General features: G+C 42.3%; 17 protein-coding genes, 2 long non-coding RNA genes and 1 other non-coding gene across 34 annotated transcripts; 12 read left to right on the top strand and 8 right to left on the bottom strand.

Annotated features, from left to right (window-relative positions):
* Positions 1 to 21,597: 21,597 nt before the first annotated feature.
* LOC148323795 (uncharacterized) lies at positions 21,598 to 31,962 on the top strand. The gene is made up of 4 exons (XR_015846440.1): positions 21,598 to 21,711; positions 26,620 to 26,770; positions 26,935 to 27,087; positions 31,842 to 31,962. It is a non-coding gene; the product is annotated as an uncharacterized LOC148323795 (long non-coding RNA).
* A 13,607-nt stretch (positions 31,963 to 45,569) lies between these two features.
* Positions 45,570 to 47,412, top strand: LOC148323794 (ATP synthase F(0) complex subunit C3, mitochondrial-like). Its single transcript, XM_088315604.1, has 5 exons — positions 45,570 to 45,653; positions 45,851 to 45,948; positions 46,526 to 46,600; positions 46,814 to 47,004; positions 47,117 to 47,412. Exons 2-5 carry the CDS (start codon positions 45,910 to 45,912, stop codon positions 47,229 to 47,231), a joined length of 420 nt encoding a protein of 139 aa, XP_088171730.1. The 5' UTR covers positions 45,570 to 45,653; positions 45,851 to 45,909; the 3' UTR covers positions 47,232 to 47,412.
* A 785-nt stretch (positions 47,413 to 48,197) lies between these two features.
* Positions 48,198 to 60,923, top strand: atf2 (activating transcription factor 2). 2 transcript variants are annotated; one of them, XM_088315897.1, is made up of 12 exons: positions 48,198 to 48,224; positions 48,736 to 48,808; positions 49,113 to 49,209; positions 49,289 to 49,407; positions 49,489 to 49,614; positions 50,061 to 50,239; positions 50,838 to 50,952; positions 52,405 to 52,497; positions 54,192 to 54,419; positions 54,525 to 54,731; positions 56,450 to 56,555; positions 59,391 to 60,923. In XM_088315897.1, the coding sequence occupies exons 2-12, from the start codon at positions 48,761 to 48,763 to the stop codon at positions 59,597 to 59,599; spliced, it is 1,527 nt and encodes a 508-aa protein (XP_088172023.1). In that variant the 5' UTR covers positions 48,198 to 48,224; positions 48,736 to 48,760; the 3' UTR covers positions 59,600 to 60,923. The 2 variants fall into 2 exon arrangements, with proteins under 2 accessions (XP_088172023.1, XP_088172024.1); XM_088315898.1 differs by lacking the exon at positions 48,198 to 48,224 and adding an exon at positions 48,228 to 48,299.
* Positions 60,924 to 73,556: 12,633 nt separating this feature from the next.
* Positions 73,557 to 82,098, top strand: LOC148323792 (N-chimaerin-like). The gene is made up of 7 exons (XM_088314473.1): positions 73,557 to 74,210; positions 75,205 to 75,289; positions 78,381 to 78,554; positions 79,113 to 79,190; positions 80,752 to 80,889; positions 81,089 to 81,194; positions 81,703 to 82,098. The coding sequence occupies exons 1-7, from the start codon at positions 73,959 to 73,961 to the stop codon at positions 81,872 to 81,874; spliced, it is 1,005 nt and encodes a 334-aa protein (XP_088170599.1). The 5' UTR covers positions 73,557 to 73,958; the 3' UTR covers positions 81,875 to 82,098.
* Positions 82,099 to 82,863: 765 nt separating this feature from the next.
* On the top strand, positions 82,864 to 92,068 carry LOC148323791 (acetylcholine receptor subunit alpha). The gene is made up of 9 exons (XM_088314472.1): positions 82,864 to 85,634; positions 87,033 to 87,175; positions 87,271 to 87,315; positions 88,089 to 88,198; positions 88,577 to 88,772; positions 89,484 to 89,721; positions 90,702 to 90,925; positions 91,104 to 91,340; positions 91,433 to 92,068. Exons 1-9 carry the CDS (start codon positions 85,592 to 85,594, stop codon positions 91,559 to 91,561), a joined length of 1,365 nt encoding a protein of 454 aa, XP_088170598.1. The 5' UTR covers positions 82,864 to 85,591; the 3' UTR covers positions 91,562 to 92,068.
* A 271-nt stretch (positions 92,069 to 92,339) lies between these two features.
* gpr155a (G protein-coupled receptor 155a) lies at positions 92,340 to 99,784 on the top strand. Its single transcript, XM_088314853.1, has 15 exons — positions 92,340 to 92,607; positions 93,073 to 93,566; positions 93,791 to 94,190; positions 94,291 to 94,453; positions 95,071 to 95,226; positions 95,589 to 95,672; positions 95,776 to 95,896; positions 95,970 to 96,054; positions 96,373 to 96,463; positions 96,529 to 96,727; positions 97,764 to 97,894; positions 98,037 to 98,132; positions 98,211 to 98,275; positions 98,402 to 98,539; positions 98,690 to 99,784. Exons 2-15 carry the CDS (start codon positions 93,137 to 93,139, stop codon positions 98,883 to 98,885), a joined length of 2,355 nt encoding a protein of 784 aa, XP_088170979.1. The 5' UTR covers positions 92,340 to 92,607; positions 93,073 to 93,136; the 3' UTR covers positions 98,886 to 99,784.
* scrn3 (secernin 3) lies at positions 99,629 to 101,607 on the bottom strand. The gene is given in 7 exon segments (XM_088314500.1): positions 99,629 to 100,055; positions 100,088 to 100,148; positions 100,150 to 100,260; positions 100,431 to 100,593; positions 100,774 to 101,035; positions 101,087 to 101,276; positions 101,353 to 101,607. Coding segments are annotated over 6 exon segments (1,095 nt in total). The 5' UTR covers positions 101,243 to 101,276; positions 101,353 to 101,607; the 3' UTR covers positions 99,629 to 99,713.
* Positions 101,608 to 102,322: 715 nt separating this feature from the next.
* cirsr (corepressor of RBPJ and splicing regulator) lies at positions 102,323 to 108,155 on the top strand. Its single transcript, XM_088314854.1, has 10 exons — positions 102,323 to 102,512; positions 102,888 to 102,982; positions 103,289 to 103,362; positions 103,751 to 103,764; positions 103,866 to 103,918; positions 103,995 to 104,043; positions 104,255 to 104,375; positions 105,301 to 105,407; positions 106,891 to 106,976; positions 107,305 to 108,155. Exons 1-10 carry the CDS (start codon positions 102,441 to 102,443, stop codon positions 107,807 to 107,809), a joined length of 1,176 nt encoding a protein of 391 aa, XP_088170980.1. The 5' UTR covers positions 102,323 to 102,440; the 3' UTR covers positions 107,810 to 108,155.
* Positions 108,156 to 109,034: 879 nt separating this feature from the next.
* Positions 109,035 to 111,179, bottom strand: sp9 (sp9 transcription factor). Its single transcript, XM_088315191.1, has 2 exons — positions 111,038 to 111,179; positions 109,035 to 110,897 (listed from the first exon to the last, which is right to left on the bottom strand). The coding sequence occupies exons 1-2, from the start codon at positions 111,056 to 111,058 to the stop codon at positions 109,587 to 109,589; spliced, it is 1,332 nt and encodes a 443-aa protein (XP_088171317.1). The 5' UTR covers positions 111,059 to 111,179; the 3' UTR covers positions 109,035 to 109,586.
* Positions 111,180 to 111,353: 174 nt separating this feature from the next.
* LOC148323786 (obg-like ATPase 1) lies at positions 111,354 to 155,747 on the top strand. 3 transcript variants are annotated; one of them, XR_015846483.1, is made up of 11 exons: positions 111,354 to 111,486; positions 113,726 to 113,808; positions 114,547 to 114,690; positions 126,966 to 127,142; positions 128,005 to 128,061; positions 133,712 to 133,765; positions 133,843 to 133,975; positions 139,206 to 139,244; positions 145,844 to 145,970; positions 150,141 to 150,248; positions 152,326 to 155,747. XR_015846483.1 is itself a non-coding variant. In XM_088315087.1 (5 exons), exons 1-4 carry the CDS (start codon positions 140,052 to 140,054, stop codon positions 150,550 to 150,552), a joined length of 405 nt encoding a protein of 134 aa, XP_088171213.1. In that variant the 5' UTR covers positions 139,982 to 140,051; the 3' UTR covers positions 150,553 to 150,586; positions 152,326 to 155,747. The 3 variants fall into 3 exon arrangements, 1 of the variants encoding a protein (XP_088171213.1); XR_015846484.1 differs by lacking the exon at positions 128,005 to 128,061; XM_088315087.1 differs by lacking the exons at positions 111,354 to 111,486; positions 113,726 to 113,808; positions 114,547 to 114,690; ... (3 more) ...; positions 133,843 to 133,975; positions 139,206 to 139,244 and adding exons at positions 139,982 to 140,086; positions 150,418 to 150,586.
* Positions 155,748 to 157,640: 1,893 nt separating this feature from the next.
* On the top strand, positions 157,641 to 164,321 carry sp3a (sp3a transcription factor). Of its 2 annotated transcripts, XM_088315655.1 has the most exons (7): positions 157,641 to 157,821; positions 158,127 to 158,224; positions 158,557 to 158,652; positions 159,532 to 160,771; positions 161,361 to 161,547; positions 161,633 to 161,829; positions 162,836 to 164,321. In XM_088315655.1, exons 1-7 carry the CDS (start codon positions 157,815 to 157,817, stop codon positions 163,126 to 163,128), a joined length of 2,118 nt encoding a protein of 705 aa, XP_088171781.1. In that variant the 5' UTR covers positions 157,641 to 157,814; the 3' UTR covers positions 163,129 to 164,321. The 2 variants fall into 2 exon arrangements, with proteins under 2 accessions (XP_088171781.1, XP_088171782.1); XM_088315656.1 differs by lacking the exon at positions 158,557 to 158,652 and having other exon boundaries at positions 157,642 to 157,821.
* Positions 164,322 to 164,505: 184 nt separating this feature from the next.
* Positions 164,506 to 194,922, top strand: LOC148323784 (uncharacterized). 3 transcript variants are annotated; one of them, XR_015846521.1, is made up of 7 exons: positions 164,506 to 164,635; positions 165,698 to 165,784; positions 165,964 to 166,064; positions 166,988 to 167,167; positions 167,772 to 168,020; positions 168,106 to 168,229; positions 194,277 to 194,922. It is a non-coding gene; the product is annotated as an uncharacterized LOC148323784 (long non-coding RNA). The 3 variants fall into 3 exon arrangements; XR_015846522.1 differs by having other exon boundaries at positions 165,964 to 167,167; positions 167,869 to 168,020; XR_015846520.1 differs by having other exon boundaries at positions 165,964 to 167,167.
* A 2,486-nt stretch (positions 194,923 to 197,408) lies between these two features.
* Positions 197,409 to 202,354, bottom strand: cdca7a (cell division cycle associated 7a). The gene is made up of 10 exons (XM_088315306.1): positions 202,255 to 202,354; positions 201,327 to 201,467; positions 201,120 to 201,242; positions 200,827 to 201,036; positions 200,675 to 200,749; positions 199,911 to 200,099; positions 199,688 to 199,816; positions 198,952 to 199,101; positions 198,738 to 198,874; positions 197,409 to 198,668 (listed from the first exon to the last, which is right to left on the bottom strand). The coding sequence occupies exons 1-10, from the start codon at positions 202,273 to 202,275 to the stop codon at positions 198,632 to 198,634; spliced, it is 1,212 nt and encodes a 403-aa protein (XP_088171432.1). The 5' UTR covers positions 202,276 to 202,354; the 3' UTR covers positions 197,409 to 198,631.
* Positions 202,355 to 203,168: 814 nt separating this feature from the next.
* On the bottom strand, positions 203,169 to 221,132 carry map3k20a (mitogen-activated protein kinase kinase kinase 20a). The gene is made up of 20 exons (XM_088315687.1): positions 220,967 to 221,132; positions 217,925 to 218,114; positions 216,447 to 216,534; positions 215,475 to 215,576; positions 214,883 to 214,948; positions 214,599 to 214,627; positions 214,200 to 214,337; positions 213,830 to 213,916; positions 213,370 to 213,444; positions 213,185 to 213,291; positions 211,735 to 211,870; positions 209,211 to 209,255; positions 208,569 to 208,599; positions 208,355 to 208,494; positions 208,207 to 208,269; positions 207,773 to 207,862; positions 205,063 to 205,179; positions 204,907 to 204,981; positions 204,134 to 204,284; positions 203,169 to 204,062 (listed from the first exon to the last, which is right to left on the bottom strand). Exons 2-20 carry the CDS (start codon positions 218,081 to 218,083, stop codon positions 203,368 to 203,370), a joined length of 2,394 nt encoding a protein of 797 aa, XP_088171813.1. The 5' UTR covers positions 218,084 to 218,114; positions 220,967 to 221,132; the 3' UTR covers positions 203,169 to 203,367.
* Positions 221,133 to 221,451: 319 nt separating this feature from the next.
* On the bottom strand, positions 221,452 to 239,659 carry rapgef4a (Rap guanine nucleotide exchange factor 4a). 4 transcript variants are annotated; one of them, XM_088315213.1, is made up of 31 exons: positions 239,491 to 239,659; positions 238,931 to 239,073; positions 238,714 to 238,802; positions 237,823 to 237,969; positions 231,608 to 231,674; positions 230,275 to 230,339; positions 229,699 to 229,749; positions 229,436 to 229,542; positions 228,799 to 228,920; positions 228,524 to 228,707; positions 228,363 to 228,447; positions 227,624 to 227,684; positions 227,438 to 227,514; positions 227,211 to 227,357; positions 226,965 to 227,080; positions 226,059 to 226,144; positions 225,750 to 225,828; positions 225,507 to 225,657; positions 225,218 to 225,306; positions 225,076 to 225,106; positions 224,915 to 224,993; positions 224,339 to 224,485; positions 224,139 to 224,236; positions 223,941 to 224,066; positions 223,169 to 223,347; positions 223,005 to 223,095; positions 222,855 to 222,905; positions 222,383 to 222,470; positions 222,242 to 222,306; positions 222,100 to 222,154; positions 221,452 to 222,033 (listed from the first exon to the last, which is right to left on the bottom strand). In XM_088315213.1, exons 1-31 carry the CDS (start codon positions 239,613 to 239,615, stop codon positions 221,906 to 221,908), a joined length of 3,129 nt encoding a protein of 1,042 aa, XP_088171339.1. In that variant the 5' UTR covers positions 239,616 to 239,659; the 3' UTR covers positions 221,452 to 221,905. The 4 variants fall into 4 exon arrangements, with proteins under 4 accessions (XP_088171339.1, XP_088171342.1, XP_088171340.1 ...); XM_088315216.1 differs by lacking the exons at positions 237,823 to 237,969; positions 238,714 to 238,802; positions 238,931 to 239,073; positions 239,491 to 239,659 and adding an exon at positions 236,835 to 236,917; XM_088315214.1 differs by lacking the exons at positions 237,823 to 237,969; positions 238,714 to 238,802; positions 238,931 to 239,073; positions 239,491 to 239,659 and adding an exon at positions 234,696 to 234,863.
* A 2,362-nt stretch (positions 239,660 to 242,021) lies between these two features.
* On the bottom strand, positions 242,022 to 242,103 carry trnas-cga (transfer RNA serine (anticodon CGA)). Its single transcript has one exon. It is a non-coding gene; the product is annotated as a tRNA-Ser (tRNA).
* A 1,476-nt stretch (positions 242,104 to 243,579) lies between these two features.
* ppp1r9ala (protein phosphatase 1 regulatory subunit 9A-like A) lies at positions 243,580 to 259,454 on the top strand. 4 transcript variants are annotated; one of them, XM_088315016.1, is made up of 20 exons: positions 243,580 to 243,742; positions 244,716 to 246,679; positions 250,459 to 250,591; positions 250,867 to 250,987; positions 251,238 to 251,342; positions 251,539 to 251,686; positions 252,195 to 252,353; positions 252,476 to 252,529; positions 252,634 to 252,863; positions 253,158 to 253,254; positions 253,334 to 253,448; positions 253,516 to 253,667; positions 253,775 to 254,096; positions 254,172 to 254,229; positions 254,317 to 254,388; positions 254,583 to 254,769; positions 255,267 to 255,311; positions 256,073 to 256,189; positions 256,829 to 257,017; positions 257,912 to 259,454. In XM_088315016.1, the coding sequence occupies exons 2-20, from the start codon at positions 244,865 to 244,867 to the stop codon at positions 258,068 to 258,070; spliced, it is 4,278 nt and encodes a 1,425-aa protein (XP_088171142.1). In that variant the 5' UTR covers positions 243,580 to 243,742; positions 244,716 to 244,864; the 3' UTR covers positions 258,071 to 259,454. The 4 variants fall into 4 exon arrangements, 3 of the variants coding, with proteins under 3 accessions (XP_088171142.1, XP_088171143.1, XP_088171144.1); XR_015846475.1 differs by lacking the exon at positions 257,912 to 259,454 and having other exon boundaries at positions 256,073 to 256,551; positions 256,829 to 256,967; XM_088315017.1 differs by lacking the exon at positions 255,267 to 255,311.
* A 64-nt stretch (positions 259,455 to 259,518) lies between these two features.
* pdk1 (pyruvate dehydrogenase kinase, isozyme 1) lies at positions 259,519 to 264,278 on the bottom strand. 2 transcript variants are annotated; one of them, XM_088315024.1, is made up of 11 exons: positions 262,954 to 264,246; positions 262,400 to 262,541; positions 262,118 to 262,189; positions 261,870 to 262,054; positions 261,447 to 261,542; positions 261,296 to 261,373; positions 261,151 to 261,227; positions 260,976 to 261,074; positions 260,733 to 260,843; positions 260,546 to 260,659; positions 259,519 to 260,480 (listed from the first exon to the last, which is right to left on the bottom strand). In XM_088315024.1, exons 1-11 carry the CDS (start codon positions 263,060 to 263,062, stop codon positions 260,340 to 260,342), a joined length of 1,224 nt encoding a protein of 407 aa, XP_088171150.1. In that variant the 5' UTR covers positions 263,063 to 264,246; the 3' UTR covers positions 259,519 to 260,339. The 2 variants fall into 2 exon arrangements, with proteins under 2 accessions (XP_088171150.1, XP_088171149.1); XM_088315023.1 differs by having other exon boundaries at positions 261,870 to 262,189; positions 262,954 to 264,278.
* On the top strand, positions 263,937 to 266,303 carry LOC148323777 (nuclear pore glycoprotein p62-like). The gene is made up of 2 exons (XM_088315022.1): positions 263,937 to 265,701; positions 265,973 to 266,303. Exons 1-2 carry the CDS (start codon positions 264,247 to 264,249, stop codon positions 266,129 to 266,131), a joined length of 1,614 nt encoding a protein of 537 aa, XP_088171148.1. The 5' UTR covers positions 263,937 to 264,246; the 3' UTR covers positions 266,132 to 266,303.
* Positions 266,304 to 266,521: 218 nt separating this feature from the next.
* itga6a (integrin, alpha 6a) lies at positions 266,522 to 281,990 on the bottom strand. 2 transcript variants are annotated; one of them, XM_088315021.1, is made up of 26 exons: positions 281,727 to 281,990; positions 276,219 to 276,343; positions 275,889 to 275,968; positions 275,136 to 275,397; positions 274,934 to 275,065; positions 274,485 to 274,698; positions 273,887 to 274,080; positions 273,706 to 273,800; positions 273,495 to 273,622; positions 273,106 to 273,195; positions 272,953 to 273,014; positions 272,701 to 272,870; positions 272,045 to 272,188; positions 271,842 to 271,957; positions 271,121 to 271,283; positions 270,250 to 270,336; positions 270,079 to 270,158; positions 269,910 to 269,984; positions 269,712 to 269,814; positions 269,385 to 269,555; positions 269,214 to 269,303; positions 268,901 to 269,008; positions 268,513 to 268,611; positions 268,304 to 268,429; positions 267,925 to 268,049; positions 267,147 to 267,294 (listed from the first exon to the last, which is right to left on the bottom strand). In XM_088315021.1, the coding sequence occupies exons 1-25, from the start codon at positions 281,894 to 281,896 to the stop codon at positions 267,942 to 267,944; spliced, it is 3,192 nt and encodes a 1,063-aa protein (XP_088171147.1). In that variant the 5' UTR covers positions 281,897 to 281,990; the 3' UTR covers positions 267,147 to 267,294; positions 267,925 to 267,941. The 2 variants fall into 2 exon arrangements, with proteins under 2 accessions (XP_088171145.1, XP_088171147.1); XM_088315019.1 differs by lacking the exon at positions 267,925 to 268,049 and having other exon boundaries at positions 266,522 to 267,294.
* Between the last annotated feature and the right edge of the window lie 361 nt (positions 281,991 to 282,351).

Below are 282,351 nucleotides of genomic sequence, written 5' to 3'. Positions count from 1 at the left end.
TTTTTTAGAGGTTTTAGTTTTTCTTTTTTTTTTTTTTTTTGCGTTACTATTCAGTGAAAGAAAAAAATAATAAATTGTTGTGCATTTGTTCTTTTCAACTGCACCTCCCTCTTGTGCGGGTCAATATCAGTCCAATTTTTGACTTTTTAGCTGCTTTGATTCGTTGAATTCCCAGATGCTCCGCATTCTTCTTTACAGGAGGTAAACAACAGTGTTGAAAGTGAACCAGGTTTTGATGATAATTGTTTTTTTTCTGACAGATCAGAAAAAAAGGTGTGCTGCATTTCCCAACTATCAATACAAGACACTCCATTTTGCTGAATATTAACCGCAGCAGATTGCTGATATAAGAACTTTTAAAGTCAGCAAAAATCTCCATTTTTTTGGGGGGGGGACGATTTTGCTAATTGTGTGTGTTTTTTTTTTTTATTAGTTTTTTTTTTTTTACTCCTTTAACAACACACCATAACCTATCTGCTTGTTTCTTGCATTTTAGACGTACTTCGCATGCACGTTGTTTTGCCTGATGAGTGCATGTCAACACAGCCATGCTGAATCATAATTAAATTAACCGTCATAAAAAAAATGAATAAAAAAATCTAAATTAGCATTTTAAACCTCCAGCCTAAAAAAAAAAAAAATCAAACCTAAATTGTTGAAAGCATCCAAAAGATTCCTGCGATCTTTTTGGAATAGACTAACAAGGTCCAAATTCGGTGAGCAGAAAACCCATCCGATTATATGAAGACGTCTGTTGCTTTTGAATATAATTAAAGTACACTTTGTGCTCATTAAGCACTTTGACGCGTTGATGTACTGTCGTGATGAAATTTCTTGATAGACAAATTAATTTGAATAATTTATGCACACGTGCAGCACTCCGCTCCATTGTACCTTTGAACAACAGGGCAGGCAATAAAACATCGATATCGTCAGCTTTATGTAGGCTGGAAACAGTGGGACATCGTGTTATTATCCGTCCCCCCATTACATTGAGTGTGAGTGCGTTGTTATTATTTGTCATCATATGCTAATTACACATCATTAATGTTAGACCTTAATGGCCCCAGGAGTGGGTAATAGGCTGTAAGGCTGAGTCGGATGCTTGCAGGGAATCTGAGTCGAGGGGAGAAAACGCATGCTAATGAAGCTTAGATCTTTTATCTTGGCAGATTAAATGGGGGGAAAAAAAAGATCACAACCCTTAAAATAAGCGTTTTGACATGTGTAATTGGAAGAGACAACAAACTTTTTGTTCTATTATCAAGAGGAAAAGTAGGGGCGGGGGGGGGGCATCAGACGCAGTGTTTAAAAATCTCTCCAGCAAGCTTGGCTCCCCCGTCTGCCTTCAGTCAGTTTGGCCAAATGAAATCTCAGGGCTGCTTTCAAGCTTTAAGTCAGAGTTGGACATAAGATGGAGTGCGGCTTTGGAAGCGATACTCGATTGAAGCCGGTGATCTGTGTGCACGCGTGTGAGCATGCGTGCTAGCCTTGGCGTGCTAACGGACGAACGCAACCTTGATGATGTCAAGTGTGTTGAAAGGCTCCAACTTGGATTTAGAGCGGCGCTTCGGAGGGCAAACGGAAAATGGAAATGGGGAAAATGCAGCTCGAAAGTCACAGAGAACTTTGAATAGCACCGTGGCGCGTTCCTAAAATATTCGGAAAAAGCACGGAATTAACTATTTGAATTCCTCTAAAATCTTCTCTAGGGAATAAAATCAGGAAAAAAAGAGTTTTTAGTTTTAGTTTTAAGTGCCGGCGATTGAAACATTACGGTAACTTTGACACGTTGACATTCCAGAATTCTGCCTGTTATGGACAATTGGTGGATATTTTTCAGTGAAATTTGCCAGCCAATCAGAGAAGGCGAAATGAAAGGGTTGAGGAGATCATTGCGAAATAATGAAAGTATCACCTGCAAAAAATAAATGAGGGAACCCTGTATACCGTTTTGCTTTCATTTGAAGGTGATTTGTGATCATATGTTTTTTTTTTTAATCTCTTAACTTTGAACTGCGCAGTTTCTAAACGACAGTTCTGCTGACATTGCGGCAATCATCTTTGCAAGATTGTGCCAAAGCACTCAGGTCAGACATTGGCACCGACCGTAAGCAGTGCAGGGAGCTATTAGGAATGACTAAGTATGCGCATCTGGCCCGTTCCTCCAAGCCCGGCCGGCTCGCTCCTCGGCTGAAACGACAAAGCGACAGCTGGTCCGGCGTGGCTCCATGTTTGACCCCCAGCTCCACGCGTCGTCATGGGCGGGCCCTCGGCGCCTCTATACTCTAAAGACATGCGTGGCGGTCCGAACACCTGGTGAGAGGCAGCCCACCTCGGAGCCTTGGGTCTAGTTGCGCTTACACCGGGTGAGGGACGGCGTTGAGGTGCGTTCTCAAGGTCTTGACACCTTGAACAACTCCAAAGGCTCGTAAAGCGGGAGGGGGCGTCAGCGGCCCATTTGCTGTCCCGAAGCGCCAGGCTAAGAGGTCCTGTCATCGCAAAGCAGCTGAAATGTAAGCCTACATATAGAAAATTGTGGACGGCTTCGCCAACAGTTTCATATATGAAGTTGATTTGCTCGTCACTGGAATACAAAAACCAGCGCTTCACCTTTGAGCTCAGAAACTTGAACAGTACAGTTTTTTCTTGTTTTTTTGTTTTTTTCCATTCAATCCATAAGACATACATATACATTTTCAAAAATGTAGTACCCGCCTCCCCAAGACGTATTTATACGTCTTAGCCTTTTTTGCGTCATAGCTCCATTTTTTTTTCTTTATAGCATTAGAATACAATATTTTGTTGACCCTGCAAAATCAGTCAAAATCCCCCAAAACACGGGAATTGAGGGGTTTCCTCTGGAGAAAATTTGTAAATGAGTTAAGTTGGTATACTTACTGTAATAACCTTGCATTTGGGAAAGGAGAGCCACAGTTGCCGATGCACTTTATTGAACTCCGGGAGAAGAGTAAAAATCACACATACTCGCCAACGTCTCACGCCATCCTAATAGGCCACATCGTGCCGTATTTTATAGACATTTTATGCCTGCAAATATTTTCGTTTTTTGGTTCGAATATGTTTACAATTTTTTTTAAAAGTGTATTTTAATTTGAGTTTTTGTTGAAGTTCACGTGTTTTGTTTAGGAATGTGCAGATACTGATACCAAGGGTATCGTTAATGAAAACTAACGAAATAACTACATCCATCAAAAAGAAACACAAAAAAACCTGAAACTAATAACTGAACTAAAATGAAGCATTTTCAATCAACTAAAAACTAACAAAGCTTTTTTATGCATTCATAAAAACCGTCTGGGTGTAATGTTTAAGAAAAGTTTGTGTTGTTGACGTGAAACTTATATTCAACACGATTGCAAAACGTGACGGCATTATCAAGTATCGGTGCTCAGTATCTGCGCGTGCTCAAATGTTAGCACTCGATCTAGCTCTGAAAAAGTCATATTGGTGCATTGCTCGTTTTGAAATATTTTGACATGCATCAAGCTTATCGTCAGGGTAAGATTTTCTACATTGGACCCGCACATTAGCATACTCGTGGTTCGGCACCCACAGTTCAATATTTTTGAATTATTTTTTGGAATGTTCCATTTTTGTTTTTGCAACTGAGGATCTATTTTCATATAGATGATCCTATTCAGTTCCGAATAGGATCGGATCTGAGTTCAATCGAGCTTGCGACGGCGTAAGAGAAGTAATAGGTAGAATGTTGGTGCTAAAATGTCAGTTTGTTGAATTATCACAATTACCTTCTCTTTGACTTTAGCATGTACGCCATGAGAATCTTCCCCGAGCGCCTGGGAGAAATGTGAAAGGTCAGACGTCACTTTTCAGATGACTGGCGCACCTCTAATGAAACTCTGTTGCAAATAGCTGTTGAATACGAATGCATTAATTTCTTAAATGTCTTTCATATTTGCAGGCGTCTCCGTTTTTTTTTTTTTTTTCTTTTTCTTTTTTTTCCCCTAACTGGGATAATTTGACAGCAGGCCTCTTGCCTCTCTCTGACAGCTCTGAGGAGCTCGGGCTCAGCACCTGCGTCCACCCAAGCATTAAACCTCAGATCCTGAACCCTCCTCACAAATGAACTGACAGATCATTACTGTGCGTGATGCAATATAATCTGTCTCCGAATTAGCATTTGGCCAAGTCCTCGCAGGTTTGTTTTTTTTTTTTTTTTTTTTTCTTCTTTTCCCCTCCCTTTTCCTTCTCTTTCCCCGTCCATGCAGCTCCCTCAGAAGGCTGTAATTTGAATATGCATCTCTTCACATTTCCATGAAAGACCCATGGGGAGCGTCGGCAGAGTGCAGCTTTCAGCATTAGCATGTCAGGAGGGAAGGGTCCTTTTCCGTGCAGGGTCCCACTGCAGATGCTCTGCCTCACTTGTTCATTACAATTGCATTTCATCAGCTTGATGATGTCCACATGTCAATTGAGTGTGAGGATTCTGCACACAAAGGAGCCTCTGGGAAAAGGACCTCGCCGGCTAATCAGCTGATTATCATACCTCAAATGGGGCGGTAGCGCCTCGCCGCAGACGCCGGCCAGCAGCAACGACGACGGCGGCTGATGAATTCAGATGGGCGGGCTGCGGCAAAGTTGATTAAACAAGCTCGCTTTTGAAAGCGCGTGGAGGAATGGAAAGTTAGCGAGCGAAGCTGGACCGACACGATATAATTAGGATAGATAGATGCTTGTTTTTTTTTTTGTATGTTTTAGCTTACAAGCCGCAATTCTAGACTCGAGTGTTGTAATACGCGCGCCAGGCCTTTTTTTTTGTCTCGTGTGCCCCCAAGCCGCTTCGTCGTGCCACGTTTGGTGACTCTTCCAAAAGTAGAATGTCACATTTATGGAAATCCGTTTAATTCATCTCCTTAGTTTTAAGCGTTTCATTCTCAGGCATTCATTTCTTTTGAACTCAAACCAAATATAAAAATAATTCGACTTCACAAAAATCGGATCGGATCATTTTTATGCCATGTCGGTGATCTGTTGTCATGTCATTTGCCGATTGATCAATGACGTCAGTGATCGGTTTTGCAACATCTCTCTCATTATAACAAACCCAATATAGTTAACCATCCTCTGTGCCGATTTTTTTTTTTTCTTTAATTCTACTCCCGCTCATGTTTCGTGTATTGAATGTTTAGCAGCGTTTTTGGGGAGAATTTCCTCAAGGCGTATTTGTTATTATTTTTTCCGTTGCATTTCAATGGGCATCAATTACATAATATGCAAATTTTGGCTATTTGTGGGCAGAGTTGGTCGCAATCGCCCGCGAATAGCGTGGATGGGATAAAATAACAAGCTGTTCAAATAAATTGGGTAATTGTTGTAATTCTTTTTTTTTCTTTTTTTTTTTTTTGGGCTGATAGGCTCCAAAATACCAATTGTGTAAAGCCCTAAAAATATGTTGACTAGAAAATAAATGAAAAAATATGATATCAAAATAAATGGTAAAAATGCCTTTGTTATTCATAACTCTTTAAATATTTACCACAAAAAGATGAAGTTAATTTGAATTAGTCTCCGCAGGGATTCTTTTTTTGGGGGGGGTTGGCTGGTTTTATTAAATGGCGATGATTATTCACTTATCTTTTTTTTTTTTGTCCCAGCTCAGTTTGGTCTGTTCAATCCAAAAGAATGAATGGTTTCATGTTTGGAAAATACATCTCAGACTAAAACTCATGAAATTAGACTGAAGTCATCATGTGACTAACAATAATCTCTCCGTCACGAACTTTCCACGTGTGGTTGTATTTGCTCCTCTGGCAATGTTTTGGACAACTCGGACTGTGTATCTTCCGTCTTCTGAAGAATTGTGATTGCGGGGTGATTCTTTTGAGTTGATTTATAATTTTGGCTAACTCAGCATCTGTCATGAAAGGCAATTTGTCAAACAATTTGAAGTTATTGTGGTCAACGTAAGCTCAACGGGAATGCGTCGTCGTCTTTGTTTGTTATGTTCTAGTTATTATCTTTGGTTTGAATGAAATTGGCCGCCGCGCCTAACGGTAGCGAGGTCACCAGTGACCTGCAAGTCCAATTATAAAGTCTTGCATTGTTCTTGGAGCTGAAAAAAAAAAGGAATCAATGTGCTGAAGGCATATCCCCATCAGAAGACCTAATGATGTCTTTCTGGACCACAGCCTTGCACACTGCATAGTAATCTTCTGCTAATTAGCTTTATAATGCCGAGGCAGGCCTCCGCATCAGCGCAATTCCACGGAGGACCGTCAACTTATTTATTTATCTCGCTGTGGCTCATTGTTATGGCTCTTATAATTGAAGTCAAATTATTCAGATAGGATTGGCTTTTATTGGAATTAGTGTTGCACAATGCGTCAACTTTATTTTCATGATGTTTCATTAATTTCAACGAAATGGGCTGGTTGGTGGAAAAGAACATGAAAAGCAATACATGCGAACTTTTGGAATCACACAATTGGCAGTTCTGTGTTTTGGGAAAAAAATTGATTGACGGGTCATAGTGTATTGATGGATTGATTGGCATTAGATTGTGAATGTGAACGCCAATGCCGTAGCAAAAAAAAAAAAAAAAAAATATGTTTTTAGTGCAGACTTAATTTAGAATGAGCAATGCCCTACCTAGAATACATTGACGTCACAACTTTTTCACTTTTTCGAGGTCATCATAACCTATTTTTGGTTGACTTAAAAAGTTCCGTTGTGATTCGAATCACTGGATTTATTTAATTACACATGAAAAAAAAAAAGAAAATGAGATATGTTTATGTGAAATCACAAGATTAAAATAACAATAAATCTTTTATTATTTTAAATTCAAATTTCTTCTTTTAGCCTCTTTATTCAAATAAAACACCAAAGTCTTCGAATTGATTTTTGCCCTATTTTTAAAACCAATATTAATGATCAATTCATAATTATTTAATAACCTTGATTTAATGAGATTTTTTGAATATATTAATTGAGTTTGACCCGATCATTTAAGGACTTTTCAAACTGTAGTTGCTTTTTTATTTTATTTATTTATTTATTTTTGGATAGCTCAGAGCAATTTCTATTTTCAAAGTTGTTTTCTGTCAAATAAATATTTAGTAGATTGAGGATCAACATGAAAAATTTCGTTTATCTTTTGTTAACAATGCATATTTAATTTGTGTAATTTTTACTGAACTTAATGCCTTGATGACTTTTTCTTTTCCATCATGTCGATATAATCATCAATCCAGATTCCTAAAAATGTACTTTTTGACTCCCTAAATTTCCATCCCATCCTTTTTTTTTTTTATATTTAATATCATTCTTCATTCTATTTAAAGTCCAGTGTTGACCTCTTCCGTGGCTTTGCTGCTTTCTCTGAGGCATTAATCATCAGTTATTGATCTTTTGACTGCTGATTAAGGGTCCCCCCCCCCCAAAAAAAAACAAAAAACATGGCATAGAAAGAATTGCAGGCCTGTCGTGCATCCCAAAATGTTGTAGTCCCCCGCATCCGGATAAAAACGCAACACCTCTTTGCAAACTTGATACTTTTGACCCCAAACTTTTCCCAAGTATTTGTTCATTCTCAGAGAGCTTAGTAGGTGTCCACCTTTTTTTGCTGTCAGGCTGCTAACTGACAAGTCTGGAGAATTTGGTGAGATGTTATCCTGCAGCAGAACTCATCTCCAGCTCTGACAGCACACGGCACCTGCCAAACGATCTTCTTACCTTGGCTATCAGCTACGAGTGAGCAATGCTAAGGGAACCATTTCACACTCCCTCAAGGTGGAATTTTTCCCCACATCGTTCTTGTACTTTCATTCTTCTTATATCGGCCGCAGGAAGCAGAGGAGATCGTTTGATGGATAATGAGTCACTGGACACAGAAGTTTGATTTTGATTCCCGGGCTTAGGTCTTCATTCGTCTGCGAGCATATAAGTCGGTTCAAAGTGTCAATCACGCTCTCGTTAAATATTTTCTTAATACGTTCCACGTTGCTGCATTCTTGAGAACTGTGAAAATAAATATCGTACCTTGAGATGAGAGTGACCCAACTTACAAGCTGTGGGTTCGGTCGATGCGTGGCTCACTTCAGACTTCTGTTTGGCATAGTGAACAAATCTTAAAACAAAAAAATAAAAACATAGACTCGACACTGTTTCGTGAGCCTCCCAGTTAAAGTTGAACACAAATTGTGCCGCAAAACATGTAGACAGACAATTTTAGCACGACTCATTCATAGGCACCTCTGCAAGAACAACTAATATTATTGTATGTTTTTTATAAAATACAGTATTATAGAGCACTATAAAAAGAATTTAATATAATTTAAAAAAAACTTTCTCTGAACTGCCCTGAAATAGTCTCAAATGAAATTTGTTTAACTGTGTCCAAAAACGTTGAAGTTGTTGACAGTGGAATTATCTATTGACAAATAATAGCAGCTTGTATTTTTTTGGGAAGTTTCAGAAAAAGAACAAAAAGCCTAAAATTGTCCGTCTTTGTTTGGCGTAACACCCTTGAGTCCAACGTTTTTTTTCCTCCTTCTTCTTTGATCCTGATGCAACGTGGAGGTCGATGACAAGTCTTTAATTTGCTCCCCTTTCAACTCCTGCGCCAACAAACTCGAGGTCTTATTCGCAACATAGTTGCGACCAAGATGAATACGGCCGTCTAAGTCGACAAAGCCGGCTTCAATGCTTGGGAGATTAGCGCTTCTCCTTTTATCTGGAGCTTCTTCGCCGGTGCCGGTGACCCCCCCGCACTTGGCGACAGGACATAATAGTCTTTGGGAACCTGCGCGTTTCCTCACAAGCGCATGTGCCATAATTAGAGCCATAATGGTGTCTGAATGGAGTGCAGGTTAATGAAAGTCTGCGAGGGAACCGGGGGGGGGCTTTTGGGTAAAGAAAACAGCAGGCTTCTGCCAGCCGCCCGATGATAGCAATTTGCAGAGTGAGTTATGTCCTATAACGTCCACGCGGCGACTACTTTGAGCGCGTTTCGCTCTTAAATGGGGTCTTGTGATACACTGCCATTTATTAATATGCATAGAAGAGCTAATGAGGCGCAACCATCTTCGATAATAGGATTCCGAGGCTGCAGGAACGCTGACTGCATTAATGGTGTATGACTTTGTTGCAAGGCATTTGTCTCGGGGATGCCTCCGCACGCGAGCACAAAATGGAGCTTTGACGCGTCTTGTGTTCAAACGGTACATGGAAACCGGATTGTTGCTTCGTACTCATTTTTTGGGTTATTGTGCTTTGGAATTGCTTCCGAATAAAAAAAAAAAGGATAAATGGGAATTAAAGGGCTCATTTACATATAATTCGCCACTTCTCACTCGGGGATAGCTCTTACTGTAATTATCAATTCAGAGTAATTGCACTTTTATCTTAAAATTGCTGGGTTAAAAGTAACCCAAATTGAGTGAATCAGCTAACCCAGCGTTGGGCCCAAACGGGGCTGAGCCAATGCTGAGTTATTTAGAATACAGCATTTTTGACTTGAGGTGTAGTGCTGTCCACAAAAAAATTCTTTTAAAAACACAAAATAGATGGACCAAGCATAAAAGGAAGTGTATAAAAATTTTACTTTTTTGGGGGGGGCTGACAAGGGTGAGACATTTTATTTTATTTAAAAAAAATGTAGTGTTGTTGTCATTGAATTTCTTTGTGAAATGTGTTTTGTTATGTTAAAAAAAAGAGTTTAATCTTGATAAAATTTAGCTTCACTCGAGGCCTTTTTGATTGGTTTGTTTCCCTGGAAAAAAAAAATGTTTTTTTCTGATTGAAACTCATCGAATAAATTAACTAATCAATCAAAAGAAAAAGTTAACCCAGTGAATTCAAGATTGGGTCAAGATTGTGATTCAGCAAGGTGTTAAAAAAAACAAACAAAAAAAACAAACAAAAAAAACATGATTTTTTTTTTTTTTCCATAGTTAGAAGACAAAGTTTTGAATCCAACTGAAACGCATTTCTGCCTTGGGAACATTTATTATTTTTGGTGTAAATCCAAGCTCTGTTGTTCTTGGTCTCATTTCTTTATAAAATAATTTTTTTTTTGACTGGTGCAATTAATACTCGGCAGCAATTTATAACCCAATTTTCTTAAAATCCACAACTACCCAATGAGTGAGTTCGATTTTTTTTTTTTGTGTGTGTTTCATTGAAAACATTCAACTTCAACATCTCTTATGCTGTCTCTCATTTTGATGAGAAAAGCCTCAGCATCACTCCGCCCTTGATGAGAAAGTGTTGTGTCGGTAGACCGCGTGATGTTATTCAGTGTAACTATAAATATGAGCAAGCGTACCGTCCTCCAGGACGCGAAAAAAAAAAAACCCCTCCGATTTTTGCCCTCTTCCTGTCAGCACTTTTCCGCCGCGCCATATTAGCATTGTCTCGTCTCGGTAAATAATGTGTCCTTATTCAGTCGGAGTGAAGAGGAAGAGCATTTGACTACAATGGGCTATTATTGGCTATAATAGGGATGAAAGAGACTCTCAAGAGAGACCGGGAGACTTGTGAACTGGAAATGTCTGCTGTTCATCACACCACTTTGGAGGCGCGCTTTTCTGTGCGAGAGGAGCATCAGTGCCCCAGGATAACTTGCACTGATGCCGCTCTTCATTTGCGCACTGCAGTTTTTGCTCCGGCTTGAGATGACGCTGCTGTGAAGTGTTGCGGAAAGTAGAGCAGCCGTTCGACGGCGACCTACGCAAAAGTCAAGAGTATTATTTTTTACGAGAAACGGACATTTATCGTAGCTCGGAATGAACCCCGTGTGAGGGATTTACTGTGTATCGAATTGTGGCTGTACCGGTGGTTAACCAAAGCTCGTTTGGGTTTCCCGTAATGCATAGAAACGGAATTTAAAAAAAAATATGACTCACTTTTACGCTGAATGTTGGTTGTAATTGGTAGGAGGCCTTTTTTTTTTTGTTTCTGTTCAACCAGCCGAATCCATCTTTGGGTAATGGGTAGACCTGGGTATCGTTTCAAGTTTTCAAAATCGATTTGATTTGATACGCAAGGCGCCGATTCGATTTTCGATTCACGATTCACTCTGATTGATTTTCTATTCAATCAAAGATTTCACCAATTTCACTTTCGTATGGAAGGCATTCTCAGATGAATCAATGCTGCAATTCGTACAAACTGCTTGCTCTAACTCGGTGCAGTCGTAAAAATATGATTTAAGAATTGAAGCCATTGCAGTTCCATTAATCATGTATGCAGAAATACAATTGAGTCAAGATCGCGTCACTCACTTTCGTTTCTTCATTAAGCCTCACTTTGACTTAACGCAACTCGCCACAAACATCCCCCGATGTCCTCTTTAGACATTAAACCCCCCCCCCCCATCCCTCTCAAACTATGCTGACCCTCCACTTTCCACCCCCCTGACTGGACCCCTCTCCCTGGTACAGGGCCTGGCTGTCAGGCCCTCTCCTGTGAGTGCGGCTGCTGTGATTTCCTCTGGGCCATCAGGTGGGCTGCTGCTAACTAGCCAAGCCTGAGACAGGGTGACCTCAAACCTCAACATGATGGGTCTGAATCAACAATGTGTTCGCCTAAACAGGGAGGGAGAGAGCAAACAACAACACCCGTCTGCAAGTGAACCAACGGTGCTGCATCTCAAAGTTGGTGTGCGTGTGTGTGTGTGTGTGTGGGGGGGGGGGGGGGGTGCGTGCGTGTGGCTATATTTAAAAACAAGTTCATTTGAAGCTTTTTAACTTTGCTCTCACTTGGGTCCGTTTGCTGCCACGTTTGTCACGGAGCTTCCTCGCAGCAGGCGCGTTGTAAATCAACTGTGTGTGGTGTGAACTGTCATTATCGTGATCATTAACGCTCGGGATATCATCAGCGCATGGCACATAATTATCGCGTTTGCGGTTTCAGAGGGGACTCGTGTATTTTTTTAAATTTTTATTTAGTTTTTTTTTTTTTTGCTTTCACAATTATTAATTGACTCGGGTCAATTTAAAGAGTTCAAAGCAAACATGGTGCAGCAGCATGTCGCTGTTATGCTGCAAACAAATGCTGCAAATGCCTACAGAGCGAAATGTAAATGCTTTTAAATCCAAGTTATTTTTGTTTTTTTAAACCATGCTTATGATTAAGTTCTTTTAGATTAGAGCATTTCTATAATATATTTTCCCCCCAAAAAAAATCATGTTCCTGCGCTGTACATTTTCTTCTAGTAATCTTAGTAAACTACTTTTTATTCTCTACATAGTTTTTAAATTCTCCTGTTTTTAATTTCTTGAATTCTTTTTTTAGTCAAATGTTGTATTTTGCCTTTAAAGATTATTTTGCATCTGTTTAGCACATTCCGTTTCCTTCTATGTCATGCGCCACAAAAATAAAGATGGCTTGCCTTGAATTTTAAGTATTCACTGCGACAACTTCACAAAATATTAACAAACTCATTCACTACCTGCCGAGTAAAAAAAAAGTTAAATCATAAATATAATTTTTTTATAATTCCCCCCCCCCAAAATTTCAACCTTGGTGACTTTAAAATTATATTCCACGACATTGCGATGTCGATTTGAATCCGACTAATCGTTGAGGCCTATTATGAGGGCTAATTATCTTCACATATGAGTTTTACATTGATTACACCTCTCAGTATCGGCGGGAACAGGTGAGATTCTGTCGGTGACGGCAACGTTGTCACCAAATATTGATCCGTTAAACATTGCTCCGCTGCGCCGCGGCTGGATTTGTTAGCGTTGAGCTGCCGATGAAACGTATCGATGCCACCGGGGGCTGTCTCTTTCGTCTCCCTCCCGGATCTTCTTGAGCTTTTCCAAAAATGTTTCAAACTTTTCCTCTCGCGCTATTCCCCTGTGCTCGCCTCCCATCATATCTGAAATGTGCTTACAGCAGTGGCCGTCTTTTGCTTGAGAGCTCTTTGCCTTATGCTTCCATCAGAGGAGAGTGAGTCTCACAGATGCACTGCTTAACAATGCCATCCCCTGCTCCCATCAGAGGGGGGAAGGTTGCCGAGCTGCGCCCCGCAGAATAAGGGGGGCAGGTCCCCTGCGATTGGCCAGAGCTGAACATCGATGCCAGCTTCCATCTGCCATGATAGCCTATCTCGGAACCTTCAATCTGTCAAAAGCTTGGTGCCGAGTTGAAGGCTCCAGGAGATTTGGCGCGCTAAACAGATTTGACAACAGGCATTATCACTGCGAGGGGGCCCCGGCGAAAAACACCATCAATGTGTTAATTGTGGCTGGAGATGTAAACTGTCACTTCTCATCTCATTTAACACTTGCGTGGCCAAATTGTTTGCCGGCTTTAGGAAACATATGGAAATGTCCGGGCCTGCAGGCTAATCCGCCATTAACAGCATGTGCGTGCTTTGCGACTGCTGCACTCGTCACCGAGAGGAGAAGCTCTCGGAAATAGATCAAAAATGGGCTTTGACTGACTGATTTTTTGGGGGATTTTTTTTTTTTTTTTTGCTGCAAATGACACAAAAAAGTGAAAATAAAAAGATATTTAAAAATAGCACATTTCCGGATTTTTATACTTAAAATATTTCTGATGAATGAATGATGACGGAAAAATACTGTAAATTGTGAATGTTGTTGGTAAAAAAAACTTCTTAATCTGTCATTTACAGCCAGAAGATGCACATCACAAATTACAATTCAAGTGAATTCAAAATTATTTTGTATTTGATAAAAATATGTATTTTTTTATGTGTTGTTTTGCATGAATATGAAAAAAAATATTTTATTGAATATGTTTATTTTAAGGGAATTCTGTGATGAATAAAATAATTTTATTAAATCAAATCAAATCATGCTTAAAAGGGATAAGTCACAAAAAGTACTCTAATCATTTTTAGACAATTACTCACGGCGTTAAAAAAATTATTTTTAGCTTTAATGTTAAATTCAAAGTTATCATACAATAAAAAAAAAAAAACAACATACTTAGAAAAGTAGAATCAGAATCATCTTAATTGGCCAAGTATGTCAAAACGCAAAATAAATTTGTCTCAGTTTGCGCTTCGCAATAAAATAGTAACTTGTGAAAAAAAAGCGACATTTGTTTTCATCTTCAAAATGGAGTAGGAAGAATTAAATTTGATTCGTTCCTACACCCTATTCTCTATTTCATTGTCAAAATACAAAATAATATTTAAGAATATTCATCTAATATTCTCTAACCACATTTATGTTCAAATAAAAGTTGTTTATAATATCTTACTGTTTTCACTTTACTCCATTACTTCAACACACTTCAAACATTTTAAAAATCCTCCTTATGAAGTGGATTTAACACTTGCATTCATTTTCTTTTCCATCTTTTGTTAACTCCAACCCCCCCCACTCCCACTCCTCATCCCCTCAGAATGTCAAGGCTCTTATTTCAACTAATTGATTATCCTCTATCAAAGCACCTTATTATTTGTGAGTTGTAGCAATCAGCCCTATTATTTGCAGCCTTTCCCTTGACAGGCCTTTAATGGTGATGGTTGGTTTAACCCCCGGGCCTTGCTAATAGGATTTAGCAGCAGGTGACTGCTAACACACACACACACACACCCCTATAACCCCTTCACCCCGGGGAATATCCGGCCCTCCCACTGCCTGCTTGGAGTAAAAGCCACACAAACGCTGCTCCTCTGAGCTACGCGCAAATAACTGTAGCCTCACTCCCGCTTCTCGTCTTTTGTTTGGATTTGGTGGCGTCATATTGCACGCAGCGGCAGAAGAAGCGCGGCCGTATGCAAATAAAGCCCACACAGACACGGCGCCATCTTGGGCATGACAGACGACGGCCGTGGCCCCTTTACTCGGGTTGTGTCGTGACAGAAAGCGCGCTACTCGCCATACGCTTTGTAATGTCTCGCGGCGTATGTTTTTGGAGATTCGCCGCATAGAAATACACGTCGATGTGGCGCTTTGGCACACGTGTTTGACTCGTTCTGTGACCGTGAATTGAAACTGAAAACACTCAAATCATCTTTTCCCTTTGAAATGGATGGAAAGGCCATTAATCCGTTCCTGTCCCCTCACCTTAAAAAAAATAAATAAACATTTTAATTTTCTTTTCAAATAAAATAGTACTCTATAATACTCGACCTAAAATCATGGAATAATAATAAGAGTAATAATGTACCTAAAATGTTTTTATGCTGCAATTCAATTCATTGTGCTGCACCTCCGGTGGCCACTGGGAGGCAGTATTACACAAGGAAGAAGAGTCCTTTTATTCAGTCGGCTTATCCAGTAGTCATTTTTTGCTGAGGATAAAGAATCTATGCCTGTGTGTATGATCTGTCCACAGTCAATTAATTATTAGATCACACTTGGCATCATACTGCCCGTAACAATTTTTTATACAGGCATTCCATTATTTATTTTCTGTCTTTTACCAGGCACAAAAGAAGGTGGTTTTATATATTTTTTCCCTGACTGTACGTGTTGCACCAAAATCAGGATTAAAATTTTCAAAAACTTAGTCCAATTTGTTTTTTTCTCCCTTAACTCATTTACTACCATTGACGGATAAAGTCGTAAAAAAGATCCATTTTTTTTTTAACTTGGCTGGTAGTAAGTGATAATATTGCAATTGTGATTATTATTTTAAGATACTTGTATTTTTCTAAACAAACACAGCAACGCATTATTCGATTGAAATAAACTATCGGAATGAAGCAGATGCAGTTTTTTCGAAATTTCATTCTGCGATCTCAATTCGATTAATTGTTCAGCCCTAATACTTGACCAATGAAGATTATTTTCTCCCCTGTCGGATATATAGAAGATGTGTTGCGATTGTTTTAAAGGACTAATCAGCAGATTTCCGCAGTAATGGCATCATTAGCTGCCCCATCGGTGGTAGGGGGCCAGTCTGGAGTACATGTGGCTCTCAGGTGAGGCCTCCGTGTCATTAAAGCGCCCCCCCCCCCCCCCCCCTCCCGTCCATCAAGATGAGAGCCGTTAACCGAGGCAGGGCCATTCTCTGGGCTTTTATCACTTTATTTGGTGTCCATCGTTCGACTGTCTGCAGACGGCGGTCGAGGCCATCCATTTCCCCCCGCCGACATTGATGGGGAGGAGGAGCGCGGGAAGCCCGGGCGGCGGCCGCCATTGGCCGGGAGGAAAGTGGGACCCGACACCAAAAGAGTAGGGAGGGGATGTGTTTGTTCGCCTGGTAATTAAGGATGGAGTGGCTTCCATGCGGCGTGCGCAGACAGGATGAGGCAAATTACTGGAGTCTTTGTGAGGAAATGCTCCTGCCTTTCGCTCTCTCTCTCTTTCTCTCGCTCGCTCGCTCGCTCGCTCGCTCTCTGTTCATTCTCAAGGGAGCTCATCATCTTCTCTAACAGTCAGGATGGGATTTTGTACCCTCTCTTCCCCGCACCTTCTCCTTGCTCCTCTCTGTCTTGCCTCTCATATCCTTTCACCTCTCTTTGACGCTGCGCCTCATAATTGACCACATCTTGGAATGCAGTAGTTTTGGATATTAGCAGTCTTTTTTCAAATTTTTTTTGCTAGGGTATATTCGCACTGATTTTATAGTACCTTTGGTCACCTTTGTTTTTTTTTTTTTATACAAGCTGTCGTAGATTGTTTTTCTTTCTTTGCGAGCAAAAGTTAAACATCCGATCGCAGTATGGTGTCAGTGAACTCAAAGTCACTTCACCTGAAGCAGCCGTTTGGCAGACCAATTGAACACTTGCCATGGATCCAACACAAACGGTAGACGGAAATTATTACAGTACGGAATCATAGAACCTTCATCCTCTGCGCAATGATTAACTCATTCATGACCAGCCGAGTAAAAAAAAAAAAAAAGAAAATCGGATATTTGACGTCTTATGCCGTCAATGGCAGTAAATGAGTTAATATTAGTGCCGTACTGATGAGTTTATTTATACCCAGCGTAATAGCCTGAGGATTTGACCCAGCACATTGGGTCAGTATTTTGAGCCGACATGGGGGTGAAAACCCCCCCCCCCATATCGACGAGTACAACTCTGGTTAAAAATAGTCCTAACATTTTTTTTAGTGCTTACGTTTGAAAAAAGAATTCCCTTCCTCTCTTGGAGGTGAAACTATCTTGAAATTCTGAGCATAATTTCTGCAGAAGGATGATGCATCTTGCGCCACAAGACCCTTAAAGCGTGGGACTCAGGTGCGGAGGCCCTGGGAACGTCGAGCGTTCGCAGCGGCGGCGGCGGCGGCGGCAGAAGCCTTATGGCAAAGGCAGCAAGAGAGCACTCTGGGGTTTAAAAGTACCCAAAGCATCCTGGGTAATTAGCCATTACGGCGCTGTCACCGAGGGTTCTGCAGTCAATACAGAGATAATTTGGGCAATGGTGAATGACAGTGGCGTCCAGGCTTTTGGGATGATCAAGGACAGATCCAGCTGCACCCGGCATCTGTCAGGCCCATGAATCACTCCTGCAGCCAGCAGCAGGAGTGAGTGGAGCAGAGAGAATGGCCCGAGAGGCATGTGCAGACGCACAAATAAACACGTTGGCCACTTCTCGCCCCCCTCGCCACACCGGGAAATGGCTATTAAAGGTCTGCCGTTACAGAGCAGCGAGTGGAAAAGCCTTGTTACCTTCGGTGGCAAATGAATGACATTGGGAATGAGGTGAGGAATAAAAGTCACACCAAGGGGACATTTCTCACTGTTGTTTTGGCCGCCCGGCTAAAATTGAGCGATGCCTGCGCCATTTGGATCATCTGGAATTTAATGTCTGGCAACAAATGAGCTTTTGACTAAAACGTCCTCGGAATTGAGATTCTTCCTCCGTTCTTGGGCTGACTTATTGGAATGTTAAAGGCGTAACTCTGTTATGATCCCAGCAGGTTTTTATGTTGGTAACATGGCATTTATGTCGAAGGACAAGCACTTTACTGTTGGCGGGGGGGGGGGGGGGAGCAATATACCAGAATTGTGTTTTTCTCGCATTTTGTCGAAATGGCGCTTTTTCATGTCTGTCACAATTGCGTTTTGTCATGCACCAGAAAGTTGACGTTCAGAAATGCTTCATCATGCGTCTTTCCCTCAATTCCGGAACATTTGATAGCAACTTCTTGGCTTGTAGAGTCAAACTACCTAATGGAAATTTACGACACGGACAATGGCTGACCAATTTATTGGATTCAAATTGACATTGCGATGTAGGAGAATGTCGTTTTCAAATAAAAAAAGCTGCAATTTGACGGCAAAAAAAAAAAAAGTTTCATTTTGGTCGTTCGGTAGGTTTTATTTTAATGAATGTAATGTGCGCACTTTTAAATATTCTTGTTTCTTGAAGACATTTGTTTGTTTGCGTTGTAATCTGGCTTGGGTCTTACGCTATTTTTCTTGAGTAGAATTTAGAAGTTGTTGTAGGGAACACTTAAAAGCCTTAAACACAATAAAATTATGATCACAAATTAACTGGCCAATTAATTTGAAGAATTAAATAAATAACAAAATTTTGCTTTTATCAATAAATTTCTAAATTACCGGCAGAACATTTGACTGTTTTATAATATTTTGTACTTGATCAACTTTGCAACCGAGAGGAAAAATCTTCAAAAATACGTTGATTTTTTTTAAATTTTTTTTTTTAGAGGAGTTCATGATTTTATGTTGTAATGATTTAAAAAAATAAAATAAAATGGACTAGAATCTGAAAAAAAATTGCAAAGTTTGCCAATTTTATAAATGTTATCAATCTTATTATTTAAAAAAAAATAAATAAATTCAAATGACAACACCAGTCGGTTATAAATTCATAAAAAACGCTTCCGTTCATTTCCAACATTGTCAGGCTGTGGCAGATTTTTTTCATTCAGGCGTAAATATATGTTGCCATACTTCCAGAAAGGCTTCTTTCCTTGCTGAGAAATACTGTAGGTCTTAACATCGGTGCAACAGATTTAATCACGCCAGCTCCGCCCTGGGACTTGAGCCTCCTCTTATCATTCTTAAATCAATATTTTCCCCTCCATGTTAACACAAAGCGCACTTTGAGAGCTGTGCTGGAGCGTCCATGTTCAGTGGATACGCACTCTTCGTGATGAATTCGCATCGAAATATTTCCACAATGCATATTTCTGTAAACCGAGAATGTTTTATGCTCCGTTTTCATATTTTAAGTAACTGCATTCAAACCTTAAGAAGCACCGTTGCAGTTTTGACCTGCTGAGGAAGCATAAGAGTCCAATAGTAGCGAATCAAATTCGTGTCATTGTCCTTTTGAAGACGCGACTCACGTTTCACGCAGTTTTAGTCCGCTGAATAACGAGCCGCGTTTGAGGGAGATATCACTCCACGTTGCTCTATTATGATTAGATTTATCCTTGACAATATGAAAAGATCAAATCGATATCTACTGAGATTTTAATGATCCGCGATCCATCCGCCGTGCCCCCTTCCCCCCGTTCCAATTGAAAGAGCGTGATCTGACACCGGCGTGCACCGCAACAATATCATAAATCGAATCCAGCTTCAATTGGCGAGCTCTCCGGCGAAATATTTTGGGATTTCCTCTGAAATGTGACCATCAGGTTACCGCTAACGGGATCCGTCGTGTTTGACTGTGAAGCAATTCAATTAGGAGTCATTAGTCCTCTTGAGTGATTACCGGTGGCCTATCGATAGCGAGGAAGGACACGCTAATTAAAGGGCATTTAGATGCTTCTCGGCGAAGCGTAAAGGGGAGAAACGGCGTATTTAAAGCGCCGTTTGTTGGAAAATATCCTTGCGCAGCAAATGACCGACATAACATGTTCACTTTGCTCTCTGCAAATTCCCTTTATAGACGCGTATAAGGGGAATGGACCCCGGAGGAATACTAAAATGTGTTCACAAGTAGCGGCAGGCTGCTCGCTGTCGGCGGAAAATTCAGGTAAATATTCAGATGTGATTTGATTTCATAAACACATTAAAAAGAAATTGAGTTATTATTTGAATCATTAATTGACGGCGCTTGTATAAACGTAGGCGGAGTCAGAGTTGCTATCATGAAATTTGGAAGGGGAATAAATCTCGGTCGTCATTCTTAACTCACTCAATCCATAAGACGTATATACACGTTTTCAAGGTTGTAGTCCTTGCCTCCCGAAGACGTATTTATACGTCTTAGTTGTTTGCGTTTTTCCATCTTCAGGAAAAAAAAAAACGTCTGAGATTAAATGAGTTAAATAGAGAGCAGATATAACAAAATCAAATGCTGTAATGTGTAAGATGACGAGGATGAGCAGTTTTCACATCGACTACCGGCACAAAAGTAGATTTGATTGAAGAACTTAATGATCCTATTCCCAACTCATGTGGAGTGCCATTGGCCTTGCTGAATTGTCCTGTCCTAATTATCCATTTCAGCCTGTCCATGTCACATCCCTGCCGTCCCTCATTATTTCCAGCAGCTGCTTTACTAGCTAGCTATGCAATGTTAACAGGAGTCACATAGAACCTTTGATATGTGCTTAAGAGCGTCATCTTCTGAGAACGGTGAGGGAAAAGAAAAAAAAGTATTAAGCTGGACGTAGCCTCATTTGTTGGACTGTATTGACTACGTCACCCTCCAATTTTGGGGGGGGTGATGAGATAGGCTGAATTCAAAACCCCATGAAGGATTTGATGCATCACAGATATAATTGGGTAGATTTTTGTTTTCTCTGAGAGAGAGAGAGAGAATGACTTGATGTTAAGTTGAATACTACGAAAAGATTTAAACAGGCTGTGTGAATCGCTACAAGCTTCATTCTAGTTTTAGTTGAATCTTCGGGCAGCTCGACGCACTAAAAAAAAAACAAAAAAAAATGACAGCATTAAGAACCTGATCATGTCGGGTCACCGTTTGAGAGCGACTCCTGCCTCTACTCCCCCGTAATTAAACACACCCAGAGTTCTTTCATCCTGCATGCCCGGGACATTGATACTCATTATTTCTTAAGTCTCAACACCAAGACTGTGTCAAGAATGCATCCATCATTGGCACACTCCTCCGAGTCAGCGGAATCATCCTTTTTTTTATTTATTTTTTTTCTCCACACTGTCAGCACATTTGCCAATTTGCAATCTCCATACAGACGTGTGTGTATGGGGAGCTTCTGACATATTTTTATCACCAGAGATGATGTTCAAATGCAGAGATTATGAGCACGGTGGCTTGTTAGTCTTCTAATGTCCGTAATTAACAGGTCGGCATTAGAGCGCCACTTCAGGAGGCGTTTGATTCTTCATTTGCATGACGTTAATGCGAGAGGATGGCGTGCCGTGAGGACTCGCTCGGTGTGCAGCAGTGCAGTGCCGGAGTCTTTTCTCCCATTCATTATGTGCCTAAAGCTTGAGTTATCCTCTCCTTGGTGCGGGGATGAATGTTATTAAAGGCATAGCTGTCTGACACAATCTAATGAAAAATAGGATGTATCTGAAGGTTATGTTGCCAGCCAGCTCACAAATGCCTGTTTCATTTTTCCCAGGCCAATGTAATTCCTACCTCTTGATAGATCTTTTTTTTTTTTCTTAAGCCCCCCCCCCCATGTGTGTGGCTTTGTGTGCAGGAGCCTCATCATAAAGAGACCTTTATTATCTGTGTTTCTAGATGCTCAACAAAGGGCGAGACTGGACTTTTTGGCAGATCATACACTTGTGAAAAACGGCCTCTCTGGGTTGGAAAGCGCCGGCTGTTGCCATGCTGATTTAATTGGCGTGCGATGTCGACATTTTAAGGTAGGCCTCGCTCAAGATTAAACCGAAGCATTGCGGTGGACGACATGAAGGCGACCGCGTGATGGTGACAGTGAGGGACGACTGCTCAGACTTCGGGTCATATTGCGCTTTTCAGATCTCTGTCAGAGGTGGCAGGTCACGCCAAACCCCCCCCCCCCCAACACTGACGCTTTCCAGCTTTGGTCAGTCCCGAGCATCCCCCCCCCCCGCCTCTTTCGTTCCCTGCCCGCTCGGCCCCTTCAGTCCCTAACAGCCCGATCAGAGCCACATGGGAGGCCTGTGACAGGCACGCCAGATAGGAGCGTAACTTTTACACTTGTATTCAAGCATGCGCTTCTCTGCAAAGTCACCATGTCAACATCTTTTTATAGGTTCATGACTGGTTCCATCAGCAGGGAGGGCAGGAGCACATTCTTGATGCTGCAAAATGTAAACTTGAGCCAAACACATGCATCATCCCGGTGGTGGGAATTTATCACGACTTGTCTAGTTCCTCTTTTGCCGAAGACCAACATAAATAACACATGATACAAAAGTGGCACTTTTTGGGGCGGGGTTCTTTATTAGATCAATTACGGTATTTTCCGGACTATAAGCTACCCCTTTTTTTTTTTTCTAGATTTTGAACCATGCGGCTAATACAACAGTGCGGCTTTTCTGTGTATTTTTCTTTCACCAGTAGGGGGCGCTCTATATTTCAGAAAATACGCTAACTAATTTTTTATGATTTTTTTTTTTTTTTTTCTATTTGGTCTGTTCCGTTCTAAATAGCCGAATTGTTGCTGTGTTTAAAAGGTTGATGTACTTTTATGTGCATTCACAGTACAAAATCGTTCTGTACATGCACTGAACACATTTTTTTTCAACATAGAAAACTGAGCCTTATTGCCTGGTGCGGCTTGTATATCATTGTTTAATTTAATTTAATTTCATTTAATTATTTAGTTTTTACTTAGGTATTTCTTTATTTTTTCCTTTATTTTTTTATTTATGTATGAATTTTTTCATTTATTTATTTTGCATTAACAAGTTACTACGGCTTATATAGAGGTGCGCCGGAAAATACGGTAGTAGTTATCCTTACTTCATTACTGTGTTATAATACTAGTCAATAGGGAGCTAACTATTTTTGTAGCTGCAACTTGGTGCACTAAATAACTAATGACACCACTTGTCATGTAGAATTTACTCTCTTGATTTCTAGCGGCAGTTTGGCCCTCTGTGTGTAATAAGCCGCCGAGCCTAAACACAGATGTTTCCGGGTCAGCCAGCAAGACCTCCGACAATTGGTCACCAGCGCTTAATGCATGTAAATCACAGCCAACATCAAGTGCCCCCGTATCCACGGCGATGCGGGTGTTCCCTTCGACCCCTCAAAAAAAATGAGTTACAATCTCGACGGTGGGGCCGCGACGCTCCAGCGCTTTGGAAGCTGAAATTTCGGGGTCATGACTCATGTCAGCGTCTGACCCCTGGCGTGTAACATTGAAGGGCTGCGTTGGTAAAATATACAGTTCTGCTCGGAACAAATCTTTGGAGAAACTTGTGTTGTCAAATACAAATACTCACTTTCTTTCGTTTGCTGACTTGTGAGTGCGTGATCGCTCGATCACTTGCGGAGGGTTGAAAAGAGGATGAGGGGGGCGGGGGGGTGGGGGGGGTTCATGTAACTATCGTCTCTGTTGTGCGGCACGGTGGTTTGTTAGGGATGTTTTTGAAGCGGCGAATCTCCGTGTCAGATTATGCCACACCATCCATTTGACTTTCATAAGGTGTTTACGCTTCAGAAATTGTGGCGGTGGCTTCTCTCTTGTGCAAAGGCGTTTACATATGTTGCCTGGTTCAGAATTGCTGCCCCAGTTATTGCTATCATTCTTAAAAAAAAAAAAAAAACTGCAAAGTGGAACATTGTGCTTGTCATTTGAAGTTTTGTTCTATTTCAATCTTCTTTCAGTGTATCATCATGGGATGCTTTTTTTTTTTGGGCAAAAATACAAATCAGAAAACAAATGGACAACACTGGCGTGTAATTTAAAGTTTTAGGTGACCACAAGATTTGCAGTTTTTTTTTTCCCAGGAGTCATTTTAAATAGTTTGAGAATCAGATTAAACAAACTTTGTCGAGTTGTGATGCGTGAGCCAAGAAAGAAGGCAATCATTTGGGGGTGATGATCTAAATAAAGCTGCGGGGACCGGAATTTATTTTCACCATTTGCCTCAACGGACCAGTTCATGTCCGAGATTCATAGTTCATAAACGCGGAAGTTGTCTGGTTAACAAAGAATAAAAATAAAGATTAATAATAAATAATATAATAATGGGTTGGGTAGAGAACTTTGCCTAGCTATTTATTTTGTGGTAGTTATTGATCCGGAATGGAAATTTTGGCATTAATAGCAAAACTGCATTATGAAATCTATTTATATATCTTAAAATAAAACAAGCAAAATATTTTTTATAATTGTGATATATACATAAAAATGTTCACTTAAGTACTTGACACTTTTCATTCCTTGCATTTTTTGTTGACATCACATTTAAATTGAGGCATGCAAGGTCCATTTTTGAAAATCTACTTTCTTAAAGAGCCATCTTGGCAAACCCGTTAAAGGCTGATGATTTCCACAAAGCCCGCTACTGATGTGTTTGATGTGGACAATATTACTTAACACCTGGGCTCTTGTTAGTGAGGAGAATTCTGCTGTCGGGATCACCGGGAATATCCGAAGGGGATGGCAAGGATGAAACAAGTGCATGTGGGGAAAAAAAAAAAACACAGTGTGAGTCCTGTTCAAAGGCACAGACGACCCCGGAGTGGATTAACATTTATTGACAATTGTTCAAGCTTTTCCTTTTTCTTTTTTTTTTTTTTTGCTCCAGGACAAAGATTCAAACGTAATTGCAGCAGTTGTTCCAGCAACTGATCACCGACATGGCAACAAAAGCCTCCCTAATAGCGGCTTCATTAAGGATTAGAAAGTCTCGATTACAAAACAAATTAAGGGCGCTCTGATCTTAACATATAGGTGGAACGGCGTGATAGCAAAGTTGAAGCCGTTAGATGGCTGAAAAACTTATTACAGCTTAGCGCTGAGGTAGCACTTTGCTATTGATTTTACGATAGCTAGGTATGATGATTTATGGAGTGCTTGTGTCAGTATAACAAGCTGAAGGACACACAATATCATCTCCAACATCATTAAAATTCAGAGGTCTCCAGAGCTAGCTCATCAAGTACTGTTCACCACCTTGGAATTTCACACACACACACACACACAGTTAGAAATGTCCAGTTCATCATGAGTGCCTCCGCTATATCGAGCATTTTTAAGCAGTCATTTTTGGGGGTTTTACAGCATCTTAACTTATCTTAAGTTGTAAGTGACCTCTGATTTTTTTTTTTTGCGATTATGATTCTGATTTAAAAAAATAAATAAATAAATAACAAGCAGCAGACAGTGAGTATTTCTTGCTCTTTTTCTTTCCCATTCTAGTTAAAGTTTAAAGAAAACAGAAAAGACAATTTACGAAAAACTGCAAGATTAATGCGAAAATACCGCAAAGAGAAGCTAACAAAACTAGCATCGATGTTAGGCTAGTTAGAACTTTTTAAAGGGGAAATCAAGTCAAACATTTTCTATTTTTTTTTTTTTAATTTCTATAATTATCTGCTTGCTGTTGATTGAAAATGACATCACAGTGCCCAAGGTTTCAGGTAACGATGAATCATGGATCACCTGTTTTCTGGGTTTGGTCGCAAACTGCGCCATTAGGCACTGTGATATTATTCATCATAAGACTTTAGTGTTTTTTGTGTGTCGCTCAGCTAAAATTATTATTTGAAATTTGAATGTTTTGACTTCTAAGCATGTCAAGAATGAAATACTGTGCAGGCAAATCTGAATTTAGCATTATGAGACTTGCCTGTGAATATGTGTTGCTGCGCCTTGTGTGTTCATATAGCAGTTGTTCGAAGATTTTTATAATTGCTGCAACATCAACAGCATGCTCTTCTATGCTAACCCCGTCAGCCTTTTCCATTATGGCAGCATTAAAATAGACTACATTTGTTCGACGAAATTACACATTTTGGATGATTTGGTGTTTAAATGCTCATTATTTCATTCTTTTTAGTTTGAAGTGTCACTTTTATGGAAAATAAACTGCTTGAAGATAACGCATGTTGCCTTTTTCTTGAAGAACAGGTGTTGAGGAATACTGGGAAAGTGTGTTTTAATACATTTAAATGTGAGGCAGGGTAAAACTATTTGATGAATTGTTTTTGGATATAAATATTTTCACCAATCGCTCTCCCGCCATAAACGGGGGTTTGACCATATAGTACGCTTGTGCCAACAAGTTTCTTTTTAAGATGTCTGATGCAGTGCTACATCATACCGTGACTCTCGTTCGCATCCGTTTGAACTACTTTCACCCTGTTTTGCATTTCGCGTGCTTTCCTACAGCATGCTTATGTTGTGATTTGCGTCTAAGCCTGGTAATTGTGCGTATCAAACGCACAGCAGTGCGGTTCAAAAGGTCTCCCTTTAACACGACCAGTGTCTCTCTCGTGGTGCAGCAACCGCCAGACTTGGTGGCAAAAATCTGTGGTACACTAGAGCCCCCTGTGGGCAGCCGGCGGTACTGCCTGCTGCTGCTTAACGAGCCCTGGTTGGATGATTTGGCCAAATGCTTGTCATTATCTGACTGCTCTTCCCATTGTTTCTTAGCAGTTTCAAAATGATGCTCTGCTAATCTTCATTTTCATGTGACATATTTAGCAAATAGAGACATGGCTCGGTTTCCCCAATATATTCCAAACGTGTTATGGTTTATATAACATTGCATTAATTTATAAATTAACAAGTCTATAAAAAGGTTGATCCATCTATTTCTTGTGCTCGCCAGGATCGCACTTGAGCTGGAGCACGATCCCAGATGACTTCAGGCGGGAGGCCGGGCAAACACCCGTTCACACCATTTAGAGTCCTCAATCAAAACCTAACCGGCATTTTTTTGGGGCGGGGGGGTGTGAGGAGGCCTGAGTACTCTAAAAAAGGTGATGATAATAAACTAAAATTGCATTGTGAACTTAAGCTAAAACATCCATGTGCATTTTCTACTTTTTTATTTTTTATTCTTAAAAAAAAAACCTCAATAAGGATGAGCTTACCCAATTTCGGCCTGTAGGATGCATGTAAACTTCAGGACCTTGTTTTGCAGATTCCTCTGGATCCAGCCCTCCTCTTCCTCCTCCTCCTTTTCTTCAAGGATGCCAGATTCTCTCCATCATCTCCTCCAGCAGTGAGGTCTAACTGGCAGGGCAGGGGCGTGTGCACGGACATGCTGGGTGCTGGCAACGTGCTCCGTCTGCTTGTGAGTAATGCAACTACAGACAACCCCCACCGACCCAACACACACACACACGCGCGCACACACGTATTGGTAGAGAAAGCTGGGCTGTAGATGGTGAGAAGGGGGCACTCCTGCTGTGACTTGGCGCACCCCGCTGGACAGCTGGAGACTTGGGGAGAGGAAGCGCTGCCAAAGCGGGCTGACAGAGTGGGGGGGTGCTGCAGGTGCAAGGCTGGGCGAGGCCCGAGGTGGCTCCCATACCTGCAGCTGATCACCGGCCCATCATTAGTAATTATCTCTAGCAGTGAGGTAGAGGGGAAGCGGCTGGACACACACGTTTAAGAGCACTTTAATATCCTTTGACTCAACGCCCTCTGTTTATGTTGGGTTGCAAAGTATGTCATAACTGAGTAGCGGTTTCAATTGCATTCTGAAAATGAGACAATTGAAAAAAGTTGCAATGGGGGTGGAAAATCGCTTTGAGAATTTTTCATGGGAATTATTAATTATTATCATTATTACTATTATTATTATTATTATTAATAATAATAATAATGATGATGATTTTTTTTATTGTTATTTATGTTGGGGGGGACCAAAAATGTAAATATTAAAAACAATCAGCACAACCCACTGAGCATGTGAAATCTAAGCCCCATGAATCAATCCTTTCAGGTCTCAATTGATTCCTCATTAAATTCATCAAGTCATTTTCATCAGCATCATCTTCTGGTTTAATTGAGTTCCCTGCAATTGTGCCCCCCCCAGCCAACACATGACATAATTTCACTTTACAAAAAACAAAATTGAACATTTTGTACCTCGAGTCCTGTTATTTGAGTAAAAAAATCTTATCCCAACACGTTCAACAAAAGAATGATCATTTTTTAATAAGTAAACCTTTAAGTGCAAATAATCACACGCTCTCAAAATATCAACAAAGCGCGTCAAAAACGTTCCCGCGAGCCAACGAACGCACAATCCGCCATCTCAGCTTGCCGCCCGTATATGCAGATGAGAGCAAAGTGTAGCAATTTATCAGCAGACTCTTCATCACAACGCAGCTTTGAGTGCTGCGTGCGTCCGTCCCGGTAAGAAATAACACCGCTTTAATGTTCGGAATACCAACCTAGCAACCCCCCTCTCTCGCTCACTCTCCATCTATTTGCTTAATCTTGATTCATCAGTTACCGAGGCTTATTATGGCGCCCTGACAGCGTTCTCGGGCTCTTGATAAATGACACTGCTCAAGCCCGATTCAAAACGTGAGGCTCAAGTGCCAATTATCTCGGCAGACCTGGTTAATAAGGGGGATCGCTTGTTAACTATCTGATCTCGGCACGGGCATCATTTGTCATTGGCGGCCCGTGTTTACCTCCGAGACGGCGGCTCGCGACACCCCCCCCCTTGCCTAACATATGTAAAACCTGGATCTTTGTTCCTTTAATAACCTTTTATTAACAGCCTGACATCATGATTAAGTCGGGTCCAAACACGCACACAATGAAGTACACAATTACCCTCACGCCCACGCGCGGCATCGCGGCAAGCCGATCACAGTCAGAGCGGAGAATAATGAATATTGAGCCGGCGTTTGATCCATTCTGCATGGAGAGTCCAATTTGCTCGAGCACCTGGAGCTGTGCCACCGCGTTGAGGTTTTTTTTTTTTTTTTTTTGGAGCCCATGATGGATACTCATGGGAGCTTATTTCCACCAGCGCATCTTCTACTGATTTGTAAAGATGATAAGTGCTTTGACCTTAACTCATCATTACAGCTCATTAGCGCTTTTGTTTGGAAGGAGATGAGCTCGTTGCAAACAAAGCTGTTTGCTGCCAAGTCAGAAACTATGTTTTTTTTTTTGTTTTTTTCTCGTCCGTAGGTCTCGAGGTCTCTGATTAATCAACGCTCGCCGCGGTCAGAAGAGCGCTCGGCTCGCTTGTCTTTGCGGATGTTAGCATGCTGTCAGCCACATCTTGAGGGCTGGCTAACAGGCCGGCGGCTTGGCCTTAATCTGTATTTTCGTTCCTGGGAAAGTAGCAAATAAAATATTTTGTAGGTCTGCGTAGCCAAGGGACTTTGTCTTCCATCATGAAACACCTCCTGCTCGTAAGCGCAGAAGTTGTAAAGTACTTCCAGACAGCGCTCGGAACATTCCTTTTAACCTTCGTTGGCCAGGGTGAAATACCAAAAAAGTGTCACAGGGGTGCCACGAGATTTCCGAGAAGGCGAGTCGTGGATTTTTTTTTTTTTTTGCTTTGACCTACAAGTGCAAAATTGAGATATGAGCAATGATTGGTGGCCAGGAACAGATAAGTCACTTTACCATAAGCAACAGTTTGGCAAATTGTGAACCATTCATCAAAAAAGAGCTTTAAAACATTTTCTCCCCACTCAGTTTTACCATCAAAGTAAACAAACCGTATTTTCTTGACTATAATCCGCAAGTTTTTTCCTTGATTTTGAACCATGCGGCTAATACAACAGTGTGACTTTTCTGTGGATTTTTCTTTCACCACTAGGGGCGCTCTAAAGTTTGAAAAATACACAAAATAAATCTAGATTTTTTTTTTTTTTTTTTTCTCTTGGGTCTGTTCTGTTTTAATTTTAAGTTGTTGCCATAGTTTTACTTTGGGACAGTCCACTTAGCTTAATGCTAACAAACAATGAAAGACGCCAATGACACACTCGCATCGGTACTCACAGTTTTAGAAGTAACTAACGTTTCAAAAATGGTGGACTTCATATGACAATACTCACAGGCATAAAATCTTTGTCCTCCGTGAAAAATGAAAACATCACAGAATCTTGTGATTTAGGATACAAATGTTCTGAGTTCCGTCTAACGGCACCACCGTACACACCCACACACAAAAAAAAAAAAAATCAACTGTTTGTTCGAAATGATTACCTGGATAAGGAGGCCTGGCGTCGTGAGTCGATCTTCACAGCATCCCCACTTCCGGTTGCCCCCCCCCAAAACCTCACCCTCCTCCTCTCATGGAATGCACGACTGTCTCGGCAGCATCTGCTGAGGAAAATAAAGCCCCTTTTCCCTCGCATGTAGTGAGGATGATTTGCATAATATCCCCCTCTGTAAGGTGAAAACAGAATAATAATTGGCTTGCCCTTTTCTCTCTGTGTGTTGTAAAACAGTTAGGAATTAATTTGAGGATAACTGTGCAATTAATTCTAAATGCTAAAGATGGCGTGAGGGCTTTGATACGAAGGTGGGGAAAAGGTACACAGACGGAGGTCACGAAACAAAAGACGAGTGAAGCCGCATTTAAATATAATGTTTTTTTTCTTTTTTCCTCCTTAGGAAGATAGGCAACTTGCAAGCTCGTTTAGTCACGAACCCGCAATTTTGGGGGGGGGGGGGATGGTATTGTCTGTGGGCTTTATAAATGTATATATTTTTTTTAATTTTTCATATTGAACACTTAAAAGACGGCAAGTGAAAATGTTTGGTAAGTTAACAACTCATTAAATTTGCTAAAAAAAATGCATATTATTTCATGGTTCATTTGCTTTTACTTTAGTGTAAGCCTAAAAAAAATATGAATTATTAACTCTTTCTCTACCAGCAAAGTAAAAAAAAAAAAAAATTATATTTGACGTCTCTAGCCGTCAATGGCAGTAAATGAGTTCATTTGTTCATCACTATCCACATGTTTAAATACTTTTTACTAATTTGTTTTTTTTTACTTCTCGGAATGAGAAAAATAATGCGATGGAACCTGCGCCGCCTCCTCCGACAGATGCCGATAAGAAAGCCAGCGTGCATGTCCGTGAAGGTCAGCACGAGAAAGGCTAGTTTGACATGATAATAGTCAAGCCTGACTTGAGACCAGGATTTGACACGATGGCGTACATGTTGGGCTCCGGCGGCGTGATAGTAGGACGTGTCAGTGGCGTGGCGGTGGCTTGTCGGCTGTCCTACCAGGAATAGCAACTTGGTTCCACAGAGGAAAAAGAGGAACATGCCTGGCCTTGATGATGGTGAGAGGATGGAGCACATGCAGATTGCGCCGCACTTCGGAAGTCGCGACAGGCGCGAGGTTTCATCATTTATCACTGCAGTCCTATCCCGTGCGGCGATGGCTCCCCCAGCGCATCACGCGTGCTCTTATTTGTGTTGAACTGCCAGGAAAAGGAAAATAAAAGGCCGACTTACACGCCGTTGAACGGACATGGATGCATCCTATGAGCGAACGTAACATTCCTCGCCTTCAGGGAGGAAACTCTCAGAAAAGATCCAGGCTGACAACGGCGATCGGCCGCCTTTGACCTCACACTTGGATCATCCCGGTTGTGATCAATTTCGGCTTTGAAATCCAAATTGTGAGGGATCTGCGTTACATGTGTCGACGCTGGGAGAGGGGGGGGGGGCTTAAGCACGAGATTTGGGCGGGTGCGCGCGCTCTGCGGCAGCCGAGAGGCGGCTCACGGCTCGTCAGTGGCTTTCTGATAATCCTGGTCTGATCTTTGCGTTTGATCCGCTGCGTGGTCCTGAGACGGCGTGAGCGGCAGCGATTGCTGTAATTTAAAGTCAATATTGTGCTCATGATCCCTCTCTGTGGGCCGGCCAAACCACCTCGCAGTACGATGGAGGGAACGGCGGAGTTATTCTCTGTCAAAGGCCCCGATTTTCATTTTTCGCCAAACTTTAAAAAAAATGAAGTGAATTAACCTTGTGAATGTTTTATTTTATATTTTGTATTTAAGACAATTATATTGTAATTCTTTTGTTCGATTTCATTTCTTTTCTCAGATGAGGTGAGGTGACCGAAAAACTCCATCTGCTCCTGGTCCGGCCCCTCTGTCAAATACTACTGCCTGAAAATAGCTGGGATACGCTCCAGCACCCCCATGACCCTCGTGAGGAGAAGCGGTACAGATAATGAATGGATGGATGTCAGAAATATAATATAAAGAACTCGAAAGAGCTTGAAAAATTAGCAAAAAAAAAACAAAAACAGATCATGTACAAAGTCCGCTCTTTGCAATATGCGGACACCATCATGGACATTCACACGATTCCAGTTTGCATTTTATAGCACTGCATTATGTGTTAGGTGTGGGGTGGATCGCCCGTAGGTAGCGCCGTTAATGCATGTTTTACAACTTGGAATGACTATTTTACAACTCACTGTTTTACGGAATAAACCAATAGTGATAAAAAGGTAAAAAAAAAAAAAAAAGTGGCGTTAGTCAACATTGTTAATGTGACTTTTACAACCTGGCCAGCGAGTCACTATTTTACAACGTAACCGTTTAACGGAATAAACTAACAGTGATGAGGTTTACGGCTGCCTGATCGTCACGAAAAAGTGCAATTCGTAAAAGCCGTTGATGCGCGTTTTACAAGTTGGTCAGAAAAGCGATTCCCCTTTATTTTCACAACTGCAACTTCCTGTCTGACAGTGCACCTCGTGTGACCGTGCACTTCCTCGGTTCTTTTTTTTTTTGCTTTCTAACACTGTAATTCGCCCGACTTCGCATATACTCCATACTTACTCCTCGACACCGGGCTAAATCTTGTCTCCAACTCTGAACAAAAAAAAAAAAAAAAAGTGTAGCGCGAATGCAGGTCTGTGAGCACGTCTGTACACCAGTGGCCCACTTATAACTTAAATGACGAGTTTAGTTAACCTTCCTGATTCAGCCTAACATACTGTTATGACAGCAACGGCGCACTGCATAATTTTCACAGAATTACCATCAGTCACGGCTCCAACTGCTAAAAATATGCTGTACCTGCCGGCTGTACTTTTTTTTTTTTTTTGTAGGATCATGCTTAGGAGTCCAGAGGTGAGGCACTTTGATAGAGCAGCCCGTGAAATATTTGCTGACTTCTATCACCTATGGGACTGCTGTTCTGATGGAGCCAATGATATGTGCCCCCATTAGTCTCTTAGGAGATTTCCTTAGCGCACTTGTCGGCCCGATCCGTGCCAATTAAGTAGCAGAATTATGTATATTAGTTGGAGTCACTTGCACTCGCACGCAACGGAAAGCATATAGGGAGCGATGACGCAGGGATCCCGTTGAATAATTAGAGCGGATTTTCGAAGCCCGGCGAGCTCAATCATATGCTGGCGTATGCTAACTATTTTTAACCTGTTAGTTCTCCCTTTTCCTCGGCTCTCCTTCTGCTCTTCTCTTAATGTAGTCTTCTGTTCCACTGCTGCGACATTGCCCGAGGTAATTGCTGAAAGTCGACACGACATCTAAGCCGGACTGGAGCGCTGCTTAAAAGAAATGCTTTCAAAGGAATTTTTTTTTCTTTCTCTTACGTGCTTTAAACTTATTAAAAGGCAGTCTTTAAACGCATCGAAAGAATCCAATATGTTTGTGTAATTGCACGTGCCTTTAAGAGGCGGGGCCTGGTCAGATGGCGCGTGAGATGCAACGTTGGCGAGTGTCCGGTTGAGAGCTTTGACCGGCAGCAGCTTGTGCATGATTTTGATTTTAACTTAAGACCAAGTGATGTGATTCAAAGCAAAATGTCCGGAGGGATTTTTTTACACTGAATTTGACTCTAACCATAACAATAATAGGATGTGTATAATATATATGATATATTTAGTAAGATTTATGAAGTAAGGATTGGATTCAACAAGAGGGGGAATTTTTATTTGAAGCTATGACAGCTATAAATTACAATGCATGGTAAAATCTGTACTGCACGAGCTTTTATAGGTCAACTTAAAAAAAAATAACATCAAAATCCATCTCTGATTTTAAATTTGTTCTTGACGAATGTAATTATTTGCATAAGAGTTAAAAAAATATATAAAAAATGACTGAGTTAACTGGTGAGTAACGACCAATTTATGATTTTCTTATCAGAACATGAATGTCAAATTATATAAAATATATAATTATATAAAATAGAAACAAGATCAGATCAAACACTATAATAAATTCAATCTTATTCTCCCTCTGTTGTTTCTCACATGAAGATAAAAGTATTGTCGCGGATTGTAGCTCAATGTAAAGGATTTTAAAGTACTGTAGTATTTCTTCTTCAAAAAACTCAACAACTGTGGCTCTCCTTTCCTACTTGCAAGGACATTACAATAAGTATACTGTAAGACCCCCCCCTCCCCCCCGAAAAAAAATAGCTAGTGTGCAAACGCTAAACAGCAACATAGCGGGGCAGCACTGTCCCCTTAATCGCTTACAAACAGCGCACATCTAAACGCAGCAAAACATGAATTGCCGCCCCGTCTGTAAACACGTCACGTGTTTGGTCTGCCATCCGTACAACGCTCACAGCCGTGACGCTTCTTCTTTACGAGCCCACTGCAGTGCGGAAATCTGAAGTGTAGCGAGCGGGCCTCTTCTTCCCGTCGTCATCAGTATTCTAATGACTCGCCACCGCCGTTGCTGTGTGTTTATTTTTAGAGATGGAGAGATTGATGAGATGCTCATATCGTCCTTAACCACCAACTAATTAACTAATTAGGACATTCAAATGAACACTTGCAGCGTGGCACAGGAATGGGCAAACGGCTCATGACTGCGCTCAGCGGCGTGCACGGTTTTTGTGTTTGCATGCGGTGATGAGGGGAGATGTTGATAACAAAAAATGCTCGCAGTGCGAAATACTAATGTTTGGTGACTCTGCTTAAGTGCTTAACACTAACACTAAAAATTAAGTAATTCACTACCAGCCGAGTAAAAAAAAAAAAAAAAAGGATCTTTGACGTGTTTAGCCGTCAATGGCAGTAAATGAGTTAAGCAGCAAGTGAAATGTAATGCGAGTTTTATTCTCCGTACGAACACAATGCAAAACAATTTTTTGTGCTGATAATTTTTTGTTCTTGTGACAAATTATCAAAGCAGATTTACATTCCTTTTTATTTTTGTAGTAAAAAAAATATTCTATGCGGCCTCAGTAATATAAAAATGGTATTTTAATTGATATTGCGTTCGTGTATTATGAATCAAGTAGCAAAATCTACCCGTTTTTTTTTTTTTTGGACCATTTGAGAAGCCGGCCATTTTGCCACTTGCCGTCGACTGAAAATGACATCACAGTTGCTCAGGACTCAGGTCACGACCAATCACGGCTCAGCTTATGAACATCACGTGACCAAGCTCAGAAAACCGCGATTGGTCGTCACCTGAGCTGCAATGATGTGATGTCAAATTCAGTCGACAGAAAGTGGCAGTACAAATCAAAATGGCCGCCCCTGAGATGGATAAAAACAGGTGGATTTTGCTTCTTAATTGACATTCCATGAAAGCAATATGAATCAAAATGTCATTTTTACATTACTGGGGCCACATATAATATCTCATAAAGAAAGTTTTTGGCATAATTTCTCCTGTATTGTATTTTTACCCAAGTATCAATCCTGCTGAGTATTTTTACCACTCCTTTAAAATTCCCCATTACGGTTACACTGACGGCTGAAATGATCTTCATTAATCAGATCATGTTCTCTCACTCACGCAAGTGTTCATGCAGATCAATGAGGCGTCGTCATGGCACGTCTATCTCCTCAGTGCCCCAAAACTCATTGTTGTGAGCTCCCCATTGCCAATCACGTCCCACTTAAGTTGACTTTGACCTCTGAACTCATCTGAGCTGAAGCTGAAAGCCCTTGAAAACAAATGCATCATTCTGTGTATTCTAATGACTTTCCGTCCCATTGGTACTTTGACCGATTCACCTTGTGCTCGCTCGGCTGTTTGCTTCAGTTTTTTTTTTTTTTTTTTGCGTGTTTAAACGCCTTTACAATGTGTTTTTAAAAAAAAAAAAAAAAAAGTGTTTTGAGGGATATTGCGGATTTTTAGCGATTGCGCCACTGAAGCCGATTTTCTCTCCAGGATCTTTACATGATGTGAGGATTGCCGTAATATGCGTTGCTGTATTAGTTCATTATTTTCTTTCCTTGGCATTTGAGCTTGCCAAACCACATTGCTTAATAGCCATAAACAAGTAAATTGCATTTCCTACTGCGCTTTTGGGAAAACGTGAACATCTGACCGGCTGAGTCTTGTTTTCTCGGCTTAAAATACCTCATTCGTATCTTTTTTTTTTTTTATGAAAGGGGAATGCAGTACATCACATGTATTCTCGCGTGGTTGTCTTTTAAAGGTTAATAATCCTTTTAATTAAAGGATAAGCCTGCTATTGAACACAAAATGTAATCACCCAAGGACGGAGAGCTAAAGAGGGAGAATATAGCCTTTGCAATTAGCCCAATGATTAAGGTTTTAGTGCTGGACAGAGATGAGGGAGCTTTGGTAATGTGTCATAAAATTCATAGAGATGTTGGGGGGGTGGAGGGGGGGGGGGGCGCTGCAATGATGTCGCTCGCAGCTTTACAGCATGCGCGCCTGCATGCGCACGCACGCATGGCATCGGCGAAACACAAGGCTCCCAAGCGCAAAGAGCCGCAACAGCTGTTCTCGCTTCAGCTCGGCAAAATATGATCTCTCCATCAACGAGACCTGCATCTGTATTCATCCGAAGCCATGATCAATAAACACGCCCATGCGACAATAAATGATCTCGGAGAGGGAACCCAAAAAAAAAATCAGACGTTCACTTTAATCACCAACGCTGTTAATCAATAAAACGGCTTCATATATTTTAATTAAAGTTTTAGTTGCTGCAAATGTTGGCCAAATATATACGGGTGTCGTTTTTTTTTTTTTCATTATTGGAGCCAGTTTGGACTGAGGAACTGAGACGGCAGCTGCTGATGACCAGTCACGCTCGGCCTCGCATGTTTGTAATTGCATTTTTTTTACCTACAGAGGGTGTTAAGAATCCTTGTTAAAAAAAAGCGCGACAAAATCTCACAATGCCAATTATGGCCGAGCAAATGACCAGGTAGGCAATATCTAAGCTGTCAGGAAAGGTTAGGAGAAATGAGAGGAAGAAGATGGACTATTCAGACATTCATCATGGCCGTAGTTGCCACTTCCAAATTGAAAATTGGAGGGAAAGCATCCTTCATTTTCTCTAAATTTGAATCAGTTCGACTGATTATTGCTGTGAGTGACAGAAAGGCCCGGATAAATAAATAGGATGGTAATTCCTTGCTGGGCTGGATTCATCCCGCATTATTTTATGTTTTTTTTTTTTTTTCTTCGAGGTGACAGCAAATGATGAATGAGATGCAGCACAATCGGACGTGAACTCGGAGCGCATGCCAATGGGAACATGATGCCTGCACATGAACTTGTATTAATAGAGCTAATCTGGCCCCGGCCGGCGTTTGGTGGGCTTCTTCATTGGCCGCACTCTGCTCCGTGTTGCCACGTGAGAGTTTCTCCCCACCATCTGTCTCCTTCCCGCTCTTGTATATTACATTTATACAGCATGCGTGCAAATGTAGCTTCTGCCTTTTAATGGGATTGCGAGCCAAGCGTAAAATGAATATTCTCTTCTTCTGGCCACCGCGGCCAGGCTGGAGCCAAAAAGCTTTTGTCAATGTTCATTTCCAACTGCGTTGTACTTTGAATTCCATTTACGGTGTGCTGTAAATTGAAGTATTGAAAAGCAATTGAAGTTTTTTTTTTTTTTTTTTTCACATGCCATCAGTGATGTTGTAAAAGGAGGTCAAGGCAAAGAGTTGTAAAAACAATAAGTAAGGGTGGAGGGGGAAAAAAAAATCCACTTTGGTTTAGTTTCAAAGCATGTGACGGAATTTAATATAGTTGATTCGGTTTAATGTGTATTCATGGATCGTTTGGGCTTTATTGATTGCGGGTTTTTCAAAGTTTCAGTCTGACTAAAGTACACAGTCCGATGGGGCTGACGTGGTTTTATTATTTCGGGACATGTTCTAGTTGGGCAGAAAAAGTAGGACTCCATCTGAGGGAAGAAAACCGGTGCGCTACCTGCGGTATGTGTGTCACAGTTTGAGGATACAGTGGCGCCTTGAGATGCGAGTTCAATTTGTTCTGCGATCTCGCTTGTAACTCAAAACACTTTGTTCAGCATTGAAATGAATGGAATTCCACCCTCTCGCTTAAAAATCACAAAATTGTTTGCAATCCGTTTTTTTTATAAGATAAACAGCATTCTATAATGTACTTTACAAAAAACATACAGTAATGATGTAATTAAATAAAGTTTTTGTCACTATTTTTTCTCAGGAAACTGCAATAATTTTAGTTGTTTTTGCAGAGGATCAAGAATATATGCCCGTCAATATTGTTAGATTATCTGTCTACATGTGTTGCTCTACAATTTGTGTTCAAATAACTAAACTTAGCTCGTTAGCCCGTCTATGGCACTCCGCATTGTTAGTTAGCATCAAGCTAAGCGGACTTTCCCGCATCTAAGCTATGTGGCGGTGAATATTTCAATTGAGTTCTCTGCCACCACATTGTGCTCGTATCTCAACTTTTTACAAATCAGAAAAATCGGCTGATGGATCGCTAATATCTTGAAAAAAAAACTCGCAAGTAAGGTCATTTGTATCTCGAGGCTCCATGACATACCTTTTATATTTGAAAGCAGCTCAATGTTTAATCGAACCAAATGTTCAGTTTATGGTCATATTCAGCGCCAATCCAATAACGTTTCATCTCTGTTAAACCTTGTTTTTTTTTTGCCGTCTTTAGCCATTGTTGACTCAAGGTGAGACCCGGTATTATCCGCGTACAGGCTGCTGTTTTTATTGTTATTTTCAAGAACGGGCCCATTTTGTCATTTAATTGAGGCTCATGGGCTCGGCTTCGTAACGGCACACGGGGGAATAAGACGTCAAGCGTCTGAATTTCCGCCGCCATTAACGGTTCCACGCTCAATTAGAATGCATAGGATCCTGACATTTCATAACTTACGAGTCTCCGGGCTGATATAACAGCATGCTATAAAAGAAGCGCCGATTCGAAAGACACAGCGCCAGATCCTTACATCCTCTCTTTTTTTTTTTTTTATCAGTGTGAGTGAAATCACGACTGGATAAAAGTTTGGCATGACGAGATAAAAAGCCAACTGTGGTTATTGCCGCTGTTTGTTGGGTGTAAAGACACCAGATTACCTTTTTGGATGTTTTCTATAGCCGTCAATCAAATGCGGTTTCATGGCCGTGTCCTCCCGCCTCCACGTTGAATAAATCATGCCGCACAGGAGGATTAACAAGCACGCATGAATGACACTGTCATCATACGAGAGGAATGCCAAACGGCGGCAAATTGAGCCACTTAATAAAAAGGCCGGAATTCTAATCTTGGAAAAGGTGACGCTGACTATTAGAATTATGATGATGGAAATGTATTTTGATGGCTACTTGCTTTTTCTTTGGCGATCCCTCGCCACCACTTTGAGAGCAGACAGGTCCCATTTAGCAGGTAATTAATAGCGAGCCACCGAGGCAAGAATGAGCTATTATTTCTAATGAGTTTTGTGATTCCATAAAGCATCCTCTCCAACACAACCGGCGCTTTCATTTCGACCTGGTTACTCTTTTCCAGGGATGTCATTTCGTGTAAGGTGAGGAGAGGTACATTTCGGCTCATTTACAAAAGGAATGTGACACTGTTGCTGTGAGCAATTATTCCACATTGATTGCTGGAATAATTTAGCGTATAAAGATGAATGAAAAAAAAAAATGACACGTGTGCGACGTATTTTTCATTCTAACTCTCCGGTCCTTCACGCCAGCAAAGTGGCGATGAGTTATACAAGAGAATCACTTACGATCATAAAGCACCTAACACGGATTAGAAGCACAGCAGATGAATTGAAGTCATTTTGCTTGTGAGATTGATGACATTTTCTTTGGCTTCGCCGTTGGTGGCAAAGCAATAAACTTAAAATAGGTGAGCCCGTCTGCCTTGAACAACAAAGCGCCATCGCCATCGGCGCCTTCAAGGTGGAGCCTCCTATGGGTGACCGCTGCTGCGCGTCGCCGCAATATGACAGATTAACGACAACAGGTTGAGCCCTGCACTTTGGGACGCCCGCAATCTCAATTATGTCCGTCTTAATGTACACTGAACAGCCACGCCGGGCCGGGCCATGGACGGGGTAAACACACTTGCAGGAAGCACACCGGTGACAGGATAATAAAGTGCCGTGATTGATTCAGGCTTGCCGGGGGTGCCGGGTGGCTTTATTGTGCGGGAGGAGCGCTACCAGATTGTGTGTGGGCTTCTGTTGCGTTGTTGCGGCGGCAAGATAAGAGCGGTCGAGGAATGCTCCGTTTTGATTGAGACTGTTGCTTCATTAATGTCGTCGTCGTAGTTCGCAGTGGCGGAGAAGAGTACTGCATCAGCTCATGTATGCGAGTGAGCCAACCGAAAAATTTGCTGCAGCTGTAATTAGCGTCATGTTTGAAGAGTGGTCATGTTGTTGCTGTGTCTGTTACCGTATATTGGAGAGCAGAAAAATGACAGTCATCGTAGGCATGTATTCTTTATCCTCTGCAAAGAACAACTAATATGACTGCAGCTTCCTGGAGAAGCTGTGACAAGCTCCACTTGTGTGTAGAATACCGCCTCAAGGTGGCCAAAGCGTGCACACCAAAAAGAGGAGTACGATCTGCTCTGAATTGAAGCAAAAAAAAATGTGGCTAAAACTGTTCATTTTTTATATTTCATTTAATCACAGTGTAATATTACTGAATGTTTATATAAAGCACAATATCATGGCGTGTCAGGTTGTTACAACAATCGGTTGGAATCGAAAAAAAGCGATTTTGATTTAAAAGATTTAACCAAATCAAAATGTTACACTTTAAATGATATTGACATACATGTCGAATCATCTTTTATTGGAGAGATGCACATAAGTGCTGTCAAGCCATTAATTAGAATTAGAATTAGAAATCCCTTTATTGTCATTGTACTCAAGTGTGCAACAGAGATTAGAGATTTTATAACATTTATAACTAATTTATAGCAACATTAGCTTTCTTTGATTCTTTAATATGTTTCTATTCCTGTAAAATGCAACTGTTAGACAATACGCCAAAGACATTAAATGGTATTTGAATTTGGCTTTGCAGAGTGCACGCATTATTTTTTTATTTCTCTCCTAAATTTGGCTGCAAAATGAGCAGAGATCAGCTGCCACTGAAAGTAAATAACACGGAGTTAACTTTTTGTATTTTTTAATGCTTCATAAAATTTAGACCAATCTCCAAAATCAACGCTTTAACTTTAACACCCCTAATATACAATATATCTTTTGAAGGAAATGCCATATTTCCAGTTCGTTCATATTGTAAAATGGCAACAGAAAACTCATTGCGTCATCAAAATGGAACCGTTCTTTCTTTCCTCCCGCGTATCTTTTACAACTGGCCCAAAAGGTTTGACGTGTTACCTGGCTGATAAGTCGCCAGCAGCACGCCGTTCTTCTGCGCCCGCCGTTGGGAAGCCAGCTAATGTATATTAATGGGGCCAATAAAAGCAACTAATTGAGCATTCCACATCTTGCTGAGTCGGGCGTCTGTGAGTGACATTGTGCAGCTCCAGGACCTCCAGCAGACTACCTTTATTAGTTCTCTGAACGGCGATGGAGGTCAGGCCGTTAAAAGCAGGAAGGGCTCGCCCACTAAGTGTGGCTGCGACCGCCTCTTGTTCGACACAACAAATCTGCGCGATGTTTGCAGTAAATACAGCCGATATAAAAGATGGGGAAAAAGTTCATCCTCCTTTAAAGTGATTTAATTGAGCACAATAAAATGCGGCCATATGCCTTCCATAAAAAATAAAAAATATGAGCACTAAGTCAATACTCCTCGCATATCAGATTATGCTTCACATGCTGTGTTGATACTGTTTTTTGGGGGTTTTTTTGCGTTTATATTAGTGCTGAATAGCCAATTGAATTCAAATCGACATCACACTTTAGTGGAATGCAATTTTTAGTTCGCAAAGGCTGCAAAAATTGCTTCATTTCGGTCAGTCGGGAGACTTAAGAAAAGAAAATCACAATGAGATCTTTTTTCAAAAGCAGCTCTTATTTTTATATTACATATATTTAAAGATCCTAAAAGTCAGGAGCATTCGTATCCATTGGGTATCAAACTGAATATAACAGAAGATCAAGACGTCGCCATCAATGGCATTCGTCCACAGCAATATTGCTCTTTCTTAATATTTATTTACAAAACAAAAAAAAAAAACTGGAGATGGAAGCGCAGCATTCCCCTCATCTTATCCAGCGTGCGTCATATGTTTGTCAATCAAAATACGTCCCCCATATGTCGCCTTAACAACCTTCTGTGTGCGAAAACCGCCGCGTATATCTTTGCTGGCTCCGCCATAAAAAAAAAAAAAAAAAAGACAAGAGTACATGCCGGTAATGGCGCTCGCTACGAGGTCAAGAAGATTCCTCTGAAGGGGCCGTGTTGTTTTCTTATTCTGTCATCAGCTTTTACTGAAGTGTCATAAGGCGTTTGATTGTAAATCGCAGTGACCTTGAAGACACCGGAGAAAGCGCCGCTCCGTAAAGCAATCATCGCACAGCTGCCCCTGTCAGCCACGCTTGTGTTCACACAGTCACTGTCTGCATTTCCTGATGTTGAACAGAGGAAGGAAGGAAGGAAGGAGGAGCTCCTTTCATGTTTGGGAGAAAAGCTGCAGTAGAAAAGCACGCTATTCTGTCATTCGAAAGACTTTTGTCATCCATCTTCGTATTCGGACTCCTTTAAATATATGCAAATGTATTTACTTGACTGGTTTAAAATGAATCGAATTATCAGGTTCTGTTGACAGTAAATACCCCTTTTTAATTGCCAGAAGATGGCAGCAAAGCACGCCTTTTGTCTAAATGGAACTCCTCAAATAACTTCAACGTTTTACTTTGATACAAAGATGTAACCAGATGGTGCCATAGATGTCAAAATGTACATTCACTTTCCTTGGGCTGTTAATAAAGTCGTGCTGTTTCGAAAGTAAAATCGCAATAGGAATTTTTATTTTTTTATTAATTCCAGTGCGGTCTGGATTAAGGTGCATGGTGATCACTGCTATGTTTAAATATTTATAAAACTTTCAACACTTAGCATGCAGAAAAAAAGCATTTAAAAAAAATATTTAATTTTTTTTGCTCGACAGAACTCCTGGCAAAAAAAAAAAAAATAAAAATGATCTTGTGGTGCATCTTTGTAACAAAACGTGATGCAGTAATCCATGTGAGTCTTTCAAGTAAAATATAAATATTTTTTTTACATTTTTTTCAGCTATCTTAAACAGATGTAGCTTGCTGTTTTCCATCATGCAGACAAGCTGGCGTGTAAAAAGCAGCCATATGCTGTCATCACAGTCTAGCTGCTTTGAACTCTTCTAGCTGCATGCGAGTTGAACTTGGAAAAGTGGAAGAGGGCTGCTTTGCTTGGTATGTGTGAGGCAAAGAGGCGAAGTGGAGCGCAGATCAAGTGTAACCTTACGGCCAGTGATACACAAAAGAAAAGCGCCTGTGTGTGTGTTTTCATGCGAATGGAGATTAGCATTGAGCCATCAGCGAGGCTGCAGTCCCTCCCCGACGCCGCTTCCGCTGTCAGGCCGCCCCCCCTGCTTGTCAGAAGCTCCGACGAGGAGCTGTAAAAACCTTTTCCCCCTCTCCTTAACAACTACAAAACAACACGCGCACACCCCGCCCGCCCGAGCGAGGTGCCTGCTTTTTTGAGGCCTCTTGACAGGACGCGCTGCAGGCACAAATTGTAATTCATAAAGGTTAAGGGGGTCAATGCCTTTTATTACCAGTCTGAGTGCATCCAGCTTGATGGGGCCGGCATGCAAATGGAATGTCTCCGAGTGTTCTATGCAAGAAGTCAGACAGCGGGTGCGTGCTCGCTTCTGAATGGGAGGAAGTGGAAGGTGTCGAATGGGTGGGGAGGTGGAGGGATTGGAGTGGGGGGGGGGGGGGTTCGCATGAGATGGCCGCCTCTCTCCACCTTCCTTCCACAGCCGTGTAAGGACCACACAGCCAGGGCCCGGTTAATTAGACAGTGTGACATTGACCCGCCGTAGTTAACGGCCGCTTTGATATGCGCCGGCCTGCAATTAATTCATTGTAAAGTTCATGTTTTATCATATGGTGAGCTCTGACCTGGAAGGGGCTGCCTCTGACTGGGACCTACTGGTGCAAGCAGTGGAGATTTCAATTCACATGCGAAAAGAATTAGCATCATAATCTTAAAAATAATCTGTTTTCTGGAATAGAATTAGAATGTGTGCACAACATTGGCTGCATGGATGGATGGAGAGAGTGAGAGATGGAAAGAAAGCTTAATTTTGTGATGTGGTATTCTTTGGATTTGAAGCATTTTATGTCTTTCTGCACTGCATTTAGTAATTATGAATTAAGTTTTGGGTTCAGCAACAGGTACTTTTTTGAGTAGTATTTAAAAAACCTGATCTGCTAGATAAAAATGTTAGAAATGAGCGTCAAAGGGACACATAAAATTATCAGATTAAAAAATGCTGTTGCCCAGTGTTATTATCTACAGGGCATGCCTGCTTTTCCTTGTGTTGTCTTTAAAAGTTTATTTTAAAAAGTATCTATCTAACGAGCTGTCTGTAAGTAGGTAGGTAGGTGGGTCTATTGGAGTTAGTATTTGTTTGGAATGATTATTGAATCGAAAATGAGAAGGATCATATAAGTAGCTGTCTTTTTTTGTCGGATTGCCATTACAGTAAAAGACAGTGCTCATTAGACTCTCTTGCGACATCTACTGGCCATTTACAAGAATGACCTTAATTTTGCAGGTCATGCTTTGAGGGAACGTCAGCGTGTGCATGGGAATGGGTACAAAAATAATGTAGAGCTTTGTGTGTTTTGGTCGAGAAGTGAAGTAAATTTTGAGTTGAAGAATTTCGAAGTGTTAGAATGTTAAAAATAAATATCGAACAAATCAGTGACTCTTTTGTACTCGGTCATGTGAACTGATTGTTACCACTTGATGATTATTCTGCATCAATCCATCTGTCCGCACATTAAGTTTGGTATTTTGTCATGTTTAAGTGAAGCGATCATACCTGCGGAGCTACTGTACATCCCATAAAAGCGCGACTCCCGGCGCTCATTACCTTTCCATCACAGAGCAGATGCTGCCAAGTCATTCGTCATGATTACAAATCCGCCTGGTAACGCCTGCAGCTCCACCATCAGCCTGCAAGTAAACTGCAACCATATTGCCCTGAGAAACCAATCCCTCAGGACTGAGTGCTAAATTAACGCCATAAAAAGTGATGGTAGTGGACAAGGGCTCGATGATTGTTTTGAAGGGGAAACGATGTAGGACAACAAGAAAGAGAACTGGACAGGTCCAGCCAATTGGAAATTGAGTCTAAAAATAATAAGATGACTAATTTTTCATTACATCTATTTGTCACAGTTATTTGTATTACCGAAATGTAATTATAGTTTTAAAGCCCGTAAATAATTATTTTTAAATAAATAAATTTTTCTTAGGTCTTTGCATTCGTGTATTACGGTAAACGAAACACATTTGGATGTTTGGTAACCGAATGTGTGTGAATTGTTCGTGGAAATAAAGTTGTGAGAAATGATCACCCCAGTCATCATCCGGGTCTTTGGTTACTTCCCGCTACGCATGCGCATTCTGTCACTGTGGTTCGACCTCTGCAGTCGGTAAGTGTGTAATGGCAGTCCGTGAGAGAAACATATCCGATATCCCTCTTCATCCTCTCATCAAACGTACAATTAATGCATGCAAATTGCGACAGGCTGTAGAATAGATTTCGATGTACATACCAATGACTTTATTTTTGTTGTGGGGCATTTTAACACCCTTTTGACCTTAGTTGTGTCCGCTCTTCCCTTTTCAGATTGACCCGGGCTTCAACCAGACTTGACCGAACCGGTTAAAAACTACTTGAAATAGAAAATGTACGCCTGTGCAAAGTTCGTTTCCTCGCCGGCTCTGGTGAGTTTACCGCTCTATTTGTATTTGTTTGTATTCAATTGAAGCCTAGTCCTTTGAATGGCACCGTCAAACCGCGGCGGGCCTATGAATGAACTTGACTGCAGCTTGAATGGCAAGGGTATTGCAGCTTTGCTAGGTGGCTAATGCTAACACGGACTTTGACAGTCGTTTTCATACAATTATTCCATACGTATATGTGAGGTTTTTTTTTTTTCCGTCAATGGAATTTCACCTCCATCACAGACTAAAAAATGTTTTTACTCCTAACCTGTAGCTATCATGAGCAATAAGAGATACTGGCTAAGGTCATTTAGCTTTTTCGATCATTGAACTCCCAGCTACTATCAAACAACTTTTGACACATGTTCTAATTCACTTGAATGAACATTACTGATGGACAATTTAAATAGGTGAAAATTGTTAGTTTCTCGTCATGGGTAAGTTATAGAATTGCTATAAGTTTGCCACTACTCAGACTTTTGCAACGCTGTTGGTCATACGGAGAAAGTATTCTGTACTGATTGTCATTCCGACTGCCTGTAGTAAAATGATAGCTTGTGTACTTGTGCTGTTGCAGGTCCGCGCTGGTTCCCGGGCACTTTATCGACCCCTGTCCGCCTCTGTGCTGTCCAGGCCTGAGGTCAAAACAGAGGTAAGCATGCATATGTGCTAGTGACTGTAAGGAATTTACACCCACCCAAGAAGGTTTCTAATTATCGATAGATTCCACAGGATGGTGACAAAGCGTTTTTATTCAAATAGATGTCGCTATGGCCTGACCGTAATATATATGCTGATATCAGTGGTTGAGCACTGCTATAGAGGGATTGTACAATTATTTTTCTTCCAATCATTTTTGTTGCAGAGCACTGTTGCTCTGATGCCACAGAGCCCCCTCACTCAGGTCACACTGAGGGGCTTCCAGACAAGCGCAGTGAGCCGGGACATCGATACTGCTGCCAAGTTTATCGGCGCCGGAGCTGCCACAGTCGGTGTAGCCGGATCTGGTGCTGGAATCGGGACCGTGTTCGGCAGTTTGATTATCGGCTATGCTAGGTGCGCCTCGGTTTTATGCATGTGTGTTATCGCTCAATACTGTATTATACTATAAATCTGATTTTTTTTTTTTTTCTTTTTGTTTATTTTGTCCCACCCACCCCTTTTGCAGGAACCCATCCCTGAAGCAGCAGCTGTTCTCCTATGCCATCCTGGGATTTGCCCTGTCTGAAGCCATGGGACTGTTCTGTTTGATGGTTGCTTTCCTGATCCTGTTTGCTATGTAAAACTCAACTTTCATTACAGATGTGACTACACATTGTGGCTTCCTAAATTTGTTCCGTGTTGGTGTCAAGGAAATGTACATTTTCAAAGTCGTTCAGGCACTGTCAAAATGAGCGAAAACATGTATTGTATAAATGTAAGAAATTACGAGATTAAAAATACATGTATTTGGCTATTTAATAATGTAATGTCTGGCATAGTTTGGAAACAACCAAAAGCGGCTGTTTTGAATGTCATCTCTTATGCGGTTCGCTGCCAAAGACTTGCCTTGCTTTCTGAGAGATCTCATGGAAGCTTTTTTTGGGTCCACCTCCATAAGTCATTGGTTGAGTTGTAGTTTAATATTCTGGTTTTAGGCAGCAGGTGAGTGGCTTTTGTAAATGGCATTGAATAAATTAGAACACTTAAAATGACCTCAGGATACAATGTTTGACTTTTTTTTTTTTTAATGGTGGCCTCAAGTGTTATTTCATCTCTTACGGATTTCACAACAGATACAGAATGCATTTTCTAAATGATCATGCATCTTTATAAAAAAATGAAGTTGGGAAGTTCCTGAGAAAAGGTTTAAGTGCACATAAGTCAATCACAGGAAAATTCTTTTAAAGTTTAAAAGCTTTTGGTGAAATGTAAAAAAATAAAAATAAATCAGCTCTAAATGAGATGCACAAAAGAGACTGTAGTAGACGCAATAAAATCAGGCGCAGGTCTACTTCTGAAACTTGGAGCCAAAATGGTTTTACGCACGACTGAGAAGCCCATAAGTTTATATATTTATATATCTAAAATTGGTTGTACATTTTAATGCGTAATACAGAATCACGGTTTAGAAAATCTACAGAAAATTTCTAACGCTTCTTTGGGAGCGGCGTGCTCGAAATGTGCATGATGTCATTGTTGTGACGAATGCGGAAGTTTCCGAACACCTCTCGCGATACTTGGCTCCAGCCGTGGGATTTTGGAAAAATCCAGGAGGGGAGCGGCTGGTTGAAGGGGTAAGTAGTGTCCACATCTATGGAGGAATGTTTACAAACGTAGCGTGTACGACGCGCCTGGTTCATTTGGCAAACGTAGGTCATCGGTGCTATTTTATTGAAATAAAACAGCCAGCCCCCTTTTGTTAAAGCGACAAATCTTAATTGATGACGGTTGTATGTTCACGCCGGGCTAAGGCTATTTCATGGAAGCGACAGATTCTACACCGTGTTTTGATGCTGTGGTTGTCCAATTTCGTTCGATTACCGTAAAACGTAGACCGGAGCGACAGGTGACAGTCGCTCGGTTTTCCGTAGAAGAATCAGACGGAGGATGTGGTGATGTTATGATGAGCCGTAGGTGTCAACCACTGGAGTAACCGCCCATTTTTGACTTGCATTGTCCGCATCTTTGCTCGTTTTCTTAGCCCCAGCGCCCTTAAAATTGCAATTTCAATTGTCTCTACAGATGAAACATTCCCCCACTACATTCCCGTTCAAACCTCTTTTCCCCCCTCTTATCCAATTACAGGGTGACATAACAGGAAACCCTTAATATGAGTGATGATAAACCTTTCCAATGTACTGCTCCTGGCTGTGGACAGGTAACTCCTGCTTTTAATGCGATTGATATTTATTTGTAGAAAAAAAATAAATGAAGAAGGTGGTGTGATTTTGCATTGTCTGACAAGGTGTCAGTCACACAGCTACCTTTGTAAAGATAAAGCTCAGGTTTGATTGACAGTTGTTTATTTACCAATGATTATAATCTATTTACCTTACTTCCAACATCCCAAGATTTGCAAGTGTCACAAAAAGCAAGCTACATAATTGTCTAAAATGCCTCATCTGATGCATAATCAAATCTTCATGCATCATATCGTTGTCCTGCTTGTCTTGTCCTCCCAGAGATTTACAAATGAAGACCACTTGGCTGTCCACAAGCACAAACATGAGATGACCCTCAAATTTGGTCCAGCCAGGACCGACAGCGTCATTATTGCTGGTAAAACCTTACAAAGTGCAGAAATGCGCTTGCTTTTTCACCCAGCGTGTGTGTTGTTAAACCGTTCCTTGCATTGTAGACCAAACACCCACGCCGACACGCTTTTTGAAGAACTGCGAGGAAGTGGGTCTCTTCAATGAACTCACCAGCCCCTTCGATCATGACTTCAAAAAGGGCACTGAAGATGACATTAAAAAGGTTGTTGACCCAGCGCTTCATCTGGCTTTTCTGTCACTGTCTCCTTACCCGAACAAACTAATTTTCGTGACTTTTCTGTAGTTACCACTGGATTTGTCTCCACTTGCCACGCCTGTCATACGCAACAAGAGTGAAGAGGCTGCCGCCCAGGAGGCCCATCGAGGCAGCCCTCTGCCTCACCCGGAATCGACGACCGACGACGACAAGGTGAAACATTTTTCTTTTCTTCTTTGCTAATCCAAGTCGCGGTACATGTTTCTGATCTGCCTTTTGAAATACCACCCCCAATATAAGCATTCATTAGGCTACAATGGAATGTCCAAAGTCAAACAGAAAAGAAGAAAATAAAATATGACTTAAAATTGGAAATCAGATTTTGGAAGGCGGGGAATCAAGGATTTTGTTTTAAGGCTCGCCTTAGGAAACCACATTTTCAAACCTGAACAATTAGGAAGTTAACCAGACTTTGGAGCTTCCACTGTTTTGTCAAAGGTAACGTCAACGTTTTTCTAATTCTAATAGGAAATGATCAGAATTAAAAACTAACCGCATTTTCTCTTTTCTTCATCTCTTTCCTTGTAAACATTGAGACCCCCCCAAAAAAAAAGAAAGAGCCGTGTTGTTGCAGCTGAGATGTTGTGTGGTGTTTCCAGGACTTATGTTTGCAGCCAGCCTCACTGCCAACATCCACTATAGTCCATCCAGCATCCCTCCAAGTTCCCAATGTACTCCTAGCAACCTCAGAGGCTAATGTTGTTATTCAGCAAGCGCTCCCATCGCCAACATCTAGCTCTGTTATTACCCAGGTCCCATCCACTAGTAGGCCGATAGTGTAAGTAACTCAGAATGTCCGTTTTAGAAAAGAACAAAATCATAGTTAATTTCTTCAACTCTTATTTCATTTCAACCTTTTCTTTTGTTATTTTCAATTCTTTTGGTGCCGTTTTGTCTTAGTGGGGCATGTGCTTGTTGTGTCTTTTGATTTAAGTGCAGTTTCCAGAATCTTCATTTTGGCTGTAGTAATTGTTTCTTTCAAATTGAAAAAAAAAAAAAAGAACAATTCCCAGTGTGTGTTGTAATTATTGACTTGAAGTTTAAACACTCACGTTTGGAGAAAGTGACTGTATCGACTAGAAATGCTCTTCCCGTGCAAGGTTGTATGTAGCGAAAGGCCGTTAGTGGCGTGCTGTGTGTCCATGTGATTTGTTGACGAAAAGGTTGACTTGCTTAACAGAATCAACATTTAATGTCACAGCAAAACTCAAATTGCTTGAGCTTGATGGGTGTTTCTTCATTTTCATCAGTTGTTGCTTGAATGTGACAATGTTTATTATCTTGCCGTCAGTGTCGCTCGTGTGTTTTCTTCAGATGGTTATTTTTTATTTATTTTTTTATGAGGTAACCATGATGTCTTTTGTTTCCCGCTGCAGGCCAGTGTCTGGCACCTTTCCAGTGCTCTTACAGCTGCCTAATGGCCAGACCATGCCAGTTGCCATTCCAGCAGCCATGACCACTTCCAGTGTACATATTCCCACTACAATCCCAGTGAGTACTATGCTGGTTAGATTTCACACGTAAATAATAATAATTTTAACTACCTTCGTATTTCTGATAAAAATCAAACATTACTTTTATTATTCTAATTAGGCAATTATGTTCTCCCGTTGTTGCCTGTTGCAATGTTTACTTTAAATATATTTTAAAACATCACCCTACTTGGGCCTGAATTAATTAGTTGGCAAAATAAAGTTTCAAAGATGCAGTGTCTACCGGACTTTATTGATACAGTGAAAATGTCACTGTGAATGCGCATCGCCAGCTGATGGTGACCAAATACTCTCACGTGACCTCCTGGCGTGCTCGTGAAAACATAACACCTGCTTCTGAATTGTGATTGGTCAGCAAGGTTGAGGGTCACGTTTCGATTGCGCATGCAAACGGAACGCAAGCGCTCCTCAAGCGATGTTCAGACAACACTTAGTGATTGATTAATGCCCCATTTTGTCCTTGCTCGTCTCCCGTTCTCTTGGACAGCGGGGACAATTTACGACATTGGCACGGCATATTTGGCAGTCAATTTGGATCTGGGGAGGGAGCGCGGAAAGTAATGGACTTTGTATGGCTGTGACGAATCCGTCGGAATTGGCTGAAGCACAACAGGAAGCCGTCCAGCACACTTTGTCATTTGTCCTTGTTCAAGTCGAATCAACGTTCTTGATTTCTGGCAGAGCGCTCGGATTAGCGCTAATGTGTTTTGCAATCCAATTCTAAGTGCGGCTCGTGCTCGGTTTATGAATCTTGTGTGACGAAGTGGATTAAAGAAAATGTTACCTTGACTTGCGAATTGAGTTTGTTCTGCGTCAAAGCTCAATTTAGTCATAAATTAAACCTATTTTCCCTCTTTTGAAATCAATTGAAATGTCATCAACAATCCCCTTAAAAAAATATTTTTTTAAATTTAATTTTTAGTAAAAAAAGAACAAAACACTGTATTGTTGACCAAAGACCAAAACATTTATGAATAATAAATCTGATATTATTTAATGTGAAACAGATGAATATATTTCTCGTTTGTTAAGAAAAATGCATGTGAGGAAGACCTTGAAAAAAAAAAAATAATCACATTAAATTGCAAGCGCAATATGGAGGGGAAAAAACCCCAAACTCATTGAGCTCTACCACCAACCTCCCAACATCTCATCAGCGACTCTGAGAGAATTCCTTCTTCTGGACCTCCAACTTGGCTCTCTCATCGCCTCTTCAGCTTCCCTGCCCATATGCTCTCACACAGCCAGGCAGAGGTTCATTAGCGAGCACACGCACACGGCATCTCCATGTGGCGCCGCCTCCACAAAATAACGGGCTAGCCGACATAATGAGGCTGAGATATGAGGGACCTCTGCTGCGCTCGTGTGTATTGCGGGGGCGCAGGAGGCCGCCTTCGACTGGGCAAGACTAATTTTGTGCTGGTGTGTCTCTCTGTGTGTCTGCTGTCAGCTTGTCAGACCTGTCACCGTCGTGCCTAACGTCCCCGGCATCCCCGGCCCCCCCTCGCCACAGCCACAGCCCACCCACTCAGAGGCAAAACTGGTATTTATCATCGTTACATTTTTACATCAAATATTTATGTTACTTCTAAAATCTAATATTAACATTCCATATACACAGCAATATCCGCTTAGTGAGATGAAGAATCTCATTACCTTCATAAAGGAGCAAATGTTATCAATGGTGTTGGTTTAGATTGTGCTTGTTAAATACTTTATGTTCTTCCAAAGATATTAAATGTTCCACACCATGTGGGATCTTTTTTTTTTTTTTTAAAGGAGTGTATTCATGGAATAGGGACAAAGCGAGATGCATGGCAATGTGATAAAGCACGTATCACCAAACCTGTAAGCGTTCTCAGCATGCCTCGCTGCTCGAAATTAACAGATAAACTGTGGACAGGAGGCGTTTTTGTTGGCGCGGAGAAATTGATCCTGACTGGGACGCAAAAGGAGGCGGAAGATGGCGAAGGGGGTGTTGTTTGAAATCACGATGGTGTGGAGTTGACAAACATGGAGATGCCGTACGCCACTTCTCCAGGGAGGGGGGGGGCGACTCGCGAAAGCCAGCTGGGGGCATCCTGGCACATGCTCAGCGAGACGCATTAAGTCGGCCTCACCCTGCATGGAACCTTTTTGTTCAGCAGAATCCTGCCTGACCTGCATCCCCCACCTCCTCGCTCTCCTGGCGCCTCCCACCGCACTCGGCTCATCAGCAAACACCTAATGAGCCCACGTCAAGGAAACAGACCCCTGCTCAACCTGGGGGGGGGGGGGGGGGGGGGGGGGGGGGGGGATGCTTGGGGGGCGGCGCAGCCACTGCACTTTACAAGGACTGATGATGCTGCAAAGACCACAATAATGATAATTAACTTGCTGAATTTAGAAGATTATACTGTTAATTAGTTGCAAAATAAAGATAAGTAATATAGTAGCAGATGGTTGAATAACACCCATGAGAGGGAGGGTTATTACACTGATGAGCTTTCCATGGCAGAGATGAAATATGAATCTGACTGGCTTCCCCCTCTTCCTCGGGGCCATTCCAAGAGAATAATATCTTGTTTCTGCCAGAAGAGCTTCTGGAAGGGTATTACACCATAAACTCATTTGGTAGATCGATTGGGCTGGCAAAGGTACTTGTTAGAATAATGCGCTCCTCTGTTTTCTCATGTAAATGTATTGCCTCTCACTTTGTTAGTCTTTCCAAGGGCTCATTCTCTTTCACCTCGTTGGCTGCTGCTTGATGCCTGCGCTTGTGGGCGCTTCTGTTGTTGAGTTATCGTTGCTTGGAATCGCTCGCGTGTGCTGATCAGTGTGTTCTGCCCGTGGAGAGCTTCAGAAAGTCCATTTAAGAATGAATCAAGTTGGGCGTGCAGCGATGAAATATTTTGGGAATTGAGTAGTCAACCGATCGTTCCCGTCGATAAATCGAGTAATTGGAGCAAATTTTAATTGCGTTTATTCAGCGCAATGTGGGAGTTTGGAGCCATTCATCCAGAAGAATAAAAAACTGAGAGAGGCCCTTGCTCACAATGTCTAACTCATTCACTCGCAGCCGAGTTAAAAAAAAAAAAATCGATCTTTGACGTCTTTAGCCGTCAATGGCAGTAAATGTGTTAATGGTGTTCGGGTCAAAGGCATGCCTTGAACGTATCACTCAAAGTTGTCAGCTTCGAACGGTTCACAATGTTTGTGCGATCACATAATTGACTTGTGGTGTGTCTTCCTTTGAAGAAACCAAAAAGCTCGCTCAGCCAGCAGCTTTCTCCACTAACCAACGGTGACAACAGTGAAGTCCAGAGCAGCGCCATATCGCACACTGCTGCTCCTCCTTCTCCGGTTCCGATCCCCGTTACTACTCCGTCCGCATCTCTCGGTCTGCCCTCTAACCTGCCAGCCGCCAGTGACGACTCCTGCTCGCATTCCCTTCAGCAGCCAGCCACCTCCACCACGGAGACGCCCGTAAGTACTCCCACACGCAAGGCCGAATATAAGCTTTATTTTTTTTCTAAAACCACAGTCAGGAATCACCGAGTGCTCTCGCTATTGACTTCCTATTTGTTGCAGGCTTCCCCGGTTCCCCCTCCTGCAAAGCACCCAAGCACCGGTGGCCGGCGTCGCAGAACCACGAGTGAAGACCCGGATGAGAAACGCCGCAAGTTCCTGGAGCGCAACAGGGCAGCAGCGTCGCGCTGCAGACAGAAGAGAAAAGTGTGGGTGCAGTCCTTGGAGAAGAAGGCCGACGACCTCAACTCAACGAATGGACAACTTCAGGTACTCGGCCACCGCTAATCGTCAACATGCGCAGACGTTCCCTTCTGTCGTGATGAAGTCATTAAAGCCCATTAATAAGTGGCGCGGCGTGACAGCAGCGCTGCGCGGATGCGCGGGGCCTTTACATCGATACGTGGCTGTCAATAAAGATGTTTCCTCCAGATGTCAGCCGCACACAAGCGTATCCTCGCTTCTGTCTCTGCCGTTTTCCGAATGGCCTCAAAACTCTCCGAGGGAAAGGTGTCTGCTTGAACCTTCATTTCGCTACAAGCAATTAAGAATGCAAAGCTGACAAGTTCAAAGCAGTTCATGTATCAGCTCTGTAGTTGTTTGCGTTGGGGGTGCGGAACATCAGTGTTCCAGGCAATTAAACGTTTGTCGCACGATTTTTTAATTATTTATTTATTTTTTTTTTGGAGGAGGGGAAGGACATCAAGAAGGTTGAGCTAGTTGAGATTCAGGTGAATAGCAGAAGGCGTGTTTAAGATGCGTGAACGGAGTTTATGCCTCAAGTCCAATGAAGGAAATGACACACGAAAAGAGAACAAAAGAACATTTTTGCACAAAGACGGCAGCGCGCTTTGAATCAGACACGGCCCAGCTGATCAGCAAAGCCGTCTCTAATGAGGCGCAATTATTCCAACATCATCCTTAACTGGCTTTTTAACGAGGGGTCAGTCACGGCAGCTCTCAGCACTCCCAGCGTCGTGCAAAACTCATTTGCTCAAATTCGTTGAACTCGGCGTCCGGAGCAGGTTTACGTGCAGTTTTAGTCTCTGTGCTGTGATTCGGTTTTCCACAACAGTTGCAGCAAATTAAGGTGATTAATTTGTAAGGGCTCTTTTCCCTCCGTTTTTGTTCAATTTCCAATCCTGTCCTCGTGTTGGATCTCATTTCCTCGTGCATTGAGCTGAATGTTGAGTGCAAACTATTAATCAGTCTCGCAAACGCGATGCATGCGGTCCCTCCAGCTGTGTTTAAATCTGTTTTACGATACTTTGATCCCGCCAACCCCAGCTTCGTTAAACGGATGGAATCAAATGCATTGGTGCCTTTTCAGACTAATAGATTGAGCCACTTGCCGCCTCTTAAAGGGGAAAAGAAGGAGCTTAAATCTGCCACTGGTTCCACGCGCCCCAGTTGCTATGAATCCAGTTAGTCACCTTCAGCCTTGTGTGTGTGTGTGTGTCCTTTTTCTTTTTTTTTTACGACATGCAGAAATCCTCTGCTCCGCTGGGAGCTTCAACGACGCACAAATGTAAATCTCGGCAGCATCTACAAAGTTGCCCCGACAATTACAGAGAGCACACAACTGAGCTTCTACTGGACCTAGAAATTGCACATTAGCTTGTTGTTCACTTTGAGGATAGATGATTTTTTTATTTTATTTTTATTTATTTTTTTTAGTTTTACAGTGAATTTCAACTGCGAGTGTCAATGTTCAGTTTGCAGTAAGTACGCTGTGCATCTTTTTTTGAAAACCTGATCATAGTCTGCCAAATTGCACACGGCACACTCAGGGCGAGGAAAAAAAAAGCACAAAGCAAAATAAGTAAATAAATAAATAAATCACGCAAGCGATAGCTTATCACTTGAAAATGTGTACAAGTCAGGCAGCTCGTATGTCAAGTTACCACCGTATTTGTTCTCCCTCAACATCTTGACGTGTCCGTCTATCGGCATCATTTAACAGTGTCGTCTCGTGTCTCCCGAAAAAGAGTGAAGTCACCCTGCTGAGAAGTGAAGTGGCTCAGCTGAAGCAGCTCCTCCTGGCTCATAAAGATTGTCCTGTGACGGCCATGCAGAAGAAGTCCGGCTATCTCTGTGAGTAATGCGCTATTATTCTCAGTTCCGGGCCTCTTGCCACCCCCGCCTCAAAAATGAGCTCCGTGGAATTGTAGCCAGCAACGGGAAACGGATAGTAGAGTCCCCTATTTTGTCTAAACTTGGGAAAAGTTGACATCCGAATAGACAAGCGTAGGATGAGATAAATCCTTGCGACAAAAGTTCAGTCCATCTAAGGGACCACAGATGGTTACTATGAGCAACCAATTGTTAAGCTTCTTACGTGACACCCAAATAAATATTTGGGCGTCCGATCACAATTTTCTTTTTCCATTGAAACATTTCTCTCAAACGCACTGATATGATTTATTTCTTTTTTTTTTTTTTTTACAAGCCGAAAACAATTCTAGTTCTTTGTGAGTAACCGGTGGCTTCATGGCATGATTTTATTTAGAATATTCTCAACCGGATTTCACCCTTTCCTGAGATCCAGACAATTAAGTTGCTCCTTTGGAGACAGTTAACGAGAACATTTTTCTGTTTTTGTGCATGGTAGACACTCAAAAACAGCATGATTATGCTGGCGAGTACATTCCAAAATTGTTTAGAGCTAAGCAATCCAACGCGTATTTTTTCCAGACTTCCAGACGAGGCTCTGAACAAAAATGGTTGCCTCATAGACTGAAATTATTCAAATAAAATTGAAATATTCAGTTACACTTGAGTTGTTATCTGAGGAAGAAAATTGTATTAAGAAATTATAGCTGTAATTTTGAACATTTATTGTATCGCGTTTTATGATAAGAGTCATAAAAAAGCGTAATTTCACAAGCTGAAGTTATAATTTCACAACAATATTTTGTGATATTATGAGCATAAATGCATTAAGATGTGTGCTATTGAAGTTACCCTTCAGCATAGATTAAAACAAAAAAACAACCAAAAACAATGAGGATGGGTGAGTAGCAATACCGGTCAGCTGACATTAAGTCCTCCTCGCCAGTAGTTGGCGCTATACTGCAGCGGATTGACAAATTGGCAAATCATCTGCATTTTGTGTTGGCAATTTTTTTTCTCATGGTGTTAAATGAAATTTTATTTATCAAAAGTACTGGAGGTATGGGTACTCAGTATAGTAGAGTACTCAGAGTGACTGCTTGTACTGGTATGGATTTGAAAAAAAAAAAAAACATTCCTACAAACAAATGTTGAGATCTTCTACAGCATCATTAGATTGTGACTAAAAGAAAAATGACTTCATTCTCAACTTTTCTGGTAATAATACATTTTATTCTTGAAACATTATGACTTTTCACGTTACAATTTTATGAATATAATCCTTTCCCGCCCTAACACGAGTGACTCGATTTATGTGACTTATTTTGCCTTGTTTAATTATCAGAATTCCTCAATAATAGCATTTGAATATAATTCCATGATGACACGCTTCTGAGCACCTACTTAAATGACAAATGTCTAATAAAGGGTTCAGAAGAGTGAGATTTGATGCATTTGTTCATAAGAACTCTTATTAGATGAGGCCCAATCCCTTTTTCATTATACTGCCGAGGACAGTGAAGCTAACGGGCTATCTCTCCAGACTCCAAATCTCAGTTGGAGTCCAGTCACACTCTGACATGACTGATTCGGTAAAAGTGCAACATTTCATTCTGGCTGATCTGCGGCTGCCTCAGTCTTACCAACGAGCCTCCTCCTTCACGGCCGTAGCTGTGGCGAGGTGGGAGGAAATTACTCAAGACTGTCCTTCCAGTGAGCCAACTTGAGTTTGGCAAACCGAGCCGGCCATCTGCCATCTGCTCGCTGCAAAGCAGAGAGTGCGAGAGAGCAGGTAGTAGCGCATTTGAGATCTGTGACATCATCAGATGGGTTTTTTTTATTTGGGGGGGGGGGGGGGCAGATTATGCTCACCTGAACTTGGGTCAAACATGACATATTGAGAGGCTGACCCTGGAGATGATGAAACCGCTAACCGTCAAAGTCAGGACATTTGCTCCTTGATTTGCAATCTGCACACTCTCAAGATGGCTGCAAAAACAAGCTGCTGCCTTTCATGAGCGACATTCGCTTCCGTTATGCTTTATAACAACCACTGCATTATCGCAACGATTTGGACAAATGAAAGCATTTTGCCTGAGTCGTGATTGGTCGTTTTAGCAAAAAAAAAAAATGGTGGATTTTGTTGCTTAATTTGTATTCCACAAAAGCAATATTAACTTGTTTACTACCATTGACGGCTGAAGACGTCAAAGATCCTTTTTTTTTTTTTTTTTTAAACTCAGCTGGTAGTTAATGAGTTAATCAGAAAGCCAGGTTTAGATTATTGAAGACGCAAAGTACATATTATTGCAAATAATTTTTGGGGTTGGACTTTCCCTTTAAACGCACCCGGTCATGTTTTTCCTCATCAAGTGTGGGCTCTTGCATTAAAAATCAAAAATCAAAATGCCCGCTTTATTTCGGCACAAATTGTGGAGCAGAGCCTTCGTTCTCTCTCCTCCCCATCAGCATCCAATTAATTCAAGGCAAGTGCCTAACAGCTGGTGGCATTTTGACTCCAAGTCTTGCGTACTCTCTAGTGTGAGCATCATTAAAATCAGGTGCTGTAATCATCTGTCGCTGCAGTCGTTGGCAAGGTAACCAAAAACAAATGGGACGGAGGTGGGGTGAGGCTGCCCTCATGATGTACATTTTAAATTGACATTGGGAGTTTTAATTAAAGGGAGGGGTGCGGAGACGTGCCGTAATTGGGATTAACGGAAAAGCTGAAGCGCGCGGCGCGGGCGAATGGCACGTTGGCATCCCCGGTCCGCGCTTTTCGCCGCTCCTCCAAGACGTTTGTCCTCCTCACTGCAGTCGCCGACAAAGACGAGAGCTGCGAGGAGATGTCGGTCCCCGGCAGCCCTCAGAGCGAGGCCATCCAGCACAGCTCCGTCAGCACCTCCAACGGGGTCAGCTCCTCGTCGTCGTCGTCGTCGTCCTCGGCGCCCGCCACGTCCAACCAGAGCACAGATGACAACCAGCCACCGAGCGGCGCCACTAAGTCTCTGCCTTCAGGGAGCTGATCGTCGCCATCCAAGACACAGGAAAGGTTTTGTCCTCCTGCCTCACTTTTGGACCGTCGTCTTATTTATTTATTACTCTCTTTGCGTTGGGTCCCTTTTAATCTCTGTAGGCGATCGTGACGGAAATGGCACTTTAGGTGTATTGTAATGCTGTACGACTTCATTTCTTCATCTTAAAGTGAAAGGCAAGTCAAAGCATATTATTGCAGAGAACATTTTTCACTTGACTTTCTCTTTTATGAGCTTTCTTCATTTAATAGTTAATGCAAGAAGTAAGGATGGGCAGAATACAATAATTATATGCAACAGAATCTGTGCCGCTGATCATTTATTAACAACCCCAGTGATCACACTAAATTTTTTTTTTTTTTCGCTCCAGTTTGTGTCCCAGTAAGTTGTGAAAAATTGACCACGTAAATGTATGCCATCTGACCTTTCCACCGCAAATGTTGAATGTGACGCTGCGCTTCAGGCTCATCCGTGGCAGCTAAACGAGGTTTGTAACTGACAAGAGCTGTCGCACGATGGCGGCAGAGCTCAACTTTTGTCGAAATGAAGCGCCTCAACTCACTTCCACATAGTTTCTCGGCACCGACATGGCACAAAGTCGGCGGCATGGGGAGTTTTTCAGAAAGCAGTGGTGGATATAATACTCGAGGATTCTTCACACATTGCCAACTCACAAGATGAGAGTCAGACACTTGTGTGGAAAAAGGAGTTCAGAACATTCCGAGTCATTTAATGTAACATAGAAAATTGAATCCGATGCCCATCCCTAGTCAGGAATACCAAAGTGTGTTGGCACATTTATTTATTCTATTTATTTTACTGAAAGAAAGCAGCACTATTTAAGCAGTCTCCATTTTATTTATTTATTTGTTTTGCTTTGAGGATTTGCTTTGTGTATTTTGCACATTTTGCGAAACAACAAGATTACCTTTTTTCAAGCAGTGGCATCTTTTGTCACACACACACACACACAAAATTGTAAATGGCTGAAACTGATGTTGCCCTTGTACTACTTTTTAATTGTGTGCTGGCAGGACCCGCTGTAGTCGCATCACACGTCGCCTCTGGCCGCTCACATGAACGGAAGATGCGTTTGTTGTTTCTGCAACATTCCGCCTGTAGTTGATTGTCCCCAGTGATTGTAGGTCTGCGTTGCCATGGCGATGGCCTCCTGGTTCAACGCCATTCATGTTTTTGTAGTCATGGTTGGCTGACACCAAAGGGCAATTGGCTTGTTTTTGCGATTGAAATGAGTGTAAATAGCTTCATGCAGCACACGTGGTAACACGATGCTCTTCAGATTGCTCCTTTTTTAATGAAACAACATCACTGATACATTTGTATGTTTTAGGTGTTGTGCATCGGAGTTCATAGCTGAGCTGTTTCGAACAGTTGAAATTAGCTTTTTAGGGCTTTTCAATATAAAATGAGCAAAGATAAAATAGGTCCCATCGTGATGTTAAAATTTATTCTCTACTGGCTTACTACTGTGTAGTCATCCAAGGTGATTATTTTTTTCTTTATGTTTTGTGCTCTCTGCATGACATAATGATTCTCTGCGAGAATCCAACAATGTTCCAGTCCGATAATTTATCAGTCATCAAGCTGTGTTGTTTTAGTTGAGCTGCTAAACCAGGGTGTGATCATATCTTCAATATGTACTCGTGACTTGTGAACGGTGTCTATGAAATTCAATTGATAACTTGTTGTAATAAACCTTTTAATAGCTATTTACATTCATCTCTTGTTGCTTTTTAATTGTTCAGAATTTGTATATTTACTGCTGTATTTTAATTCTTTGGATTATCACCAGATATGACCAGTTTTTTCCCCAAACATCACAAATCCATTTCAAATATTCATTCTGGCTTGTCCTTTCAAGTCATGAGCGCTTTTCTTGTGGTCTACACTGCCCTCTAGTGGTCAACTTGCTAGTACTGCATATAGCATTTTTAAAATTGGCGTTCCTCTTTGTGGCAAATATTTAACAAGAAAACGTGACTCCGACAAATTAAAATATCATAGAAAAGTTCATTTATTTAATTGTTATTCATTTAAAAAAAATGGAAAAATAACCCCAACGTGTGTGAACTGACCAATCGTATAGATTCCTGAAAAAAGTCTGAAATGAGACTGAAGATGTTTTGGCCTGACGCAACAGGTAATTAACAAAAAAAATATCTTAATCCTAAATCTTAAAACCTCTTCATTGAATATGAGTCTCATTTCAGAAAAAAAAAGAAAGAAAAACAACAGGATGCACTATCACCAAACTTCCCACAGGCGTCGCTGCATTCAAACATATCCGAGTGCTATGACTGAAGTGTACTTCCTGTTCCTGGCGACACGCTTGCAATGATGGGGGTAGGGACATTCAACATTTTTAAATAGCAGTCAGTGACCTTTCACAATACGAATCGCTTGAGTGGAATTTAGGGTCAATGGCAAAACTGGGAGCTTCTTCAGCTCCACATGCTGTTGAATGACAATTAGCCCCCATGCTAGCCAAATATTCTTGAAATGAAATATTTGGTTTAACATCTCACAGTGTGATTATAGTAAACCACAGCCACTATAATCGACATTAATGCACATCTAACATGAAATTAACAATGTGTTATACTTATTTACTTATTTTACTGAATTCTCGCTAACAACACGGCACTTCTTGACCGCATAAGTAGGCCATGCTTGATTAGCTTCTGATCACACAAGGGAGAGTTGTAAACATGACTATGTAGGTCACGGCATTCACAAATAACATGTTTGCTTTGGGTGCCCGGGAGGGGGGCTTTATATATACAAAGCCACAAGCAAATGCTGCCACTGTGCTGCAACATCATCTGGAAGCGGTAAATGAGTACAAAAGTGTCACAGTGGAACGCCAAGACAAATTCCTTTATTTCTCGTGTAGATGGCAAGCATTTGGGTGGAGATGCGTAGATTCACTTTTTCACCCCAGGTAAAATTCATGCTCTGTTGGGTTTAGGTCTAGGCGTTGATTAGCCAGTCAAAAACGGTCAAATTTCTTACCCTCATCGAACTCCTTCTTTGTTTTGGGTTATTACCTTATTCACCGATTCAGTTTGGTTGCATCCGTTATTTAAATAAGCAAGAAAAGTGTTCCAGTCGACATCATCTCCACTCTTTATATTTGTGATAAAGAAAATAATGTCGACGTAAAAACGGGCCGATGATGTGCTGACAGGCAAATTAATTCCATAATGTGGCAAACGTTTGACCCTTAGCGGTGTGCCTGTGTGGAGCAGCACTTTTAATTAAGCGAGGATTAAGGCCAAACAGCCTCATTGACAGGCAAACGCAGCGACACCCTTCTTGTTTTTCTTCAGGGGCCATTGAGGGTAAATTAAAAAAAAAAATGCACAGGCTGCTGGATAAAAGATGCCGCAGGCTGACAATGAAAAGCTGCTGAGTCCCGTTTTTCTTTTTGGAGAATGGGCTTTAACCCCTCAAATCCAGGGAGACGGAGATGAAACAGCTTGATTTACATTTAATTCCGATTATGTAAATAGACTGCTTGTGTCCCAAGCCAAACAGGAACAAGCTGCCCGCAGCAGCCACTCAAGATGGCGTCTTTTATGATGCAAATGTCGTGGAAGAGAAGATTTCGCTCACACGTGATGTGGCCGTTCATTTATTCAGCCGTGAAGCACAGATGAGAGATGATAAAAGCATATTACTAGGCGAGGCTGGCCATCTACTTGAACTCTTTTAGCTCTGGCTGGGACTGGGGTTGCAAAAAATGAGGGAAATTTCCAGTCAACTGGAGTGATTTCCAAATACTGAAGAATCTCGATTTAACTGATGTGGGAAGATGTCGTCCACTACGTTGAAGTACTTTACGCTCTTTCGTGACCTAAAAATATTCAATACAGAATCAAATTTCAGCTTATAACAATGCTAAGCTAATTTCACCACCATCTTCTTTGAGTATTGTTTTATGCATGTATGGAGGTTCTGCCCCCTGGTGGCCGAGAGGCGCACACTCAGAAGGAGCAGCACTATACCCATTGAATTATGAAGCACAGCTGAGTTAAAAAAAAAAAAGGATCTTTGACGTCTTTAGCCGTCAATGGTAGTAAATGATATTTTTGCAAAACGCAATACAATAAATTGTATTTTTTTTCTTGAAAATTCCCAAAATTTTGCAACTCCACGTCGTACCTCTAACATGGCTACCTCTTTAGAGCAGCAGTATTGCTGCGAAGGCAAAACCCCGGCGGGAACATGCACGCGCTCCACTCCGCCAATCCCTCCCATGAGCATTGGCCTTTGAAAGAGGCTCCAGGAGGTCTCCTCCATTAGCGCTTCGCATTAGTATTCATGCCGGGCTGGTCTAGTCTAGTCGCTCTCGTGCTGCATCTGCACATTGTCTTCCTGCATGCAATTTACCTACGCGCTTGTCAGTCGCATACTCCATCCTGCATACTGATGATGCCATGTTGCGCTTGACATGTTACGTCCCAAAAGTGAAGCCTGGTTCCATTTTTTGGGATGAGTTTGTCTTCATTAGCGTCATGGATGACTTTGGACGTGAAACACCAGACTGTCTTGTATGTATACATATATATTTAAACATTCATACATACTGTGCATCCTCCACATACCCAATTGTTCTTCCTTCCGCACTGTAATACGTCCTTCTCACCCAATTAACTGGCCGGCCGATTTAATTGGCTGATATTAGAAAAAGCACTTTTAAAACCAGCAAGAAATCAGCCACATTACAAATTAGACAAAAATAATGCAAAAATTAATTATTTCCCCCCCACCCCCCAAAAAATCTTGTTTTTAAATTTCTGTTATAAAGGTAAATAAATACTAGAGGACTAAGTATTGTAAAACAGTCCACTTTTGTGCCTATAATTCACATTTTTATTGTTGAGGGAAAAACGACGACGTTAGTTTAGTCATTCTGTATATATATTTTTATTTTTATTTATTTTTTACAACAATCATAAGATTAATCGGTTATCCAAATTTTATTCTGCCAAATTTTGGCCTAAAAATATATTCTGTATATGTTTTCATGTACATGTTGTTTATCAGCAGTGTGTGTGAAAAATGAATGCATGCGGAATATTCTGTCTGAAAAGTGCGCCGTCTGAACTTTGCCACACGTTCACTCACTCCAGCTGATTGTTAAACAAGAGCGTGAGGAGCTCAGGATAGTTTTTGTCCCTTGAGCTACGACTTGCAATGATGACCATATTCCTGTTAAGCTTTTTAATTAAAAACACCTCTCATCCAGTCGCTTCTTCCCCCGCTTTCATATTCCGCATATAAAATGTTACGATGCTCTTTGAGAAGCTGTAAAACATTCCCTGCGCGCTCACTGACATTGACCGCATTACAATGTCAACCGATGGCACACCTGCAACCATGCCGCCCCCCGCCCCCGCCCCCGCCCCCGCCCCCGCCCCCTTACATTGACCACTGATTGCGGCTGTATCTTTGTAAGCACAGCGGCGTTGATTGATTGGCTCGACGACCGTCTTGATCTCTCTCATTAGCTCCTTCATTACACCGTTCATCATCTTCGACGGTGGCTTTTATTGAGCCGCTCATCCTCGTAACATCCACGTTCAAACATAAAACATTTTCAGGCGGCTAGTTTGACACGTTTGTTTGGACTTCTGCTACCTCGGCGCGCATTGGCGGGAGCAGTGTCACATCAAGGAAATCCATCAAATGTGTTAGTGGCTTGTAATCTAGTTGTGTTAAACGGAAATGTATTGTTGACGTCAAGCAGAACTGAGTTTTCCTCATTTTTATATGTACAATTTTGTATTTATATGTGTAGCTTGAAAAGAAAAAAATCAGTAAGTTCAATTGAAACAATTGGGAAGATTCCTACAAATGTTCTGTAACCAAAATTTATTGTTTCTTTTTTTTTTTTAATCTTTATCAATTTTATGAAAGTCATTCTTATCATACGAAAAGATACAAGAAAGCAAAAAAAAACAACAAAAACATTGGAAACAAAAATCTTAGTCAGTAGTCTGTCCACTGCTTTCGTCCACATATCGTCCAATTTTCACACTTTGATCATTTTTGGTCTCAGTGATTCCGTTATTCGAATGACAAAAATCAAGATAAAGCAATTTCATCACACTTATTTTTTTCTTCATAATGCATATCAGCAGATACAACTAATGACTAAAAAAAAAAATCGTGATTTCTTATGTAATATTCTTTCTTTTGAGGTTGAATCGTATGGTTATGTAAGCAATAATCATAAAAATGATCTAAAAATAAACTCGTGAAATATTAAATCTATTTTGCCGTTTCATTTTTTAGAACTAAAAGAATTTTTTGTATGATATTTGAATTTGTTGACCTGCTCTTGTAGTTCTTGGCTTGTCCATGTGTACCTCGGCAAGGCAGCTTCGTCTTTATTGCCCGTTTCCTACGCCAGGCAACTCAATGTGCACCCAAAACAAAAGTTGCTTCCCAGAATTCCTCAAAGTAGGTTTCTCAAATTAAAAAGAAAAAAAAAAAAAGATTTAAAAGATCCGCTTCTGTGGCCAGTAAGTTTTCCGTTTCACATCCACGTCAGACGCCCTTCACTGGAAACATACTCGACATAAATAACTTTCTGACGTCTGATAAATGTTCATGTTGGTGCTTAACAACTTGTTCGAGGATCCACCCAGTTTGCCGCAATTAGTTCTGTCTGCTTGAGCCGCAGCACGAACCTCCGTGCTCGTTTTTTTTCCATGCAAGCCCAGTTAATTTAATGGGATTACAGGCACCGCTAAACTGGGAATTTCCTATAAAATGTCCCAGTGAAGCCACTGAGGGGCGGAGATTACGAGCTTGACCCACAGACAAAAACAGTCGGGGGCTGCCTGGTCACTGCTTTTAAGAGGCCGCGCTACACTAGCCGGGCCCGTAAAGTCTGTGACGGATGACAAGAGCACGGCGAATAGACGCTCTCCCCTTGTACACCAGCTGGTGCCAAACCTGAAAAGATCGCTCCGAGGTGGGAGCGCGAGTTTAGCCAAAAAAAAAAAAAAAAAACGCCAGCTTTTTGGGGACAAGAATGTCAAAAATGCAACAAAATACTTGTTGCTTCTTTTTTCTTTAAGATCACCTCAAGGGCTCGAAGCGCCGAGTCACAAAGTGAGGAAAAGACAAACACAAGGAGAGGAGAGATTCATTGCAGCTCTGCTTACCTTTTGGATTTGACATGATTGATGTGTCACACCTGCGCGCGATGTGCATTACATTTCCTATACTTGAATGTTTGTGACAGTCCAGAGGGCTAACTTTGTTGCTTGAAAGTGGCTCCGGATATTCACCCGGCCTAGCAGACAGATCATGTCATGACCGGAGAAATCCAATTTGGTGGCGTAAATTCACAACAGCTCAACGCATTTTAAGAAAGAGGTAGATAAAGAATGATTTATCTGGTTGTTTAATTTCACACTTGACAGGTATGTCAGAGACATAATTATTGGTATTCAAACAATAAAAAAAAAAATTGCCCTTGTTAAAATATAAATCTTACAATTTCTTTACAGCAAAGACCACAGAAAAAACCCCACAGTGAATAAAACGATACCACTACACGTGATTAACATACAATAATTACATATAACAGTGAGTGCTTTTTAATAATTGGTTTTAATCATTTTTCAGTCTTGGGCGTCACATTTACATTTGGGGGATTTGATCATTTCCATAAATGTCATTTCATGGAGATTTCCTTGATCCCCAGCATCAGCGTCGGGTGCAAAAGTACATTTAATGTCTTGATTCTTTTCTTAATTCATCTTAGATGTAATGATTTGTTTGAATAAAATAGTTTTCCGCACATGCCACTTTCTATGAGCCATGTCAGAAATCTCACGTATGACTTTTTGTTGTGCTGTACAATTTTACAAAAGGTATTGCCACGTCGACTTGATTTCTTGATCCATTTGAAGTGGTTTTGTCTTTGCTCTAATCTTTGAAAAGATGTTCGTAGATCCGAAATATTGATCTCTCCTGACATTTGGTAGTCTGTTCAGCCTTTTTTATTACGTCTCTGTAATCAAAAAATCATATTAGCTCCCCCGTGGTGGGTCACATGTAAGATGGCAACTCCAGCATTCCCTGGACAAGAAAGCAATATTATGGGATTAGGTGAGACGTTATCTCTCTTCGTTGAAAGCGAGTCATAAACCTGCCGGGACAGATGCTGCTTGCTTCTTGTTTATTGCGCAGCACTGCTCTCAAGTCACCTCATCCGCTCGCTCGGCAAATAATCTTCTCGTTGCGGTTTGAGTGACGCCGTGCAGCCGCAAGTCTGCTTTTCTTTGTTCAAGGTGATATACGATGTCTGATGCTCCAGATCACCGGGTGCACAGCTTAATCTCATTTTTTTTTTTAGCTGAGGATGTTAGATAACAGCCCATTGCTGATCCATTATAAGTTGCAGTTGCGTATTTATTCCCCGACAAGCCATTAGTGGACGTACAAGCCGCGTGAGAGTGGACAATGAGCCAGAGGCGAGCGAGGCGGCTCAACAATAAGCAAGCGCAGTTTCTCCGTGGCACGAGATGTCGGATTCTCTCTGACAAACGATTCTCCTCCGCAATTGTGCGGTTGTGATGAAGTCAAACAATGACGGCAGCTCAAAAAAAAAAAAGGCCGGATCAGAGCGGGATGGAGCAAAAGTTCAAACTCACTGGTTGAAAACGAGACAACTGACCGATGACACCGCTTGTGTAACGCCCTCTTGTGGATGTTATGTAAGATGTTCTTTTCATATACGCGAGACAGACAAATACGAGTATAAATTGTTTGCCCCCGTTTTTTGGGGGGGGGATAACGGTTTGATATAACAAGCGGAAAGTGACGGACCCCCGGGCGAGATGTTAAGTAATACATCACAGGATGATCATCACACTGTGATATAAAACTCAGAGCAGCGGAAACTAAAAGTGCTGCTGTTCTACTTTCTTCGCGGATTAGTCCACTGCGATGTTGGAGAAAGCTTCAGCGTATAAAAGAATTCCAATACTTTGAAACGTCCTCATGGTAACCCGGAAGTCGAAGCAGATGCTGTTTGTCTGCAGCGAGTGTAACATAAGAAGCAATATGGCCAACATGTCACCGGTTTGCGTCTTCCGCCGCCAAATCGCAGTGAGCGGATTACAGATCATATCTTGGAGCCCGCCAAATGGGAGTCGCGACCAGCTGTCCCGTAGCGACACGAGCTGTACATTGACGAGGCGACAAACTGTCACTGAACGTCATGTTTGTCACGCAGTCACCCGGGTTTTCGAATCGTTTGGAAAATAATCGTCAACATAATCTTTGAGAACAGTTTTCCGTATTGTTTTGAAAAAGACCCAATTTGTGGTAATGAAATAATCCGAAATGTCACATTCTTGCGCTGACCTTTTGCGAGTAATCAAATCAGCTGCGTTTGGAAAAGATCTGAACATTTCTAAAGATTTCCTGATGACGGTCGAGATAATGGATTCACTACCGGCCGAGTGGGGAAAAAAAGGATCTTGGACGTCTTTAGCCGTCCTGAGTAATTGATTTAATTCGGCTGCTACCAAAAGCAGTTTCAAACTTGTAATTTTTTTTTTGCTAAAAGTTTGGTCTCACTCTTCATTTGTTCCCAATCATTTTGAAGAGTAGCTTTCTGTGGAAATATATTCAATAACCCATGTCATAAAACGGCAGAATAATTGATTTTCATCCGCCATCTTAAATGTTGCGAAAATGAAATAGTCGGTAATGTTTGAGTGTCCGATGATGTAATCATGTAAAAAAAATGATGACTTGCTGTTTGGGCATGTGATTTTCAAGTTTCAAGGATATTTGAAGTTTGCAGATACTCTCGTTGGGGGAATGCAATATGAAAGAATACAAAAATCGATTTGTGTACTGTTCCAGCCTCGACCCTGTTTATCCTAAACAGTTGCACAAAATTTCTTGAGGGACGGGACGACCAACTTTGATAAATGATTTACTTCTTAAAATCTTACATTGTTAACCGCGTCGCACTTAATGGCTAAATTATTCAAGCAGTAGCCAAATGAAAGTGCGATTGTGATCCTGACTTGTTGCCAAACTAGCCAACACACAAAGAGCCATCCGTCACCGTCTGAGAGCTTTTGTTCAGACTCTCGCGGGGAGGAAACCGCTCTTTGTCTCGCCACACTGAGATAAAACATTTTAATTATCATTTGCCAGCCATATATTACTTCGTTTTTTTCCTGGGTGATCGCCACGTCGATATCTGTGAGCGGACCCAAAAAAAAAAAAAAAAATGTTCCTCCAGATAGAAGTGGACGGGACCATTCGCGGGCTTTTTTTTTCCATTGTAGCGTCTTTTGTTGAATTTGTGATGAAAAGACGTGAGTGGATCAGTATAACCGTTGAATGACGGCACATTTATAAAATAATTTTTCATACATCCTATCACGTACAACCCGTTGTCCTAAACAAACACGAGGTGCTAATTCAACCACCGTGTTTGTTCAGCTAATAGTCTCGTGTCATGGCGTTTGAAATAATCCGCCGTTCAACTGCCGCTCATGGTTATATCAACATCCAATATTTCAATCCTGAGTTGCAAGCAGCGTGTGTCGTCCCGTCTTCTGACCTTGCTTCGGAATATCAAATCATGATCGCAGCGCACCATACATCACTGTCGCCGCACAGGCTGTTCCCGACGCTTGCTGGTAATTTATCTTTCCTGGTGAAATTGAGTTTAATTTGTTGCCGCTTTTTTTTTTTTTTTTTTTTTTGCAAGACCAGCAAAAAAAAAAAAAACATTATCTGTGCGGCAGCTTTTGAGCCAATGTGGTACTCATTAAGTAGCTTCATTGTCTGGGATTTGCATTGTGCTCTTCGGCGTAATAAATCAGAAAGGATGTTGAGTTTGAACTTTATATTGTGATCATCTTGTTGAAAGTTATTTTGATGATGTCCGGCTTGCTTGATCGTGTCGGCGATATCAAACTTTGAGGATGCGAGCGTTCCAGTTCCTTTTTTTTTACTTTTATCACCGTGACCATCTCGCGCTCACTCATCTTTTTGTACTTACGTAAAATATGACATAACTTTGTGATCCTCGCAGCTCTGCTGGTGGATGAGGTGATGGTGGGATTTCCAGATTAGGATTCTTTCAGATGTAAATGATGAAGAACATCATACGTAATCTATTTCTGCTCCGGACATCCGCGTAAATAATGGATCACAGTTCAGAAAAAAACATTTCCTTATGTAACCGTTTTTATACACAGCAGGAAATAAAAGTCAGAAAAGAGGTCAACAAAGCAGAGCGGGGAGGGGCGGGGTGTTTTTACATCCAAGTGGGATCAGACTAGATTGACAAATAGTTAGCATCACATGTTCTTTCAGCTTCTTTTTTTCTGTAACTTCACCATGCTTGAACTTTTGTTACGTAAGCTAACTCATGTTCAAAGTTGTCACTTGTTATAAAAGTTTGAGTTTCTTGTTTTAATGTGATACCATGGGAACTTTTTAGGACCTTCTTCGCTTTTATGTTACACTTTCGTCATTTGTCCTTAAATTCTAAGGGTAGAGTACACTGTTAGAGCTGCTAGCAAGATTTGAATGTAGCCTCACTTCATTGTTGGAAATAGCGGCCGTTTCTCTCAAACTCGGTCTTCCGAAGAACGGACATGAAAACATTCTTTCCAAGAACACATCTTTTTGTATATTTGAACAGCTGTCTACTTGAAATTTCTCCCTAACGGTGATAGTAGCATGAAATGGTTTAAGCTAGCTAAGCGTCTGTTCTTAATGAATGTGTTGATGTGATTTAAAAAAAAACACAATTAAGTGCCATAAATGATATAAAACATGCTTATAGAATATTTAAAATGGTATTTCGATTTTATGTATTTCATATATTGCAGGCTTGTCAGGAGCGTCCCCCCCGCGATTGTGGGAGGGGGGGGGGTGTACTGTAAAGAATTGCTCCAAAGCCGGATATGGACGAGCATTTTAGCGATGTGAAAGATAATGTCCATCATAAGCCCCCGCCCCCCCAGACTCATTTCTGTGCAATTATTCGAGTCGAGTAAATCAATCGGTGTCAATTAGAGCTGCGTTCGGAGTCAACCACATCCTGCACGCTTTGTGCACTTAACAGCGGCCAACGCAATTGCGCCTGGAAAGTGGCGCATACGAAAGCTTTTTGGTTGTCTTTTATCTCTTTGGAACTGAGATGGCTTAATGAGCGAGGACGTGCACGGAGTGGGAGGCCTGCAACGGAACCACTCCATTTGGCTTCTTTCATGATCGGGTTACTGTTCGACGCCACACATTTGACATGAGTACACTTCTCTTTAAAGCGCCCCTATTGCTCTCTGCCTTTGTGATTTATTATTTAAAAAAATATATATTTTTTTTTTTATATCTTTCTACCCATCGTGACGAGAAACAATGAACTCCTGCACAGGGAGTCGGCGCACGATCTTTCTCTGTGGTGCTCTCGTCAATGTGTAAGTGTGAATATTGCACCTCCACCGTCTGAAATAGACTCTCGGCAACACGGGGGCGTCATCACATTTGACTTGCAATGCGAATTAGAGAAGCCGGCTGCGGATATTTTCATACCTCATTTGCATCTGCAGTGTTGCGTCAGTCTTGTAACTATAAAGCTCCAGGACGAGCGGAACCACGTCTAAACAGAATAGAACATGCATGGCGTACATTTTTTTAGCAGTAAACTGTGTCAGATTTTCAAGTGAGCTCATCATTTATACATGCTTGTCCTATATACGGTATACACTATGAACAAAAGTATTGAGGAAAACTGGCCATTACGCCTATTAAAAATGAATACTAACAAAAGTCTCGTCGTTCCCAGTTATCATCGGTGCAGCAGCTTCTGCTCTTCCCGAAGATGAAGTAGAGACATTTGTCCGTTCATCCAGAAGAACAAAATATCGCAATCTCTGTGGTCGTTGTAGATCTTTTAAGTCTGATCAACAACAAAGATAAAACAAGTACATTTAAAATGCAGTTTGTAAATCTTATCGAAAGGAAAAGTTTGATAGCCCAAGTATGAGTTGAGTCCGGAATAAAGGGATTTCTAATTCTAATTCTAAACGCTGCACTATGATTGAGTTAAAACAATTGTGCAAAGAAGGCGGAAAAATTCCAACACTGGATATGGCAAAAATGTGATTTGAGTTTTTGCTTCCAAAGATTTTCACCGCCAGTTATTAGGTTAGAGCTGAACAATTTTGAACAATACCCTAATTACGATTACGATTTAATATGCCGTTATTTTTTGGAATGTCGTTTGTTTTAAACACGAGCATTAAATTATTCTGTATTTAATCAGATTGATTGTACAGAAATGTTTGAGTCATGAAGGCAAATTATTTGTCCTGTAACATATAAAATCATCATTACTTTAAATCAGGGGGTGTGCAAACTTTTTGATTGGCGGGCCACAACGGGTTCTAAAATTTGACAGAGGGGGTCGGACCAGTAGCAGATGGATGGAGTGTTTTGGTCACCTCACCTCTTTGGAGAAAAAAAATTACATTTAATTTAAAATGAAAATGGAAAATGAATGGGCTGTATTAAAACGTTTAGTGGGCCCGCATGTGGCCCCCGGGCCGTAGTTTGCCCACACCTGCTTTGAATGTATGTGGGGCGTTAATAGCATTTAACTGTTGGTCTGAAACAATAAATCTTCCTTTTTAGGTCATTCTCTATTGGACACTTTTTGAAAATGTCTTCCTGGTCCGTTCGTGACCTTTTTGTGTGACAAAGCAATTTGGCAAATCAATTCTCCCCTTAACGCCCCACTGCTGTCGCAAGCACTCTCAGTGCTGATGCGTGACTCATTCGGCGCTCATTACCACTCCAGCTTCTCCGCTCCGTTATCTGATGGCGCTAGCTCGCGGGGGGGGGGGGGGGTGGCAACCACCGTGGCCGACGAATACGTGCCGCTATTGGCTGGTGGGATCCATTTAATCAGCCGTGACTACTACGGGATCCACCCCCACACTCCTCCCCCTCGCTCTGCCTGCCCTGACAGCATCCAAACAGTGCGCTGCCTCCGTTCCAGGGAGAATATCAGCTCAGCGCAGGGAGGAGAGGATTAACGCCACCACGCATCTCATCTGCATACGCGTTCCGGGGGAATCGCACGAGAAGTCGAGGCTGAAACCTTTGTCTGTTCCTTCAAAGTCCTCCCCGATTGCTGCACCGGGACTCTTCCTGTTCTGGAAGTCATTTCAAGGCGACCTCATCGACATTTGGCAAGACCCGTGTTCTTCATGTGTGGACCTCGCGGCTGTCTCTTCACCTGAGCTGGGAGACGGCCAAGCCCGGGATGCCGTCGAAAGAGCCCTACGAGGCTCACGAGGAGGACAAGTCCGCGGTGCAACGGGCCAAACGAGAGGCCAATCAGGAGGAGATTTTGGCAGCCGCTCTGGGGATGAGGATGGGGCCCGAGAAACCCTCAGCCACATTCTGGCAGCCACTTAAACTCTTTGCCTATTCGCAGCTCACCTCGCTAGTCCGGAGAGCCTCGCTGAAGGAAACCGAGCGGCCGCCCATATCGGACAAAGTCCACAACTTCAAGGTGAAAGAGTTGGATTTGCAATTTGTTTCATCATTGTGTGGCCAAAGGGCAGCTTCTCACGCTCACCCCCCCCCCCCCCCCGAGGGAAATGCGATGGGAGGGGCCAAGTCGGAGATGCGATTAAAAAAAACTGTTTTGGTGTGTCCGATGAAAAGGAAATCTGCGGGGTGCCCTTGTGTGCCGCCGCTGTTAATTTGTGCGCCAGATGGGGAGATTAGACCGATGGCGTAGGCAAAACAGCGCTCGTGTGCCCGTCTGAGCGCCGTCGATGCAACGCTCGTGTTTTGGTCTGCTTGGAATCGAGAGCAGGAAGAGAAATGTTAGCAGCAAAGGCTTTGAAGTGCTTCCGCCTTTTTGCCTCCCCCTTTCTTCGCATCTCTTCTTAATAAATGTTCCTTTTTAACATAATGAGCACAGTTTTTGTGTTGAAAAGGACATTCCTAAGAAAAGCACATCTAAGACCCAGATGGAGCCTTTCTAACCTCAAGTTGACTGTTTTTTTTTTATCGCTCTCTTCTGCTTTTTGATGTTTTTCTTTCAAAAGAAAAAAAAAGAGAATAATTTCACACAATTTTCTCAAATGAGATGATGCTCTAAAATGAATAACTTCACTTGAGGCAAGCGGCAGTACAAATATTTGTTTCCCGACGCCAGCCTCAAAGTGGAAATCCGTGCGTTTCAAAGTAGACGTTGTAAACATTGTGCTCGTTGTTGCCGACAGCATGATTACGATTTTATTCTCGAGTCGTCCGCTGAAGAGACTTGTCTGTCCTCAAATTGCCGCTTCTGGCTCCCTGGGGCCTTCCTGATTGGCTGGTTGTTGTTACGCTGTTTCCAGAGCAAATTTCCCATCACGCTTCTTGGGAGTGTCAAGAAAACCAGCCCCAACTGTGCCACCGTGGCAAAAAAACTTGACACTCAGCAGAAGCTTGTGTTTGAACCTTTTTCGCCGTTGCCCGATTGCCTGATCTGTCCTTGTCCTCTGTTGCTGCAGGTGCATTCGTTCCGAGGGCCTCACTGGTGCGAGCACTGCGCCAGCTTCATGTGGGGGCTGACGGCTCAAGGGGTCAAGTGTACAGGTACCATTTGTCCTCACTGATGACAAAGTGAGCATTTCGGTATATAGGTTACTTGGTTTTTCGTACATCTGGAGCTGGATTATTTCCCTTTTAATCTACAATCCCAACAGTGAAAACATTGGATTAGGGGGTTGTATAATAGAGTGGAACGAGGGCTTCGTTTCTGTGATGTAACTACATGTTTCTCTCAAATTTAAAAAAATAAATAAATACATTTCATTCGGGGTCATCTTTTCTTTTTTGTTGAAATTGTTGCCCATTCCAATCAGTTGCTGTTTAATAAATTAATCTGTACTCTAAAAATAGCTGGATCACAAACAAGGTTTTACTAGTTGTGGGTATTTAAGTCGTTTTTGTGTCATTTTTATTTTTCAGTTTCAAATTCAATGAGTTTAAATGAGTTTTTAGAGCAAGTTTTTGTTTTTATTAGTTTTTATATATTTTTTTCACTTTGTTTTGAGTTTCAATTAGTTTTAGTATTAGCTTTATGGTTTTCATTTAAATCTGACTTTCTTTTTTCTATTTGGGCGAACAGTAATACTGAAACAAATTTAGAAAAAAACACAACACTTTAATATGAAATAAATTGAGAGTCAAAAACAAAAAACCTTTTAATTTAGAATTAGTTTTGGTTTGTTTTTTTTAATTTTTTTAATTTTTTTTTCTCCAAAATGCTTTTTGTCCAATTTTCGTTCACTTGGTCAGAATTAACCCAACAAATGTGACCCAACAATTATTTATTCATTGATTTATTTGGCTCAAAACAACCCAAGAAATTGCATCAAATGGACCCAAATATGATTTGTCACATAATTGGGTTATTTCCGACCTGTTTTTAAGCAAACGAATGAATGCAAGCACTGAGCGATTATTCATTCCATGCTCAACAATTCAATTAAAATTCACCATCCATTTTTTTTTTTTTTTAAGCGAAAGAGGTTCCGTTGCCACTTTGCGATCCTGATGAGCCTTCTGTTTAGCTGTAGCAGTTAAAATTCACATCCTTCTCCGCTGCTTGTTTGATGTTTTATTGATGAAACAAAGTGTGTCACACAAACACTCGATGTCAGCGGGAGCGTTGGCGTGAATTGTTAATGCTTCCATTTTGAAAGCTGACAGCAAGCAAATTAAAGACGCGTATGTTTGCAGTCTGGCTTTTTGGAGAGTCTCGCGCTGCCATTCCTTCACTCTCCAGCACCAGCGCCAGAATCTGGGGCACCAAAGTCTCTCATGGTGCTCAGATTTGCATACCCAAAAAAAAAAACAAAAAAAAACATGCACCACCCCCCCTCGCCCCCCTTTTTGTATGAGCTCAACTGCTTTGGCCTAGCTCCAGGGAGCCAGTCTTTGCTTGGTGCTTGTTGAGCCACATTTGCTCATCGCCCACCCCCTCCAAGCATCATCTCATCATGCCCGTGAAGGAAAACAAAGCTGGCATGTCTCTTTAATGAGGTGCCGAGCTCAGAGCGCGAGGGGAAAGCGGCTCTGTTTCCACACAAATTAAAATGCAGCCGCTTCCACCAATCAGCTCGGTCACACAGCTTCGATGTTATTAAATATGAATTATTTATCAAATGCACAACCGCAAAAACGAGTGCAGGTTAGTTGGTGGGAGAAGTCACCATTCCAGACGGAGCTGAAATCTCCTCGCCATAGCAACCAGACAAAAAAAAAACGCTGACAGTGCAGTAAAATTGCATCCCCGGTCTGCTGGTGTTCCTTGGACGTCCACCACTCCTCCCCCACACCTCCTCACCCCACCTGGGACCCTTGGAGGCTTTCAATGGAGACAGGCAGCACAGGCCTCCTCTATTATACTGCCTGTCAGATACCCTTAAGAGAATCATCTCTTAAGGTAATTACATTTCTGCACCAATGCATATAAACGCTGCATTCTGCATCTCCTGGGAACCGGCTTCATCGAAATAATGTCTCCGGGTTGTATGGTAGTATGCGTTATGGTGCAGAAAAAAAATTGAGCATTTTCGGAGTGGGTGAAATTTAAAAAAAAAAAATGTAGATGAAAACCTCTCTGAAATTAGAGAGGACTCAAAAGATCTAAGAGCTGGAGGAGCTGCTCCATTTTAGTCTGAGAAAGTAGGTCTAGTGTAGCCCGCAGCGGCTGAATTGCTGCTTCCGCTGCCATTGTTGCTGCGTGAGCTCGGATTTAAAAAAAAAACAAAAAAAAACCAGAGCTCAACAGCGACAGACCGCCTCCACTTGTCGTCCTTTTTTTGCGTTAATCTAATTCGCCGCGTGCGTCTGCCTCGGTGACGAAGGCAGGGGTGGAGTGCGCTCGTGCTGCCTGTTCTCCGCTGGGTCCTCGTTCACCCAATAAAGTGAACTCTGTCCTGAAACAAGCGGTAACCTCGTCTACATCCGTTATTGTGCTGACACACATATCATCACCAATGCCCTCTGCCGTGATTTATTTTTTTGGTGTTAATCCTTTGAGGTTTGAAGTTTTGATTATAGAAAAAAACCTTAATCATCGTTTTTTGGGGGGGAAACAAAATCTATCACATGGACTTAAAAGCATTTCACACTTGGGGCAAACTGCAGTTCTGTTGTCAACTTATTCCAGTGGCTTGCAGCATAACGGCTGAATGCTGATGCACCATGTTTGTTTTGAACTCGGGGCTCCACTAATTGAGTCTGCTGAGCCCTGCTGGGTTCATATCCCATGAGCATTTATTTTTTTGTACTCAGCCAGGTCGGCAATTGCAAATGAGAATTTGTTCTCAGCTGCTGAATAGTTAAGATTCTTCTCGCCATCCAGGACCACCAACTGTCGACTGTTTCGTGTATCATCATGGTCGTAGGGAGGCGGGGCTACATGACATTCCGGGTGTACACATTGATGGAGAAGACTAAGTCCTTTGTTGTTGTTGTTTTTTTCGGCTGCCCTAAACACAATAAAGCCCGCAATTATTTCACTTTGGAATTTGAATCGACACAAAAGCTCAATTAGGTTGGCGAACCGAAAGAATCCGTCAACAAGATCCATTATTTCGCTGCACAAAGGACAATGTCGAGAGGCAAATGAGCGTTTTGGTGCTTCTCAAACCCCCGTTCTGGTCTGTGTTGTTAGACTGCGGCGTGAACGTCCACAAGCAATGTTCAACTCTGGTTCCCGACAACTGCAAGCCCAGTCTGAGACACATCCGTAAAGTGTACAGCTGCGACCTCACCACCTTGGTGAATGCGCACAACACGGCGAGACCCATGGTGGTGGACATGTGCATTCGAGAGATTGAGTCAAGAGGTGAGTACGCCTCCAATGGTTTGCGGGATTGAAGTGATCATTCAGGTTATGTCTGTTGGAATTATAACGCTTTATGTTGGGAAAATTAGCGCTATTTCAACAACCTATTGATTGTTTCCTTTGTCACGTCATTAAAGTTCAGGACTGATGAATGTCGGCTCTTTATGTCATGAGGAATGCGTCGCACCGTCTCCTGTTGCCGGAGTTGGTTGTATTTCACCCAAACGATATCAGAGGAGCTCATTGCTTCCTCATTCTCTGCCGCTGACTGTTTGATTTATGTCTTTATTAGGTTGCGAAGTGATGCAGAAAACAATTCGCATCTGCTCATTATTTTAACCTGACATACACATTATGTGTGTATATATATATATATATATATATATATATATATATATATATATATATATATATAAAATATACAAATAAATAAATAAATATATAATAAATATATATATATAAATATATAATAAAACATTTTTTAAAATATTTTTTTACATTATTCTATATTATTTTTATTTATTTATTTATTTCTCAAACGTCTTCCTTGTTCCTCAGGACTGAAGTCGGAAGGTCTCTACAGAATATCAGGGTTCAGCGACTCCGTGGAAGAAGTCAAGATGGCGTTCGACAAAGGTTCGCTTTCCTCTTTTTGTCCGCTCGTTGCAACCACGACTGACTCACTTTGCATGGTCGCGCATCGCCAAAGGATGACGGCCTTCACTTGAGATTAATTAGAAAGTGACACATTTGAAAGGGTTGCCGTCCTTCTTGGAGTGACAGCCAAGTGTCCCTCACGTGCAGTGTTGACACAAAGCCCCTGAAGGGAGAGCAGCTCAAAGCTGCACTTTTAATACACTTTGGAATATTCTCATGACTTATATTTCAACTCTAGAAAAATAAAACACTGCAAGCATTTTTGATCGTTAAATATTTGATGTTATGTGATATGATTGCTTCACTTTTATATTTCGCTGAATAGTGATGCTTACAGAATCCATTTTGATGACACAACTATATGTTCAGTATTTTCTATACATTTTATGCTTTCATTTTTTCATGTATTGCTTGTGTGAGATGGATGAAACTATAAATATTTTTGATTTATATGATCCTACTTAAACATTTGGTAATTTTTTTTTTACCTATATTGGTGGCATCTGGAACGTGTGGCTCCAAAATGAATAGAGGGACCTAAAGTGTTGTATTTTTTATTTTTAAACTATTATTATTATTGTTGATATTATTATCATTATTATTATTTTTTTTATTATTAATAGATTATATATATATATATATATATATATATATTTTTTTTTTAATATATATTTATATTTATTTATTTTTTCTCGAAATGCCGTGTCCAAGTTTAGCTTTTCTTAATTTTAGTATCAGTTTTAGTTTTTTTGTAAGAATGATTTGGTGAGTACAAGATTAAAAAAACGGCGTGATAAGTAAACAGTTCCCAAACAATTGTTCAACTTCTGTACAGTCGTACCGAGGGGGGAAAAAAAACCGCAACGCCAAAAACAAAGATGAAAACATAAAGTTAGTATATTTTCGATATGCGGTTATTATAGTTAGCGCTAGCTAGTTTTAGAATGTATTTTTTAATTTTGAAGTTTTTTTTTAAATTCTACTTTATTTTAATTGTTTTCATTAACTATAAGAACCATTAGTCCTGTATATTAAAGTGTTATTGAATAGCACATTCCAAATATTTAAAAACTCCGTACTATATATAATATATATATAACATACCGTACTGTCTGTCGTAAGAAAGTATTGACACATTTTTTTAGTTTTTCCAGCACAATTAAAACTATAATTAAAGTGTACAGCCGTGTGCAAAAAAAAAAATATATAGCAATGCACCAACATGATCTTTAAAAATGGAACGTGTTGGGCGAGTGCGCTGTGAATTTTAACTGGAGCAGTGGACTTTCCCAGATGGGCATGCGAGAGATCATCCATGACAGAGTTGTCATTCCAGCTCACGGCGATGTGATGTTCAGCCTGCCGGCACAAGTAGGCCACGGCCCGCTCGCCAAAGCTCACGCCACCGAGGGAGAATGCCCATCAAAAAGCAGCAAACGCTTCCAAAGACACCAGCGGCCTTTATTCTGCCCGCCTCTCATTTGGCTTTCCTTCTTTGCCTCGTTCCATCCACTCGTTGTCCCATCACTCGTCCTCACAGCTGGCGAGAAGACGGACATCTCGGTGAAAGCCTACGAAGACATCAACATCATCACCGGCGCTCTGAAGCTCTACCTGCGGGATTTGCCCGTCCCCGTCATCTCGTACAAAGCGTACCCTCGGTTCATCGAGGCCGCAAGTGAGTCTCACGCCGACCCGCGCCACTGAAATCAATCCAGTAAATATTTGACAGCTGCGTTTACTGTCACGTGCATTAGCGCTCTCGCTCGGAGACGCTAATGGCTTTCATCAGCCGGCAGGAAAGAGCTTCATTGATTTCCTCCAATGCGGTCCCGTGAGTTGCGCCCACTTTAACCATTATGTCGTTCATCCGCCAGAGCTCACCGACCCCGACAAGAAGCTGGAAGCTTTCCGAGAGGCGCTCGCCCTGCTGCCCGCCTCGCACAACGAAACGCTCAAGTATCTCATGGCGCACTTGAAAAGGTGAGCAACCCCAGCAATAAACAAAACGAAACGGCAGTTACACTTTGCCGATTGGTTAATATTTGTCGGACAAACACTTTCCGAACCTTTAATGCACCCATTTAATATGGTCGCAAAAAATATTGATGAGCTCGTCTCCATGTAGTTACATTAACATGTCAGACAAAGATATTAAGACTCCTCCCCCAAAATAATTGGCCCCGAAAAATCTGTCATGTTGGGGAACAACAATTTTTATGAATAAGGCCAGAGGGTCGAGGCCGGGACGGTAACAAAATAGCGGCCAAAGGGCGGAGGACTGACCGGCAAAAAAGGCTCAAGTGCCCAGCTACCAAATATAGTTTTTTAAATAAATCATCGTAAATCGTGACTTGAATGCATAGCCCAGATTTCCACCAATTGTCAAAATACTCCGATGTGTGTTTTGATTTTTTTCAACTGCTGTAGTTTGTTGCCGACTATGCACGAGTGGCTGCAGCAAAGCTCATTTGCAACGTTCATGTTTCAGGGTGACCCAAAACGAGAAATCCAACCTAATGAACGCTGAGAACCTGGCCATCGTTTTCGGGCCCACCTTAATGCGCAGCCCGGATCTTGACGCCATGACCGCCCTCAATGACATCCGTTACCAGAGGCAGGTGGTGGAGGTGCTCATTAAAAATGTCGACGCCCTCTTCTGAACTCAAAAGTGTTGAGCACAGGCCCTCCAATCTGCTTTTTGGTGAGGGGGAAGGAAAAAAAAAACATTTGAATGAACTGATTGTTTTTTTTGTTTTTTTTTGTATGGACTCTTCCTACCATGCACTCGGTATAGATGACGAACCTTCTTCCTCTCTGTACTTTTTGCCTCCCCATTTCTGTCGGGGGATTTATGCGTCAAGCTGACACACCAGCATGCATCAGTGCTTTGTCGTCGGATCTCAGCATGTGGAAAGATTGTTTTGCTCGTGTCTGTGCTGTGATAGATTTAGTCCACGTTCAGAAAGTCATCTCTTCAAGCTACTGATTTTGTTTTTTTTTGTACCTTTTACAATGTCTTTTTTTTTTATCAACTCTTTATTGACTGAGCCTTTCAGACTTTTCCCGTCGACGTGTGACTTTTGTTGAACTGCGAACAGCATTAATGTGTCAATTAATTTTTGTACGCAACTTTGTGCATGATCAGTTTAGTTTATTAAACTGATAAAAAACATGGCCTTGCGAATGTCGTTGATGATTTCAAGTGATTTGTGGCGAAAGGCGGAACTGCTTCATGCTTTTCATTGCACAGCGACGAAGCGTTTATTGATTTTGCTCGTACGTGATCAATTTCTCATACGATAGCGATTAAACCCGTCTTACACTGAAAATAGCTTTTATCTTCACGTTTTAGTATAAACGAACAGAATATTATCTTGCGTGTGGGTCAAGTGTGTTGCAGCTGGCTTGCAGGGTAACCTTGACAAAGGCGCCGTTTGTCCTTCGTTATGCATAATTATCGCCAATGACAGGTTGTCCCTAAAAGCGTCACACCATGTGACTGTGCCTAAACTCCTCCATCACTCACAGTAATTCGGTGTGAAACGCACGCATGTAGATTTACACAATGACACATACTGTATCTCACAAATATTGCTATTGAGAGAGAGAGATTTCAAGAACCAATTTGTGTCCCAATACACTTATTCTTTTTTTATATTCATTACTCCTTCCATTGTTGTCTCACCTTCATGTCTGACATCTCCCGTGTTTTTTTTTCTTTTTTTCATCCAACAAAGCAAGCAAGACGCAATCAGCATTTGACATCCAATCAGTCGGTTGTCGGGCCGCGGCGTCACCTTCAGTTAATGTGAGCCAAACCCTCACTTGTCTCTTGGTGATTGTACGGCGTAAAAATTGGATTTTCATCCAAGCGTTAAGCCTCCCCTTAAATTTATCATGGCGCCATCAAGCTTCGATGCTGTGCTAAGCTCGCTGTTGGATGGGCCCCCGTTGTCATTAATGAGAGTTCATTCCAAGAGCTGTCATCCGTTGAGATAAGTGATCTTTGTTGGCCGTGTTGTCTGTGCTGAATCATTTACAAATGCGGTTTATTCTGTTTCGATGTCGCTCTGGTTTGCCGAGCGTAGCCGCGTCCTCCTGTTATTGCTCACTGAGCCATACCTATTTAGTGGTGTTATTTTGTCCGCTTTTATTGCGCTTGCCCTTCAGACATCACACGTTATTTTCATTCAAATTCAATGACTCATCGCTGAAATTGAAAGAGAAAATGCTCATGTTTATTCATTCCTTTTTGTTGAGCCAAAGTCGTTTGAAGTTGTATTAGTGGCAAATGTAATGACACTGCCAAAGGGCAATCATTTATTGTTTGCATTTTAACTGCCGTGGTCACTTGTGGCCAGTTGAAACATTAAAATCAGGGGCGCCTTGATTTTAATGGGCTTTGTGTTGTCCACGCTGCTGTGTGCCTTGGCCACCAGGGGGCGGTATAACACACAGATACGACCTCTCGCTGATGATACCGAGCAGAAGAAGCTGCAATAATAGTCGTCGTCTTTACAGGTGATAAAGAATATATGCCTGTGTGTTTTGTATTTGTTGTTTGTAGCACAACGGTGTTAGTTTCATTAATCCATCTATGATGTTTTTCATTGTTTTAGCATTAAGCTAGCAGGCTTTATTGTTTAGTAAACATGCAACGTGTAATGCTCTTTGTTTTATGTTAGTTGTAAAATGAACTTCGGCAAAAACTAAAGCCGCAGCTTGTAAATTGGGTTGCTTGTTAGTTGAGGAACCACCGCCGCAGCCATATTCGAAAAAATATTGTGTACTGACTGAGAATATATAAAAATGTGGAAACTGGAATTTGAAGGATTAAAAAATAAAATTGAAATGCTGCTTAATGCGAAAGACAAGTGATGTTAGTTAATACAATGCCATAAAAAAGATCATCTTAAAAAAAAATAGTGACTGTATATGTGGCCAAAAATGGTTACAGAAAAATCTGTAAGAGGAGTAGATTTGAACAAGGCCTGAGGGTTAACATTTTTTGCAAAGTAAAAATAAGTGCGCAAATTCAGTAGTGACTTATCAGACTCAGAAATGATGTGTGTAAATTTGCAGAGTAGGGGAGGGGTTGGAAGAAATCTCTCTTAATTCAGATGTTGCCAAAACGGTGATTTAAACCCTAAGTAAGATGAATGAGGCCTGCGGTTGAGCGAGCAGTTGATTGAACACGCGGCGGCTGTGAGGATATTGAGTTGACTGACCCGTCACGGGGGCACCAAGGTGGCAAGCAAGCCCAGGAGACGTGACTCCAACAATAAAAAACACGGAAAAAAGAAATGTACGCTAAATGTCTGGTTAACATTTTTTTCTGTGATTTAAAACATAACAATGGGAAAAAAAACAAATGTGCTTTTATGACTTCTCTGAAAATATTACAAATACATACAATACAATGCAGTACAACTTTATTTATAGATCACGTTTCAGGATTTGAAGACAAATTTAAGTATCTAAAAATGAACTCTAAAATCCACTGGGAGCCAATGAAGAGAGGACAAAATCGAGGTTATGTGCTCCCTCTTTCGAGCTCCGATTAGAAGATGAGCAGCAGCATTTTGGGCTAATTGGAGACACTTGAGGGAGTGCTGGCTGACTCCAAAATAAAGTTCATCACAGTAATCTAGTCGAGATGTAAGAAAGACATGGATTACTGTAATAAATAAATCAAATCTAAATAAATAATACTAAACACATCTACCAAACCTAAAAAAAAAATCAAGATGGCTAGCTAGCAAGCCAGCTAACAAGTTAGCCAACTAGCTGGACAACTACTTAGCTAGCAAACCAGCTAGCCATCCATACTTTTAGTCCATGTCAGATCTGCCCAGGGCTATTGGAGTCAGTCGTGCTGGAAAATGTAACTTAATCTGTATTAGCAATACCATACATGGCACAATTATTTAGTCGTAAATTTTTGCTTATATTTTGACAGTTTCTATAATTGTGACATGATAGCGGTCGTACTGTTTGGTCTGACTCTAGCAAGAGTGTTTTTCATTGTGGTCGATTCATGTCTCGTCGAAGTTGTGTGCCTGCTGTCAAGTTGACCGCGGTGTATTTTAGTGACGGATTACTCTGGCATGTTGATCTCGTAAAGCGCGACGCAGAACGTGTCCCTCTCGAGTAACGAGCGTTGTCAGACGTTCACTCAGCCATCAGCTGCGGGACAATAACAACACGGCCGCTGCCAAGAGCCCGCTCGCCGAAGGCGTCGCATGTGCACCGAGTCATTTGCCGATTTGTCAAAGAATGTTTTAGGTCGGCCAAACTTTGGCCATTTCTCTCGTGCTCCAGAGGCGACGTGCGGAAGTTGGAGAGGACTTTTTGGATGACTGAATTGATTGACAACGATGAATGTGATCGCTCTCATTTTTCATCTGACGATCGTGATAGGTAAGCAAAGTGAATTTTTTGCTTTTCGCTTGTCATTTCCAAAAGACCTCGTGTCATTAATACATATTCAAGAGGCTGCCAGGAGTCTGCAAGCTGAGCCAAATCAAAACTAATGAGTGATGTTGATGTTTGAGTGACAAGGGCACGTGCAGGCTTCCTCATTTGGCTTTTCCATCTCCCCCCCTCATCTGTCAGCACGCCTCGGGCCCGCCATGATAACCAATCGCATACGATTCCGTAATAGTTTTTCCAATGGAACCATCCAAGCATTCCAGCATGTCTTTGTCAAACGACCTTGACGTCAAGGTGAACTGAGAACAGGAAATACCCGAAGCCCCTCTGACATTGATGTGGAGGAGAATGGATATCCTTTGTTAGGGCTGAACAATTAATCGACTTCAACAGCAAAAGGGAGTAGAATAACATTTTCAAAAAGCAAAGTCTGTAATTTTGAAAAAAAAAAAAAAAAAAGTCTATTTTAATGCCTGACAAATGAAAGTCCAAATTTACAAATTATTGTATTATGAAAAATTAAATAGAATAGAATTGATTCCATTATTTGGAATTTTGTGCTTAAAAAATCAAAAGTCAGTGTTTAGTAAGTTAGTAATAACTCAAATTCAAATAGATAAACTCTTTCTTTTTTAACTTATTTAATTAATGTGCCGTTATTTTAGCATAAGACCAAAACACATATTTATAATAAATCTGATGTTTATTTTAATATAGATTCATTCATTTCCTGTGTTTGTTAACCCATTGACTGCCATTGACGGCTAAATACGTCAAAGATCCTTTTTTTTTTTTTTTTTTACTTGCCTGGGAGTGAATGAGTTTAAGAACAACTTGGAAAGAAATAATAATATCAAATGTTAAATCACAATCTTTCTTCGTCTACTTAATCTTGTCATTCAGTTGATTTTCACTGTTCAAAACCTTCTATTAAAATAAATCATGATCACTTCAGTGGTGAGTTCAAATGTTTTTTTACAATCTCAATAAATGCATTTGTCCAAATTCCAGTGAAATGAATGGAGACGTTCAAAATATAACTCAATATTTTTTTGGTGTGTGTTGAGATAAAAGCAAAAATTGAAATAGCTTTCCAGGCCTCAGCTTTTTTTTTTTTTCGACAGAAATACCTTTTCTTCCGGTCCAAAAATGTGCTTCACCACATTAGTTTTACCACGGTGCATAAAAAGGCGACATGTGTAGTTCGAGTGTGTTTTTGACAGTGGTCCACGTCTATTTTTGTCACATTCATAAGGGAACCTAATCGCTTTCCAACACAATTACAAGCGACCCCCCCCCCACCTAGCTGTTAAACATGATACGATGCTAATCCCTTTGTAAACGAGCACGTGAGAGCGTCCCGTGTGCTTTCTTTTTCTTCCGGAGCTGCCACCTGGGCTTCCGATGATGAGACTCGCCTTGTCAAAACGCTCTTCACTGGTTACAACAAGGTGGTCCGGCCCGTCAGTCACTTCAAGGACCCCGTGGTGGTCACCGTAGGCCTGCAACTCATCCAGCTTATCAGCGTGGTGAGATTTCAGGACACACACACACACAAAAAAAAAAAAAAAAAAAAGCATCTGACATCTTATCAGCTGTCTGAACATATTTTTTGCATCCACAGGATGAAGTTAACCAGATTGTCAACAGCAACGTGCGACTCAAACAGGTTTGAGAACTTTATTTTTTTTATTTTAGAAATCATCAGGCTGTCTATGATTTGATTTTGAAAAAGTCCAATATTTTGTTTCAAATGAGGAAATATAAAATAATTACTAACATATAGCCGGAATTGAACCTGCGACCTCCGCACGGTGGTGCTAACCCAGGCGTGGGCAAACTACGGCCCGGGGGCCACATGCGGCCCGTTAAACGTTTTAATCCGGCCCGCCAACTTGAAAAATTTTAAATGAATCAACCTTGTTAATGTTTTATTTTCTAAATACTGTGGTGTGTCAACGACATATATTTTGTTGTAATGCTTTTGCTCACTTTCATTTAAAATTAAATGTATTTTTTTTCTCCGAAAAGGTGAGGTGACCAAAACACTCCATCCATCTGCTCCTGGTCCGGCCCCTCTGTCACATTTCAGAACTCATTGTGGCCCGCCAATCAAAAAGTTTGCCCACCCCTGTGCTGACCAGTCCTCCACCGTGCCGCCCACCTAAACATCAAACAAAGACAATTATACGTGTATTTTTAAACAACCCAACTACCAAAAGAAAGGCCTCGCTAGCTTAATGCCAGCAATGCAAGATGTCAATGACATGCTAACGATCACGATCAAAAAATAAATATATTTTCTTTCAACGGTTAAAGCAATGACAATTTGAACACAAACGGAACAATAGATGAAAACAGAATATTACAACACTCCCAGGCGCATTCGTCTCTATATTGAGCTGCTTGCGCCACTCTCCGTTGTCTGCTTTTCTTTTCCAGCAATGGAAAGATGTCAACTTGCAATGGAACCCCGAGGATTACGGTGGCATCAAAAAGATCCGAATTCCCTCCACTGACATTTGGCGGCCCGATCTGGTGCTCTACAACAAGTATGTCATGAGGCCTTTGATTTATTTTTTATTTTTTTTCCGCGGGTGCCAGTCATGATCTATATAAGGAGCCGATTGATCTCCTGAACACAAACAAAACACCTGTCAGTCGTGTTTTCACTCGTTCCAATATGCTCGTGGAAGCTTGGGTAAGGTTTCGTCTAATTATAGCCTGTATCGTAGACCTTTCACAGCTACACATACTCCATATGTTACGTGTGACACGTAGGACTGTTAGCCCCGAACCGGCAGCAGGCCGGGCTGCCAAAACAACGAGCAACAAGCTGAGCCGAGGGGCTCGTCCTCGGGCGCTGGTGTCGCCCGGCGTTATCATTAAAACTATGTTGACAGTGTTTGTGGTTTTTGTGACGCCCGCAGCGCCGATGGTGACTTTGCCATCGTGCATGAGACCAAAGTGCTGCTGGAGCACACCGGACTGATCACGTGGAACCCTCCCGCCATCTTCAAGAGCTACTGTGAGATCATTGTGCTGCACTTCCCCTTCGACCTGCAGAACTGCAGCATGAAACTCGGCACGTGGACCTACGACGGGAACTTGGTCGTCGTCAATCCTGTAATGAAACAAATTCAGAATTATGATTTTGTTTCCACTGGACTCTTATATGGGTGAAATTGCTATCCCAGCACTGGGTCCAAAACCCAGCGCATTGGGTTTGGGATTTGACCCAGCATTTTGGGTCAAGATTTGGATCCAACACTGGGTACAAACTACCCATACTGATGAGTTAAAGCTACCAAAATTGGGTCACTTGGTTATCAATATAGAAGTGATTAAAAAATTATAAAAATGTTATGACCAACATTTTTTAAGACCAAGCAGCTTTCACTGTTAGGAAGTCAATTTATCGGTTGCAGCCAATAAGGTAGATTTTACGAGGAAAATAACTCTTTATTATATTTTAGCTAATAAAACAAACATAAAGTAGTGACATAATTAAATATAATATAAATAATTAAATATTTGCCCATTTCTTTGCTTCAATTCAATGGAAATTGTGATGACCTTTCTCCTGTGCGCGCCATGGCCACCTGGGGGCAGTATAACACGGCCAAAAAACTATACGAGGAGATCGATGTCACAACTCTGCAGTAATATTAATATAAACCGTTGCGCTCATTTTTTAAAGATTCATAATTACAACGATGATGCTAGTCGTTAGCCCTTACATGACGTTTTGAATTGTTTGTTAGCATTCGTTAGCTTTCCTAAGGCAAAGGGAGGTGGCGTTGATCTTTTCTTTGTTGCTTTGTTTCTTTGCTGCAGGATAGCGATCGCCCCGACTTGAGCAACTTCATGGAGAGCGGCGAGTGGGTGATGAAAGACTTCCGCAGCTGGAAGCACTGGGTGTACTACGCCTGCTGCCCGGAAACTCCCTACCTGGACATCACCTACCACTTCCTCATGCTGCGGCTCCCCCTCTACTTCATCGTCAATGTCATCATCCCGTGCATGCTCTTCTCCTTCCTGACTGGACTTGTCTTCTATCTGCCGACAGACTCTGGTAAGCGGCTTCGTGCTCTTTTGTGCATGCTTTTACGATAAAACCATTATCCAATAGCGAAAATCAACAAGTAAAAGATTATTCTTGTATATGACATGTCACAAGATGATGCCAAAGCGCTACTTTTATATCAGTGTGTGATTTGGAAGGTCTAATAAAAGCTCTTCCCCCTCACTTCAACGTAGTTCATTTGGAGTGATATGCCACAAGATGGCGCCAAAACGCTACTTTTTTTTTTATTAGACTGCACTGTGACGACGTCTCATGGCACTTTCTGGTTTTTCAGAAAGAGCTTTTCGGTTACACAAGTGTACACCTTAACAGTAATTTGACATCCTAATCAAGCAATAACAATGTGTGATTTGGTATTTTCTCTGGTTATTTGAAAATTATTGGATACCAAAAAAAGGAATATTTCAGTGTCTGCAGACTGGTAAATTACTCATTATGTAATAATTGGAAAATTCTAATTGCATTTTTTTCCCTAAAAATTTGTGCAACTTCTGCATGATCTCCTTGGATGCCTTGTTGGTAATATCAGCATCCTGACTCCCTAGCGCTACTGCATGTGTCAGCCTGAGGTTTCCCCGACTACTACACAAACAGCTCTGCTGCTCCCGTGCACATCTGGCCCTGCTCCAGCTGTGTACGTCTGCTTCATTACCCAGCGTCCCTCCGTGCTGCCATGTCTGAAAGCAAGCCTTCGCTTTAATCTATAATACATCACTTGAGCCCTGTTTCGCACATTGCTGCTGCCAACATACACTCTGTCATAACTGCCATGGCAAACAGCATGATTTGCATTTTAACAGTAATATATTTTATCCAAAAAAATAAAATGAAAATCACAGGGTTAGAATTGATCAGAGGATCCGCCACATTTTTAGCAGGTTCAACATAAACTAACCAAAAACATCGGCGTCATTTCCAAAGGACTATTATAAACTTTGCCGCCTGTGTCGCGTTGTCGTGTCGTCCAGGTGAGAAGATGACCCTGAGCATCTCCGTCCTGCTCTCCCTCACCGTCTTCCTTCTGGTCATCGTGGAGCTGATCCCGTCCACCTCCAGCGCGGTCCCGCTCATTGGGAAGTACATGCTCTTCACCATGGTCTTCGTCATCGCCTCCATCATCATCACCGTCATCGTCATCAACACTCACCACCGCTCCCCGAGCACACACACCATGCCCGAATGGGTGCGCAAGGTCAGACTGGGAAGACTGGATGTTACTTAAACTATTTCTATCGACTGGATGGAGTCGATGTGCAGATTGGTACCTTCTGTCCTTTTGCTATACTGCCATCTAGTGGACAGACTGGATGAATAGAATTAAAGTAATGATCCCTAACAGAAATATTTGTATTTTGTTTGTCGGGGAACAGCTTTTCATCGAAACCATCCCAAACATTATGTTCTTCTCAACGATGAAGCGTCCCGGAAAGGAAAAGCCAGTGAAGAACATCTACGGGGGTGACTTTGACATCTCAGACATCTCTGGCAACCAGGCCTCTGCCGTGCCCTACCAGTCACCCATAACCAAAAACCCTGACGTCCGCAGTGCCATCGAAGGAGTCAAGTACATCGCGGAGACGATGAAATCGGACGAAGAATCCAACAATGTAATGTTATGTGCAGAGATTTTAGTAACATCATCGCTGTGATGTGGCCTCTATTGTGTTATGACAAGTGTCCCATTGTTGACTTTGTCCAGGCTGCTGAGGAGTGGAAGTTTGTGGCCATGGTGTTGGATCACATCCTTTTGTGCGTCTTCATGGCTGTGTGTCTCATCGGCACGTTAGGCGTGTTTGCCGGACGTCTCATTGAGCTCAGCATGCTCTAAAGTAGCACTACTCAAACAACCAAGTATCAATTCAATTCAAATGTATTGCACATTAAGTAAAAATGATACTTATATCTCAATAAGTGTTTAAAAACAAGTTATTAAAGATAAAATCAAATATATGACATTTAAAAGCTAAATACAACGAAACCGTACTTGGGCAGTGATTCTTTTGCATACCACTAGAGGGACCCTTCACTTTTGAGAATGTGCCTAAAAAGCCTCATAGTTGCCAAATGTCTCTTTCCACAGTTGACGTCATGCAAACCTCATTACATGTTTTTTGTGGCACTTATTGTTTGCTCTTTTGGTGGTTTAAATTACTGTATTTATGTTTTCCAATATCATTGTGGATACCTGTATCATATGTTTTGATAGAATAGTTTGCCCGTTTTGGTGCTTGTATGAAACTGGCGTGATGTAATCCAAGTTAATATATCTACATTAAATTGCCTGACGATTAAAATTTTCATTTTTTGCATGTTTTACAACGTGCTGTGACTACTATGAGGACTGCTGAGGTGTTACAAATGCCATCTCATTATGAATTAGATTAGAAGGGATCGTGTACAAATTTCGTCAGCACTTTTCACAACTATTCAACAAAAAAAATCATCTCACAATAATGTTTTAAATTATCTCTTGACTCTTGTATTTGATTCGCTTGTGTAAGTGTACCTAATGTTGTGGCCGATGAGTGTCGACTGCTGATGGCAGGCCAAGTTAAGCCCCGCCTTTTTCTCCTCCTCCTTTGCCTGTGATTGGTCGACTCAATGGCGGCGCCTCTTATATTGCGAAAGTCAACCGGGAGGGGAGTCAAGTAAAGCAAGCTGCTGTCCAAAAAAAAAAAACTTAAGTCATTTGCATCTTTGCGTAAGCGTGGCGCGACTGCTCGGCGTTTCTCACCATTCGGCTTTTTGTTGACGACCTAACGGCGTCGTTTATTTCTCCCGCTAACCTTAGTTAGCGTGCTAACAAAGATGGCTACTCCCACCGGGACTTTGACTGACACATGAGGACACAGCAGAGCAGTCAGTGAGGCAACGGTGAGTTAACTTTTTCCTGGCTGACCTTTTAAAACAACGTGATTAATTGTTTTAACCACACGCGCTCTAAAATAGTCTTTGCTGACCTTATTTAGCAAGGCACAGGTTTTACACGCTAAAAGAAAAGAAATGATCGCCGCACCACTAAACTGGTCGTGCCTGTCACGACAAGTCGCTCGCATAGATAGTTGAAAAAAGTTGAACAATATTTGCAGCAAACATATAGTTTGGATGAGTTTGCGTGGTGCGCAAATTTAAACATGGTGATTGTTTCGCGTGTTGCTTGAGGTTATTATGAGTCAGCTGGTTACCTTTGTCCTACAACCAAGATAAGTTTTTTCTTCCTTAAATTATCTCAAGAATTGGCGTGCAGTTGGTAGTCTACTCCAACTCTTTGTTTTGTCTTGAGAAATATTCTTTCCATGTTTATTGTTAAATCTCTTCTCCCCACGTGTTATCTGACAGTCATGACATCAATACGACTTCACATACGTGACTGCTGACATTGGTGGGAGATAACGTCAGCATTATGGAGATCAGCACCACCGCTGCCAGCATCTTTCCACATGAAGATGGACATCCAATAGATCAATCTGCATCATCTAGCATATCCATCGACAACCTCCTCCCGGCTCTGTTGAAATGCTTCGGCATCATCCTGTGTGGCTACATAGCCGGCAGGGCCCGCATCTTCACATCCGGCCAGGCTACAGGATTAGGCAATTTTGCCAGCAAGTTTGCTCTGCCAGCGCTCCTCTTTAAGAACATGGTGCTACTGGACTTCGGGAACGTCATATGGCCCTTTATCTGGAGCGTGCTCATAGCCAAAGCGTCTGTGTTTTTCCTCGTTTGTGTCCTGACGCTGGTTGTTTCCAGTCCCGAGAGTCGCTACAGCAAAGCTGGACTCTACTCGATTTTTGCCACCCAAAGCAATGATTTCGCTCTGGGTTATCCTATTGGTACGTACAAATCATATCACTGAAAACTTTGAACATGATGTATAACTTCACATGACTAACTTTGTTAATTAAGTCAAACATATAGAAAATCCATTTGTGCAAACAATTTTCAGTCAGTCTGCATTCGGAATATTCAATTCCATTTTTTTAGACTGATCCCTGTATGAGTATTTACTCTTTGAGTACTCGCAGTTTCTAATGTTTGCCACCATGTGTGTCCGCAGTTAAAGCTCTATACGAGAGCACGTATCCCGAATACCTCCAGTACATCTACTTGGTGGCACCTGTGTCGCTAATGCTGCTCAATCCCATTGGCTTTGCCTTTTGTGAGGTCCAGAAATGGAAAGATCAGAGAGAGCACCAGCAAAGCAAACTTCTGATCGCGGGGAAAGTTTTGCTCCACATCCTCCAGAACCCGATTGTTTTCATGGTCGTCATTGGCATCCTGGCCCATTTCATCCTGCATCAGAAGATTCCTTCCTTCGTGGAGGATTTTGTGGGTGGCTTGGCCAACTCCTTCGAAGGAGCTGCTTTGTTCTACTTGGGTCTGTCCATGGTGGGCCAACTGAAGAAATTAACCAGTTCCACTATTGTGACGCTGATATTACTCTTGACTGCGAAATTGTAAGTAAAAAAAAAAAAATTATGAGATGGCTTTGTGTTTTTTGAATGAGTCCGATTGTCTCTTTTGACCCGCCTAATGGCGCACTGACGCATTCTGCAGGTTGCTGATGCCTCTGATTTGCAAAGACATGGTGGATTTTCTAGAAAGCGCCGGCGCTTCCAACCACTCCAGCCTCTCCAACTATGCTTTTCTTTACGGAGTGTTCCCCACGGCGCCCAGCGTCGCCATCTATGCCGCATATTACAACGCACAGCTGGAAGTGGTGAGTGAGTCTTGTAACTTCACCTTGCTTCATATCCAAAAAAATCTTCTTAATTGAAGCTTATCCAATGTTAGAATTGTGTCAATTTGAATTTGATTACCAGATTTTCCGGACTATAAGCCGCTACTTTTTTCCTTGATTTTGAACCATGCGGCAAATACAACGGTGCGGCTTTTCTGTGGATTTTTATTTCACCACTAGGGGCGCTCTCTAGTTCAGAAAATACGCTTATTAATCTTGATTTTTTTCATTTTTTTTTTTTTCTTGGGTCTGTTCTGTTTTAATAAGCAAAGTTGTTGCCGTGTTAAAAGGCACTGTTTTAATAATCTTTTTATGTACCTTTATGTGCATTCACAGTGCAAAATCGTTCTGTACATGCAGTAAACAACTCATTTTGTTTGAACGTGCCGAGACCAACAATGAAGAAGTTTGCGCATGCACTGCTGTTGAGTCCGCGTGCGTGCATTTTTTGATCTCTTCAACGTTAATTTTCTGAAGTAATACTTGATGGAAAACTTTTGAGCATATTAAACCAGGTTGAATAGTGCAAAAGATCATTTCCTCAAACCTATCATGTTTGATTGTTTCGTGTTGTCCCACATGTTGCTTCCTGTCAGGTTATTTCCGGAATGGTGATCAGCACTTTGCTCTCGGCTCCAATAATGTTCACGTCCGCCTGGCTGCTCACCCTCCGCCGGATGGATCCTCGGCATCTGATGAGCACGTTGCAAGATGTCAGCTTTGATATCAGCAGTGTCTGTTTAGTGGCGCTGGTGAGTGGCAACAAGACGCGACGATGTCAGCATAATTCCTCTTTCACAACTTTCCCCTCAATGACGCTTCATGTAAGACAACTTCTGGTGTGAGCTCGCGTTGTCTGAAACGTTTAGGGCGGATTAAAACGAAAATGGCGAGTGAGCCGTTTGCAGGCTCATTTCCTCATTCAGTTTCACGTTTAGCCCAGTTCGAAGGAACTTCATGATGAGTGGGCCTCAAAGCATGGCGAGGTTGCGGTTTCATTTGCGTCGCACAATGATGGTTATATCAAAGGAAGTAGTATTTTTTTCTCTTCATTTAACAACTAAACTACCCATGAACTAATGTCAATTTGTCAAACGGTGTATTTCCCTGACAGCTGTGGACCATTGCAGTCATGTTTTTTAGTAAGAAGTTCAAGAGGCTGCCTCACATGTTCACAACCAACCTCTTCTTGGCACAGGTGAGCACAGCTTGAACAAAAAAAGCAGTTCAAGGTTCAAATCTTTTCTGGAAGTCTGCCCATTAGGTTATCGATCATTAACTGGCGTTATTTGTTGTTTTAGTTCCTCACTTGCTTCGGAATGATCCTGTGGAAATTTGTGGTGAGGCGGGACAGCTTTGTCAGCCAGGTCCTGCCGTTTACGCTGCTGTGCACCTCACTCTACTGCACTTACGTTTGGCCGGGTATGTTCATACACATGGCAATGACTTTTTAAAGAGGCGGCAATTCTCTGAACGGCTGCTTTTCTCATCTTAGGCTTCATTGCTCTCGCTCTTGTGCTGCTGAGAAGCTTTGACCAGCACAAGATTTCGTCTGCCTTGTTTCTTATTGCAGGCTGGGGGTGAGTCACTCGTGTGGTCAATAACCCACCTTTAAATAAAAAAATGAATGAATGAATAAATAAATTTTATTTTTTTTAAAAAATATATAAAAATAAATAAAATAAATTAAAAAATAAATGGGCTTGTGCAATGTGTTAAAAATATGTTAATTTAAGTTTTTATAGTTTGTAGTGGCGTCAAAATTTCTGATATGATAATGAGTGCTGTGTGCCTAATATTTTGAGAATCTTGTTTGGGAAGTGTGCATCATTTTTGCGACACTTCACACGACTTCAATTTCGCACTGTAATAGTCTACGCGTTTTTCATGGTGAACAGGATTCCTGCGTTCATCACGGCTGTGTTGCTCATCTGCGGGGAAAAACTGCCCGACACCTTGGACTCGTCGCTCTTTTACGGCAAACCGCAGGTATGTGGTGAATATCCATCGGTGCTGTTTTGTTGCCATAGTTACGAGCGTGTCTGCTTTGACAGATCGTCTGCAGCACAATCGTGCTGACCCTCAGTGTGCTACTATCGGGGACTTCCTTCGTGTTTCTCAGTCGAGGAAGCTGGGCCCAAAAAGAGCGAAGTCGGAGAGGAAATGCGTCCGTGGAAGACCTCGTCACTGAAACGGAACAAGACGATCATTCCTTGTTTGAACCAGAAGCCCATTCAGCTGATCCAAACACAGGTGCTGTTATTTAATTGTGTATAAGCTACACATAATACTATGGATGACTTTAGCTATTCACTATTGGATATAGAAGTCATCAATGTGTGCTTCAGTTCGTAATTATTATTATACAGAGAGCCACAACTGACTTGAGCTAATACCTCAACTTATCAAATAGTGAACAAGTCATCAAAAAAAAAGCCCTATTTATTGCCGCTCCCAGCAGAAGTTCACTGTTAAACTTCGTGCAAAACAAATATTTACACTTTATGTATTTAACACAACCACATGGATTATCAGCTCTTCAATCTGCTATCTCAATGCCAATGACAGTTGTCATATAAATTGCGATTCTTTAATCTACAGATTACATACAAATGGTGCAACAACAGAGAGTCGTAAATTTCTTATTCCCTGCGTCGAACAATTAACTCTAGCGCTGTACAGATGCTCTGAGAGAGGAGTTGAGATGTTTCAATGAAGTGTTGTCTTAAATTCCACTTGCGTTTTAGGCAGCATAGGCCTTGCTGCAATATGAGGGGTTGCGGTCTCTTCAGAACACGAGTTCATCAGTTTGTCTTATACTGCCCCCATGTGGCTAAAGCGGGCATTACAGGAGAAGCAGCATTCAATTGATGCGGTGACGAAAACTGATTAGTATTATGGAGTGTTCGTTATTTTTATTCGATTATACATTACATTTTTTTCGAGTTATGAGCTTGGTCACAAAACAATTTCAAGTATCTCAAGGTACGACTGCATTATCGTCCTTATGGTATGCTTTTTCTACGAACCCTGTATTGTCTACTAGAAAACTCTTCACGCGGTTACAGATAATGAATTGTTATCACTTTCCGTCGCGTTATCAGTGCGCCTCATGTGTGAATGTGCTCCACCCCAGCTCATGCCTGACATGCTCATTAGCACAAATATGAACCATACGGCAAACACACACACACACACACACACACACCCCGGTCTCGAGCAATAACCTGCAAATGTTTCTGCTCGGAGATTCTGAAGCTGAATGTAAATCTTTCTTCTGCGCCCTCAGGTCAAAGTGAGAATAGCAACGATGCAAGAGTGTGCCTTGTGTTCAGAGTAGAAGAGCACCATCAGGATCAAGATAGACAAGAGGCCCGCCATGTGCTCTTGTGTTTGCTTTTGGCTGTAGGTTCGCTAGCAGTGAGTATCCAAAAAAAAAAAAAAATCATGTCCTCTCATTTGATGTTCTAGCAAGTAACTGCACCAAACGCATATCAGCGTCCTTCACCTGCATTTTATATCATGTTTATTTTCTTACATGTATCCTTTCCTTGTGGTGTAGAACTTGTCCAGCTTTGTGTGGTTGCTCTTGTACCAAGACCCAGGCAGACTTTACGCGGAGCTGCAGTTCTTTTGTGCCGTGGTCAACTACGGGCAGGTCGGTGTTCTAGTCAGACTGAAAGTACACTACGTCACACGCTACATGATGGCATGACGTGATGTGATGTGATTGCAGGGCTTTCTCTCGCTTGCTCTGTTTGGCCTGGACAAACATTCGATTATCCTGCCGTTTTGGAAGAGGTGAGAAACAAACGACTTGAGTCACGCTGCATGAATAGAATAGGTTCATCTCATTTTCTTTCTCTCTCTCTCTCTGAGCTGTATTGAATAAGGATGGATGTGTGTTAATATGTTGCCGTGGATTAGGTTGCGCAGACTTTGGTATGGAAAAAGGCAAGAAGAGCAACCGCAAAGTATCGTGACCGAGGAGATCAGGGCGACCTGCGCCGACTTTGTCGAACAACATAAAGAACAATGTCTCCACGACATTGTCAGGAAGAGAAGGTGAGAGAATGGCTTGCTCAGCGCTTTTCTTGTGAAAGAAAATGAGTGAGGCAGGGCAGCTTTATTTATTTGGCGCTTTCCATGCACAAAAAAAGAGCGAGAAAATCCTTTTTAAGTGTTTGTTGTGATTTTTTTTTTTTTTTTTTTTAGGTGTGGGATGAGAACAATGGTCGACTGTTTCCAGGGCTGTGAACTCGTGGAGTGGCTCCAGCAGGTGGGCCTGGCCCACGATCAACAAGGGGCTGTACTCTACGGCACGCGCTTGCTGCAGTGTGGCGTTCTTCAGCACATCGAGCAGGAATGCGCCTTCCAAGACGCACCCATTTTCTACTCCTTTGTGACCTAACCCGTCACCCGATGAGCACTTGAACTTCAGCACGATGTGACCATGGCTGCTTGACGTGTGTGCGCTTCATAGAATGCATGACGCTGGTTAAGCGCAACCACAAGCTATTTTTCAGCGCTGCACTGGAGCGTTGTCGGGAGTTGTCGCTTTTCCCTCTGGGCGGGGCCAAATCTGACTCCATTTGTTTTGAAGCGCAAATGAGATGACGTCGTCACATTTTTGTCAAGGCGTACCAAATGTGGCCTGTGAACGTAGCCGTGCGATCGTCTGCTTTCGGCCTGGCAGACCCAACACGCTAACATTGTCGTGTATGTTACTTGGCGATGACGACCATTTCATTCTTTACTACTAATATTGAGTTATTGCTCGGTCGGTCGTGCATGGCTTTGTTGAGTCTGCATAATTTCAAATGAACCAATGGGGGTAAAAAAAAAAAAGATATTTTTTTATTTTATGAAAGTCAGTACAAGTACTTAATATGTAGCGTTTGGTGCCAGTATGCAGGTGAACATGCACAACCATTTTTTCTATTTTTGACTCACCACCAAAGAAGGGAAGGTGGACTTTATTTAGTTTTTTTTTGTTTTTTTTAGTACACAGATGCTGTTGCCACGGTAAGAGAGGACCATGGCCATGTTTTGTTTCAATATTTTCTATAACAATAAAAATCAACATGTTATGACATTTAAAAAGGGCGTTTAGCATTAATATTTATTTGTGATAATTCTAGAATAAAAAGAAAATTAACCCTTATGAACTTTATTGTTGCTCAGGGAAAATATACAAGCAAAGTAATGTTTTGTGTTCAAATGTTACGTTAATCGTTATTCACTCATGACATATTTTGTGTAGCGCTTGCTTATTTTTGGATTGTTTTGAATAAATGCGCACATATTGTATCCCACTGTTGGTGTTTGAAGTAAATGAATCATCATGCCGAACTTTGACCTTACGTGTAATTGTGATAGTCGTGTATTTTCTTCTGATGATTGAGTACTGGACTTTGAAACCTTGACTGTACAGCTCCATCTCATCCCTCACAGCGCTGGAGAACAGATCCAACAAAGCATCAGGCTGCTCGACGCCACGATAAAGAATCTCCTCCATCTGTTTGATTCTCTCACTTTCCAACTTCCTCATAAAACCGCCATCGGTAAAGTAGTCCACGTGCTGACATGTCACTTCACATGAACTCATTTCACCTTATGCGTCTCAACGATGGCAGCCACCACCTCGTGTTTGCGAATAAGCTGTGCTTTCTGTCCGGAAGCGCGGTTGCTTCTTTACTGGGTCCTCGGCGCCATAACTGGGTGAAGTGGTCTCCTTGAAATCCACGCTTCTGTTTTCCACAAAGACGAAGGGTTTGAAGATTGACCTGTTGTGTGACAGAAGGCGGCGTGGGCTTGACCCCATCGCTCTGTTTTTATTCATTCGAATCAAATCTCACCTTTCCTTTCATAATTGAGTTCAAATGTGCTTAACCCAGCGGGGAAAGGCTCCGACTCGCCTTATGAGAAAAAGTGCGACAGAAAATGGATGCTGCACCTTTCGGGATCGGGAGTGGCAGTGAAATAGTGAACCCCCGGCAGAGCTGGTTCAACATGTACCACCGACACCATACTGCCTGTTGTCATGAACATGCCGTCCATGTTGATGCCGCTGTCTTTGTCCCTCAGGATGTCCATCATCGTCTGAGCGCTGATGTGGCCTTTTTACCAATCGGAAACATTTGGGGATGAAGAGCTTTCAGGTGACATTTAAGGACAAATCTAAAATGTGTTTTAACTTTACCAGGTGGACTTAACTGGGCTTCTGAACTTTTGAATGTTTCCGTACTTTTGTACACAACTTTTTTGTTCTCGCACAAAAAGACGTACATGAAACTGACCGTTGTTCTTTCGCAGCAGCTTCTTCCCTTCACAGTATCGACTGCCGGATGCTTCAATTCTGGCCAAGTTGTTGTAGGAGTAGACGGCGGCAAAGTTGAACTCAGCCTTTCCGTTCCACCAGCCTTTCCTTTGTGCATATTTGCGCAGGGGGGGATGTTCTCTGTCAATCTTGGTTGTGATGCTATACTCGTTTGAGATGTTGCGATAGCCACCTAAAAGTACACTTTTTATTGGGGAAAGAGACAAAAAAAACATTTCTAACTACAGAGACGCAAACTAGGAATGCTAAGGCCCTGTAGCAAGTGCACCCACCTCGACCTTTGACCCCGGCTCATAGTCTGAGGCAGGGAAATAAAGCACTTCCTGGACTTCATCACAAGGCCTGTCGGAATTCTTTCCATAAATGATGCGGTTCCCCTCGGTGGAAGGAGGCAGAGCCACAAAGGTGTCACATGAACATGGATACATGCTGGATCACAAGCTGACGAAACTCACATATGACCTGATAACATTGCATAGAAAAATGTAAAGACACGGTTTAAGAGCAACCGAAACGCCATATACAATAATAATAGTACCGTTGTTGACTCTATTACACGACAGCGACGTTCTGTCAGTGTTCACAAAGCAGCTCATCTGTTTACGACAGTCACGTGACCATACTGCGATTGGATAGTATAGATTGACACCATTTTTATTACTGCTTCGTTATGTTTCCATGCCGAAACACATGCAATACGCCTGTTTGTATCGTATAGTTGTAAGACATATGATATATTATTTTCCCGAAGCAATGTAAAGCGTTCTAAGATTTACGACACATTTTCAGTTTAATGTAACCCGTAGTGGTGCGTTCCTTGTACCTCGGATTTTTATCTCAGAACTTCACTACTACTACTACGACTACTACTACTACTATTGCTACTATTACAATACGACTATTACTACTACTAAATCATAGTAATAATAAGAATCCACCCTTCCATTATCCACTACCCTTCGGTCAGCAGGTGGGGTACACAATAATCATAAAATAACAATGATATATTATATTTATTTAGTGCATCAATAGACCCAAGAACACATAACAATAACTTGAGGAGTAATCAAATTTAGCTTCATGTCACTAAATATATTGTTTGGTGAAAATATGGTGCATTGGGCTTTTTGTTGGTAAAAAGAAGCCTTGAAAACTGCCGTATATTTGTTAGTCATCGTAGTTCATTGCTTCCAAACGTCGCAACTACCCTCTACATGTCGAGTCAATTGTGCAGCTAGTCGTTGAGATAAGAAATGTGCAGAATGCCTCACTGTCTTTTCTCATCCAAAGCATAAACGAGTTGCAATCGTTACTGGAAAGTTCTGTAACGACATGTATATAAGCAAATATGATCATCGTCGTCACACCACACACACAAAACGTGGGCTATTCAATGACAGATCAAATGCGAAATATAAATATAAAACCATACCGTATTAAATGTACGTTTGGACATTGAAGTAAGTGTGTAGGTTTTCTTTCCCTTCCATAGGAGACCATTATTTCCGACAATCATGAACGCATCGACAACTTCCGCGACCCTTTGGTTTACTTCCGGAAAGAGCGAAGCTATCGAGCGTTAGCTGAAATTTCGTCTTAACACTTGGACCTTTTTGATGATCCGCCATGGGGAAGTCTTTTGCCAACTTCATGTGTAAAAAGGATTTTCACCCTGCGTCGAAGTCTAATATCAAAAAGGTAAGTCAGAGTTTCGGAATGACGCTTTACTGTAAATTGTTCAGTTTGCTAGGTAACGTTTTCGCTTGGTTTGAGTAACAGCTTGTTTATTTGCAGTTAAAAATTGAAATGGATTGATTGAAGGTCCAATTAAATATATAGAATATGTGGGATTTACAGTGAACTTAAATCTCGTTTTTCCAATCGCTCTTAATCAAGACATATTTCACGTAAGAAAAATCTCACCGCACTCTTACCACAAAAACGGCACTAAAAGAAGCATGCTCTCGTCCCAATTTACTCACAAATTGACATATTCGCTTACTATGTCTACTTTGCAGTCTCATACATTTTCAACGAAAGCTCCAAAGTGTGATCGTCCTTTTCCTTGTGCAGGTATGGATAGCAGAGCAGAAACTTACTTTCGAGAAGAGAAAGCAGGAAGACCTGATGCAGGCCTACCTGAAGGAGCAAGACACCTACAACAACAGGTAAGCCCTAATGCAGTCATGGCAATGTCCTCACAAAATGACTTACTAACTCACTGTGGCATCTGGGCCTCTCCATTTAAGCACAAAGCTAACATACTTGATAGAACTGAAGAGCGACACGTTGAGCTTTTAAATGGTGATTTTTCTGACTAATTAACTGAAATGGGTTAGTATATCCGACGACCTCTCACAGCACAGTAGTTGCAAATCACGGCCCTAATAAATCTGACCATGGTTTGAATGTTTCATTGAGAAATAACAATCCGGTGGCTGTTGGACTTTTCATTCTGTGTTCCTCGCCTTTAGGGTGTTGATGGGGGATGATCGTGTTAAAAATGGCCTCAATTTCATGTATGAGGCTCCACCGGGAGCATCAAAAGGTAATTTTTAATCTTTATCTTTTGACTCCTTAAATTCTATTTGTGTGCTGAAGTAAAATATCAACACAACACTTTGTTTTTACTCTCATTTCTGGGTGCCCCTAAAATGTTACTGTTCTTACGCCACACCTGTGAAGTGGATGAATTATTTCAGCCAAGGAGAAGTGCTCACTCACAGAATCAAAACAATTTGTAAAGAGTATTTGAGAGAAATTTGTCTACATATAATTTGTTGCAGCTTTGAAATGCGTTCAAAAATGACTAATAATTATTTTGGGCTTTTTTTTTTTTATGTATGTCAATTAGTATGTTTGTTCAATGTGGTTACATTTATATTCCGTCCTAATACTTTTTTTTTTCTGCCCCATCATTTCTGTCCTTGTTGCAGAGGAGAAGGCAGAGGTAAAACGTTTTTTTTGCCACTTAATGGGTTTTCTTAGAATTTCTTTTTATTTATCATTTACATATCGATTCCACTGATTCGTATCCCATTTTTCTTTAAGGAAGGAGAAGAAGACTACAAATTTGAATGGCAGAAAGGAGCCCCCAGAGAAAAGTAAACTTTTTCTCCTTTTTTTTGTGCAACGGTACCGCTTTTAACCTTTTAACCAGAATTGTCATTATTTTTGCAGATATGCTAAAGATGACATGAATATCAGAGATCAGCCTTTTGGAATCCAGGTGAATTGTTGTCATTTGCCTGCTTACCAACAAATGTTTGAATTTGAACAATGTTCACCATTTCAGTCTGCACTGAAGACGTGAACAAGAAGAGGCCATTGGATTGTGTGAAATGGATCTCAAATTTTCTAGTTCCTTCAATCTTGTGCCATATGATGTTTTGGAAGACAAAAATGAATCGAATACATGGCAACCTGTGTTGACTTTCCAGGTGCGCAACGTCCGCTGCATTAAATGCCACAAGTGGGGCCACGTGAATACGGACAGAGAATGCCCTCTGTTTGGACTGTCAGGCATCAACGCGAGCTCTGTCGCTTCCGAGGAGTCAGCAGGTAGAATTTTACTCTTGCATTTGTTGTAGCATCAGTGCAGCGATAAATTAAGTGGTGGTGAAGTACAAACATGGGTTTATGCAAATCAAATAATTTACCAACATTTACTACAGTGTTGTTTTTAGTAGTCTAAAGCTGCACCGCATCACACACTGGAAAAAGGAATCTGTTGAATTATTCGAAAGCTTCTTGGAATAGTCCAGAGATCAGCACGTTCACAAGCTTCCACATTGTTTTGCTACACGATCTCATCCAAAAGACACTCAATGGTGCCATCTGCTGGCCAAAGACTTTTTTTTTTCTTCTCAAGGGTAGTAAGCAATGTTTATATTTTGGGTGCTAACCAACAAGAAGTCCTCATATTAGAAACTCTGCTACACCACTGCAAATTACCACCATTATAAATGTGTCGTTTGTATTTTTAGATTGACTGTTGTGTCTTCTTTTCGATTGGATGTTCATGTGGGGTTTTACCTCCCTTCTTTTAATTCAAGCTACAGAATATTAGTGTCAGAAAATGATATCCGCAGGCAGTGTGCGGCGCTCAGGTCAAACATAAAAGATTTGCAAGCCTGATGCCGCCACGTTTTCGCCTTGAGCAGATTCGTAGTCGTGCAATCAGCGAGTAATAATGCTTCACCCCGAGAGAATCTGGTCAACAGCTCCATTTTGCATCACTCTAATGGCCGTCGTCCCGCGGAAGGAGAAGGGGGGAAAAAAAGTAATTATTGTGTATTGTGATTCCACTTAACCGCTGCTTTGCCTGAGCGTGATATCGTATGATTTGCTCTGCCGGAATTGGAGTGACTTGATTTTATGTGAGGTCCCGTTAACAAAGCCGCCCCCGAAATTCCCACCGCGGAGACGCCGGCGGGCGAGATTTCCGTCGTCAGTGGCGCTCTGATGCTGTGATTTGCGCTAACAGGTCCCTCCATGCACCCCTCGGAGCTAATGGCTGAGATGCGTAACAGCGGCTTTGCCCTCAAGAAATGTGTCCTTGATCGGAGCGCTACCATTTGTGATACGGCACAGGTAATTGTCTCACACACTCAGTTTTGCACACACACACACACAGAGTACACGTTTGCCCATTGTACCCTTGAGAGAGGACTGGCTAACCTTTGTTAGCTTTTGCTAACAGAACACGTGTAAGGTTTTTGCGTTCTATGACTCAAGATTCACTGCAATGTATAGTTTGTGCCTTTAGACTGTACTTAAAGATTTTATTAATGCATTGCACATGGAAGTTGAATTTTCACATGAGGTTAAATAAAAAAAAAAATATATTAAACTGTTTGAAAACAGTCCTTTAAGATTAAATGTCAAGTATTGCACTGGACTCAAGTTAAATACAACTGAACTGTACTTGAAGATGTTTGGTTCTTCCTGTCAAAAATGTAACTTAGTGGATTTTAAAAAAGGTTTCGCAAGCTGTTTGCATATTGTACAGTTTATTTGTATTTAATTCAGTGATTCTTTCACGTACCACTAGAGGGAGCCCACGGATCGCTGGCAGTGTTCATATCCCCCTTATGCTCATTACTGCAAGTTCCAATTATTTATTTATTTTTTGTCTCTCTCAACGTGTCTGATGTGTCAGATTTGTTTCATTTCAATGTCATCAGTACAATTCTGGACAACATTCTTTTCATGTTACAAGTCACATTTGTTTTTGAAATGTGAACGACTTCATAAAAAGTTGGAGTCAAACAAAAGCATTCAAATTTCATCATAGCCTGCGGTATGAATGCAACGTTTGAGATTTACTGCTGCAAATGACAAATGTTGTATTTGGAATTTCTAAGTTATGGTCTTTGGAATGAAACAAATATGTTAGTTTCAGTCAAATATGTACGAGGACTGAACAATTAATTGATTGATGTAGTAGAATGCAATTTTCCAAATCGAAAGTGTGGGGTTTACTTCATTTCAGTCCTGTGGTAGGCTTTATTTTGATGTGTATGGTTATAGATTTATATTTCTGAGTCTAGATAGGTTCAGAGAGGGCAAGCCCTATTTCATTGTTTCATAAATCATGATTTGTGGGCATTGTTGTTGTTGTAAACTGCATTATGACTTACTGACTTCTGTTTCAGGGCACATTCAAGTTCCTCGTTAGTTAACGTTAACTGATGTAGATAAACCGTCTTTCACATTTATTCAAGATTTTTTTTTTCTCTTTATTTAAGTGTGAGCCTAACCTGTTAGACATTTAGGTTTCATAAATGCATTATTGTTCATTGTCATACATTTTTTTATTGCTTGTTTTTGCAAAAACAAAAATATGGAATGAGGACCTTGAAAAAAATGGCATATGAAGGGAAAAAATGCATTTGGATTATTTTTCAAACTAGTTCATCCTATAACTAACTATAAAGAGCAATTTAAGACATATTGTATTAATTAATGAAACTGGTAATTTTGTGGTGGGGCTCCTACATTTTTCCAGAGCCCTGAGTGTGTTTATATCTGTTGCCCAATTTTTATTTGTTTTTTTTTTGTTTGTTTCTTCAAGGAGTATGTTGCGAGTGACCAAGAAGGCGATCCAGAAGTGGAATTTTTGAAATCTTTAACAACCAAGCAAAAACAGAAGCTCCTCAGGTAAAAAAAAAAAAAAAAAAAAGGCTATTTTATATAGCATGTTTTTTCTTTCTTTTTTCAAAACACTCTTGCGTAAATTGACGGTAAAGTCGCATATGCATAACATTTACGACCTTTGCCAGATTTCAAACAAAAATCTAAAACCCGATTGCTATGATGCGGTGCAGTTCTTCACCGCGGCAAACTACAACTGCAATTATGAGCATGTCATTTCAACAAACGCCCTTCTCACCGTCTTGATCAAAAACGGCAATTTCTGGCTCCGAATGTGAAGGTGGCCCTCATTTTGTGCTTGGGTGTGCCGTCAACACGTGTGACTCATCGACAGGAAACTCGACCGTCTGGAGAAACGGAAATCCAAGAAAAAGAGCAGCAAAAAAGAGAAGAAGAAAAGGAGCAAACGGAAGCACAAGAAAAAGCAGGAGAGCAGCGACAGCTCAAGCAGCAGCGACAGCGACAACTCGTCCAGCAGCTCCAGCGACTCCGACGGCAACTTCAAGAGCCCAAAGAAGAACAAGAAGAAAAAGAAGGCGTCCTGCCGCGGGCGCAGCGCCGACAGACCAGATCAGAGCCGCCGAAAAGCTTCGGCCAGCCCGCACGCCGGAGAACATCGACAAATACGGACGCAGAGAAGGAGAAGTCCCGAGGAGGAGAGGAGGAAGAAAAAGGAGATGGCGGAGGGAGGTCGAGAACGAAAACGAGAGCGGAGCCGAAGTGGCGAGCGCCATCACAGACAAGACGCTGAGAGGAAGAGAAAGCAAAGGGCAGCGGGTGAGAGGAGTAGAAGCAGAGACAGAAGCAGAAGTCGCGACAGGAGCAGCAGAAAACACTGAGGGCGCCTTTACATCGCTCCACTCCGATTTCGCTGAAGAGGCATGCAGTTTCCCTTCCCACCAGTAGAGGGAGGCAGTGGACAAAATATCTTCACCTCTGTATCTTGCGCAATTGAATGGACTCAGAATAATGTAGTAGACATGTATGGTCTTTTTTTTTTTTTAGCTAGTTAAACAATAATCCGTTATGTATAGAGGCATCTTTTGAGGCCTATATTAAAATAAATCCAACAAACGATTTGTTTTAGTTTACCTGTAATCGTGTTCCATGTATTCAATAAATTCCGTTCATTGTGAAGAAGCTGCTGCAATATTCTCCTTATTAAATAATTCATGTTTGAACTTATTTCAGAATTCACTCCTTGTTTTTTGTTGTGTTCATGTGCAACAATTTTATCCACAAATACAAATTCCCCCCCGAGGGGTTGAGAAATGTATAGAATTGAAATGAAATATTTAAGCCGTGAGAGAAGAAAGACTAGCGCAAGGCCGTCTTTAATCCATTAAACATTATGCATTTTAACGAAATCCAAATGCCGTGTTTGATTTTATTTGGCTTTCTTTTCAACCCTCGCAGAGGCGCAACAAATGTGTCGCAATCCAATTTAATTGACGCTACCGATTGCGATATATCTGTAAAACATTTGCTAATAATTGCTATGTATTTAGGTTAAATGGCTCCCAAGTATTTTTGTTCGAATCTGGTTTTTATTTTTACTTGTATTTGTCCCCTGAATTTTGATGACCCATGTCTTTCCGTTCGCGGTTTTGAATTAACACCGCCGACCCCCCCAAAAGAGGAAAATCATGTGAATGAGTCGTTTTGAGCAGCCGGACTCCTTTTGAAAGATCACACACAAAAAAAAAAACCGAGAGCATCCTTCAGGCTTTTCATCTTAACATTTGACTGAGCCGAGCAAAAAGCTCGACATTTGCATCTGACTTCTCGCCCATCACGTTTTAAAATGTATTTATTGTTTTTTAACATCCCAATCTTTTTCAAATTATCCAAAACCAAATGTTTGAATTTGGACAATTTCCTAGAGAGCTTTGTCATCAAAGCCCTTGATAATGTGAAATGAACAAAAGATCGTTTTGATATTAATTACATCTGTGATCAAGACTAAATCCCCAATCTGAAATACAAGACACATGGGGCTGTGCATGTGTTCCAAGTCATAATTAATCGCATTTGCATTTGGCCATGAAATGCCCTTTTTTACGCCACATTAAGCAATGATTTATTCTACAGGAGAAAAATAGTCTGTGAATTTGACAATTAAAATAGGCCTGAATAAATAAATACCTCAAATGTTCCACCACACAGTCAAAAGCCTTTTCAATGTGTTTTAATTACTTTTAAAAATGAAAGTCTTATACGTGTGAAATTTTACAGGTAAACATTTAGATAGAGATTTTTTTTTGCGCAACAAAAAAATAATAAAAAATAAAAACGGAAATTTTGAAGAAAGCTGTGCACGTACATATAGAATATCCACACAGTGCATCGAAAAGTAAACTCCCTGACGTTCAGGATAGAAGCAACACGAATGAAAACAATCTGAAGAAGAACAATAAGAACAGGAAATGAGCACGTGTCCGTTCGTCATGTACAAGATGCAACTCACATTGTCCCAAGTTCAACAGGTTTCTCCTCACAATTAAATACTGCTGAAGTGTCTGGGGGGTGAGATCTTATTTCTGTTTTAAATATTCCCTTATTAAATAAGACCCGTGTGATGCAGTTCGGACGCGGGGGTCCTTTTTTTTCCCCCCATCAGGGCTCGTCGTGAGGGGGCTGGTCCTTAACCGTGATTCTGGGGTTAACCCCTTCCAAAATAAGGTCCGGGGACTCGGACCTAGGGGTCTCCAGGTTGCTGGTGTCGGTGTCGCTGTCGCTGCCCTTCTTGCCTCCGCCACCGGCCGTGTGCGTCTTGATGTGCTTGCTCAGGTGGTCGCTGCGCATGAAGCGCTTGTTGCACACCGGGCAGGCGAAGCGCTTCTCGCCGGTGTGGGTCCGCAGGTGTCTCTGCAGCTCGTCGGAGCGTGTGAAGCGCTTGCCGCAGAAGAGCCAGTTGCACACGAACGGCCTCTCGCCCGTGTGCCACCTCAGATGCGCCTTGAGGTGCGACGTCTTGCCGTAGACCTTGCCGCAGCCCGGGATGTGGCAGCTGTGCAGTCCCTTACGCCGAAGGCTGGCTCCGGCCGGCCCGAGCCGTTCGGCCTCCTGGCAGTTCGGGCAGTCGCACGTCGCCCGCCCGGAGTACCTCCGCGACGAGCGCGACGAGCCGCTTATCCCCGAGCCGCCCCCGGAGATCATGGCGTTGGCCGCCGCCGCCGCGGCGGAGGTGTCCGTGTAGGCGGGCAGCACCGTTTTGAAGCCGTCCTGGGCCAACAGGTGCTGGCCGGTGGTCAGCAGGTGCGACGCGCTGGGGCTGATTCCCGTCGAGCTGAAGGCCGAGTGCGTGAGCGACGAAAAATCCGCGTTGTAGCCGCTCAGCTGCGAGTGGATTGCCTGCGTGGTGCCAGAATGCAGCGAGCCCTGGAGGGGCCCGGCGGGGTTCTGCACGTCGAGCCACGAGCCCGGATTGGTATGCACGTCCCACCAGGACGACGCGCCGTTGGCCACGTCGCTGGAGATGCTGGAGTGGAAACCGGACTTGTACCACGACTCGTACGGGTGCGCCATGCCCACCCGCGGGTACAGGCTCTCCGCTGAGGTGTGCACCTTTGAGATGAAGGCCGACTGGCCGGACTCCTGGTTCGACACGCCGCCGCCGTTGGTGAATAAGCCGCCGTACTCGCTGGAGAAGGCCGCCGACGTGGGCGAGGTGGAGGCCAGGCAGAAGGCGCTGCTGCCGCCACCGCTCGTCGGCGGGAGTCCGGTGGGGGCGCGGCTGGTCGCCACCGCGAAGCCGGGCAGAGCCGTGCCCAAGTTGCAGCTTGACGTGGATCTCTTCCACGGGTGAAATCCCCCCTTGGAGAAGGCGCTGGATTCGGGCAAAGTAGTTAGAGGGCTTGTGTTTCCAATTTTGTTGCAGGTCGCGGCCAGCATCGCTAACGGTGTCGTTCCAAAACGAGGCTCTTCCTGGGGGAAACACAACAAAGTTCCACTTACACACCCCGTGTGGACGTGTATCGTAACATTTGCTTTCCCTACTGTTGGATAACTTCTTTTAAGTTGGATTCGCAAAAGTTGCCTCAAGTGTCACTTTGAAAACAACTCACCCCAAGAATGGAGGTAGCCATATCCAAGTTGTGTACCGGAGGTGGAAAAACGGGCGGCGACGTGGAACCTGCTCGGAACCGGAGTGATCCAGAGCCTCCGTGTTGTGGCTTGGCTCAACACGGGTTCTGTTGTGGCTCCAGTCTTCCGGCACTACTTTTAGTTGGAGCGAGCGTCTTGTTTTGAAGTGGGGCTCGCCGAGCGCACGCAGCCAATCGGGAAGCGAGTTAAGGCAACGCGGAAGCTGTCGACCAATCGGAAGAGCGAGCGCGCGTTGCGACGCGGCGGGCCGCGCCCACAAAGCAGCTGCTTCTCAGCCTCGGCTCAGGCTCACAGAATACTGAACCGCACTGGATTTGGCGTTTTTTTAATGCCGTCCATTTATTCTTTTGAATTCCTGCTCGAATGTCCAACATCTTGTTTGCTTCGTTTAGGGCCACCCATCCATTAGGTAAGTATTTTTTTAATTGGTTGCTTGTCCTTTTTTGTTTCGCATCTCCATCACACGTCATCAGGAAAATGTTGACAGCGGATGACTTCATCACAGAAGTCAATTATGTAGAAGGAAAAAAAAGTCGGATTTTATTTTTATTGTAACGTGCTTGAACAGAAACGAGGAGAGAACAAGGACGCGCAAGTAAGACGCCACTTTTGAGTAATTGTGAGTAAATATGCAAGCGGGATGAATGGAAGTGATGATTGATTTGCAGACAGGCAGGTATGCGTCATTTACGAGCAACCGCTTTCGTGCGTGCATAACACTGCCACGTGCTAACACGTGCATTATTTCTTATATATATAAAAAGTTTTGAACATAAGTGACGCCGCAGAAGGCATTAAAGCTTATTTACATTGGAAACCTTTCATATGAGACTTTATAAATCACAATTTCTTACAAGAATGATGTCATAATATAACCCCCCTCCGTGTGAATTAACCCCCCCCCTTCTTGAATGCTTAAGCAATTTTACAAAGAGAAAGCCCAACCGAAGCATATGGATTACTGTCTTCAAAACGATGGCGATTATGGCGCATGAATGGTACCAGTCAACAAAACGTAATTGTTCAAATAATCCTTATCAAGAAAAAACACGCACATTGCACGCCTGAATTTGGAACAAAAAAAAAAAAATAAATATATATATATATATATTTATATATTTTTATAAAGTGTAAGGAAATGAAATCTTTTTGCCATTACGGCAATGGCAGTTTAACAGAACGCTGCTAACGTGAACAAATGTCACTTTATTAAAATGTATTACGTTGTGTAAAATGCATTTCGGATGAGATTAACATATTTCCTTAATATTTAAAATTGGCAAATACATTTTTTGTTTTAATTATTTATTCTATATTTATATTATGTGATAATACATTCTTGACCCCGCAAGTCTTAAAATACGAACCACGCAAGGGCCTTTGTAACGGAAATAATGACAAAAACCCAAGACGTATATTTATTTAAAAAAAAAATATTCTTCATAAGGTTTATGAATTCATTTTACATATGCCCCCAAAAACGCACATTGCTTCAAACATGGCCTGTCAGGTTGTGTTCTAGCGTAGTGTAGGACTTGGCTGTGTGCTGGTGTGCTCTCCATTTGTGAGCTCTGCCGTGCGCCAATTAGGAGCCCATTACACGCCATTAGATTGATCAATGTACCTTAAACAAAGACGTGATTTATTTGGGCGAACGAAACGCTCTGCCTCCTTTGTGGTGAGTCTAAGTGGGGGTGCGTGCCTTCACCCCCCCCCCCTCCTTTCCCCACCGCAAAAAAAAAAAAAACTCCCCCAGCAGCCCGCACTTGCCTCATTCACATCCGCATTCTGACTGCCTCACTTTCTGTGTGTTCGACTACAAGACAAGCTGCAGCATTATTGGTCTCCTTTTTTATGTTGTTTCTGTGCAATTGTGCCCCTTTGTGGTTTAATTTGCGTCTCTCCAAGAGGGCGAGTTGATGTGAGGACATGCAATCTCTCACAAACAGAACCTATGTGACGTGTGCTGGTGGACATTTCAGGCAAATTATTGCAGCAATTATATGAGTAATTTGTCAGGACGTCCTTTACATTCAGAATAATTATACAGTCTTAACATTAATTATGTCTGCTCCGCTGTGGTTGCAACAAGTAAGAAGAAAGTGCGTGTGTGAAATTCACCAAAGTGGAATATTTAGATGGCAGGAGACGTTGCATGAACCGGCCACAATTTTAGGCACACCTGCACAGAGCTGTTTAGAATATTTTTCTGGCATTATTTAGCTGAAAAAAGGCAAACTATTAAAGACCCCTCTTCACGTGAGGGACAATAATGATCTCAAACAGTGTCCGACAAAAACAGGCGTTATTCTCTTGGTACTGGTGATTACAATTTGGGTTGAAATGACATGGTGCAGGTGTACCTAATGATGTGGTCTGTGAGTGGCGATGCAGCCCAGTTGCTATTAAAAAAAAAAAAAACTCTTCGAGTCAGCAAAATAGTACCACTGTTAAATTTGTGGCTATCAATGTCAACTTTAATTTGTCTTCTAATTTGAGAAGATGAAGCAAGCCATTTAAAAATGCAGTCCACTCTGCCGCTTGTGCAGACTCGAAAAGTGTGACTAACGGCTCCAGAGCAGCTATGTGGTGAAGAAAATAAATATCACGTGAGTGACTTTTGCTGACATCGTTTAATGTCTTCTCAGGGGAAATATGCCAAAAGTCCACCTCTGATTGGATGTTCCGGCACATCGCTGAAAATAGGAATTGTGGGGCTGGCCAATGTGTGGTAAGTGGAAAATTCTTTCCATTGATGACGATGCAGCCATGCTGCAGCCTTTGTTGATGTCATGCATGTTCATGTGTCGTATCTGCAAGTGCCTCGTACAAGCGATGAGACTGGAAATCACCTGACTGAAAGTTAAAGACGAGCATCAAATAGGCAATATTGCTAAAAAAAAAAAATGAATAAATGTGACGTGCCAGTTGTAGTTTAAACAAAACTAAATCAATTACAGCTATGTTACAAATCAAACCACGTAACATTTAAAAGTCTGCTAGCTTAATGCTAGCACACAATGCAAACTGTCTTAGACAGCCAAACTACTGCAGCTTACTGAGTCACTTAGTTGTGAAAGTCTTCTTATATTATGTCCAGTATGTCAGAATTATACTGCCCCCTTTTGGCCATCTCTGTCTTGTTGCTCAGAAATAACGTGATTGTTCCCGAAAAGGACACTTTATGGTCGACATGATGCTGCAAAGACGAGTCGCACACACACACACACACGCACACACACACACCTACAAAACTTTTGCACATGAGCCGTGCTGACAAAAAAAAAAATTGTGAAACATTACAGACATATTTATAATCACAGGTCAGATCCCACTTCCTTGTTGAGGCTCACAATTTGCATCACAGCTGGTCAGCTGTCAAGTTGTAACGCTCCAAAATACTTTGAAAATCTCATTAAAAAAAAAAAAAAAAAATTGGCAATGTCCAAACCACTGTTTACATTTTCAGGACGTCAACATTCTCCAAGGTGCTGACAAAGAGTCAGGCTGCTGCTAAAAATTTCCCCTTCTGCACCACTGACCTAAATGAAAGCAGAGTGGCCATTCCGGACCAGCGCTATGATTTCCTCTGTCAGCTCCACAAACCGGCCCGGTAAGATGTCTCGCCGTTCACCCCTCTCTCGCATTTGACATCCGCTCACGGTCGTCTTGCTCTCTCCACACCAAACTGCTGTTTTTGCGATCTTCTTGCTTCCTCTTGTGATGCATGATTGCCGCTCCGCTCAATTTGTTTTTAACTTTACTTGAAGAAACAAAGCATTTGAGTGTTAGTCAATCACATTCCAAGAGAGTCCGCTGAAGGACTGTATATACAAGAATATAAATTGATTCTCATATTGTGGTGAATCTTTATTCATCGCCATGTTTTGAAGAGAAACTGTGTCAATATTTTACTCCTATTTTTTTTTAATCTGCGCATATTTAGAAAAGCTCTAGAATATATAAACCAATACATTATTATTAGCGGCAACTATTATTATTATTTTTTTTTGACACTGTACCCTCTCACGCTGCCCACTTGCAGCCCGGGCCATGTGAAAGGTGATTCTTAGTATATGCCGCGGGCCGCTGAAAAATGAATGGTGGGCCGCCAATGGCCCCCAGGCTGTAATTTGGACACCACTGTTTTAGGAAGTGTTTTTTTTTTTCTACTGAGGTATGATGCTATGAAACATAATCACGACCTCAATAAAGTTCAGTTGTATTTAACTTTAAAGTTCTATACGTTGCATTTGATAACTAAGATCTTTTTTTTACATATTAGTGCGATTTTTTTATTTGACTTTTATACATAATACATTGAATTGAATTATTATTCAAGTATTTTTTTCCCTTCATATGCCTCTACACCCAGGGTGAATTTTCATACTACGCTTAATATTCCGGAGGCGTATAATTGAATCAAATATATATTTGAGATGGTCCTTGAGACAGGATCAAGAACAAGTTTAGTATAGGGTGATGAATTTGAATGTATAATTTTGTAACGTTTTTCCCAATGTCAACGTTTCTTGCTAAAAATCAGTCCCGCGGGCCGAGGCCTGGGAAATGCCTTCCTGTCCTCAACGCCCGCGATCACCTCTTCCGCATGACACGTGAGTCAAAAAAAGGCTGAGCTTGGATTGGCTTTGTCGCATTCCTCGTGAGCAGCGCCACATGGTGTAACAGCGCTCGGCGAACATTACGACACAGCTCAAAGGCTTGTGAAAGACTTGCAGCCTTTTCAAGGCGCACGCCTCAGTTGTGCACAACTTCTGGCTCGCAGGCCATTTGCTGCGTTAGGTGCAGAGATCAACATAAAAGTCGCAATTCATTAAGTGGCAGCCAAAGCGCACATTTCCTCTGAAAAGGCGCCCTCAAAGAGAGTGACAGAAGTACAGAGGGTTCTTGTCTGTGTTAAGTTTCAGAAGCTATGCGGCATGGTTTGAATTACGCTAGCATCGCATGCCTGATTGATCTGGCGCTGTATACGCGCCATCAGCATTCATGTGTGCTTTTGGAAGCTTTCAAAGTTATCGAGAGACATTTTGCAAGAGCGAAAAAGCTCCTTTTTCTCTCGCCATATTTGTCGGAGTGTTCTTTTCCGATCCTTTTTTTTAACCGAGGAGGTTGAATTGTAGGACGTGTACGTCTGCCAAGGCCACACACGCTCGCACTTTAAATGTAACCAACAACTCGTGTTCCTCTTCAACTTAACAGCGAGGTCGTTTTTTTTTTTCTTTTTAAGGGTAATGGAGCAATTATGACCATGAACTGGGACATATTTGAGGAAGGGATGGCGGAGACTTTCAGAAACTCTTCCAGCTTCAGTTCTTTAGCCCATCCAAATCCATTTGTAAATGCTACTTATAAATTTGCCTATGCTGTTTACACAGGTATTAGAATCAGAATCAGAATCAGAATCAGAATCAGAATCAGAATCATAATGCGCTTTTTTGTCAGCTTACTCAGTAGACAAAGAGAATGGAGAGCTCCCCTCTTCAGTGCAATATAACAAGGAATTTAATTAAACACATCAATTAAATTCACTAAAGATTGACTAATTAAATACAAATAGATATGAAATTCAATAAATAAATCACAAATGTCACAGTTCAGCATGGAGATGGCTCTCGGGAAGAAACTGTTTCTCAGTTTTGTAGCGCCTGCCGGAGGGCAACAGGTCGAATAGGTGTGAGCTCGGGTGAGTATGTTCCTCGATGATCTTGCGCGCGCTGCCGAGGCACCGGTTGGTGGAGAGGGCGGCCCATAATCCTGACCGTCCTCTGGAGTCTCACTCGGTCTGCCTCGGTGCAGCTGCCGTACCAGGTGGAGAGTGGCAGTTTTGTTTTGCTTTTTGTACAAAAGGCCCCATGAATGCTGTTTGTGTCAATGGCATGAAAAAGATGCTCATCAAACCGGTGGGAGTGGCTTCAACTCTCTCAACAGAAACGAGACGGATCAACTAGGATTCCCTTTTTTTGTCTTCTTCAAACACCACGCATTGAAAAGAGTTGAATCATTCAAAGGTCGTTTACCGTGTTTTTCCCACGCAGTCGCATTGTCTTTGAGGCAAAATGTCCATTAACGATTGCGGTTTAAAAGAATTTGCGAACCTCAAAATCGGATCAAAATCACATATTTGTTGGAAAAAAAATTCAAGTCAAGTGAAATTATTTATATATCCCAAAATCACCAGAAAGTCTCAAAGGGCTTCACATGCCCACCGTTCACAAATATTAACGACATCTTCTAACGTTAACCCGACACGAGGGCAAGGAAAAACTAAAAAAAAAAAAATGTGCGTGATTGCGACTTCAGACAGTACTTGGCTTCCTCCTCAAATGGATTCTAAAATCTTGTGACAACTACTTGAATGGAATGTTTCATCAACGACCGCGATGATGTCATGTCAATCGAACACCACTGCTGACACTCCCCTCGGTGTTAACAGAACTGGCAACATGCCACGGCATTGTGTCGATTTGTACGCGACGCATGCAAGTTTCCCCGAGATACTGATGATGAACATGAGCAGGTGCACAGATGGAGGAAAATGTCCCAAAATGTCACTGCTGATCATGCCTGAGGTAGCGGCGTGTGACACTTTTAACAATAAATCATTGATTGCCCCTCCCTTGACATTTATTGGATTATTGCCCTCGACGTAATTGTTAGGCTGTCACTCGGCATTATTTGCACTTTTCTGGTCCGTCCCGCACGACTGAGAACTTTGTTGTGCAATCGCTCGCTGTACTTTTTACCAGGGATGTTTAATACTTTTTTATTTTTTTTTTTTAGACCTATGCCAGTACAATTATTGCCTCCTTTAGTATGCTCCGATACCAAGTACCGATACCTCTTGTACTTTTGAGACATAAAAGTGACAAAAGAGCTGGCAATTGTTCTGTCGTCTTTGAAATTGAATCGACCAAACCCTCGTTTGTGCTCGTCTGAGTACGTAAGCAAGCTGCTCATTTTCTTTCCTATGCGTCTTTTAGGACTTTAATTGTCACTCCAGGAAATGCACCTCTTTATCAGTTAACGAAGAACGGGAAAGGCTTTTTTTTTTTTTGTTCCGGCTTGTGTGTTTCCGCAGAACACAAAGCGAAGCATGCTTGGATGAGTTTGGTGAGTGAGCCCAACCAGACCAAAACCCCATCAAGCACCTTTGCAAGGAACCAGGACACAGATTTTCACACGACACTAAAATCGGGTTGAATGTCTTCCCCTATGAGTGGAAGTCAAGAAAAATCTCAAGATTTTTTTTTTTTTTTTTTTTAATAATTAATTGCACTATCAGCAAACGAGAGCTCCCACATGGAGTCGCGTGTTTTAGAGTGTCCCTGCCATTACCTCAGCAGTTAACGTTGCCCGAAACAAGACACACGTGTTCTACCTCGTGTGTTCCCAGCAATGGCGACACCGCCAACTCACCTGGCCATCTTCCCACTCGTTTGTTTTCCATCAATTAGTCGTTTGAATGCTAACATGGTGCGTCACCTTGACAGAAGAGCAATTGCTTTGAAGACTCATCCGTGATTTTGTGTCACGCATCGTGACGCCTCGGGGCTTTCAAACCTCATTCCAGGCTTCGGGCTTACTGGTAACTTTTTATTTCTGGTTCTGGTGCAGCATTTCCCGTGCTAGTCCGATCAGTTATATCATATTTGTTAGTGTATAATAAGGGAAAAATATAGAAGCTTTACAAAAAGATTGCAGTTTTCTGCTAAAAATGTAAAAAGTTAAAAAAAAAGAAAATTTCAACACAAGCGTCTCGGTGGGCCTGGCGAGGGGGGGGGGCAGGTCTGGGTTTGAGCTTGATCAATCGAAGGACACAATCCGGTCTGTTTGCTTTAATGTTCCTTACACGTCGTTAGCGTCTTGACGAGGTTAACAGCGAACTTGACGGTTGGAATTCCCTGCCAAGAGTTTTCTGTGACTGACGGCAGTAATGGCATCCCTCCAGGAATTAGACCTTGCTCACATCATCTTCATGTGCCCAAGCCAATGTAGTGCTTGTCGTTGTCGCCGCCCACATTTTTGTGTGTGTGAGCGTGTGTGTGTGTATGTTTCTATAGTTCTAGATCTCTATAAAGTTGTAAAAAAAAAACTCAAGACATCACCAAGATCGTTGTGTATGCCACAAGACTGCAGTTCAGCAAGCGCAAACTTTTTTTTGGGGCTTCTATATTCGTCAATGGCAGCGAATGAGTTTTAAGCGCAACATGAACGCTGTGCTTTACTGTTAAAATCAACCCCCCAAAAAAGGTCAGTTTGATCATGATTAAATGAAAATGCATTTCCTGAAAAGTGAAATTAAAACTCTGCATCAAAAAAGTTGAAAGGCAAGTACTTTTGAAAAAGTGAATGCACTTAAAAAGTTAAATACAACGGAACTGTACTTCGAGGTGTGCTATATGTGAAAATTAAAAAATGTACGATACTGAATTACAAAAGAAGTTAAACCAGGTCGTATAAAATAGCTGCAAGCGTCATTCTGGCTGTAGTTTTAAATAGTGGACGTTTAATTCGGTGATTCTTTTGCATCCTACTTGCGCTGCTACTCCTCACTAAAGGCAAACATGGTTTTTTTTAAACCCTTTATTTGGATTAAAAATCTGTCCGTAAAATAAACTGCGCTGCGGCATGCCCGTTTTGTTTTTAATTCATATGAGTCATTGTTTTAAGCACTCCTGGCGAATAATCGTTTTGCGGTGGTGGGATCATCCTCCTTTTGTGCGCTTTGTGTTGAAGGTTCTGTCACAGCATTTAAAGGAGCGTTTTGCTCCGGCGAGAATGAAGTGTTTTTTGTCAGCTTCCACTCGTGGGGCATGATTAGAGCAAAATGCCTTCCCATCTTGAGTGGAGATCGCCACGGCTACAAATAAAATCTTCGGTGATTGAAGGTCGCAATATTTTGAATTCTAATGGGCCTGCAAGATGAATTGCCTGAAATAGACTAGCGACTCTTCCTGCTTCCTCCTCCTACTCAACCCAACCTCACGTCTTGTCCCCTACCAACCCCACCCCCCCACCCTTCTGTCCAATATGAAAAGAACCACTGGGAATGGCAAGGCCCGATGATCATAGAATTATTGGATGGTGATTCTAAACCTCTCAAAGAGGAGTTGCTATGGAGATCTCGTTCCAAACTGTGAAATGATTCTGCTTTGAAAGGCCGGAGGGTCTGAAAGGCGAACACATTGTTCAGGTGGCGGTTGGTTAGGAAATTGCTGCTGCCTGTGCAATCAGCGGCACTATGGCACTGAAGGACCTGAAAAGGTTTGTTCTCTGATGCGGGACAACACTTGTGTGCATGCGAGGCTTGCTCCCCGGTCCAGGCACTTTCGTGCTCTGCGCTTGAGCAACACAAATGGACTGTCAATGGTCCAGCTAAAGATGAGGGGATGAATCTATTTTTTTTTCTTTAGTTTCGGTCAACATCAATAAATCTGACCTGGTCTCCTCTACATCAATTCAGAGTGCTCAATCAACCTACCACGCGCGTTTTGGGAATGTGGGAGGAAAGCCACGCAGGCATGAAGAGAACATGCAAAGTCCACACAGGAAGGCCGGAGGCAGAATCGTCTCTGAACGGTGAGGCCATCGTACTAACTAGTCGCCCATCGTGCCGCCATAAATGTTGTAAAATGTTTGTATGATAATGCAAATAGCCGTACCCTCTCAAAAAAATAAAATAAAATAAAATAAAAAACCTCCTGAGAAAAAACACCAGGAGAATGATATTGTATTTTCAAAAAAATGATCAACGCTAATTTTTAAAAATATTTGACAAAAATATCTAAACATCGGGCAAAAATTGTCAACATATATTTGAAGAGGAAAACACATTTGACAAAAAAAAAAATACACAAAACCAGACCACAATTTGGGGATCTCGAAATCAACACTTGAACACAAATCCCCTTTGAGGCCGCTCATTGTTTAAACGCTCAACTCTTCGTTGGCTTTGTTCTGCGCCTGTTTTGTTTCATGGCCCTTGTTTACAATGCCCTTCCTGCTATACGAGCCTTCCTGCTATACGAGCTTTGACCGCTTGGGGGAAGCATGGTGCACGAATGCTGGTTACACACCTGTAGTACTTCACTTAAATAAACAGAAGAAGAAAGTCATGACAAAAGCAGCCAAGAAGAAGATATCGGAAGCTGAAGAAATGTTTGGCTGGCCATTGAGAGGAAATAAAGGCTCTGTGGATGGATGAAAGAAAAAAAAAGAATGCTAAGTACTCCTTTTATGGAAGGCGTAGGTTTACTGTGGACACGGTGAAAAAATACAAGTAAAAAGACCAGGAGTTAGCAGGTAAGCAAAGCTGTCTGGTAAATGGTCCAAGTGAGGAGATTTATTTAAGAACATATGTGAAGAAAATGTATGCAAATTGGTACAACTAGCTGAATTCTGATTGGATAAAAACTCACCTAATACTATATATATATATATGTATATATATATATATTTCTTGATTATGTTAGGCCATCAGAAAAGGTCGTGACCGGCCAACCAAAAAAAAACAAAAAACAAATAGACTTAGAACTACTATGAAATGTGCTATTCATTTGCGAATAATCGTGAGTGAACTATGGAAATTAATCACACAAAAATTGTAATCAATGTAAGACCTAAAAAATACACTACCTAAATATTAGATGGAAAAAAAACTTGGAAAAATACAAAAAATATATTAAAAGTTTCTGGTGTGCAGTCTGGTCCATGGTCACCATGGCAATGACGACAACAACATTAAGAATAAACAAGTGTATCATGCACATTGATTTCGATGTTATTTAAAGGCGCAAAATTGTAAGGGTTTACTGTTTTTTTTTGTTTTTTTTTTTACTTTAAAGATTGAATCAGACTGATTTGCAGGCATCATTTTTGCCAAGCTGCCTTTAAGCTAGCAATGTTTTTACGGTAATTGCTACGTTAGTACGCAAAGGAAGGACTTGTGAAGATGTCATCATATAGCTGTCAAGATTCATGAATCCTGTAAAAACATATTTGTGAATAGCCCTCATGTTCATCTGTAGTGTTTCAATACCGGTAAGACACGCATCATGTGCTTCCCCCTCAACACACCCATAAAATAGCTTTTACTGCTCTGAATGCCAGCAGAATTGCGGCGCTGACTTGACTTTGCGTGAACATTTTTAAAGGCAGCGAGAGGAATGCGAGTTCTTCAGATGTGCTCTTGCCCGCCTTGCATGTGAAAACACGCGCAGGAAGTTGAAGGCGAATGAATACTGTAATTTAACAGAATTATGTTGACCACGTATCCTCCCAGGTAGCGACATCACAGGGCGCTCGCTCAATCAGTATCAGTATTGATCTCTGACTTGACACAGATTGCAGTCTTGTCTGACGACGTCATTTAGGAGTGATGATAGCTAAAGCTTCTCTTTGGGGGAAGGAGGGTGGCGCTCTTTGAAAAGCTCCAAACCGGTGGCGCTACCATGGTCTTTCCTAAAACCATTTAAGTGTCACATGATGTTGTAGTTCTTGTCGGGCACCCCCATCTTGGAGTGCTCCTGTAAATCCTAAAATTGGAGTTCTTTGTCATGCCCCAATCAGGCCATTCAAAGACACTCCTTCTATTTTTTTTTCTACCTGGAAACGAGCAAAAGTTAACAGTGTAAAGTCAATATCGCCATTAGATGCCTCCGAGGTTTTCCATTGAACTTCAGATTTGTTGTATTAAGTCAGGGGTGGGCAAACCTTTTGATTGACGGGCCACAATGGGTTCTAAAATTTGACCGACGGCCCTCGGACCAGGAGCAGATGGATGGAGTGTTTTGGTAGCGTCACCTCATCGGAGAAAAAAAACATTTTAAATTAAAGTGAACAAAAGCATTACAAGAATATATATAAAAAAAAACACAATAATTAGAAAATAAAACATTAGCAAGGATTATTCTTTTTTTTTTTTTTTTTTCAAGTTCGGCGGGCCGGATTAAAACGTTTACCGGGCCACATGTGGCCCCCGGGCCGTAGTTTGCCCACACCTGTATTAAGTCGATGTTAGGCTCATAGAAATGCATTTTGGGGCACGTATTATTGTAAAGAACATTTTTCACTTCTCCTTTAATCTCTCAAGTTGCATAAAAATTGCAAACAGCAACCTATTTAAGCCTGCTGACAAAGTGGAAGATGACGGGATGGACTTTTTTAGGCAAAAACCTTCACTCTTGCATCATAATTAAGTTGGCAAGCTGACTCTGAGCTGTTTAACACATCTACTTTGAATTACTGACAATTTTGAATTGCATTATGACAGAGTGGACATGTTAATCTCTCAACTACACACGTAATATGATGAAAATTCCAAAACAAAAGTGTACATTTTTCATTGTACTTGTGTGTGTACAAATGTTTGGCTACATATAACAAAACCTCGTTGTGACAACGTCCCCTGAAGCTGGTGGCTTTTTTATTTATTTATTTTTTATTTTTTTTTGGGCCAGGGGAGTTTAGCTTGTATCGTTGCCTGACGGCGACCTTACAAGAGTCGAGGACCAATTGTAACATGTGCCCCCTCCGACTTTCCCTTTTTTTTTCCCTCTCTCTTTCTTCTTCCCATGCATTTGTTTCCCCCGCCTTTAAGCCGTGAATTGGGCGGCTGTAACGTTGAAGTGAATGTTAAATTAGGCAGAATTAATTGAAGGGAATTATGGCGGAATATGTGGTGGCCAAAGGAGAATGTCAGCTGATGACACAACCGTGAGTGATCAGCTGCTCCAACACTTCAAAAGGCTTCTGCTTCTTGCTTTAAAAAAAAAAAATGTTTTTTATATTTCCAGGACTTGCAACAATTCATTCACCCTGATTAAAATCAACGATGAAGAATTTATTACTAATTCGAACACTCTTAAAACCTGATGTGGCAAAATTGCTTGGAAGAATTTGCGTGGTATGCAAACTGTACATTGCGATTGCTCCTCCTGCATGTGTATTCTTGCAGCAAACAGTCTTGATTACGTTGCAGTTTATTTCCCCAAGTTGGTACAAACACAATGGCAAATTTTCATTGCAATCACTGCTAAACAGGGAGCTGGTAAATTGGAGCAGCAAAACAATAATTCCACTGATTAGCCCCTTTCTGTGGAGCCTAAGTGAACTGTTTATACTCTGGAGTACCTCTGCAAGAGGAGACGAACCAAAACAGGCTGATTAGACAAAGTAATTGAGTAAGTTCATTTCAGCATGAGGACGTCACCACAGCTTTTTGTTGACAGAGCCGAGTGTTAAGTCATACGTTGATCAGCAACGCTGGTTTGCAACAACCTCGTTTTGTGCAAAGTGCGAAAAAAAAAGCAAATTAGTCGAGCAGAAGAACGAGCTGACGTGCATTCAAAAGATGGATAATTTTCTTGGGGGGGTTCCATGGATGTCATGCAAGAACTCCCTTTTTTGTGTGTTGACGCTAATTGCTCATGTTGGCTTGCAAACGTGCTTGTGGTTTGTGGCAAAGTATTGGCGCTTTGTAACTTGAGGAACAAGTACAGATTTGTGTTTAATCAAAGACTGGGAAAAGTAAAAATAACGAGTGAAAAAAATGTTGCAGACTAAAATGTACCTCAGGACAAAAGTGAAAATAATTTGATGGGCAGTTACTGTATACTGTTTGGCGCTCGGGATGAGAACAGGAAAAAAATAATCACAGGACAAGCTGTTCTGTATCTCTGCTAATGTTGTCAACAAAAAATGCAAAATTAGCTAATGAGCTGAAAAAAAAAAGATTTTTTGTGGTTTTTAGTCTGGCAGAAAAGTCAAAGCATCTTCCTTGTAGATGACATCAAACTATTTTCTTCAGGAAGGCCCTGGATGGGGAATATCTTCCTTCTCGGAATCTGTTACGTAATCATCGTTAATGGTTTCTGCTTGACGGTTCTCCATGTCTCCGCACTCCCTGTTCTTTCCGACTCATGTGACCGCAAGATCTTAATCGATGTAAATCTCAACAGCAGTTGACGTCGTTATGAGCCCTTTTTGAGCGGTACAAACTGCAGATTGCTTTTCAAATAAAACGTCTGGTAATTATATTCTTCAGCAAAGTTTCGATAACCTCAAAAGATTCCGTATAGTGTCTGAGAACTCTGTAATACTCGACTGTGGAAATTAAACAGTTTTTTTTTTTCGCCCCCTACCCCACAATGAAAAAAACTTGACCATCTATCTTACAGTAGCGAGCTAGCTAGCTACGCCATCTTCGTTTTGGATAATCTGCTGCCGTGACCACTTTAGAGCGCTTCGTTGTTGGCCATGAGTGTGCGCACATTACCCATCGAAGGGTGGAATAGCGAGGAGGGGGGCCTTTATTTCTTGTTTTAAGTCAGGCTGTCTAGCCAACGTGTGGACTGTGGGCTGCCAAGGCCACTTTAGAGTGCCTCGTCGTAGCGTGGAAAATCCCCCACGACGACTTGGTGAAATATATTCCAGCCACCGCTGGCGTTAAACGAAAATATTTTCGCGGCTTAAACATGTAGTTATGGCAAGGTATTAAAAGATGCTTGAAGTAGTAGCATCCATTGTTTCAGGTTGTAGTCGAGGTATTTGATTGACAGATGGCAGTTGAGTGTGGTGTGGTTTCCATGTCGTCAACAAAAGCAAGAACAACAGCTTGATTTTTTATTTTTATTTTTATATACTCATGTCTTCCTCCTCAATCGTTAAAATTCGGTAGCGTTTTTACCAACACCATTCTCTGTGATGTGACTTCTTCCTTTTCACTTTACAGTACCGAAGCATTTTACTTTGTTACTACCCCCCCGCCCCCTGCGCAAAAGTCACCATTCAGGAAGTACGCCATCATAAAATGAACATGAAAAGTTGTTTTTGTGGATAATGATGATGATGATGCTAATTTTATATGGCATGCATAACACCCGCCTCAGTCTTTGTTTGTGACACATCTGTGAGTCATCAATATTCCAAGCGTGCATCAATGCTCTGGCATGTTCGTCGATGGTGTGACAGCTTTTTAATGAGCCAATCATATGAGATGACGTCGCTTTCTGTCAGGACCTCACCTGTCTGTCAACAGTTTTTTTTTTATACAGAGCATTAACAGACGCCACCGAGCACGCGCCAATCATACCAGACACGCTTCATTGAATGCTTCACCTGACTTGTATTTCCTTGTTGAATGAATGAATGAATGGTGTTCCCTTCATGAGAGTGGCTGTTGTGGTGATTGATTTCGAAAAATGGTCAGAAAAGTGCCGCATGCTAAGGTAGTGGTTAGCGTGCCGGTCTCACAGTTGTGAGATCCGGGTTGTGGCAAATGAAATGCGACTTGGCGATGCCACCCCCAGCTCACATGACGTGAGTCATAGCTGAGCATTCAGAAAGTTGCAAATTGTGCCGTACTTTTAGTCCATACACTTGAAAATAGAATCAGTAAGTTTTTCGTACTCTGCGGAAGACTGTATATGTAATTGAAAAAAAAAATTGAGTTTTGATTTTTTTTTTTCTTTTCCCCTCATTGCGATTGCAATTTAAATGCATTTTTCCCAAGGTCCTATTCCCTTGTAGTCTTTAACTACCAACCAAGTAAAAAAATAAATAAATAGATCTTGCCGTCAATGGTACTCAAACGCGAGCAATAAATTAAATTGTATTACAATAAACAATATCAGATTCCAACTTCTGCTCCAAGTTTATGCTATCAATTGTTTTATTGTTTTCTTTTTCAAAGTCTGTAATAGCCACAAATCCTTGTCGGTATATTTGTCACACAAACACTTTTGTGGGAGAATGACACGACTCATTGATTCCATTTTTACCGATTTGACTCCTTCCTGCTGTTACCGGGAAGGAAGGGCGAGGGAAATAATCAATACTGATGTGTTGTTGTGTGTCCTTCCGCTGCAGGTGCATTTGACGATGAGGATATCATCCATGTTGAGGCGAGCGTGGACACCCGTGACGGATATGGAGATCATCCACGAGGAGCTGAGGCTGAAGGACGAAGACGTGATCGGCCCTCTTATTGACAAGCTGCAGAAGACGGCCATTAGAGACGGCGGCAAGAAACTCAAACCAGAATACGTGAGTCAGTCTCAGCAGGATCTTTGCTACCCCCAACCAGCATCCCGCCCCCCCATGCAGCACACTACAAATAATCACCCTCCCACACACATGGCAAAAAGAAGAAAAAAGTGTGTTTTTCTTAATCTCCACGCAATAGGTCTCACCCCTCCTTTTCCGCCCCTTCGCCATTTTCTCCCTTTCTGAGATTGAAAGCGATCAGGGGTCAGGAGTGTGCCGCTGTAGAAATCATTAATAGAGAGTTACTTATTCAGTGGCCGACCCGGGGTCAGCGCTGTGGCCTAATGAAAGTGTTTCCACACAGCTCTTTTTCATCCAAAGTAATACATCACTGAACATGCAAGCCGCTTAAGCCAGGATAGCAGGTGATGCTCACCAAAATTGTTGAGAATAAAGCCGAATCTTAAAAGTCCCTGTGAAGTGAAAATCAATAGCTTTTCAATTTGGCAACAGCCCAAATTTCTGTCCTTAAAAAAAATACTCAAGTAAATAAAATGAGACAAAAATGAAAAATCTAACTGTTCTCGCATCGCTCAATGCTGTGGGCGTGGCCATTGAATGTGCTGAGACCACGCCCCATTCAGTCGAAAAATGGATGCTACTTCATCTAACATCATTCTATATTTTTGAAAAAAAAGTATATATATATAATTCGCTTGAAGCCGTGACAATGAGGCGCTCAAAAGCCGCCATGCCAGAAAGAAGCGCCTGTCAACACGGTGGCCGTCATGTCTGATTTGCCTTTTTCTGTGTGACGTGTGGGACTCACTGCCAACAACAAGATGCTGTCTTTTGGACAAAAAAAAAAAAATCCCCCTTGTGCTCTTCTGACGTTCTCTTTGTGATGTGTGTGCACTTGCAGCCAACAACGAGGCGCTCTGGAAGCCACGCCTGCTGTGAAGTCAGACTTTAAGTCAAGGTTAACGATTTTTTTTTTTTTCATACAATTTCAATGAATTGCAATGAGGAATGCGGATTTCATGTGTGTAAGGTCAGTTAACGTCATGAATTAAATTCGTAAGTCAAGGTGCTGCTAAAAATGGCTTTGATGCAGCAAAGCGGTAGATGCCAAAAGGTAAAGTGGGTGGGGGGAATAAAAGGTGCAACGTCGGATAAAGATATGTGAAAATGTGGCCATATTTTTAAGACGGTCAGACTAAACGGGCAACTTGAGCTGCGATTTGACTGTAAATGTCCCATGATGCACTTAAGGAGGGGGATGTGGCATTTCACTCGGCGCGACGTGCCCCCGCCACTCCGGGCCTCGGACCACTCATTACACTAACGAGAGGGGCTATTTCACCTGCTGCACAGCCCACCCCCACCACGGCCGCCCCTTCCTCCCCCTCGCTGCACCCCCCCCCAAGCCATGCAGCCCCTCTAACAGGAGCCATTCAGTCAAGGCAGGTGGCCGCTTTGCGCACATAATTGCTGACAATTTTTGGCAATGAATAAAAATGATCTACATTACTCGTCAAAGGTTGCGCGAGGCAAGTCAAATCTATGGAAGACCTCTTTAGATGGCAAGAAAAAAAATGGCGCTTATCAAAGGCTGGGCCAGGCTTTTAAGACGGGTGGGACGCGCCGTGATTGTCTCGCCAGCCGGCTGTGTGGGCCTCGCTCAGCTGCCACCAGTCGCATATTTGCATGTTTATGTCACCATTAAATGCAAGTTTATGCATGGCTTTTAAATGCACAACGAGAAAGAAGAAACTTCTCGCAGTTCTGCCTGTATTTCAGTTGAATCGAATCGAGTTCTGTTTAACTGAAAAATAATAATATAAAAAGAATTTTCTCATTACTAAACAATGTCAAACCTTGCCATACTGTAGGAATGTATGTGTGTGTATGTATGTATTTATTTACATTTGTGCTGCATATCACAATTATTAGTCAATTAATCCGTCAATTATTTTGCCAAAAAATCTGATAAATAATTAATAATTCCACCCCTTTATTTTATTGAAATTGCAGCAGCAAACACTCAAAGCTATTATGATTCAGATATTGGTTTGATCCTTATGATGAGCAGAAATGTTCATAACTGTTTTCATAATTAAAATCAGATGTTTGCCATTGTTTTCTTTTGATTCAACACATGCAGTGCAATACGACTTTTATTTATATTGCGTATTTCACAACGACAGGAGCCGTAACAAAGCGCTTTCCATATGGTGTAATCTAAATTGGCAGTAAATTACAACACAAAGGAAAACACATAAACACAATCGAGACCTGAAGAACAGCGGCGGTCTCATGTAGAGTCGAAAGAATAAAAATGCGTACGCACACGTCTCTTTAGATGCATTTTCAGTGTATTTGAAGTGCTTCCTGTTGCTCTGTTGAGATGTTGAGTCAATGCTAATAATGATAATGCTGCTACGACTAATTTTTCTCAATGGCGTGGAAATTGCGACTCATAAAATCAAACTTGCCAAACTACTCGATATTTATTTTGATGCATTGTTACCAAGATTGTCTAACAATGCTGCAGTGATGTTTTCCGGAACATATTTTCCGCCGCTTTTGTCCATATGAATGGTCTCACAAACAACAATAATGACAAGGCAGCCCACCAGCGGCGCTTGGCGGTGGCGGTCGTATGCGTCTGACCCCTGTGGACCCGCATGCCTTTTATTAACACCTGCCTGTTAGGGGAGCGCCGCGCGGCGTCCGCAAGCTGATGAGGCAAACCTGGAGCGAGTTCAGGCCGTGTCAGTCGCCGTTTGCTGTTTCCATTTCACACATGATTAATCTCTCTGTGAAGACTTGGGCCGGGCGGGCGGGCCGAGTGTGTATGCGCACCTCTTCCCGTGCGCCTCTCCCGCTGGCTGCACTCTGGCTGCCTGACTAAAAGGCCTTTAGAATTCCTGCGGAGAGAGATGTGGCCAGAGAGAATGCAGCTGGCTGGGGGTCAGCGTGTGGAGCTTTTTGCTGCCATTGTGTAATTGAGGCTCTGGCAAGGTTTTTTTTTTTTTTTTTTTTTTTCCCCCTCAGTTCTTTCAAAAGGCAGTGTGATTGTGAAGTGCGCTCAGGGTTCGGGGAGGGAAAAAGGAGGCAAGGCGAGTGTGTCGGGGGGTGGGACAGTTTTCATTTGAAGAGGCAGGTCAAGTTGACAAGAACAATAAGAATGCGTTCCGCTAATTTCTGCCGGGCCGAATCAACAATCATAGGCTCCATTTCTTAAATACAACTTTTCTCCCATTCTTCACCCTTTTCCGCCACCGCATCCTGTCAGGGAGCAGTCTCGACTGGGCTCCCAACTGCCGCACAACTGGGAATGTAGAATTATTCTCTACAGCTTGGCGACATACTGGAAAGTTTAATGTCGTAAAAGGTTTTATTATTTATATTATAGAGTTTTTATTTTTCTTATTGAATTATTGATTTTTTTTTTTTTTTTTTTGTTTTTTTTTTTTTTGGGCGGGAGGTGCTTTAGCAGATTAATTAATTAACCAGTCATTTAAAATGTGAAAATATGATTTGAGATACAAGATACAAAGTAGCAAGACCAATATTTGGGAGTGGGGTTAGTTCATAGAATAAAACGAAAAAAAAAACTATCTTGACTTACAATTTTTTTTTGTAGTTAGTTTTGGTTCATTAGAATGACTAAAGGGTCAATTAAAAAAAAAACCTAATGTTTCATCACTTGTTTAATAGTTGTGACTTTACAGACTTTGGCGTTGGAGTACATTTGTGGCCTTCAAACTTGCCATTCCCGTCCTTGGACAAGTCGGCACAAGACAAAAAAAAAAAAAAAATGACATAATTTCGTGGAAGCGCAATGACACATGCTGCTATCATTCTGCCAGTCGCACGCCACCCACGTTTTGAACAAATACGAAGCGGATGAGCTGGAGGCAGCCATGGAGTTTTATCTCTATAGTCATAAGACGCATAAACATGACATATAACCATCATTTAAGTAGCGCCATTTCACACGTCCTTTTTGTTTAAACTGCTTTTACTGAACTTTTATGATGGATTGATGACTTTCTTTAGTGACATTTCCTCCAACGTGACGCTGCCACAATATTGTGTAAGCACGGATGATGTCATTCCTGTACGTCTTGATTCAATTGTCCTCGTTCAGAAGGCTGGAAGTCAAAACTGCGCCTCGTATAAGGGACCCGATGATTGCAAAAAAAAAAAAAAGGCAGTTGTCCGTGCACATTGGGCGATTTTGTATAAGTAATCCAAACAAGTACAGTACCCTTCTCAAATCTTGGCACCCCCCTGGATAAAATGTGTTAAAAGTCTTCCAATGAATTCAACTTATATTGCAGAAGCACACCATCATCCTGAAAATTGTTGAAATGGTTCATCAGACTCCCATGGTCATCGCAATCCCCAGACCTCAACCCCATTGAAAACCTGTGGTGAGGGCAGAGGAGAGGAAACAGGTCACTGGAGGATTTAGAGCGATGATGCAAAGAGGACTGGTCGCAGAGCTAATCTTTCTGTATTGTCCCATCTTGTGAACCATGTTTCACATCATTTCGTGTTTTTGGGAAAAGTATGATTAGCAACCCTTTCAAGTTGATTCGGGACTCGCTAATTAAATGTTTAACGAATAGCAAACATGGAATTTCCTGCGAGTCCGAGCTCTAGTATTCACCCTTGGTCCGTATCATAAACAGACTTTACATACCGGTAAATGCAAACACATCAAACGCACCTGGGAGAATGTTTGCCCATGTGCTGACTGTCCCTTAATATACACAACATCCTGCCCTGCAAACCCTAAACAGCCCGCCAAACTTCATTAAGCACTTCATCTAGCATATGGGCCCCATTTTCCGACAACATTTTCTCAATTCCATACAATATCAAAGAGAGTGACGGCCCTAAATATCAAAACAGCAAATAGAAGTATGTTCAAAGCAATAAGTCATTAATTCCATCTGGTGATGCTCCGTAAATCACAAGAGAGAGAAAAAAAATCTCTTCTAGGGACGATTATATTGAAGATGGTTTCACTGCACACATTTGACTTTGTTGCCACATGTTTCTCACAATTGTAGCATCAGTTGGCATGTTTTACAAGTGGCGCGTCGTAGCCTGGAAAGCCCCAGAAAGCGCAACGACTGGCCAAATATGATGAATAAAAGAAATATTTGCTTTTCAAAATGCACTCCTACCATATTTATAAACGAATTATACATCATGCTGCCCATCAATTGCCTTTTTTTTCTTCTTTTCTGGGCCGTGATACTGCGCATCACTCGGCTCATGCTAGGTTAGCATTGATTGAACTGCTGAGGTCACACAATTTTTAATTTGATCAAAATGATCATAAAAATGTTTCATAAAGGTTAACATTGACTTTAGTGTCTCTCTTATGTGGTCCCACACAAAACTGCGAGAGTTGGTGACATGCTGGACGTTTCGAAGCCTGTTAGCCCGCAAGCTAGCTAGCTAACCGTTGAATAGTGCATCCATTTAGAAAGGGACTATGAAAAATAAAGTTTATTATGAGCACATATTTTGTCCATTTTCCCCCCTCACAAATCAGGTTAAGATGTGGGTGACCCTACATAGACCTTCAGTAACACGAATGAAAAATTGTGCGCTCGCCATCGTATAAGTTGCCCATTCCCAGCCTATTGCATCAACGTCGTAACCTCACTAAAATTTCACTTTCATGTATCACATGGGCACTCATTCACCTGTGATTGTTAAAATGTTCCTGACACAAAAATCGTGTGTGACTGTCAGACACAAGGTGGTATTGAAGTCGTAAATCAAATGATTCACGGCTTGTGCAATAGCGAGCGTGAGTTGGCAGACTTTTGTGTGCTTGTGTATGTGCGTGCGCCCCCCCCCCCCCAAATGTGAGCGATGCCATAAATCAAGAAGTGTTTTAAACAGGCAAACGGTATACTGCTGCAGGGTCTCCAGGGCGCCACGATGAACAATGTTGACATCAAAGTGTTGAAGTTTGACAAGAGATGAGTCACTTCCCTTGTCCAGAGAGGAGCTCACACCTGTATGGAGATGATTACAGGTAGATCTGGCTGGCCCTAATTGTACAATAAACGCTTGCTCTCAGCCCTAATGGCAGCCGGTCTGCAGCCGAGACGCCAGACTGCCATTTGCCTGTCGCCAAGCTCCCGTGTGTGTGTGTGTGTGTGTGTGTTCTTTCTCCTCCCTCACAAGTGCAGTTGAGATGATGATACGGTTACAGACTATTCAAAGCAAACAGCTAGACAAATTGCAATCTCAGCTTTAATGTTTGAAGGAGGGGTCGGGGGGTGGGGAGTGATTCACAGAATGAGGCAAATAAGCCAATTTTATCTGTGGCGCTAAGGACCGTCATTCAGGACGGTTTCACCGATTTTTTTATTCATTGCACTTTTCAGGAAATGTTTGAGTTTGAAGGCGTTTGGTTTCATTCGTTCATTTGATTGTTCATGTAGTCATTTGAAATGGAGGCATCATTTGATGTGTTTGAGCTTTGTTCAGGCAAAAGTACAAGGTCAGGAGTGACTGGATTGGTTGAAAACTGGTCAAATTTGTCAACATATCACGTCTGTCTTGTGAGCGTCTTTTCCATTTTGTTTCAGGTCTCATTCGGACAGACGTGAGGCTGCCGACATCGGACAGCCTTTGTAGTTTTTGTAAGTAAAATTCTGTTTCGCATGGATGGTCGATGAAGTGTTGCAAAATTTCTGCCTATCAAGATGCCCCCCCCCAGGTGCGGTTCGGCGCCAGTTTGAGACGATGCTACCACCGCTGATGAAAATGCTGAACTTCTAGAGCTCGTGTTTGCACTGTGGCAGGGGTCGTCTGGTCCAGAGGGCTGCAAGGGAATTCAGCATCACATAAAGGTACACCGATTAATCCATGATCAAATTCATCGAATTATTTTGATCATTAATAATCGTTTGGAGAGCTTTTTTTTTTTAAATTAATTAATAAAATACAATCCTTGTCATTTCAGCCTCTCATCAGTAATTTGACAATTTCTGGTGTGCTCCTGAAAACGATTTGTGCTTTTTCAAAATTAGACATTTGCAAACATCTCCTCTTACTTAAGAAAAACATAACTTGTTTCTGCATTTTCTGTGTTGTCGATTTTACATAATCTTGGATAAATACGTTAAGGGGACAAATGAATTGTTTTTGTCTGATTAATTGATTAATCAACAAAATAGACGGATGCATCAATTATTATAAATAAATAATCTTTAGTTGACAACAAGCGTTCGATTCTGTGAAAAGTCATAAAATTGTACCCAATCTGACTGAAGCCTGTTGAGCATCCTAATCTTCATCTTGATGCTTTTCATTGACACTGTCAGAGATTCCCCTTTTCGATTCAGATTTATCAACATCAGACTTGCAGTGTACATTTGATCCAGAGAGGGGTTCAAATCTTCACACGTCCATCCATTTTTTTTTTTGTCTAAGTGCTATTTGGCTAAGTGCATTGGCCAATGTCCAAATCTATCTCTGTATTTTTTCGGGTGGTTATTTCTCATCAGTTCACACAGATCTCCAGAAGCTCTGAAAACGGCCCATTTTCAAACGACATCACCCCGCTTGGAGTTCAGAAGCCACATCGCATGCCGCCCTTGTTTAGAGAAGAATGCGCCGTATTAGCTTTAGAAAAGCATCATTAATGGAAGGATCAGACGAGGAGCGAGGCCGGCTTTTATCCCCAGGTTCTCTGCTGGAGACAGTACATCATTTAAGCGTAGAGAGGGGGCACATGGCTCCAATCCTATACGGCGCATGTGTATGAGAACGCATCCATGTGCATGTTTGAAGTCTGTCTTAGAGGCGACTCCATGCTCATTTGGGTGCAGGCGTAATTGCGGTGTGGAGATCAAAGGCGTGCTGGCGCAGTGATGTTCCAGAGGAGACTTTAGCACACAGCCCTCTCCTCTGTGCAACAGGGGCCCGCCCGCTGCTCGCCGACCCCCCCCCCTCTCCCCCTCCGGCCCTGCGCTGCCCCTGCACATCCCTGCTCGTAAAAAATGATTAAGGCACCATTTGTCATGTGTTTATGACTGAGAGGCATTGCGTGATAGGGAATGGCATCCACAAGAGTCTATCGAGAGGCTTTCTTGTCTTTTGTCGACAGACATTTCCTATAGCGGCGTTTGTTTGTGAGAGGGACTCGTTAAAGCGTCAGTGACGATGCGGAGGCCGCAGCCCTGCCAGTGTTGGCGTGTTTTCACTCATCGGTTAAGATATTGTTTATTTTACGAGGCATCGACGTCTTTATCAGTACAGCGGAGCCCCCGTTTATGGTGGACTTGTGTTCCAGATTTCTGTTGTTAAAGCACAATTGAACTTGAAACGGATTACCTGCGCGTCTCTTGTCTTTCTCTCACTTCCACAGTTCTCCCAAAAAAGCAGCAAAACTTTGTTTATTTGTGACTTCGAGTTTATTGTAAAACTCACATAAAACAGAGAATTAAGCATTGTGTATTTTAACCCTCAAAATTTTCAACCAAATGGTTTAATTTTTCTGGGATGCAAGACCTTTCTTAACTCATTGACTACCAGCCGAGTAAAAAAAAAAAAAAATGGATCTTTGACGTCTTAAGCCGTCATTGGCAGTAAATTAGTTAATGCCAATAGACGAGCTAATGGAAATTAGCAATGCTAGAATGGTAAATATAAACGTTTTTAGGGCGAAATCTACTCATAGATTATCTTGACAATAATAGCTTCTATATGCCCCCTCGAGTTGAAACACGACATTCTGATTAATATTGCGATTTCGAAATGCGAATGAAGCAGCAAAATGCACCTTTTTTATTCATTGCAGGGGCCGAGCATTTTGCTTTTTGCTCTTGACTAAAATTGACATCACAGGGGCTAAGTGGCAAAATGGCCGCCCCCCCTGAGATGGATAAAAATTGGGGAATATTTACTGCTTCATTCATATTCCTGATATTTAACATAATAGCGTATTTCAGCGAGTGGGGGCCCATGGAATATATTATCGGGATTCGGCAACTCGTTTGCGTGAGTGGCAGAGCAGGCTTTTGAAAACCTTGCAAAAAAAATAAAATAAAAAATGTTGAGGCGCCTCCAAGCCATACAAATACAATATATGCAATATTTACACAATATTTATGCGCTTGGGTAGATATGCTGTACCCCATCTGTTAGCGTGTTGCAGACTGTCATTTCTTTCCACCTCAGTTGCATTACGTGGCTTCGTGTATGGTGAGCGTCACACACGCGGATGGAGCAAGCAACAACACTCACAGAATTCTCTTTGCTCTCTTGGGAATAGTTGGGGACCTTCTCTGCCCCTTACTTGTTGTTCTTAATCACACTGCATGTCCTCCAGTAGACCTCAATGCTGCCTGGCATTTGTGGTAAACACACTAACGGCATGTGACTCAACATTCAGGCTTGGCGCTTTTCTGCAAAATAAATAAATAAATAAATACAAATCCGCACTATAGAGGAGATAATGATCGTGAATGTATTTTTTTCCGATTCTATATCTTTGTACTGGCATATTTTGTACTGGCAATGAAGGACCGCGGAGAAAAAGGCCGTGACAATAGTGCTCCTTGTACTTTCCCCCCTTTTTTTTCTTCTTCTTCTTTTAAAGCATGTGCATTAAAGTAAATTGGCGCCTTGTAAGTAAACGAGTTGACCTTTAACAAATCCCGAGAGCCTGACCTGTCTGTAAATGTGTCTACAGTCTTGCTTCTCCTGCAAGGGTACAGTGTGAAGGGGGAGGTTGGATATGTTTGTGTTCTGTATGTACGCATAGTCTTGCGTGGCCTATGATCTGTCTTTATAGCTTTATAGGCTGACGACAAGGTCCTATCATTGCACATCAAACATGCCGATGAGCATTAATGGCCTCAACATGTGTTGAAATTTTGCTACTTTCATCAGTTGTTTTGTTGCTCCTCTCCATCTGTTCCCGTCGAGGTTTAGAATAACAAATTGCCCAAAAGCACCTCAGCTGGCCATAAACACGCAAGGTCGACAACATCAGTCGAATAAGATTGAATGAATTAAATGTAACACTTTGATTGGCAACTTTTGTCAAGGGATTCATTTGAAAGCGTTTATTATGCACGCATTTGTTTAGAACGACCGACTGTGTTTATACTTAAACTACTTGACAGGTTTTCGTCATTTTATATATTAACGCTAATATAAAATTTACTTAAGAAAATGCTCATTTGAATAAGTCCCCTTTAAACAGGCATTTAAACTTTAAATATCAGGAACAAGCCACTTAACAAGAATAATATTCACACCCACTGTCGCGCTTTTACTCCTTTTTATTTATTTATTTTTTTTTAACATTTTTTTTATTTTGATCAGTCATCCGAGTTTTAATGAAACACTTGGCTGTGCCACAAGTTATTGTCTCCTTGAGGAAACAAATTGTGGCGCACAATGTATGCACCATTTTATTGGCAGGCTTATTAAATGACTACAAATATTAACTTATCTTGTAAGTAAATAAATGTTTCAATGTACCCCCTGCAGTGTTGCGATACACTGAACTGGACAACCACAAAAATTTTTAAATGATTACCTTTCCGACCGACACCCAAAACAATGCATTGTCGTCATTGTAACTGGCAGATTTTTGTGTATTTATTAATATGTTCACTAGGTCTGTTCGCGTTACATGTGCAGGATTTTGTCTCAGTCCAGCCAATCGTGGCTCTTCTCAAATCTGAATTAATTTTGATTTGAAAAAAAAAAAAAAAAAAAAAAAAATATATATATATATATATATATATATATACATATAAGACACCATTTATATATAAAAGTCGTTTGTTAGTAAGCGCGTAAAATCGAAAGCAGTAAGACAAAAGGATGCAAATGGTGGCAGTAAACGTGGCACAAGATCACAGCGCTTCACACAACATCCTGTAGCCACCGGCAAGCCAAATTTGTGAACACAACTGAGAAAACGCTGGTTATTCACATTTAAAGACTCTTTTATTTGTCCCAGAGTGTGGCAATTCGCATGCAAGCAGAGTTATAAGGTTATACAAGTGACACCATACCCAAGAAGTCAAGTTCTAAGTCAACGAGCACAACGCATACGACCATTGCTCCTGCTTGCTTCTAATGTTTAGCACTTAGCATGAAATGAATGTTTTCTTGGCTGTGATACATATATTATTGTGCTGAATCTTTGCATTTATGCTTGATTAAATATTGGGTCTAATGTGACTGCAATAAAAAAATACATGTGAGGCTTTCTTAAAGTGATCCAAAATAAAAAAAAAAGTGAAAATAATTTCAAATGTTTTTTTTTACCAGCGCTATAAAGACGGCGTGAATAGAAAATGAACAGTAAGTAAAGTTTAAGTGCAAAAGAGCATGTACTCCATTTGGCCTGTAGGGGGCGCGTTGACAATTAAAGTGAATGTGGCCCCAGCCAAGCAGGACTTGCCTCATGTCAGCTCCACACAGGATGGATACTTTAAAGTGCTAATCCAAGATTCAAGAGCTTAGCTTTGTTTCTTCTTTTTTTTCTAGCTATTAATGAAAGATTCCTTTGTGCAGTGTGAAATCCTGACAAAACACTTTTCCTGAGCGAATATGTACGCGCTACAATCCTGAGTCAGTCCTAATGGATCCCTTCAGCAAGTTGTTTCAAAAACAACACAAGAGGCCATGTACTAAAACGGAAACAGATGGCTTTCATAAAGTCCTCGCAGTCCAGTCGGCCCGCTTGTTGACTGTCCCTCGTTCACTCTAATGAAAGGACACAGTTGACATGTCTCATGTCGTTTGCTTTTGGTGTCAAGCCTCGGTGTCAACTCTGCAGCTAATGAGATGGCTGTCCTATGATGATCTTACGTGGAGTCTGTTTGCTCGCCACTGAAAGTGGGCACATCTCGCTGCTTCACGAGGCCTAAATCGGACTCGGGAGTGTCCGGCTGTTTGCAATGCGGGAAGAGAAGGTTGTTGCTTGTTAACATTAAAAATGCCTTAATATCCAATTTTTGTCTTGTTTAGCTACTGTGAAGCCGCACTGTATTGCGGTTTGTCGTTCGTACCTTGCAAATGTTCTTATTTGATTTTTTTTTTTTTTTTTTACAGTTAACAAGTCTGGATTCCGAGTTGCCATCCACTGTTCAAGTGAGTAGAAATATTGGATCATGTGACTGATGGGTGTGTGGTCGGCGATTGGCCAAGTCCGTCACTGACCTTAACCCAATAGAGTATGCATTTTAACTACTCGAAAGGGAGAAACCCCTCAGAACCAAAAAAGAAGAGTGAAGGCCTGGAAAAGCATTTCAAATGGTGTTCTTGAAAGGACGTCACACTTCCAAATTTGTCACTTGCCAGGATCTCACTTTGGGAAAATGCTTATTTTGTTGAATATATGAAATCGAAATTAGTTTTTTTCTTGCTTTATCTTTTTCATGACGTTCTGTTACTTTACTTTGATTTCATTTGTAATTCTCTGAAATTTCTGCACACTTTAGTCTTTAACGTCTGAGAAATAAGAAAAATATATTTACCACATAAAGATTCCCAACGCTCATTATCAGGATTATTGTTTGGCTCTTGTGAGGATAAGCGGTTTGGATAATGGATGGATGTTGTGAGCGGAGAAAAAAAACAAAAAACGCATGCTCAGAAGAGAGCATGATTGGCTGATGTTACGTATGTCCTTGATTACTTTCCCTCAGCTTTTATTCTAATAAGTGGCATCCTTTGTACTCCCTGGGACAGCTAGACAGTCTGACACACGATGGGAATAAATATTGCATGTGGTAGACATTAAGCTGTCATCTTGGGAGTGGGGGGGGCGAGATGGAGAAATCTGTGTGGTGTTCCTCGACGCGACACACTTTGCCTGCTCTTGTCACAATTGTCACAGGCTGACGACTCCCCCTGCTCGAGCAGAGGCCCTTTATTTTGCTCGCCCAGTCAACTGCTATGAAAGACAGCATGGACAAGAAGAAGGATTTTGGGTGAGGTAGAGCAGTCCTCTGGGATACACTTTGAATTTCAGATTCATTTAAAAAAAAATTGATGCAGCTAGCTTCATGAAGGAGCCTCTCAAAATATCTGCATTGTATATGCCACTCTTTGTGACCATCTGTTTCTTCTTGTGCAATCGCGCCGTTTTTATGGTTTGAGGGAGAGAGAGAGAAATGTAAAAACGAATTTTTAACGATTTGCTAAAATACAGTATTTTGCGTTTAGTTCTTCTTCTTTCAGATTTTCTCAGTCTCAATTTTAGAGTGATGCCCTCTGGTGGTCGAAAGCAGAATTACAGTACATTCAAGATACAGCAAAATCAGACGAAAATAGTTAGTGTACGCCAAAAAATAAAAATTCTGCAAAATGTTGTGACTGAGAACTTGCAACTCTTATTAGCGGGATATTTGCAAAATTATCTGACTTTGGATCTCAGACTGCATACTTCACGCATATTAAAAGTAACAAAATAACCTCATAAAATGTCCATGGCTTTGGATATGAAAGAGCTCAGAGTTATCTTTTCAAGGTTTCTCTTTTTGGTGTGATGAGAGACGACGCTCTTAATTAAAGTTGCTCCCATTGTGCGTGTGCGTTGCGATGTGTCTCCTCCATCGCTTTGTAGGCTGAAAGCGGTTGACAATATTGTCGCTAATGTGCCCGAGCGTGTAAGATCTCCTTGGGAGAAAGCGGCGTATGATGCATTTCCATCAAGTCTTGGCCGCGGGGAGCGCCGGGTGTCTGCACGCTCGACGCTCAGGAGCTCACCACTGGGAGGATGAAACGCTTCCCACAGGGCCCCCTTCCTCCATGACTTCCTGGCCTCAAAAGCCTGCCATGAGCTCACACCTCATCTTTTGCTCTCTCTTAGTAGAGGAAGCAAGGAGGAAAGGGGAGGCGGGTGGGCAGTTGGTGTTGAGGCAACATTATACTCCTGTAAAGATGCTCGCCCCCGCCAGCATCGTCTGCAGCAGGTTTTAGGCTCGGGTAACTGGCCTTTTTGTCTATAGCAGGCGTGGGCAAACTATGGCCCGGGGGCCACATGCGGCCCGTTTTAATCCGGCCCGCCAAACTTGAAAAAAATTCAATGAATAAACCTTGTTCATGTTTTATTTTCTAAATACTCTGGTGTGTCAAACACAGATATTTTGTCGTAATGCTTGTGTTCACTTTCATTTAAAATTAAATGTATGTGAGGTTACCAAAACACTCCATCCATCTGCTCCTGGTCCGGCCCCTCTGCCATTGTGGCCCGCCAATCAAAAGGTTTGCCCACCCCTGCTCTCTAGTATTTGGTCAGTAAACTTTAAACACATCTTCATTATTTTCTGAAAAACTCACCTCTTTGCTGTTTTGTGGTCATTCCAAATCACTGTCTAGTATAAAAGTAATGCTTTGGCACCATCTGGTGGCATCCAGAAGGAATTAACTTAGATTTGCTATTCGCAGCAGAGCTTGGTTCCGATCCCTTGCAAATATCGGTGGAACATTAACTAAAATAGCATTTGTCTTTATAACATTTTGATAAAGTTTATTCCGTACCACAGACAAAATTGGTTTGCTCCCATTTTTGTTCCGAGTTGGGTTGCGATCGCTGCGCATGTGGCATGAGTAGATTATCAAGTACTGATAACTGCTTAGGCTTGAAACTGATTTCTTTTGTTTTGGTTTTGAGTGTTTCGCTGGCGTTCTGTTCTACCCCAAAATTGCAAAAAATCCGAAACGTTTGAAAAATAATTACAAATTGGAAACAATTCATAATTACAATTGTTCCATGGATTGGCTTTAGCGTGTTTAATAATTTACCAACGTGACCCTTGCATCCTTGATTTCTCTGAATGAAAAGAAATACAGAAAAAATGTTTGCACACCCCTAATCTCGTAATGCTGAGGATGATGAAAAAAAAAAAAATCCCTTACGTCGGAGGTGATGGCCCACCTTCAGCAGGCTTATTAAAGCCAGCCCGTACGCGCGTCTCGTTAGGCTCGGGTCATTGTCTCAGCGAGCTGCCCTTGTATTCCCGAACCTCCTATTGTTTTCTCCTCCCGAACCATTTAAGCAGTTCAAAGCTTTGACAAAGCCACTGGGAAGCCCGAGGCATGTGGAAACACGGGAATTATGTTCCCCCCTTTCGGTTAAAGACAAATAGGGCAGCCCCGGGGGTGTCTCCCTGCGGGACATCTCTATTCGCACCCCCGTCGGTGTGCCACATTTATTTATATTGGCGCTTCCCAATTTGATGTAATTTCAAAGTTCCTCGATAGTAATTTGCCATACGTGCTGCTTTCGTATCGGGATGGCATGCGCGAAATGCAGATCAACGCCTCTGAATTTGTACCGGATTTAAAAATGAAGGAAAACTTTGTTGCAAAGAACACAAACAGCTTGTCCGCCGAGCATCGTTTGAGCCCACATGCTGGTGAATGATTAGCAGAAATAATGCCCCTGTCATCCTTAATCACATTAAAACGTGGTTAACATTTAATTTTTTCCCACTTGATATGCAAGAATTTCCACTTGATTTGCGGCAAAGGCCATTGGAATTCCATTATAAAAAGAATAAAAATTTCAGGCTTCATTTGTTCAGAGGGGGTGGGGTGTGTGTGGGGGGGGGGGGGTAGCAAGGCCAGGAAGTGCTGAATCCTTCGATTAACCCAGAGATGATACTCAATGCTGAGATATAACCACAGGACAGACACGCGTGTGCATTTTTTCCTTTGACTCAACACTTTCTCATATTTCGCCTCCCCGTGTAGCCAAAATACACAAAGCCACTTCAAACGACGACCACAGTAAATGCATTGTTTCATAAATATCGCTTCACCTTCGGGCCTAATTCCGTTTGGCTTTCTTGTCAACTTGTTCGGGGTCACTATTGCATCAGTTCTTGTCATTTAGTCAAACGTGAATTTATTTGAATTTGATTAAGTCTTAAAATTCCATATATATATATATATATATATATGAATATATAAATAATACATTCTCAGGACTGTGCCACATTTAAAACAAATATATTGCTTCCTTTTTAAAACGATATTTTTCATCATATTCCAAAAAGGGAATCTTCACTTTTTTTAAAATGAAAATAAATGTCTCTTTTGGAAACTATGAACTATATATGAAATTGCTTTGGATTGATTGATAGATAGATATATAAATAAAAACAATAAATGACATCAACTGTTTGAAGACTAAAATGTCCAAGTGTTGATACTAGAATAACAGAACAGCATTTTTACCCAAATTGTATGAATCACCAAGCAATTCAAAATTTTTGTTTTAATTGGCCAAAATAAATAAATGTAATGTACAAAGAAAATTTATGTGAAAAGTAGATTATTGTTGTATATTTAAAGACTTGAAATTAGAAGTTGCTAAGTCAAACAAATATTTGGCGAAATTTCACTCCGTGCATTTCACAGCTACTTTGGATACCGTCAGATCCACTTCATAATCATTTGTGCCTCAAAAGATGTGAATCGAGCAATTACAGCAAAAGAAATGCATGTTTTACATGCGCACGTCGCCCATTTATGCATTCCACAGGTACATTCGCACAAATAATTGGTAAGGACATCAACACAAATGGCCGAGCGGCCCAAGTCAGACGACAGAAGCGGTTTTGGGAGCGGTGTTGACGGAGCATGGCGGCGTCTAATTGACAGTGCTTTGTCGGCGCACTTGAGGGAAGGGGGTGTTTCATGTTTCTGCAAGGTGTTTGTCTGCGCTCGTGTCACTCAGTGCAAGGACCCAGAAGAACCCCCGCGCTCATTTGCAGCTCACGTTATCCGTCGGGGCTTCACATTATTAAAATCGTCTCTCAGCCCCGCTAGCAAGAGGCCCTTCGTTACATTGCCAACTTGGCTCGGCTCTGTCAGGTCTCCACCAATTACAGTTTCAGGTACAATGGTCTATTCAAAGGATCACAGCCCTTGACTAGTGTGGCGAGAGTGATTTGTGAATCGTTATTCAAGCCGCCCGTAGCGAACGGCGAAGCCGAGGAATGCAAATCGCATGCCAAGCCAATACAATCGTGCGCAGCCAAAAAGTCACAAACTGCATCCGCTATTATTCCCGATTGGATTTTCTATCTTCTCGGCCCGGTGGCCATCTTCCGTTTTACTCTTGACCCGCGTTTAATAGCGAGGCATTGCCGGCACCTGCATCGTCGACAAACATCGACTCGGCGTGTCAACAGAAAGAAGTGCGTTTGACAAACTGGGGCATCAAATTTGCATTCACGCTCGCAACGTGTTTGGGGAAAGCTTTCCGTCAAAGCAAACTTCTGTCACGTCATTCCCATGGCTAATCGCCTTTGGCGCCGCCATCGCGATGTCATTGGACTCGTCGTGCCGCTGCGGTGCTCGGTCTCACTCCCCGTCTTTGATTCTTCGGCACTTTAAACAGGAAACTTGGATTACATATAATTACGGGGGCACTCTTCCAATCAATCGTGCCTCGGACTCGTGTCAGGCTGCCGTGTGAAAATGGATTTGTGAGCCGTGTTCTTCCACAGCTGTCCAATCCCGGCCTCCGGTGCTCGTCGGGCTAATCTCATAATTGCCCTGACCCCCACCACTACCCTTTTATTGTTCGGACTGAGAATTACCATTAGCGCCATCTTTGTTGGGCGATGTCAGGTGTACTGCTGCCCTGAAAGACAAAGAAGAGAAGCACAAAGGCGCTTAGGACAGGTGACGAATGAATGCATGTGAATGAGTGCAGAGACAATGCAGATGATGGCATGAGGTGAAGTCGCCCCAACACAAATAATGGGACAAACATGTTAAGACAACACGCTGCCTGGGACGTGAAGAGTCGTCCGTGCAAAGCTCGTATAAGTGTCGCTTTTCTATCCCCTGAAAATAACTCAATACACAGCCATTAATGTGTAAACAGCTGGCAACAAAAGTGAGTTAACCCGTTTGTGAAAATGTCCGAATTGGGATGCCGTGTTTAATTTGCACTGACCAGCATGTAAGAGCGATCAGATCAATTTGAACTGACTTGCTTCCCATTCACACGTGAGGCCTTAAAGGGATACTTTACTCGGTTTGCAATTTTCATTTTGTCTTTAATGAATTTGATAACGTCATTATTTTTCACCATTTAAAAACGCATTTTGCCAATTGCTGTCCACTGAAAATGATCGTATCCCTTTTAATATTGAGTCACAAAACGCCAAGAGGAGAAAATGGCTAATTGGACCTAAATTTTGACATTTTAGACAGAAATGGTTGCGTGTCGATTTTATTTAATGTGACAGAAATTGTACAAATCATGCAAGCACACCGAACACAATAATTTGGAGCAAATTCTTCAGTTTTGTCCCATAAAATGGATCATATTCACCAATAAATGTACATGTTCTAATTTTGTTAAAATTCAGCGAACAGACAATTCTCATGCACAATTTGGTGGTTGTTTGAATACACAACAGCCCGACTGATTAATCAACCGTCCGATATACGGCCTTTTTAAGCGCCTAAATTTTGCAGATTAAATGCCAATATAATCTCACCTTCTCATGAAACCGTAAATGCCGTTAAGTGGATATGGAAAGGAAGTTAAAAGACATGAATGGCGAACAGAACAATATTCGGTATCAATTGCATCCTTGTCCGAGTCCAACTTGTCAGCCGTCGCTGTCATGAATCTGCTCGCAGCCGCCACAGACAAACAGTCTCAGGCTAATCACTTGGTCTAACCGGTTCTTTCTGTGTTTGTTTTTTTTTTGCTCCAGACTGGTGAAAAATTGGGAGTGGGCGTCCGCCGGCCGGCCGCTGCTCATCCCTTTCAGTGGCGACCTGGAGCACAAGACAAGAGTCAAGAGGAGGTGCGCAAGTTCTGCAAGGAGCACAAGACACAAGGTTGATTAGTATTCCGGCTCTGCACATTTTACTCTGCACTCCTTTAATTGCATGTGCTGATCGAATAATAAATGGCGGCGTAATTACCATTATAAAGCAAAGGATCCCTCTTCTTACGGATCAACTCAGTCAAAGGGTTTTCCTCTAAATTAAGTTTTTAACTGTCATCTGTCATCTGTAGGTATAATTATAACTTGGGCCTTTTCCGTTTATTGTTCATGTGTGAAAACCTCTATAGAGAGAAAAATGACGACAGTGGCGTTTTTTTTTTTTTTTTTTCCTCTCTCGGCGTGGAACGAGGCATGGGGCTCGAATTCTTAAAAACGCTAAATGAGCCTACGAGCTGCTAATTAATCAAAGAAACCACTGGAGAGTTGAATGTCTTATGTGAAACAAAGTGACCCATCATATTCGTTTAATGGCTTGATATTGAAATGAAGAATGGGGGGGGGGGGCCTTGCCGCCGCAGTGTGTTGCCTTCACAGGCGAGAACGAAATAGACAAACAGCTGATTGTGACCTAAGTGTGTCTCCTCCAGCACGGTGGGCAAGATCATCAAGGCGGGCTACGCCGCCCTGCACCTCAAGTGCTTCTTCACTGCTGGACCTGATGAGGTCCGTGTATAGGCTGTATGCCCAAGTACCCCCCCTCCCCCTCCCCCAAAACCCAGACACAGATTGCAAGGGAGCGCACAAACCAATGCAGCACGTTCCACCCTGCTGGCAGCCTCACTGATATCACACACTCTCAACTTTGTCATGGTTGTGCTTTAGGCGGTCATTACAGGCCCAGGATAACTTCAATTACTGGTGAGCTGCTGAACAGTGAAAGTGGGGGGCTCATTGATTGAGGAGGGCAACAATTGATTTTGCCCATTACGTCCATGAGAATGTTTCCATCCCGTGCAGATCTGCCTGCCCTCCTCCTGCCGCTGGAGATAAGGAGCCGGCGCATTGTGCCTGCCTAATCTGTGTGACGGAGGATGTCTGTGGCAAAATTGATGTCGCTTTTCATTCCTCTGTTTGGGGGCCTGGCTGGGGGCTCCTCCTCCCCCTGTGTCTCAGTGTACACAGCCCGGCCAGCGGAGAGCTTTGTGTTATGGGATCACAGCGCTCGCATCAATACAGATGTTGTTTTGGGGGGTTTAAAAAAAAAAAAAAATGAACAATGCTTTTTTGTGATTTGAAAACAAAAGCGGATATCTGAAGTATTAAAATTTTAGAAGCAGACAACAAAATGAGGATGAATAAAGTGCATCAGGTGAAATGCACGGATTTTAACATTTCCTGATGCGTCTTTCGAACAAGGTGCTGACGATTCACCATCAGGGCGTCACAGACAAACAATTTTTCTGTCTATTGCCATGGCATGTTGCCCATCAAATACCGTAATTCTTGAGAATACACCCCAAAAGATATCAAGGGAAAAAAAAAAGGAAATGAATTCTTGATACTTAATTATTAAATATAAATTCAGATACACAATGTTAATAAATGTATGCTTCATGAACGTGAGCAAAAGTCTCTCTTATTCGTATTCATGCTTGCTCTTCCAGTTGAGTGATGTCGAAAAGTTCCGACTCCAGCTTGGGTTGGCAGTTTTCCACGTTGTTAGTTCAATATTCGACTCCATGCTCCTTGAGAGTGCTTTCATTTTGCAGTGGAGTGTTTGACCGTTTGTCATGAAACGTCTGAAAGTGCATTCGTGATATTTTCTTCACTTTATTCGAGCACTTGTTCAGGATATCAACACAAAACTCTAAAAATCCACCAAGCGACGCCTCATATTTCGAAAACTCCTAAGTTGCGAGGGAGGGCCACTAACAAGTCAAGCTACCATTGTAATTGCTTTTATCCGTTATAAAAAATTCCACACCAGCTTGTATACTATTCCTCAGACTGTGCCGGGAACCGTGAGCTCACTTTTTTTACGCCAGACATTCCTCTGAGATGACATCAACATGTTTGCGCTTACCACAGCATGTCTGATGACACCGTTTTTTATTCTTTAAAAAAAAAAAAAAAAGTTGTTGTTGGCGACATAACAGATTACCACCAGCCAAAATCGCTTCTTGGGGCCTTTAGTCAGGTAGGCATCAGTGAGTAACAATATGAAGCCAATCTATCTTGCGCTGTAAAAACGGCACTCAGTAACGTTATGTTCGAAAGTCCTTTAACATGCTTTATTAGGCAGGCCGGAGGTGGCCATTATCTATCAGCGTTGCTTTTAACGAGGACAATCTGCATCTCTTGTAATGTACCATCTAAAAAAAAAAAAAAAAAAAAATGCTCCCCTTAATCTATTTCCCTCCACAAAGACAAACCTTGATTCTGATTAATAGTTGTTAAGCTCACAAGCACTCCGTCAGTGAGATTGCAAAGCGATGGTAATGTATTAGCGCCATTAAATCCGCATCATTCTTGTGGCATGAAATATGTTGACCCCAGCCTGATTAGATGCTTAATTAAAAGCGTTCAACAGTTCCTGAGCACAGACGCAAACACTGGCGGGAGAGCAGGAGGGCTTGACGAGTCCCAGTGATACACAGCGGCCACGTCACTTGTTTGGCTCGTTTGTCATTGCCGGCCAGCTTGATTTCCATGCATATAAATTGAACATCAGTCAGCCGTGCCGTCTTAAAGAGGACTCGGGGGCGCAAACCATTTTGAAAACTACCAGTGGTGTTTCTTTTATTTATATATTTTTTTTTATGGGAATCATTCGTGGGGCAACGACCACTTGGGTGGGCTTTTCGGTTCTCACTCTGATTTCTGGCAAAGTACTAAACAACAGAGACAGCAAATCGTCTTCATGTGATTTCACTGTCAAACTTTGCGACTGAAATGAAATTGTAGCTGGCTACAATTTGACACAATTGAGCACGCTTTTCATGGGTCATGATCATTTCAGGCCCAGTTATAAACAGTGGCATGCTAATTGTGTGCAATGAACAGGCAAAGTTGGCAGAATAAATTAAGACAAACACACACCAAATAAAATGATGGACAATGGGATAATTCTTTCCAATAGTGAAAAGCCCCCCCCCCCAAAAAAACAAACAATTATTGCCACTCCAAATTGAAGCTAACGGTCCAACTAAACATAAAAAAAAGAACATTACATGTTGTGCATTTAAAACAAGCACATAGCATTGCTTTAAGAACACACAATGCAAAGTACCATAGCATCAAGGTGAATATGCTTTATTAATTGAATGATATTTTCTTTATTTAAAAAAAAAAAAAAAACACACATGAGAATAATGAAACTATTTGACTATTTGATGTTGCCTCTAAAATGTTTTGGATTTGCCTGTAGATGCCACAACATAGCAACACTTTCCTGCTGGACAGATCTTGAGCCTGTATAATTGAAGCTCCTCCCCTCACTTCAACACAGTTTGTAATTCAAAAATATTACGATAAAGAATGTCTTATTATTATTATTATGAAAACCTGCTGTGCTTGAGAAAAAAACTTTTCGGAAACAGTGCAAATAATTAATCTAGAAATGTTTACTTGAATCTCTGATTACATTTTTTTCTTTTTTTTTTTTTATATTGTTCGACCACCACAAAGTGAGGCACGTGGTGTCCGTTTTAACTTAAGCTCCGTGCCAACAACTGGTTTTAGTGAAGACCTCCCCACCAATGCTAAACTGGCTCTGAACACTAAGCATTGTCCTTCTGAGTAAATGTGGATCCGAACTCTCAACAAGTCCAATGCTGCGTTCCCGCTCTACTTGAGACGCTCTCGAACGTAATCCCGTCTGTTTTGTTGCATCGACCGCAGTGAGATGTTATTGAATTTGATGTGAATTACGAAACACTATCGAGGCCTGCAGGTCAGTCCCGGCCTCTCACTGCAACGCTGACTCTTCTTGCCCTCATGACCAGCGAGCCAAGCAAAGAGCCACCACCAGACAAGATTACTGGGGCAGAAATCAATAACAACCAGAAGGCGCTGATAGCAAGGCTGACTTCTTATCGGCGTCCGTGCTGCCCTGGCAATGCGCAGCTGCGTAAAAGTCTGTCCAGGAATCAGGAGGCCTGAAAACAAACGCTCACAACACTATCTCATCAAACACTATCTTGTTCACGCGTCACGCGTTGCAATCCATCTTTCCTAAAACAATACATTTGTCTTTTTCTCCTTCTTTGCTCCGTGACAGAAAGGAACTAAGGCTCCACAGGCATCCGGGGAAGACCCGGGCTTCATTATGGCGGAAGTAATGAAATTCCAGGATTTTAAAGAGGATGGCAGCGAGAACGCTGTCAAGGTGAGCAGCCAGAAATGAGGCGAAGTCTCGTGTGATCCGTCGAGCTGACAGTCGGCCACTGCAAACTGCTCTTCACCTTTACTCGGGGGAAGAAATTAGCGCGCGCACTGCAGCACGGCTCCTGTCAAACCGAGCGCTTCTGGCTCTAAACACTGCCATTGTGTTCCAGCTGTGCATATCTTTTCTCACTATATGCGCCGTCACTGGCTTGACGGAAGCTCAGCTCAGCACTGCGCAGGCTTTTCCGTTGGATCTACAACTCGGAGCCGTTTGGCTCCAAATCCCAAAGTCACAGCGGCGGTAATGCGACAGTGATGGAAAGCGGCAAGTTAAATCAGGTGTGAAATTCCACAAATAAGCTCAGTTTCATGGATAAGTAGCAAATCATGTGGCTACGTCTTGTTTCCGGGAGGCCGTTGTATTGTATTTTTATTTTTTTTTTATTATTATTTTTATGAGTTAACCGAATTTTTGCGATTAAAAAATCAAGCCAATTCAGCCACCTGACATCATGTCACTTATATTTTTTATATTCTTTAAGTTGCGTAATAATAATTATGGCACATTAGAGCACCTTTCCCAATCTGTCGCGGGGTTACGAAAGACCACATAAATAAAAATAGCTCACCAGTGACTTCCTCGAAATTTTCTAGAAGTGATCATGTAAAAAATGACTACAACTGATTTCTAAACATAAAGTGTTACCTATTGACAACTCCTTTGCATTTTTTCACAGTTTGGTGACCTCCAATCTAGGCCCATGAAGTGCTTTAATGCTCTCTCTTTCAATTTCGGAAAGTACTTGACTTTTTCGCATTTTGGACAGGCGTGAAAAAATTCAAACTGAATTTTTATTTATTTTTTTTAAACACACACATTTATGTCGGCTTACTTGGCCAGAACTAAAGCAAGCACAACATTCAATATTTAACACATTTTTATTCTGTTGAGGAATACAAGTCAATAGCAAAACAACCACCAAACAAATCCTTGTAAGTGTAATATTTAATTATGCCGACACCCTGGAGGAAATACCATGAAATCGTTTAAATCTCCTTATCATTCACGACTTGGAAAAAAAAACAACAATTTGATATTTAATGCAGCGGCAGTGTATTGTCCACACCCTTCGTAAGCCGCAAACAAAGAGTGAAACGTGTCAGCCCCAGGGGGAGTGCCACCATTGTTGTCCAAGGTGGCGACGTGAGTGTCGGGTGCTCACGGCGTGCTCTCTCACTGATCCCTCTCTGGGCCTCATAAGAACATTTCTTACTGTGGCATTAAGGTCTCTTTAATGCCAGTTGTGGGAATAGGCCGCCTGAATGGGGCCAGTGTACGGGGGTATCACATTATTAGTAATCATATCTGCTTAAGCCAAGCTTGCCGCTCCAGATGGCTGCTTTCAAGTGCAAATGAACCAGTTAGACGTGTCTGCTTTAATACATACTCAGGAATCACAAATAGCCATTGATTTTTTTTTTTTTCTCTTTCCTCCCCTGTCTCCCTCTCCAACCAGTGTTTCTGGTGGTATTGAGCTTGGATTAAATGGTCCCCTGAGCCTTTAAAGGGACATTGATTCTTCTAATTAATTGCACGCTGTTCAGGAGCCGAATGCATAAACCTGTCCATATTAGCACTTCAAGTCAATTATTTTTGAGTTTGCCGGGAAGGGGAACAAACATTTACTGTACACAAAAGAAATGTTACAACTTGTTGTGTTTCCTTCAGAAGTTTGATGGCGCTGCAATCAAAGGTTTGTTAACATTTTGTGCTTGTGCACGCGAGGGTTGAATGAGGAAAAGAGAGGATTATTCTCTCAGTGGGAATTCAGGCGCCCCTCCAACAAAACGTGGAGGGAAGTGTGTGTGCGTGCGTGCGTGCGTGCATTTGAGGAGACTCCAGAAAAAGACATAAAAAGTGAATTATTGGTGGGAATAAAAGAGACCAGAAGCTAGTCTGGCACTATTACTTTCAATTATCGCTACAATAGGAGTATTTAATGTTACGATTAACGAATCGCTGTACATATCAGTCTGTACTTTATTGTTTTTTTTTTTTTTTTGTCATTGTATTCCAGGCAGCCGGGTTACTGCAGACAACTGCTGAAGATGGAGACATCATCTTTTTCCAAATTCACTTTGCCAAGTGCCGCCGAGAAAAAGTGAGTCAAACAGCCGACGTGAGCGACTGCGACAGCGCAGGTCTGACAAACGCCGACCGCCGCCGCCGCACACGGGCTTTCTATTTAACGTCCTGTAGGATCGAATCCCTCTCTGTGCCAAAGCGCAGGTTCACTAAACTCTGACAGCTTTGCTATTTAAGATCAGGATCAGCCCCCTACTCCAAATTGTAAGGAGCATATTACTCTCCAGATACTTCATTAATCTCCATCACGGCTGCTAGCACTGTCACAGCTGACAGCGGGGACAATGCCACCTGCTCCTCTCCCCACTCGTGCAGATAATGCATGTTTTACAGTAGGCCAGATGTCTACACTCAATAAAACATTTGACAAAACCAACCTGTGTGTGTTTTGGGATGTCTGTATCGAGTGGCCGCCGTGATAGCGCCTCTGCCCACCGCTGATTAGAGAATTAAAAAGACACAGCTGACATTGACTGCAGCACAGAGGGGACTATTGTGATTAAATTTGTTAATGGATGCTGATTTTGGGCAAGGGGGGAGCAAAAAGCAATGCGGTGTGTTTCAGCCAAGGAAGTGGTCATTTGAAACTGTCAGTTGTGAAGTGATGGAGGTGACCTTTTGGAATTTGCTGTTTATTCGCTGAGCTATGATTGATGAATTATACTGAGAGTGCAGCTTGATGGCGAGAAGAGCCGACGACATTCGTGTACCCACACCTTAATAAGACAGTGTTTTTTTTTAAATGTATTTTTGTTAAGATTCAATTGCACTCATTTTTAAACGGTACATTTTTTGACAAGGTGTACCGTTTTTAGAAAAAACACACGAGCCGTTTTAAGTTGCAATACAGCTTTTCTCCGCTAGATGGCAAATAAATAGAATAAATGTACCTTCCGAGTCCTCAATAAATAAAAAGTCTTCCCAACGCACTTTCATATTCCATATGATAATTTCATATTTGATAGAATTCTGTATAGATATATAATATATTCAGACCAGCCTGAATAGTACAAGCAGAAAATGATTCGCATTGAAATAATATTTTTTCCCCATCTCCAATACTTTGTGTGTAAGTGTTTGTGAAGCATTTATGTTGATGGAATCGGACGGCCACCGCCAAAGTAAGATTGCATTCTCCGTGGGAGTCCGCACAAAGAGCACTAGATCAGCAGTGCTTTGCCGAATCTCTTGGAACCATTAAAGCCGTGGAGAACAAAATGCCCTTTTGATGGCGGGAAAAAGATTGAATAAAATGGCTTTTTTCTCCCAGAAATACTATTGCATATCCAGATATCAGGCTAGGATGTTTTGGATGTTGCAGTGCATCTTTGAGCGCTGCCAAGCATCGTGTTTGTCATGGAAATAAGCAAGATTATAGTCATCGCGCTTCGAGATCAGTGCTAAAATATAGGTTGCTGTTTATTGTGGTGAGACGCTGCGAAAGTTGGCTTACGTGTCGTAAATAGCATTAGACCGTCTTTGTTTGGCAGCTTCAGCTTCAACCGCTCGTGTTATTCTTGCGGGCAATTCGTGCAGCAAACCTCAGGAAGCCTTGGTAGGAAAACTGTCGCCCAACGTACACGGGGTTCCATACATCAACATGTTGTTTTTACATGACTCCTTTCTGATTGAAACCATCCAAACCCCCCCCGAAAACCACAATGGAGACTTGAGACAAAACCGATGGTGATGATTGATGATGGCATCGACCACACAATCGTATTCATGCGCTGTTGTCTTGAGGATGCACAAGATGTTCATATGTGGTCTGGTTTGTTTTTTTTCTCATCAAATGACATAATTCTTTCAGGAGGCGTAATGATGGTATTTAGTTTGACGATGCAGATGTTACGATGGAAACTAATGTCTTGTTCTGGATTATGCTCTGCAAATGTTTTGACATTGAGATATTAAATTTGTTTTACATTGGCAGCAATAAAAGAAGAGAAAAATCATCCTTTTATTTTTTTTTTTTTAGATTGGCTGTTTTTTAATGATAGCCCGTTGCGTTGGGCTTTGGGAGTTTTGCTGAACCTATGGCGGAATAGCCACCTTTCGATTAGCAACCGACGTTTAATAAGTATTGAATGGATCACGAGATAAAACAAGGGTCAACACAGGAGTTGTCTTGGGTTGGGGATTCAGAACCGACGCGTGCATTAGCAATAGCGTTAGTGATGTGAGGCTACAATCAACCCTTCTTATCAGCTTTAAATGTGTAACCCCGTGCTTCTCAAATAGTGGAGCGCACCCCCCCAGGGTGCAATGCTGAGGGGTGCGCGTGTGACCCCGGGGGAACATGATTTTTTTCCCGCCGTACTACAATAAAGTGTAATTGCACCTCCACTCCACTAGTTGGCAGTGGCGCTCTCCTTGCACATTGTGCGCAGCGAGTATTAACTCTACGGTGTCGGTTTGTTTTTTAACGAAAATGCTATTATTTATAGTTGCGGCGGCGAGTGGGTGGTGGGGTACGGGCGTGAATTGTTTTCTTCTTGCTTGGGGGGGGGGGGCGTAACAGAAAAATAATTGAGAAGCACTGGTGTAACCTCAGGAAGCAAACTAACATTCCAAATCAGCAAGATTCCTGCATCATCTCTTCGTATGAAAGTCAAAGTCGAGTTTTTTATTGTGTTGTAGTAGTTCGATCCTCTTTTCAAACAATTACAAGAAATCAGAGTAATGAAAATGACCTAATGGTATAATTTCTATTCAAGAACGTTGAACATACATGTTGGCAAACATTTATACAACATCAAAGTCGAATTGTGACAAGTTCTCCCTCAGTAGATATGAACCGTCAGCACCATCAATCAAGCGGTGCCACTCCGGCCCGACAAACCGCAGTGCCATCAAACCAAAAAGACCACAAAGTGGAACGCTGCCTTTTAAAAGTCAACATAAAAGCGGGGCAAAACGACCGCAGAGTGTTTTGGTGAATAACACGCCAAAGATCTTTAAACAAAGAGCTATTATGACAAATAAATATTAATGTTGGTGTAATTCAATCTTTATTTTTTCCACATTATTCATTGTGGATGGCAGGAAAATGGATGCCATGCTGTCATTTTTTGCCATTGTTCTCGAGAAAAACGTTTGAACATTTTGTTGTACTACACGAAAGTTATTTGAATGCACAATATGTCGATAACGTAGATGTTTTTTTTCACGTTTGTTGAACACGTGAAAAGAAATTCAACAAAGTTGCTTACTGCTAAGATTGCATTGGCTCATGTTGCACTTTTTTCCAAATGTACAATTTAAATTTCAAGTATCACTCTATGACATCTGTATTTCTGTTCATTCTACTTAAAATATTACAGTTTATTCATTTTATTATCTGCTGTTGTATGTCATTTGTTAAAAATCTTGGTCCAAAAATAAAAGCTGTTTCTGTTTCAGGGGCTGTATTTTTTCAAACGACTCCTCTCGCTCATTGGATATTCTATCCACATGTCTCCACGCTGCACCAATTTCATCTGTCTCACTCAAGTTCCATTTACAGTGGCCCTCACGGTGCCTCCAGCGGGACACTTTCTCTCTGTGGGGTCACGCACAACCTGTGACTGGCGATGGTCGCAGCCATTGTTAATATGATGATGTGTCTTTAAAAAAAAAAAAGTGAAAAGCAAAATCTGTCAGTCTTATGTTTGGCGTCATGATTTTGCATTCTGCCAGCTTTTAGTATATCCGACTGCTCTCTTTAACTTTGAAGTACTTGCAAATTGTTTATACCTTTCCAGTCTCCTGAGTAAGACAGATATAGCTCAAAGTTTTTTTTTTCCTTTTAAAGCTGTTGCCAATGGTCTGTGTTTACCTGACACTTGGATTGACAGTGAAGTGATTGGAAATATCCACCATTCACTGCTGTGAGCTCCTGAGTGCACAGAAAGTGCTTTTGTACTCTGGCTGTAATGGGCCAAGTTTGAATTGAAGGTTGAGAGAAATAGCCTCACTGCGGCAGTGCACTCGGAGGAACTGACACACCACAGAAAAAAAAAAAAAAAAGGCTCAGAAGTGGGGTCCTGATAGCATCGCAGGCAGGCACAAAAACATGCACACGCTCATTCCATTGGATTCTCACAATGGTGTGTGGCTATGAGGGTGGACCTCATTCAAGATCACGTTCATCTTTTCTCGACTGTTTGTCGATGCCCGTGTCCTACATTTAAATGGTAAATGTTTTTTTCACTTGGAAATGGTCAAAAATATTGCACAAATGCTATCAGTGCTGCTTTCGCACCAAAAATGCTGGGTTGTTTTCTTAACCTAAATGCTGGGTGGCAATTTGCATGGTAGTTGTGTATTTCAACAGACATGTAGACAAAAAGTAACACACTGTGATATATTTCAAACATCTTTAATCATAATTGAGTGTGATTTACAGATTTAATGTTGCTGTTGAAAATACATTTGATTTTTAATACAATACAATACAATTGTATTTATTTAACACACTGTTGCTTTGATTCCATGTTTTCCATATCCCATCCAATTCTGTATTCCAGGGGTAACCAACCATTTATAAACGGCACTTTGTTGCTATAACTCTCTCCAATTGTTTTGAAACGATCATTTTGACACTATTCCTTAGGAAATCATCAATCAATGTTCCTTCACCGGTGAGCTATTTTTAGAACGGGCAGTGGTAACGCCAGCTTTACAGCCACGATTCCCAATATGATCATCAGGTGCGCTGCAGGAAATGTCACTTAAATGCTTGAATACAAATATTATTCAACGTATTCAACTATCTATGCTGGCGACATTTCGTGACAAACACAACAACTAAATGCTCTCCCACTAGATGGCAGAAGGTACATCATTAACTCGTGCGTATCCACTTTTTGTGTCATTTTTATTTTTATTTTTACCATATTGTAAAATGTGTACCTCTGCTCACCAAAGGTTAGGAAACAATACAATACACATTTTGTTAGACATTTGAACTGTTTGCGTTTGTTTCTCCATCTCTACTCGTGTTTCATGGTGATGCTTCTTTCCCCATTTATTTCCGTAGGTTTGAATATAACCTCTGAATGTCGTTTCTTTTCAAAATCAATCAAGTCATATACCAACAACCATAATCGGACTGTAAAAGTGACAAAATGCAGAACAGGAAAATTAGCTGCCACAGAATGATTGGTATGGTCGCTAGCGAATCAGAATAGAATTTTAAAACATGTCAACCAATCAAATGCAAATGCGCAGGAGAGGGCGGAACTTCCTGCTTGTGACGCCAGCGCTCCAGTCAACAGTGCAGGCCCCACCCTTTGTGTTGCTTACCGCCAGTCAATCAAAACAGAAACAAATCTTGACAGTTATCACCTATTTCGACGCGGGTGCCGTCAATAACTAACTGCCGGTCATGTCGGGTTTATTGTAGCGGTCAAAGCTCTCCGTTTTACGGAAAGTCACGCCATGACTGGTATGTAATTTCTCATTTTATTCCTCACCCACGTAATGCTAACAAGCATCCTCGGGGCTAAATTAGCTTGCTAGTAGGCTAGCTTGGAAACGGCTAATCAGCGACTAAGTTAGCCGCTAACGCTGCGCTTGTAGCTAACTGTGTTAGCGCGTTGTGGAGACAAACTAACTCACGCCGCATCGTTCTAACGATTTTTGTAATCGCACGCAAGCGGAATGTTGTAAACTGCTACGCCCTTCGTTTAAGGGATGAGCTTTGTTTAGCTCCGGTTAGCTGTGTTCGAACTGGTATGTTGTCCTTCACAGCGCCAGAACAGCCCATGAAAGCAGACGAAATGGCTGCTTTGGACGTCAACAGCAGCCAGGGCAACTTTTTGCAACATGAAGACGGCACGGGCAATCAGGTGAGAATTCCTCTGCGGCGTTTTTTTAGGGGGGCACGACATGCGTGTAGTTAGCGGCTCTCGGTTGCAAAGTTGGAGGGGGGGGTTGAACCCCTCAGACAACGCTTCCTCTCGGGCGCTGCAAAAATCCCGCCTTCTTTCTTGGCTCCGGGGGAAGAGACCGCCTAAAAATCTCCATCGGATGTAAACATGACGTGAATGGTGTCTGAGGGGCTCAAGAGAAGCAACCTAGCTCCTAAAAGAAAGAAAATTGTGTGACGTCACTTTTGTCTATTTGGCCCACACTAATGGCCACTCAATTTCTCCCCCTTAAACTTGCACATGATGGTTAGGACATTGAGTCGTCGTCCCTCGACCTGCTTGCGACCACCTGCACTAAGGTTGGCTCACCGGCATCAGAGGTGGACAGAGGTGCTGCCGCTGGTGTGGTAAGTCGGCACCTGTGGTAGAACTGTTAGAATGAGAAGCATCAGATCATGCCTCATCCATCATAAGGCAGTTCTCCACCACGTGATTCAATATCTTGCCAGAGGAAAAAAAATCCTCTTGTTTCGTGTAATTGTCTAAATTCTTGGGTACAGATGGACTTCTTTTGATCGGGTGCCAGAGTAGGAATGGAACGTGTAACTGTCACAAAGGAGCATTTTAGTTCTATTTATCCTTTTTTTTTTCTGTCAATAATGCCCGATGCATTTCTGTTGAAGTGGACAACACACCTAGTGATTAATGCAGGTGGTGTACACTAAACAGGCAACTATTTGAAGGCATACAGTATTTTCTCCATGTGAGTTGTCGGTGTTGATATGCCCTTATCGTCATGTGAAAGCTTATTAAGCTACGAAATTTACAATTAAGTCAGACTTGAGTAAAGACATGCTTCATCCAGGGCGGTACTTTCCCTTGGATCTAAGGGAACAAACTCTCGAATCCTACTTGATGACGACAAAATGAACTTGACTTAATGATCTCATTTGTCAGCTATAAGACTCTTAACATATTGATTTGATTTGCTGCCAAATGCTGGATCAGATCGGATTAAATCATGGTTTTGACATCACATTTCCTGACCCCCTGCATGTGAGCTTTTATTTCAAATGTTTGTCTTTTCACCCAATTTTTAAGGGAACTGGATGAATGTGATTCCAGTCACACATTTGAAGACAGGAGGTCAAGGCAACAATAATGTGCTTGTTTGAGAAATTTTGCATCAAAGGCCATAATTTGCTTGCGATCCACAAATCATTTCGCCGCCTGTGATATTTTGGAGCAATTTGCATGTGTATAATATGCTCCATTTTCTCTCTTAGGCTACCGATCAGACATCTGCACAGCTTACAGTGTCTGATAAATGGGAGGTGTTGGCCCCCACCACGGCTGCCAAGGATGACTCCGGAATGATCCACATCCAAGGCCAGGGAATATTAGCGTCAAATGGACAGTACGTTCTTCCTCTCCAGAGTTTGCAGAGTCAGCCGATTTTTGTGTCGTCGGGAAGCGACGCTGCCTCTGCCAATTCAGTGCCTAACATTCAGTACCAAGTAATTCCTCAGATTCAGACTGCAGACGGACAGCTGAGCTTCGCCACGGCAGGCATGGAAGGAGCAACTCTGACTCAGGATGCGGCGGGACAGATTCAGATCTTGCCTGACGGGAGTCAGGGTCTGTGTGTGACATCCGCTGCGAGCATCCTAACAAACAACCAGAGCCTCATATCACAGACTGCAAATATGCAGCAGATCCAGGGGATTTCCATCGGCAGCTCCGCATTCAGCAACCAAGCTCAGGTTGTTACAAATGTGCCTGTGGGTTTGCCAGGGAACATCACGTTTGTTCCCATTAACAGCATAGACTTGGACGCGCTAGGCCTATCCGGAGCTCAGACAATAGCGACGGGTGTCACCGCTGACGGCCAGCTAATCATGGCGGATCAACCGGGCAGTGGCGCAGAGAGTCATGAGAAGGCCGACGATAACCTCTCGCAAACGCTCCCGGTGACTGACGGCAACGCTGAGCTTTTTGTCCCGCCGTCTTCCTCGCAGCTCCACCATCCAACCAGTGAAGCGAGCCTCCTCAGCCACGAGGCCTCGTTGCCCTCCGTGGCTACGCAGCAGCCCGACTCCAACGCTGGCCTCCAGCAGGACTTCATCCAACAGACTCAAGAGCCGACATCAGCTCCGCCCATCGTCCAGCTGCAGCAGGTGCCGCTGCAGACCACCAACGGGCAGGTGGTCCAGTCGGTGGCTACAGGCGGCCAGGGTGTGCAAAACCTTCAGCTGATCAACCCTGGGACCTTCATCATCCAAGCCCAGACAGTGACGCCGTCGGGCCAGATACAGTGGCAGACGTTTCAGGTGCAGGGTGTGCAGAACCTGCAAAACCTTCAGCTTCCCACCACTGTCCCTCAGCAGATTACTCTGGCTCCGGTCCAGACTCTCTCATTGGGTTCCAGTCCGGTCGGCGTCAACACTGGGCAGATGCCCAACCTACAAACAGTGACGGTCAACTCAGTGGCGCAACAACAGCAAGGAAATGCTGACACGCCTCGAGGTACACCGTTTACTACATACAATGTCATAGACGAGTGAAATGAAGACTTCGGAACAATAATTTTGTCACTGGCAGTATTCTCACCAAAATCACAACTTTTCACAAAAGTAGGATTATAGGATTGTGAATACAGCCGACTCAATTACTTTTACATATTAGTGGGTATTTTTCTGTTTTATTTTGAATGTAATTAATATATTATAATAAAAATATTTTCACTCGTTTTTGTCCTAAAACACAAACTTTCAATCTTGAGGCGGCATAATGCAGCGAGGCTCCCGCGGAGTCAAGAAGAGGTAGAATTATAACATTTGACGTGTCCAAGAGTTAACATTTGTTCTAAAGCCATTTCCAACACTTTGAAATGGGTTAATTTTGTAAAAAAAAAAAAGAACAAATCAGGTTCCCAGTTTTGGGGGAAAAATACTACGTTTGGACATCCATCAATCATTTAGCTGTGTCAAATAACATACTTTTGAAATTAAGAAACACTGATTTTCATGATGTCTTGGATTTTACTTTCAAATACAAAACAACCATGTCCCACACAACAATCTGACTCCAACTGTGGCTTTTCTGCACTCTCCAGACATCCGGATCAAGGAGGAGCCGGACTCCGCAGAGTGGCAGCTAAGCTCTGATTCGACCCTAAACACCAGCGATCTGTCCCACCTTCAGGTCAGGCTGGTGGAGGATGAGGACTATATAGGCCTGGGAGGCAAGCGGCTACGTCGAGTGGCGTGCACTTGCCCCAACTGTAAAGAGTCGGGTGGGAGGTGAGTTCTGCAGTTCCAAAAGCCATGCGGCTGTTTTGTACGTGAACATTCCAGGATGCTCATTGTGCCGGGCCGTGTTTCTCAGAGGATCCGGCGTGGGGAAGAAGAAGCAGCACATCTGCCACATCACGGGCTGCGGCAAGGTGTACGGAAAGACGTCGCACCTGCGAGCGCACCTGCGGTGGCATTCCGGGGAGCGACCATTTGTCTGCACCTGGATGTACTGCGGGAAGAGGTTCACACGCAGCGACGAGCTGCAGCGACATCGGAGAACACACACAGGTGCCCCACTAAATCAGTGTCATGCTTTCATTTCAGCAACATGCGAGTTGTTGTACCGCAACATTTGAGGGATTGCCGCGTTAGATAAGGGAAAATGTTATTTGAAATCTCCACACCAAAAGTAGCCCTTCCTGTGTGTCATTTGCACGTTTTCCTCGTGATTGCATGCGTTTTCGTGACGTCTTCCTCCCACATTGCATGTTAAGTTTTCATTGACGGCTCTCAATTGTCCTTGGGTGTGAATGTAAGAGTGAATGCTTGTTTGTCTACTTGTTCCCTGAGAACAAGCACGATAGAAAATAGATGAATGGACTTGGAAAGCTGACGTGTGACGTCTCCTATGAGATTGTTTGCCCCTTTTTCAACAGTCCTCGTTGACAGTGTCAAACACAAAACATTCTACAGCTGATTTGAATATAAACATGGAATTGTAATGGTCCTGGTAAAGATTTATTTTTTTTGTCACTGTTGTTCCTAGACCTACAATCTTAAGACTTTAAAATTAGTGAGCATAAAAATAATAAAATTAATTCCCATTTATTTTGTAAATACTGTTGATACTAAGTCTACATATCCTTGTTCAAACGCCAGGTTTAATAAAAATGGACCCGGAAATATTTTTTGAAAAAAGTAAAAAAAAATGCCAGGTTAAAAAAAATGGACCTAGAATTTTTTTTTTTTTAAAAAGTCAAAAGATCCAGGATGTCTATGATATTATGAAATCTAACACGTTAATATAACTTGCACAACTCAGGGGAAAAAATAACACTTGAATAATGCGTGCATAACTGGCAACCAATCACATTCGAGCTCACTTGCCACTAATGTGTCTCTGATTAACCCGAAATAATTATCAGCTTTTCTAGTAGGCTCTTTTGCTTTTTAGCAGAAAAAAATTGCGTTAACACTGACAGTTATTCGGAACTGTTGATAATTCCGTCCACCTTGACAGCGGCCCTGCAGCTGAAGAAAAGTGCAATGCAAAACTTCCCTTATTGTTTGGCAGGCGAGAAGAAGTTTGTGTGCCCCGAATGTTCCAAGCGCTTCATGAGGAGTGACCACCTGGCCAAGCACATCAAAACCCACCAGAACAAAAAAGGCGTGAACTCTGGCAGCGCCATGGTGACGTCGGTGGAGTCGGCGGGGTCCTCGGACAGCCTCATCACCACGCCGGGCGGGACCACCCTCATCCTCACCAACATCCAGCAGGGCTCCAACAACGCCCAGGACATCCTGGCCAACGCCGAGATCCCCCTGCAGCTCGTCACCACTTTGGCGGCCAGCCAAGTCATGGAGTGATGGGACGCGCGCCGCTCACCATTCTCGTATACTCCGACCTGCATTTTTAATCCAGCTTTGAAGAAAAGAACAATCAAATGATGATATATATTTTACCATTCAAAGAGAAAGTCTTGTCTGCTCCGCTTTGACGTGGAGGTAAGAAATGAAAAAGACATTGCAGTAAGTACACAAGGAAATGCCTTATTTTGTACAATATGGTGTCGTTGTAGGCGTAGGGTGTCCTCAATCAACTTTGTTAATAATGGTTTTCCACCTTTTATCTTCACTTTATGTCCTTGTTGTCCGTTTTCTTGAAGCCAAGACTAAGCTTAGCCTCCAAGTAAAATCTCCCCATAATTCCAATTCTTTGATGCAAATGTATTTATGTTTTTGCTTTTGTTTGTTTTTATTTTCTCAAAGATGCATTTCCTCGCAGTCGGCGTGCTTCCAGTTTAGCAATTCTCACTGCGATTTTTGAGTGGAAACAACTGGTTTTTTTTCATTTCACTTCAAAAGGACCAACTTGTCAATAGATCACACAATTTTTATTTTAAACAGATATTTATGTTGGCAACATAATATCTTGTTGACAACTAAAGGCTTCATTGGGAGTAAAGGCGTTTTTTTTGGACTGAGGATTTTTTTTTTTTTGAAAGCCATCTTTGGTGGCAGTTGCCAAATTTGCCTAAAAACTCAGGGTGAGTTTTGACTGCATGACACAAGTGTAGAAAAATGTCTCATTTATGGGACAAATCTTTTCAGATGGACCAAAAGCTCAGAAGAACGTCACCACTATTATAAATGCTCTCATTGAGTAATTCTCCATGTCAAAATTTGTAATGAAACTTTTTTTTTTTACTGAGTCATCTCAGCTGTGCAATTCACAATCAACCCCATTTACGTGTCAATTTTGGAGGTGGTACATTGAATTTTGAACGGCACTGTCCTCTTCTAAGGAATTGTGTCAGCAAATCTATTTGTTTAGATTTTTATAAGAAATGTGTCGCAATCCCATCTTAACTGTTCTTATTTCTGCCCCCATCTTCTAAAGGAATTGGTGAAAGCTTGACTTATTGCTTTTTATATATACATTGTCCTCTTCGACTGACACACGGTTCCTTGTGTACTAAGAATTGCAGTTTTTACTTATTTAGAACTGTACAAAAAAACCTGTCTATAATGTCAGTATAAACATTTCTGTTACACTTGAATTTCCATGAGTTCTTTTTTTGTTTGTTTGTTTTGTGTCCTCATTTGAAGCAACTTAAAAGTTTGTTTGTTTTGTGTCCTCATTTGAAGCAACTTAAAAGTTTCCTTGCACTTTACTTCCCTTTGTTGCTGAGGTTTTCATTTTCAACTCTGCAGCCTCCTTTCAGACTTTGCGGTCCAGCAGATGTCACTACAGCCAAGGAACACGGCCAGGGCCTGCTGACCCCTTTGACCTTCCCCAGTGCGGCGTTGCATCGACAGTCGGAAGACGGGCTGAGGCCAACAGGAGGCGAGCTCAGAATATCAGAAGCATAAGGTGTCTGAGAAAGTCTTGCCACTTTAAACGCAACCTGCAGGGATGAGTGAGGGAGGGAGGGTGAAGTACACCTCTGGCTTGTCCCATTCATCACTCTTTGAAATGTCAGTTGAGTCGTGTTAAATCCTGAATTAACATGAATTAATTAACATAATTGGGTTTGTGGCTAGAACCGCACTGCGTCTTTTTTTTTTTTTTTTTAAATCCTAACAATTTGATTTTTTCCCCGGCTCAATAAAGTAACATTTCTCAGTTGGGTGCAATTCTAATAAGAATTTGAAAAAAAAAAAAAAAAAGTTATATAAACTAGTGACAGACGTAGACTATAAAACAATTGTTCAATTTAATTAAAGAATGATTCCCTGCCAAATGAACAATGACATTTAAAAAGAGATCCATTTTTTTTTTTTTTTTTTTTTACTGGGCTGGTAGTGAATGAGTTAAGCACCATGTTGAAAAAAGGATTTAGCTTCGGAAAGGTGCACACGCAGAAGCCGTATTGTTCTTCAGTGAAGAGAACTCATTTGGCTCGAGGTTGTACATGTAACTAATCAAGTCCCTTGACGTGGACAGAAATGGGACACTTTACCAATTGGACCTTCTTCCTATTTCGTTCTGTTCAGTATTGTGAATAATAAAAGGAGTCAAGTCTTTTAAAAATTTATGAATGACCAACTAGATTTTAATGTGTATGACCATCATTAAAATAGTCAATGAAAAGCTTTATGGGGTAAATCAATATGCTTTTTTTTTTTTCTTTTGGTCCAAAAATAAAAAGCAAATCAAATGATGTCGCCTGTTAAAGAGGCCTCGTCCACTCCCAACTAAGCGCACACGCACACACACACACACACACACACACACTCTCACACACTTTAATTTGCATACTTTAATGAATCCAAGTCATTGTAATGCAATAGCAAGTGCAGGAAGAACATAGAATGACAGTTTGAGTTAATGAAATGTGTTAACGGTATCATCATTTACTTGTATGTTAATTAGTCCAATTAATTTCCCTTGCTCTGTAATCTGAATATTGTAATAATCTTTGCTCCCCTGAAGGAATGAAATCCACCGTGCACACACCTCCGGGACAATCTGCGTGGAACGTCGTGCCTTATCCACTTGAACTGGACGCACATTTGACATGTGAGCTCCTTTGATCAATTATTATTACTTTTGATATTATTAGTCTTTTCATTATTTGTTTTTTTTTTTTTTTTTGCATGTCAGAAATCACAGCGCAGGATGGCGAACTGCTTGCCATCATTTGTATGCTGCAAGACTTCAAAATTTTCCCCCCTTACGTTTGAACGTTCGCTTTTCAGTGCTAGCAAGCCAATGATGAATGGACGCGGAAGAGCTTCTTGCAGCTACGATAGTGTTGAAGAATTTGACACCACTTGAAAAGCCGCTGCTGATACGATAAGTAAACCCTGCTTTGTCGTTTCTGTAAAGTAAATTCAGAGATTCTTTTCTAAATACATGTTGTGTATATGTTTCAAGATAATTGCTCTAATTTTGTTGATAAAATATCATTTCAAGTGTGCTGTATGTTAAAAAAAAAAATACACATGACGTACATGAGAAAAGAAAATCTAAAAAAAAATTTGGGGTGCTGAAGCGCCCTCTAAAATGGGCTATAAACGCCCATGCTCTGTGGTACAGTACTTCCTGATTTTTTATTATTTTTTTTTTGGGGTGCGGGGCGTGGCTAAAACGTTGCCCACCCTCGTTCACATTGGTGGTTATCTGAGGAATTGCGCGTTCCTAAGTTATTACTACTCGTCCCATTATTACTAGCTCGGGAGCTCGCTTGTGTCTCGCGCCTCTCGTCTCGGCCTGTGATGACAGTATCGTATTTGATATAATTGGTGATTTTTTTTTTTTTTCAATTGTTCCAAATTTGGCATCGTTTTTTGTTTATTTCCATTAATCCTGCCATTTAGCGCATTATTGACATTGAACACGAGCAGCAACAGTAAAGAATTCAGGACTGCGCTTTTGTCTACTTGTCCGCGCACTGTTCGCACAAATGACATGTTTCGTTCCACCGTCCCTCATAAACAAAACACTTGAGGGATGACGGCGGCTTCGTCTCCATTTGGGTCCAGTTTTTGCGCTTTTTGCTCAGTCGTGGCGAGATAGGCCTGCAATTTTGCCAAATGACTATTATTTTCCTTCCTTGAGGAACAAGTGCAGCGCAATGGATTGTTGGTGTCACACAGCTGCACATCTACTTAGAGTGTGACGCACCTCTTAAGATTTAGAATGTTTGCATGTCGACTCAATGTATCCGCTTCAGTGTCATACTGCTTAATATTTAGTCTAATTGTGTTTTTTTTTTTTTAGGACTGGGAATGAAGGGTGTCCTTTTTTGGCGCCACATTCCCCATCACACTCTTGCCCTTGATCAACCGCACGAGGCGGACAATAGCACTGATCATTTTCCCACCGGCGAGGAAACCCAGCATGGATCAACTCAATAACCTGATATTCTCCGTCTACTCAATGTGGACAATTTAGCGCCAGGTCAGCACCTTTCTCTCTCTTTTTAAATCTCACAGACAATTTGGTGACCTCCCCCCCCTGAGCACTGGCAGGTCCAAACAATTGCAGCACGGGCGAAAGCGCTGGTGATGCGAGCGTCTGTTCGGGACTGGTTTTCTCAAGGTGATACCTGGTGTGGGACGAGGAGCGGCTGGGGCCCGTGCTATTATGCAAACTCGATATCCAGCACGCTCGCAGATGACATTTTTCATGTCTTTTCAGTCGTGCCGTCATACGTGCGTGTTTTGAATTGCTGTGTTTACAAATCATCCCGTTAAGTTGCAAGGTGCCATTCAAATTCAAATTAAACACTCGTTGCCGCCGGAGGATTACGGGCCGCACTCGTCCCTTTTTCGGGGATGAAATTCAAATGGGATCAATCTTCATTGCGGAATTTCTGCCCCGCTGTTTTGCAGTTTGCCGCATCCGGCTGTGAAAATTGAATCGACAACAATATCCCACATGATGATGTCCATTGTGTCTGTCTATTTTTACTGACGAGACAATTGCATCAGATTATGTCGGGGCGCTGTCGTGCAGTTTCCTCCGCTATGCAGAATAACTCTCCTTCGTTGCTCACCTCAAGGTCAAACTCGACAGCCGCGCTTCAACTCCCTCCAATTGAAGCTCCCGGGCGTCGCCTTTCGGTGACAAGACGATGGCCGTTTGTGTTACAATTTCAGATATGACGGGAGACATTTTTGTCTCTGGAAATGTACATTAAATGGTGTCAACAACATCCTCCGAGGTCACAGCAGAGTCCCCCCGCCGAGAGTGCGAGCCGGCGAGAATCTACCCCGGCGCGTGTGACGGCTCCGAGGCAGCTTTGACACTGGTAATATGCACGGCGGATGACAGTGGCGCCGATGTGCCGCAGAGACAATAATGTACATATCATTTTCCTCCCTGACTGATTGAAGACTGCAATCTGTGCCGGACTTCGCCTCTGATTACACACATCTCAGGGTGAGAAAACAACGAGCGCCAGCACTGGCCTCATTCCAGGCTTTTCAGCCTTCAAGAGGACTCAAGTCCGCCGCAAAGGTGAGCTCAATTTTGGTCCCATTTATACTTTGATCAGATGGAACGTATCTGACAGACGGTCGTCAAACAGTGGCGCGCTCCGAGATGACACTGGAGCAGAGATGTGGACAAGCACACAAGGTCAACCCAATGACGTTTTTTTTTTTTTTGCACAGTTCTTGGTTGCGAGAAAATTGTGCTTCAGCTCTGAAGCAGGAAGCCCCAATTTAGTCCTAACCGCTAGTTCAAAGACAGCTCAGTAAAATCTGCATGCCCAAAAAAAAAAAACATTTTTTCTTCGTATTTTCTATCAATGAAATTCTTTCAAATTCCATTTCAGACCAACAGGCCTCTACCGAACTGTTAAAAGTCTTGGGCCCCCATTGGCTGTTGTTTTCACAGCGGTTATGATGAGAATAATAAATTTAATATCATAAATTTACTGGCAATTTTTATGAGTAAGGCCGGAGGGTGGAGGCCGCAACAGTACCAAGCTCGCGGCCGGAGTTCGGGGGACTGACCGGCAAAAAAGGGTCAAGTGCCCAGCTCTGCAAATAGCTTTTCTGAAATTGCATTTCAGAATATTAAATTTTGTATTTTTTTCTCCTTTGAGGTGAGGTTACCAAAACACTCCATCCATCTGCTCCTGGTCTGGCCCCTCTGTCAAATTTTAGAACCCATTGTGGCCCAGAAATCAAAAAGTTTGCCCACCCCTGTTTCAGATGTTTCCCCCCCTCCAACACACCCGATTCAAATGATCAGGATCATTATCAGATGCGCTGAACAAATCAGAGTTTGACATGTGTCCCGGAATAGATTGAGCTGTATTGTCGGCTTATAAAAATCCTCACATTTCAAAATCATCCTCAATTTCTCGGAGAATAATACAGAAATGTTCCCAATGAGAAACTGTCCTGGCAATCTTCCACTTCCCTCTCTTTGTATTGCGGGAAACACAATAAGCATCTGCGTTGAAAGAAAAATATCAAATGCCTGGAGCGAAGCGGCCATGTTGTTGTCCGGTGCACACGTTTGTGCACATCGCGCCACTTTCATCCCACTCGGAAAGGAAATCTCACCGTGCAGAATTAACCTTTGCAATGTGTCTTTGTGTAAAAACGGGAGAGATTTCTCTGTTGACGGTAGGTCAGTGCTCTACAGAAGGTACCTGGCGCATTACAAGGTTGCTCTCGGGGGAGCGGTAATGGGTTCTGGGCAATTGAACAGCCTGCCATGCTTTAGTGCACCTGTGCTGAGTTAGAGCTGTCATCATTACCACTTCCTCCAACGTTCTCCTCATAAGCAAGGCACACACTCACACTCGCTCACTGCCGGCGGACATTTTCACCTCTTGTCGTGCGTCTGCACCGCATCCGGTCAAAACTCTAATCGCCGGTTCATTCCCGTAAAATCTATCACCATGAATGAAACGTGTTCTGTTTTCGTTGTCCACATCTCGGTTCATAGAGGAGGGCGAACAAACCGGTGGTGTGTTGGTGACTGAAAAGGGTTGAAGGTTCCATTGCTACGAGGGATGATGGATTTTTTTCACCCTCAATATTGTGATTGCAATTTAATTGGTGATTTATTTTATTTTTTCAAGGGCTTTTTTCCCAAACTATTAAAACAGTTGGGTCAAAAATAAATCCAGATCGGGTAAAAAAAATCAGTCCCCTTAAGAGACAATTTGGGTCATTTTTGACCCAACTGCTGTTATTAGAGTGCATGTATTATTTTTTTTTTAACAAACACAAGCAATTTATGAATCTGTATTATAAGAAACAATATCAAATTCATTATACGTATGCATTCTGATCTTGGGCCTAAGCTCAAATGAAGGGAAAGGAACCGTAAATGAATATGACAAGACATTTTATCCACAAGAGTTTTTAAACTTGGTAAACAATTTGCAGTCTTTTAAGCGTTTATTACGACAGCTTCACTAAATTCATCCAAACGTGTGGCGTAAATATCAATTAGTAAATCCTAAATCAGATTGCAAGAAATATTCTAAGGCATCTGGAGTTCTGAAGTACGTGTATGATCAAAAAAAAAGAAAAAAGAACACGAGACATTTTCAGCCCCTTAGATTGGTAAAAAAATTTGAGGAAAAAAAATAAATAACAAATCCACACACACAGGTGCAGACTGACCAATAGATTTGTGAACAAATTTGAAATCTACCAAATTGTGACATTGGACGTTTTGGAAAATAAATCGCTGTATGTGGTCATCCGCACCAAAAATTCTTCTTTGACGTAACGCTGTCGCCAAAATGGCTGCTCTGAGACTCCCACACGACTTTTCAACCTCTTCCCAGGAGGACTTGTTTGACATCAGCTGCAAGGACGTCATAATTGTAATTTAATCCTCCTTTCAATAATTGTTGCTCCACTCATTATCGGACTTAGAAGCCTTTCTGCCACGTTCTTCCTCTTGACGGAGAGCACGAGCACGAGCACTAGAGGAGAAGCAACCATCAAGGCCTCATCATAGCGAGTGCGCCCCCCCCCTGACAAGCAGATGCTTCCCGTTTCCTCCTCCCACGCATTTCTTCTTATAGCAGCATCCGAGACGAGCGCCTTTTGAAAACGAACGACGAGAGGAAAAGTTTACATTGTGCCAGAAAAAGGAAATGGAAATTACGGGCAGTGTCGGATAATTGAGCTTGTCGCCAGAGACGTGCTAATAACAGACAGATGCGCGCGACTTGTCAGTCCGTCCCCGCGGTGACAGACTCTCTTGTGTTGATGAGCTGTTTTAGAGGGCAAATTGTTCCACGCAAACGCCGTCGTTATTACGAGCTGGCAAGGCGCTCGCTTGCCGTTGCCCGATTCCGCTTGAAGTGACAGAATCCAATTGACCGGCACATATTCAGACACTTTATTTTCATTATTCTCCAGCAACAATGCAGATAATTGCCGCGGCAAGTAAAACTGAAAATAGAATTTCATTGCGTCCCGTGGAAACAATGGCCGAGCTGTCTCCGCAACACGTCTGCCGACATCGTAACGACCGGGAGGCCTCGTGTAAGACGAGCTTGCAATCTGGCTTCCGAGCGCATCCATTTTGGCTTTTTTTTTTCCCTGATGTTGCATAAATGTTTCGTCCAACCGTTTTTATGCACACCGTGCGGTCAATCCTGACAAATGTTGCTGAATGTTGCAAAAGCAAATGTCATACTTTGAACAACAACTGTTGGCGACAACTTTAGGTACGGTTAGGTAAGATGTATGGAAAAATGCCATTGATTGACACTTGTCAGAAATGTTTGAATCCACCAAAATTGTAATCTTCAGTCCCCTCCTGGTCACAAACGCCGTCAAATTGTCAGCTGGCCTCGCGCATCGAATCGTAGGCCATCCTTCGCCGAAGCCACGTCACCAGTCGAACTTTTGCGTGCCCCTTGTCACTAATGCGAAGGGTCGTCGTCGTCATCTCGCCGCCGCCCCGACATGTCGGCCGTTATCTGGGGGGGGAAACGTGTGTGTCCAGAGGTGAGGGCTGAGCTTTGTGTTGTGGAGCAGGCCACCTCGCAGCCTTTGTGCTGAGCTCAGGCTCCAGCGAAGCGAGAAATTGTCAACTCTCCGGAGAGGCCCAGCCAGCCGGGAGATAAGAGCTCAGTGTTTGCTGGTAATGCGCATGTGGATGAATCTGACGGAGGCCAGTCCCACGCCAGAATGGGAGGGATGAGACCTCCTCCTTCTATGGTGACTTGTGTTTAATCCCCTTTGCCTGCGTATTCACTTGCAAATACTCCTGTCACCATTAATATGTATTAACAGCCTTCATGCTCAGCTCGATACAGATTTACCCCAGTCCATTTTTCTTCTTGTGCTCGGCGCGGCCGTCTTTGACGGAAAAGAATAGACCAGAATGTGCTGCGGGTGTTCATGCTGCGAAATCTTGACTGGCAACGTTTTGAAGCCGGTGTTCTTCGCGGGCGTCACGTGAAAGCGTGGCTGAAAATGCTTGCAGGCGCGTCAGCGATTTCAGGTTTTGTCGACAACTTGTCGGAAATGTGATGAATGGATGAGGCTAATACAGTAATTGGACATTAAGACGAGAGAGGCCACTTTGGGGCGCAAAATTACATTTGATTTCTTACCGTGCGTGTTTCTTGTTTAACTTGAGTGTAAAATAACATCCGTTTACGACGACATTAAAATATCCAATTTTTCACCATGCCCGATGAGACTGCAAAGTTTGGTGAGTTTTCGTGCATGTCTAGGGGGTCAAAAATAAAATAAATAATAATAATAACTCGAGCCGCGAGCAGCTATAAAGGGCCCTCGCAACCCTGGCGACGTTGGGGTACCGGCACGTAGGAAATGCGAAATATTTACGAAAAAATTTTTTTGTCCTTAAAGTTAGAGCAGCTTTTGTTGTCCAAGCCTCGTCAATGTTTGGGCCGCGAAATTACTTTTTCTTTCTTGTTTAACGTGAGTGTAAAATAACATCCATTGTGCTCCCCCGCTGCTGTTGGGATTAAAGAATCATCCGTGATTTGCCAACATACTCATTGTTACCGACTCGGCTTGTTCATTAATATCCTTAATGACTTGAAATGATGTCGTCTAACGAGATAAAGAATATTGGATGGGATTTGCGTGAGGCTCCTCTCGTCGGAGGCTTAATCCAGACAAAGCCCTGAGAGGCTCATTAGAGCCCGGCGAGGCCTTAAGCTGCTCTCGGCTCGCATTAAACGCCAGCCGAGAGCAGCCTGTCAGATCGCTGGCACGACCCGAATCAAGCTGTCCATTACCAGACGTTGTTGATGGAAATGACATGTTTGTTAACATGCTGCAAAAATGTGCTCTCGCCTCGGGCACAATTTTTGCCCGGCAATCACCTTTCAAACCGATGAAGGTGATCCTCATCGCATCGTAGGCACAAGGGGAATTTCTTTTTTTTTTTTGTTTATTTTTTTTTTTTGATAATGTCAACCGCAGAGAAGCACAACTAGTAATCAAAGCTGAAGTCCGCGCAAGATAATATGCTTTTGTTTATTCCGTCTTGACTGTTAGTTGCTCAGCCCCTTTGGTCCACCGATACACAGTCGCGTCATCGATTTAATGACGGCTTTACGGCAACATTTTACAAAAAGTCAAGGAAAGGCCACATGGTGTTGTTTTAAAACCGTAGTTCAAGTTTGCAATTCGAAAAAGGGAGCACGTAACTCCTATTTTGGCCTTCCTGCACACTTTAGAGTTCATTTTAACGTTCATGTTTCTTTTCGAATCTCACAGCAGTCATGCGATCTGCCACCCACGTTTCATATTTTGTCTAAAATCCGACAAATAACAGTTTCATCATGTCTGAAAAATGTTGAACGGTTGGTTTTAATTTTGCCAATAATTATTGTTTAGCCATTATTTCAATGGCTTTTTGCCTCCCGTTCCAAAATCACATCAAATCAGTTCCCTATCGTCAAAGTATGCGCTATAAATCGATTCACTTCTGCATATTTCATGTATGTTTGTGTCAGGCCCCGGTTGATTTTTTTATTTTTTTTTCTCCCCTGCATAAAAGTGGTGATTGTAGCCTTCCAACGCTCAGGAAATTGAGCCGATCGACATTCACATTTTGCATGTCTGGCTGAGCTCATCTTAGACAAGGTAATTTTGTCAGAGCAATTACGACTGTAATGTATTCCAAAGTCGTCGGGGCATTTGCTGCTGCTTAGGTGAGCTTCTGACAGCATGTTTTGATTTTCAAGCAATTGTTCTCCTCGCTCCGAGATCACATCTACGTCCACGTTTCTCCCTCCGTGAAAATCCGCCATGATGCCATCATTTCATATTAACATCTAATTACCTCATTTAGACCCGACGTGGCGGCTTTGTCGGGAGCAGTGAGTAAAGATGGCCGCCGGGGAATCGGTGGGTGTTTGCGGCGAAGGCGAGTCCGAGTGTAAGACGCGGCCCGTTCTCAGTATTACCTGGCGGGGATGGTGAAAATGCCCCCGAGAATGTCACCGCGCAATGAAACTGTCATCACACAATTACTGCCGCCATTACGGCCCCAACGTCTCGGCGTAACGGCTGTGACACTCTTTACAATTCAGATTGTAGTCGCAGTCAGTGGCACTTAAACGCTGCACTCTGTTTTATGAAAAGATAAAGATCTGTGTAATCTGCCGCTGCTCGACCGGCGCTTGAATGCTTTTCAGGCTGCGTCTTTGTCGTTCTCCAAAAGTTGTCACAGCCCAGAGGGTGTCCCTTTGTTGGGCCTCGCGAGTCTCTCGGTGAAATTTTGGGTGCTTATGCGTGACGCCGGTTTATTCGGGTTTTTTTGTTGTTGTTGTTTGCTTGTTTAGTTTTTTTAAGCAACCTTAAGAGGAACTGAATGTTTCAGCGGGGAATGCCCACTTAGAAATTACGATCTAAATGTGGTGCTTCCTTTGCTCTTACTTGTGATGAGATGGTAAAATTGCTCTGCCCTCTCCGGCTACAAGGTCTCTTAGTCCAAACATTCACAAGTGACACTCATGCAATCACGGTTGAGTTCGCTTTTAAACCAGGGATGACTTTGTGAATGAATTTTTTTTTAATTTCCCCGTTTGTTTTTCTTGCGTTTTGTTTCAATCATGTATACCGTGAGGAATTTTGTAAAAAATTCTAGAGTACAATCTGTAACCATCATAAAAACTTGTTGTTGTTTTAGGTATAATATTAATTCCTTATTTGATTTCATTCCGTAGCAATTAGGTGTTCCTCAGGGCTCCAACATGGGACCATTGCGGTTTTTTTTTCCTACCCTCCGTCAGGTCTTCCTGTCTTATGGTTACGCCTATTCCCACTGTTACAAACTATGAAGTTGACTTTTACTTCACTTCCCTTCTCCCCAACACCTATTGATGCGTCCCGCCTACATTTTGGTTTTTCTGCATTCGCCTCTATGCTCATTATCAGGAGAAGGGAGCTTTTCTTTCACACAATTGGAGTAGACTTCAATTTAAATTCAAAATATACACCGGCGTATTGTTCGCAAATGAAAATCTGTTCTCGCTTGCCTAACCTGGGTAAATGAATGTTAAATGAATAAATTCAAGGTGCGACAACTAATCGATTGTCAGATTAACCCATCGTTATTTTTTGTATGTATTACTAAATCATCGTTTTGAGATCTTGTTTACTTTAAAATTGTCCAAATCCTTCGAATTTCAGCGTTTCGGCAGTGAATATTCTCAGATCTATGATTTACTGTCGTCAGACATGAAAACAGACAGATTAGCTGTTTAATGAAAAAAAAAAAAAAAAAGCGTAAATCATATCATACCATGTTTTTTAATAAAGGAATGAAAAAAAAAAAACAGCCGATAGAGAAATTCATTCTTAAAATAATTTGTTGCAGCCCAAAGATAAATTGAATAAAAACAACAAACTCATGGTCGTCGACTTCTGCGCTTCCTTAAGTAAAAATTCTCAACCCGAGTTCAAGCATCTTGGTAAAAAAAAAGAGGCGTGAGAATAAAGCGAAGCACATTTTGGCTGCACACGCCAGTAAAAGAGCATCTGGAAAGATTCCAGCTGCAAGAAAGGCAGCGTGCCAACCAGATTGGGTTTAACACGCCAGATTGATTGTAATTGTCGGATCAATCCAATGTTTGTGAGCACTAATGCCCTTTATTATGGTTTGTTTTGCTTACATGCTTTTTCCTCTGCTGATTCTTCCTCCCTTGGGGAGGTTCTGCTCAGCACTTTTGTTGCATCGCTTCTCTCCAAAACTGGAGTCGATATGAAAACATTTGCAGCCCCTTTTTCAATATAAACGAGTTTCTCGGACTGCAACGGCATTTTTCTTTCCGAGCAGTCGTCCATATGTCGCATAACAGCAGGTGTACTTTCCAATCACGGCTGAAGAGTTGGAGTCAGGTGTGGAGAGGTTTTAACCATTCTTCTTTTTTTTTTTTAATGTAGAAGCTTTTTTTTCCGCTCTTCTCCTTAGCGTCTACTCACAGTAAATGAATTCCATGTCACGTCTCATTCCCCCCCAGATTTATAAAGTGCTGTGTGGATGCTTAACAAGCGCAATCCTAAAGAACTAATTTGCCCGTATTGTTGGCCAAGGGTTCCTTGCAGTTTGGCCGGGCTTCCAATACAATCCAAGAGCAATTATGCCATTTAGTGGGAACAGTCTGGGGCTGAGGCAAGGTGTACCTTTTCACAGCGAAAAGCGAGTTTAAGACTCTCCAACCTGATTGAAATTGTTCTAAGATGCCGGGTTTTTACTTTGGGCCTTTTGCTTTGTTTTACTGCCTTGATTTTTTTTTTTTTTTTAACCCCCCCTATAATTTGTCTTTAGCAGAAGAAGTTTGCCTATTGAAAGTCAATATGATCACTCGTAGAAAGGATTTTTATTCCAATTCTTTCTCCGCTTTGACTTGAAGCCTTTTAAATATTCAACAACTTCACAGAATTCTACCAAACAAGTGTGACACAAATAGAGGTCATATTAGAAATAAATGAATAATAATAATAATAATAATAATGACATAAATAAATCAAATAAATAAATAAATCATTCAAATCTATGAACTGAATTAAAGCATTTTTTTCCTTTTTTTTTACATTCTACATTGTAATGTCAATTTGAATTTAATCAATTGTACTTTTAGGATGTCGCGACGTCCATCGTTGAAAAACTTCTCCGAGTCCTTCTGTGAGGCTTGACTTTTAAAAGTTGATCTCTGCTGATATTTGTTCTCATCAGTAAATTAACAACCTTCCTCCCTCCATTTAGGCACCTTGCCGGCCGGCGCTTAAGATCAGTCTAACTGCCAGAATTTACAACTCCTCTATTTTTCACACGACAGAATCAATACCGGGACTCTGTGCGAGGGATAAAAATTTATGGTATCTTGCAATTTAATGGTTGAAAAGATGCAATTTGAAAGATCATAAATTGTGAAGGAGCTTACGCTTCATTGCTCTTGATTCACTGCTTGCTGTTAGAACTTGATTTGCGAGTGTCTGCAAAGTGTGATTAACGAGGCGATCAATGTGCAGTGCAGCACACCATGGCCCTCCTAATGCTCTTCATTAGAATAAATAAAATAAATTGACTGCAGCTCTATGAAAACTCCGTAACGGTTAAAAATCAAAGAGCGTCATCCCCCGCAGCCCCGATTTAGCTCCTCTCGGCCCGCGTCCGCCTTGATCGCATTATCCTGGCGGCCCCGTTCGCGGGGGCCAGCGGGGACCCCGAGCGAGGGAAGCGGAGCGTCGGCGGGGGGCGGAGGCCGCAGCCTGCCGCCGCCGCTGCTTTAGTTGACTGGTAATCATAAATCGCAGCGCTTTGTCGTCGGCGTGTTCGGTTTGCGGAGTGTGAATGCATGAAATAGCATTTGAAGCTGATAAACGCTCGGCTGAACGGTCACTCTGCGCTCTTGGAGGCATATTGTTTGGAATAACATTTGCCGGGAACATTTATTCCAGTTCACCTCCTGTTGCCGTGTGCCAGACAGCTCAAGTGTTGTGTCCAACTCCGCTTTAATATTCATCACCCCTGGCCGCTGTCCTTTTCGGCTTATTATTGTCTCCACGCATTAGCTACACAAATAGCCACCAAATGCGTTGTTGCGTGGCCCTTCCAATTGATTTCCTGCCCACAAAAATCAATGTATGTGAGCCACAAAAGATGAATATTTTCATCTCTCTGCCAAGAAAGCCAAGTATTGACATGAAGGTGCACGTCACGTGTCATATGCTTACAATACCACCGAGAGACCTTTTTGAGCCGTTCGGCTAATGGCGTGACCGCTGCCTCTCTTTTCAGTCTTGGTACTACGCCACACCCGCGGTTTGGTTACAAGACTGGCGGTTTATGTGTATGGTGTTCTGGTAGTAAAAAAAGAAAAAGATTTTGTTCCTGCCCATGTGTAGGGTACCCCTCGTTTTGAAATTTGATTTCAATATCTCCCCAAAAAATGTGTGGCTGTCATACCCTATTTCAGGAGAACCGTTGACATTTCATTTAAAGTGCATTAAGTTGCCGATCCCTGGTGGAGATTACTGCTACTAGAACTACTACAATTCTAAAACTACTAGATCTCCCAGAGCCGTCATTTTGACGGCTGGCGCTTAAAATGATTATTTCTCACGAATGAAACTATCTTGTTCATGAAACTCTGTTTTAGTACGGACTCTTTGTTAGTTTGCGCCGTTCCAAGTTGTTCCTAGGTATGTGTCACAAAAAGTTGCCTTTTAGAAGCAACATTGAGCCCCGTAATACCCTGTTTTTCTGACAGTGTTTAACCCTCCTCTTGTTCTTTTGGAGTGTTGGGGGGGAGGGGTGAAACACATGCTAAAGTTAACCTTTCATGCTTGCTATATTATAATCCAGCATGACGTTTTTTTTCTCACGCAAATTCCTTTGCAATGTTCCTCTCCCGCTCAGCCCAATCCTGATGAGCTCTCTGCCCATTAAACATGACCTCCGAGCTCATTTTACACGGAGACGTTTAATTGCGTGTTGCCGGGCTGCTCGTCTTATTAGGCTAAGTGCTGGCTCCTATGGCGACTCCGTCAAGTGAACGTGCAAGCTGCAGAACTTTTCCACCTCGCTGCTCCCCCGCTGCTCATTACTGCAGTCATCATCACACAAGTCACTTTCTAATAGATTTGTGTCAATTTACAGATGAAACCATTCCTTTCACAGGTTTGACCCCGACTTGATACTTCTGATGATTGCTAAGTGTTCGGAATTACTGTGCGAGGAATACGATTAGGCCGATTGTGTCTCCTGGATATAACATGCCGAATATGCATTCAGGTATTTTCTAAAAGAAATATACTTTATTCGGTCCTCTGATGTTGTCCGGATTCACTTGCCTCACCCGGAGGTTCGTGAATTTTTGTTACATTTTTTTTTTTTGGAGACAAAAAAAAAACAATCTCTGTCAATAACCTTCAAATTTGCTGTCATTTTTAGTGTCGGGTTGGTCCTCTTGTTTTTAATCTCATCCTCGTGTGCTGTACCTAATGTTGTGACCAGCCAGCGCATCTGTCCTTTATTCCTGAGACCAACAACCAACTAGAAAAGATTGTTTACATGTCAACACGGCTTTACTCCGATTGGTCACTTGACGCACGTGTGTCCTCTCAAGAGGCCTTTTTACTGACCAGAATGGGACTTAGTTGCCTTGTTTACTGGCGAGATGGTCAAAGGTCAGACATGGTGGACACTGATAGCTTCCTTGAGAGAGCGCCGGATACCCTCATGTAATTATTCTAGCATTCTGGATTTATTTTTTGTTTATGTGATGATTTCCCTGGGCATCTCTTTACAAATGGAAGACAATGCTCACGAATATTTCTATCGTCACGTTTTCTTTCCGTCCCACTAATATTCAGATTTCATGCCTGAAAGATGTAGCGCAAGTGGCATTACACGATTATACAACAGGTCCATTTTTAGAGCTCCTTTGCTGTTTCATGCATTCAAATTTTTCGTCCTAATTTATTCTGAATTACGACCTGAGGCGTACATTGAGCCCAACCCAAGCTGGTGCTCACGGTCATGTTACACTCTTAAAACTTGCTGGTTTAAACGTAACCCAAATTGGGCAAAATAGCTAACCCAGTGCTGGGTTTAAAGGAGACAGAGCCAATGTTGGGTTATGTATACCGGGTACATTGGGTTGAAGATTTCACCCAATCTTCAACCCAATCAAAAGAAGTAACCCAACCTTGGGTAAAAGTAACCTCATCTGACCCAATGAGTGGGTTAGGAAAGCAACCCAGCATTTTTTGGTGCCTGTGTCCCAACACTGGAATATAATTTATTTACTGGAATGACTTGAACTCGTTTTTACTTCACTCTATTTTGTTCAGTACACTTTTTCATTTTCTCAGCACAGTCCATTTCTTTTTTATTTTTTATTTTTCCTGCTACGACACGGTGATGTAAACGCCACAACGTAGTGCACCTCAAACGGCAGACTCCTCATCAGCCTGCAGCATAAGGAGCGTTCGGGGGGCACGTGGCTGTGAATAGGCCTCATCAGCGAGGGCAACGGTTCACGTCCTCATATTAGTTCCAAAAGGAGTCGCCGTGCTCCACCCGAGCCAAATAAGCCCCGAAAGGCAATTATTTGCAATCATTAGATTGTATTATTCAGTCGAAAAGATTTTCTTGTTCTTACACCGGCGTAATTTGCTATTGTCTGTGTGAAAATGACAAGCAAAAGCATGTCATTGTGAAAAGAGAGATTTTTTTTTTTTCCTTTAATGACTGCTTAAAAGTCTGCCTAAACTTTGCAAAGTGCAAATGAAACGGAGCCGACGTGAGAATTGCGTGACACGTCTGGTTTGGGTGCAATCAAAAGTGTGTTTTCATTGACCTCATCAGTGCGTATTGTGCTCTGAGCGGTGTGCGCCACCTCAGGTGAGCGAGAAACAAGTGAAGCACAATAACGCCAAACTTTCTCTAATTTTTTTTTTTATCTATGCTCTGTTTTTCTTTTCCTATCCTCGCTTTGCCTCGGCTTTCTATCTTTCTTTGCAAAGCATAACATTCTGATTGGGAACGCTAATTAACATTCCATCACGTTCCGATGTTTTTTTTTCTTCTTCTTTTTTCGCTCTGCATATTTCTGCCTTCCAGATAGGAATGCAATTAAGAACCGCGTTGTTGTTTTTTTTCCACAAAATTATGAAAGTAGTTGTAATTAGGGAGAGAGGAAGAAGACAGATTTTTATGGAATATTGACGTAAGCGTCTACGTTTCTGCAGCACAGGAGCTTTATTCGCACATTTAATTTATAGGAATTGTTTTTCATCACCGATGATGCACGCAAAGAAGTGTCGGGTTTTTTCATCGATTTCAAACTTTGGGACTTATGACATGGATGAATGAAAATCTACTCTAAATAAAAACAAAATAGAACCTTCAGCAAGCTCATTGGCATCGTCGTTTATTGATATTGAATCATTAATAATAAAAAATAAAAAAAATAATAATGATTGTGACCAGAATTATCCAAAATAAAATAGATTGTGAAATACGTGCTGAGGACCTTTCGACTGGATATTAATTCATTTTAATTGTTGAACTGAACTCATGAAAGGAATTGAGTTTTTCCTTATTGATGCAGAAATTTAAAAAAAAAAAAGAAAAATTAATTGGTCAACTTTTTCTACGGTTGAATTCATTTCTTGTGGAAAATATCAAATGAAAAAAAATAATGATAAACTTTAATTAGTATTACACAGCTGCCATAATAAACATCTTGCTACAAAACAGAACGGAGACAATTCAACCAGAATCCCTCGACGTCCTCTTAAATTGTGTATCTAATATTTTGCCTGGATATGCTCCGATCGCCTCTTATGATTTACAATTGGAATAAATCATGCAAGCGGGAGGAAATGAGTGGAATTAGCAAGCAGTTTGGGTCCATTGATAAAGCCGAGGAAGCTGTGTCATCAGTCAGCCCTGAACCGATTTGGATCTGGAACGGAGGCGGGGCCGAGCACCCCGGTGCAACCGAGTCTATCCACAAAGCAAATAACTCCAACACGGAACCAACTCGCTGTCATCACGCCAGTCGGGTGGCGACCCCATCACATAGGCAGCATTCTCCACGCCGCATTCTAAGAGCGCCCGCGCTTTTCAGGCCACGCTTAAACACAAAAGGAGGATTTGGGGCACCTCCTCTCACGCTCATTTGCTGCCCACTCAAAGTTGTAGGGTCTTAAGTGGCCAGCAAACACTCGGAAGGAGAAACCCAAGATGTCATTCGCTTACGAAGGCCTAACCAATATGGATTTTTTTTATTATTTTTTTTTTTAAGACTGATCTTTGGTGGAATAAAATTCTGACAACAGATTAATCAGACGCATCATTTAAAACAATATTTAGAATTAATAAAATCTTCTTCGGCCCCTTCACACTGAACAACAAGCATGATGTAAATGACATTTTACAGAACTTTGCCGTTTAGTATTGTTTTAATTTTATAAAAGACAGATAAGTGTTGGGGTGGGATTGTTTGGTTGTTACTACCTTTGTGTTGTGTTGTAAAAAATAAATAAGTCAATAAAATCTGTAAAAACAAAAGAAATTGGTTAGTTTTTGCCGATTTTAAAATGGCTAATATTGGCCGGTCACATATGCACAGCGCTTAAATATAGGAACATTAAAAAAAAAAAAAAATTTTTTCAAACAAACATTAAAAAAATGAGTAAATTAAATTTGTACCTAAGTAAATATTTAAAGACAATAAGTTCTTAAGAAATAGTCCAAAGTGTATTATACCAAAGTTAAACACAACTGAACTTTACTTAAAAATGTTTTCTGATTATTATTGCTTGGGTGAGAAAAGAATGAAAATTTTCATCCATTTTTGGCGGCTGGCATTTTCACATGATAGCGCCCTCTACTGTTGACTAATCTTGACGTCAAAGTGCCATCATTATCAATCACGTAAACTGTCCTTCCGTTTTATTTCCAATGAACTTGCGTTCTTGACATTTCTATGAATGACTCCTGAGTTGTGTCAGGACCGCTTCCCAGCCGAGGCTGGAAAGCGGTGGAAGGTGGATCCTTAATCGCAGACTCAGGAGGAATTGGGTGATAGGAGGTTTATTGGGAAGCCGTCAAGCAATACACAATAATCACTATGAGCAGTATCTATGAATTTAGTAACCGCAAGGGTTCTATGAGTACAACCGCCGGAAAAGGCGAAACACAAAACGCTGGGAGACCGAGTCACTCCAGGAAAAGATAAGGAATCAACAGAAAACGCTTGCAACGCAAGAAACCGAAAAACAATGCTTACCACGAAAGGGTGAAGACAAAATCCAATTGAAAACGATAAACTTAAAGCGAGCCGAATAGTAGCTGGGGAAATTCAAAACATGAAAACGCAAACCACAGAACAAGAGCAAATCGCGAGCAGAACAATCTGTGAACGAGAGCATGAGCAATAGCATGAGCAACGTGGAACAATAGTCCGACGCGGGTATGTCCGCGTCGGCTGCTTAAGTAGTCCAATGATTAATGTCTTAATGACATTCAGCTGTGGCGATCGGGAGCGCGTCTCGCTCGTGGCCGCTTCCCGGAGCGGAGCCGCCGGGCCACGCCCACTTGCTGGAGACGCCGCAGACGGATCGTGACAGTACCCCCCCCTCAAAGGACGCCCCTTGGCGGACCACCTGGCTTTGACGGGTTGGCGTTGTGGTAGTCGCGGAGCAGGTCTTGACACATGATCCAGGAGCGGGGAATCCATTGCCGCTCCTCTGGACCGTAGCCTTCCCAGTCAACCAGGTACTGGAACCCTCTCCCCCTGCGCCTGGAGTCCAAAATCTCTCGGACGGTGTAGACCGGGTCGCCGTCGACGATCCTAGGAGGTGGCGGCGGGGCGGAGGGCGGCACGAGCGGGCAGGTAGGTGCAGGCTTGAGGAGCGAGACGTGGAACACCGGGTGAATCCTCATGGTGGGGGGCAGCTTTAACCGGACGGAGACCGGGTTGATCAACTTGTCGATCGGGAAGGGACCCACGAATCGCGGCCCCAGCTTGCGGGATGCTCCTGCCAACTTTAAGTCCCGGGCGGACAGCCACACTTGGTCACCGACCTTGTAAGCCGGGGCCGCGCGCCGGCGGCGATCAGCGATCTTCTGGTTGCGCTCGGCTGTTCGGGTCAGCGCCGCCCGCGCCTCCCTCCAGACCCGGTGGGCCCGCTTGAGGTGATGCTGAACCGAGGGGACTTCCTCGGCGCTGGCCTGCGTCGGGAACAGGGGGGGTTGATAGCCGTACGCGGTCATAAACGGTGACCTACCGGTTGCGGACGACACCAAGGTGTTGTGGGCGTACTCGATCCACGGGAGGTGGTCGACCCAGGACGCCGGCTGGTCGCAGCACACGCACCGGAGGGCTGACTCCAGGTCCTGGTTGGCCCGCTCTGACTGCCCGTTGGTCTGGGGGTGATAGCCGGAAGACAGGCTTGGGGTGGCCCCCAGGGACCGGCAAAAGAGCTTCCAGACGCGGGAAATGAACTGTGGCCCGCGGTCGGATACCAGGTCGTCCGGAATCCCGTGTAGGCGGACCACGTGCTGAACCAGAAGGTGGGCGGTCTCCAAGGCGGACGGCAGCTTGGGCAGGGCGATGAAGTGGGCAGCCTTGGAGAATCGGTCCACCACGGTGAGAACGACCGTGTGGCCCTTGGAGGCGGGCAGTCCCGTTACGAAGTCCAGCGCGATGTTTGCCCATGGACGCGCCGGGACGGGGAGCGGCCGGAGCAGGCCCGCCGGTGGCTGGTGGGACGCTTTGCTGGCGGCACATGCGGGGCAGGCCTGGATGTACTGGGTGACATCGGTCTTGAGGGACGGCCACCAGAACCGCTGCCCGATCAGTCCTAGAGTGCGGCGAACTCCCGGATGGCAGGCCAGCTTGGACGCGTGTCCCCACTCGATCACCTCCGACCGGTGTTGCGTGGGCACGTACAGTCTTCCAGAGGGGCATCCCGCTGGGGCGCCGCCGTCCTCCTGCGCCTCCTGGATCCTCTGCTCCATTGCCCACTGCACGCCCCCCACCAACCGGTGGGCCGGCACCACGCTTGGAGGACCTTCCTCTTCCTCCCAGGGGTCGTGGATGCGGGACAACGCGTCGGGTTTGGTGTTCCGGACGCCGGGGCGGTAGGTCATGGTGTAGTTGAAGCGACTGAGGAGAAGCGCCCAGCGCGCTAGTCGGGGGTTGAGTCTCTTCATGAAGCGGATGTAGGATAAGTTCTTGTGATCGGTGAAGATGGTAAACGGTTCCCTGGTGCCCTCCAGCCAGTGCCGCCACTCCTGGAGAGCCAGAACCACGGCCAGAAGCTCCCGGTTGCCCACGTCGTAGTTCGCCTCCGCAGGCGTGAGTCGGCGAGAGAAGAAGGCGCAGGGGTGGAGTCGCTGGTCGACCGGAGACCGTTGGGAGAGGACAGCCCCCACTCCTGAATCAGAGGCGTCCACTTCTACAATAAATGGAAGATCAGAGTCAGGGTGGTGAAGCACAGGCGGGTTAGTGAAAGCCTCTTTCAGGCTCGTAAACGCTGCTTCAGCGATACCGTCCCATGTGAAGCGAGTCTTTGTGGACGTGAGGCGGGTGAGCGGCAGGGCCCGGCGGCTATAATCCTTAATAAATCGTCTGTAAAAGTTCGCGAAGCCCAGGAAGCGTTGGAGTTGTTTACGGGTGGCTGGCACCGGCCAGTCCACCACCGCACGAGTCTTGGCCGGGTCGGCCTTGAGCTGTCCATTTTCTACTATGAACCCCAGGAAGGGGACGGAGGCTTGGTGGAATTCGCATTTTTCGGCTTTTACAAAGAGCTTATTTTCGAGCAGCCGCTGCAAAATGGCGCGAACGTGCCGTTGGTGCTCGCCAACGGTGCGGGAAAAAATCAGGATGTCGTCCAGGTAAACGAAGCAACATGTGTTTAGCATGTCCCTCAGGACGTCGTTTATGAGCGCTTGGAATACGGCTGGGGCGTTGGACAAGCCGAAAGGCATAACTAAATATTCAAAGTGCCCTAGGGGGGTTTTGAACGCGGTCTTCCACTCGTCGCCCTCCCTGATCCGGACCAAGTGATAGGCGCTTCGCAGGTCTAATTTAGAAAAGATGGTAGCGGACTGTAAGGGGGCGAACGCGGAGTCCAGTAACGGCAGCGGGTATCTATTCTTGATCGTGATCGCATTTAACTCCTTGTAATCGACGCATGGTCGCAAGCTTTTATCTTTTTTTTCCACAAAAAACATACCCGCCCCGACCGGGGACGTGGAGGGACGAATCAGACCCGCGGCCAGCGATTCGGTGATGTAGTCTTTCATGGCGCCTTGCTCGGGCTGGGAGATCTTGTAAAGGCGAACTGAGGGAAGTACCGGATTCGGAAGGAGATCGATCGCGCAGTCGTACGGGCGATGTGGAGGCAAGGATTTGGCGCGCTCCTTGCTGAACACGGCGCGGAGGTCATGGTAAATTGCCGGCACGTTTTCGAGATTGACCGCTTTGTTCGGAACTACATTAATTTGGCGGCCCTCTTCGGCCGACCGTAGGCAGTGAGCGTAACAGAAAGGGCTCCAGCTTTGGATCGCTAGCCGACCCCAGTCGATGTCCGGGTTATGCGCCTTCAGCCACGGGATCCCTAGGACGACCGGGGCGGCTCTAGCCGGCATAACAAAAAACGAGCGGCTCTCTAGGTGGTTACCGGAAAGTTTTAGCGTTAGGGGCTCGGTTAACCGCCGAATGTCGGCTAACAAGCGACCGTCGAGGTCGCACAGCTTCTCGGACCGGTCGAGGTCCGTGACGGTGCACCCGAGTTGGCCGACTAACCCTGCATCTATGAAACAGTCATCCGCGCCCGAATCGATTAACGCCCGGACTTTAATGGTGGTGTTTCGACCTATGAGTTCCGCCTCCACCTCCAACCTCCGAGTGTTGCCGGTCTGGACCGGCCCGTTCTCTGGGACCTCAGGCTGCTCCTCTCGGGGGTTGGAGCACGCGGTGGAAGCGTCCGCGGACTCACAGCACTCCTCGCGGCGAGCGGGCGACCCTCGACGGTTAGCCCGACGGGGGCAGGCGACCGCTCGGTGACCCTGGAGACCGCAGTAGAAGCACGCCCCGGAACCACGGCGTCTCTCTCGCTCCCGGTCGTCGAGGCGGCTGGCTCCCAGCTGCATCGGCTCGTCGGCTGGCAGTGGCTCGGGCACCAGGTAGCGTGGCGGCTCGTGGCGTCGCAGCTCCAACCCTCGCTCGCGGCGGCGCTCTCGCAGACGATTGTCGAGCCGGATGGCCAGGGTGATGAGCTCCTCCAAGGTCTCGGCGTCGTCTCGCGCCGCCAGCTCGTCCTTGAGGGCGGAACTCAGCCCTCTCCGGAACACCGTCCGCAGGGCGCAGTCGTCGAAGCCACTCTCGGCGGCGCGAACCCGGAAGGCGATTGAGTAATCCGCTACCGAACGGGAGCCTTGCGTGCAGTCCAAAAGTTCGGCTCCTGCTTCCTTTCCCCGAATCGGGTGGTAAAACACCCTCTCGAACTCCGCAATGAACGCGGGGAAAGAAGAGCGGACTTCCGGGCGCGCGTTGCTCACAGCCATTGCCCAGGCGCTAGCTTGGCCAGTCAGGAGGCTCATCATGAACGCTACCTTCGCATTATCGTGAGCGTAAGTAAGGGGCTGCTGGTCAAAGATCAGCCGGCAATGATGGATAAAGGGGCCGCATCGGCCGGGTTCTCCGCCGTAGCGGTTGGGATGGGGCAAACTGGGCTCTCGGAATGGCATGCCCGCGACCGGTTGCCCGGTCGGGGCCGCCACGGGGGTCGGGGCGACAGGGGCTGCCAAGGTGCCCAGATGGGCACCGAGGCTCGTGAGCTGGTGGTTCAGCTGGCCGACCGCATCGCGGAGCGTCGCGAGTTCGGACGCCTGCTGCCCTATCATGCGTCCTTGACTGGCTATAGCTGAAAATACCTTCGCTGAGTCAGCGGGATCCATGGTCGGACTATTCTGTCAGGACCGCTTCCCAGCCGAGGCTGGAAAGCGGTGGAAGGTGGATCCTTAATCGCAGACTCAGGAGGAATTGGGTGATAGGAGGTTTATTGGGAAGCCGTCAAGCAATACACAATAATCACTATGAGCAGTATCTATGAATTTAGTAACCGCAAGGGTTCTATGAGTACAACCGCCGGAAAAGGCGAAACACAAAACGCTGGGAGACCGAGTCACTCCAGGAAAAGATAAGGAATCAACAGAAAACGCTTGCAACGCAAGAAACCGAAAAACAATGCTTACCACGAAAGGGTGAAGACAAAATCCAATTGAAAACGATAAACTTAAAGCGAGCCGAATAGTAGCTGGGGAAATTCAAAACATGAAAACGCAAACCACAGAACAAGAGCAAATCGCGAGCAGAACAATCTGTGAACGAGAGCATGAGCAATAGCATGAGCAACGTGGAACAATAGTCCGACGCGGGTATGTCCGCGTCGGCTGCTTAAGTAGTCCAATGATTAATGTCTTAATGACATTCAGCTGTGGCGATCGGGAGCGCGTCTCGCTCGTGGCCGCTTCCCGGAGCGGAGCCGCCGGGCCACGCCCACTTGCTGGAGACGCCGCAGACGGATCGTGACAAGTTGTGAATGTTGAAAACGTGAAAGGCGTCCGGTTATCCGGGATGGATAGTTATTAACATGAAACACATCATGACGCCTAATGAGCGTGATTAAGTTGATTTTCCTGCATCCCCCCCCCCCCCCCAAAAAAAAAAAAAAGGTGGCTGATATGACGAGCACCTGATTTTAATTGACGGTCAACTCTGGCGGGGCTCTTTGGCAAAACGGAGCTGAAAAGAAGCTCCAAAGCAATACCGAGTGGCTTCTCCCGAGACATACTTGCCGAAGATAATTAGACGAATTCCACACCAACACGCGTCTTTCACCTGAGGCCGTGATGAAGCTTAAAAAAAAAAGAAAAAAATTGGCCACGCTCTCATTTTCAAACACACTGCACTTGTTGGAAAAATGTATGTCCATACAGTACATCGATGTGGTCCAGCGCTATTCTGGGAACGGTAATGACTAGCATATAATTAGCCCTCCCCCTCCGACTCCACTGCTGCTTTTCTCTCATTTCAAAGCATAATTGTCCGTGATTGAATCAGAGATAATTCCATGTTCTTTGAGGGCGAGGTGACTTTCGGCAGGCACGGTGGAAGTCTCACAAGACTTGTGAATTTAACAGTAAACAACATGACGATACGCGGCACAACTTTCCTTCCAAAGCCTGCAAAAGTCAAATGAAGGCAACTTTAATTAAGTTGGAACCTGTTGAGGAACGTTTTCCAATCACGCTCGTCAGAATGACTGCATTGAGCGTATTCATCTCCGGGCGATATGCTCTCTCTTTCTCCAAACGTTCTCTAGAGGGACCCCCAGTTAATTGAATACATTAAAGCCGAGCGCCGGTCGCCGGGGGCTTTATTTATTTTTCTCCTCGGCTCAGACTTGTTTAAAGGAGACCAACTGCTGTTGTTTGGCCCCCTTCTCGAGTTGCGACGGTCTCCGCGCTGGGAGTGCTGAGCCGGGTTGGTGCTTTGAGAGGAGACTTCATGCGACCCAGAGACTTACTCATTCATTAAGACCCCCCGCCCCCCCCCCCGAGCTTCAAATGTCAAATGTGCGTCTTCTGTGCCAGTTTAGCTACAGTGGCAAGTTTGTTCTCTCATTTCTTATACATCTGAATTATTTATTTATTTCTTTTTGCTAATATTGAAGCAATAATAGATGTGATTTGGTCATCGCAGGACGAGTGTCAAAGATAAGACACTTGGGCTTGAAATGACGACTCAACGCGTCAACTGAAACGTTCTTGAAGGACGATTACGGCTTAAAGTCGATGAATCGTCGTTCACATTTTTGTCAACGCCGCGATTCGCACGGCAAACTGGCCGTGATTTAAGTCTTTGCGCGCAAGTCTGACTTTGAGCAGATTGGGTTACTTTTATCCAAGGTTGGGTTATTTATTTTGAATCAGCAGATTGACTTTTGAAATCGCAGTTTTATTGTGGACTCAAGTGAAACCCGACAGAGGAAAGTTGCTTCAGCTTTGAAAATGTTGACTACAGTGATGCTGGCAATCGTGGTCATTTTTACCCAATTTCGGATCAAATTCTTGACCCAACATGCTGGGTCAAATCCTCAACCCAAAACACTGTGTGTGAATAACCCAGCATTGGCTCAGTCCCTTCTGTATTCGACTTCATCCGACTCTGCAAACCTCTTCCACTGAAAAACGAGTCATTCTAATTATGCATGTTCTATTTCCATAACCAGATTGAACATTTTTCATTTGTCACCGAAATTGCTGTCAATGTGAAGTTTTTCAGTGACGTGACAATTAGCAAATTTTCACAATTAGCTTTATTAGCTTCGATTCCATCATATGCTAATTAAATGCTAACGTTAGCTTAAAATTAACCCACCCCCCTCAAAAAAATGACGACAAAGCACCAAAAACTTTTTACTTCCTGAACCTGGAATTTGCCATGTCTGCTCTCAGTCCGATCCCGTATTCGCTTCAACAATCTAATTTGAATAATAGAACACATTGTAATTGACCATTCTTCCTGCTCCAGGCCTAAAGTAAGATTTAAAGTGAACAAGGTGATTAAGCGCCGCTGTCCTGTGCATTTATGTCGCAAGACTGCATATAATGAATAAAGCTCCCAAGTTGAATTATTATTTTTTTTTTTTCGCTTCTCCACGCAGAAAGTGGTCGGTGTGGGCAGCCTTTAATCACCTCCCTGACAGGAATAACTGCTTTCATTTAACCTTGAGTGAAGATCATGAATTGTAAAGCGTTTAATTGGAAACAGCATTTAAGAGACAGAACAGAGCAAATTGTCGCCGATTGAAAGGCTCGCATTGACAGACAGCGGCGGTGAGAGGCACCACAATTAAAGCTGATCTGTATTCACTGGCCGTGTCGCCCCCGCCGCTATTAGCGACGGGACTGTTTGATCATCTCTGACGACAAACTTTGCACAGCTTCTCGTCTCTTCAACGGAGACTCGGCGTGGAAGAGAGATTAAAAAAAAATAAAAATAAAAAAATGGCGGAAGAAGTCATTTATTGTTATTTCCATCAGCCGCCTAATTGAAATGTCCCCAAATCAGAAAAACTAACAATGACGTCTTTGTGAAACTCGGCTGGTAACGACGTCCTCTCTGCACACAATTGCCCTAGTGAGGTGAGAAAGTGTGTCAAGTCGTACACACTCCAACGTGCCGTTAATTGTTTTCCTGCCACTGACATGAGAGGGAACAAATTCAATCTGTGCGCCAGACGTGTCCTGGCTGAGCCCGAGCAGCGCAAGCGGCGTGGCCCGAGCGACCCGCCCCAGGGTCACGTTTTACATTTTGCCAATTAGATTTGGGCAAAGATTTTCCACAAAATACAAAGTGTTATTTAAATGAAAATAGCTTTGGGATTATTTTGTTAACTAGACCCCCCCCCCTCCCCAAAAGTGAAAGTGGGGAGCCCCTGGAGTGCCTGAGGGGATCTCCGCAAAAATGGATTTATAGATTAATTTCACTCGATTCAAACTCATCATTTGGCACGAGGAGAATAAATTGTTTGGAGGTCATGTCTCTTTATTACTGGAGGTCTCGATCGGCCGTGTCTTTTGCCTCGAGCCACGTTGCGGTCTTTTACAAATGTAGATCCCCCTTCGCCGTATTATTTCATTGAGAAAGACGAAATGTGTGCATCCAGAAAGTGAATTTCAATCTTATTTTATTTGAATTTTGGTTGCGGATTTTGAATAAGTGCATTGACATTTTTCATCTAAAATGTGTCATTTGAAATTGAACAAAACAAAAATTCAATTTGTGATTGAAATTGAGATTTTTCAATGCAATTATTCAAATTTAGCCATTGAAATTCAAACATAAAATGTGAAAATTCCGTTTCTCGTACCTGTTTTCCTTAACCTCTCATTTCAAAATGACCCAAATTTATCTATGAGCTGAAATGTGTGCCGCGAGAAATTGAAATTCAGCAATTGAAATTGAACTTTTTTCCCTCATGTTATGTTACGTATTCAAAGACAAGATCTCATCGCTGATTGCAAATTGTGATCATCTCATTTTTTAGGCTTTTCTCAGACGATTTTCTGCCCTCTGGTGTCATTCAATCTATAATTTCCATTACAAACGATTTAGTGCAATTGATTACTCCTTAACAAAACTAATTATCAACCAATTTATAATGTAAAAAGTTTAAAAACCCTTAATCGGGTCACGCCATTGGAGGGATGATGACTTACTCACATATTATGCATATGTTTGTGCTTAACAATTAAAATAAGATGGCGTGATAGCAGTTGACAATAAATTTCAGAGTTTGGTTTTCTTGAGTGCTTTTTGAGGGAGGAAATTTATTCCCCCAAATTTGGGTACTGGGAATACGGCACACATGTACAACATTTTCCAGCTGCAGTTAAATGGTGACTTGGGGGGTGTAGAAAAATGAAAATCAAATGTGCTCCAGTGTTGTTCATGCTGCCCGGCCACGGTGCAAACAATGTGTGCTGCTTTTAAGTGGTGGAAATAATCCCCAAGATTATAAAGTGGTGTCTGGCGCTAATTATCTGTGAGCCCTCGCTCTCTTTCTCTGTGTTGTTTTTAAGAGGTAGCCAGCTTCAAAAATAGATTTTGTCATGAGACGTATTGTTCGAGGGCACATCTAATGACGGTGTAGTCCTTTCAAGCGGACAAATTTGACCCGTTTTGCCTCGGGACAGCTGTCGAAACACATTTGAAATATTAGGGAGTCGGCGGCGTCTCACTTAGCGGCTGCTCACTCACGTGTGATCTTCGCATGCTCAGTGAGAGTTTAACAAGTGAACCGATTCACAGCTTTAGCTCGTCAACTTGTTGCGCCCCATTCCAAAATTACAACTATCCGCTTTTCAAATTCGGGCTGCCAGCACTAGATAGTTTTAACTTCACGCCAAGCAGCAGTTTGGCAGATGGTGAACAATTCTTTGAAAAGAGGTCAAGTGCTTGTTTATTTTCTCATCCAGTTGAATTTTACAACGTAAAGAGAATTTCCTGTTGCGTATTTAACCAAACTTTGACTCTGCTAGCTTAATGCTAAAGACGCGAGAACCTCTATAGATGAGCTAGCACGACTAGCATTGATAACGTGGGAGTTATAAGCATTTTACCAAATTATATTTGAGCACACGTTTTCATTCTTTGTTTTTCTTTTTTTTCTAAAGTAGTGCTATTTTTTCAAATCCGTTGGAAAAGGGATAAAAAACACTGTGACACTGATGCGAATGATGAGTCATTAGCATGGCTAGTGTGTTTTGCATTGTTTGTTAGCATTAGGCTAAACTGTTTTATCTAAGAGAAAATTTGGTCAATTATGATTGAAAATTAAAAAAATAAATCTTTAAATCCTTGAAGGCTTTTTTTAACTTTGAACAAGTGCGGCCCACCGGTCATTTTGTGACCTTGTGCATGGAAGTCATGTGGCGTTCCGTCCGTTTTACCGATTTGTTTGGACAATATGTATCCACTCTTGTAAAAGTCCCGTCGTGTCCTGCATCCCGGATTCACGAGCACGACGGCGACTCGCGTGACAAAGAGTCTGAAGGACTGAATGAAGTAAAAATTAATGAAGCACGTGAGCACCGACATATGAAGGCCGTAAGCGCCTCCATGCCCCATTTATAATGTATGATCTCAATAAAATCGATCTAATGTACCAGTTCTCCCTCGAAGTTGGAATAGATTTGCAGATTACGGCCCAGTGTTCCCCTTGGTCATAATTAGCCCCCCCCCAACCTTCTCCCCTCCTGCTGAGAATCTCAACTTTCACAACAATGCTCAGGCTTCACAGCAGTGGAACTGCACATGTGTTTAAGGATTGTCGTGCCCTGGCTGTCGAAACTACGGCAAAATTATTGACAAAGCAAGTTGGAAGTTGGAGCAATTGAGTTGCTGTATTAGAGCTCCCCCGTTAGGTCGCAACGAGAATTACACCTCTAATAAGAAATCTCGATGGGGAAATGGACATTTTTTTTTTTCCAAGAGTGGAGTTATGTGCTTGACAATTTTCTGCATGGCATTTCTCATTTAATCAAGCTTTGCTTATCTTTCAAATTTCATTTAATGACATTAAATAAACTATAACTATTATATATATTTGGTCAATAGCTATCATTGATTTATTCAGATACATTTTTATTTTTTGTTCTTGTTTTGTTTGTTTTCCTTTTCTTTGCTTGCATTGATCAAAGCATTTATTTTATATTAATTCCTGTGTTTTATATTTAAACGTGCCTTCCATGAATAATGCACAGTGTCTTTCCAATCCCTCTGTATTTGTATTTCTCTTGGGGAGGGCGACTCATTAATTACCAATAAAATCTTGTGGAAACGTAAAATGCCGTGTGTACGGAGAAGCCGGCCCCATGAAAATCAGAAGCGTCCGCCACCTTCCACATCTCTCACGCACAACTGCATATTTCACCTTCTAACGCTTTCCTTTTAAAAGCGCCACTAAGTGCACTTGTGCTTTTCCTTTGTTAGGGTGACTTGGCAATTTCCCGTGAGATGGACCAACTGCAGACAGCCCTTTGCTTTTGATAATGTCACCGAGACGGCAGAACCGGAGTGCTGTTTCCATCACATCGCAGGATGGAGGGGAGGAGAGCGTTGGGAGCCTCCTGCCACTCTCAGGTTCTCGCTATTCATGGGCCTCCTTCCGGGAAGCTCGCAACCCGCCGGAGCTTTGTTTTGTGGACCGACCAATATTTTCTGGTGGTCGTTCATCCTCCCGTGAGTTGACAGACAACTTTTTTTTGTCTTGCCCACATGCGCTACTCACAAAAAATGTAGCACTTTTGCACTGTAAAAAAAAATGCTGGGTAAATTCTAAATTTCAAGGCAACAAACTTTGATAAGATTTTAAGTTGGTAATTCAACTAAATTGTTTTGCCGCAAACAACTTGCTTAGTTTTTTTGTGCTAACTAATATCGTTGCCATGAATGGCAATAATTTATAGTTTAAAGGTACAGTGCGTAGAATTTAGTGCCATCTAGTGGTGAACTAATGAACAAACCTACACTTGAAACGATACATTTGAAAGCATGCAAGCTAAGGTGTAAAGATCAAACTTTTTTTTTTTTAAATGTACGTTAATGTGATAGAAGATAATTGAATTTTTTTTCTGGCTTTTTACATGAAAAAAATCAAACATTCTGCACATTGTCTTGAGAAAACAGCAAGTTGTGCAAAACAGTTGGACATTTACATTTAGAAGTTTAGAAATGTTTAAAGTTCACTTGTAATTGTTGTACAACATTTTGGGTTCATCATAAAATGTTACCTATAATCGCAGCAGACCTGCATTTTGTGGAAAAAGGCACAAAAAAACCCTAAAAGTAACAGTGAGAGGTGTTTAACACGGTAGCCTGCCGAACAAAATTCAACTTATTCAGTTGAAAGTGACCCGACGATTGTGTGTAAATTGCGCCCCGCGACTTCCATTCATTCCGTTGTTCCTCTCTGCTAAATTCAGCGTGGACCTGCCGGTCTCGGTGCCAAATCAGCAGTCTCCGTGTTTCCCTGCAGCCCTCATGAAAATATCAGTCAATCAAAATCTTTATTATGCTGCGAAAGCACCGCTCTGCTCCACATGCGCATACAAATAGAAGCTGCAGTGCTCGAAAGATCTTTTAGCGTTACGGCTGGCAGTATATCGCTTCGACTGGATTTATAATGTCATTCTTTTTCACGCTCAACGTTGATCACTTTACCTGAAGTGACCCAAAATACCCCCCCCAAAAAATGCTAACATTTGATAAATACTTTCTTTTGTACAGATGACAAAATGTTTCTGGTGTCGAGTGGGTGTTTTTGGCATGAGCAATATGTGCGGCCACATTGGAACCCATCACACACCCCTCCTGTGAACTGTCTGTGTTCCCAACACATTTTTGCAGTTTCTCACAAAAACATTCAATTGAAGTGTCATGGCCGAATCCCCCCCCCAAAAAAACAGGAAATGAGTTCAAGTTATGTACCGTGTGTTTGTTTCTATAGGAAAGTGGGGACGGCGTTTTTGTATGAAACAGTTCAGAAAATTCTCTGTGTTACTTATTTACTTTAGTCTTTATTTCAGATCAAAAGGGATACAGACAGCAAAATTAAAAATGTAAAAATTTTTAAATTTTTTAAAAATTTCACATTTAAAAAAACATTTCACATTTAAAAATTAAAAAAATATATAACAATAATAAAAGAAGAAAAATAACTGCAAAAGAACCTTCCAACATATTTAGTCTGGAATAAAATTTGACAGAACTTAACCAAAACATCGATTAAGTCATTTTCTGCCCCCGAAGTCTAATCATGAGATTCCGTTTAGCAGCAGCGAAGCTCAGCTCGCTATGAGCAACACCCCAACTCTAGTCCGACATTAAAATTGTTTCGGGGGATGTACGGCTGCATGTGTGCCATGACACCGAGGCCACTTCAAGCATGCCCCGCCCCGCCCCGCCTCGACCCTCCCTCGCAACCCCGACACCCCCGTCCTTCGGTTAGTGGTACCCCGCAGCCCGCCGCCACACGCTGCTCATTTACTGCTACGCTGGTTTTCATAATTAGCACCGCAAGGCCTCATTAAATCTGCTCTAATGAATAAATATTGTATTTCATAGCGTGATTAGCAGATCAGCTCAATGCTGAAGCGTTGTAAACAATTACTCGGCCAAATATTCATCACCCCAAAGTGGAAGATCATTGCTATTTAAAACAGGAGCCGAATTCTTAAGTGCATCGTTATTATACCAATCATAGATTTGGAAATGTTACATTTTGACAGTTGGGATTGTATTTTTTTTAAAGCAATTTTGTTGTCTGTCATAGTCAATGATACAAATTTTGTACGGACAGATATATTTAATCCCAAATGTCCAAATGCATTCATACCCTTTCTTAGTTCCTGCATTTTTAATGTTCTAAATTGGGAGTGGGTCTCTAAAGTCCGCTCCATTTTTATTGGCCCTCCACATATTTGAAGATTAAAATAACTCCCAAAGAATAAAATGTAAAAAATATTATATAAAAAATAATATAATGTAATATATAATATATAAAATAATATATTAAAATGTTGAATTATTGTTCAGATGGAACTGGGGTCTTCGTCTAAGTGGCGTTATGAACGGTCCCAAATAACATGCAGTTTTAGCACCAAACCAACTGAAAGAAAAAAAAAAAACTTGAACATTTGAACTTTATTTGGGGTTAATGGAATTCATTCTGAACATCGCCACACTCCAGTTAGTGTTTAAAAAAAATCAATTAAGTTTTACAGGTCCTATTAAATCTGTAAAAAAAAATAAAAAATTACTCTCACAAGCCTGATTTTTGAAGAGGGGTGTGTAGACTTATCTTCTGTATATCTACCCATGTCATGCAGCCAGAACTTAACTTAGCTAGCTCTGATGACCCAACACGCGCTGTTGACCAGATAATGAATTTTGTCTTTTAGCATCTCTGGTGCCTTTACATTTTATTTATTATATTTACTTTTTATGCATTTGTCATGCTCGCCGATAAAAATTGTGAACTGCTACACTTGCTGCTATATTGAGTGATATATTGGAAGATAAACGTTGAATGTTTCTTGCTTTAGTAATAATGCGATTTATTCATCCTCATGCCTCTCTTTTTGTATTTGTGAAAAGCGGCATTTCAAGTTCAGCCCGTCTTGTATAAAACAGCAACGCTTAAGTCAGAGGTCACACTTTGTTTCTGCAAAGATTATGACTTTAATAAAAAAATAAAAAAGACATAGAGTTCCAAGCTAAGCAGGAATGACCCAACCTGAGCTGAATGAAATCTGCCTCAAAGCAGTCATACAGCTCATAAATTGCAGTCATCACGTGTCCAGAATCACAAGGGTGAGCACAAAATGAACCAGAGCGCAGGATGAAATGATTTACAGGTACAAGACTCCCATTAGCGTGCGCTAATTGTTTCCACGCCATTAGCGACGGTTATCTAATGAAGGAGATGTGAGCGGTACAGTACATCACATCAAGCTCGTCGCCATCGCCACGACGAGAAGCGAGCAGCGGACCCTGGCCAGCTTGTGACCTTCCGCAGGACACACCCCGAACAGGTTTTTATTTTGACATGGAAACGCGTTCACATGAAATTAAAAAACAAAAATGGGTTAACCAGAGAGCACGATGTGACGTCTACATTTAAAACAATGTAAAAGACAGCAGATTTAGTTGCGTAGGAAAATATTTACAGCATTTATTTCTGCTCATGAAAATATGTGTGACGATGTTTGCGGTGGTAAACGGTCCAATTTCACGTAGTGGCTCCAAAAAAGAAGCATCTTTAACAGTCTAAGATAGCGAAAAGGCTGAAGCGGCATACAAGTGCATAAGACACAATTAGTGACATTGTTTTTGGGGGGGCGGGTTGGAAAATTAGACTGTAAAGCAAAAAAAAAACAAAAAAACATTTAAATGTTTAGCTAAGGAACTCGGAAAAAAAAAAGAAGATTTTTGACCATTAAGTTTGGTATTTGATCAACTTTGGAATTGTGTTAATTAAGCATTCGTAAAAACAGACTGCGGTGACAAAAGAAAGCAAACTAATGCACACCTAAAAAGTATCTTTCCTTAACTGGCTGCTGTTGAACTTTAAAATACAGCAAATATTTGTGCAAGTGCATTTTGAACTGTTTTTTCTCAACCATTGTCAATAAAGCCATTAAAAAAAAAAAAATTTGCAGTTAATTAAAACTTGCTAACTCTCCCAGATGATCGACTCAGGAATTCGTTTCAAATGCAAAACCAAGAATCATCCGACAGCACAAAAGTGTCAAAGTTTGTAGTCCAGCGTGTCCATTCGTTGCGCCTCACTCGCCGCTAATCCCTTCCAGCTCCTTCGTCAAGCTGCAGAGACAACAACAATTAATAAGACGGACATCACCAAATGATGACCATTCCGATAAAATATTTCACCTTCTCAGGTAGGCATGAGCGTTGTCAAAGCCGTGAAATTTGGCCAGATAGACCAAGACTCCGGTGGCGCCGCGGCCTTCGCGGGCGCGGCAGAAGCTGCAGTTACAGATGCCACGGCACGGCGGGCAGCGCCACTCCTAGCGTCGAACGACGAGGCACACGTGAGAATGGAACGACTCCCGGCGAATACGCACGCGATATTTTCGGAACTTACCGTGTCCAGCAGAGCATCTCGCACTTCCTCCCCGTAGCGGTTCCGAAGGCACGGCCCGCAGAACTGACCCCGGACGCCGATGCATTCTGGATTGCGGCAATTTGTTTTGGTGTCGACCGTTTTCTGGCGACACTGGTGGCAAGTGGTGCCCTGTAAAAGTGAGACGAAGAGAAAAGGCTTATGAAAAATGACTCTGCTTTCCCAAAGTATGCATCCTGGAAAATGTCCTACAGATTATTTTGAAGAGTTTCATTTAGACAAAAGTAATGCTTGGCCGGCATCTTGGTGAGCAAGTGAAATATGTTTGACACGTGTTGAGGAACCTCATTTAGACAAAAGCAGAGCTTTGCAGCTATCTTGAGCCAAAGGAATAATTGGATGTTGAAGAGCTTCATTTAGATAAATGTAGTGCTCTGACGCCATCTTCTGACATCTTGGTGTCAAAGCACAATGTTGAAGTGAGTTGAGGAGCTTCATTGAAGCAAAAACCGCTTTGCTGCCACCTTGTGGCTAAAGAATGACTCTATAGGAGTTGAAGAGCTTCATTTAGATAAAAGTAGTTCTTTGTCGCCATCTTGAAGCATCCACTGGCAATTAAAATTCATTTTGGGTGTTGTTTTTTTTTCTTGTTTTTTTTAGTTGCAGGTAGATGCTCCAAGACGGTGACAAAGGCTCAGGAAGAAGACGAGTCAACAAATCGGATCGTTTCTTGACGTTGTGTTCTTGCCGGACTCACAGAGACGCTGTTGTAAACCTTCTCCCTCACGTTGTCGCAAATGCGCTCAAGCTCATCCTCGGTGACCTCGTCGACGGGCCGCACCACGTGAGGGAAGGCCTTGGTTCTGTTGCACGAGCGCTGGCGGACCTGCGCACCAAATAAGATTAGCCGTTAGCTTCGCTAGCAACGCCAGCGCCGGACGCAGCTCGAACGGCAAACGCGGGCCGAAAACGCAGCTTACCGGCTCGTCCACTTCTTCGTAGTAGCGGCTCCGTCGCACCAGGCTGAACTTGTCCTCCGGTTCTTCTTCCTCTGGTGTCGGGCTGGGCGGCCCTTCCACTAGCGTGCGGGAGCGAGTATGAGGCCGAGACAGACGCGCTGAGCTCCGCCTCAACGTTTCGGGCATGGAGCGTTGAGGTGCGCGTCGGGTCTGAAAGGTTGAGACGATGCAAAGTATCAGAAATTATTCTGAGCTGCTAAGTCGGCACTTGCGACTTCGACTGTGCATTCAATCTTTATCTGAACCGTTTCTCCAGCCTATAAAACCGATGCTAACATTCGTCTCGGGCATTTCACATCGTATGTTAGCGTTAAGCTAGCCGAATTTCTTTGGCCCAATGAAATGGTTTGGTTTATCCTCATTTTAAATATACAATGTTTTATTCCACTTTGCTGGATGTTCCGTATGTGTTCAAGTCGCAGTTTACAACTACCGTAAAAATGTATGGAAATCTATGATTTTCTCGACATTTCGTATTATATGTGAGCAGTTAGCTAGGAGACTTTAGTTGGGCCGGTGTCGATGAAGAATGCGAACATGCCCGAAGGAATACATTTCAACTTTATTGTAACAATTTTAATTGTGTTTTAATACATTTAAATATCTTTGAGGCACATGGAGTAAAAAGTAAGTTAGTTTAAAAAAAAAAAAGGATTTTTGACGTCTTTAGCCGTCAATGGCACTAAATGAGGTAACACTATTGGATGGTGCGGCTGTTATTTTACCATTGTTGCTGCAGAGGCCATTCGTTTGGGGAAGAGTCCCGGTACTTTGTTGAGCTCCGCCATCAGATTAGCAAGCTGAAACAAAACTGGGATGAGAGATCTCACACACGCAAAGCCGGCAGTTCCCGTTGGATAAAGCAGGTCTTTGCTACCATTTCTTTGTTTTCTTTAATATTCAGAGCTCTCTTGGCCATGAAGTTCTCCTCTTCCTCATCGTAGTCCAGCACTTTTGGTTGAGGCTGAGGGAGGGGTTCGGACGCGGGCCTCTTCGCGCTCGCCTTCCGGGTCGGGAAGGCCATGGCCACCTTTAAAAGGTTGGACCGGCGGCCACGTCTCGCAGGCTCACAATCGGGATCGACTTTCTGAGAGGAAGCATACGTTTGGATGAATTTCGAGCCCAAAATGATGAGACATTTTCACCCCCCATGCCTTGTTTTAAACTCACCATCGCTTTCATTTGAGTGTTGATGAGCTCCTCTTCAAACCCAGTGCGTGCATCTTCCTCTGCAGTGGCCTCCAGAGCTTTCGATTTGTCAAGCAACCGCCTCGATAGTCGAGAGCTGCTCCTCTATAAAAAAATTAATAAAAATGTTCACGCCACTGCTCAGAGGCTTCACATTTCGCCGCCCGGTAACAACACACGTGTTATTACCGTGTTTGCAAAGCCTCCATCGGAGCCAAAACTGTCGCAGCTGTCGTCGGAGGAAGAGGAGGACGTCTCCATGGTAACCAGGGGAACGCTGCGGAAGCTCCTCAAACTCATCCTGGTGGTGAGAGGCTGGGCTGATGCACTCTGCGGTAAAGTAACGCAGACACATAATGACCTTTTTTAAACTCACAAATAAATACACTGTTGGGAAGTCGGGGTCACTTTGAAGTGTCCTTATTTTTTTGAGAGGGAAAGAACTGGTAAGTTTACAGTTGTGCTCATATATTTTCATACGCTGGCAGAATTGGTAAGATTTTTTCATTTTTTTTAAAGAAAATCAGAGTGAGCAGGCAAAGTTAAAATGAAATGCATCACAAAGTCTAGAATGTGATTAAAAGGTCAGCATCACTAAGTGAGCCTCAAACATCGGACCCAAAGTGTATATAATCTGTTATCGTGGAAAACGTGAAAAGTTCTGAGTTGAAAGGATCCCTCAAGGGGGAGTGGCTGAAATACCGTAAGACATGATTTTAGGAAAAGATAGACATTTTATCTAAAACTTGCTAACATTTGAGCAGTAACTTGGGCAGAACAACCTGAAACTTTATTTTATTTTTTAAATAATAAGAAAATAATTTGTACTGCCTGGACCTACAAGGAATGAGCACACGTTCAAATACTAGGCCGGACTGTGACGTTGTTAGCTCTGTGCAGACGTGCTTCAGTTATATTAGCCAACTAGTCAAATATTGAAATGTTTCCTTTTGCCAAGGTTCGACAAGTTTAAGATTCTTGTAGCAGTTTTGAATTAAAGAGGTCAACCTTTAGCGTCAGTAGTTTTCAGTCAGTAAAACAATGAACACAATTTAAACTTTAGTTTGGCATCACTCAATAAAGCAAGAAACAAAAAAATGCAACTATTTGGTGTTACCTGCAAGCGTGTGCAAGGCATTTTGGTCTTCAAAGTTGTTGCGGGCAGACAGAAAAGTGGATCCGCACAGTTGCTCGGTTCTTCAGCTCTACGGGGAACAAAGCACAGCCACCCTCATGAGCGCGCGCTATTCGCGTTCGCTTCCCGCGCCACTGGAACATCCCGGAAGCTGAATAATATCAGTTGAACGTTTAAACGGAATAGTTAACATCTCGTTGTGTATGACAGGCAAAATTCCTCCTATTAATCTCATTATTGATAAAATGTTTTTATATATTTGTAATTGAGCAACGCAAGTGAAAAAAAATGTTCGATTATTACAGATAAGTGTATGTATCTTCCATGTGTTTCGGCGTGGCGCGAATTTTTTTCACCTTTGAATTTGCATACGAGGCGCGTAAAATACGTATTTCCCTCCAACTTCGAGTCCTCTATTGACTTCAGTTCGTGCCTTTTAATATTTGCTGGGTGAACTTTGCCCCAGTGAGCTGACTTTCAACTTTAAGTGTTTTTGCAATCTACATGTTTCGAACTTTACTTTCTACAAATGTTTTAGAATCCTGAATGGTTTGAGAAATGTATGTAAATGTAGTTTTTTGGAAAATAAGCTTTTAGTTTCATGACATGACAATGTAGCATTTCATGAAGGGCTACTTGCATAAATCAAAGACTAAATTATGATTTTGTTAAAAATTATAAATGCATGGGACTTTGACCGGACCTTTCATTGCAATTTTCCTGCTGTCCAACATAAAGCAAAAATGAAGACATGCTTTTTTATGCTTGATCTTTCACATGTATAGTCACACGCAGACTAAAAGGGCTTTATGCTACATTCTTACTAGCAAAATAAAAAAGGGATTTAATTAGAAACACATTTCTATTAATAAAGTGAGTAAAGAAAGAACAACAACTTTTAGGCATGTAATAACTTTAATAAATATATTTTGAGCATTATTTAAATTAGCTATCTAGCAGCCATTTAAAATAAAAAAAACAGCATTAATATAAATCTCCCTTATAAAAGAAAAAACATTCCTTGCAGAGCATGTGTTGAAATAGTATTTACATGGTAAACACATTCAGTTGCTGACGTGAATGAAGCGTGCCATATTAAGTCCTCCCCCCTGCACCGCGTCCTCCCCGCCCTCCTCTCCTCGGCCGACCTCTGACCGCTTTATTGTCCTGTCGCGGTAACCTTTTGTGGCGCTCCACTTTGATCCAGCCGCCCTCATTGCTGGCTTTGGCATCCTCGCTTTCCTCGTTGGGGTTTTCCGTCACTGACATGATACCGGGTATTACGCGTGGGCGGATGTGCGCTGCATTGCTGTAACTGTTGGACCGCGGCCTCGCTGGCTGTCGAGGGCTTTTGTTGCTTTTATTGCCACTTTGGCCTCCTCTCGTATTGCCCCTCCCTTGACCCGCGCCGCTGCCAAAAAAGCCCTGTCTTCTGTACTCGAGCACTACGCCCGCGCTGAGCGGCCGCTCTCTTTCCGACATACCCTCTGACGTGGTGCTGCACGGGCTGCTGCCTTTTGAGCCCAAGTAGAGCGGCGACAGTTTGGCTGACAGGCCGGCGGTGGGCGAGGAGCTGCGCGAGTCGTTCCAGGGGCCGACGAGGGCGCGGACGGGCGAGCGCCGCGCTGCGGCTGCGTAAGATGACGCTTGGCTCTCGTGCGCCGACAGGAATTGAGGAAGCGTGCGGGCTCCTGAGCTGGTGAAAGTGGGGAGGGCGTTGGTAGGCTGCTGCGTTTTCTGCCTGACGATCTGCCGCAGCCTCACACTGCGCATCCAAGCTTGATCAATGTCTTAAAAAAAATCAAATAAAATTATGCCAATTGCACCGTAACAGACAGTGAATTTTTGTTTAACATCTTACCGGAGTTAGTCCTGTTCCTGGGGCCCAAGTCAAAGTGAACAGGTGTTGGTTGGATGACGAGCTCCACCGTTTTGATGGCATCTTGTCCGCCAGTTTGACACCACGTCATGGGGCAGCTGTGTCGAGTTGACTTGGGTAACCTGACATTGTTCTGTATTCACACGTTAGGAAGGAAAGTTTGGGATGTTCGTTTGTGCTGAATTCTTTTTTGGTCCACTCTAAAAGCAGTTGTGTGGAAAAAGAACCCAATATTGGTCAAAAAGGGACCAACTGAACTTTTTGGGTTATCCAAAATTGGGTCGAAATGAAGAACTCATAAACCAACCCATTTTTTGCATTACATAACCTCAAAAAATTGGGATTTTTGGGGTTGCAAATTCACGTAATTTGATGAATCATTTTTGAAACACCCTAAAAACAGTTGGGTCAAAACTAACCAAATATGGGTCAATAAGGGACCACCCCAACTTTGGGGGTCATTCATTTAACTTAAAAGAAGAGTTCAAATGTGTCCATTTTTTTCTTCTAGGTTATTCGTTTGATTCAATGTTTTGGGTTTCATGAATAACTCAAAAAGTTGGGTCAAGCCCTCTTTTAATACACATTTGGTTATTTTTGACCCAATTGTTTTGAGAGTGAAGCAATCTTCCATTATTGGCTGGAAAATCACCAAATTTCTATTTTTGAGTCTTGCTTGGGCTCATCTTGCAGCATCTTGGAGTGAACTGAATCGTGTGTTTCTGCTTCGTGGATTGACAAGTGTCATCATTTACCTTATAGTTGACCGTGTAGTCCACTTTCTGACTCGGCTGTATCCCAACCAACCATTTGTCCATCACAAACGGCGGCTGCGATATAAATGCAACTTGTTCGTTTCATGTGATCCAAACAAAAAAGGACGCACGCGGGAGAAAAGGAAAACACCAAACCTTCGTCATCCGCATGGGCTCCACATCCTGTCGATTGGGGCTGAAGATGACATCCTTGATATAAGTTAAGGCCACGTCGTCTCCGTCAAGTTCCAGGAACATTTTCCACTTGCAGTCCTTAACGGGGAAATAGTTGATCGTAAGACGTGGCAGGCGGTCTAGTGCACTCAGCAAATGAGGCCTGATTGCAAGCCAGGAATAAAATAATTGCGCATGCCACCATTCGGTGTTAGTGAAGCAACAGCACAACCTAGAGGGAGATCGGGAGCGGTGGGAACACTTTCGAATAGTTTGACAAAATGTGGCACTGATGGAGGCACAGCAACAGAAGGCGCTTTTGAGACGTCGCCCCCCACAAAAAAAAGTTGATTTCTATTCATTGCAATGCAAGCAGACAACGTGCATTCGAACAGCAAAATATGAGAGCTTTCTGGCGAAAGTGAGCAAGCGGGCAGTGTTGCCATCAACAAATCAAAGTTCTGAATGCTATCGTACTCCAACACAGACTGGACATGTTGAGCTTGACTTCACTCATTGTATGATGAAAATTAAAAATGCATACAGTCCCCTCCAAAAGTATTGAAACAGCACGGTTTGCTTCTTTTTGTTGCATTCTGAAAATATTTGCCTTTCAGATCACAAGATGAAGATGGAACAAGGATGTGTTCAACAACTCAGGCCCGAGGACCTTTTGTTTTAAAGCCAGCTACTTTTCAAGTGAGCAAAATATCACAACAGACGTTATTAAATGACGTTAAAATGAATAACATTTTATATTCGCTGGTGAAAAACCGACTAGCAATCACTTCCACTTCACTTGAAATGTTTTGCCAGGCCTTTGCTCAGTTCTTTTTAGTTTCTGGGTGTTTCTCTCTGCTTCAGGAGGTAAAATGCATGCTCTATTGGGTTAAGGTCTGTTGAAGACCTTCCACCGTTTACGCCCTTTTGAAATCTTGTTCTTTTGGGCAGTGTGATGTATTTTTATTTCAACTGTCAGTAGCCATTCCAATACTTTTGGAGGCGACTGTAAACGTAAAGCTAAAACGTTGTTGGTCATGTCACTGAAGCCACCTGAGGGTTTCTTAAAAAAGGCCATTTATCGACTAATAAGGACACTAAATGCGACACTGACACAAAAGTGCCCCGTATCGTCCATCAAACCGTTTTCGGTTGTTTTCGTCCTCACATCACATCCTCACTGGGGCGTCCAAATGCGAACAACGCCGCAGCCCCCTTTGCCCCCGGCACGCTACTTGCTGACGAAGCAGTAATGATTGTGCCAAACGCCCGCCACGAAGCCACAGGTCACCGCTTAACCACACGGGGTTCGGGGTGATGGCCGATCCATTGTGCGCTGATCACAGGGAAGGACATCAGAGGAGCGGTGCTGACACACTCGTCTGAGGAGCCTTCGCCCTCTCCCGCTGGGGCCGTGGGGATTGGGGAATGGAGGCGAGGGAGGGGGCGGGGTCGCAAAAGGGAAGCCGGCTGGCTCGGAAACACACCGGCGGCCTCGGCGTTGGCCCCGGGATGGTCGCACTGGGGCTCCCGCGTCGGCGCGAGTCTAATCACTCCGGCAGAAACAATGTGGCGTAATGATGCCTTGGACCCGAGTGCGTATAATGACAACTCATACATAATTCAGCACCTTTCACTTGGCTGCACGGTGATATCCTCATTAGCGGGGAACCCTCAGTGGCTGTCAGATGGTGGCCGCTCAATCGCGAGGCCCTCATTTTTGTCTTTGAGAAGTGCAGCTGCTTCCATGACATCGCCAGCAAAAGAGGGGCGAAGAGGAGGGGAAAAATGCAGTGTGGGTTTGTTTTATTTTGTGCACACACACAAAAAAAAAAAAAAAAAAAAACTTCCAGTTTGTAAAAACAAGGCTGACACGGAACCTGACACCAGGCAGGGGAAAATAATTAGCTCTCATTTTCTCAGCCTCCTGTTTCCTTCTCCCCGCTGTGTTTTCGACCCACTAAACCACCACATGTCAGAAGAAATGGGAGGCAATTAGCAGGCTCGTTTCAGCCCCGCCGAACACACTGAAAGAGGACTATTTATGATGGGACAATGAACAGCTGAAAGATTAAATAACGTTTTCCTTTTAAAAAGAAAACGACTTCTGACTAAATGGGCTATTTTTGATTAAATTCGAACGGCAAGTGAAGAGCCAGCAATTTTTTTTTTTTTCGGCACTCACAAAGAGTGGCGCTGGATGTGGTACATGGAGGAGAATGACATGTTTATTTGTCCGCTTTTCTACCTGTATCGTGATGCCTCTAATGGTCAGTGTAACAGCTATCATTAAGGATCCTCAGGGCCAAAAAGCCGCAGCATTGACAGTCTTCGTTGATTGAACACTTTCTTTGTGTACGCTTAAACTCACGGTCCACTTTTTTTTTTTTTTTTTTAGGTACACCTGCGCCGACGTACAATTTCAAAATATCAAACTCGATGGCTTATTATTGAGCACCCGGAGGCGAAACATCTGACAACATTCCCTCGGTGTGATACGCAAAACAAAACATGATGACGCTCAACTGTCAATCAAATGGACGCCCCTTTTGTCGGGCATTTTGCTCAAAGTTCTCCGTCTTTGCACGTTTGAAGATAATTGCTGGGAACGTGCAAAGACGTATGTTTTTAAAAGAAAAAATTCCAAATTCACTTAACAGGGACTTTAAAAAGAGTCAAATGAGCAACTTACAGATTTTCCTGTGCCCGGCTTCCAGTGGTACCCGAAGACCAGTTCCAGATGAACACTTTTGCTGCTTTCCACCTCATTTTCGAGCTCCTCCTGGAAAGGAAAAAAAAAAGTAAAAATAAAAATTCAGTTCAACAAAGGGGGACACAACATTAGGAACACCTGGACCATCTCTTGAGAATAAGAACTTTTATGCTCCGCACATTTTCTTTGTTCTCTTTTATTACAGCCATTCACATTTGTTTATACAGGACTATCCTTCATTTTTTTTTTTTTTTTTTCAAATTTATTTAAATAAAACCTGTACAGGGTCACAGAGAGCTGCCCGGGTGTATTTTTGTGAACAACAACAGAGCAGGATTGGCAAAAGGCTGCCCGTGGTTTACAAAAGATAAACTCAACGTGGACGCAAGCAAACACACGAGAGAACTTTCTACCTTGAGCAGAGGTGGAAAGTGGACCAGCCCGAGGTAATCATTGGTGAGCTTTTCAATTCCGCTCTGCCAGAGGGGACACAATGACATAAATGACAACGAGTTGTCCCAATGCATCATGGGAAGATGGCAACGTTTGGCCTCGCCTTGCCTTCAGGTGCATGACGTGACCTTTGGACTTGATGCCCATGTCCCGCATGTCGTTCTCCGTCAGCAATAAGAGCCTTTTTCCGGTAATGTGATTGTCCCGAAATAGGTCCGCATACAGGTGCATGCCATACACACTGCCTTCTAAGAGGAAAAAAAATATAGCAGCTCATACTTAGCATCGTTGTTTCAAGAATCGGAAAAATAAGAGTACAAACCTTCGCCAAATATTTGCTGCATCCAGAAATACTGTGTAGCATAATGATCACATGTTAGATGAATAATAACAACAAAACAAGCATATTGCGTAGACATTGGTGATAGACCGATTAAGTTGGGCCGATTATCGGGGCCGATATTTGGCATTTTGCTGATAATCGGCATCGGCTTTTTTAAGAACTTTCAAGGCCGATAAATTAAAAGCTGATTTATTTTGGCTCGCAGCAGCACAATTTGACCTCTCTCTCTGCTGTGCTGGTGACCCCGCCCGCAGAAGCTTATTGGCTGATTGGTTCCTTGTGCAGTCGGTTGCAGCCAATCAGCAGTAAGCTGCCTGTTTGCTTTTTCATCTCGAGTCACGCGCACTGCAACAGACTTTGCAGAAATTTTTGTTCGACTTTTAAAATGAAGTTTTCTATTTCCTAAGATATAAAAAGCCTTAACATGTTGTAAATCGCTAAAGTTGTTTAATAAACGTGTTGAAAGGCAATTAAGCTAAGTCGTGTTTTGGAGTTGTTTTTTTTTTTTCAAAATTTTGACACCATTTTCAACCAATGAATATCGGCTTGAGATATCGGTTATCGGCCTCCACGACTTCTAATAATCGTATCGGCCCTGAAAAAAAAGCATCTGACACTGACCACATGCTCCTCAGTCCACGTGTAGATGTCGAGCGTCGGCAGCAGCTGCAAGAACGCAAAAGACAAACACAAGTTACAATAAAGTGGACAAAATGGTAAGCAGACACATTTTTAATCAAGCAACTTTTTTTCTTGGCAAGAGACGTCGAACGGTCTTCATCCGACTCCAACGTCCATCTGCCTGCGCCGCCGCCTTCGATTTGAATGACAAATCATTTATTGCTCAATAAATGGAATCACGCAGAAACGCGACAGGCAAAATAAAGGCTCCGTCATTGTGACGGGTAGAATGGCGCGTAATGACAGAAACGCTGCCGTGGAAAATCGGAGCAAAGATGACTAAGTGAGGGAGTCGTGTCTTTTCAGCGTCCCCTTCAGATTAAGAGCTGAATGCGGGCCTGGATAAACAGAGGCGGCCGCCATACATTTCGCCGCCTCAGAAAGACACTCAGCACTTCCCGCCTCCTCCATGCTGAGCTTTGGAAGTAAGCGCATTCAGTCTTATTTTGAACAGCACTCGCACAAATGGACTGCTTGTGTCCTTTCTGGAAACTTGTGACTGGCTGTTGTGTGGAATCTGCACATTTTTTTGTTTTTTTATATAAAATCACGCAGCTTCTGCCTCCATGCGGACTAAACACGTGCTGGGTAATCAGACCCATGCGGGCTTTTAGTTAAGCAAGATTTACATCTTCTCGCTGCCCAAGTTCTAAGTGGATGGAACTCACGAATCATCTTCATGCCCACGTATGGAATGGAATGAATACACACGAAGAAACAATTTGGAATTCAACTCAAATGTTATGTGAGAAAGTCGCCTAAAAAGCGCAACAAAAATCCAAAAGAATTTCAAAGCGCTGTCATGCGTCAAGTTCAGTTGTATTTAACTTTTAAGTGCAATGCATTGGCATTAAATCATGTAGAACTGTTTGTTTAAAAAAAAAATAGGGACGCTTTTTAGATCTGAGTGAATCATTATTTCAGTCGCTTTTCCATTCTTCTATATTTCAACTGCTTCATTGTAGTTTTTTTTATTTTAAATTTTTAATTCTTTTTCCATTTTTTTAGTTGACTATGTAAAGAAATTGAGAACCACATACATGAAAAAAAAACATGATGGTGATTATAGAACATGAAAAGGAATTTATGAAGTAGTGTCATAACGCGACTTGTGTGTCAGTTTTATTTGATGTCACATGATGGCAAAACAATACAGAAATGTGTAAATATGTTTTGGTGCAATACTGTATCAGAAGACGAGCACAAGAAGTCAATCAGTGAGTTTCAACAATACGAAGCCAATACATCGTACAAATTCAATCTGCCAGGCTCCAGTGTGAACAATGCCTCGAATCGCACAGCGTATAGTAGAAATATGTATATATACCGTATAAGTGCTATTTTTCTTGGTCAAATCTGCCCAAACATTCTAATTATTAAAACAGCAAATTATTTTTGGCCTTCTTATTAAGTACTTCACACAAGGGCGCCGAGGACATCTCGGTAAGTGAGAGACTGCGGCAACAACTGCACTCCGGCACATTCAGAACAAATTGGCCAATCTTAATGTCAGCAAAATGTCACTTCATCATAAAAGATTGGCCTTCCCCAAGGAGCCAACGCTTGTGGATTCTTTCTTCACAGCATGCCACATCAAGCATACAGTAAATGACTTCCATAATGTCCAGAGACGGACGGGTGAGGACTTAAAAGAGAATTTATTTCTCTGTCAAATGGCTCGTTTTCTGAATGACAGACTAAATGCATAAAACGTACCAGAAGCACACACACACACACACGCACACACGCGCACACCCAAAAAAAAAAAAAAATAGTGCTTGTATGCCGTGTAATTATAGCTAATGGTTTACAAGTAATTAGTTGAGATACGGCAGCACTGTGCCGCACATCTATTTAGCTTATCACTCGGATAAGAACAAAGCTGTTGGAAAACTATTTTACAGCGAAAACACATTTTAAATTGACTTGCAAATAACAGATTCACACTCATTTTATTAGCTTGTTATATATACGGAATTGCATAGCATTGGTTGTCATGGAAACACTAGATCAGCGCTTCATATCAATTCTGGACCAGTCTGAACCGCTCTTGTTTTGTAGTTCTTATAGTTTACTCGTGTACAATGATGTCGGTGAATAACAAATTGTGCACAGGATCGATTCATCTGACGCACACATTTTATTTCCTGTCAAATAAATAGACGACAGTTCCTCTTCAAATATGATAAAACAATACTTCATGGAATATATTTCAAATAGTTCCTTTCGCCACCAAGTGTTATCTAGCTAGTTACTTTTTAAAACACGTAATCAGTAAAGTAACGGAGCTGCATTTTCAAGGTGACAATTGACTTTTTCTTCAGGCATTGCCTCATACACTTCACTGACTGGCGGGGAAAAAAAATCGTTTCTAAATTTTGTTCAATGGCCAAGAGGAGGCGCTGTTGAGGCCACTTGACACCAAGGTTGAGGCAAGGTGAAGAAGCGCTAAGGAGCAACTCACGGGGTTGTTGGACTGTTCGATGAGTTTGCGCTCCCACATCTTCAGACGGCGCTCCCTCTCCTTCAGTTCCTGCTCTTTGCTACTCAGGTCCCTCTCGAGCTTCTTCAGTCGGTCGAGTGTGGCTTCGATCTCGCACCTGCAACACAAAAAAAGTGTCTCAAAAACACTGGCATATGTGATACATGCCCTACTTGACGTTTCAAGTTGACTGGTTTGGTAGTTAACAGGCTGGGCACTTGACCCTTTTTTGCCGGTCAGTCCCCGCCCCCTGGTTGTGTTCTGGGTCGCCTTCTGGCCTCAACCCTCCGACCTGATTCATAAAAATTGACAGCCAGACTAAAACTTTTGTTAATCGAACCCCTTTTTTAAAAATTTGTCACCACCCTCCCTCCCCCCTGGCTCCAAAAATGGGCGTCTGGCTGGGCCGGACCATTCCGCCCCCGGGACGAACTGCAGAGCTCTGTTAATAGGCAAATGTTTGTCCTCATCAGTGAAAAAAGTGTAATATTAATAAAGCTCAAGCACAAAATTGTTCATCTACTCGATTTTTATTTTCACGTAAATGTCTACTCCATGCATGGAAGGTACCACACTGCCCCACAGAGGCCAAGGCAGGAACAGAAGGCATTTATTTGCTTAAATGTTGATTTAATATATTACTATTTCACTTTATTACTAAATTATTTTCTAGTTGTTGTTTCAAATTATGATTGGAGTTGAAATTTGGTTGTTGAATAAATGCTAAGTTTTGAAATCCCAAAATAATTTAGATTACATTCCAAATAATCGCGATGAGCATTTTTCATCGAATCACGAAGCACGACTCCCAAAAGGTCGGTTGTTCATCCTTCAGCGGAGTCTCAAACTTGAAAACTGTCCAACCGACTTTTTATGACAGTCACCTCAAAAACAACGCTGTATATATTCCAGGAACTTGAAACAAGCACTCGCATCCGTCTGACCGCCGAGATTGCGTTAAGCGTACATGACCCGCCCGCTATTCGGATTCCGCCTCACCTGCGCGGCCGCGACGGCGCCAGCGCGACTTTGTGAAGAAGAAGCCACACGGCGCCATCCCCGCGCGACGGGCTGAGGCAGAATAAAGTCGCAGCTGAGACTCAGGCTGTGCTGAACATCAACTGAACCTCCAGCTGCTCACACAGCCCAATTAAACACTTCTACTTGAAAAAGATGGTGATTATTTTTAGGGCCTTATGGGTAAAGAGAGGAAATATATCCAGATGGAGGATTCGTCGGAGGTTTTTATGCCTTTCTGGCAGCATCAGTCAAGTCATTAAAGATCTATATGAACGCTCTCCACTTCTTTTTTTGTATTTCCCGACCCCCGTCAGCCACATTTCCATGTTATTCTTTGCAATTTCCTTTAGGCTGAGTGCACATTGAGTCGTCAATACATTGAGTTGGCCTGCAGAATGGCTCATTACGTTACCTCCATTCAGACTTGTTGTGGAGGAAAGAGTTGCACTGTTGGGGAAGTTGGCTGTCGTTGGCCATGGCCTCTAACGTCGAAAGGATCTGCTTGAACGTTGGCCTCTTCTGAATCGAGAGAACAACTTTTAGTGGCGGGCCATGTTGTGGCTCTCAATGGCGGAATGAAGCGCTGCCGCCACTCACTTTTGGATCCGTCGTCCAGCAGTCTCTCATCAGCTCGGCAAAGCTGGCAGGACAGCCACTGGGGATGGTTAACCTCTGAAACACAAAAACGCACCTGATTTCGTACTCACGGGCAATTGTTACGTTTCACTTTTTAACAAACACGTGAATCGAACACAGAGTAAAAGTTCGGCCTTTGAATAAAGCGTCTAAATCTTGAAAGTGTCTTTTGTCGCGTTTGGCGCGTTTACAACATCAGACGGGCATTAATGGTCACACTCTCGAGTGCTTTAAATCCTATTTGGCTGGCAGGACCTTTTGTGTTCGCTCCGAGTCCCGCTCTGCCCCTCTATCGTAAGGTATTCCACAGGGTTCTGTTTTGGGGCCCTTGCTGTTTTGCTCTGCGGATGACGGACAGATCTAAATTTTCTTTGGTGTGTTTAAAATAGCGTACAATATTTGGAATTAGGTGAGAAAATACCTCGTCCTTTTCCACGACAAGCCAAGCAACTTGTAAGCCTTCCAGGCCTTTGAAGGGGACCTCGCGTGTCAGCATTTCCCAAAGCACCTGGAACACAAGCCGCGGTAAAATAGTGACACATGAATCAACGCTCTCTTTCTCTCTCTCTGTCTTGCGCAACCAACTGCTCCATACGTTGTTACAAATATCTCTCCAAAGCACAGGTTGACTCATGGTCATGTGACTTCCCCAACCGTGGCCGAGATGAGGTGTGGCTACAACCCCACTTTTCCTGATGAAACATTTCAAAATCGCAAACTTTCTTCCAGCTTTTGGCCTCTTCAAAATGGACAGAGTATTTCTTGCTTCACCCGAGGTTGTTGCCACTCACCACAGCGTAAGAGAAAGTGTCACAGGTCTCAGACACTGGCAGGCTCTGGATGACCTCAGGCGCCATCCAGGGAAAGGTGCCCACCAAAGACATGTGGGTCGTGTGGGTGAGAAATTTAGAGGCCCCAAAGTCACAAATCTGGAAAAAAATAAATACATAAATTCACAACTAAACACAGCACAGCAACATTATTTATAGCAACAGAAGCAATTCCGATTTTTTTTTTTTTTGCTCAGCGAGCAGGTGAACGAGTGGAGCACAGCGTATTGTTGCTGTTTTTCAAAAGTGTTTCTATTCATGTTCCATAAAAGTTGTTCCACAACACAATCAAGTTGCGGTAATAAGGCCAGTTCAAATGAACAAACTCTGAAATATTCAGAATGTAAAAACTGAACCTACCTTGAGGACTTTATCTGCCGTTATAACAACTGAAAGACAGATCAAACATTTTCTGTGATAAAAATGACAAAGCATTCATTTAAAAATAAACCAAAAAAAAACCATGAATGACAATATACACTCACCAGACACAACATTCGATCCACCCGCAAAAATATTTCCCTGACGAAAATTGGGAATTTTGTAAGTTTGAATTTCCTAATTGGATCTAATTTGACAGAGCAGGTGTACCGAATGTTTTGGCTGCTGCGTATACTTGAGACGTGGAAAAATGCTCTAGTTACCATTCCTTGACTTCAAGTCTCGGTGGATCACTTTTACCGGGGCCTCTGAGTGCAAATAGTGGATTCCTGAAACGAAAATAAAAGGAAGAGTGAATTGTTAGATTTAATAATAAAATAGAGAAATTCATGAAAAAAAAAATTTGAAATTTGCATCAAAATTAGTAGAATGACGTTTGTAGCTCGGTACACAGCCTGTTAAAAAATTCAGTATAGTAGGTTTTTTTTCAGGTAAATTTAAAAAGTAGAATTCAGTTTTTTTTCCGTTTTTTTTTTCAATTGAATTTTTAAGTACGATGAATATATTTGCATTTAATTTTTTTATGATTTTTTTGGTGTGACACATTTCAATTACCGTTTTTTAAACTTAAATGTAAGCACACTGTTAATGATTAAACTGCGCATAATGTTCCAGGGGCTTAGAACATTATTAAATACAATTTTTAGGAATCAACCATGTGCCTCGTTTTTGACATGGTGGTAACTTGGCGAAATATGTTTGACAACCACTACTCGTCCGTGCCTACGTACACATAAAGCTTTGAAACTAAATGTAACCACCATGCTGACGAATACATAACTTGACTTATCTCACCTCTGGCGATCTCTGTCGCCCAGGTCATAATGTGCCCCATGTCCATTTCGTCACTCTCATCGCAGGCAAGGTAGTCGTACAGTGATCCGCCACTGGCATATTCTACAACGGAAACACAAATAAAAACTTCTGGGCAGGTCCAAGAGACAGAAACTCATTTATCGCATTGTGCCTGCCAAAAGATGGGCGTGTTATTATGTTCATTATTTCGAATGAGAGCCTCTTTGTTTCACAGTTTGAAGTTGTGTTTCTTTTTCTGAAGTCTTTACAGTGCAGACGAGGTTGCAGCTGCAAAATTATTTATTGAATTGAATTGTTTGAATTAGCAAAGATTAGAGAGCCAAAACACCAACAATGAGCGGCGACAAGTCAATGCGTGTCTGCGACCGCACTTTGCACTTGAATATGTTGCGTTCACATTCCACAGATAATAAGACCGGGACGTCTGTGGCCCGGATGCACACAGATGAACTGCTCCTGCCTTTCCGTCGCATCCGATAACGTCTTGACTGATTTGCTGAACAGCACCTTTGCCCCGATTAATTCCTGGCTAATATTCGTTTGCCGTTTTGCGGTGTCGAAATAAAAAGAGGCAAGCAGTTGGCTGCATGTATAATGAAACGAGCGCATGTACATATTGACTCTCGGAGCACTATGTCAACACAGGAAATCACAAATGATAATCAATCAAGTCTTTGCCGTTGCTGCTGGTGATATGATTCAGCCTCGACTAAACATAAACCCACGAGCTCCTTTGCAACAAATCAATTTCTGTTCCTAAGATGGACACCACGGCATCAATCGGAAAAGTTTTCTCACTTGCTGCCGACTGTTTATGTTTCGGCACTATTGTGTCGAACTGAGAAGAGATTTCCCATTTTTTTCTTGACTATTTGAATAAAGGCTTGCAACCAGGAAATAAAACACTGAACTGGTAAAAGTGAGCAGGCCAAAAATATTTCCATCACGTACCAGTGACGATGCCGTAATTGGGAGCCTCCACGACAGCGCCATAGAACTGGATGATGTTACGATGGCTGAGGACGCTGAGGATTTCAGCCTGGGTGGTGAAGACGCAAAAGACCAAGTGGTTCTTAGTCAACAGGGTCAAGAAAATTCATCAATTCATAGATTTGCCCAAAGTTAAAATTGAAGTTGATTCATTGTTCAGTCCTTAAACAAACAAATCTCATTCAACCCTATGGGCAATCTAAAGCACTAAATCGTAGGTGTCAAACTGTGGCCCGCGGGTCAAATTTGGCCCACCGTGTAATTATATTTGGCCCGCGAGGCTATACCAAATGACTACTATACCATTTTACATTCTATATGATAAGAGTAACATTTTTCCTTGCGACTCCAAGAAATCAGCTTGAATGGTTGATTGATTTATTTTTATTTTTAAAATAATGATTTATTATTATTCAAAATTGTTTCAATAAATTAATCTCATTGATGTTTTTTTTAATTAGATTTTGCATATCTGGACTATTAAATTCTATATTAAATAGTAATAAGTGTTGCTTGTTCCATATTCAATGTTAAAGCAAATCTTTAAATTTGGGTCCATATTAAAACATTAATTTGTTCAATGCTGGCCTTTTCGCCCCACTGTTCATTTGAGTTTGAGGAGTTTAATGAACAAACATAAGATGCATGTTTTGGGAATGTGGAAGGAAGCGCGAGTCCCTGGAGAAAACTCAAAAAAACCAAACACGGCAAGAACGTGCACGGATAAGTCAAGCTGAGATTTAAACCCAGAACCAACGGCAATTCTGACAATTAAAAAAAAAAAAACTACATTATCCATACTAATGCTCGGTTTTGATTGACACTCTATGAAGTGTTAATTATTGTGGATGCAGTCTTATAGAAATGTGTCAATGAATTCCTTTGTGGTGGTGTCACATATAGCACAATACGTACTTTATTGGAGTTGTATAGCATACCAGCAGCAAAAGCCGAGGGAACAGCAACCTGACAAAAGCACTTAAGACTAACTGTAACAAAACTCTGTAATTAAGCAAACAATCGCTTCCCCACTGAAAAGATGACATTTTTTATTTCACCACAGTTGATCCCTTGCAGCACTGAGTGAAGTTCTGTCTGCGATCTTGCACTAGAGATTCATAAAAGATGCTCAAAATACGCTGTCAGCGGCTGACAAATGAAGCGTTTTCAAAGATCTTTTTTTTGTGTGTGTGTGTTTAAGACAATGGGCCTGCGCTTGAATCGGGGGCACGCCGCGTTGAAACGGTGCCAAACAGGATTTGCCAATAATGTTTCTTTTGCAACACCATTCTCCTCGTGGGGGAGTATAATGACCATGAATGATGTGTGCACAAGTCACCACATCCCACGAAATGGGCTCGCAATTAAAATGATTACTATCGTGACAATTAAAAAGTACAAAGTGTACATGAAAAGCCCCGGGCAATTACGACTCCCACCTCGTTCTCAATCTTGAGCAGCTTTTTCACCGCCACCTCTTTGTCCTGGGAGATCCATCTGGCCCGGTAGACACTTCCGAAGCTGCCGCCGCCACAGTTCTCGAAGAAGTGGATGTCATCGAACTTGATTTGCACAAAGGAGCCGCTTTGAGACGACATCTCATTCTGACGCTTGGCGCTGACACCGCTTCTGGAAGAAAAAAAAAATAAATCGAAAGGTGGAATTACGGTTCACGTGGAAAGCTGTCTGTGCATCCATTTAGCTTTGTTTTGTCATGTAAATTCAGTAATTGCTGCAGTACATGGAAAAAAATGAAATAGAGTGATACAATACATACTAATTTTTTGAGGGGCAACCAATTTTTTGCAAAAAAAAAAAAAAATTACCTTCTTGCTGTTTTTGTGCGAAAAAAAAAAAATCTTGCGGCATTTTGGCGCCGAGGAACTATGTGGAAGTGACGGGATAAATTTCACAAACATTCATAGTCAGTCCGTATCTCGATTATCTTGCCTATGCTTTGTCGCCATCTTGGGGGCAATTAAGAAAATTATCGGGCCGCCAATTAATCCCTGCTTTTTTTTTTCAATGACCTGCAGGGGCATATTCGTCACATCGACGAGCCTCATTTTTGTGCAACAAGAAAGCTTGCAAGAAAATTGCCACTTGAGGATCATGTAAAGTTGTCCGCTGAAAAGGTGAGATCGCCTTCCACTCCTGATTGTGTGTCTGTGTGAAATAAATACATACACGTACTTCGATCCAATCCACCAAAATCACGTTATACCACCAGCGCCATGACTTAGACCTGCTTTTGGCTGGTCTAAGGTCTCGTATACTTTCTTCCAGCAAAATATCAGAAAAAGCCCTCGCTCTGCAAAAGCATTTGCCAAATTCCCAAAGATGGCAAATAAAAAATGAAGATTCACCCGTTTTACGCCGAACACCTAAATCTTCTTATTATTTTATTTATTTATTTATTCATTTTGCTGTCTTTGCGATGACTGTGAAAGCGAGTGCAATTGACACCTCATAAGTCCCACAATTTGATTTGTTGTTTTCTCTCAAGCGCGATATATCAAATTAGAGGCAACGGTTGTGGGCAGACACAGCAAAAAAAAGTTTGAACATATAATATTCCAGTCCACACATCTTAACATTTCATTCCGTCCCAATGTCCCAAAGTGAAACCAATCTATTTCCATGAAGGGAAACTGGCGCCAACACAAAAAAAAAACAAAGTAAAAAAACAACAACACGAGATAGATTGATTTGTTATTCTTTTGTTTGTCGATAAAAGCGTTTTTTGGTTTTTTTAAATAAATAATTTCATCATTAAAGCAAAGTATTGCTCAGTTATTTTTCCTGGCCTTGACTATTTGCAGCTGAGTCATCTGGGCTTTAAAAAAAAAAAAAACAATTACTTCATTGGAATTGTTGTCCACGGATGGATTTTGCACAATTGTCACAAAGGGGAGCCATCGCTCTGCGACCATTAACGCGTATTCAAGCTACACTCAGGCGTTGCAGGAAGCTGCTCCACGGGCCGGCCCGCTGTATTGTGTGTCCACTCAAGCGGGGTCACAGGGGAACGGTGACATGGCGCCACTCGTTCTCGATGCTTCTCCCTCAACAGTAAACACGGCTGGAAGTGAGCCTGACAGCATTGCTAAAGTCGCATCACGCGTAAAGCCGGATGACACGTCCGCAGATCGAATCCCAGGTCATTTTATTAGGCACCTGCACCTGCTTGGGCCATCTAATAAAAGAGCTATATCAATTGTGTGGTTGTCGTTCGCAAAGGTGAGCAACGTGTGGCATTGTGGAGCTCATTCATTCAGAAATGAACAGGAAATTGAGCAGAAATTGATGCAGGAGAACTGGATTTGGTAGTTGGTGAATTTGGATTTCTGCTGACTCATTATGATAGGAGAATGAACATTTTGAATAAACAAGCATACTGCTACTGGAGAGCCAGCCAGCGTAGTAACTTGATTTTTCCTTGGCAGAATCCAAATGAACCTCTATGCAAATCATCATCTGCACTGATTTCTAACAATCAGGATTCAGGATGATATGAAGCCAAAATGTTTAAAGGAACACTTCTGGCACATTGAAGCCAACATACTCCTGAGGTGTACCTTATAAAGTGTCCAGTTGCGTACAGTGTTGCAGAGGAATCTCATCTGAATGGTTTTACTCTGTGAAAGTGATTCTCAAAGGGTGTTACGAGTACAACTCGCTGAGTGATTCTAAATCTGCGTTCAGTGAGTCACTCTCTATTTCTGCTTCCACACTATGTGCGCATCTCTCCTGAGCTGAATTTGAAGGGAATTAACAGAGCCGCTTTCATTGGCCAGGAAGTAAGTCGGCTGAGTTCACACCCGCCACGGCGCAAACACCCCTTTCTATCTCGTCTACAAAAATACCTAAAGAGAGAACACACCGATGCACATAGTTAGACTTGACTTGCTGGGCACAAAAATATTGCCACAATTACTACTTAGTTCTCAGTCATGCAAAATGCATTAAAAAAAATAAGGACTTCATCTTACATTGTCTTCCACGGACAGTTTTTAAATCTTCAAGAACAGTTTGTCAGCATTTATTTAGGTGCAGTTTTATTTAACATATGTGTAGGATATTTTAATGAAATGTTTTTTTAGGGCGTGTGTTCTACATTCAAACACAGCATAAGGTTGGCATACAATAAATACACCTTTTGTGTAATGAAACACACTACTAAGGGGTTTTGAAAGCATCATCTTTTGTATCACAGGGAGGGACATGCTCATAAATTGTTTATGTGAGAGCAATGGCCGTACTTGAACTAGTAGTAGGCCAGTAGTAGTAGAGCACGGTCACAACAAAACAGCCATTATGACTAAGGCGTAACTCCATAGCAAAACGTAAACAGCGGGCTTTGATTTGAGAGCTGAAAGTTCTCAAAGCAACGTACACGAGGATGCCGAGCCACGCGAAAAAACAAAAACACAAAAAAAACAAAGCACTAGCGTACACTAATGTTCATTCATTGTACGTACCGCACACAAACTTTTTGGGGAGGTCGTCAAGCGGCTCGTCGTTGAAGGAGCACACAAAGTGGAAATGAAGAGCCTAAAATGTTCCCGGAAATCGGGCGATACTCGCCTTTTTTTATTTTCACGTGCTCCTACCCACGGTTGTTTGACTGGTTACACAACTTCGAGACTTGAAGGACGAGGAGGACCGGCCTCTTTGGACCCCCCGAATTGTAATGACAACAGTGCTCTCTGCTGGCCACAATGAGAATGACATCTTGATGCAGTTCAGGTCGTCCTCGGTTTACGACGGAGTTCGGCAGTGGCTGCGACGTAACGTACGTAAATCAAAACTGTAGCACTGACAGTGGATGAAAAATAAAGACTTCTAGGTCATAATTATTAAACAATTGAACAAATATTAGATTAATAGTGAGAGGTGACATGGCTAACCACTGGTTGGCTCGATGGCCTCACAGTTCAGAGATGCATGGTTCGATTCCAGTCCGTGAGATTGAGACTTCTTTATTTCAGTCGTATAAAACAAGTAGAGTGCTTCAAGAATTACCAGTCAAACAAATTATCTGCATGCTAATGACAAAATAAATATTTATTTATAATTTACAGCACAGAACAAGCTCACAAATATGTATAAATAAGGTTTGATACAAAAAGATAAACTGATATCAGGAATATTGAGACATTTTAACGCATCACATACTGTTTTTACCTGAAACATTACATAACAACACAAATTCCCAGAGTAATGTTGACCTGATTTTTTTACTTCATCATCTCGATGAGCAATATTTTGCTCGCTTAGAGTGGCTGCGATTCAAATATACAGCAGTAAAAACCTCAATATTTGGTAACAGCACCTCATTATCTCTGTTTCCGTCCTCCGAGTGATTGTCTGTGTTGCCGTCAAAGCGACAGTAGCAGTGAAGCCTTCCCCGATGGGTATCAACATCTGCGAGGTTCGAGTCCATGAGAGAGCTGGGTCAACGTTCTTTGGTTGTCGATCACACTGAAGTGACGCACGTAGCGCCGCACGTCAGGGTGGCTCTTGTTCACCAGCGGTGACTCGGGACCTGTCGGGCAAACATAGCGAAATGAATGAAACTGTCCAAATGCTAGGGAGTAGCCGTGAGACTTACTGAATGGCTGGCTCCTACAATATCTCACAATTTTCACCGTATTTGCGATCATCCGCTAAGTGACAAAATACATGCAAATGATCAACTGTAAACAAAAAAACGGATTTACAGTACACTGAAAAATAATCAGCTGAAATCTTACCATTTTCTCAAAATTGACCAAATTTTCAATAAATGTCTTGTTGCCCTCGTGAGTGAATGTCATATCTGGAAGGAAGAGAAAGATGAAGCAGAGTGTGACGCTGAACATGTTCAACTGTTTTGACAATAAACGCCTGCTGACCTTTGATCAACAGCGGCATGAAAGGGATGATGGGAGGTTCGAGTTTGGCAACCATCAGTCGGTACACTCGATGGTTCCTGGAGGGGTCCTGTCCATAGAGGCACTGTGTTAAAATCGAGCCATGATGACAACTGCACAATTAATATTACACATTTAATATATTTCATTTTTTTGGATAAATATCCATAATTTCTTTCATGTTTTGTAGCAGGGTGCCTTGACTTTGAGGATTTTTTCATTTCATAGCCACGCTTGTATCCCTAATCAACACTCCCCATTGAAATGAGTGCAAATTCCACTAATCGGTTCCAACTCACCCAAAAGACAACAACACGTTTTTTGTTTTAACATGATAATAGCATGACATGTTTTAAAAATTCGTCCTCAGTGCTGCTGTGTTATATTGAGTTTGTTCTTCAATCTGTGTTTGTATTAATCCAAGTCTAAATGTATTGATGCTGTTACATTTTACCATCAGGTTTTCAAATTCTCCGTAGGACTTCTTGAATTTGTAGGGAAGTTTCTAGAACACAAAAAGAGAGATCGTGTTCATGTGTTCTCAGGAAATGAAAAATGAGCGATGGAAAGGAAAAAAAAAAAGTCATCTACTGTATGTACGAACCTCCCAAGTCTGATTCAGCCTGCTGACCGCCGGGTTACTCAATCCCATGACAATAGCGAAGAAGGCATTCACGTTCCTGTGCTCCTTGCAGCTTCGGCACACAGGAAATGAGTTAAAAGGAAACAGTTGACTTGATGACGACGATGTGAAGTGATTTTTCTTACTGGGATGCGATCTTTATGAATTTCTTGAGCAGCTGCACCCTCTTGCTGAGTTGAGGGCACAGGCAGACCTCTGTGATCACCCAAAACTGAATTTCATTGAACCTCTTTAGGAACAGGTCCAGGTTCACCGTGCTTTTCTTCACGTTTTGCCTCCCAAAGATGTGGTAGATCAGTTCAAGCTGTCAAGACAAGGGTTGCATTTTTTCTAACAAGATAAATAGCACTCTATATAGGATAAAAAGAATTAAAACAGTTTTTGCCACATTTTCTGCTTCAATGGAATGGATGTACTGCTTCTCCTGGCCACCTGAGGGCAGTATAATACACATTTACATAGAGCTGGCTGAAACTCTTTTAAGACCCAGTAATTACTTTTACGCACAGGATAAAGATACATTCCTTTAAAGAATTATATATTGTCTGCCTAAATGTATTATTTTACAGTTTGTGCTTAAATATTTACTGCGTAAATGTGTTTTAACACCGCCATATAGATTGTGTTATTTTCAACTCATCGGCCAAACAATGGCTCATATCTAAGAATGTCAGCCCAAAGATATCTCAAGGCACCACAGTAATTGCTGATACATCTCACAAAATGAAAAGAAGCACACACAAAAAAAATAACTGAATGGTTTTTTGGCGTAGAATGGAGGAGACTAACTGACCAATAAATAAAATTGGGTACACCAAACCCAATCTAATGAATTTCATACAACCCTTTACAAAGATTTAAGAGCGGTATTAGATCATTTTGTGTCAGTCAACAAACCTCATGAACACAGTTAAACAGCTCCCAGTCATAAAGCGTCAAATGTTGAGCAACATCCTTGGTGCTCATCCACTCAAAACTCGACAAAGAGCCAGCGGACGGACCCTCCTGCTCCGACAGGGGCGTCTAGATTAAAAAGAAAAAAAAAAGTCAAAATTGAAACGCAACAAAATAGAGTCAAATATTTTGTAAACACACCAGAGAATCCAGCTGTTCCTTGTAGCAGGCAAAAAGACGTCCATTGATGGTGAGAGTGGAGAACACTGACACATCAGTGGCTTTGAACACGACTTTATCTGCTCACAAAAACACAACACCAAAGACGGTTTTCGCACAACTGATGGACGATAAATGCCCTCAATTTGAGTAACGCCTTCGGAGCTGCTGATTGCTCTCACCTCCAGCCGAGCTAAGACTGACCAACAGGAGGTCGTCCACTGAGCCCATCTTGTCGGCCACAGCATGCAGGACCTCTCCGACCGAGGCGGAAACAGGAGCGCGGATTGTGATGTAGGTGTGGTCACAGCAAAAGACTTTGAATAGAACTGACGACAAAAGAGTCAACTCAGTCAAGGGGGACATTTGAACGTACTGAATTACCATTTGTAACAAGACTTTATATTAGTGATGAGTAAATGAAGCTTCAAATCTGCTTCATGAACCAGTTGTAGTATTTTGGGACTCCACTAGATGGCACTCTCGGTTCAACATTGGGCTGAAAGCACACTGACTTGCCATTTTTTAAAGCAACAGTGCCATCTACAGGACTCAAAAATACAACAAGTGGTTCATGAAGCAAATTTGAAGCTTCATTTTCCCATCACTACTTTATATGACTTGATCCTCAAAGTGGCTAATTAAATCAGAGAGTGTCGTTAGAAAATATAGAATACTCCGAATGTGCACTACATTTGCAGTGGTAAGACGTGTTCTCTCACTCTATAAATTAAGATGAGCAAATAGCGCTGACTCACTTTCATCGTTGCTCTTAATAGGTTGACACTTTTGCAGCGTGTCATCTCCCCTGTTGAACTGATCCAGTAGGACGTTGTGCTGTGAATGAGTTGAACAGATTCATTTCAAATCATACTCGCAACTTGAAATCCAAATCAGAATAAAAGCTTTTGAGATGAACCTTTCTGTGGGAAGTTCTGGCATCATCAGTGCTGAAATGTGGAGGGGGGGGGTGTAAAAAAATCAATCAGAATTTGCTTGGATTGAACGGATTTTATATAGTATTCAAAATTAAAGTTATGTTTAAGAGTGATAAAACATACTTGTATGTTACAATTTTTTCCAGCTCTGGTAGTTGCTCAGTGAGAGGTGGAAGCACTTTAGCGTCATTCGAAACAGCAACAAGAAAGTCCTGCAAAAGATATATGTCAAAAAAAAAAAAAATTTACATCAGGAATTACAAAGAAATTTTGTCCACATATACAACAATTCAGAATTATTTATCATCACAAAAGTTGACATTTGAACAGGGGTGTGTAGGCTTTTGAAATCCACTGCATTCTCTCATGTCCAGATCAAACACAGCATTTCTTATTTGGTCCTGTAACTGACCTCTAGGAAGACCACAGAGGCGTCTTCGTCTTGCAAATGATCTCCATGCAAGGCGGCCCACTGCATGACCAGGCGGATCACGCGACGCTTGTTGTTGAGCGTATAGTCCAGCTTCTCCTGTTCGGAGCCCTGAGAGGCCTGGGCATGGTAGGTGGGCACCTGTTAAGGACTAGCTAAGTAGACGAGTTGAGGAGCTGGAAGATGAGCTTACGTAAACACACTTTTACATTGCCGAAAGGATATTGAGCCATCAACACTGGACAAAGTTGAATGTTTGGCATGAAGACGCAGTGGATGAGGACAAAATCATCTAAGGCCGCATCTGGCAGAGATAGATAATAAGAAAAAAAAAAAAAGCCCAGAAGATCAAATATGGGTTTTTTTGCATGCAACTATACAAAGTAGGGACTCTAACAAACAAGTCAGTGGAGAAATTTTTGACTTGAACTTGAAATTTGGACACCTTCTTCTGAACTCAGACAGTCTGGGTCCGCTAATATGAATAGAAAAATAATTAAAATGATCAGCCAAACATCATTGGACAGACTTTACCTGACTCTGAAAACTGAGAATCCATTCGCATCATCTCAAGCAGGTGCTCCAAAATTTTTTCGGGTGTCCCTGACATGACCTTGTACCTGCAGCAACACGTAAAAAAAAAAAAAGAAAAAAAAAGAAAAGCCAATCAACTTTTAATGCGTATTAACAGGACTACACTTCTCTTCTGGTTTGTTTTAGTTGGACAAACATTTGCTTCATCAAGATGACAATTTAATTTTCATTGGACTTTTTCAACACGGATTTCTACAAACAACACATATTCTTCGTCACAATTTTCAACTCATGTTCTTAAAACTGTAGTGTTATTGTAAAAATGTAATGATATCCAGTCCGGGATGCTTTAAGTCCATCAAAAGTGGAAAAAAAAAAAAGTCTTTTGAATTTCTTGCACCACAGAAAAGAGTGTTATTCGCAATTCTTTCAGATTTATGAAAAAAAAAAAGCTGTGGGCGTGGCCTGTAAAAATGTCCAACATCTTTCGTATGCTTACACATAACTACATTCGATGTAGCCGCCAAAATAAATTTGCTTGAAGCCTCTGACCCGATTGTCACGGTGGTTTTTCATGGCGAGACAACGAGGCGCTCTAAAGCTAAGATAAGATGTCCTTTATTAGTCCCACAATGGGGAAATTTGAGAGCTAAGCTAAGCCCCCGTCCACATCCTGACAGTCACATCTGACTTTTTATCCCTACAGCACGAATGATCGGCGGCCGGGATAGATCCGTGAGGTCTCGGTCGACATATTTCAGTCCCCAGCTGTGATCAGCAGCTCATTGAATTTTTTATTACGCCCATATTTTAAAAGTAATAAAGCAGCAGCAATATGGAATAGTTAGAGTCGCGTGAAACGCTCGCCTTACATAAACTATAAGATCAGTAAATGTTGATATTCACTTGTAACGGGACGTTGAGGCTCCATGGTTGGAGGTTCGACTGCTACTGAGACTTTTCTCTAACACGAGGACATCCTGACCGTGCTCCTTAAGGCGCACTGTGTTGGCCTCCACGTCCTGAAGAGAAAAAGCACAGTCAAGTGGAATTCGTGTGAACATTTTTTTTTTTGCCAGCAGAGGGCACTCAAGCTTATCAGTACAAGGGCGTGTGGGAGTAACTAGAAGTGCGTGTCCAAAAGAAACAAACCCTCAAAATCCTGTTGAAGTCTTCCTTGTCCACTCTCAGGAAATGACAGTTGTCCTCTCTCAGCACAATGGAGGCAGCACGGGGAGCGTCATTGACAAGAGCGAGCTTCCCAAAATCATCGCCTTCGTGCAGTGTGCAGACAACTCCCTGCAAGGTCAGAGAAAGCCATCACTTAGCCAAGAGAAACACGAAAACAGCACTGGCCGACCATTTTGCCAAAGACAGACTTTCCCATGGATGACCACGTTGACCGAGCCCTTTAGGATGATGTACCACGATGTACCTTCTTCGCCTTGGCTAAACACTGCGAGATTGAGGAGGAAACCAGGAAAGGAATTTAAGGAATTATTTGTCTCGGTCAGCTATTTAGAGCTACAAGTGAATGCGACCATTCATTCTATCATATTACTTACGCACTGTTCCTGCTTTGGCATGGGACTCAAATATGAGCACCCCCATCAGTTCTCGCTTGACCTGTACGGAAAGGAGCAATAGTTTAAGTTGGCGTTGATATTAAAAGTCATTCTTTATGTTACGTTTTTTTGGGCAGCATTGACTGTATATGGACATCACGTCATTGAAAGTATAGTTTGAAGATGGATTTAAAAGCATTTATACTTTATTGGTTTGTTTTCCGTCCTTATTCATTCATATTATTGACTCCAAAAAAAACGAAAATTTGGGGCCCGTATTAAAGAGAAGTAAAAAATGTTTTTCAAAGGTGACTTTAAGGGGCTGTATTATATAAGGGGAATCTTATATAAAAGACAAAAAAAAAAAAAAAAAACACAAAATACTATAGAATAGTAAACTCAAGGCCCGGGCGCCAGATCTGGCCCGCGACCTCATTTTAAATGGCCCGCGAGGGGCAAATCATGTGCGTCAACTTCCTGTTTCTAGCACATTTCATTCACTTTTAACAACATAGATAGAAGATATTGCCATTTATTTGTTACCAAAGCGCCTCTTTTAAAATACTGGCTTCTGATTTCATAACTGGCTTCCCATCAATTTGTTGTGCGCATGTGACGACGCAAGGTGGTCACACATTTATATGGGTTTGCAGTAAAAATGAAGGAAACCATAACTGCGATGTGGCCCGTCCACAAAAATGAGTTTGACACTCTTGCTGAAGAAGAAAAGTATACGCACAGTGGTGGAAAGGTGCGCTAAGGCCTTGATGTGGAGCAGCTCCTCATAAATGATCTCTAAATCATCTTCTGTTCTCTCAGACGGCCTTGCAAAGAGAAAACAACATGAGGTTATTATGACGTCACACAGATTAAGCCAAATGAATTGCCTGGGAACTTTACCGTTTCCGGAGAATCATCCTCATGTAGGCGTCAGGCCCCATCTGCGAGAGGAGTAGCAAAGTATCCTGCAGCTCCTCTTGGCTCTCCCTCCTCTCGTCCTCGCCGGGTAACGAGGTCTCCTCCTCGGCATCATCCAGGAAGCGGTAGAAAAGGTTTTTGTCCTGAAAGCTTGGCTCCTCGTCCACTGGGTCACATTCAATGAAAATAGAATGACGGGATGCGACGGTTAAAATATTGCGCTCACAGCTCGACTGGGGCGTTGAACGGCTCGTCACCATGGCAGAGAACGCCTTCCTCCAGAAGCACCTGCCACGTGGCCACAGCTTGAAGGCGAGAGTGCACGCAGGAGTTGTGCTGCAGCTGCCAGTCGACCAGCTCTGTTCCCACGCAACACCGCCTGGTAAAACACGCCAAGATGATGTGAGATCTTGTAAAGAACTGTTATGACCTGTTACAACTGCGGCGCGTTACAGTAAACGGCACTCCATCGTGGGTTCCAGGGTTTTTTTGTTTTTTTTTTCGTATAATTAGGAACTATTTTAGTCCATGTTTATTTAGTTTGTAAATTTGAAAGAAGAGGAATGAAAACAGGAAGAATTTCATCGCAGTCTAGTTTTGTTTTAAGATCAGTGAAATCAAGTCAAATCCTTTTAAATCCTGCTTTTTACGCCTATGTGGACTGATCCATAGTATAGAATCTATACTATAGATTTTTGAAAAAAATATGGATATCACTAAAATGTGACTTCCGAGTGGTTGGCCCGACAGCAGCAATATATACGTTTAAATGTTTCCATTATTTTAAAAGTGTAGTTAAAGACCATTAAAATATTTTGGGACAATTTTGGAATTTTCTAGAATGCAAATTTAGGGAAAAAAAAGGTCCACCCTCAAATAAAGTATGAAATTCACCTGTATGTTTTCAGATGGTACTTTCTGTCCCGGATCATATGAGGTGATCTGGACAGGATGGCGTTGCGGAGAACCTTGCCCGCGCGCAGGATCTTTTCAGAGGGCACCTGAACTCAAAGATGTAAAAAAAATGGTAATGGGAAGTTGAAAAAAAATATATTACATATTAAATCTCAATTGAAATATTGGGCAAAAAAAATATCAATTTGACTATTTTTCTAAATAGTTAGGTTACAACTTCATCAGTTGGTTTGGTTTCCTACCTGGGAGAGCCACGTGCTGCGGGCTTTAGCTGGACTGTCAATCAATGACTTCTGTAAAATAAAGTTAAGCCAAAAAAAAAAAATAAATAAAAACACAGTGACAGGAATATAACAGCACAAAATGAACTGATTGAACACGGAGGCATATGTGACAATATACATTTCATTCTGCACGCTTTAGTGGACACCTACGTGCAGTTATTCATTCTACAGACTAAAAATGTTCTAAATCGGTGACTAAAATAAATATTACCCTGATGTAATAATCATGTCGCCATCGTAGTCTAGTACAATTTCCTCCGCAAGACTATCAATCAGCCGGAGTGTCACGTTACGCAAGGCGAGCAGGAAAGGACAACAACAGCGAGGTGGGACAGGATGGAAGACTGGACAGTGATCACGTTTATATTTAAACCAACTTTAAACAAACACTACATTCTAGGCTCATTTCTATTGATGCTGTAATTGTAAAGGATGTTGCGAACGTCAGGTGATACGGAAGCCGTGTTATGAAAGTCAAGCAGATAAGCAAAAGCGACTGATTGTGCTCCATAGCAAGACAAAGGGGGAAAGTACCTTCGTTGGGTGCCCGGTGGGAGAAGCAAACAAGTTGTTACTTATGTTCTCTTTGTCCGGCATTCCTGTTTGGGAGAGCAATAAAAAAAATAGTGTGCATAGTGTGTGCTTCTACATGAAAACATGTTTAATTTACACCCGTACGAAAATCGTAAGTGCTGGAGCGAGCAGCAGCCTCCAACGGCATGATTCTTGTATGATTTCCTAATGCATTCATGCATCGTGCAGAGTGTGAAGTACTGCACTGAACGCTGTAGAAATAGAAAAATGGGGTTCGTACAGGGACACTCAACTCAAAGTGACGTAACATTAATGAATACTAGATTCGAACATGTTAATAACAATCTAATAACCACTGAGAGCAAGTTGTGCACCCAGGCAACCTAATTTCTCGATGATGGACCTTAAAAAAAATTTTTTAAAAAAGGTTGTGTTTGTGCGTCTGTTAGCGAGTGTCAAAATAGATCATCTTTCCAAAATGAAAATGAACTAATGAAATATGTCCACAAGTCGAATTGCCTGAACTCGGGCCGTGCAATTAATGGAAATTGAATTAAGATTATTATACTCAAAAATATTGTTATATTATATCAATAACATTGTTAAAATAGTAATCATTTTGCAATGTCTAATATTAAAGTTAAAAATTAGAGCGTTGTATTGAAATTGTTCATTTAAATGTTGCAACAGTTTGATGGTAATTTATAAGTGCATCGGGAGGAAACTCCAATGCATTTATTTCTTTAAACAAGGAAATAATACCCATATTTACACTTTTTTAAAAATATTTTTACAATAAAATAAATGTGACTTATTTGAATGTTGTTTCCATTTTATACATTATATATTTTGTTTTGTCTACCAAAAAATAATGCTTGCAATAATTACTAAAATATTCATGATGAATATTTTTTCCCTAATCAAGCAGCCCTAAACTGAACTGAACTGACTCAACTTTTTTGTCAAACTCCCCCCCAAGAAAACTATTTGTCACTTTCATTGTACACGACCACAAAGCAACTGTAAGAGCGTTGTTTGAGCAAAGCTCAGTGAATATTAAATTAACTTGCACCAAGAAAGCCTTGATAAAAATATCAGCCTTCAGAACAATGCAGCTGGTCTGGTTAAGCAGAGTTTTATTGTTATTGTGTGTGCAAAACATCACAATGCTGTCACACTTTAATGTCAATTCCTCTCTGGCAGATCTTCAAAATATTACAAATCAAATTTCAACATTTAAAGGAGTTGGGATGAAGTCAGCCTCAGCGTGAGGTTCAACGAGATGAAGTGATGAAAAATAAATAAATAAAATGACAACAATGTAGTGACTCACTGTCAGCACCAGCCTCCATCACACCATAGGGGGGGACGAGGACTCCAGCCATGCGCTGATGATACTTCTAGAATTAAAAAAAAAAAAAGTATTGTCTCACTTTAAATTGTCAACATCGCGTGTGTCTTGGTAAAAAAAAAAAACACTTTCATTGAGTCTTATCCGGTAATTGAGGACAAAAGCTCTTTTTTTTTTTTGCCTCTTCGAGAGCTACATCATAATACTGCCTCATTTGTTTCCTTTATGCTTCATTTGGGATTCATCATCTATTAATATCCATTAAAAGAAAAAAAAATGTCCGATTTAAAAGAATATTTGGTCTTTTCCCCCCCATAAGTTTACCTGACTTCACGTGTCACGTGACATCTTGTCACTACGCGAAAGTAGCGTATCAAAACAAAATCATATATTTTTACAAATGCACTTGACAGCAAGAAGTTTGAACTAATTGCAGCATTGGATCTTCTGAGAATGCCATCCATCCCAAAGATAATCTTTGATTGAATCGAAAAAAATCTAAGTGAATCGGGAATTGAAAAAGCGATTTCGATTTGGGAAATTCGAATCAATACAAAGCCCTATTTGCCAATGTTATTGCCTACGAGAGTAATTACTAAATGAATGCTGGCAAAAGTTAATCTGCACGGAAATTTATTCCAGTGGCTGACGGGCTTCGTTATTCAGTGTCGTTTTACAGCTAATGACTTTCAACAAAACAGGGCTTGGTACAATGTAATCCAAACCATTTTAACTATTTTCACAGATTTTTTGTCTGGGAAAAAAAAAAAAAAGACTTTCAATCTTGAGGCAACATAATGCTGCAAAGCTCCCATGAAGGCAAGGAGAGGTGACCTCGTAATCAACTTCTCAGACAGTCAAAGGCGCCAAAAAAATTATAATTTTTCTCGCAAAATAAAATTTAAAAAAAATCTTTGAGAACATGAGTTTTCCACCCGACAGCGACGATATTTGCCATTTTCAGCCCGAAACATCATCTTGATGTCCACCCATCATCACAGACAGGTCCAATATGGAAGCTCACGTTCAAGTCCTCCTTTCATCTTGTTACGCAACCGTTAGATTAGACATCTCTCAGTGAGCGCGTAGCCCTTTAATGGCATTCGCGATGCGGCGAGCCACCGAGTCAGCAGAGCATGACTGAGTCTTAAACATCATTGTTCCCCGCAGTCATCACTGACATTACGTAATGAGCACTGTGCTGAACCCGTGCACGCTTGTAAAAAAGGACCCCAGTTGGTCCAAAAACAGCCAATGAGCCATTCAAATATTCAAGGTACCGTGAGGGGGAAATTCAACTCCGACATGGTAGTGAACTAAAAAAAAAAAATGAAATTACCAAAATAGAAATTTGGAACGGAAAAAGGGGAAATTGTGATGAAATTTCCAATCAACGAGCCTAATTCATCTTGAAATAAACCCGAACTGAAAAACCAGGCAAAGATATTTGATTTTATGTAATCTCAATTAGTCACTCACAGGTGTCAGGGTTCTTAAAGCTAAATACAGTATTACAAAAAAAAAAACACATTTTAAAAGCATCGAAGTTCAAATTTAATTTTCAAGGGTTCTGCATGCAATCACAGAATCGATTTAATTATTCAAGCGTTAATCAATATTTTCGAATTGAAATGAAGCCGCCAGAGTCACTTTGACAAAGCAGTTTTGTCTTTGTTGGCAATTAAGGGATTTGGGATTAGCGAGGTGCAGTAAAACCAAATAACGCTTGAACAAATGAACTCAAGCCACTGAGCCAATAAAGCTGCCCTTCCCTGAGGGTTCAAACCTTTCAACCTGGGGTGAGGGGTTTGTCAACTTCAAGGAGGATTACAAAAACATTTGTCTGTTGTGCAAAAAGCACTCATCTGCTCTTCTTGTGCGTCATTCCATGCATCATGCAGCAAATCCATTAAGACCTTCTTTGAGAGCATCCGGCGCCATTTTCTGCTATGTAATCATTTGGACTGATATCAAAATCACAATTAATTAACATGATTATTTATAATTCAAGTATTTATTCAACTACCAAGATTGAACTTCACAGATAAATCATAAAATAAATCAGTAATGAAAAAAAAAAAAAAAAAAAATCAGCCAGGATGAGGAGCCTAGTGCAAAAAGTATATCATAAATTTTGTTTGTGTTGATTTGTACTACTTTATCCTAGTTTTAATTTTAAGTTTTGTTCAATGACATTGTACTTATGATTAAAAAAAATAATAATTATTATAAATTCAATTGATTTTTTTTTCATTTTTGCAACAGGCACCCTGACTTGCAGACTCACAAATTTTATTTTAATTTTAAATATTTTGTGGGGAGGAAAATGGATATTGAGTGTTTATCAGCATTTTTTTAAAGATTTTTGGGGTCTAAGAAATAAAAAAATCCCCCCAATGCTGTTCAATGGGCGACGATTACACACATATTTTTGCTATACGTGGGCCGGACCTGTCGCTATATCGCATATTGTATTAGAAATTAGTTCAAGATCTTCCAAGAAAAACATTCTGAACTCATCTGTCAAAATTGAGTCCGTTGTTTATGCTCCAACACCCTGACTTGACTGAAACTCTTCCCAACAATGTCATCCTAAATTGTCCCGAAGGTCAAACTCGGAAGAAGCGAAACTGTGTTACAGCGCAGTCAATGCGTTGTGTTGTTGACTTGAAGCTTCCTTCACGCTTGAACACATTGTTGCATTGTGAGCATCACTCTGCATGAATGCACAGCTTGATTTGGAAAACTCTACCCTAGTGGGCAACATAACTTACATGCCATCTATAGAATCAGAGTAGGTCTGGACAATTTGGAAAAATAAATCGAATTGTGATCACATCCTTTTGGGATTCAAAAATGGTATTACATTGTAATGTGAATTTGAATACTATTAAATATTCAGAACGAGCGCAGACTGAAAAAATTTCAATGCTGTGAATTGAAACCTCAGTTTACTGCCCTGCTAAAACACTTGCAGACATGAGCAATATATATATTTTTGTGTCGGTATATATATTTTTTTTTTTACACTTTATAGAAGTGACAAATGAAATGAGAAAATATTGCTCACCTGCTACCTTCGTATCTCTGTGATGTTATTGACTGCAAAATCCTACACGCCCTCTTTATCCCAGACACACAGCAGTCATGGATTATCGGAGACATCCAACGTGGTCGCTCCGTCACTCAGAGAGCAAAGTGAGCTGGCTGTGTCATTTTCAGAGTGCAGCCAGTCGACTGCTTCTGAGCGCTGGTTGCTAGGTGATTACTTAACACATTCTCTCTCCCTCTCTTTCTCCTCCCTCCCTCATTTCCTCTGAGCTCTGCCATTTGGTTAAAAAATGATTCAAAATAGACCGCGCCATTGCTTTTACAAGGAAGTGTGAGGATTGGTTGAGATTTGGCATTTTAAGATTTGTTCAAAATCCTGCAACATTAAAAGTTCTTGTAAACCAGCAAAGGGAATAATTTCACGTATGTTGAAGTGAGTTGAAGAACTTCATCTAGTGCTTTGCCACCATCTTGATGCCAAAGAACTATGTTAACGTAAGTTGAGGAGCTTCATACATTTTTATTTATTTGATTTCTTTTTTTTTTTTTTTTTTACAAGTGGCAGATTTTTGGTCCACTTTGAAACTATTCGCCTTGTTGTGGGTGTGGTGCATTTCATCTTTTTTGCAATCTATTTGTATTATTTGATGTTAATGATGGTCATTTCCTTTTCAAGTAGTTTAGAGTTGGGGTCGTTTGATGATGTAACAACTCGAGCGTGCAGAAAAGGAAATAATACAGATAGAATCATCCCGCTCTTGCCATGCGCCCGGTGGGACTGAGGCCTGGGATGTGACCAGCTACGAATACCCACACGCCCTCCCTCCCGCCCCCAAATCCACTCAATCCTTAGATATTAGATGGCACACGATGTCCCTGTCATTTCCTGTTCATCAGCTTTTCCTGCAGGCTGTTTCTATATGGACCAATGGCAGTGGCACATAACACAATTTCCCCCACCTACTCTCTCGGTCACGCCCAAAGCATAAACACATGAGCAACATACGGCTATCAGCATTTTCGACACAATTAAATCAAGCGTAATGTCGAGTATTTCATGACATTTCAAGCAAAATATCAAAGCGACCTCCACCCAGCTATGTGCTACCTTACAATCCAAGCTTTCCTCTTCTAATCAAAGAAGCAAAGTGAGATGGAAAGTGGTCCTGCGCTCAGTTCTGTTGGATAAAACAATCACGTGACCACTCAAGAGCAGTGGACAGAGTTCTGTTTGTGTCACAAGCTGAGGTGCGTGAAAACCTGAGTCACTGTGGTGGAGGCAGGCACCAATGCAACAAAACCAAATTTTAAAACGGCATGCTAAAATAAACAGCAGCACTTATCATGCGTCCAATATGCACCAGTCGTGAAAAAAAAAAAAGTGAACTTACAATAATAGCCTGCAACACTACATACTCATAAATAAATTAATTAATTAATTAAATCAAATAAAAAAAGAATTAACCTAATTTCATTGAATCAATGTGAAGCCACAAAGAAAAATGGCTACCGAGCCCTTTTTAATCTCTGTTCCTTTTTCATCTCACTGTTCACCAAAATAATGACACACTTCAAGGCCTCTGTCAATGAAACGTCTGCAACTGCCCGCATGTCGCCCAAGGGAGTGGGTTGGGATGGACTTGGTCATCCGAACTAGCAGGCATCAACTTTGATAGCATCAGGCACAAGAAGACCTTTTTTATGCTTTGTCGTGAAACTGGCAGGAGTTAATAAGAGCGCGTGCCAGAAAATGATTCCGGAAAACCTCCCCACACCAAGAGCCAAATGACGATCAGTGAACAAATAAATTATGCAGATTTCCCTTTGGTGACACTTCAGTCGCAAAAAATCTAACAAGAGAAAATCAAAGTAAAGCCGTAAATGTCTGTCATGGTTTATTGGACGCAGACTTTGTGGAACCCAAAGGCTAAAAAAGAAGAAAGAAGACATTGCTGGAACAAATGACTTTTGTTTCAAACAAAAAAATCAGCACATAATGTCAAATGAACATACAGCACATTGCCTGCCAAAATTGCAAACATGAAAACAACGACAAAATAAAATCAGATTCTCAATATGTGTCAAGCTTGATCTTAGTTAGCTCGGTTGGCTGCATGCCACAACGCCAATGAGTCACAACATCTCATGTGAAACAAACCTTGCTTCGGCGGTGGCAGAGGTGATGTGAAGCCCGTTATTTCCACGCAAGATGCAACCACACATCCAGTTGGATTGAAGGCCTACAGGTGCGAGTGCACTGACCGACGTACGCACATAGCCTGTAATTTAACAGCTCCTATGACCTTCGTCCCAGAGGAAATGGGCTGTCCCACTCAGGAAACCAATTCAGAACAGCAGCACCAGCAGCCCAACTACAAGAACCACCTTCACGAGGTGTTGGGCCCAACGAAGAGTTCCTGACAACAACGAGATACAATTGGCCCGAATTATCTCGTTGCTCAACAACAACAACAGCGGCACCAGCAAAGAAAATCAACCTCAGACACCTCACACGCAATTTAGAGTATAAACTCGTCTATTACATGTTATTCATATCGGAAGAGAAGAACTTTGTATCTAGTTTTGGTTGGCAATAATGAACACACAAAAATCTGACAAGCGAAAGCTCTGATTCTCTAAAAGCTCACTACTGCCATCTAGTGGCCATAGCCTCAAACTGAAAGTTAGTACCAACAGTAAATAAACTGAATAAATTCCTTAAAAAACCACCCACACTTTTGGCTTAGACAAGGATGCTTTGGTAACTTTTTTCAAATCCACTAGGAAAATGTATTATACGTCACAAAACAGACTTTCACAGATTTTTGTGGTATCTGCAGTGAGTCTGTCGCTTGATATTAAATCCGCTTGCTGGTGCGACATGCAATTCCATTAGTCGACTAATCGCGATGACTGTTGCTGATAAGTTGACTACCAAAATAATCGTTTAGGGCGGCCCAACTGGCTTGCAAGAGATGTTTGAACACATCTAATCGTGTCTTAAGCATGTGGGAGGGCGATGATGTGTATATGAGAAAAAAGGTTTGTTACATTGTCTCCCGCACATATTTTCATCTTTTGTGAGTGGCTGTGGACCTCAGCCCTCACGAAAAACAACAAGGAGGCGTCAAAAGTGAGCTTCTCACCTCCCACAGAGACTTGAACTCCGTCTGTCCAATGCACAGCAACTCACTGAACTCCCTTGTGACGATGGTCGCGTGTCTGGGGGTGTCGTTCAGTATCGACTCCCCAAAAGCTGCGCCAGTCCGCAGCGTGCATATGGTAACCGCATCCTATGTTGGGAACACACACAGTTCTATGCAGGTTTGCAGTGGTGTAGAACGGCAACTGAGTATTTACTAGTGGCATTAAAATAACACAACATATAAACAGCATGTATGCTTTGCTACAAGTTTAATTCTGTCTGATTATATTTCATGTTGTAAATTGTATTTGTATTTAATTCTTTCAAGTACCACTAGAGGGAGTTCGTGTAAACATTTTGAGATCAGTAGAATATGCTATTCAGTAAAGCAAATCCCACTCCATTGCAGAGTTATGATGCAGAATAAATTTAAAAACATATTATATATAGACAGATAGCTAACAAAAATTGTGATAGGAATAGCAATGGATAACACAAATGTATTAAATCAAAAGTATATGATGTGCTGATCCATTTATGAGTTTACAGTAAACAAACTCTTTTTTTCCAAACCTACAAACCTATCAGCTTACCAGAAAAATCATGCCGAAAGATGTACGGTACACGACGAAATAAACCTACTGCCATCACTTTCTGTCGCTGTAAAATGCAGGATTTCATATTCAATAATCATCAGCACAAAATAGGATGAGCTCGAAATACTTCCTGTTTTCAAATACAATATCAAACGCAAGTGTGCCGCCATCAAATAAACAATAGGCAGAACAAATAGATCCACAAAATAGCATTACCGCAGCTCCGCAATGGAAGGAGTGGAAGTGTGGGTGTTACTGGTCATCCATAAGGTAGAAGAAACAACATCAAACTCTACCTGATATTTTGATGTCTCTGACACTTTTACATCGAGTGAACCAGAGAGGACTGCATACCAGTTGGTGCCAATGTCTCCCTGGCGATACACTGGAGTGCAAAAAAAATAAAACAGCATAATTTGATTGATTGTAAATAAGTAAAACGGAAACATCTTCTTGATGGTGTTGAATGAACTCTGAACAAGAATAAATGTGAATGTTTGTCAGTGAACGCACATGTGATGCCCCTCTCCAGGCTTTCGTAGAAACAAGAGAGACAGATCTGATGGAGCAAAAAAGGGTGGAAGCTTTTAAAGAGCTTCACATTTTGCAGATGAGCCAGGATGGTGTTGACATCTTCCCCTGAGCGCTCTAGAGGTCTGTAGAGCAGGCAAAAAAAAAATAAAGATCAAATAGGTAATGAGTAGAGAAGGAACAAAAATGTGTCTGACGTTTGACGGAGTAGGCCATTATGCTGAGAAGATTTACATCACTAAAATTACTAAAAATCTGACACGTCTTGAATGAATTGCCACTGAAAGAAGCCACACTGACTTGCACATCAACTTTTATTTTTTAATTCCGACTTCAAATACTCAACTTTTGGTCAAATTAGCTTTCCTGGGAACGTATTTGATCAAGAATGTCTAATCGAATCGTAGAATGGAGAAAGTCGTGTATTTTGTTCAACGAGCACGACGTCAACCGACTCGTGCACGACAAACAAAAACCGCACCGACCTTTTGTTAGTCGTCGATATAAAAGTGATTCTAATAACACTATTGAGTAAACGTTACCTTTTATCCAGGCAAACAATCCACTCGGCAGGTTCAGACTTTGAGGAAGCGTGAGCTGCTACCATCTTGTCTCTGCTCTTGTGAATTGAAACCGCGAAGCGATGCGACTCAGAAAAAAAAAACATGCAGATGAAATACCAGGTCTATTAGTTCCTAGGAAAAGATCGATAATCACCCCCTTTGCGTCAAAATTGGTGATAAAATTTATGGTGCGGTGATTGACATTGTTTTTTAAATGTCTTGGTTATTTTTTCTTTGTTTATGGATTTTTTTTAACCGTATACAATATTTTATTTATTCATCATTATATTTTAGTCATTTAGTGAATGTTATTCCCCTGATGTACTTTTTAAAATGTATTTACTGTAATAGAAATGATCGATTTAATTCAATTGTTATTTTCTACAGTTGCAAGCAACAGAGTATTTTTTTTTTAGCTTAAGACATTTATAGAGCACCGTTCATACCCAAAGCAATGCAGTTTTTTACACAGTGAAGAACAATTAAAGGGGAAGTAAACTCAAAACTTTTCTTTCCAATAATATGTTCTATGCACCCCCACTAGTCTAAACACAGTCAAGTATTCTTAATATAGCGTTTGTGGAATGTGAATTGTGTAGAAAAATCCACCCCTTTTTTTTAGCCATATCAAACAGAGGGCTGCCATTTTGCTTGCACTAACTACTTGCTGTCGCGTGAAAATGACATCACATATCCAGAGTGGCAAAACTCAACCTACGTCACGTGACCAAACCTAGAAATAAGCTGAGCCGTGATGGTCGGTACCTGCTTTAACATCGTTCCTACTTGTGGATAGGCGGCAAACAAGATGTAGTAACGTGATAAAGAAAAAAAAACAATAAAAAGAAAACAATTGGTTCCTGACATACAGCTGACTACTTCTTCCCCTGCTGTCTTTAAAGCTAGAACAAAACCACAGTCGTGAGAATGTGATGCCCTGCATAAGGAGGCCTTTAACTAAAAAAAGGTCCATTGATGTCCTGCAGTTGCCTTGGTAACAAACAATGGCACTAAATTAAGTGGCGTAACGCCACAAAACCTGTGCTGCCAACACTGAAGAAAACTGTGCATGCCAACGCAACTTTTTTTTTTCTTTTTTGAATCACGTTGTTCCTCCAACACAGATGCAATGCTTTCTCGCAGTCAATACAAGCGCTATAAGGCTCATTTTTTGGATTATTGATTAAACACGTAACACTGAATGTAACATGTAATCTATTATCAATATCCTGTTTGTTAAATCAAGTTCAAACTTCACATTTAAATCGTGTTTGTGCTGAGATGTCACAGGTTAGGTTTTAATAGACTTAGACTTATTAAGTGTGCCATGCAAAATAAATTCAGTTTATTTAACCCAAATAAATAAAGTTGCACCCAGTCATATTAGATTTGTTAAATTAACCAGAACAAATTATGCTGACCCAAGCAAGTGCATGAAGAGAAATCAATATAATTGCTTAACGCTTAAAAAAATAAATATGAGGAAATTCTCGCCATATTTTTTTAATTCAATGAAAACTATTTCCAATGAAACTCAAAGAGATATTTTTCATTGTGTACAATATTTTTACTTTGCTACATTGTTGAAGTTCATAAATAATATTTTTATTGCACATTTTCTCATGAAATATATTTATGTGAATAGCCCCCCACAGAATTTGCAGGTTGATACTTTATGGGTTCTCTGTTTTGTGTCTGGCCATCTGTTCATATTTCAGAAAGCAATAAATCAAATGCACTACCCTTTTCTGCCAAAAGGGTGCAGCATTCACTCTGTAAAGGATCATTTGACTTCAACCTCGACGGAAAAGGTTTCAATTCAGATTTATTGTGGAGGATTTTGGTTCTTTGCTTTGCCTAACTTAATGTTCAGTCGTGGAAGCCTAAGCTTGGGCCACATTGCAAATAGCTAAGTACCCGAATTCCTACAATGCTGCTTACCACCTTAAAAGTCTGTCAACATCATACTGCACAGTTTGGAACCCTCACAACAGTTTGGAGAAGCAGAAGGCCAAGATGTTTTTATCAGTGTTTAACCAGTTTCTGATCAGATATCACCTGCTTGCTTTTAAAATCCCGCTCTTTCAACATTGTGTGAGAGGTTGCCATAGCAACCATTGCCTTGGCTGTTGCATGCCATGTTACTCCAAGGAGAAAGCCCACTGACTGTGTGTGTGTATAGAAGGCCTTTCGGACCCATTGTTGCTAGGAGATGATCCAGAAAGGTGGAAATAGTAAACACAAGGACGCATGCATGCATTTTTGTGCAAACAAGTCATTTAATTAGATTCTTTCGACTTGGAAAGATACGACAGGATGGTATTGAACGTATTGAACGATTTAAAAAACAAAATACAGTGAGAAGGATACATTTTCACAGACATATCAAAGCAAGATCAAGCAGTTTGAGAGATGACTGGGTCTAGTCAAGGGCATCATCACATTTTTCAGTCGAAAAATCCAATTCTTCACCAATGATAGCTTTTAAATAGCTGTTCCAAAGCGGAAGTCGTCACGAACAGGGTTCGAACCTGTGCGGGGGAACCCCATTGGATTTCGAGTCCAACGCCTTAACCACTCGGCCATCGTGACGAGGTAGGAACTCAGACGGCATCCCAAAATGATTGATTTGGGTGACAGAAGCCGTGGCTCGTTTCATAGCTTGCATTAAAACTGAAGGATATCATCTTCGTAAAGACATTATTACATTGCATGTTGGATCAAATTGGGGGTGTGCGATGCTGGTGCGGAATTCATTTTAAAACATTTATTTTACATATGTCCTATGTGAGAGGAGCTGGTCTGAATCCCAAGTGAAATGTTGTTTAGAACCGCGATAATTGACGCTGCTCAGATAATTTCTTCTCATTCCAGACAGCTCAAGACGCAATGGTGGCTAAAAGTTGGAAACGACATTTAAATAGGACGAGAACAAATGGACACAATAGTCCTAACAGACAATTCATATTGCAAAATAAAATACACGAGAGCTGTTCTAAAGCGAGACATGAATCTTGGACTATCAGCTGAGCTTGTCTCAAATGGAATGAGAGGTCTGATAAAACCAACGGAAATGCCTTCAAATTTAGCCTTTTCCAGAGACTTCCGGCTGACAATTCAGAACACTCCTTTACAATTTTGATGGGCTGAAACTGTGCAAAAAGCAAGTCCTGCTAAGGGATTTTTTTAAGCAACACAAAACAAATGTCATAACTCACTCAAAGTGAGTTTTTTTATGGAAGAAGTGTGATGAGGGATTCATATTTCATGCATTTTGCAATTAAATATGCAGATTGGATAAAACCTCGGGGGAGTGAAAAAGTGGTCATGCCCTGCAAAAAATGGCGGCTAAATAGATCACCATCTGGTTATGCCACTTTTAGCACATAAGTCCATTATGCATGTTGTTACATAAGTCCGCGATAATACTGAGCTATTTGCTAGATTGTGATTCAAGGTTCAGATGGGACTAAATATTTAATTGAATAATTAATATGAACTTTGAACATTTTGATTGACACCACCAAAGGTTTCTTGACTATGTGTGTGCGTTTGGGTCACAAGATGCGTTACTATTGACCAAAAAAAACAAGTTTGGGAAAATGGCTTGTTCTTTTTGAAGATGCAATATTCATTACTCAGCAAACATGGCATATTTTTAGTTTTCCGAAAAGTGATTGTTTCGAAGATAACAATGTTTCTGTCTGATACCGGCGATACAATCTGACATAAAAAAAATATTTATTTTTACTTTTGGAATTAAGCATTTAAAGTTCCGCACGTTAGATCCGTACTTATTGCGTACTTGAGTACAGTACTTTTGCCACGCCCGAACGTATACATAAAGGAGTTTGTGTGTGGAATTATGTGTTGTACGTACAGTAAAAAAATCCCTTTCCCACGCTTTGTGTTGCAAGTCGTCGTGTTTCCGTGATGAAAGGAAAGTTGGAAGGTGAGCCCAAGCAGGCACAAAACAGCCGAGACGAAGAAGTGGCGGCTTCTGTCCTGGAATGCGCGCGCGCGCCCGAGGCACTGAGTCCCCACCCCGCCACCCGCGTGCGTGCGCGCGCCCGCTCGCCCGCCGGCAGGTCTGCTGGGAGCGCGAGGAGGCAGGACGACGTTTCGGGGAATGATGGCGCTGATCTGGGAGAAGAAGGGGCAACTTTGACACGGTTAAACGGCGACGTCCTGGGCGAGCTTTCGGCGCCTGACGCCATGAAGCGAGTCGGAGGTGAGATTTGCTTCGGTTTGTTTGTCTTTCGGCGCGATCGATTCCGCATTTTTCTGAATGTTAGTGGTTGAAAGTAGACGCACACTAAGTGAATTGTTCAATGAGAGTCGGATACATTGGCGCTGCTTTGAACTAGTAGCCCAGAAACTTTCAGACGTTACTTGTCTATGTTTTTAACCACGATCAAATCGCGTTTAACGATTGATGAATAAAGTCGCTTTCAAAGTTCTATTACATTGTTAGGACTTAATCTTCTGCGGCACAAAACAATCGATTTGCACAAAGCTAACCGAAGTGACGAAAGGCTTTGTAAGCTAGCGCAAAATTGCACCGATAGTTAACGTTTGCCCAATGTTACAAGACACTTTGGGTAATATTTAACTTGATTTGTGGCTAGTAAAACACGCCTCGCGCATTAATTAAAGAATTGTGCGCCTTCTCGCGGAGTTCTAACGTTATTTCCGCTCCCTTTTTTCTTCATTTTCTCATGAGATGACAAATGTGTTTATTGCTGTGCTGTTTTGACTGAAATGTCACGTAAAAATATCCACGAAAATACAATCTGTAATACCTCAATTTCAATATTTTTTTAAATCATATTATTCAAGATGTTAATTTGTAAAAAAAAAAAAAAAAAAAAAAAAAAAGTTAATGATGGCCGGTTACCATCCAGCAATTAATTAAAAAAAACTAATTAGCAAAATTCCAAACGAGAATAAAAGCAACTAAAAAGAAAGTGTCGGGTACCAACCAGCAGTAAATAAAAATAATACAATTAGCTAAATTCCTAAAGAGCGTAAAAAACAACTGAAAAGAAAAAAGTAGTTGCATAAGGAAGAAAAAAGTAGTCTCAAGAAGACAAAATAAGTCGCATTCTACAGGATCTTACACACAATGTGGTATTTTTTAGAATTGCTTTCTCCGTAAATGTCATATTGTTAAAGTCACTAACTTTATATTTCCCCCTCCTCAGATGCCCTCCGCGTGTGTGTTTAGTCGAAAAAAGCTCCGGCGGACCCACCACTTTGCCTGCATTGAGGTGAAGAAGGATTAATTCACCGCCAAGTATCTTTTGGATTGGAAGTCAGCTAGTAAAAACACACACACAAAAAACTCGCTAACATGATCCAAGCGGAGAGTAAAGGAAGTGAGAGGACCCTGAGGAGCGCCTCCCCCCACAGAAACGCATACAAGTCTGACTTCCATGCTATCAAATGCTCCTTTGATGGCTCAAAATCAGAAGGTGCTGCCAAGTCATATGCAAATGGATCCAGCGACGCCCGTGAGGACTCCCGGGGGAGACCTTTTGGTACCAGGGTGAACAAGATCAAGAACATATTCCTACAGATGGATGGCCAGCAGCTCGAGGAGCAGCAGCAGCAGCAGCAGCAGCAGCAAGACCAGAAAGCAGCTTTGAAGTCTGATGTTCCCCAGGTGACTCCACCAAAGCTTCAAGTTCAAGTCAGCGCCCACAGAGTTAACTTCAACAGCCTGACAAGCCCAGAATCTCTCAATTTAGATAAAACTCCCAAAGGGGAGGATGGGGAGATTGACAAAGTGGCTTTGGCGGAGAAGTTTTCTGTGACTAGGAAAATCTTTGAGAGGGGCATCGCTGAGCCGCCTGCCGCTGACAAGCATTCACCAAGCCGAGTCGTCAACCGTTTGTCTCTGGGAAGTGCTCCTGATGAGGGCAAAACCGCACGCAGAGCATCAGGATCTTCAGAGACTTTCAAATCCGAGCAAACTTCCACATCGGGCGTTAAATGCAGACCGGAAGCCGATCATGAAAAAAAGAATGTGCCGAGAGCGTCACTAAATGCGGGGCCCATGTCAAAACGGTTGGAGAATTTTATGGCTGGGAATGACGCAGAGGAAAACAACGTAGCTGCTGCCAAAGGGGGGGCGATGACTGCGAAATCCGACAGTGTGACTGAACACTCCCTCCACACGTCGACAACCAGAGGCAGCTTCCACAAAGCCACTTCTGTGAAAGACGCCGCGAACGCTTCACCTGACGGCGCGAACAAAAACATCCCAAACGCAACATGTGTCACAAACAAAACATCATCCTCGGCGTCTAATATTGGACTTAAATCCACATTCCCAGTTACTAACGCAGCTTACAAATCAATTTCGCCTACAAAGGATGCCATTCCCAAACGCCTCTCACCAGAGCCGACGAGCCCAGTTTGTCTTGGCTACAGGCAACACTCGTCATCCGGGGACGGACTGTGCCCGACATCTGTCGTGGGGGATAAAAGCAAGCCTTGTAATTCGCCCCCAAGTGATGTGAGGCAGCACATGTGTGCCTTTGAGAACACCTACGCCACCACATCCACCCAAAAGGCCAAAAGTAACAAGAGTTCAGTGAAAAGTCCGACCCGGGAAAAGACCTCCTCAGTTGACTCCAGAGGGGTCGGCGTGGTGCGGGCCGAGCTTGTGGTGGTTCAGAATGAATCTTCGGAGAGTGAGGAGAATGATGACGAGGAAGGGGAAGACAACGTGTTTGTTACGCAAGGCGACAAATGCCGATCGGAAGATCAAACGATTAAACGTCAACCAGACAAACGGAACGCTAACCCTCCAGATCACGCTGTGGCGAGAGGCCGCGCCAAAAAGAAAGACGCTGCCTTGGAGGGCAAAGTCCAACGTGGGATTCAAGAGGACAAAGATGATGAGGAGCAGGTCGGAAAGACGGTCGTGAATGGAGCCCCGGTTTACGGGATCGAGAATGCCGCCTTTGTGGATGACAAGGATGTAGACCAGGTCCTCCTGGAAGAGGATCAGGATGAGGGGGAGGAGGAAGAAGAAGATGAGGAGGAGGACGATGAGGAAATATACAGGGACTATGATGACTATTATGAGGTCCCAGGACTATCTGACGAAGAGGGACCGTCACCGAAGAGGAAAATCAAGTTTTCCACAGATCCCATCCTGGTAAGAAAACATTTCACGTTCAAACACAAAGTTGCTGACAGTCGCAACTCACGCCAAGTCGCTCAACATTTAGACGAGCTAAAAGTCGCTTAATGCGATTAATTCCGTGACACCCGCGTCGTTTACCATGCCAGGCAGGCCCCGTCCTTCGACACGCCAAGTCACAAATACTACAGTAAAACGTGAGGATCTCGGACCAAAGTAGATCCAAATAATACACAATAATCTGCGAATACAGGAGTCTAAAATGATTCTACTTTAGACATTGGAGAGGATGATTGATCATTTTAATCTGGAAAGTTGACTTTGGGATTATTGGCACTGTTGTGGTTCACAGAGCTGATTTTGTATCTTTTGTGGGATGAATTCCCATTCCGGCAAATTATTAACGCGCCGATAAATTGCAATTGTACCGTCGCTAATTTTTCATACTTCTGTATGTATACTGTCTGTGAATGCGTTCGCTTTCAAAAGTCATTTTCCGTCGAGTGTAATCTGTTTTGGTATTGTCACCGCATTTTCCCCCGCATACGGCGTTTTTGATAAAACAAAGGAAAAAATAATAATTCTAGTGTCATCCAACACGGCTGCGAACATTTTTGTTGATCCAGGCGCTAAAATCGTATCGTTATCTCTGGGTGTGGATTCTCCATTTTCAGTCATCCTGGCAGGGGGTCCTGGGAGAGGGGATGGGAGGCTGACCTACTGGAGGGCACGCAAACAAAAAAGCTTCAGAACAACAGAGAGACGTGATGCAAAGTTGACGCTGCTTGTTTCTGCTTTCCTAAACTGCTGCTTGGCTCGGTCATTCCGATAACAAAAAGTTGTTACGTTGAATGCGCTTGGACACAAAAAAGCTGACTTTGTGGAGCTTTTCGATATTTTTAGGTCGACTGTACAGTTTGTGTGTGTGTGTAAGTCCATCAAGTTGATTTTTACATTGTTTACCTGGCCGTTACCTCGGGCCAGGTTCGCAAGTTGGGAAAGGAAAATGTGAGCAAACAGGCCAAAGCTTGCGCAAGCATTCTGACTGGCAGAAAAGAATTGCGTTGTGGTTGCGTCCCAAAGCAGGATTAGGTACCAGCGTAACACAAGTCTGCTTACTGGTGAAAGAAAGGATTGTTTAGTCAACGGATGGGATTATTTGTAATTTAGGCGCATTGTAAATTGTTGTCAAGAGCAACTGATTACGGTCTCGTATAAATCGGATAAATCGACATGCACTTGCATAGTCCTAGAGTAAAAACCTGTTGAAAAATCTTCTGTATCATACAAATAGTAGGTTTCATCTGGAAATAAAATTAACAATTTTTCCGGTGTTAAATGTTCACCCATATTGGAATCGTATTCCTCAGAGAGGAACGGATTTGTTTAGTGGGCACGTTTTCTTATTGCATAATTAGCGCCGTCAGCCGCAGTGGCGTTATCTCGGGGACAAAGACTGAAGCGCTATGGCAGCACGCAGATATTTTTATTGGCTGCCGCGACTTTTAATGTGCTATGTTGCGCATGTACGCTAGGCAGAGTTGGGAATGAGGAAGCAGTTATTCATAAAAGTCTCTGAGGCGAGCGTTTAAGTATTTATTGCAGCAAAACCTTAAGTGGATCTGTTTGTTTACAGAAAACGTTCAAACTGGGAAAAAAAAAAAAAACCTCTGTTTGAGAATAATAAGCCTAAAAGAGCAAAAGTTGTCCCAGCCGCAGGTTCTGTGGATTCTTTAAGATTTTTATCCAGTTATGTAATGGATAGATAATCGGTAGAATACTCGAAAATTGTGGGGAAAAAAACATTTTCTTTCTTCTGACATGTTACAGACCCAACCTGTAACAGAATCATTCTCCATGTTACTGCGCTGTCAATTTAAAATCACGTTCCAAGCCAGCGAAAAGGCCAACTAAGCTCCGGGTCCGAATTTCCGCCAACATTTGGAGACAAAACGTACAAGCAAACCTGTTGAGCCTGCTCAAGTTTACACTTCTTTTGAAAATGGGATTCCATTATGGCGCTCTGGTCTTTTCCCGTGCCGCCTTTTGTTGCTTTATGAAAAAGTTTCTTCAGCTTGGGCTAATTTATCCAAGAGCATATACTCTACGCTCCTTTTTTTTCCCCCTCACATGTTCTGTGATGTGCACCAGGCGGCCACGCCTGTCTTGGGCTGACCGCTTACAGTACTTTGATAAGTTGTGTTCTGTAGGTCTGCTCAGATTAGCAGCTCCTCCACCCCGTCCGCGGTTAGCCCGCCTATTGCTCGCATTCCTCGCGGCTGCAAACTCATTTCCCACATTGGTGTTCTGTTGCGGGGAGAGAAATGAGGCAAGGATGGCAATGGTTCTAATTTTGGGGTACGGTCCGCATTTGAGGTGAGTCCAAGTCGACTGCTGGGTGTCGTTTGGCGAGAAAGCACAACTGTCTCGTGACCCTCATCTGAACTGCATTTGCGTATCAAAGCAATGCGTTGGAAACAGCGCCGACGTGGACAGATTTTTTAGCCGCGCTTTCTCCTCCTCCTACCGACCTGGTGTTTGTCTTTTCCTCTTGTAAGGAAGATAGCGGTTGATTAGGTTACAGCAACGGCAGAGCATAGTTGAAATAAAAAGCCCGGGAGTCCATAGCAACAGTCGGGGCATTTGAGTTGGGGGGGGGGCGGGAGCTGAATCGGCAGATTCTGCCTGAGGAGTTGGTTTCACCGAATGATTTTTCGAATGAAGAGTAGTTTGATGGTGGCGTTTTTTGGGATATATGTGCGGGTGTCACTTGTATAGCGTTTTATAATAGCTTATTCAAATCTTGGCAGGCCACAAATTTCATTTATCAGTCATGCTACTTTTTTTTTTAATTGGCAATTAATCATCCTCTTTGTTATCGTACTTTTTCAAATTGAGTTGAAATTGTTGTTTTTTTTTTTAATCATTCACATTCATTCATTTATTTTGATATCAATCCAAAAACAGTTGCAGACATCAGCGCGTATTGAACGGATCAATGATTAGCAATGAGAAAATCGGAAGGGAAAAAAGCTGAGCAACTGTCCGTCACCAGTATGACCTTTCACCCGAGGTTTCTCAACCGTCTTGGATTGAATATCACCGGTAGATTTCTTGCTCTCAGTTGATTCTTGGACTCCCGCTTCAATACTGGTCAACAATTCAAGGCCACCCACTTTTTTTTTTGTTTTGTTAGTAAGGCACAAAAGAAAAAAAGCTCTTTCCGCAAAACTTTGTTAGTCATCCTCTATTAATGAGTGAGCGGACGACGACTTGTACGAGCTTGTGATCGAATTTCGAAATCAACACATCTGATTGCTATCATTTTCAAGCTGGTGTGGAGCACTTGCCCATTTGGAAGGCGACTTTGGAATATTATTTTTTTTCCTTCTGAACGACTCACTTTTTCTTTTGGGGATGAAACAGCGCTAACACTTGTCTTGGAGAATTGATCCCCGACTTCTTAGCTCGCTCCAGCTGCGGCCTACTTTCTCACCCGCTTTTGCTTTCTGCCACACTGCCGAGTGCTCAGACTTCTAATTCGAAGCACAAAACAGCCGAAGGGAGCCAGTCCGAGCTTTGCGGGGCCTGGCTGACAAGCTCACAGATTATTAGAAGCGTTGATCAAATTCATTTTCTGGTTATCTTTGGAATGTTTTAAGCCTTCTGTTAACTTTTCATATTGATGAGAAGATTTGCACCAACACCATCACATGCTCTTTGTAAAACTTTCAAAAAAATATTTTAGTACCGTCGCGAGGTTTTGTAACCGCCGTTTCCGTTGGACTTGACAGGTCTTCAGTACCTTCTCTAATGAGGAATATGATCGACGCAATGACGACGTGGACCCCGTTTCGGCTTCTGCTGAATACGAGCTGGAGAAGCGAGTGGAGAAGATGGACGTATTCGCTGTGGAAATCGAGAAAGGTCAGCTTAGTGACACTGAAAACAATGTCATTTTTACCAAACTGCTCAGCAAAGAAAAGGGTGGAAATTTTCTTTGTTGTTTTATGGGCGTCTCTCCAATTTGACATTTCTGAAGTGTCTGTTGCCAGATTCATCAAATTCCGGATTCCAAACATAATAAATCAAAGCAGAGTATGAATGTTTTTCATCATGTCGAAGCCCTGCATATTTAAAAGGAGGCCTATTTGCATGCTGGTCAACCATTTCTCATACTTTTGTGATCTGTGCGCTTCTAGGGGACAATGGCCTCGGCATCAGCATCATCGGAATGGGGGTGGGAGCGGACCAGGGGCTGGAGAAGCTTGGCATTTTTGTCAAAACCATAACCGAGCACGGAGCCGCTGAGAAAGATGGACGGTGGGTCCAAAAAAAAAAAAAAAAAAAAGGCCACATTTTCTCCCCAGCCTCATTCTTGAATGAGCTCACAGCTCACGCTTATAACTTCTAGTGGAGGCCTTGAGACCCATAAGACACAAATGACCACTTCTATTTATAACCTCTCGAGGAAGCTAACAAAAATAATCTCACTTCCTGTGTCCTTGTGTCCCATGTTCGGAATTGTCTTTGCAAGCTTATTTTAATTGCTGTCTTCTGCTCACCTGTTTAGCATTCAGGTGAATGACCAGATAGTGGAGGTGGACGGCGTCAGTCTGGTGGGTGTCACGCAACTGTTTGCAGCAACTGTCCTCAAGAACACCAAAGGCACCGTGAGGTCAGCCAACGCTGAGATTCCAAATCGACTGATTTGAAAGATTTCTGCAACGCATAAAATATATCTTGCCAAATAACTCCGTGCCTGCCGTTCGGGTTGAATGAAGAGGCATCACAAAATCTAATCAAATGAAACAATTCCGTGTCGTCGGCAAAGCGAGGTTATCTTTACTAAACGACCACCTTGTTGCAAACAGGTTTCTGATCGGTCGGGAAAAGCCAGGGACGCAGAGCGAGGTCGCCCGCCTCATCAGCGAGACGCTAGAGCAGGAGCGGAACCACCAGCACCGAGAGCAGCAACTGCAGCAGCGCCTGGATGATCCCTATGAACACTCCACAGAAGAGGTCAGTCAGCGGCTCACAATCCATAGACGGCCTCCCTCGTCCTTTTTCTTTGGGACGGCAAAGCCCGATCCAGTCTCACGGAGCAGCTGCGTACGAGTAAGCCTGCCGCTGCGGCTGCTTGACAAGGCGCTCGCTCGGCCTAAGTTGTGGAATGTTTGCTTTCTGGGGATCCGGCGACCACAGGCATCCGTCTTTATGGCGGAACTCTGGTTATTTGGACTGCTCGCGGGATGAAGGCTGCAGAATGTTCAATAAGTACGCAGGATTGAAGTTCGCAAAATATGTGAATAGAGTATAAATGTGCGGTCACGGAGATGAAGTTGAAATTTGCCGCAAACGTGCAGTGGAGCCTTCTTTGTGGCAGCTTGCTGATGTTTGGAGATGCTTCCGGAATTGACTTCCGGCCTGTGGTGAACTGTGCCTCTGGGAGTGTTGTTGACACACGCGGAGCATGTTCCCGGGCTGGCAGGGTGTGTTTTTGTTTGCCATGCGTGATCTCATGTTTCAGGACGAGCGCTTTGAGGACGACGACGCGGCCAATGAGAAGATTCTGGGCTCGAATTTTTCTCCAGGGCGGAAAGTCGAGGTGTTTGAGCTGCCCGAATCGGAGGCGTTGTTTATGCCGACTACTATGGACAGCTCTCAGATGGTCTTCAAATTTAAAGAGGTACACCCCTCCTCCCCCTCCCTCCGCGTTCCTCCTGTAATGGTATTCGAAATGTAAATCCAAGTTTGTTTTGTAGACGTTCAATGATTGCATATCCTAATCATCATTTTCTGTTTCCGTAGCTGCAGCTCAAACACAGCATTGCATCAGCTGAAATCAATCAACTGAGGGAAAAGGTACGACGACAATGAAATATCAAGTCAAGGTTATAAAACACTAAAAGCGTGAATGAAGGAACGTGTCGCGTTTAAATAAGACATGATTAACTTTGCGTGCACAGCTTAGGGAATCCGAGGAGGACAAATCACTGTGGGAAGCCCGAGAGTCTGCACTGGAGCAAAAGTTTGAGGATGGCAATGAAAAAATCCTCAAATTGGAAAGTTATTGGCTGGAAACTCAGGCTCTGTGTAAGACAATAAACGAAGAGTTAGCAGAAACCCAAGCCCAGTACGAGACGTTGGACAAGAAGTACAACAAGGCAAAGAAGCTTCTAAAAGACTACCAGCAGAAGTGAGTTCATGTTGAGTTTGTTTGGGATCGGCGCGTTTACTTTGGGTCGCCTCATTTTGTGGTACATGCATTTTTTTTTTTTTTTTTTTGCAAATCCAAGATTTGGCATTGCAGCTTGCAAGTTTTCTTTCAGACGTCCGCTGCACCATTTTAAATACCATCAGGAGATGACGTCCGATTCATTCATTTATGTTTATGTCCGAGGGAGCTAAGCGACTTTGAATATTGGCCACCACCTCATTTGCGGCGTTTCACTGCATTTCCCAATGTTACACTCTGTAACCTTTTCTTTAGGGAGATAGACTTTGTGAAGAAAGAGGAAGAGCTGAAGAAGACTATAGATGAAAAAGAAAAGTTGTACAAAGAACAGGTGGAGAGCTTGCGGAATAGGGTAAGAAAAAAACAAAAAAAACAGCCCATCAAACCGACATGCAAAAGTGATATTAATACTTGGTGGCGTTTGTCTCCAGATTTTAGTCCTGGAGTCTGCGCGAGCCTCAAGTGTAGATCTCCACAACTCGGCAGAAGATCGCCTTTCCTTCCAAGTCCCGGTCACGGACAAACAATCGGTGGACTCACTAACGGGTACAAAGGAGAATTGGAATTCAATGACATTTTATAACGGAATATAAAAGCTTGATTTTATGTGTAGAGGAAGACTGGACCGAGCTGGTCCCTGAGACGGAGCTGCTGGACACCAGCGCGCACAAAGCAAAAGGTCTGTTGGCCCAGAAGGCCAAACGTCAGCCTCCCTCTCGAAACAAACTGAAGGAGAATTTCACAGCGTCTCCGAGCCACTCGCAGGTCAGCCAGGAATCCCCTCGGTCGCGTCGGAATGGACATTGAATACAAAACGGTCGTGACATTGTTATTACACATTATGACGTTGTATAACACATAAACAACGACAGGAAACAGAAGAGGACGACGAGCGAGAGGAGCAGGAAGCTCAGAGAAGGAGCTCCTTCCAGGAGAGCCTGTCCCTCCCCGTGCCCGTCTTCTATCCCGAGAACCAACAAAAAGACGATCCGGCCGAGACGAAAGACGACATGATGAGCAAGTCGGAGCTCTCCAACAGCTCGTCTTTGTCACCATCGCAGGCGGACAGCATCGAAAACAGCGGCGGGCCGTCGTTGACCTCTCTCAATGACACCACAATGTCAGCGTCGCCTTCTGCATTAATGCACAATGTCAAAAAGAGGGAGGCCAAAGTCAAAGGAAAAGTCAGCAAAGGTATGAAGGACGCCAAATATCAAGACAGCCGAGGGAATTGATTCTTTAGTTTTTTTTTTATTTCTTTTTTGCCAGATGAATTAATTGAACCCACATCGGCAACAAAACCCAAAAGACGATTTCCTGACTTTGGGTACGTTTCGACAATTCCTCACCGTTTCCGTTACATCATCGTCACCACTCCGCTCACCCGGCGTTGAATCGGGCAATTCCGTTGCAGGGGCCTGCGCAAGTCGGGCGGCAAAGGAAGAAAACATGACAAGGAGGCAATGAGAATGTCTTTGGACAGCAGGTATTCTTTCTTCCTCTCCATCACGTTTAATACCTTTACACAAGCGACATTTTATTCCGCTTCAACCAGGCGGGATTACTTAACGGAATGTCGAGCGTAAATAGTTGATTTCCGCGACAACTGATCACGTACAGAATGTAAATATTTAGCTCCGGAAAAAAGAACCTGATATTCTTCTCAACTCTTTTGCGCAGGGGGTCGGCAGAGTTGTTGGAAGAATCTGCCGGCAACTTGTCTCCCGCAGATTCTATGACCTCCATCCCAACCTGTATGCCGTTCTCTTGGTTTGGAGACAAAGAGAAGGAGCGGGAGCCGTCGTCCTCCAGCAGCAGCCTGCCCTTCGCTGAGAGCAGTGAGCAAAGCCAGGATCGCAAGAACAAGGTAGGAAGGATTTCTCCATTTTTTTTTTCTCCTCATTTCCCCTCAAGCGCACTATTTGTACCCATCACAAGAGTTAATGCCGGACTATTTTCTCCCGTAATGAATTTCAACTTAACAAAACATCAGTGAAGCCAAAAACTTGATCCCTTTCCGGTCTGCGCGTGTTCGTCACACCATCGTTATTGAAAGCGGGCAATGCTACTACGCACGTCCAAACATCTGCCCTTACCGACCGAGAATCCAAAGCCGCAAAAAGTGGATCCACATGTTGGCCATCACGGAACGCTGAGCGGCAAGGAATTCGGTGACTTTTCACTCATCTAACACGTGAATAATCTCGAGTCAAATGCTCACTCGCTCATAAATACACACGATGCTTTGACGAGTGTTTCCGCCACGTTTTCTGTAAAAGCAAGACTTCTCTTCGGTAGCTGCGTGCGTGTGTGTTAAGCCTTGAACACACGTCTCACTGACTCAATCATGTTTTCTTCAAACAGACAAACCTCTCCTGGTCGTCTTTATTCAGTCGCTCGTTAGATTTGGTACAGTATGCCCCCCTTTTGTCGACTCCTTAGAGCGCTACTAAGCAATCTAGTGCTGACTTCCCTTTACCTCCACAAATGAATTATTTCCTTCGTAGTCGTGGGCATGCAAACATTTTATTTCAATATTTGCTCATGCCCAAAGAAGAAACTTTTTTTTCCCGCCCAATATTACCTGAGTCAATATCACCATAAGGTACCTTTGAGACTGCCCCATTCGTCACGAAAAACTTGCCGCGTTCCATTAGATTTCATATTTGTTGGATAAAGTTGAAAATTGATCATTTCTTTTTAATATAATTAAACTGTGATCAAGACACCAAAGGCACTTTGATAGTGATATTGACCCAACCGCATTTAGTCTCTTCGAAGTTGATGTAGTTTTGGTGGCAGTCCAATTTCTAGAACGTTATGTCGATGAAAAATTGAGTGCTGAGTGGGGCTGAACGATTTTGAAGAATAATCGAATTCCCGAGGGTTTTTTTTTTTTAAACGCAACACAATAAATTAATCTGTGTTCCAATATTTAATCAAGCACTTTGATTTTGAGTCTTTTAAGCATTCACGCCGATAACCTGAATTTCAATAATTGTTCAGCCCTCGTACTGAGTGAGCCGTCTTGCTTCTACGCTCCAATCAAGTAGGATTGTGATGATGAAGTCGTAGCACTGCCCTGTCCGCCCGCGTAGCTTCGAGCCCGTGTAAGAACTGTTGATGTGTTGTGTTGTAAATGCGTTCCTTGTCTCCGCTTGTTCCACCAGAGTTTGTCAGTCATAGATGATTGTAACCCCGCCAGTCCCAGTTCAGACATCTCTGGGTTAGTCGCTGAACCCAATCTGTCTGGGCGCTCACACACTTTAATCTTCTCTTCCAGCGAGGTGAGTGCTCTCCTTGTTGCGCGCTCACAAAAGCTGTGTGGGACGCCTGAATGGGGCTGAAAGGGGACACTCTTAAGCATGCTCTCTCAGGCCCCTCCCCCACACAGCTGTGATTGAACCCCCAACACAGAGGAAATAGAAGAGAATTGCATGTGTGTGTGTGTTTCTTCAAGCCGTTTTGTTTGGTTAGTGCAAATGTCGACCTAGCTTTTGTGATGTGCAACATAAACTAGCACTTGACGTTCTGTTCTTGACGACATTGGTGGCCTGCCAAACAATGTGACTGCTCACTGGTGTTTCTCTTTGTTCCGATGCCCCTCGCACCGCTCCCAACGCGGTCAAGTTAAGTGCATCTTAGACCGGTAGGCCATCTCGCGCGGAGCATTGTGCACAGCATGAAATCTTAGTGGCATGGGTGGTTGTTTTGGTTTGTTGCACTCCTCTTCTACCGTCTCAAATTCCATCATGATTTCAACCAGCATCCATCATGCATGATCTTGGCACTCGTCCCAACTTTCTAGGATCACACGTGACACTCACTGAAGGCCTCCAGGACGCAATGTTTAGCACTCAACTTGGAATAAAAGATTTTTGGACCAAAAGTTTGTATTTACGTATTCCCAAATTGTCTTTTTGTAGACTCTGGATGATGAGCCAGTGGCCACAGGCAAAGATTATCAATGGCAAAACCGTCCCGTCTCAGAATGGACCAATCAGCAGGTGTGTCACTGGTTGATGGGGATGAACATGGACCAGTACACGGCTGAGTTCACCGCCAAGGGAGTCGACGGGCAGCAACTTCTGCAGCTGGACAGTGACAAGTTAAAGGTACAACTTTCTCAATCCACATATTGCAGTGAGTGAGTATAAATTCTGTGAGGTCATCAGCCATTGCTGGGTCGAAGACTGCCATCTTGTGGATGCTTGGATTCCCTGCTTGGGCTTACTTAAATTGTAGTGCATGGAACAGAAGGTGGACAAACTAAATAATGCTCAAGGGACGTGATTGAGTTGTATAGAAAAGTTCTTCCATAAATTAAATAAACAAGAAAATAATTTCAAAAATGTAAAAGTGTTTTTAAAATAAACACATATTCTCATGATTTAATTAATTACATTTATAATAATGAAAATTAACACATTCTATGTACTCAAATATTAACTGCAATATTTAACTTGCTTTAATAATGATATTTTGGCTCATAATGAATTGTAATAAAATAAAACGTAGTAAAACTTTGCATATGCGGTACACTTTTTTAATTGAGTGGTTAATGAATAAAATCATTTTTTTTTAATTGTCTTAACATTGCATTTATTTATTTTTTTTAAACTTGTTCAAGTCACCTGACCCATCTTTCTCTATAAAAATGAAATGTGGCCCTTGAGCACAAAAATTGACCCCAAAAATGCAACAAATGAAGAACTGGTGCTCACTGGGCCAGATTAAAGGTCGGTGGGCTGTTTGCGGCCCTGGTGCCATACTTTGCACACCCGAGCACATTTTGTAATGTAGAGAGGAGACACTTACTGGTAGTATTTTTCAGCTAACAGTGTAATTTAGCCTTGCAACCAAATAGAAAATTAATCCTATATGTTTGAATTTGTGTGTTGGGCAATTGTTAAATCATCAAGCCAAACAGAAAACTGATTTGAGCAGATAAAATCAAAGAGCTGTTTGGAGTTGTTCACTAGGCCCTAAATCCCCACAATGTCCTTCAGGTGCTCGGTGTGTCCAGTCAGAGCGATCGTTCCACCATCAAGAAAAAGCTGAAGGAAATGCGCAAGGCCCAGGAGAAGCTGGAGAAGCAACGAGAGAAACGAGAGAAGGAGACACGGCGCAGTGGACGGCTGCCGGTCAATACGGACTCAGTCTGCTGAAAAAGTCCGGGTGGCTCCCAAAACGACATGTTGTCGTCTCACACCATTAAGTGCCCACGCTGAGCGGACAAAGGTGCCACTTGGGATTTTTGTTCAGATTTCAGCACCTCATCTTCCTGCAGCATTATAAACACTAACACTTTTTTTTTTTTAAATCACGAGATTGTAAACCTCACCGTTGTGCGTGGCCTGAAGGCCTCCATTTTTTTTTTACCACTATAAAGCTGCGTGTGATAATTACAAAGTATGTTTTCATATATGATATCATGCACATTTTTTTTATGGAAGTCCAACGTCTACTGCTATGGAAACATGATTTTTTTTTTTTTTTTGCAAGTATAACATTTTATTACAACACTTTGTTTTTGTACAGTGAAGTCAAAAGCACTATTTTGTCTTATGCTTCCATGAACGACTAGATTTTAAATGTATAAATGCGTTTTATACATGTGCCAATATCTGCATTACTTTTTCATTTCAATATCCGGTAATCGTTGCTTTTATAGGATCTAATGTTTTCTACTAAGTAGAATAGTTAAGCAAATCAAGGATCATGCCAGCTCTGCTTTTTCCTGTCCCTCGATGTGTAAAAGTTGAGTTGGACTCACGATGGTCATTGAGAAAAATAAATAAAAAAAGTGCGCTCAATGTCCGCTGGACGGTAAACACGTGCCTACGATAAGGACGACTCTAAGAATAAAGACTGATCACAGCCAAGCGCTTCCTTTCGTCTTAGTACACTTTTGGATAAAACGGCAAGAAAACTTTTGCTCTCGTTTTCGGAATCAGAGAAACACTTCCTGGTACAAACTAAATCATTTGATTTGCCTCGGCTGGACAAGCGTAAGCTACCAATAGCCCATCAAATGGAAATGTTTGACGGCATTCCACTGCCAGTTCACTTTTTGTATAAAAAAAAATTAATAATTTATAATAATGCCTTTATTAGTCCCACAATGGGGAAATTCGAGATTCGAACCCCGGCCTCCTGGGGAGACTGGGTCCTGAACGCGGCGCCTTAGACCACTCGGCCATCCTGGCAGCCAATTTGTATTTCTTTGCATCGTAAGAAAATGAGGGAAAAGCAAGATGACCTCACAAATTAGTTTACAAAACAACAAATTAAAACGGTTGAGAGTGACGGCTCATTAAAGAATAATTCCGAATGAGTGGATAAACTTTGTGTGTTGGCTATGACATCATTTTGAAACCCTTGTAAAGTCAAATTGCCTTGTCTTCCTGAAGCAGCTCATTGTTCTGTGGAAATTGTCCCTTGTAATTCACAATGTACTGCCAAATGTTTCACTCTGTACAGTAGTTCAAAAGTACGCCCGAATTAGTGTCTCTCCAACTTGGTGACAAATAAACTTTTCCATTAAAATAACGTTCATTGCTCGGAATGGAAAAACTGCAGTTTGGAACATTGAAAAGAAGGAAATGCATGCATGTTGTTTGTTTACAGCAGCTCAGACTCAAGTTTATTTTGGGCAAAAACTTCAGAAGGACTGTCTCAGTTTTTCTTTCTTTTTGTTTTTTTTTTAAGGAGGTTCTAAAGTTTTGTCGCCAACCTCAAAGTAACAACAGATGGAAACTCTGTAATTGAAACACATTGCTCTTCTTAAACAGCTGAAACAAATTGTACAATTTAAAATGAAGTGGACTTTTAAAACCAAACCATTGATTGAAAACATGCTGCGTCAGCATTTTGTAACATGGCGAGAACGGAAGTATTACGCGAAATGAGGAGACATTGGTGGCAACACATCGAGATGATGATCAACAGAATGGAAAATATTTGCCGCGCATAGATTCGAGGATCTAACATAACAACGGTGAAGAAATGTGTTTGTTGCCTGTAAATATGTAACCATGACATTTTAAAAACAGGAAAATAGCCCCCAAAAGAGAAAAACAAACAAAAGCATGTTCTCATTCAACATGACAGCAACTCGGACTAAATTTCTTTACAGATAAAATCAGAAATTGCACGTAAGACATGCAAATGGGAACCAATTTGAGCATTTGTGTGCATTCATATTAATATATATATTTTTTTTTTGTATGTGTATTTACATATGTATGCAGACGAAGCGTAACACAAATTTCCTAGGAATACACGTCGCTCTACTACTGCGCCCTCGTCGTGCCGAGGCGCGCACTAGTACATGGAGTGCAGCTTAAGATGGATAAACGTCTTACCTTCAAAACCGCCATTCACGAACAAACACGGAAAACGACACTTTTCTACAGGCTAGCGGTCGGCTCCTTTCTAGAACCGCCGAAAGGTGGTCATATCCTTGGGCTCTCGGCTCGGGACGCACCAGTCGTCGGCTTCGTGGATCGTCTTGTAGTGTTTCCACGCCGACTTGTTGTACACCGGCAGCCTCTCAATCGACTCTGTGGACAGTGCCTGAGGAGGAGGAGCCGGCTCACATTTTGGACTCTCCCTCATTTGTGACAAATGCACAACTTTACCCGGATGTAGATGAGCGCGTCGGTCCCGTAGCCCTCCAGAGAGTACAATTTGATGTCTCCTTGGAAGTAGCGGGCGTACAGTCGAGAGATGGGTAAGCCATATCCATAACCGGCCTGTCGGAAACACTCGAGTTAAATAAGCGCGCGTGTGAGGGACACTTTCTGATTGGACGTCACGATGACCCACCAGAGGAGCAGCCCGGGATCCGTCGATGCTCGGTCGCGGAGCTGTGGAGTACGTGTACGTGAAGAGCCTGTCGATCTTGCGGAGGGGAACGCCTCCTCCGCGATCGCTCACCTGTTAGGAGGCAATGATTTCTGATTTTAGGATTACAGAAGACAGTGATCCATTTGATTTTTTTTTTTCCCCAACCGTGGTTCTTCAAAAGGCGAATCGTGACGCTTGATGTCTATTTCCCCACTCACTCACCTTGACTGTCAGATCTTCAGTTCCCAGACCGACCTGAACATGAACCGGCGGATGCTCCGTGGTGTCTCCGTACAGCTCCATGGTGGCCCGCATGGCGTTCTACACTCGGAAAAAACATGCGAGATGTGTTCGGCTAAACTTTGGCAATGAGCGCCATTCAAAAAGCAGAACCTACCTTGAACAGTTCAAACACCATGTGGTACAAGTGAGACGGGACGTAGACCATCGTAATGGGTTTGCCCTGATCTTTGACTGTTAGGACAAACCACAGATCATCAACATCAAAGAATAACAAGAATACATTTTTATTTTATTTTTACCATTGTATTCTTCCAGTATGAGCTCAGGCGAGTTCATGTAATATCTGTCACAAAGGTTTCTTGCATTTTCATAGGCATCTAAAAGGAAAAATAAGCATCAGTATTTGGATGAATGCAGCCCGTGAAATTTGTTTCATTGAATCGTGCTCACCTTTTACAACCTCACTCACTCGACAGTGTGGGTCGATGCTGCCGATTTGTTTGGGATGTGCTGGGTTAACTTTCACCTTGCCGCCAAAGAGAAGCGCTGGGAACGCACGGGTTGGTACAAACGGCAAGTTACAAATCAGAACAAGTTTAAATCACGGCAGGAAAAGTGAAAGTGTAATATTGTGAACTGCTTTGCAAGTCTTAAGAAGTCAACCATTAATAATATGCTTGAAAAAAAAAAGACATTTAAAAAAAATTGCATCAAAATATGTTCAGGAAAACAAAGTCATCTCGAATTAAAATGTTCCGTCGACCAGAGTTGTTGGTGATTGGTCAAATACGAATTGGACAACCTCAGCAGTAATATTCCATGTGTGCGTTTTGCTCAAAATGAATATAATGAATAATAATAATGGATGCTCACTGTGCTGGTTGAGCAGCATGCGAATGGAGATCCTGCTCATGTAGAACCGGTCCAGGAAGTACTGCACGTTCTGGCTAACCACCGGGTCGGTACCGTATGTCTCCTTGTACTCCACGAGGCCCTGAGCCATCGTCGGGATGACGTCATTGTGACGATTTCGGATCTTGATCACCGCATCTGTGAAACTGACGGAGGATTGCATGAGACTCGGCGAGTTGTGATGAAAAGTGTGGGACATAAATACATACTCATAAGTCAGTTTCTCATCGCCTGCATTTTTGTCTTTAAACTCGAGGATCTCCTGGAGACTTTGAACATACCTGTACGTAGAAAATATAGAGAATTATTTAGGCACAAACGGTTGCATGTCAATTCCCAGTCATTTATTTTCGGGCCAGTTCAAATTCAAACACAAGACCATATGTACTGCCCATATGGCAGGTTAACGAAATGATAGATCAACGCAATTAAAAATAAACATTAACATTGTCATTAACTGATTTGACAAATGAGGCCAAGTGTGCGCATACCAGCTCTGTACCAGGCGCACGGATGGTGTTCTTAGCAGGTTATCTGGCAACAAGTTGATCTCCTTCATGATGTTTGCCAGCCTCACAGGCAACTCCTGTCTCAGGAAGGTGAAGGACGTTTTCTCGCAAGCATTTTCGGAACCTGGGTTGAGGGAGGTCGATACATATTACACACACTGACCACTTCGGAACAGTTTTTTTCCAGGTAGATATTCAATACGTTAAATGTTTAAGGTGGATCAATTAACCAGTACTTATTGATAGTGTATACAAGGGGGTCATAGATTTATATTGACATTTTGAGGTTAAAATAAATTTTGCACAAGAAGCCACGCTCATTTGCCGCGTACTTTAGGAATTTTGCTTGCCTGTTTCATATTCATTAGTATTTTCCATACAGATATTTACGGAGATTACGATTTTAGTTCCGCATTAAGATATAATAGCGCGTTCCGATTGACGTAAAAATTCGTCGCCAGATTTGGAACGGCGACTTGCGTGAAAACGCATCGTAAATATTGGTAACAAGTTTACGTGACGTTGTCAAGTCTTACCAAAATCCAGAAATTGCTTCATGGACAAAGGCGAGGGCGAGAATTTGGAATAATAGTCTATGTCCTTCCCTATGGAGACACTGCTCCGCAGAAACCTTAAAAGTCTCATAGTTGTCCGACGTTGCCGTCCGTCCAGGCCTCGCAAAACTGGGCTAATATATTTGCATTAGCTCAATTGCTAACGAGATGCTATCAAACAAAAATGTAATCGGAAACAACATCTAAAAATGGCTGTCGTGTCGTTGGAGGAAATGTGTGCACACCCCATCGTCCCTGTTAATGCCTCGAGGTGTTTCCAATTTAATAATTACTTGAGGCACACATGCAAGCTTCAAGTCTGCAAGCCGATAGTATGCAAGGTACGCAGCCTACGTCCCAAAGACACCAAGTGCCGCCAAGATAGTGATGTACAGTTCCCTTACAGTACCACGTAGTTTATCCGAAACGTTACTCCGTATTTGAATGTGTTTCTGTCGCATTATGAGTACGGTTGTGATATCCTCAAATCATAATAACAAAATAATAAGAATGATAATGACGCCAAAACGCTGATAAACATTCAAAAGGCGTTTTCCACGAAAACTAATAACATTAGCCAGTAGAAATACAGGCAGCAATTTTGTTTAAAAAAATAAAACGAGTGAACCAATTAAATTTATTTGCCCGTGAAACAATGTAAAAATTGGGTCCATCTAACTTTAGTGCGAGTGCACCAAAGGGGAAAAATGGGACCGAATTCTCTCGGGCGTGAATCCCGCGGGTGCCGAGTCGCAAGTATGCAGGGGTCCTCCACTGTAGTCGAGGTTCAAAACTTAGACATTGTCTTTTAGTGAGCGAAAACAGTGTATAGTACATGGCTAGTATAGCACGCATATTAAACAAAAGATCAAAGTAGTCTTATCGATCCAATTCAAAACATTCAGACTACATTTTGGCAAAACTGTCATTAGATAAAAGGTAAAAAACGACCAATAAACTGACGAAGCAGGAGAAAACGGAAGCGGTCAAATATGTCGTCACTTCCGCTAGCAATAGCATTCCATAGCTCCTCCTGTGTGACGATGGAACGAGCAATGAAGCCACGTTTTTGACAGTGATGTGCAGGTAGTTTGCGTCCGCCGCTCCTTGTTGTAATGTTAAGTAAACCGTGATCGGTTTGTTATAATTTTCGCCGTGTCGAAAGCGCATCCGTCACCATCGGACACAACTTTCAGCAAGTTGCTACCGCGACCCGCCAAAATCCAGCGAGGTGCGTGAACCATTTTGTCATCTGCCATCGTCCGGTGAGCGACAATGAGTGGCGGCTTCAACTTCGGACAGCCCTCCACGGGCTTCTCTTTCGGCACAGCGAAGACCACAGCTCCAGCGGCACCCACCGCGAGCTTCGGCCTGACAACGTCCACTCCCGCAGCCACCGGAAGCACCGGCGGCGGTTTCTCTTTCGGATCGTCCGGGCTGACCGCCGCTAATAGTAACCCCAGCGGCGGCTTTAGCTTCGGCACCCCAGTAAAGAGCACTGCTGCCGGCGGGAGTCTCGCGTTCGGCACTCCCGCCGCTCCCACCACCTTCACCCTGGGTTCAGCTCCTCAACCCGCCCCGGCTGCGGGTCTCACACCGGGCTCCACCGCGGCACCCGCGACGTCATCAGCTGGCTTCAGCCTGGGCTCAGGCTTGGCTGCTCCTGCGGGGGGAGGCTTCTCTTTCGGGGCAGCAACCCCAGCTCCAGCTCAAACCCAAACCCAACCGGCTGCAGCAGCCGCACTCACTACAAGTGCACCTGGAGGCCTCACATTCGGAGGTTTTAGCTTTGGTGGAAATAAGGTCCAAGTCACCCCAGCGGCACCGACTACAAGCGCACCAGTGGGCGGCTTCTCCTTTGGGTCAAGTGCCACTCCAAACCTCACACTGGGCGCCCAGACCACTTCCACCACAGTAGCTCCAGTTCCACAGAGTGGGGGTTTCAGCCTGGGGATTAAACCCTCATCAACCCCAGCTCCCCCTGCAGTGACCCAGGTGGCTCCATCTCTGTTCTCGACCCCAACAACAACAACTGCCACAGTCCCTTCGATGGGTTCTGGTTTTTCTTTCGGTGCCACCGCGATTCCCGCTGCGGCTCCGACTGCAACGACCACCGCAGCTGGCGGAGGCCTGTCCTTCACTCTTAAACCTCTCGGCGCAGCAACCTCCAGCGCCGCCCCGACTTCCACCGCCCCGGCGGCGGCCACCACGACGAGTTTCTCGCTGGGACTCAAACCCGTCATCACCACAACCGCAGCTCCAGTGGCCACCACTCTCCCAACCACCGCTGCTCCTGCCGTGATGACCTACGCCCAGCTGGAGGGCCTCATAAACAAGTGGAGCCTGGAGCTGGAAGATCAAGAGAGACATTTCCTCCAACAGGCCACTCAGGTCAACGCATGGGACCGCATGCTGGTGGAGAACGGCGAGAAGATCACATCCCTTCACAAGGAGATGGAGAAGGTGAAGCTGGACCAGAGGAGGCTCAATCAGGAGCTGGACTTCATCCTGTCCCAGCAGAAGGAGCTGGAGGACGTGCTGTGCCCTCTGGAGGAGTCGGTGAAGGAGCAGAGCGGCACCATCTATATGCAGAACGCCGACGAGGAGCGCGAGAGGACGTACAAGCTGGCAGAGAACGTGGATGCGCAGCTCAAAAGGATGTCGCAGGACCTGAAGGAGATCATCGAGCACCTCAACACGTCAAGCGGCCCGGCAGACACGAGCGACCCGGTAAGATTCCGCCAAGTAAACACCACTGTCCTCCAAACTAGGGTTGTAAAATTTCTGGGAAATTTCCATTGTGGAGTTAAAATGGCAAGTTTGGAAATTTAATGGCATTTGATTTTTCTTAATAAAAAAAAAATATATACATTTACACAAAATATAACAATGCTCACAGGCATATATTCTTTATCCTCTATGAGAATGACTAATCACAGCATCTTACTGAGTCATAAAATTTTGCAAGCCTTTACTTAACGTCTTACTTTTCGTTCCTCAGCTTCAACAGATCTGCAAAATCCTCAACGCCCACATGGACTCCCTGCAGTGGATCGACCAGAATTCCGTTCTCCTGCAGAGACGAGTGGAGGAGGTGTCCAAACTGTGTGACAACCAACGCAAAGAACAAGAGAAGACCTTTCGTTTAACCTTTGACTGACCCACAAAAATAGAAAACACTTTTCAGTGTTTATTGACAAAATATTTTTGTCTTTGTAGGCAGTCAAGCGTTCATCATTGTTGGGGTTTACTTTTTGTCAGCTGTCATTCACAGGATGCTTCCTTTTCAACTTCTTTTCTTTTTTTTTTATAAAATAAAAAAAAGGACTCACCTCTTTTCATGTCAATGTCCAAAATATTGAATCAATGTTTTAAGAAAATATTTTCTTGATGAATAAAATAAATTGAAAACAATAATTCAGTCACTTAAAGGATAAGTTACAAACACATTCACAAATTAAATCATCGGGCAGATAAAGAACTGCAACAATTCACATCACTGCATGGTAGTCAACAGAGTGAATCATAAATTCATGTAAAAAAAAATGTGCAGCTTTTAAAAAATAATATTTATTCCACTTGACAATTTACATTCCTGAATATGTAATCAAATTCAGGACATTTTGCTATGTCCCTTTTGATTCGCACAAAAAAATGACTTTCAGTGACGATGCTACAAGCAAACATTTGTTCACAGTGGGTACGATTGCTATCCCCCCCCCAAAAAAAAACTACAAAAGTACTTGAATCCCAAAAAATCCACATCGTTTTTCAAATTCCGTTTCAAAGGCTTGAAAGACACCGTACCACTACATGAGATCTGTCGTTGATTTTTCAAATGTGTGTCAGTCCAGTTCACATAAGACTCAACATCTTTGGCTCCATCATACATGATTTATCAAAAATAAATATTCAATGTGCAGAAAATATTTACAAAAGTTACAAATTGATGTAGAAAAAAAAAAAATCATCCATACAGTGTAGAAAGACTTCGCAACTCCCGGTGAGCATATGAAGAAAAATATTTAACATAAAGGATTGTCTTTTTCTGGTTTGGACACTAAACATAAAATATCTTAAATTGGATCTTCATTTGATTGCGCAATAAGTCAAATTTAGGACCAATTTGTTGGCCTTGATCCAAAGTATAAAGAAGACTCATGAGTAACTTTCGTTGTCAACCCACGTTGTCCTCCACGGCTTCTTCTTAAAAGCCTCCAGCTTGACTTTACCGTCTTCGTTGTGAGGAGAATCCTTCCGGATCCGCACGGCGTGATACTGAGGGACAGTGTCCTCCTGCTTGGAGCGTTTGAAGAAGCCACACTGGATGGACAAATAAAAAGAGGAATTCAAAACAAACACAAACATGCGCTGGCTATGCAAAAAGAAGGAAATAATGTTAAGCATGCGTTCCGTATTTCAGGGAACGTTTCCAAAAGCCAAGCCGAAGCACCTGCAGAGCACACAATTACACAGCAACGATGATCTTGCAACACAGATTGCACAAGAGCAATTTGTTGTTAAATCTGGGCAGAGCCGGCCCAAGCCTGAGCTATAAATTTGTAATCTAAATCATCTGTGATATAATAAAATGTCACGTACATGCAAGAAAAGTGTACATGGGGACGATCTTGGCCACAGTAATTTTCGTTGCTATATTATCTGTTTAGATGTGTTGCTCCACTGTTTGTGTTCAAATATCTGTCGCTTAAAGGCTTATAACGACGCAACTATTTGTTGGGCCTTCTTGCGTCTCCCATTATGTGTTAGCATTAAGTTAGCTGAGTTTAATTTGAGATAATTTGGTTTTACTTTAACAAATAGTTGCTTAATTAGGTTACTCCTTGGGCCGGCTCTGCTTGTGCGTTGACAATAAAGCTGCTGAGGTGAGTTCATTAGTTGCCGCACATGCTGAAGTTTTTTTTTTGTTTTTGTTTTCGCTTGTTGTTGAACCTGTTCCGAGCATAAAATCAGGCCTCGGCAGAGAGCTTGTCTTTGTCAGAAGGCTGAACATGGATCTCAGCTTTGTGATAGGCCGCATCGTACTGGTCTTTGGATGCTCTCTTGAAGAAACCACACTGAGGGGAAGGGCGGGAGCAATGGTGATCAATCAACAATCGCAAATAAAAGCAGAAAAAAAAAAATCACTGGGCGTTTTTCAGAAAAAAACTGTCCAATGTTTTTGGGTTTTATCTGGATAACGAACAAAACTGTTTTGTGTTTCTGATAAAAAGAGCAATTTCTAAAAAAAAAAAAAAATAGAATAGTCATCTATATTTTTATCATTTTATGATTATCTTTATATTTTTCTATTGTCACTCCTTCCACTCACCTTCCACAGCAGACAGACCAACAATGCCAAAATCAAGATCCCCGCCAGAACAGCCACCACGATGATCCACCAGGGGGCGCCACCATACTGGGCCACGGCACTCTCTGGAAACACTGTGAGCGTCACCTGCCAACAACACACACAACAGATTTTAGAAATGCATGATTGCAGACGTCACAGCGTATCCCAGCTGACATTTTGTGCCTTACGTCAGTGTCAGGAGTTCTCAGGATCATGTTTGTGGACCGAGTGTGGAGCACCAGTGAAGCCCTCACAATAATGTCCAAGGATGAAAGAGAAGTGTAATCCTGCGTCAAGACCAAATCAGTTGAGTGTGATTCCATCAGTGGCGTGAAATAAAGTACAAATATTTTGTTACTGTACATAAAGGGGAACGCAAGGGACATAAGTCTCAAAGGCTTCACAAACCCACGGTTGACAAATTTTTTAAATATTACCGACAACCCTGATCCAAACCCTGCAGCCGGCCGATATCCCTCAGTAAGTATCTATACTTATGTGAGTACTTTTACCACCTCTGGAATCCACTGACAAAAGCAATAACTTATCATGAAATGTAAATTAGTAATATGTCACCTCCAGAAAGGTTGAGTTCCATAGACGAGCTCGGAGTTCCACTGTGGATCCGTCCAGTCCATGCAGCGGGCACTTGAGCACCACACACTGCAAATCTTTCCCACATGCCTAAGGGGTAAATAATGTGTTAGATCTCAAAAACTCAAGTTCAAGATGTTCTATGTGTCCCCGCTAGTCTAAAAACCATATTCTGATTAATATTGCATTCATGGAGTCAGAATTAAGAAGAATAATCCATATCATGTTCTTGACTTGAGTTCCCCTTTAAAGCCAAATTTGACACAGTGAAAAAAATCAATAAAAAAATGCTCACCAAAATCTTATTTTTGTCTGACAGCGGGCACGTCTTGCCTCTTGTTTTTTTCTGCGCAATTTCACGCTTTGTCCTGAACGCAGAGCTCTCCTGAAAGCAGACCCGTTCTCATGAATGAGCAAGGAAGCGATCGTGTTTGATGTCTTGAGTGGTTTGCGTATTCAATCGGACCTGGATGTGTTTTAAAGGGTTGATCTCCGACTCGGGCGTACAAATGACGTCGCGCGCTCCTTCTTTAGCGTTCATTTTCACCAGGTACAAAAGCCATTTGCCGTTTCTGTTGGATTTGGGCCACTGGATGTGCAGTGAGGATTTGACGGAAGCGTCCCACAAGTTGTTAATCTGATAGAGAAAAAAAAAATGTCCAAATTAATTGATTGCGTTTAAGAACAAATCGTGTTTAGCATAAACACTCAATTTGTTGAAATTTCGCAGGTGCTGTCGAGCAAATGGAGGCCGAATGGCGACTCTGGGAGGACTTGAGTCATATCAACATACCCTGAATGTGTAATTGACCAAACTGCCGATCTCCTCCTCGCTCTTCATGGCGCTCTCGCCTCTCACGAGTCCGCCGAATGAAACCCGATGAGGGTTGGCTTCCCTGACGGCGACGAGCAAAATAATAATGAGCTCCTCACGTCCATTAGTTACGTGTTCTGTTGACACGGATGTTCTTGCGGTCCGACGCAAACATACCCGGTCACCGACAAAGGCAATTCAATCATCACTTTGGCTTTGACGCTCACACGGGCCAAATCTTGTACGCTGGTTCTGAATGAAAATAAAAGTGGAAAATGTAAAAACTAGGCGGAAAAAAGTACACAACACATCAGATCTGAATGTGAGCTAGGCTACTAGTTGTTACGTTTGGAGCTGCAGGTCGATATCAATCTCCGTGGTGTCCAGTGTCATTGCCACAGTGCTCAGGATGATGTAAAATGTAACCTTAGTGAGAAAAGTCCTTCTTTATTTCAAATGCAAATAAAACAAAAGCTTGAAAAGTCCTGCTTAAGGATTGCAACGCGTGAGCTCGTACCTCAGAGTTCTGCTTAAACGGGTTGCCAAGCTCGCAGTCGGCCTGAGAGCCGTTTTGATTCGCGACACATATGATCTGCTTGTCCATCTAGGGGAATGTGACAAAAGTAAAGCATTTGTGGAATATAAATTAAGCAGTATAAAATGCACCTTTTTTTTTGCCATCTTAGGAGGCGGCCATTTTGTTACTTTCTGTTGACTGAAAATGACATCACAGTTGCTCAGGTCATGTAACGGCAACTCAACTGTTTTCGAAAGATGAGCCATGATTGTTTGTTACCAGCGCAACTGTGACGTCATTTTCAGTCGAAATGGCAAAAAGTGGGGGGATTTTACGGCTTATTGCATATTCTACAAACGCAACATTAATCAGAATGTCACGTTAAGATCAGTGGGCCTTCATGGAATATATACTTGTAAAGAAAATTTTGGGGTTGACTTCCCCTTTAATGTTGCTTCATGAGGAAAAAGCTTAACGACCATAAAAGTGAGATGATGATTGACGGCAGTTTCCTGATGTTCAGCAATGTTAAAATTCATCTCTACATTGAGAAAAAGGCTTAATGGCCTTAAAATCCAAAACAATGGGGCAATCATTCTGATTTTCAGTGGGTGAAGTAGGCTAGCGTACACAGTACATTTAGGTGAGACTCGTTCTCTGACATTAAGCAACGTTTGGCGTTATTTCACTCAAGTTTTGCATTTCAGACTGTCACCCGATTAGACAATTGCGAGGAAACAAAATGTTTTTACTTTCTTTCATCTCACCTAATTGGCTCGGTGTTATAGTGTTTTTCTGGGAGCGATACAACTGTTATTTTAGATACTGTGTGATGTCTCCGAATAAAATAGCGCTCGGTCTTGTGCTTTACCGTGTTGCGATGCGAGCGGACGCCCGAATACGACAGCGTGTCGGGGAATGAGCCCGTCAGCTTGGCTTCGTAGGCGTCGTCTCCGTTCACATTGCTGACAGTCAGCAGCACAGCCAAGTCCTTCTTCTCGTACGTCAGATGAAACACGGACATGTTGTCCCGGCTGTGGACACACAAACAGAGCACTTATTTCAGAATGAATGCATGCTGCGATTTAACATGCAACAACATGGGCAGGAAATCCACTTGATCCAACTTTTGCTTTCTCTCGCGTTTCATATGTATGTACTCCCCGGACTGGTTGCTAGCCAATTGCAGCGCACATAGAGACAGAGAAAATGAATATGGAATTTTTTTTTTTTAAACAAGAAAATAATACCACACGTGGTGTGAAGTTTTGTAACATATTGAAGTTGTAATGGGGACAATCGATGGAGAAATGTGCAAATAAAGCACATCAACTACGTGAGCAAAATAAGAAAATGCCTTGAAAACTGAAGGGTACTTGGGCTGTAATTATTTCTTGTACCACTAGAGGGAGCCCGCATACAACTAATGCAGGGGTCACCAAGCCTTTGAAAACAGACCTGCGACTTTGATTCTACCAGTTTTTATTCTGTTTAATGATCATTTTATTTAATAAGCAGTGCGCTGTTATAGCGTATGAATTCTCCCTCTGGGGATCATATCTTATTTTAAAAGGGTTCTTTCCGTTACTCACACGGGCAAAGGCGAGTAAATGTCTTGATTGCTTTGCTTGTACAGCAATTTGTAGTCCATCATCAAGTTACTGCGACAAATATGATCACTTCCACATCCTTCCTTGACGAAATTGACCTAGAAAAACAAATACAATGAAGCGTGAGCTGTGAGAATGCCAACCTGTTTGCTTCTTTCAATATAAAAAATGATTTGTTGCTTTACCTCGACAGTCTCTTTGTTTGACTGAGAGGAGTCCAAAATTGGCATAAGCTGCGGGAGGCCGCTCTTTGCTTTTTGTCGCTTGATGCCAACTATTTGTGCTGACACCTCGATAGGAATGCTTCGCATCTTATCCTTGATGTTGTCCTGCGCAATTAAAAAAAAAAAAGGTGTTAAGTTATGCTTCTTTGACAAAATAAGAAAATATGGAAGACAAATATAAAACTGCAGATATGATCGCGCCCACTCTTAGGGAATATTCAAGAGATTTGAGTGTGTCTGTGGGAATGTTTGTCCATTCATCCAGATGCGCATTTGTGAGGTCAAAGGTCACTGTTTAGTGCAATCATGCTGGAAGAGAAAAAAGGGCCTTCCCGAAAATGTTCCCACAAAGTCGCAAGCATAAAATGTTTTGGTTGACATGCTTAAAATTTAAGAGCCTAATCCGAAATTAATTAACTAGTTAAGTGAGAATGTCCTAATATTTTTGGTTTGGTATATTCGTGGCTCGACATTTCACAAATCATTTTGGGAACCTATCCTCCATATTGAATAATTCAATCACTGAATAAAATTGTTTATGGAACGTGGTTTCGCAATTGCGTATGCGCTACATGTGTGGCGTTGATGCTTTATGATCCTCTCAGTTTTCTTTTCACCTTCAACTTGGCTTTTATCTTGATGCACGTTTCCTGCCTTTGTCCTCGGAGGTCCGAGGTGCCGTTAAACTGGTGTTCTATTTCCGAGTTGGATTTGTTCAAGAACACAACTCTTGAGAGCAAGCCTTGTTTCCGGCGAATTCCGTCCGCCTCCACAGAATAGCCAATGGCTGCAGCGGAAGAGGACGAAACAAGATGTGACACACAAGAAGGCTTCCACGTGGAAAATAAAATCAAAGGGGATTTACGTACTTATTCTTGGGTTGTAAGAAGCAGGGTTTGCCTTGTAGCTGAAGCAAGCGTCCACCGTGAAGCTAAAGACAGAAAATGGATTTTTGTTACATTACACTGGACAGAGGTTTGAACGTTGAATGAATTTTTACAAAAAAAAATACAAAGAATTACCAGATGTTGTTTCCACAGTTCTTTATTCTCAAGTCAATTTCTCGTGGGGAGATTTTGACATCTTGGTGGATACTAATGACCGGTTTTGCTCTGAAAAAAAGTAAAAAAGAAGTGTAGCAATGAGTGCATATTAAATGCGTTCAAATTACTTCATATTTTCTGAAATAGCAGATCCTGGTAGGCCTTTATTATTATCCATGTGAAAAAACAAACGCCTCAATTCACCTAAATTATTTCTCCCTCAAGAGAAGAAATGTTCATCGCCTTTCTGTACTTTCAAATCTCAAACTGTTTGAAAAATCAATAACCTCCAGACCCGAAGTGAAGGACATAAATGCTTCCAATAAATATTTGTGGAAATACAGTGTCATGCGTCGGAATGTAAAAACCTGTAAATGAGTGCTGAGTCTGACAAAGAGCCCACGGCGAGGTCTGGATAAGAGTTGCTGTCCAGGTCCATGTTCCCTGCCAGAGAATAGCCAAACAGTCGGATGCCGTTATCTTTTCCGGAAATAATCTGGAATAAAATACAACAATTCCACCATGAAACAAAAACATGGAATTGACATCCATTACGCTTCGAGGTTGAATCAAACCAACCTGAGCCGGGAGTGTGTTTATTCCCTCTGCCGAGCCATGAAAAATGTAGACCTTTCCTGCACCGCCATCATCATAAGGTGCGCCAATGGCGATATCTGGTTGATGGCGGGAAAAAAAAAACAGTTAAGAAAAGCATATTCCAGTTGCAAAGCAACAAAAGACAGCAGCCACAATAATCGACCTTGATAAGAGTCTTGATTAACATCTCCAATGTTTTCCACTGCCAGGCCAAACATGGAGTCTCGCGTCCCGTTGAGACGGACAGGAGTGACGCCTCGCCATCGCCCCGCCTGGTTGATGTAAACATAAACAGCACCTCCAACGTCTTTGTCCTTCATGTAGAACTGGGGCGCTCCCACGACTATGTCCTGCCATCTGCGTCAAATAGACACGATATCGATGTTTTTGTACGTGACGGTGGAGGCACGGCACAAGGTTGTCCCTATGTTGGGTGCGGGTTGCTTAGCAACCCAACAGAAAGTAGCCTGGTGCTTTGACCCGTTGGTTTGGATGTCAAGTAGCCCGTAGCTTGGCAATATGGATTTGTTACAGTAGAGCATGTGAGGCTATGCTATATTGTATTTGAAGCTTGCGCTTTAATACTTTTTGGGCCTTAACTACAAGTTTTAAATTGGAAGTGGTGGCACAATCCCAAACATTTTTTTTTTCATTTCAGTTTAGTTCAGCTGTTGTCAGTTGCTTTTCTAACACCCATGAGCACCCTGGCGCTTATTATTTATCTATTAATGCCGCCAGAGTGATGTGAAAGTGCAACACACCCGTCCCCATTCAGGTCTGCCACAGCTACGTCGTATCCAAAAGAAGACGCCAGTCCGGGCCCGTACAGGGTGTGGTCCACAGCAAGTCGGACCGAGCCTTGGTTCTCTTTCCTCAGCAGCAACACGGCTCCACTGTGATTGGCTCTGGGTGCTCCAGCCACCACCGTTAGGCCACGCCTCCTGGTGATGCTGTGACCAGTGTCCAGAGAGAATCCTACATGCACAAGAACCGTTGACAGTTCGTTTAATGTACACTAATTTGTAGTGATGGGTAAACGAAGCTTCAAATCTGCTTCATGAACCAGTTGTAGTATTTTTGGACTCCAGTGGATGGCACTCCCTCTTCAACATTGGGCTGAAAGCACACTGACTTGCCATTTTTTAAAGCAACAGCGCCATCTACAGGACTCAAAAATACAACAACTGGTTGATGAAGCAAAGTGTCTCACCGAGGTAGCTGTTGGCAGGGACAGGAACAAGCTCCGGGTTTAAGACGAGCTCATTGCCGACTTCGTAAGGGCCGTCGTCATACACGCCCATCTCCAGCAGGGTGTTGTTTTTTTGCTCCACGCGTACGATGCCTGACGGGGAGAAAAGTGAATCAGTCCCACGTACCCAACCGCGCATTCGTGTTTTGAAAGTTGTCAAGACCTTTCCAGTTGTATGCTCCCGGCGCTCCGAACACCAGGTAATGGTAGTCCTTGGTGAAAGTGGCGGCCAGACCCTGCTGACATGACCCGAACATCTCATGACCTCTGGTCCTGCCCTCGCAGAAGTTCCAGTTGCCGCCGTCCTCGTCCGACAACTCGTCGATGGTCAGGTCTTGGCTCAGGACGTAGCAGCGGCCAGTGATGTCACGGGCCTCTTGGGGCGTGTTCACAAACATGCGCCGTTGGTAGCGATGAGCGCACGTCTGAAGCACAAGATTTTTGTTCTGTTGATTTAACAGTGTTCACCGGAAACGTTGGGTAAATTATTTTTGTTAAGAATGTAAAGTTATTTCTATTTGATTCAGGACTATTTACTATTTCATAAAATCCGTCTTATGTGTTTACAATTTTAAGATTTTTGAAAGGTAGATTTAGGACATTTTAATGCCAATTCAATAAGATTTTAAAATTGATTTTAATTATGTCATTGATTTACATAATTTCCCATCTGGAAATCTTGACAACCTCAAGTGACTCATCACTAAGGCCTGACTGATACGGATTTTTTTTTAGGCTGATGACGATATTTGCAAAAGAAAACTATTACTGATGAATCAGGTGATTTTATTTAAGAAATACATATTGAATAAAATTCCAGTCCAGGGAAGACCTCGCTTGTTGCACAGAAGGAGCTGTAATAAAGACAAGCGGTAGAGGAAAGGGATGGACGGATAGTTGTAAATACTCCACTTACCACAATCTTTCCCCCAGGTCCTTGACTTTGTACCGTGACGCCCATCCACTGGTTCTCCTTGTTCTCAACTTGGATATCCTCTTTCAAAGTTTAGACAAAAAACAAAGCCATGGCATGAATGTGGATACACAATAGAAATGAATTATTAAACACAATACGGAGACCATCACTGGGTGGTTCACATCGCTGACTTTCAAGCAGTTCCCACTCTTGAGCCAAATTCAAACTGGCCTTCTTATTCACAGATAAGTCGAAGGATACAAACTGGCTTTTGTCTTATATGACATGGACATACAGTTTGCTTGAAAGGAAATGGACATGAATTCTTACCTTCACTGTCAAATAAAATGCGCTCACAATCAGGAGAGTAGTTAATGTCACATTTGTAGAGGCCTCCGGTGATGTTGGCATTTTGTCTCCCCAAAGCTCTGGCTCGGGGGGCGCCGATCAACAACCTGGAAAAAAAAAAAAAGTGTCAGTTCAAGCCATGCTGTGTTCTGCACGACCAGCTCGCGGAAAAAAAACAAAATCAAAGGAGCCACATCAGTTCATCATCAGATTTGGAGTTTTTTCAGTGACAGTTCTTCTTTTGTTTTCCGGACATTGCTTCTTGTGTAGAATGCGGACTATTTGCAGAGCGCCCTGGGGTTAAAAATTGTTTCCATAAAATCATTTGGCCCAACCAATATTGACAATAATCACTCTCTACAAAACTCCCCAAATTGAACAGGAAAATACTTTGTTGTGCATTTGAGACGGCTCTGAAATCAGCAACAACCGCCTCCTCGCTTACAAGGTGAAGCTTCAATGTCTTTCAGTCAGACATAAGCGAAAAAACACGTCTGATAAGCCGGCGCTTGTTTTGTCTATGAATATTTTCATTTGACTGTGAGTAGTCTTGACAATAAACCTCATCTTTTATCACTCAAATTACCGTCACGAGGAGATGACGCTGTATGGTGAAACAGCAATTCCAAGCAGAATAAGCACATCCTCATGTGCCGTATCATCAATACAAATAAATAATAATAGATTTTGACAATATTTGCATACCACAGTGAGAGCAAACAAGAAGTCTACATTTGAAAGCTGCACTATATTGTCGGCACTGCCCATAACTGCAGGAATTTCCTTAAGGGACACAAAGGAAATCCTGTCTAACTTCTCGACTCTTCCCTCACTGGATTTTTAGGTTCTTCTAGGCCAGGCCCGTGGCGCTCCATTTGCACAACAAGGACGCACCTCCTACGGAGACCCGACTGAGAGACCCGAGAGCAAACTGCAAAGCCAGTGCTCAAACAAAAGAGCAGTGATGTGCAAATACAAACCGGAGCTTTTTCAAAGTTGCCCTCACGTTGACATTCCAGCACCTGAACTACAACAATTCAGCCGCCCGCATGTCTTGTAATACCAGAAGGAGAATTCAATTGGAGCAGAACTGACGTTCCCATAACAATAAAAAGAGGACGGGGCCCAGGAATACAAACCCACACCGGCTTACTCAACAGCTGTTCAAGATGGGGAAGAGCACATCGGTGTTACAATTGTAAAGCGGAGTTCCTGGGAAAAGATGTAGAATTTAGCAAGTAAGTGAGGTTTAATATTGACATTTACGTGCAACACGGCCTGGCTGGTTGACTGCTAAGCAGCGGTTTGTTCGACCAAGTCAGGGATGGGCAAACCTTTTGATTTGTGGGCCAGAATGGGTTCTAAAATTGGACGGAGGGGCCGGACCAGGAGCAAATGGATGGACCTCACCTCATCAGAGAAAAAAAATTAATTTAATTTTAAATGAAAATGAAAATATTGTATTTAGAAAATAAAACATTAACAAGGTTTATTCATTTAATTTTTTTCAAGTTTGGCGGGCCGAATTAAAACATTTAACGGACCGCATGTGGCCCCCGGGCCATAGTTTGCCCACACCTGTACTAAGTGAATGCTGCATGGCTCTTTTTTTTGTGCTGCAACATCAAATGTTGAGATGACTATAGCCTTACGTTTACATACACCAAAATCTGCCTTTGCAAAGAAAAAAAATATACACAAGAGGAATTAATAAGTAATAACAATATGGTGTCATACCGACAGTTGTTTCTAATACTTTTGTTTTCTCATTTTTTTCCAAAAGATATGCATTCATAATTTCTTTCATTGCAGCCGAATAAAATATTTTTTCATGGCTTTTCTTTGAGACCGAGAGCAGAGTTCCGCTGGTTTAAAAATCTATTTTTCCTTCTCAAAAATATTTTGGGTTGGCTTTCCTTCAGATCTTCCACCTAAAAACTTTAATTTGATCATTCTTTGCTACGTTCACTTCCGCTACCTGGAAGTAGGTGTTTATTTTTCTTGACAGGATTTATTTTGTTATAAACACTAGTGTGAATTGCAAAACAGACTGTGGTACTGTTTGGCAAAAGTTTTTGTGCAGAATAAACATCAAAGTTGTTCATAATTGCACTGCACACACGCCACTTATGTCACGTGTCTGTCTGTCACAGCGGTTTAAGTGCAAACGGAACACACGGTGGCTGCAAACAATGATTGCGCTGCTCTTTGTTAACACACCGCGCTGCAGTGGTGGCACAGATGTGCACGGAAGTGCAGCTGCTTTTACTCATTCACATAACAAACAACTGACCTGCCATATGTTGATTAAAGATCAAATCTTTGAGTCAACACTTGAACAAATATTCAAAATAAAGCCCAATGTGAGTGTATGCCCACTTTGGAAATGACACAAAGTTCAATGAAAACAGCCAAACTTGACCAATTTGTCAGCCTGGAATGCCTCGAGTGATGACGAGTTATTTGTGTTTAATCTATCAGGTTACAAACGCGCAGATGGCCCTGCCTGGCCGGTGAATTGAGCCTGTTTTCTCAGCTTACGCTAGCTGAGTATTTCAATTCAACTTGGATCTACAACGCATTTTGGATCGCTATTTTTTAAATCAGAGGTCCGAAGAAAATAGTTTGCTCAACTGTTGTTCAAGTGATTGTAAAAACGGGGTTTGGTAACAAGTAAATGCTTGCAATAAATAGTTCGTTATTATTTATCACATCTGACGGTTTGGCTTTTTGGTGGAGATTCAAGCAAGAGGCGGCTCCTTGATGAGCTCATGTGACTCGGTGGCTAATTAGCACAACTAGTCAAGTGAAAGCTCATTGAGCACATTATCCAGCTAATGAACAGCTGACCACTTCCAGCTGTGAAGCACCACGCTGACATCATGGAAGCAACAGTGAAAAAAGTTCAACACTCATTTGGAGTCATCTGAAGTGAAGTCTTCAGGGCGGAAACAAGTCTTTAACGTTATCTTCTTTTTGTTTGACGAGTCAACCATCTATCCAGTTGTGAGTGAGCTAGTCTATCCCAGCTGACTTTGAGCAAAAGACGTATTACACCATTGACTAGTCACCAGCCAATCACAGGCCACATATAGATAAACAATCACTGACACTCATGCTCATTTTTTTCCTCTAGAATTCATCCCTTTCGTGACATTTTTGTTTAGTGGCGTACTGTGAGATGTTTTCGATGATAAATGGGTTCCATAGCAACACAGGACACCCCTCACATTGGGTTAGCGCTAACATCTGTGCTCATGTGTACTGTTTGCCAAACAGAAACACAAGGCAGGAAAATGCGGGCCGGGCCGAGCTTCCAATTCTGAATCCCACAACTGAGACAGATGCACTGACCACCCAACGTGCCGCCAAACTTTATTCATATTTGTTTGGATATCCACCTTGAGTTTCTCAACACGTAACCGTTCATTATATCATCCACCAGATAATCGTGTTTATAGCAGTAACAGGAAAGTCCCATTAGCTTAAAGCTAACAAACAATGCAAAACGCAACTGGCATGCTAACGGTTAGCATTGGTAGTTGCGGTTTTAGAAGCAGTGCTATTTGAACATATAGTTGGGTAATTTAACAATACTTACCGCCAGGCACATATTTACTGTATTATCGCCAAGAAAAAAAGACTATACTTATACGATACATATTACTGAGTTACCGACAAAAGTAATGGAGGACGTAATTAGGGTTTGCTTGTGTCGGTATGACTGTAGTGTTATATTGCCCCCCAGTGGCCAAGGCTGGAACACCACACTTGAGTAGCACAATGAATTGGATCGTAAATGAAATCATGACACAAACTGTTTACTTCTCTACATTCCATTCAGTTCGGGTATTACGGTACGCTGTCTGAGTAATATTTTTCTTTATAAATAGACAAAAACACTAAAACAAATTTGTGGGGGGTGGAACGGATGAATGGGATTTCCATTCATTTCAATGGGGAAACATGATTTACGAAACAAGTGGACATAACAATTAAATTAATTTCTCAAAGCTCCACTGCAAATTGAAATCTGAGTGTCATTATTTCACTACATTTCTTCACTGATTGTAAATCACATTGATGAAGTTAGCAAACAGAGTTCCGCCAAATAACCAATAACACTACGCAAGACTAACAACGCAAGTCACAAAAAGGTGTAAAAAAAAAAATAAATAAATAAATAATAATAATAAAATAGAACATTTCCCAATGTTTGCACCCTGCGTGAGCTGCTCTCAGTTGCCCTCCAGAGTCAAAACAGCAGCGGAGATAAAATTCCACAGGTTGTAATCTTTGCGAAATCTCAGTGCCTGTCGTTATCAGGGCTTGTCGTCCTAACCGCCTCCGTTCGCGCTTGCTGCAGGGTCAGCATGCTTGCAGCCTCGCGCCGGACGCAAGCTTCGACACGCCGACCCTGTCGCCGCCTTCTCGAACCCTCAAGGTTTTGCTCGAGGAAGGTGAGGAGATGATAATAATCCCGAAAATCAGGCGTAAGCAGAATTTAAGAGAGGGTTCTGGAAAACAAACTTCCATGAGGGAAATATCTTTTACAACTGTATCTCCTCTTAGCAGCTTCCTTTTTTAATTAAAAACGTGCAGAAGCTTTAAATTGTGTGGCCTGAAGAATACATTACACCCTCGATTTTGACTATTCGTTACATCAAATTATATAATAATATTTTTTTTTGTTCAGTTAATAACCCATTTTAGTCTGACTCGTGTTTATATTGGGTGTAATTCCACTATCAACCACAAGATGGCGGCAGACTAGAGTAAGAGGGCGTAAATTTGAATGAAGAAAGAATTTGAAAGAATTTCAGCACAGACTTTTTGTTATGTTATGGATTTAATTCCTTCCGTGATCACACTAGCTCACTAAACATTGTATTGTATCCTATATTATATTCCACCTTTGAAATGAAAGCAAAAGCAATCAATCCGTTCCAGCCCTCATTAAAAAAAAAAACACCAAAATCACTCCAAGTGTGCGCACTTAAAACTTAAAACAAAAAAGTAGTTACACCACGTCTCGTTGCTTAATTCTGAATTGTCCAGAAGATGTAATGTGATCTTATCAAGACAAATTCTGATAGAACTACAACAGGGGAGCAATAATGTACTTAAACAATGACAAACGAGCCTTATATTGAAATTAAAATGTGCATGTGGACAAAAGTTGAGAGTTCATCCTGCAGAGGCCACCTGGCTTGACATTCCATCACATTTGCATGACACTTGTCACCATTGTTTGTTCACATGTCTTCCGCCTGCATGCGTCTCAGTTCAAATGCATACATCACAATAACACGCTGTTACAAATCACACAAAGTACTCTTTAGGCGACAACAATAACTTGAATGGTTATTTGAAAAGGGAAAATAGGCATCATAGTGTTACAATTCTGTAAATGGGAAAAGTGAGAATGCTGATTAGGTTGCACTAGTATGACTTTCTAGATTTTCCCTCCAGAGGAGATTACAGACTCACATTCGTTTGTCCGGGTTGAGCTGCCGGTGCATGGCGAGAGAGAATCCGAACAGACTCCCCGGCTCTCCGTCTTTCCTGATCACATAGTGAGTGTCCAGGTTGAAGGACAGCAGCAGAGGTGTGTTGAAAAGGTAGAAAAGTGCGACACAAAGTCCCCCTCGCAGCAGCATCCCGGTGAGTTTTACGTGTTATGGATGCAACCTTGCGCAAGCTGAATCCCTCCAGTGCTCTCAGGTCAGACGACACCGAGACACTGAAAGCAGCCGCGGGTTGATTGCCTTCAGGGTAGTGGGGTATGACCTACAGCGCCCTCTTTGGTCAAACGGTAGTACGACAACAAATGAGTGCGATACGCACTCACGGAGAAAATACTTTTTTTTTTCCACAAACTGAAGTTCAAAGAGCTTTTATTTTTACAGCTTTTTTAGTTTGCGCAAGCAGTTCACAGGTACACCTTACGAATCAGTTCTTTTGGTACTTATTACAACACTGTGTTACATAAAGTAAATTACCAATGGAGAGCCTACATTTGATAAAGGAAAAACTTTTTTTTTCTGAGAAAGCAAAGGAGCTTTTTCTCCAGAATTCTACTGAATTCCTGGGTGTGAAAATGTATAGTTTTATG

This window comes from Idiotropiscis lumnitzeri, chromosome 14 (genome assembly GCF_059441095.1).
Source record: "Idiotropiscis lumnitzeri isolate Australia: NSW breed Sydney's pygmy pipehorse chromosome 14, RoL_Ilum_1.0, whole genome shotgun sequence".
Lineage (NCBI taxonomy): Eukaryota > Metazoa > Chordata > Actinopteri > Syngnathiformes > Syngnathidae > Idiotropiscis > Idiotropiscis lumnitzeri.
The sequence above is the reverse complement of the archived record's forward strand: the minus strand, read 5'-3'. Positions and strand labels throughout refer to the sequence as shown.

Bases quoted from the DNA above. Each gene is read 5' to 3' on its own strand.
- map3k20a (XM_088315687.1), bottom strand. From the start codon at position 218,083: ATGTCGTCTCAAAGCGGCTCCTTTGTGCAAATCAAGTTCGATGACATC. The intron at 214,628-214,882 runs GTAACTAGAGCA...TCTGTCTTTCAG, and splicing joins AGACTTGAAGTCAAGGAATG to TTGTTATAACGGCAGATAAA. The intron at 208,600-209,210 runs GTCAGTGTCAGA...TATGCTACACAG, and splicing joins CGTGGACTGAGGAGCATGTG to TATTTCTGGATGCAGCAAAT.
- cdca7a (XM_088315306.1), bottom strand. From the start codon at position 202,275: ATGCCTTGCACACGCTTGCAG. The intron at 200,100-200,674 runs GTAAAATAACAG...TCAACCTTTCAG, and splicing joins TGGCCTCTGCAGCAACAATG to ACCCGACGCGCACCTCAACG. The intron at 198,875-198,951 runs GTAAGTTCCGAA...GTTCGACGCTAG, and splicing joins GAGATGCTCTGCTGGACACG to GAGTGGCGCTGCCCGCCGTG.
- LOC148323791 (XM_088314472.1), top strand. From the start codon at position 85,592: ATGAATGTGATCGCTCTCATTTTTCATCTGACGATCGTGATAG. The intron at 87,176-87,270 runs GTGAGATTTCAG...TTGCATCCACAG, and splicing joins TCATCCAGCTTATCAGCGTG to GATGAAGTTAACCAGATTGT. The intron at 89,722-90,701 runs GTAAGCGGCTTC...CGTGTCGTCCAG, and splicing joins CTATCTGCCGACAGACTCTG to GTGAGAAGATGACCCTGAGC.
- itga6a (XM_088315019.1), bottom strand. From the start codon at position 281,896: ATGCTGCTGCGAGGGGGACTTTGTGTCGCACTTTTCTACCTTTTCAAC. The intron at 276,344-281,726 runs GTGAGTCTGTAA...TTTTTTTTCCAG, and splicing joins CTCAACCCGGACAAACGAAT to GTTGTTGATCGGCGCCCCCC. The intron at 268,612-268,900 runs GTGACATATTAC...GTCTTGACGCAG, and splicing joins GGAACTCAACCTTTCTGGAG to GATTACACTTCTCTTTCATC.
- LOC148323777 (XM_088315022.1), top strand. From the start codon at position 264,247: ATGAGTGGCGGCTTCAACTTCGGACAGCCCTCCACGGGCTTCTCTTTC. The intron at 265,702-265,972 runs GTAAGATTCCGC...TTCGTTCCTCAG, and splicing joins CGGCAGACACGAGCGACCCG to CTTCAACAGATCTGCAAAAT.
- rapgef4a (XM_088315213.1), bottom strand. From the start codon at position 239,615: ATGTTTTTTTTTTCTGAGTCGCATCGCTTCGCGGTTTCAATTCACAAG. The intron at 224,237-224,338 runs GTGAGAGCAATC...TTTTGTGAGCAG, and splicing joins CAGTCTTAGCTCGGCTGGAG to ATAAAGTCGTGTTCAAAGCC. The intron at 222,307-222,382 runs GTCAGCAGGCGT...TCTTCCTTCCAG, and splicing joins CATGCCGCTGTTGATCAAAG to ATATGACATTCACTCACGAG.
- gpr155a (XM_088314853.1), top strand. From the start codon at position 93,137: ATGGAGATCAGCACCACCGCTGCCAGCATCTTTCCACATGAAGATGGA. The intron at 93,567-93,790 runs GTACGTACAAAT...GTGTGTCCGCAG, and splicing joins CGCTCTGGGTTATCCTATTG to TTAAAGCTCTATACGAGAGC. The intron at 98,133-98,210 runs GTCGGTGTTCTA...ATGTGATTGCAG, and splicing joins CCGTGGTCAACTACGGGCAG to GGCTTTCTCTCGCTTGCTCT.
- sp9 (XM_088315191.1), bottom strand. From the start codon at position 111,058: ATGGCTACCTCCATTCTTGGG. The intron at 110,898-111,037 runs GTGAGTTGTTTT...TGTTTCCCCCAG, and splicing joins TGGCTACCTCCATTCTTGGG to GAAGAGCCTCGTTTTGGAAC.
- ppp1r9ala (XM_088315016.1), top strand. From the start codon at position 244,865: ATGATCCAAGCGGAGAGTAAAGGAAGTGAGAGGACCCTGAGGAGCGCC. The intron at 250,592-250,866 runs GTCAGCTTAGTG...GTGCGCTTCTAG, and splicing joins CGCTGTGGAAATCGAGAAAG to GGGACAATGGCCTCGGCATC. The intron at 256,190-256,828 runs GTGAGTGCTCTC...GTCTTTTTGTAG, and splicing joins TAATCTTCTCTTCCAGCGAG to ACTCTGGATGATGAGCCAGT.
- pdk1 (XM_088315023.1), bottom strand. From the start codon at position 263,062: ATGAGACTTTTAAGGTTTCTGCGGAGCAGTGTCTCCATAGGGAAGGAC. The intron at 261,543-261,869 runs GTGAGCATCCAT...GTGCGTTCCCAG, and splicing joins CATGCTGCTCAACCAGCACA to CGCTTCTCTTTGGCGGCAAG. The intron at 260,844-260,975 runs GTGAGTGAGTGG...GCCTCCTAACAG, and splicing joins CTGAAGATCTGACAGTCAAG to GTGAGCGATCGCGGAGGAGG.
- cirsr (XM_088314854.1), top strand. From the start codon at position 102,441: ATGGGGAAGTCTTTTGCCAACTTCATGTGTAAAAAGGATTTTCACCCT. The intron at 103,919-103,994 runs GTAAACTTTTTC...TTATTTTTGCAG, and splicing joins AAAGGAGCCCCCAGAGAAAA to ATATGCTAAAGATGACATGA. The intron at 104,044-104,254 runs GTGAATTGTTGT...TTGACTTTCCAG, and splicing joins ATCAGCCTTTTGGAATCCAG to GTGCGCAACGTCCGCTGCAT.
- LOC148323794 (XM_088315604.1), top strand. From the start codon at position 45,910: ATGTACGCCTGTGCAAAGTTCGTTTCCTCGCCGGCTCTG. The intron at 46,601-46,813 runs GTAAGCATGCAT...TTTTTGTTGCAG, and splicing joins GGCCTGAGGTCAAAACAGAG to AGCACTGTTGCTCTGATGCC. The intron at 47,005-47,116 runs GTGCGCCTCGGT...CCCCTTTTGCAG, and splicing joins TTGATTATCGGCTATGCTAG to GAACCCATCCCTGAAGCAGC.
- atf2 (XM_088315897.1), top strand. From the start codon at position 48,761: ATGAGTGATGATAAACCTTTCCAATGTACTGCTCCTGGCTGTGGACAG. The intron at 49,615-50,060 runs GTGAAACATTTT...TGGTGTTTCCAG, and splicing joins CGACGACCGACGACGACAAG to GACTTATGTTTGCAGCCAGC. The intron at 54,420-54,524 runs GTAAGTACTCCC...TATTTGTTGCAG, and splicing joins CCTCCACCACGGAGACGCCC to GCTTCCCCGGTTCCCCCTCC.
- sp3a (XM_088315655.1), top strand. The intron at 158,653-159,531 runs GTAAGTCGGCAC...TTTCTCTCTTAG, and splicing joins GAGGTGCTGCCGCTGGTGTG to GCTACCGATCAGACATCTGC. The intron at 160,772-161,360 runs GTACACCGTTTA...TGCACTCTCCAG, and splicing joins AAATGCTGACACGCCTCGAG to ACATCCGGATCAAGGAGGAG.
- LOC148323792 (XM_088314473.1), top strand. From the start codon at position 73,959: ATGCCGTCGAAAGAGCCCTACGAGGCTCACGAGGAGGACAAGTCCGCG. The intron at 79,191-80,751 runs GTTCGCTTTCCT...TCGTCCTCACAG, and splicing joins CAAGATGGCGTTCGACAAAG to CTGGCGAGAAGACGGACATC. The intron at 81,195-81,702 runs GTGAGCAACCCC...TTCATGTTTCAG, and splicing joins CTCATGGCGCACTTGAAAAG to GGTGACCCAAAACGAGAAAT.
- LOC148323786 (XM_088315087.1), top strand. From the start codon at position 140,052: ATGAAAGACAGCATGGACAAGAAGAAGGATTTTGG. The intron at 145,971-150,140 runs GTTGATTAGTAT...GCTCCGTGACAG, and splicing joins CAAGGAGCACAAGACACAAG to AAAGGAACTAAGGCTCCACA. The intron at 150,249-150,417 runs GTGAGCAGCCAG...ATTGTGTTCCAG, and splicing joins GCAGCGAGAACGCTGTCAAG to CTGTGCATATCTTTTCTCAC.